The sequence below is a fragment of the Argiope bruennichi genome, chromosome 2 (assembly GCF_947563725.1).
Source record: "Argiope bruennichi chromosome 2, qqArgBrue1.1, whole genome shotgun sequence".
Classification (NCBI taxonomy): Eukaryota; Metazoa; Arthropoda; class Arachnida; order Araneae; family Araneidae; genus Argiope; species Argiope bruennichi.
The window spans coordinates 45,629,479-45,917,836 of NC_079152.1; the positions used below are offsets into that span (position 1 = coordinate 45,629,479).

Consider the following 288,358-nt stretch of genomic DNA (forward strand, 5'->3'; position numbering starts at 1 on the left):
TCCTGTTGACATGACAACACATAATTCTTAAATATGAATAATTTGATATTAATTATTTTCCTTATTTAAATAATACAATCTGTTTATAAGTAAACTAAAATAGTTAGAACGATATAATAAGCGAAGCAGTTTTAAAATTAGAGAAATCAAAATTTAAACTCGAGTATTTTATGCTATTATCATTTCTCTTATTTTAACTCTATGCAACGAAGGCTCCAAAAAGTACTAAAACCCTTTAGAAACAAAATTCTACTTTAAGATTCGGCTGAAAGAACATGAAAAGTACTGTCAGGCAATTCTTTCACTACATTTGCGGACAGAGATTCCCTGTCAATCAGGAATTAGAAAGCCGTCGTTTGCATTGAAAGCTGACACCCCGAAGAAAGCGGGGAGAAGAGATGATGCATCCACAGCGCCCTCTGCCGAAATATCTCGGAGGTCTTTTCGAGTGCTGAGGGTAGACAAGGGATAGTTCGTCCCGCCGTCAATGTACCGACGCCGGTTAGTGCTTCTGGCCATGGGCCCCGGATTCAGCCGGATCTTCTTGCTGCTCTCAATGCTCACAGCTGTCTCACCTAGGCCGGATAATATCCGAATAGGTGAGTGGAAAAAAGTTTCCTTTTCCTTCTCTTGATATCTGCTCTATGTTTGTATACCTGTTGATCTAGAGAAGTTTCCTGAGAAAAGTTGGGAACTTCTGTTAGGAAGAGAAATTTTGTTTTCCTTCCTTTGCAGGAAACTTTATAGGGTTGTTCGCTAAGTGATTAAAACGTTCGCGTTCTAGTAAAAATAAAAAATAAATGATGAAAACAAGTGTTGTCATTGATTGTCGATTAAAAGAAATAAACATATATTGTTGTTTAAAATCTGTGATTAAACTGTTTTTAAAGTGAATAAAAATATATACTATTTCTATAAGATTTTTGAATATATAAATAATGGTAATTCATTTACTTTTTTTCTGTTTTTCTAACATATATTTATCACTGTCCATGTTATGAATATTTATTAACTGATACCTTTATAGAATTACCAATAAAACTTATAATTAGCAATTCATAAAGAAATAAAATATGACATGATATGTATAAAATTTGCGTCATTTGTCTTATATATGTTTATTTAAACTTTACATAATTATTAGTTTTATAGAAAACTGATTTTAAAATCATGTACTCAAACTTCCAAATTTAAATTTTTTAAAAAGCGATATTTTAAAACAGATTAATTAGATTGGTTTTAACTTCAATTTTCAAAATTGAAGTAAAGACAAAGAAATTGTAAATAAGATTTTTTTTAATGTAATTCGACAAATTTTTTGAAAGTCTTCAGTTTTATCCATTTTTTTATCATACGTTTTTTTTAATTGATGTGAAAATGTATACAATCGAACAAATTTTAATTTATTCTCAATTGCTATTTTTCCCTTTTCCTTCTTTTTTCAAGGAAATGCTCATAATACACAATACTTGTAATATGGTTTTTTTTCTTTTTTTCCGGATGCAGGATTGTCAGTAACAAGATTTAAGATTAGAGAATTTCTGTACTATAGTTTTATGTAAAATATAGCGAACATAATTTCTGATTTTCATTTTCTAAGTTTAAAAAGCTGCTTCGATAATGTAATCTGGTTCGTTATATCCTATAGCATTTATTATTTGTTTTCAAAATGCGAAAATTATGTCCTATTACTGAAATCTAAGTTTGAATACTCTGCCTTTCTCGCTTATGTGGTAGGTTATTCGAAAAGTTCCAGGTATTTTAGAGATAGCTGAAAAGTGTTCAACTTATTTAAAATATGTAATTTTTAAGAAGTAGATATTTTCACACTTTGGCCCCCAGTACACACATAATATGTTAATAAACATATAACTTTTATTAACGAATTTAAATGCAGTTATATTAATGCATTGTTATATCCTTTTATTAAAGCAGTGTGGTGACGTCTTATTAATACACACATTGTTGTAAAAAAGATTTAACACCCCTTTTTTATATTCTTCCACAAAATGGCGACTCCAATGTTTCTCATTATAAAGGAATTTATTTTTATCCATATATAAGAGTTGTTAATAAGTCCTGATAAAAAAAAATTGAAAAATGAAATTTTGATTGGCCATTCCGTTGTTTTCTACCATTACTTAATCAGTGTATAGAGACAAAATTTCCTAGGGTTTTTTTTTCATTAATCATTTAAAAAAATATTTAATAGTTTTTATTATACAGCAGCATTTTTTATTTTTACGCAATATTTGAATTGATTTAAAAAGGGAATATTTCATATTTTCGAATAATAAAAGTCTCTTTGAAAATGAAACAAAGGGGAAAAAAGTAACGTTAATAACCATTTATTAACTAATGAGAAACTATTGTTTTAGGATGATAGTTCGAAACTGTATTAATAGACGATTAAAAAATTCAAATTAATAAAGGGAGAAAGATATTACGCCACAAATTCGCTAATTAAATCTCGACATATTTTCTTCAATCATGTTATTTTTTACTTTTGCTTATTTATCCAGTTTAGCGTCGGAATTAGATAAGTCAGAATTAGATTCTATTTAAACATTAACAATATAAAAATATATATTACCTAATACGGCTAGTCGCATTTATTTTGTTGTTATATTTTCTGAAGAATCCTATTTAGGACTTAAAAGAATTAGTACTTGAGTCTAAGAAAATTTGGAAAAGTGGAAACTATTAACTTTCCCCTCATTTTAAAAAGTTGCTCAATATCTATTTAGATCTATCTAAACTCAAAAACAAACAAACAATCAATATAATTAAACAATGAAATTTCACAACAACTTAAAACATGTCGTTAAAAAAGTTATGAAAATTAACAAACGATAAACATGCCTTCGCTAGGAAATATTTCTTATATTTTAAGATATATTCTTTACAAGCACTTCGTTAAAAAAATTTTAATGATATCTAACGTCTTACGATATTCTCATAATCCCTTTGCTTTGAGATACACTCATAAAAATACTATGGATAATGATAGCAGAAGAGTTCATAAAATTATTTTTTTTTGTCAAAATTTTTATTTTAGTATTAGATTTTTAGATAACTCATATCAAAAGCACAGATATTATAAAGATATTCATTTATTTATGTATTATCTTTCACAAAATACTTTAAAACAAATTATAGAAATTTCCGAAACTAGATAAAAAAAAGGAAAGGAAAGGAAAAAAGGGAGAAAAGGAATTAAAGGAATTTATTATATTTCACATGTTGCGTAAATTTCTTTTTCCCAACATTATGAATGATAAATATCAAGTTGTTCTGATTCTATTAATCAAAATTTTCTTCCGAAACTTCAAAGAACTATTTTGTCATAATATTCTATCAAATTTTGACTGTTCTTTCATTTTAATTTTTATTTATCAATAGTAAGTGACGTGTTTCTTTAAATATGTTATCGAAATTTTTATTGCATATATCTTTTGGACTTGCTATCATCTTAAGATTCCTTATAACATTTTTAATGTAAAATTTCGTATCTGCGTTGTACCTTACTTGCCTGTTCAAAGCTCTTCAGCTCTTCAAGTAAATTAATTTTTACTGCAAAGTTTTAAAAACCAGAAACTGGATACGCATTAATATATCTAGCTATCTAGAAATCATTTTTCAAATCGAAAAATTCATAAATAAATTTTATTTTCATAATCTTGTATTTAAATCTGTCTTTCACATGAACTTCATTAGACAGGTTTCATGAAAAGTGTATTATAGTTATTTAACATTGTGTTGCTTTTATTATTGTACACAATATTAATGAATCAAATAAGATAAAAGAAAATTAGTTTCCTCACAATAAACAGGTTCCAGTTCTTATATTATTAATTATCTGCTTCTTAAGGTTACAGCTTATCATTTGAGTACTTTTATGCATATTTCTCTTCATTAGGGTATATATAAATAACGTGAAAATGACGGAGTTTTTTTTTTCTTTTTTTTTAACTAATGGAATGGAAAAAATAGAAATATTCAACTGAGCTAAAAGAAAACGTATTATATAATACTTAAGTTTTGTTTTAAAAATATATATGAAAATTAAATAGATTATTGTAAGGCTCAAAAAATTATTATTAAGTAAAAAAAAAATATTATGTGCATCATTTGCGAATTTTCTTTTAATTTTATAAAACTATTTAATTGTTAATTGTAAAAAAAAATCCGTTTATATTTTTTTTTTTGTAATTTATGAATTTATTTATTTATTTGGTTCATTCTTTATTACTTCATCTTTAACTACTCGAAGCATCAAAATATATTTTTGATGATGAATATTTATCCATAGGACATTTATTTAGGTAAAAAATTAAGGATTGTTTCTTCAAATATATTTATTTGTATTAAATAAAATCTATCAGGCATTTTATAAAATGATTGATGAGGCCATTGTTTGCTGAAATCAAAGGGAATGCACTGTTAGCTAATTCAAAATTCTAAATAGTTTCAAATTTAAAGGCGTGAAATGGATGTTTCTCCGATCTCGCTAATATCTTATTCTATTTTTTTTAATTCGATTTTATCTAACAATGAAATATTAATTAAATATTTCTACATATTCAAAATGATTACATTTGTTTGATCAAATGGGCTGCTCTAAGCTTCTGAAAAATTTTAATTATCAGAATGAATAGTTAGATAAGCATTTGATGTTTTAATTTTACAAATTTACGTTTTTAAAAGTTGTTAGAGTTCACGGTCTGTTTCGTGAATTAAACCCGTTTAATGCATTTTTAAATAAGAGAAATCGCACCTTTTATTAGATTCTTTAGATATATTAAATAATTATAAAAGAAACTGGTAATAATTTAAGAAATTTTAATTAGACTGTCATTTAAAATAATTCAAATTCACAAAACAACTTTCATCTCATTTATTCAGAAAAATTTACTTCGAAGTTCAAAATTTTACATCTTTCTTTTTTTACTTCTGCGCAAATTCCAATTCATATATTTTATTAGTCTTCTTTCTGAATTTAACTATTATATATATTGACTTAACTATTTCAATAACAGTTAAACATTGTTTTCATTATTTCTTTTTTTGTTATTGTTCCTTAAAAGCTTTGTTTCTTTTATTGTACATAATAAAATTAACTATAATAGAAATAAAGTATACTTTTTTCCGGCCATTTGCTTAAGTGACGAAGAATATTTTAGTCTAAGAAAATAAAATTGGTTGGAAAGTTGCCCTACCATTTTGCAGTAAAAACAAAAAGAAATGAATTGTTGTTTCAATTATGTATGTTTATTTGAAGCATGATTAATAAGTATTATGTAATTTTTGTTTATTTTTATTTACTTTATCGTTAAAGATTCAATAATTTTTTTTTACGACAGAAAGAAAGAATTTTAATTAGCTTTTTAAAAGAGCTAATTTATAGGGTTGCATGTAACACTTTAAGATTACTCTTTTAGGAACATTCACATTTAGACACTCAGTTATTTTGCACTTATTTTTCAAAATAAAAATACACACAAGAATCATTTTGCCATATCAAAAAAATAATCTTGCAAAATTTAATAAGGAGTATAGTACATTCCTTCTAAAACAATCTAAACATTCACACAAATTCCTTCTTAGAGAGTGTATTATTAATTATTTACAGAATTTTTTTACCAGCATAATTCATTAATGTGATTATTCTTCAGTCATGTTAGTCAATTTTAGTTCCATAATTATGGAAATTAAAATAAATTCTTGTTTTCTATCTATAAATGTAACCAAAGGATGAGGATATTTCTTGACAATCTTCATGTTAAGAAAATAAGGCAAGTTTTGGGATGGTATTTGCATAATTTGCACATAACAGCAAGTCAAACAAACCTTTTGAACATATTCTTTTTGACATATTCAGTGTAAAGTCCGTTATAGATCTGCAATTACTTATACCCTCACACACGAAATTTCATTTATTTTTCGGCAATGATGTTAATAGTTTTGGGGCATAATTCGTTGAATAGCACCTACTCGATAATTAATCACGCGGAAAAATTCATATAGTTGGTTTATTATGTTTGTCAGATCTCATGATTCGAGATATTTTTTTTTTTTGTTTTTATTCCATGCTCTTTTCAGTGATTCTTTTTGGATAATAAGATTTGAACTTTTGCGAAAAGACCGTATATCAAATCTCGTCGTTTGAGTTTATTACGCTTTAGAAGTTTTTCTTAAGTGTTTTCAGCCAGACAAACACAAAGGTTATAATTCTAATAAATGTCATCCTGCTGATATGCTGGGAAGTTAGGAGAGTGGGTTCCACCTCAGGTGTCTTCCTCGTCATCTGACAGTGGTTCTGAATGACGAATTTTTTTCCCAAAACAGTCCTAGTATTACTTTAAAAAGGGACGTTAATATTATTGAACTAAAATGAACAGACAGACAAACAAGATGTTACATTTTTTAATAAATGTTTATTTGAGATTGAAATAGACCAGAAATATGAATGGAAAAAAAATATTTGCAGTTCAATATTTTATCAGTTTCAACCCATTTTTTTTTGTTATGGGAAGGTAATTTCAATTTTAATTTTTTGCAAGGCATTTAAGCAATTCTTGTTGGAATAAACGTATATAAAATACATGAAATTAAAAAAAAGTATTATATTGGATCTATAAATGCGTCCATGCATGTCAGATGCATTTAATGATTCAAAGTTCTTCCGAAAATGACTTTATCAACACATAAAATCTGAAACTCTCTTCGTTGAAATTTTAACAATTAATTCATAATCATGTTTGACAAAGTAACAAAAGACTTGGGAAAACTTTAATCAATGCTGCAATATTGTTATCACGGAGCAACCTTTAAAATGTGCTAATAAAATATTCCTTATCGTGGAATTCGTTGTTTTAAGACAGGAAATGAAGCTCGGAAGGGTTAATGAACATTGACAGATAAGAGGTTATCCATTAGTGACTGTTTGGAACTATTTTCGCTGTAATTACGCTGAAAGAGGATCACCTCGTGTTTATCGTAGCACTGATTTGAATACATACATGTCTCGAGGAGAAGAACAATTACCTGCTCAAATTGATCTTTTCGCAAATGGCACTGAGTGTTCTTAAGAACTTTAAATTGCCTTTGAGAAAAACTTTTATGACCCGATATTTAATCACCTTGTGTTTTTTTTTTCTTTCGCTAATAAATAAACTCAGCATTCTTAAAAAGTTTTTTTTATTTTGTATTCTTTTAAAAAATAAATTTCCTAAAAGCTAACTGTTTTTTAGTTCATATTAGAAAAAAAATCGACTAAAAGTTCCATATTGGAGTGCAGGTTTTGTCCATGAAAAAATACAAAATAATATGTTCTTCCGTTTTTCTGTATGTTATCGATGAAATGCCTCATAATGGAGTGCAGGTTTTGTCAATAAAAAATATAAAATAATATTTATTTCAGTTTTTTTTTTTTCTATAATGTAGGAGAGTAATGAGAAAATATTTATTTTATGTGATTGATGACTATAGACTTTATAAATAATTTTGTTTATTTCTATTACTTATATAAATAATTAATTAACTAGTAATAGCAAAAGAAATATTATTCCTTATTATAGTTAAATTTGTTAATTCTACTGATTTACATCAAGTATGAATTTCATGAGAAAATTTAATTTTCTTGACTTTTCCATGGTTTGTTTTGAAACTATTTATGAGAATTTGTACATTTGACATATTATTTTTTTCTTTTATATTAAAATAAAATCAATTCAGCTGTAGGCATGAAAAACTTTAATAAACCGATAGCGACTCAAATTTAAGAATGACAACAAAAGTAAAGCACAATTTCTTTTCTTATTCACATTTCTCACAATGGAAAATTATTAATAGGAAAATTTACAGATTGAAATAACTGATTTTTATTCTTGTTCATTTTGGTAATTTAATATCAGGCACATATAATAAATGCAAATATGTTTCCTAATTTTTTATCAATCCTCTGATTTTGTCTATTTTTTATTAAGGTTGTTCAGGTTGAAATAATTTGCATCTTCATTGAATTAAATCTAATTTAAATTGCTGTGATTTTTTTGAGATAATAAAATATTTCATTTCATTATATTTCGAATTTTTATCAAAGTAATTCTTATTTTAACATAGGTTTGTTAAATGCAAGATGTTAAAAATAAATCTTGCGTCAAATTTTTCCTTGTCTTTCACAATATTGCAAACAAATTTCGAAAATAACATTCAATTTTTCTCACTCCAAGAAAATTATGTAAAGTATAGACAAGGCAAACTGTGATTGCGCGAAAAAAATTTAAAATATTGCGCTAAATAATAAAAAGCGCTATGTCACATTTATTGTAAATGTGAGTGACACATTTACAATAAATTACATGAATTCATTTGTCGTAACTACGCCCGTCATATGACTGTGATGTCGCGGGACATAAACCCATTTTTATTTCTTTCAAGAAGTTATGAAATGTAGTTTCAAGAAATGAATAAAAAGTTGCAAATTACTCCTTTGTTAAAAAAATTCAGTTATTCATATCTATAATATTTCACATTTTCAGAGGAGACATTAAAAGGAAGAATTTAATCGAACTATAAAAGTTTCTTTTTAGCTAGAAAAGAAAGAAACACACCATTAAGAGATATTTTCTGCTCCGCTTTCTGAGATTACTTGAAAAAAAATTTCCATGGAACAGTCATTTTTTTATTCTTAAAACTGAAAAAATTGGTTCGAGAAATTTCCAAATTATCATGTAGCTGAAGAAAAGACGTCATTACTAATTTGTAAATTATTTATATTTTCTATGTTTTAATTGGTAAGAGAAATTTGTGCAAGTCCTTTTCCAGCTTTCTAAATCAATCAATTTCAAAAGCTCAAGTATCATTTTCTTTTTCATAGTGATCTACCTACCACAAAAATACATGTTTTTTTCTAATTAGCTATTCTTGTTATAAAGTGTTACAAAAATTTAAAGTTTAATCTTTCACATTAATTATAAGAGTTTTTTTATCAAATGAAACCAGTTTTTAGTCAGCAAAATTTCAGGCAATCTGCAGTGACTATTAACAGTAAAAAGTTAAAAGGAAAATTTTTTGTTGATCCTTTTATTGCACGCTGAGTATTTATCATAACCATTTATTTAAGAAATCAGTACCATGTTCTTTAGAGTATTGAAAGATATAGAAAAGTATTTTTTCAGTAAATTATCAAGCTTTCAGAAACATAAAATTTTTTTCATGTCCCGTTCAAAAATTTACAAGCTCTGGTGACAAGTTGTAAAATAATTACATATTTAACATCGCCAACATATTTTTACTTCGTAAATCGAGTTAAATTTGTTATTTTTTAGAAGTAAATATCAATTCTTTGAGAAAGTATTCTTAGAAACAATTTGAATGTGCCCTTATATAATATTTTAATGATATTTAATATTTCCAAGTCTAAAATAATATTTTTGCTTCTCATATTAAAGTTACACTAATATAATTTCTTCGTAAACTCGTTCAAAAGTTGGACAGATTAAGGCTCATCACGAAAGTCTTAGAATGAAAATTTTCATATAATTCTTGAAGAAACAATTAAAACACAGTTTCAGAAGAAATAATGCTATGATTTTAAACAACTGTTTTACACTTTGTCTTATTTCACTCTAGTTTATAAAAATATGCTTATATTTCGATTGTTTGAAAGAAAATATTTCCCATATTTTGACTAAACTGAGAAAACAAATCATTAATATTTGTGATTAATTATGCAATAAATTAATGGTAAATGTGTAATAATTTTTCTATGATTATGTTTTCATAGATTTTTCCAAGTAACAATTCACCATTAAGATATTTTCATTAATAAAAAGAAAATTTCTGGCTTTAATGCATTTTATACGACTATTTTTAGTTAACAGAAAATCTAAAATACCCATATGTCATCCTAATATGTGACTATATGGATATGGACTATACTAATATCGATATTTGCGTTTAACAAATTAAAAGACCATTTTATATGTGTATTGCTTTTTATAGTTTGCTTATAACAGGAACTGTGTCCCAAATATATTGATTTAAATTTTATTAATTATTTATTGACTTAATTTTTGAAATATTATTATTAATATAATATTATATTATATAAATATATTATCAAGTCATTTGCGAAGATTATAAATGGCTGTAACTCCATTTAAAAAAAAAAAAACGCAGGACGAAAAAAATATCCTCAGTGTACAAGGAAATTAAAAGTTTTGTTTGCGCACTTAATAACTGCAATATGTTCATGCTACAATTGATCTTTTTTTCTAATTTTACGGATTACATTTGCAAAAACAATTCATTTTACAATGTATGCAGCATCCATTGAGGTACGTTTTATGGTTTGTATAAGTAGAATGTTCTGTAAATTATTTAAATCTTCCGGAATTACTTCTTATACTTTTTTTTATCATTCCGTTATTTCGTTGTATCATATTATGTCTTTCTGTCCTATTTGCGTGCAGTATTGATAGGGCTGAAATTACCTATAAAAATAGACTATCTTATGGATGTTGCAAATTACCTATAAAGATAGACTATCTTATGGATGTTGCAAATTACCTATAAAAATAGACCATCTTATGGATGTTGCAAATTACCTATAAAAATAGACTATCTTATGGATGTTGCAAATTACCTATAAAAATAGACTATCTTATGGATGTTGCAAATTACCTATAAAAATAGACTATCTTATGGATGTTGCAAATTACCTATAAAAATAGACTATCTTATGGATGTTGCAAATTACCTATAAAAATAGACTATCTTATGGATGTTGCATATATCTCCAAAAGTAATCAGAATGAGTAGTTTATACAATCACGAATAAAATTTTAAATTGCCTTGTGTATTGTGTTCAATCTTGCTTTCTTAATAAAGTAGTTAGCTTTGAGATTGTATACATTTATAATCGGGAATAATTGTTTTGAATTATCTTATAATAAACGTTGATTTTTTTTTCAAATTTATCTTACTGTTAAACATTTATTATTGTTTTTTTGTTCACTGATTATTTATTTCCTTTTAAAATAGTTGTGAAAACTTGATCTTAAGTTTTTAAAAACGATTCTTTCACGGTGAAGCATAAAATAGTTAATTTGCATACTAATTTCATCCGCGACATATTTTTATTGTAAAATATTTCTTTCGTTAAAATTATATTACCACAGATTGATATTTTAAGCTGATTTTTTCCCAATTTTTTTAATTCGTGTTTTTTTCTAATCAATGCATTGCATGCAATAATAAAAGTCAATGATAAGAAGAAAATAAGCGGTTGTCAACAGGATAAGTATAAAGTAAAAAAAAAATCCGGAATATCAATAAGACGTGGGAGTTTTGATGTAGAGCACTTCAAGTCTTACATCTGGAGGAAACTGTCATAAACAGTTCCAATTTTGTTGTATTTTATTCACTAACGAATGTTATCAGGCTATTAAATAAATAGTGAATTGAAAATAAACTTAACTCTCTTTTAATAAATGGTAACTATTTTATGATGGACAATTAATTTTGTATAATCTTGCACTTGAATCACTTTCAATTAAAATGCCTTAATTTTAATAAATTTAATATAAATATTTTTTTTTTCATTTCTTCAGCTTTATAAAGCAGAATCTTGGTTTTTCATCATTGTAACGGTTTTTCCATTTTTAAATTATAATTATTTATTTTAAATATTAAGACAAAAAAATCAATTATTTTGCTATATTCACTACCAGATGGCGATACTGTCATGAAATCAAAATTAGATTATACTTAAAGATTAACTGGCAATTAAATTCAAAAACAGTAGTAGAATAATACATTGTTTGTCAATTAAATAAAATTTCAATAAATTTTAAAATTCTAATATATCAGAAAAAGAGTAAAAATCGCTTATTAAATTCCATCCAAATAAATGTCAGTGTATGCATAAAAATAAATGTTCCTTCAGAATTAAATATGTCATTTTAATTTTTACATTTTTGTTACATTTTGTTTACTTTAATTTATAGTTTATCATTTAAGCAACAGAAAGATATAGATTTTTTACGACATTTTTGTAAACACTCGGTTAAAATCATTTAAAAAATATACCAAAGATTTCATTTAATATAATGTTTACAAAAAAAACTATTTTACCACATCTATACATTAAGGTCTCATTTCCTTTGAAATTTGAGATACCATATTTCGTTTCAGTTTTAAACTTTTCTTTCGTCGTAATTTACTCCTTTTAACATGAATTTTGCAGTAATCAACTTGCCTTTTATGTAGCAAACAAAATTATCTTTCCAAATTTTTTCTATAATTAATTTGTATTCAGTATTTTTATCTTCTTTACTTCAATAACTCTCAACTGTCTGACGCTGGTTGCTTTATTGGAAAAATGTTGCTGATATGAGCAAAGATACGACCAGTTAGCAAACTATCTATTCTTTTTTTTTATATTTTAAGCAGTTATTTTTATATTCAGTGTTTTGACTATCAGTCATGCATTTCAGAACATGGTTAAAGAATAAAAAATATTCAAAATATAAACACTTTGCATCGTAAGCAGCATGGGAGAATACATACTAGGAATTTCCATAATCAACAAAATGCGAAACTTCCTTTTAACAATATATATATATATATATATATATATATATATATATATATATATATATATATATATATATATATATTAATTAAGTCAATTTCTAATTAGGTCAACATTTTTTGTATTTTATTTTAGTATTTTTTTTTAAATAATTACAATTAATATGAATATGTATATACATATGATAGAATTGCAATATTGAAAATTTTTTTAATTGTATTCCTACTTATTTTCTTATATTATTTATATATATCTTATAATATTTATGATAGGGTGTCGTGTCAGTAATCTCAGAGCTTGGCGACAATTTGGCGAGTTTGGCTACCAAATAGAAATTACTGGATAAATTTAATTAATATTTGAAAAAAACTGCATTAACATCAAGTGTCATCCACTACAAGTTTAAAAAAAAAAATGTATTTGAACTTGAGTGGATAAATAAAAAGCATTTTATTAACGATTGAAAACTTGAACAAGATATATATATAATTTAGGACTATAAGGAATTTAAAAAAGGATATTAATGGGAAACTATGATCTTATTTAGCAAATGTTTCTTTCTTCCCAACTCCTTCTTAGTTCCTGGTTTGTCATTTCTTAATGTTCTGAAACACCAGGGTATTTTCTTGCGGGAACTCTTTCTTTTTCCTCTGTGGAGCTATGAACAGATATACTTTAATTCTAACAATCCGATATATAAGCGTTTCTTTTATTTCTAAACAGCCAATATACTCCCAAGTAAGATACCTTGCCGAATAAATACCAAAGAAGCTACTGAGAACAGATAAGCATTTAAGCTATTGGTTGGTAGATAAGATCTTAGATGGTTGCTGTGGTTGGAGTAAACTTTCGTTATCTTTCGCTTGCAACTATTCTGTATCTTTGGTGGTAGAATTTCCGTCTCTTAATCAAAACATTACGAATTCTAGTTTCGGTTCCACTGATCATCCGTCGTTTATGTAGAGTTCATGTAAACTAAACCTCATCACTGTTTAAACATTCTTGGATTAAAATTGGGCATAGGATACTGATAGGGGTTGAATATTCTCAGCCCACTATATTATGAGAGTGAGACCAGTGAGATTTAATTCGTCTGGCATAGTTGTCCTCATCTTCTCGAGCCTAGCTAAAATTTGCAATATGGACTTAATGACTAATTTTATTAAGCTTTAAAAATTTAATACACGCCATATTTAATATATTAATTTTGTAATAATTAGATATATAAATTAAATCGTTGTAGACACAATTGAATAATTCAATAAACATTATTCATAGTAATATTGTCCTCCTTTTCAAGAGGTAATTATTTACAAAATAAATACCATTTTCCACATTTAATTTTTTTATTGCATACATTTTTCATTATAAATTAGGTTTTAACAATCACAAAATAAGTGTGCCTAGCTCTGCTTTTGATTTCAAATATTTTTTTTTTTCAATTTCAATAATTAAAAATAGGGAGTAAGATGTTCATTTATATGTTGACTTATATTTTGGATTAAAATGTATCATCTGATCTAAAAAAAGGAAAATTTAAATATAATATTGGATTTTTTCCACCCTCTAAGAGAACATTTCTCATGATTTATCGAAATCAGTGAAAAAATGCAAAGACTTTCAGAAGAGGATATGCTTGGGAATAAATTCTTTTTTTTTTGTTCTCAAGATAAAAGTGAAGTGCCCCCATTTCGATTATATGTCGGTCTCTTTGTATTATGACCGTTTTATTTCCATTCCAGTTGATGACGTATTACTTCTCTGCTTTTATTTTCTTTCTCTGAGTATCAATAGTTCATTTCTTTATGTTAATTTATTAAAGTTCCATTTATCTCTGATTTGTGTGACGTTTTAACAAGCGGAGAAAATTGTTTTCGAACAGCAATAAATATTAATGGAAATAGAGGGAAATGAATAATAATCAGTTGAATAAATCACTAATTGGGTCCCTTGAATCTCTAACAAATCAGATTGTGAATTAGAATGGAGCTTATAATTTCTTCTTCTAAGGTATATTTCCATTTCATATTTATTGAAAGTGCATTAATTGTAAGACGTTTGTTGCCATTGTTTGGGTATTCTGCTAAAGACGCTTCTATTCTTACCTTTTGGGCATTTATTTTTCAATTAAGGATTAACATGAACTTGTTTTTATTGTCAGTCAGTTGGTGTTTACATATTTATTTATAGTTCACCAAATAATAATGTTAATTCTTAAATATCATTACATTAAATAAAATATGATAAAGATGTGTCAGATGTGAACAAGCAGCTTGCCTGAAATCTAGTTTGATTGTAAAATTGATGTATACATATCATTTAAATCTCGTATTCTTCTAGAAATAATTCTTTAAAGTTCAAGTTATTATATGTATTTAATCTGTACTATAAAATTTGGCAATCTATTTATGGCTGTTGTGTCTATTTGTGTTTTTACCTAAACACTACAGTAAAGGAAAAAGTAGTTACAATTGCCGTTTCACATATATTTTCTTTTGGACTTACTTGATGATTTTCATAAAATTTCTTTTTTCACTAGGTGAATCTTCATTTTATTCAATCAAAACTTCCTTTGCCCCAATTAGGGATTGCAATACCGGTATACGGGGATACTGAACACCGGTATTTTGAGCCATTTTACAATTACGTAATACCAGTATTTTGAGCCATTTTACAATTTCGTAATACCGGTATTCACAAGTTTAAATAACGGTTTTTCGGTATTTACTAGAAATTTTTTAAATTGTCTCCACTATATGTTCAGGGATCGCCAACATAGCAAAATAGTATACGTTTTTGTTTTTATGTCTCCCTAACTAGCGAAATGAATTAGCTAATTAATGGCTTAATTAATTGCTTAAATCTAAATTAGCGAAACATGGATTATCCCTGAAAGAAGATATTGTATCCATAACGACTAATGGAGCAACAGTTATGAAAAAAGTTGGTAAGTTGATTGGTGCAAATCAGCAATTGTGCTATGCTCATGGAATTCAATTAGGATGTATTATACCAAAAAAATAAAGAACAGAAGAATCCAAATATTGTGGATATAGAAACTTCGGATTCCGACATTGAAGAGAGTAAGAGTGAGAGTGATATTGACAATGAAGATAATGACAATGTAATTGTGGAAGTTGATATTGATAATGAGGATGAAATATTAACCCACCAAGAATTGCTTCCTATAATTTATAAAGTTCGAAAAATTGTTAAGATATTTAAACGTTCCCCTACAAAAAATGCCATATTACAAAAATATATACTAACTGAAAATAAAACAGAATATATGTTAATAATAGATTCTAAGACACGTTGGAACAGTTTACTCCTAATGATGGAACGGTTTTTGAAATTTAGAAATCCAATCCAAAAAGCAATAATCGACTTAAACCTGCAAATTAATTTTTCAGACAGTGAATTCGACTTAATATCCAGAACAATATCAGCTCTACTTCCAATAAAACTGACTATAGAGGCATTATGGCGGAGAGATTTTAATTTATTAACAGCTAAGGCAACAATAAATTTCATGTTGCAATCATGAAAGAACAGCACACATCACTATCTGAAGAATTACATATTACATTGAAAAATCGCACAGAAGAAAGGCATACCGAAATAGAAAATGTCTTATGGTTTTTACACAATTATAATGATTTTAAAAATGAAAATGAAAAAGAAGAAAAGAAAATAATCAATTCAAATCTGCTTAAGTTTGTAGTAAATTTTCTTACAATTTTTTACCCACAAACCTATCCACATTCAGAAGAATTCGGTTCAGTTATCAAAGAATATGATAACACTATTGTCGATAGTGAAAAGGAATTATCTCTTGAACAAAAATTAGAATTAGCGACAAATAAAAAAAAAATTCAACGAACCAAAATACAATACAGAAATCAGCTATATACAAAACCATCCGACGAGAAATTGATTTATTTGAAGATGAGGGATTTAGAGGTAAATACTTGGTAAAAGTATATCGCGTATTGCTAACAGTATCACCAACTAGCGTAGATGCCGAAAGAGCGTTTTCGACAGCTGGTAATTTTTACACAAAATTACTTTTCAGCTTCAACGACAGTACAATTGATGCATCATGTTTTTTAAGATCACATTTCAAAAATTTGTAATAGTACCGCAGAATGAATTCCGATAATTACACTTTTTTTTTGTGATTTAAATAAATAAGTTGTTCCTTTACTTTTTTGTGATTCTTTATATACTGTTATAATTTATAAGTTCCATATTTTTTTTGTGATATATACACTCTCCTATAAAATTGGCAAATAAAAAAAAGAAACACCTTGTTTTCTTTCTTTTTTCTAAAATTTCTAATACCGGTATTAAAACCGGTATCCCGGTATTAAAATCTAAAAAATACCGAATACCGGTATTGAAATTTTGGTCCGGTTTTGCAATCCCTAGCCCCAATTAACTTAAAATTAAAAATTAAAAAAAATCAAATACATGCAGTTATTACAGCCTTTGAAATGATTTAGTAATTTTTTGTATACATTCAGTAACATCACTGTAATATCTTATTAGGTATTTAAGAATTGTTTTCTTTTTTGCATCCCTTGCATTGAATTGAAAATGCTATAAATTTTATAATTAAACTTATTTGCATAAACATCAAATTAATAGAAAATTACAAAAACGTATATTCTTCTATAACTCATCTTTATAAAATAAAGTAGAAAATTTCCTAACTCTTTTTAAAAATTGCAATATCGAATATAAAAAAAAAATCTTACTTTTGACTGTACCGATATTTTGACTGTACCGATAAGTTATATTTTGATAATTTGTATGACATTTTGACATCGTAAAATTGAGAAAATTCTCACCACCTCTAACAAATAAATATATATATATAGGAAGAAACTTTTCAACCATTACAGAATTTCGATTTTAAAATTATTAAATCCTCAATATTTGGAATGCTTAGTTAAATTAGCAATATTTCAGCTTCATTTATAGCAAAGCAGTGTCATTTATGTCCATGCCCAAATAAATTTAAGATCCGTAGATAAATCTACTTTTAATCTGGATTATATTATCTTAATCATTTAAGAAATGCACCATTTAGCCAGACTTGCATCTGACTTTGAAGAAGCAACAAGGCAAAGGAATCAATACATTATACGAAAAGTTACTTAAAATCGTTTTGTATTTTCAATAATTATTTGTCGTTTGCATTTTTTACTATTCTCATATTAAATATTCACAAATTTCCCCGCGGAATCAAATACAGTATATCAGAATTAAATCATCTTTAAGTAAATTGATCACAACTGTAAAACTGATAGAAGGTGAAATCTTCCAACAACTTACCAAATGGCAACGATTTTCGCTTTCTCAGAAACGAAATATTGCAATCGTCAAAATATTTTAACTGGAGATTTTACCGAATTTCCATGTTTTAGACCTCTATAAGTTTCTTAAAAAATGGCTTTCTATATGCCTTTGAACATGCTAATTTAAAAACGCTTTGAGCTAAAAGAAAAAAAATATTGGTTTAGGACAAGTTCAAATTTATAGATTTCTGTCTAATTTTGAATGACACCCAGTCATAGAAAGTATGCCTGACTGGTTGTTTCAATGCAATTAAACTCAATAACTAAAAAAAATTCCAAAAAGCTAGATAAAATTTCATACACAAGTGTTGATCAAAAATATAGTTTCTTATCATTTTTGAACCAATTCAATAAAACGATTGCCAGTATGTCGCCTTATAGTTCGCATGTATGAAAATGCAATAAATTATAAAAACAATGATTTAAATTCATGAATTCTGGTATGCGATCTTATGACCACAACTGTAGTTCCATGTCAAAATTTGATGCAGTATGTCGGGAAAAAAGTTATTCAAAGTATGAATTCTCAATGCAGGCGTCCTGGCATAGGGGGAACGCGTCTTCCTCGTGGTCAGGGCGTCCCGGGTTCGATTCCGAATTCGGGCACGGTTCTTCTGTGTTCTATCTGTGAGATGTGTGAAGGTGCCCCCCCCCCTCCAGTAAAAAAGGGGTTGCGCAAGTGAATGTGAAACATGAAGTCGTACTCTAGACCCTAGTTGGCTCTACTAAAAAAACAAGAGACGCTCACTCGGCTTAAATCGTTGACAGATAACTGTCAGCTGGCTTGTGAAGTGCAATAAGTCACAAAAAATTCTCAATAAAATGTTAGACTCATGGCAAATAAATAAAATTTTAGATTTATGTGAAAGATCTATATTTTGTAACAATCGCCCCCCTAAAGCTATGCAAGGAATTTGATTCAAAGTTAACGATTTTATAAGAGAGCAGCAGAATAGTAAATTTATTGGAGATTATGCGATAAAGTTTCAGGGAGAATAGCCCTATTGGTTGAATGAATAGATGGCGAGATGATTTCAGAAGCGCATATTCATATATAATAGGAAACAAGAGAGTAAATTTAAAAAAAAATCAAAATTAAAAATAAAATCAAATAAAATTTAAATAAATTCAAATACTATTCATTTTATTTTTGCGGTCTGTTTCAAATTGAATTACAAGAGAGCTGGGGAGCAATAAAATTGTGAAACATTATTAAAAGTTTTAAAAAATTGCTGGATAGTTAAAATACTTTAATTTATTTATTTGATTTTGTTGATACTTATGTTTTATGAAAAATACAAATGACGGTGGTCATTTTTTTAAATATGGATTTATTTAATATCTCTAACGAAGAGTATATGCATTGTTTTTAGATTTACTTTATTAACACCATATTTGTCTCTTTTTTTTGTAAAAAAACTATTATTTTTTATTATTAGTTTTTAAAAAAATCCATAGTATAAAAATTTTCTTAATATTTTCTTGTTTTTGAAATTATGAGTTTGAATATTTTACCTAAAGAATGCATTTTATTTATCCTTTCTACTTTGTATTAGTATTAATAATACCTGCTTCCTACTTCATATCAATTTATACTAGTTTAAAAATTATCATATCTGAAAAAAGAATGCAAAGAAAGAATTTAAAACTAAAATATACAGAAGCATTTTTAAAAGTATAAATATGAGGATTCTTTGCCAGTAAAAAGACGTAATTCTCCAAGAACCTCAATCAGGTATTACAAATGCTAGAAAATCTAATACTGAATTCAAATTTATGGATGGGAATGATGGATTCTGTAGGATTTAAATAAAGTTTAAGCATAAGTATAAATGGCCATTTCTTGGTGATTTATTTTTGCTATATCAAATTAATTTTTATGGCAAATGGAATAATCCTTTAAATTTGCACATTTTTTTAGTAGTTACTACATTCAATTATTCAAGAATTTAATTAATTTTTAATAAAAGAATTTTTTTAAAAGATTAAATGCTTTTTCTAGAAGGAAAGATGAATATTTTTAAACATAACTGGTTTTTTTTCATCGAGTTTATAATTTTTCTTTATCGAATACTCATGTTTATTATTAAAATAATTCAATCAACATAGCTATGGAAACATTCGCTGTTCATATAATAGTCTAAATTTGAAGAAAAAAATACAATAAAACAATAATGGATATTGTATTGTAAAAAATCATACTCTCAGTCTTTAAAATAATTCATTTTTTGTAGTGATTTCTTAATTTTTATTTCAATGAAATCCTTTATAATATTTAAATTTAATTTTTCTTGCTTTACAGTGTAAATATACAGAGGATGAACCTGAATGGATATTTGAAAAATAGAGTAGTTAAAGAATATATGGAGAAAAAGTTAAATTAATTAGCGTTAAACGAGACTCATAATCTCATTAGCACATTTTTCGCTCTATTGAATTGTGTTCAATATCCAGTCGGGTTTGGGATAGATGCTTCCCAGTTTGCTAAATGTAACTGGAATCCAAGAATAAGTAATGAGATTAAAGGTTCTGGGAGAGGCGGGATCTTTTCGCTTAGAGCTTGGATTTCTTTTCTTGGGAGAAACGGTGCTTTTGTTATTTTATTTTTGTTGCCAGATTATTTTGCGGTCGATCGGAAAAACAAGAACAATGAAGGGGGGGGGGGACTTTCTTTTGAATAGATGGACGAAGAGCTTAGAATTTCCTTTTTTAGTTTTTCTTATGGCAACACAATTTTATTCGGTTTACTTAGTCTCATTATTCATTTTTATTTTACTTTTTTTGTTTTTAAATGCGTGTTCTTGATGAGATAAACAAAACTGCATTAATTTGTAGCTTAGTAATCTAATGAGAAGGGTGGAAACAAATTTACATACATGTTGATGCAAGTTACTCAATCCATCTAGTTGACTTTCTTTATGTGAGCTCCGAATTAATTTTCATTGATTCGTACACACATGAAACAGAAGCAAATAAAAAAGACGCATTGAGCATTACACATTTCCCTCTTTACATGCCAAAATCTCATTCTCTAACTTTTCTCAGATGATTACGAGAAATAAAACACTGAACGAAAGAGAACCATGAATTTAGCAGTTTATTTTTTCTCTACTAAGATAGTTAGACACCCTCCTTGTTTGTCATACCACAACTTGTAAAACTAATAAGCTTTGACAACAATTACATTTCTGTTTGAGAAATGTTTCAAAGTTATTTAGACATATTAATAAAAAAAAAATGTATCTAAACTTACTTTTTATTGGGATCGAATATCTGCTAGAAAGCTTTGTTATTGTTTTGTATGTCTTTAAGAAATATGATTAAATTGAAATAGAGAATAAGAGAAATGCAGTAACTCTTAATCGATTATCAGTTTATTACCGCAAATTTGCATCCATTAAATTAGTGCTTTGAAAAATGTTTGTTCAAAATTCATTTGCCCAAGGAATTAATTGAATGACATTTTTCTTGAAGTTCTATAATGGAAAGCTATATGAATGAAATATTGCTTGAATTATTATAAGACAAAGTTAAATGAATGAAATTTAGTCTAAAGTGTTATAAAGTAACTATAAATATGTATAAAATTATATATATATATTATTTCAGACACTCTTCTATTCAATATAAACATTATCAAAAAGCTGCACATTTGCAAAAAATACTTTTAACTGCATGTTGCTTAACACTAAATAGAAACAAATTTGTAATCACTCTGTTTACTTACACGTTTGTGGAACACCACTGAATAAATAAAAGTATCATTAGTTAATTATAAATTATGCCAATACGTTAAACTAATTTTCTTTAATTAATGAATATACAAATAAGTAATGAAAATAAACAAGAATTTGTCAGTCCCTTGTGTTCATGATTCAGTTTTTCTATCTTTTTTGTCGGTCGCAGCCCATATCCGATTTCCTAAGTATCCTAAATTGTACTGTGAATCGCCATCTCATACTTCCAGTATACACTGAAGAGCTAAAAATAATGGTACTCTTGTCTAATATCTTGTAGAGGCCTCAAGAGCTACAAAAAGAGGTGGCATGAACTCAATTAACATCTGAAGGCATACTGGGGGCAATTCGCATTAAAAATCCACAGGGTAGTCCATAAGTCTAAAAGAATAATGGTTGAATAGCATGTTGTCATCAGAGTTATGTTCAATAATACTCATATCTGGGGATTTAAATGACCCACAGGATTTCTGTTACAATGGAAATATCTAGAGTCAGAAAAAAAGTCAGTACCTGGAGTAACTCGATAGCAATAATCGCCAGGTGGAGTATCGCATGGTCCTGCTGATTTGTCTAAGGATAATTTTTTGTTTAAAGAATATTTTGCTCAAGGAATCGCACACGTCATCCACGGCCTCATTTATCGTGCCACACCAATGTCGGATATTCTATATTCATGGAACATTATTGAAATTGACAAATTCGAAAATCCAAATTTCGTCATAACTCAAAGATCTATAGTGTCACATCTTTAAAATTTGACAACATACTAGAGATAGAAGACTCGTTAAAAATGACTTTAATCTTGATAACCTGCCATTGTAGCAACAAGAACCGGTCTAACAGATTTTTCTGACGCATATTTTCTAATATAGGCTCTGGCGATCATATTGTGTTACGCTGATTGGCTGTTGAGAACTTTTATTTGAATATGCACACTTGTACCAGTTTATCAAGATCTTCTGTATAAGAAATCTTCGACGCATCTCTTTTCAAGTAATTTTCGGTTCTTACTGATAATCCCATATAGCATTTTGGCAGGTAATCAGACCCCTGTTTTTTAATTATTTTATATGATTATGTATATTTGTGATTTTCCTGTTTTAATAATATTTTTAATCTTTGTCTTATTTTTTGCGGTTTTATTGTTGCATAAATGTATTTATAAAATAAATATTTCGTTATTGTGCTTTAATTTTCTATGCAATATAATTCCCTGCCCTTTCTGCTCCTTACTTTCTTTCACTTTCTGTCTACTTAACTGATCTCAATATTGTTAGAAGTAATGGTTTCGAGTGTGAGTTTCTTCTGACAGTTGGCCAGTTACGATTCAGAAGAATTGGCAGTAGGGATAAGTGGTGGTGGTGGTAACCACACAATATAGAACTTGCCAAGTGGCAAAAATGTGTCCACCAGATTATTTTTACACGACAATATTCTGAATATCGATTTGACAACTAACATATCAACTTATGTATATCTATATAATAATATTATACTTTAATCTCATGAAATATAATGGAATGGAATTTTTTCTTACGTTTCATTTACCTTTTTATATTTCTTTTCCCAACTCATAGTTTATTTTTATTCAAACACTACTACTAATAATATACATACACTTTTGGTAAGTAATTAGCTAGTCTGGCAATAAAGGTGAAAGCTTTATGTCGTAAATTTACCCTCAATAATTTTATTCGCTTCATTAAGAAAATGGCTACCTTACTGGTAATAAATGATTAATGATCTGTAATACATTCTTAAAATGTGCTAATTCGTCTTGATAATAAATGCTTTCTAGAAATCCCCTGTGCTTGATTAATCATTGAAGCCAATGATTACTCAAAGCGAAAGTTATGCTTTGAAGGTATTGACTTTGCATAGTTAATGAAAGTTGACATAATGTCGTTTTAGAAGTTTGAAATTTTTTACTGTATGAGAGAAAATACTATTTTCTTGAATTTGAGTGCATCGCTGTTAATTAAGAATGGTATTTTTCATCATTTCAAGGAGCATCCATAATGGGTTTTTTTTTTAACATAGAATTATTTTCCCTCACATGAATCTATATCCTTTTCATTCCTTTTTGTTTTATTTAAAAAATAACATATTATATGCAGGGTGATCAAGAGGTGTTCGGAGCTCTATAGCGTGTTATGTACTTGACTAAATGTAACAAAAGTCGGCCACCATACACATTAAAGTATGCAGTTTTGATTTTTCAAAGGAAAATAAAATTGGTACCACAAACGACAATAGGGAAAATTCTGGAACTACGATCGAAAACTTCATTATGTAATTTGTATATATGGGTACTTTGTGACATGATATCTAGGATAAAAGGAAGTATTGCAGAAATTATAGTCATCCTACAAGAATTCGCCCATAAATGGCGGTATCGCTACTTGATCGTCCTTAGTCAGGCTGTGTTATCAGTAGGATGAAAATACCAGCGCTTCTCTTCGAGAATACCGGCGGTAAAAACTAATGCGTAGAGGACCGATGACCATGACTTACGAAGAATGGTTGAAAGATTTGAAAGAACAGGAATTTTTGTGTGCAACCAAGTGACCGAAGACGTAAAGGTTTCTTCAGGCCGAGGAAGATTTCTGCTTGTGGGGCTACTTGAAAGGCATTGTGCATCAAGGACATGTCCCTGACATTCTTACTTTAAATGATCAAATTATGTTACATGTAAGACGAATAAATGCCGATATGCTGCGAACCACCATCGAAAACCTTGTGTATAACATGCTATTATTGGAGCATTAGGCTGGTGGTCACCATGAGCCAAATTTGCAAGTTGTTATAATAAACATTTTCCATTGGTATTCGGTGTGTTGTTATTTAGTGTTTCTATTGGCAGTTATGTATTATTTTTTCCCACATCATGCGCTTGCAGCACTAGGATTTCTCCTATCGGTGGTTTTTGGTACATTTTTTTGACAAATCGAAACCGCAGTCTTTAATATGTATGGTGGCCAAATTTTATTATATTTCGTCCAGTTCATAACAAGCTACAGGGCTCCGAACACCTTCTGTTATTTCTTGATCACCCTGTATATATATTTTAAGACGAATTTTAAATTTCAAAAAAAAATTTCAAAAATTGTGATGATTTAATAGGAAGTCATTAATATTGCACTGAGGAATCGTAAAGTTTTGTAAATTCTAGAAGTGAAAATTACTATCATTATAAATATTTTCTGAATTTTAAATGCTTACTTTATTTGATCGAAAATTATTTAATTTTTGTCTTAAGATAATGAATTTATTTCATGAGTTGTGAATTATATTGTCATTCATTTGGCTCTTTAAAACAGATCAATGTGCATACATCTTTTTCAAAAATCGATGAAGCATGATGCGTTTTTAATAAGTAATAACAAATAATCCGTAAATATGACAATTTTTGAAATTTGTCAATTTAATTTAATTTTATTTTATTTGTGTATGGCAGAATAGAAAGTAACCATATTATCTATATCATAACGTTTTGAATAGTGTAGTCATTAAAAGTAAGAAATCTATCAAGGCATATTTAAAATGTAATTAAAGTCGTTTGTAAACACAATATTTTATTAAGTGCTTTAATTACGTGAGGTCACATGTTAATCCGAAGCTATAATTGTATATAAATTCTAATTGTGGATGATAATTTATATTCTGATGCTGTTGTAATCACACCTAATTGTTTGCTTTTAATACAATATTTATATTTTTTTATTAAAATTTATTTTATTTCTTAAATTATTTACAAATGATATTCAGCTTATAATGAAAAAAAAAACTTCTTGAAAATTTATTTAAATTACTTTATTTCATAATATAAAAATACTGGTAATTATTTATGGATTAATAAATATAACAAAATCTAAACTGTTGATCATTCATTCAAAAAAACAATTTATTTCAGTCAGAGAATGATTTTTTTTAAGTAGCTATTTCTAATAATAAAAAAAAGGTATGTTTTTAAATAAGTCTGTAGTTTGACCTAAACAACTCAATGCAGTGCGTATGAATACTATACATCGTTAAATATCTACTTAGTTTGGATGAAAACTGAATTTATATTTATGAAAATAGCCTTATCTGGTATTGGCCGTTTTATAAGGGTCTCAGTGAATACATTGCTACATTATCGGTCTTATCCTTCAGAATCCTCATACCATTAAAGAACAAAAGTTCATGGTTATTTAACAGAAACCATCTTCTTTTACAGTGTTTAATAAGAAAATGGTTATAAAGCCAAGATTTCTTGCTCGTTTTTATAAAAATCCTGAGTGTGAAGAAGCATTCTTGTAAACAAAAATCGGAATATATATATATATAAAATAAAAATTAAACCAAATAAAAGAAGAATCCGGCCTGAAGACTTTTTCAAGGGTCACCCTCAGGCAGGGATTCAAAAAAAAGGATTTTTTCAGTGAAGGAATGCAGACTAAACAGTCTAATAATGATTCCTCCTGATCCGAAAATTCTCTGAAATTAGGCCTAAGAAATATACCATTTTAACAGAAAAGAATATACTAAACAAAAAATAGAAGAATACATCCACTAATAAGAGAAATACAACAACAAAAATAACACAAAATAATCATATAATAATACTCAAACTAGTAATGTAAACAAAAAGGAAAGCTAATACCAGCAGCAGGCAAGGAAATGTTAAGCTAATGGTTGTGTTACCGCTCTTAACACCTCCAAGCTAACCCATTCAAGGTAAAAAACAATTGGATGGTCTCAGCGCCATCTATTGAGTTTCTAACTGTAAATTGGTAACTTATATATATATCCGAATAGTATTATTGCTGAATTATTATGGAATTTCTCTCAAAAAATTTAAAAATCACTAAACTACGCCGTCTGCCTGCAAGATCAATAAAATAAATTGAGATTTATATGGACATTTTATTTAATAGTTTTCTCTGTCCTTGTAAACGACTTCATTTGTAGGATTTTTTTTTCTTTTATGCCTTTTAGTATATTGTCATTTCTACGGCATGTCTGATCAGTAACAATAAAATGACAATTGGAATCATTTTCTTACTTTTTTCTGCTTTCTTCCTGAAAAGCAAGTACCAGAAAATCTGTTATTGATTTTGCATTTAAATATTTTAAGATATTGTGGACTGAAAGATCATAAAGAGGAATGGTTTGTTCAATGTTTACGAAATACGCACTCGAAAAGTTTACTTCTTTATGACTATTGAATGAAAGATACATTAGAAAATTCAATCAGGAAATTTTAAATCTTTTTTGTGTTTAAATAATTTTCGTGTCTCAGCAGATAGTGTACTGTAGTCAAATGCATTCATAGTAATCAGAAATTTAATTTCCAACAATTCACATAATTTTTTTAAATTAATGCTTTATCATATAATTAATAATATGTATACTAATGCTATAATAAGCTTGTTTAATATATTGTTTCCATAATTACAGTTTATCCATATAGGAGGCAGCCACCTTGGCCTAAGGGTAGCGCGTCTTTCCCGTGATCTGGGCGTCCCGGGTTCGAGTCCTGGTTGGGACATGGCTGTTCTTCCCCCAGTATTTCATCTGTGAAGTGTGTGAAAGTGAACCCCAGTAAAAAAGGGTTTTGCAAGCTAATCCGGGTACCATCTTCATATAAGCTAAAAGTCAGACCTTCTGCCCTCGGTTGATCAGGGGTCCACACCCACAGAAGCTACTGCAATCCACCGTTCCGCTGTAACGCGATCACGACATCAGCATTATCCATATAGGACAACTGAATTTCCAACATTCTAGTGAAAGATTTTGAAGCATATCGTAACCTTAAAAAATTAAGAAGAGCAATATTTTTTTAGTTTCAATAATTCTTTAGAACTAGTGCGGTAAGCATTGTATTTAGTTAACTTGTTATTATTTATTATTATTTTTTATTTTAAAGGAATAGAGTACATGTTCGTCATGATAAACATTATTTATTTCAGTTTTGAAAAAAAAAATAATTGAATAGAGATAAAAATCGAGTATCCCTTTGTTTAGGATCGATATTTCGAATATACCAAATTCGTATAAGAGTTTGATATTACAGACATTTTCGAAACTTAATATAAAAATATATGAGAACAAAATGAAAAAATAATATTAAACTTTTGGTTAATTTCTCATTAAATCTCAAATATGCTTTAGAGATTTAAGCTCATTATGCTTTATTCTGTTTCACATGTCGTACATAAAAACAAACTAGTTGTATGAAAATTGGATGATAAAAGCTTAATATAAGCTGCAATGAATTTTCACTCATTTAAAAAAAAAGCAAGAATTTTATGAAAGAAATTGCTTTGAAAGGAACAAGTTCATTTGAATCACTGTACAGCATTATTCTATTGCACAATTTTTCTCTTGGAATAAATAGGAGACATTTTTTTTTATTGAAAATTCCGAATACGATATATAAAAACATAACTCACTATGGTATTTAACTTTAATCCCAGTAAAATTCAATTTGGATAATTATTTTTTGTCCATTCTTTTACAATTTATTTCTCGATTCATTCCTTTTTTTTCTTCAATCTTTCAACAAGAAATTCCCTTCTTTTTTTTTCTGTTTTTGCATCTTTTCAAAGAAAGAAACTATTCTAGATTAGTATTTTGTTTAAAAACCTTAAAAAAAAAGCTGAAAAACGAAAAAAAAAAGTTTTACAACAAAAACAAATTAGTGAAGGGAAGAAAGAAATCGAGGGAGAAATATTATTCTAAATGAAATGCTGGCCAAAGGGAATCCTAATGATGCTCGGAACAAGCTTCGAAACGACAAATGCCAGGTTTTAAAAGCATTATGAAAGGGAGAGGAGAGGTTGCAAAAGTTTTAATGCTCTTTGTTGCCATCCCAGACCACTCGTGTGTGCGAAATCTAAAAGGGGATCTCGTCGCTGGCTTTATTGTCGTTGCAATATTTAATTTCATTTCCTCGGCTGGTTAAAAAGAAACTTCGTTGTGCGAATCATCTTGATGAAGATACAGTTTTCGGCTAAATTATTTTTATCATTCGTCGGTATCTGCTAAGTGTGTCTGCCTTACAAAGTGCTAAAGACTTCAGTAAATTGTTTCAAGAGTATTTATTAATATATAAGAAAGTCTCAATTCTTTACTAAAAAATCAGAAAGGTAAAGTCAGATAATTGGAGAGTTTTCTAGCATGTAATTGAAGATACATTTATAGAAGCTTTAATGAACTTTACTGTTTAATTAATGGATTTTCTGGCAATTGTAAATTAATTATTTATACGCATAGCTTATGTGTTTCTCAAAAGATTTTACTTAACACAAATACTGTGATGGACTTTTGAAATGTGGGGTTATTTTGTAATTAAAATTTTATTGCAAATCTTAAGTCTCGATTGTTTTTAGAAGTTTCGAAAAATTACTCTTTTTACCTTTACTTCAAATCAATGAAATTGAAATGGTTCTACAAATTTAGATATTTTATTGTAATTATGCAGAAATTGAGCTTTACGTTTAGATAATTCATCAGTAAATAACTGATAAAATAAAAAATGAGTATTTGCTTTCACTATTAATATATTTTATCAAAATTTATGTTTCGATAAAGCAAAATACATTTTGTTCCAAATATCTTATTCTAAAGGTTGGGAAACATTTAAATTATAAAATTCATCAAGTCATGATATAATTTTTCAGAAGTCAAAGGTGTACATTTAAATAAATAAATAAACAAAAATGTTATTTTATTTCATTGTCCTTAAAAGTTATTTTAATTAAATAATCTTTAGTCCCTCCGAATTCAAAACCAGTCTCTTCCAGATAAATTCTTTTAGACTTTTAATCGAAATGTTATGATCGACTCCTTCTATATACGTCACATAAAATAAAAGTTGCATGTGCATTTGAATTTTAGATTCCAGAACGAAGCCATAAAATGCTTAGTGCTGTAAATAATTTAAATAGTGATAAAATGTATTTTTTCTGATGGGAAAAAATTTCTTGATATTCATCTAAACGAAAAGCAACATTTCTATGAAGGCAGCTGATTTTATAAATACTCTTTTATGTACTGGCGTTCGAATCATTAAAAATGAAATGAATAAGACTAAAAGGAATTCTTTATTTTAATAAAAGCTCTTGTGAAGAAGATCCTCAACAAATGGATCTATAGAGTAAAAAACTACTCTGAACTATAAATTAAGCCTTCATTTTAAGTCTTAGGATTAATACTTTTGTTTATCTTTTTGTAATATTTCTAGAAAAGATTCTACGAAATTTCCAGGTACCTTTTATTTAAATGCAATTAAGGCTTTTTCTAATATGAACAAGAAAATAAACTCATAAGGTTATTATTTTTGAAGATGATTCTGTAGTTACAATAAATACTGTTTCTTGGTTGTTTTAAATTTTTCGATAAATATGAAGTCCGATTATATGGAAAATATCATAATTACTTGTTTTCGGGGTTTTAAAAATAACCGAGGCAGTAAGACAAGATTAAGTTAATGGGATAATGAAAATAATGAAAAAAATAACAATATAAGTTTATGGATTATAGATAAAATATTTGCGTTCTGTTCTTGGAATATTTGTGGGTAATTGCATCCATTTACTTTTGACAATAATTTACCATCGGACCTTATTGTCAAATGATTATTTTTTAAATCGTTTGGCAATAATTTATTGATTTAAACAGTCATTTATTTTTCTATAGTGTTTTTTTAAATGCTCCTACTCTTTGTTTTGGATCTTCCTTTTGATTCTGAATCATGAAATAGGAATTTCACGAGAAACAATTTTATCATTGAAAATTATTCATTGTGAAAAAACTATTCATACTGTTTTTGGTTGTAAGGAGTCTAACTAAAATTATCTCTGAATCAAATGAAAAGCAGAATAGATTTGTTGGCCCTACGTGAGAAGAAAACATTTTCTTACCTCACTATGTCTATTTTGATTACAGGAACTATTATTTCCATTTTTAAATATATTACCTGCTGAAACATATTTAAACTCGACAATTTCGATGGGTATAATTTCATAGGAAATTTCACATTGTATTCGTAAATATATTTCATAAAATTACAAAACATGAATTGAAAATACTGCATAATCGGAATTAAATAAGACGGTTAGATCTTAATTGCTGAGGAAATACTGGACTAAAGACCAAGAAAGTTTGCTATTCAACCACTGGCAATCAATTTATAAAGAAAAAAATAACATTATTTTTTTTTTCAGAAGGGGCAAAAGTAATATTATAAACAGAATTTTGGCAGTAAAACAAGTAAAAATGTTAAAGAAAATTAGTAATTTTACAGACTTAGCAATATTTTAGAGATATTTTTAAAGGAATTCATTCATTCATTGTTCCATGCATTATTCAGTATTTACAAACTGTGTTTCACAAAATAGTTATGCGAATTTTCAAAATGCAAAATTATATCAATTGTTAATACAATCATATCTGTGAATAAATAAGAGCCTGAAGGCATTGGTCATCATTTTTTAGCCATAAACTCTGATCGTGGTTTGACGCATTGTTGTTTCAGTTTTTTGACAATACAGGAACGTGCATTGGTAGTTAATATTTATGACTTGATAAAAGAGGATGCTTCCGCTGCAGGTTACACTCCAGTACATTACAATAATATCGATATCTTAAAAAAGTATTAATAACAATTTTTTCAAATATTTATATTTTTTCATTTTGAAAAATTTGTAATTTTGAAACTGTCACCGGTATGCAACGAAAATCAATACAGAAAACCAATAATGATTTTTTTTTTAATTCATGATTCGAATATGCAGTGCTCGGTCAGCATCAAGGACACTGTATGATGGACACGGAATGGAAAATCATTCTGTGAAATATTTTAACTTTCGATTTCTGAAATGGTATCTTTACAGATTTATTCAAACTCTGGTATAGTTTGTAGATTGATTAATGAAACTCACGGAACTCCTAGACTTCGTTCCGAATGATGTACTTCTTTTGAACTAATGTGTCTCAATTCATCTTGAAGCATCCTATCGGATGAAGTATTTAACTTTCCTTTCAATGGTGCTGATAATAACCATATTTTACTATCAAAGACGATGGGAGCATTTAAAAAGGGTTCCCAAAAATAGTTGTTTAGTGTGGGTTGACCTCATAATTCATTCAGGGCCTGCACTTTTTGGGGAAAAAAAGAAGTAGACATGTACAGGCGGCCTCCTTCAAAGTTGAGAGTTATCAAGCATTGCTCTTACATACCTTTATTCCAGCTCTCGAAAATTACGAATGTCTATAATACCCACCTTCATGCAAGATAGTAACATTACACATAGTAGATTGCATGAGCTGCATGTCTCAAATCATTATTTTGCTAATGACCCCATACACATGCCTATAATTCCAATGGGATATTCGCCTTAATTTATTCCGTGTGCGATTTTTCTGTGGGATTTTTTAAAGCACATTTTGTAAATGTGGAATTCATTTGGAAATTTAGTTAATATAGCAAATATAATGAATGAACTGTACGACAATTCATTTCAGAAGATCAGTAGTATTCTGTAGTTGATAGTGATATTTCGAAAATACATATAACACGTTTCAAGATAGGACAAGATAAAGAAAACAAGCAAAATGAACATATTTATTAGTCCCCTATAATTTATGCGTTAAAATAAGCAGAGTTATAATCATATTCTTCCCCTATTATTAGGGTCTCAATTTTAAAGTCAACAAAGGAATTGTTTGCGAGTAAAAATTGAGTTAAATGTTACAAATGTATTCCGCAAAATCTATTTCTGAGTCAAAATATAAATTAATTTTAGTTAATTTATTATTCGACTTCAGTATGGAAAGTCACTTTTGCCTAAATTAGAGACTCATATTTAACTAAACTACTGACTAAAGTGGTAAAATGGGAGCGAATGTTTTCCTTTATAAATTGTTTTCCTATGGTTTAGATAATAAACAATAGCTTTATGCACGCCTTCATATTTTCATCGTAAACGAGTTTAAATTGATAAACTTTAAATATGATCATTCTGCGCATTCTTATAAAATAATTGGCACCTAATTATAATCTGAAACGTTCAACAGAAATTTTCATTTTTGCTTTTAATTTACAGTACACATATGTTTCTCAAAAAATTACCTCGTGTACGATGCAAGAAAAGAATATTACAGATAAAAGATAATTGAGGGAAATTAAAACCCTGTTATCTTATTAAAGTTTTAGTCTTCTAACCATTAATTATCGCAATGTTTGCCAAGGACAAAATTACTCTAGTATAATATTAAAAAGTCGCAATATCTACACCAGGATAATAATCATATTTTAAGAAGGCATGATATCTACTATATTCCAGCATTTGAATTAATATAGACGTCATTATTTGAAAAATTCAAATAATTCCAAATGCATCAGCAATTTTTTTAAATTAAATATTATTTATTATGTTTTTAAAAAAATATGAATTGGCATTTTAAGAATACATCGGTACAGCAATTGACAAAGTTCAAAGATTTTAAATTCGGCATATAAAGGCCAATGAATAAATATTTGTACGCAAATTTAAACCAATACTTTGTTTTTGCATTTAAGAAACTAAATATAAATTATAGCATATCAGGAAAGTTAATATTTTATAATGGCATATAAAAAATTATAATGTACAATGTTTCTATTATATAATTACCATTTTATAATGTCTAAATTGTCTGTTTCTTTTCTGCAAAACACAGATTCTAAAATAATGGTATTATTGAAAATTTATCAGATCTCATTTGAAATAAAATTCTAATTGAAATAAAATTGTATGATGATTTCAATCGTATTTTTACAACGAAAATATCTTATTCAACTGTTTTGACACCCATCAAAACCTTACGTTTATAAAAAGAGATTAATCATTAAATAATTTCAAATAATAAAAAATATTGAAATTACGTTAGAATATATCATTATTTTTAACATAGTGAGTATTTAATTAAGTTCAATATATGTTGTTTGTTAATAAAATGTTAAATACATATTTACTGAAATTTTGACTGAGGTTTTGCTCAAATGTTGGGCTTTATATCATTTAAAAGCTAATTTGCCAATGCTGTTTATAATACAACATTGGAACAATTAATGGAAATAAACCGAAAAAATAACTTAAATATAAATTGGAAATAAACCTCAAAAACACCTTCTGTTATATTAATGGAAATGTATTCATCGTAAAAGACAATGTATTTTTTTAAAAATTAAATCTGAACATCTATTGATCCTTATTATTTAGTTGAATAGTCAGTGCTGCAATATCGGAGAGTTTGAACCAATGTAACTTTTAAAATTATTAATCCGATTAAATTTACTAAATGTGATGATGAAAAATTATTGCGAATTTATTATTATTGATTTGAAATAAATAAACACAAGAGGCTTACATTTAAAATTAACGTTTAATAAATCCAGTTGCCAACTGATATATTTCTAACAATTTACGTAATAAAAATCTAGTCGGAAATCGTTATTTCCACTGATTAATTTTGCAAAGGAAGTTATGCTTTGGATAAAAATAAAATATTTTAGTTACTCAGACACATGAATATTTCATTTTCCATTCTAGAACATCAAAGAGAGGGCGTATTATTTTTGTAACACCTACCAGTATAGACATATAAGACAGGAAGCAAAAACCAAGAATTAATATGTGGATAATTGAATTACCAAATCAAAATGCAAGCGCTGAAGTTTGGGAGTGGGGTGAAGACGAGAAAGATGTTTAGATAAAAATGCCAGAATATCTAGCCGACGATCTAAATAAAATATGAGCACACCGGCAAACCGCAGATCAAATTTCTTGGAACTAATATGCATCAGTGTGTGAAACAAGTGGAAATGAGATTTTAAAAGGACTGAGAATTAATGTGATGTTTCGTATTATTAAGTATTTAACGGAGATATGCTAAAAGTCTACAACACTAAAATAAATAAAATGGAATTTTTCAAAAATTAAATAAAGTTGTATATAATTTTTATTTTATTTCTTAAAAAATTTTAATAAATGCAATTTTTAAAAATTCTAATGATTTCTATTATTAATGATTCTTTAAATTACTGATGATTTCTACTCTTATTGACATTTATCACTATAAATAAGTAGGGGATTTTGAAATAAGTTATTTTTTTAAAAATTATTGGCTTGTGAAAACATTATACAAAACTAATAGATATTTTAATAAAAATTTAAAAATATAGCGACATGCTGTCTTCGAGAAAATAGAAATATACAAAAATTCTAAACTCTAATTTAAGAAATGACTGAATAATATATTACATATTTCCAAATATGAAGGAAGTCAAAAAAGTGCATATAAAAAATTTAAGAGCATGTATGAATATACACAATTTCTTTAATATTTATTGTGAAATTTCATTCTGTGAGGATTATTAAGAATATTTTGATTAATTTCAATATAGCCTAAAAAACTGATTACTGTAAATAATGCAGAACAAAAGTTTACAAATTTACTGAGTTATTTGAACAAAAGTTAACAAATTTACTATAGTTAAGTAAGTGCACATGCTTTTACTAAACTTCTTACTTCAAATTTGCAATTTCAGCTGCCGCAAAGTTTCACGTATGGTACATTTATAATATAAATTATGTAATAAAGTGCACTAATTTTGTTTCAAATCTCCAATTTGTACAAAATGGAATCTTGAAAATAATATTTGTAAATATTGGTATATTCATTTTTTGATGAAAGCATATTTCCAATGATAACGTTTAACCTCATTAAATTATAATAAAATATGTGTTATACTATTTTAAATTGTGTATAAAATGTTGATCAGAAAATATTTAAGGACTTATAAATGATTAAAAAAATCTATTGAATACGTACTCCCATCATTAGTAACTCAGTAGTTGTAACTCAGATTGACGCTCGGATAACTAGTATTAAACAATCCCTTAATAGATAGTAAATTATCATCCAAGAAAATTTTAACACATGCATTAAAAAAAAAATATAGAAGCACAAGATGGGCTTGACTGACGAGGATGTTCATTTAATCATTGGTTGGAACCCTATCCTCCAGAAACCATAGAGAACCGGCACTGAAGTGGAAGAGCATATCAAAAGCAGGATAACCCGCCAGGACCATGCATACACTCATGTTTTTACTTTGATTTTATAAAAGTTCTTATGTAAAATACATTTGCCTAAATATTTTTTTTTCAATTCACTTGCCAATTTTCATAAAAGTCCCTTAGATGCCATTGCTATTTTTATAAGCATTTATCAAAGATCTAGTATTTGTTGTTACTGAGTGCAAATTTAAATATTTATCATAATATATCAAGTGTGTTTAACTCCGAATAAGGTTGGTTATAGTAACTATATATCATAGTTATAGTGATTATCAAGGCATCGCAAGATGTAGTTAAAATATTTAGCAGCCTGTTATAAATGAGATTTGTTATATTGCTGTTGAGAAAATATGTAGCACTGACAGAAAACATTAATTAATACATTTCATATTTCTTCTTCAAACAAATAGAATTTTAAAACTTTTCAGTAATAATGGACAAAGCATTATAAAAGTATGTTTGGCATGTTTCCTATTTTTGAATGTTTGTAAACACAAGCAGCATATACTAGTTATGCGTCCTGGTAGAAATTACTGCAATCAAGAAATAATTAGACGGTAAACTATTATTCAACTAACTAAATAAATAATTAGCTTCTTTGGAATAATGAAATAACCATTTCCTCTAAAGTGGCTTGGAGTTTTACTTGGAGAATATCCAAAATATATTTTAGTGATTGATAAGTATTTCATTACACAGAGACAGTAAAGCTTTTGTTTTCATAACCACACAACTAATAAAAGTATTGTTACTTTTCCGTACTTTAAAAGGTCACAAATTTGCATAATCTTAAAAGTTGAACTTTCTTTGGGAATATTATTATAAATCACAAGGGATACTTACATTCTTAACAAGGCTTTATTGTTGCATAACTAATATTAAAAAAATTATTAGAATGGCATTTCTTTGCTTGCAAATATATATTACATATATAATTTCTGTTTTACAAGAAATCCAATGTTTTTTTAATCATCATAGCTATTTTGAGCAAACTGAAGACTAAATTTATTATTTTTGGCAAGCTATTTCGATTTCTGCTTTTTTAATAAGACTCATTTAATTATTTTTCATTCGTTTCTAATTCATGGATATGGAAAATATTTTGTGAAGTTTTTCAATGATTATGTCTCCAAGTTAGGAGGGTGGATACTGTATAATATAAATGTAAATATTATAAGAAAAGATATATATCATTAAGCATAAAAATTAGAAATGTAAATCGCTATGAATATAAGTAAAATATTATTTATCACTTGAATCATATATTTATCGATGCTTTGAATACTGATTTAATATTATTATTATTATTATTTTGCTTCACTATTTACAATTTTGAGTAAATTTTTAGTAGATGATTTTCAGCTATTAAGACATTAATGTCACTCTGAAATAATAGTCTTATTATTAATACATTCAACCTAGAAAATTTATATGCATCTTTTTGAAGATTTTTCAGTTTATGAAAATAGAATTTTCTTCGCACGTAATACAAAATAAGTAAATTATTTCTGGAGTCTTTTCAATGTAAAATATATTAAAAATTAGAATATTGCATAGTGAATACATTTTTTATTCTCAGTGTATTTATGCAATGTAGAACATTGGTTGATATTCGGAAAGTGATCTGATATAAAGTATCCAGGGAAATACATTGTGAATAAGCAAACATTTGAAAAGATATATAAAAGTGCCCCCTTTTCTTTTATTTTTATTGTAATGATTTATATGTATCACAATGGTTTGTGTTCTATCTATAGGAATTCTGCTTTCGATTTCAGGTAATCTACAAGAATTCGAATTTTTATTTTGACAATAAACTGACAAAGTAATGAAAATAATTATTTGAAACTTTTAGGTTAGAAAATGAAAACCCTTATTACTTTTTAAATCACAAATATTCGTGAGAAAATTATTTATGAGGCATATTTCTTCTGAAATTTCCTATCGGCCCAATAGCTAATTTTGAAAAAATCTAGAGATAGATATATATTCACATGTAGAAAAAATGTTCTAAATAAAGTAAAAAAAAAATCACATTATGTGTTATTTGAATCAATAAATGGACAGCTAAAAATTTCGACATCCTAATTTTCAAACAATTTTGGATCAGACCAGTCATATTTACTGCATTTTAAAATTTGAAACAGTAAAAAGAAAAATATTCTCTTGAGTGACTAGAATTCAGAGAGGTGAAAGACTTAGGTTTTGTAAATCTAAAGCATTAAAAACCCCTAGAAGATTCACCAACTAACAATCGTTGAATGTTTGAAGGGGACAATTTTTTTTGCCCAAAATATTGAAACTTAAAAACTTTACATTCTTTTAATTTTTGGAACCATAATTGAAATTTTATTTTGTTTAAAATGTTCCATAAATATGTTTCCTAAATCCTTAATAATATGCCCTGTATAACTACTATATGTAGTAACATATATATTCAAGTTGTAATTAAAGTTTAAAAAGTTTATAATGAATAAATATTAGTACAGGATGAAAGCAAATGTTGTATTTTTAAATATCAAAGACAAAACTTGACTTTCTTTCCTGATTTAGAAAACAAACTATAGCACGCATAAATCTAAAAAAATGATGTTACATAGTAAGCAAAGTATTTATTTGAAAACTTACATAGCAATTGTAAAAAGATCACGCAAAAAATAATGTTTCAACATTTTTTTTTATACTTTTAACTACGCTATACCATAAAATTACTCTGAAAATAAAATGATTTTTTTTTTTACTAAAATTAAGTACGGAATTATTTTTATGAATTTTAATTTTCAAGCAGTAGTTTATGAAGCCTTCTTTGCACTAAGGTATGTTATGTTTACAAATAAATAATATTTCTAGAGGAGTAACTTTTAAAAGCAGATTATTTTATTTTCTCATTAATGACTTTGACTTTTTTTTTTTGTCTACAAATCAAAGAACAATGTACGAAATTCTTCGTGAAAGTATAGTATTCTGACATCTTTTATTGAAATATGAAAAATGTATTTATTTAAATTTATGATTTTAAGCATTATTTTAATTCATTATTTAGATATTTAAGAATTAGAAGTGACAAAATGTTTCTTTTTTCTTACTTACAACATGACAAAATTCATATCATCCTTTTAAAATTTACAAAATTGTTATAGTATTGTTACCGTCAGTGAAATTGACGTCCAAATAATAATTTTTTTTCTGAAACTTTAATTGCAAAAATCAAGCTAAATTTCTAGATTACTCTATTTAAAAGTACACAATTCCTGTATATAATTCCTTTTCTTCAGGGACTATCTTCATATTTATTTTTCTTTCATTTCTCATTTCCTAAATATGTTTTACGAAAATTCATTTTTTTTTCTAAACTTTTGACTCAGAAGAATCTCTGTAATACTTTTAAAAATATTGTTTTAATCTACAAATGAAATAAAGTTATACAGCATAAGTTATATACCATAATAATATTGTATTGCTTATATAGCTACAAATAATACCAAACAGCATACAAATAAGATTTCTGTGCTATATAACCTTATTGCAAAATTGAATGATTATAACTGAAAAGAAACTTAACGGAAATTTAAATATCCAAATAGCTATTATATGATTGAAATATTTGCTTTTGATATTATTTTGTTGATAGAGTTACGTAATTATTTCTTAAATGATGTGATGATTTAAACGTAAACTTTCGAAAATTTAAAAGAAATGGTTAACAATCTAAGCACCCATTTCCCAGAGAAATTTAAAATGAAAAATTGGGAAACGAAAACACGTTCAAACCTGGTCCTTGTACTAACTTTTTTTCTCATGTTGTTCATTCAATATATATGTCCACATCTTCGAAAATTCCAACGCTGCGTTTCAAAATTGCTGCCATTACTGCAAAGTCCTTTCTTTGCACTATTGTAAAGAATCTTCTAACGGTCTTTTAAGCATTTCTTTTCACGGAACACATTTTCTTCTTGAAGTTTCTAGATTTACTATTGCTTTAACTTTTGTTTTTTAGGCGTGTCTTTTAGGGAAAGTTCAATTCTAACCTAAAAGGTAAACATTGAAATTATCGATTGAGGAAGAAACGTTTCCATTCTTCGAATATAAGTTAGTATACATTGTGTGACCGAGAAACGTGACTTTGAAGTATTTCTTTTTCCAAAACGAGGACATTGATTTTTAATGACAAATGGGAAAAGTTTTTCGTCCTTACTACCTGGATATAAAATCAATTCAATATTTTTACATCGTTATCTAAAAGTCAAGAAGGAAATAAAAAGTAACATTGTTATTTTCTTCCATTTTTAGAAGTTTTAATGATGGATGGAACTCAGAAATAGGTTATATATTTATTAGACTTATATAAATTTCTTAGGATATAAATAGTTAAAGGATTCTTAAGCGTTTCGGATAAAACCCATTAAATATTTTAATGCAATTTAGGTAAAGTAATTGTACTTTCACGTTTATTAATTACATAAAATGAATGATAAAAACATAAATGAACAATTCGATTTTTTTTTTAATATAGAAAAAATTCGCTTTTCTTCTTTTTGAGATTTGGAATAAATTTAAATCTATAGAAGATACGAATAACATATATAAATCAACTTATATAAGCGTCTTACTGTAACTGTGATATTGCAATAAATTAAAAGAATAAGAAAAATTGAAGTGGTTTATTTTTAGACTATAACTTCATTTTATCTTGACAAGCATAACTGCATAGGACTATCAATGCATCAGCGTCTAATTAATACAATTCATAATGCTTAAAATCGCATATTATCATATATTTTTCTCATAAATTAAACTTCAGTTTTGCCAAAATTTAATTATAAAAAAAAGACTTGAGAGGTGTTATCTAGAAATTCGTCAAAAAGAAATCCTAAAGAATTTTATCATCAATAAATTCAGTTATGTGTTTAGTTTATATTTTCACGTGATAGATCAAGAACTTGAGACTCAGAATCAAGCAGAAATAAAAAGCATGTAACAACGTATCAAATTGAAAAATAAAGTATAGTTGAAAAATTCAATTATCGATAAACAAGATTCCCACTATTGATAAACAAAATTTCAACCCGGGATAGTTTTTAGAAATTATTTAACTAAATAAAATGCTCAAACTTACTAAAAGAAAAACAATTTGTCATAAATATACTGTCGAAATTATTTATTGTAGAGTAATGTTAATTATTAGAAAATTTGATTCAATTTAATCCGGATAAAAGTAAAAAATTTTCTGTTTACGCTATTTATATGTATAAAGAGCCATTTAACTTAAACAAATAACTTGAATAATATTGTTATTACTTGCATAAAACAAGGATGTCAAAGAAGTTTAGATGCATTTTCAAAGTTTCAAGTGTTTTAAAATGCGAGAAAGTTCAAATATGTTGAAAGCCCTCAAGCCACATATTTTATATCTAATAAAATATAGATAGATATTAAATATAAAAAGTCAAGTGAAAATAAGTAATTTTATCTGCAAACGTAGTTTATTTTCCGAAAGTCGATTAATATTTCCTGTAAAAAATATTATGATTATAGGTCCTTTATTTTGGCCAAAAATATTTTGTGCGTACGTAGAAAAATTTAATTTACTACAATGAATTTATTTCCGATTATTATAATCAATTCGGTTTAAATCTCATATTATAGGCATCAAATATTTTAGAAGTTCCCTTTAATATTTATTAAAACATTATATTTGTCTGGTGTCTATTTGTTATAATAGTTTGTAAGAGGATTTATGTTTTCAAATACCTTTTGTCATAAACTCTTTCGAAGTTATTTCAAACAGTTTTCATTCCTAAAATGTTTGTTAAAAAAATCTTTAAAAAATTATGTTCGACTCCATCAAATTAAACAACCTTTTACTCTGCTTTGATGAAAAGAATATTGGCGCTGGATGGTAAAACTGAAAAGTTATTGTTTCTGAATAAAAAATAATGCTCATTAAAAATATATTAACTCACTGCATCTTATTAATTCAAATATTTCAAATATTTTTCAATAACGATCTCAATTTGAAAACAACTATAATAAGACTGAATAACAAATTTAGAAGAAATATGTAACCATTTGGTTTTTAATAAACACAAAGTAATAATGTTGTAAAAGACTTAATTTGAAAAGTTTAAATATGAATAATTTTAAATTGTAATGTTATTTCCCTTTTACACTCCGTTTTTATCGTTCCCCAGTCAATTATTATACATTATATTGGCCACTGCAAATTTCCGATGTTTACATTATATTAAAATTTTGAGTATACTTCCCAACATTTATAAATGCAACGTTTATCAATTGAAGAGACAAAATCAATGAATTAAAATAGTGGCGCATCTAGTAACAGACACTTAGTGTCATTATAGTATTATTTATAATGGAGAGTGAAATTAATTTTGATTTTCACCCTGAAACTAAAAGAAGAAATAAAACATGTAACATAAGAATGTGTAAGAAATACAAACGGAAATACGTTTCAAGTTACATATATAGAAGAAATAGCAATTATGTTTTCTGTGTGGAATAAAGGTAGTCATGGAATGATGAATACGATTCAAGTTATAAAAATTTAATTATAAAGTAAATAGTTCTATTCTATGAATATGAAAGATAATCAAATTAAAATAATAAGTTATACAATAAATTAACTCCTTTACCCTAGCTTATATGTAAGCAGAATTAAAGATTAGCATCAAAAATTAATTTGACTTTGATAAATATTTGAAATATGTGCTAAGAATAATGACAAAATATTCTAGTCCTAATGTGCTTTTAGGAAATGTCTGTCACTTCTTTCTTCTTCTATAATTATATTAGTGATTTTCTACAATTTGAATATTTTAAGCCAATTACACCGCTATTCCTCTAGACTCTAGAAAACCGCAAAAGCGAAAAAAATAATGTGTAAAAAAATATATCAATTGCCAAAAGTTAAGCTTTTTTAAAAATTATTATTCTTTCAATTATTTTTTTTAAAATAAGAAGCTTTATTTTACATTAATGCACATAGATGATTTTTGTGACAAAATTGTGCTTAAAACCGTATTCTCTAACTTTAAAAAAATAATAAACATAATACAGAAATATTGTTGTAAAATGCAGAACAATTTTAAAGTATTATATAACCAATAATTTAAAAATGCAGGACAAAGATATTAAATTTATTCGCCATGATAAACATGATGCAAAAATTTCAATTTATAATTATTAATAAATTAAATATGGAAATGATAAATAAGTTAAATAATAAAATATTAATTATGTTAAAAATTTGGGACACAATACATTTTTAACGAATCTAAAGACTGAGTTTTTAAATTTAATATATATATATATATATATATATATAATTTCGTTAATTTGATTCTCAAAGCTGTAGCTGCTGATACTTTTATATGAAATAATTTACATTTGGGTATGACATATATATATACAAATATATATGTATGTAAATTATATAGTTTTATAAATATAATAATTCAGCCCAAATAAAGGCAATCATGATTATTACTAAACGCTTTATAAACGTAAATTTGATAAGCTTTAAATGCTCAGTATTTCATTGATGAATTAAAAACAGGAACTACCATAGCGAGTTCTTTTATTCTGACAAGAATTTAATTACTGTATTCTTAATATTTTGCTACACAATAATTAGCAATTATATAGTTAGGAGAACGAAGTTCGATACATTATTCTTTCTTTCTTTCTTTAGCAGAAAAACTTAAAAATGATTTATTACCTCACAGCCTCCATTTCAAGAGAAATTCAGCTAATTTGGTTATATAAAATTGCATATAAATACAATAAATGCTGTATTGTTACTTTAATAAACGTCTTTTTTTCTCTATCTTTCACACGAATAATTAGTGATTATATATCATGTGACAACATGACGTTGTTTTGGTTAGGGGGTTTTAAAGCTCGAAATCGCGTAGGCAATAAATAAAACATAACATAACATAAATGGCAATTTTCATCATCTTTTAAATGCATATATATATATTTTTACTTGCTTTTACCAGTATTGTATTATTATCATGTATGCCTCTTTGAAAGCTGTTGTGTTTTTAAAAGGTTGACCTGCATTTACCAGTATTGTTTTATTATTACGTATGCTTCTTTGGCAGAAGATGCGTTTTTAAAAAGCTGACGTATAACTATGACATCATAGCTGTTATGTCAGCTCAAAATCGGTCGGTCGAAGTTTAAATTTTATATATATATATATATATATGTGTGTGTGTGTGTGTGTGTGTGTGTGTGTGTGTGTGTGTGTGTGTGTGTGTGTGTGTGTGTGTGTGTGTGTGTGTGTGTGTGTGTGTGATGATATTTTAATATCTAATTTAATCCAAATTAATTTCCTAAATTTTTGCCATGTCGGAGTGAGTCTAAAATCTGATCTCATTCCACTTTTAATTCAACTGAAGCTGTGTAAAATTTACTGCGCCATCAGTTGCCCTTGTCAAGGTGAAAACGAGTATTTAATTGACACGTCGCCGGAAATTCCATGTTATATAAGACTAGAGATCATTTGTTTCGTCCCTTCCTTACTTCTGCTTTTGTTCCGAGCTGTTGTGGATGTGCCTTGTCCGCACCTGCTTGTAAATAAATTGCTTTCTCGAGATGGATATTAAAGAGAATTATAAAATTCAAAGTGTCTTTTATGTCTTCAAACCTGCCTTCTACTTTTCAGAAATATGCTTATATATATATATATATATATATATATATATATATATATATATATATATATATATATATATATATATATAGAGAGAGAGAGAGAGAGAGAGAGAGAGACCGTTAGAGAAGTCTCGTTATTGTTTCAAACTGTTTTAAATTAGTTAATGACTTAAATTAATAAAGACAAATAATGACTTAAAAATAATAATATTCTCACATGATAACTTGAAATTTGCGATAGTAGATTTCATTTTAATTTTATATTTTTCTTTTTTTATTTAATTTTCTTTGCGGTAAGGACCTGAATTCTAAATGGGATTACAAAATTAAAATATGTAATTAGTCTAATTCTGTTTAACTTCATAATTAAGGATCTTATTTCGAGATCCAAATTTTAATATTCATTTAAGAGATTAATTATTGAAATTACATCATTAAAACATTTTGCTCGGTGCCTTATTATTGTATTTAATAGTCCTAATAAATTATAAATATTTTTTACATAATTGTCTTTTATTGTATGTGAACTTATTTTATATGAACGATGTGTACGATTAATTGATATGAAAGTAGAATATTTTGGATTTAGTTCATTGGTGAAATATTCATATTTGAAAAGGGTACTTAAGAGAAAAGGTTTAAACTTATTTCTTCTTGTAAAAGTTTCAAAATATGTTTGTAAAAATACAAAAGTAAATCCACTTAGATAATTGAAAATTAGTAAACGGCTTCGTAAGCAAACTTATTGATGGTTTGAAACTTTGGAAATAATCAATTAAAGAGATGTAGTCCTGGAGGCATATTCGCATTTCTTCGCCATATTACGAAGCACAAATCATTTAAATTGTTTAAATACACAAATTGTTTAAATATACGGGAATACGACTCGGATTTGTATCCGAATAATTTTATTTATTTCTTGTTTCTTTTATTTTTATTTCTTTTTATGCCTTTCTCGCTTCGATTAAATACGTTTACAATTAAAATGCTGAAAACTCTGAATTATCGATAATAATTATTTTTTGGCATTATGGATATAGAAATTCCAATCTTGTAGAGCAAATGACTATTTGATATTCTCTCTAGACAAGAAAGTGTTGAAAAAGTTTGGAAAATTCGCGTCTTCAAAGACAGCTGTGGTTACTTAGATTGAGCAATAAATATAGATTCAGATTTAGGTAATGATGAATTCATTTTAGCAGATTATGTAAATGAATGATTTCAATGTTCACAATTATGAGAATATATCTTCCTGTATAATGTTTAACATAATACATAAAATAGATTCGTCTAGAGAGCATATCAAATTTATGAGGATAGCCCTTATTAACATTTCATTCACAGAACGATGATGACGTGGAGCCAGCAAATGCCTTTATATGAAATTTGAAAAGCATTTCCTGCTTTAATACAAGTTTTGTTTAATTCTGAATTAATTGAATATCCTATACCACCAATATCATCACAGGTCCTTTTGGATATGAGGAGTAGAAGTTACCGCATAAATAAGCAAATTCTTGTTTCCCTTGTGGATACAGATATTTTGTGGAGTCGAGGTACATCCATTTCGACGGCAGAATCGGAAAGGAAAAATGGCTGCAATGATCACGCCGAAAGTTTGACTATTTGGTGTTCATTACAATGCTCGTATTAATCATAGCGGCTTTCCAATCAATCACATTACTCTATTCTTTTATTAACAGCTTACTCCATTCCTTTATAAAATTAGTGATTGCATTTTTTATTCACTTATTCTGCAAGAATTGCAAGTAAAATGATAATAGTTGTAATTTTATTTAACATTTCTCGGTTAGGTACTGCCTTTTGTAATTTTTATTTTCTAAAATAAAACGATAAAATATTATGTACAACAAAGAACAAGTTTAAAATACCCAGCATGGTAGGTTAAGGAATAATTAAAGAAATACTGATACTTTCATTGTATTTCAAAATAGTAACTTTCTTTAAAAATATTTTATTAATATCTATTGATTAAAGTCTTAGTGAGATATTACTCCAAAATTTCAGTTTTTACTCTGTTTTATAATTTCAGACTCTGCGATAATACTAAATTTTCTTCACAGCAAAATCTTAGTATACTAGAAATTATATTTACTAATAAACTTTAATATTTTATAAAATATGTTTTATCACCATGTACTCATTGGGGATATTAGTTAAATTTATTTAAATTAAATAAATTAGAAATAACTTTATGTTTGAGATTCCCTCAAATTCTTAGATATTAATGTCATGTTATTTTAATTGTCTTTGATTTTTTTTTTTCATTCTGTACATGGAAACTTTCCAAAGGAGACCAGGCCAATGACATCATAGCGATGTCAAAAAAATAAATGGGAAGATCATCTATCTTCTAAATTTCGTAATGTAACTTTACTTCTTTATTCCGCTCATAAACTATACATATATGAAATGAAATCTTCCTTCCATACCATTCCAAAATGAAGGAAAATCCAATGATTTAGTATTAGATGACGCAATGAAAACAGTTTGAATTTCAGGGCAAAAATATATTAGCAAATATATAAAATTGCCAGAATTCAGAAAAATGTTCCATAACTAAAATAATTGATATCATTATAAATACTTTTTATTAAATTTTAAAACAGTGTAAAATTTATTTTTATGCAATAATATCTTTAGAAATTATGCCTGAAAGATATATAAAAATATTTAATTAACATTTGATTAACTTTTAATTAATTAAAATTCAAAAAATTGTCGTTCCGAATACACATTCCCACCTCTCAAAGTATACTATATGAGCCAAATTTGATATGTTAACTGTATATACAATATGCCAAATTGATCTGAGTGTCAAATGGTATGGCTTGTAGACCGCTAGAACACACACACACACACACACACACACACACACACACACACACACACACACACACACACACACACACACACACACACACACACACACACACACACACACACACACACACACACACACACACACACACACACACACACACACACACACACACACACACACACAATTGGACATTTTTATTATTAGGTATAAATAGTATAGTATCTTTAATGTATTAAAAAAGTGAAACTTAAAATCCACAATGGATTTATACTTTTATTAAATGTTAAAAAAAGTTCTTGTAACTATGATTTAAACAAAACTAAGTCAAATAGTAAAATAATGAATAATAATTGTTACTATGAGTGATACTTTATAATAAAGATGTATCGCGATTAAATGAGTATACATTGCTAGTTGTCATGCAATGGTAAAATATTTTTTTTAAAAAGGATATCATCATAATTTTATAAAATAAAGAAAAATAATTTTTATCTTCAATAAAAAAAGGCTGTAAAAAATTCTGTAAAAATAATAAAATAGGAAAGAATCGTTTCAAAATATTTGTCAGATATTGTATTGGAATAAGCAATTTGGTTAGTGATGTGACGATTATAGTGGACGATTATAGTGAAATTTTTGGAATAAATTTACAAATGGATTTTAAATACATTTCAGTGAAAAACAAATTAATAACGGAAGTATAATTAATGATTCAAAAGCGATCTTACATTTTGTTTCTTCCAAGCTCGAAGTAGCTCGTATTTTCTAATCTTATTAAATATGAATACCTATGTTCTTTGAAATTCATAAAACTTACAGAACTGTTATAATTTTCAAAGAATTGTAAGAAAAAAAAATCACAACACATTTGCAGACCTTCGCTGAGTAATTAAGTTTTTTTATAATATTTTTTTTTTTTACTCTGTGAAAATTCTTTGCATCGTTTGCTTTTAAAAAAATCTTTCCTTTCTTTTCCATTCATAAAATTATTTCTCTGTAAATTAATATTGTTTAATAAAAGATTACATCATTAAACATGTTATATTTTAGATTACGTCGTATCAGTAATTATAATTTGAAAAAAAAATGAAATTCCACTATTTTTCAGAAAAAAATAATTTTAAAAAAGATTTTTTTCTAAAATATGTTCATTTTATTTAAGAAATTGATCTTTATTTGTTCTTTCTTTAACTTCAATACTTTAATCTTCAAGGAACCATGGTGTTTTAAAACAAACTTTAAAGAACTCAACTAAGAAAGCTACAATGTTCTATAAAATTTTAAAACCTCCAGATTTTCCAAGTTGAACTTCAGTGGATATCCGCTTATCACGTAATCTCTTTTCTTGGACGTAAGCTTCAGGTTGGTGCTGTCCACATTTGATTTACGTTGCAATATTTCTCTGTTCTTGGGTCATCCTTTACTTTCTCTGACCCTCATTTCCTGCGAACGTGCTGATTCTGGAGAGAGGGTATCTCTTCCACCTGAATGTCCAGTATTTTTCTTTGTCTATCGGTTTATTTTATTCTTTTTTTGTTCCTGATGGAACGGATCACTGATATAACCTTCGAAAGTGCACTCTTGGCCACTATTGATTGGATAAGGGACAAGATAAAAATACAAATTCCAGTTGTTTCCGTATAAGCTATTTTATTGATACATCATACCATTGTTATTTCTTTTTAGTGGTAGTATTATTTTCGGCCAATCTATTCCTTGTGATTAAAAATCAGTGACAAATTCAATTGCACGAATTTCTTTCGTTACTTTCAGCCATCTAATGTAGACTGTACATTTAACAATGGCATTATTTTCAAAATGGCCACCAATAAAGACTTCTAAAATCTTTTCTGCAAATTTTATTACAGTCTATAAATTTTATTTAAATTTTTTAGCAATACATGCATTTTCATAATTCGTCACAACATTTTTTTATGAAATTCCAGTTCTAAATAAATATGATCAAAAATGGTGATTTTTCCTTCATTTTTGGTATATAAAACATGAAAGGATAAATTTTCTAATCCCAAATGTACAAGCTTGAACAATGTTTATTTTTCATATTTTACATTCTCGATGTCGAAGAACAATTTTTGCTTTTCTCTCTCTCTTATAATCTGTAAGAGAACAAATTAAGATGAATATAGTTTCTTTTACGGAACTTGATACATGGCTCTTTCTTCATTAAAACTATAGATACCATTCATATTTTCGGAGTAATTCGTCGTCTAGAATTATGTTCACCTTGCGTAAAGATTTGCATGTGAATATTCATAATGCAGCAGGCAAAGCATATTAAATATGAAAACTTCATAAAAATCAAAAAATCAATTGTTTTTATATATATTCCATTTCATTTATAGATCATAATTTAACAAAATATTCAATTACAGAAAATATGAATGACTTAACATAAAAAAAATCTAGACAAAGAAAATTTTATAGAGTTAACATATCAAAATTGTAGATCTTGTTGTAATAGTTGTTGAAAATCAAAATTTCATGATTGTAGACAGATTTTGAATACTGTATGCCAGCAAGGGAAGTTATTATTAAAAAATACATGTTATATCTTCCTTATAATTCGTCGAATTAGAACACATAACTAGAGTTTTTTTCTCTCTCTCTAAGCATAAGGCGATTTTGAGGAAACAACGCTCACTGAATTTACAATATTTTTCTTTTTGCGCTTAAAAAGATTTTCATCCTGCTAATCTCTAAGTTATAGCTGATGTTTAGACATTTATTTCCTTAAATTCTTCATTAAAATTGTGAGGGAAAACGAAATAACACAGATATTAACATTTTCAAAACATCTTTTCGTTTAGAAATTCTATTTGAATATTCTTATTAAAGGGCAATTTCTAAATCACATGCCATTTTATAAAACGCTACTCATTAGTTATTTCCAGAGAATTTAATACGTTTATAACTCTTTAATTTTAACTGTGATTTTATCTGTCTTTGAATGTTAATTCTGAAAATTCTCTTAATGAGACAGTTAATTATATTTTTGTTTATTTAATAGAATGTTATTCAAAAGGATAATGACTTGAAAATAATGCTCCATTTATTTGTTCCAAATTAAAAAACAGTTTACTCAAATGTAAAGTGCAATTTATGTTGGAAAATTTTCACATATCATAATTGTTTTATATATTTAAGAAAGATACTGCTTTGTGCATTATAACTTTTAAAGTTATAACTTTTAAAGTTATAAGTATATAACTAAAGTGCATTATAACTTTTAATAAAAACTTTTAATCATTATGGATAGGTTACTCTCCTCTTTTAATAATGCATTTGCTTTCAAATCTCACGATTAATTAATTATAAAGTAAATTTAGTTTAAAATAAATGAAATGCTTATTATTTGTATTACTGTGAGGATACAGTAAATGTTCATTCGACTAGTTAATTAAAACTAAACAGAAGATGAATCTGAATATGTGTGTCTGTGTGTATGCGTGAGTGCAGTGTCCTTGATATAACAATATTATTAATATGTATTGATATTTTAAACTCTTAATTTAATCCAAATTAATTTCTAAGATTTTATCTTATGTTTGTCCATTGTAACTTCATTCTAAAAATGTTCTCTTATTTCGTGATCCAATTCCACTATCGGTTTAATTAATTCCTCTGTAAAACTAATGCGCCATCAGTACTACGTCTCAAATGAAAGTGAACTCGTCGGTGCCCTTGAGAAGGTGTCAAAGGTTACCACGTGTATTGAATTGGCGCCTGGCCAGAAATCCTATGTTATATAAGACAAGTGATCATTTGTCCGTGTCTTTTTGCCTTTTGCTTTTGTGCTACACTGTGCCTTGTAAATAATCATGTTTGCATCCCGAGAGAGAATAAAACGGAATTAAAGGCACATCGTCTCGTCTGTCTTCAACCTGCACTCCGCTTCAGCCGAAAATATGTTACATATATATATATATTAAGAAAGTCAAATTTTAAGTATTTATTCAACGACATTTACTGCATCAGTATGTTTCTATAAATACAGAATTAAATAGCCATAAAATTTGAGAGAGGAAAGTGCTTGAAATGTGGTTAATATAAATTATAAATAAATTTTGAGATATGTTTCGAATTTCTAATGAGACTAAATGGATATTCTCCAGTTTTTTTAATCAATTTTTCTGTGTGAAAAACTATTGCTTCCTTCATCAATGTGCATGTGAAAAAGTAGTATGAAAACTTACGAAGGTAATATTTCAATTATTTTCCTTTCATTAATATCATGCATCATTTAATTTATTTAATTTCTTCCCTGAGTGTAAATATGATTTCAAAATTAATCAATAGCTTTAGACTATCAACATAACAATCTCAATAGAATACTTAAAAAAAAAAACGGATTTCCTCCAGGAAAATTCATTAAAGTTCAATTTTGAGAATTTTTTTTTATATGTTGCTATTCAGACAGACGTAGGATTCACAATTCAAGAATATTTTCAGAATGATTCTGAAAACCAAGCAAACAATACAGAGTCAATTTTACTGCTTTATCAAAAAGCCACTTCTAAATGAGGTCGTTATCTTCATTTGAACATCTACACTGGAATGTGTTCTACATAACAAAGAGCATTATTCCCGCATTCCAAAAAGGAGACTTTAAATTATTTGCACCCAATCCATCCGAAACAAATTGCGTTGCATTCAATTCAAACTCAACTCACGCAGCTGTCTAGGGAAGAAATGGAGAAGATTTATTCTCGAGGTCTTCGTACATTCTGTCACTCGGGGAGCGAAACATTCCGATGCACCTGCAGTGATTCCTTTTAAAGACAGACAGCGTAGCAATATCTCCCATTGTGTCTCCTCCAGGTCGTATCTTTTTGAGATCTCATGTTTATAGAATCACAGCTAGTTCTGTATGCCGCGCACGTAAACCGTATCAGTAAGTGAAAGCTGAATAAAATGGCGTGTCCCCAGAAACACAATATAAGCTCAATGTCGCCGAGACAGACAATTTTATATTGCTTGGGATCCGGTTGCGTAAGGATGAGACTCGCATGATTTGCATCAATCCACACAAAATTCAATCTTATGGAGAGGCTATTTTAAAATACAATTTTGTTAACATCAGGATTTGGATTTCGCAATATAAGCAGAATGTTATTCAGTTTTTGAAAGATGCAAGTGCTTTGATATAACAGCCACTTTCTTCGAATTGATGTATTTGCAATTTTCCCGTGGAGCTACAAATAATTTATGCTTCCAAGAAGATTTCATTATTTTCAGGCACTGGAGGAATTACACAATTGTAAAATGGCTTCCAGAAACAGCTTTGTTGAATGCTAAAAGAATTGCATCAAAGGAAAGGTTTTGTCATTATGATGACCTTCAATTTTTGCAAGATATTGTAAGAAATGAGATATATGTTGATTTACTATCAAGTGAGCAAGTATAAGGAGAATATATATTCAACAAAAACTTGCCCTATTAAATCTCATGATATTACCAAACTTTAGACAATAATGTAAAGAACTGTTAGTTCAAACACATCTTTTATACATTTGGAGTGCCGATAAATTTTGGCAAACATTTTGAATTGCACAATAATTAGGAAGAGAGAGATTTCTATTTGTACATCAACAGAAACAGGTATTATTAAATCTCATGACATTACAAAACTCTGGAGAATAATTAAGACACGTTTAATTCAAATACACTTTTTATATATCTGGAGTGCGGCGAAGTTTCGGCAAATATTTCGATTAATTTAAATTTAATTTTATGAAAATACCATACACTTATATGAATCAAAACTTATTAACATAAAAGAAAAAAAAACAACAATTTATGTTTTTACAAGTGGCTTTGGCAACCTCTTAGTACGCAGGCGATTATATTTAATTTCAGGTAAAACGTTTAGATATAATTTTATGTTCATAATTCTATCAAATTTCCGGACATAAAAGAAATGTTATTTTGATTGTTTTGCATATATTCTGTTTATTCTATATAAATTTTAAAATTTTATTGGATATTGTTAAAAAATTATACTTGATTAAATTATATACTTGATTTTATTATTCCAGTTAATTACAATTCAAACTTATCATTCACGTGCGTAATCATACACATCTCTCCATTTTTGGCTTCACTGGTAAATTAATAGAAATCAACAATTGAGATGTGGGGATAACACTCCAAATTTTGTCAATTTTTCTCTGTGTACTTTTGATTTACCATTATTTTCATTTTTTTTCAAAATGTTTTTAATACATCTTTGATTAGTTCAATACAAGGGAGTAAAAAGGAATATTTATTTATTAATGTTACTTAATTAATAATTAATAAATTTTATTTATTTTAAAGAGATTAAGTTATTAGTTTATTTGAGTGCTTTTAGACTATTAACAATATTCAATTTATTATATATGAAAAATGTGTTCTATATATAATTTATTATGTGAATAAACGATAGATTTCATAATTTCATTACAATTATTTTAAAGAATTCACCACACCAATTAAAAGGAATTATAGATTTAATATAAGAATATTGCATATAATTTTTAAGTGACGCTTCTTCGCTAGAAAGTATGGTAAGAGAAATGCAAAAGGAGGTAATTTAAAAGATATTATTTCATACTTTCGATTTTTCTTCGAGCCAAGAGAAAAGTTACCAAAAAGTTCATTTAGGTTTACTATGAAAGCGAATTTTAGCTAAAACATCATTTATCTTCTTCATTCAGGTTTCTGAAAGAAAGCACCTTTATGTTACCTGATATTGATTCTACAAGCAATCATTTTTAACCTTTTTAAAATTTCAAGAGAAAGTCCAAAGGATATTGGAAAGTAATCCAATTCCTTGGAATCAATATTGTTTCGAAGAAAAAAAGTGATATCAATCGGATTTTTTGTTATCTTCTTTTTTTTTTTTTTTTAGTCGATGCTGCAGATAAGTAAGAAACAATATTTCCATTGCTGATTACAAGTGTATAGTGTTACAAGTATCGAAAGTCTTTCTCTACATTTAAAGATAATTGACTAAGAAAAATTACAAGGAATTTCATTCTGAAGATTATGAATTAACGAAGAGATCTTAAACAGCATTATTCAAAATGATGATTGGTGGGTTTTCTGATTTTCTTCAAAGTTAGACGTCAATGCAGACCGTTTACTCCCTAAATATTATAGGAAGGTAACTCCAAGAGACTACTCCACCCCACCGAAGGCATTCGGCAAATCTTAATGATCGGATCACAAAGACAGACACATTGATGTCACTATGGGCCTGAGGGTCATCACCGGTCATGATACAATCTCTATCATATTAAGCCCGTCATAGGTAGGGGTAACTAACCCCATATCACTGTACTCACCAGGGCGGGGAGAATTTACCACCTCTCTAGCTACTTCCCCAATCTCATTCCCATTTTTGAGGTGCCTCATCTGAGGAATCTGGAGAAATCTAATTGGCTTATGTGTATCTAGACTAAAAACGGATACTCGGGGGATGTCTATATGTCCCAAGGTCATTCTGACTAATAGAAATTGTCACACTTCCCATTTATCAATGCATCCTTGCATCAGGAACTTGGCTTATATACTAGATCAGAGGAGTCAAAGAATAAGTGCGATTCTTTGTATTCTTATTTATTTTCCTTTCCTTTTTACTCTGTTAAATAATGGCAAATAAAAAAAAATTGTTGATTACAATTATAAAAAATTTAATTGTAGCAATATTTATTACAGCTCATTTATTAGATTATTATTACGGAAATACTTCTATTACAATGTAACATAATTTGAAACAATTTGTAAATGAGCAGCGTTAAAAGGTGACAGAACTTAATATAGTTAAACAGTTTTCTGCAAAGACTAGAAATGAAATAACTCGGTTTCAAATCAAATATACAATTTTATCTTTCCTGTATAGAAAAGCTACGGCAAAGTAAATCACATCAAAAATAGTTCAAGAGTGTTAGTTATTAAGAAAGAATTTTCCCTGCTATAATATTTTGTAATGAAAGATGATATTATTTAGCAATAAATATAAATACGTTCTTCAGATGGATCTATCCGGGGATAAATTTTATCAGTTTTCTTTTTCTTTAAGAATTTGACAATCAAAGAACTCTCTCTTTTGTCTGGGGTTTGTTTCCAAAATTTCCCAAATCACTTTAGAATACTTCCTTGGAAAATTATTTGACAAATTCAGTCCAACTAAGCTTGGATAGCCACCCCCCCCTTAAACTATATGCATTCTTCAATAACAATTTTAGATGAATAACAAAAAAATCAAGTTAATGAGTTAAAAAATTAATTAGAGAGTCCTGATGAAAGGCATTTCTATAAAAAAAAATCAAATCAAAATCATTTGAAATCTTCTTTTCCTTCTCAATTCATAAATCAGATTATTGCGCCCATTATATTATAAGATTTAAATAATTTTAACTAAGAAATATGCGAAGTTTCATCCGATACTAGAAAATCAATTTCAGAATAAGATATAAAAATCCTTCGATATGTAAAATTAGCTTTTATGTTTTTGAATTTTCTGGTATTATTTCATAAATTCTAGAAAGAAATTTGTCATCGATAAATATTCTTGTAATTATTTCTTTAAGATACCCAGAAAAAAAATCTAGGGAATCGAAATTCTAATATATTAAATTTACTTTCATTTCGCCGGTATCTACAACAAATCAAGCTACTGTTAAAATGTGTTCAATTAATAATAAAATTCGATGGAAATAAAGGAGAATTTTTTTTTCTAATGCTGATTTATACAATGAAATAAAGCGGAAACACTAATTAAGAGTAATGTTATGAGAATTATTGTAGTTTCTATACAGCTCTCGCATTACACTGTTCCTTGATATAATGCCACTAAATGAGCCACTCAGTAGTAGTGGTGCCACTTTATCTGACATTAGGTAGCCTTTCAAAGAGATTGGAGAGGCAGAGTAATGAAGTCATTGTACATATTACAACGGGCTTATAAATGATGAATGAATCCTTATCATAGTAGAAATGAAACGATATGAATATAAATATATATTGATTTTTCAAAATTATGTATTTTAGTTTTTTAAGCTTTATTATGTTAATGAGACTGCATAAACTTTATATATAACTAGAATATTACATTTATAAATATTTATTTCTCCATACACAATATTATTACATGAAAAAAATTATAGAAAATTTATTTTTTTTTCTTCCGAAAATGCTTTTAACATATTAGGTTATAAATATTCTATTTGATTATATCATTAGATAAAAATAAATCATTATATAATATCATTATCAATACCATATCATCATTATATAATATCATTATCAATATCATATCACCATTATATAATATCATATCATCATCAATATAAATATCATTAGATATTTATAAATCACTCACTTGCTCTAATCACTCATCTTACTCAATAATGTTCCTATATGAAATTATATTTCCAGGATAGTTGGCTTCCATAATTTTCCAATAACAGTCTAGTCAAATATTCGCAATATAAGCTCAAGAAGTGGATCTATCAGATGGTTATAAGGGCTATAATTAAATATTTTACACATGTGAAATGCTTTCAGTGGATGTACAGTTAGTTCCACTGTCCGTCTCCCTTATGTCTTACAAACTACAATTAATAAAGCACATAGATGAATTAATTTAATATGAAGAAGATATACATGAAAATTGATAAGACATATAGAATCCCATAAAGACCCTAAGACCTTTTTGAATTTCGTCTTCAGATAATATTTTAAAGTTAACTTTGTTATGTGCAAGACAATTTGATTTTTTTAACTAATTACTATTCCTATCTAAATTACTATTTAACTATTACTTCCTATCTAAATATTTGAAATGAAACTTTTTGCAATAAATGCATGACCAAAACTAATAATAATTTGACTTAAAATATCCATTTACTTATTAAAAGGAGACAAACATATTTTTTATTCTGAAACCTGATATTCATTCAATCAGAATATGCATATTTTATTTCCCAGAATTGCACAATCATTGCTTCATATTGTAATGGATGAAAATATCTTTGAAAAACTTTACCTTGTTATGCTTTTTGGCGAATCAATATTTTTCCCTTACATCAGAATTAATTACTAAATGTTAAATTTTAAAAAAGATGTGCAGTTATTCTTGTTGTTGCATACTGTTATTAAAAAAAATATTTTGACAATTATTGTCTGAGATGGCAAATTTTCTAAAGCAACTTTCCCTTCAGTCTTATAGGAATCCAGAAATCGTTTGCAAATTAATTTTTATACTAGAGAGAAATTTGCTGAAAGACATATTTTTTTGACTTTTTATACCGTGTTGCAAATCGATTACATCTGAGTAATCATTATTCCCCGATTAATTATTGAGCATTCTAAAATTTATCATATATTTTATAGTCTTAAAATAGTGGTCATTTGAGAGATTCAAGAATGCGAGTTTCCTAGCATTTACTAGAAATGAAGAGTTACTAATAGACCGTTCTTGCTTTACATTCCGGAACCAAATAGTACATCCAACTGTCACTGTCGCAAACAATTCCCGACATTTAACTCCTGCACATGGCAATTATACTTTCAGCCAGTGCCAATGCTCAGGTCTGGAGAAGCAAATGTCTGATCTACTTATATTTTAAAACATTTCCATTTAAATAAATCTCGTTTAAAGATGAAGGATTTAATAGAGTCTAGAAGAACTTCATTAACCCGTAACTGGAGACATGAATTTCCACACGAAGCTGGAGATATGGAGTCAAAATGGATCTATTGCTATTTTCTTTTTGTCTTTTGTAAACAGCATTGGAATTTATTTTGGAAACACATTACATTCTGGAAATCATGTAGTTACCAAAAATATTTATATTAAAAATGTTAAATGTCATAATATTAAATGTTGGTAAAATGTTATAAGAGGAACCAAAACAATCTTTTAATGAGAATTTGCTTTGTTTAGATATTAAGAAATTACAATAGTGTTAATAATTATTAGGATTTAGCAAATAAAAATAAAGGATACAATATTTAAAAATATTATTTTAAGAATATGTTTTCTTTTTTGAAATATTCAAACTGAAAGCATTTTCAGAGACGTGGCGTCAATGAATCCATAAATAACAACAAAAAATTTGAAAAAGAATAACTCGGTTATACGCACGTGTTCAAACTTTTGCCAACATACTGCCGAAAGAACAAATTGAAGGTATTGAGCAGAAGGACAAAATATCGTGTGATAATCAGAGCTAAAGAACAACGCGTATTAATTATGTCCCCCCCCATATCTAGTTATGGTTTAATATATCTCTAGATGGCTTAAAAACTGAACATGAAATTGGATAGTCATTCTTGGTCAGTGATGTGTGGCACTACCACTTGTCTGTTACATTCAACGGCAACAATATCATCTTTCAAGTTAAATCTACAATTCTTCATGAAGCAGTATTATTTTATGTTTCCTTTCCAACATTATAATATCATTATAATATATGAAAAAATCTAGAAAGATATTTGAAATCCTTCTAACAATTTCTAAAGTAAAAGCCTTGTGGATAAAATCATATGTAACTAACAAAAAATATCATCAACGATCAAAAGACGCTTCACGAAGTGGACAATTCTTTTTACTTGATAAGTTGCTTGAACCGCGCATGAAAGACCTTCTCCGCAAGAACATGTTAAAACAATCGCAAAGATCTTCCAGCAACCGTTAAGCAGATGGGGAAATATTTACAATCATGCCCTCGGTTATATTTAGTCACACTAATTGGATAAGGGAAGATTTTTAAGTATTCTTTGAACATAATCCTTTTTGTCATTTTATTAGCGAATTTGGCATAACGTTTCACCTCAAATTACTATGAGCGAGCCTTTGCAATGCCATGCTACATGAATAAATAGGGATAGAACTTCAAACAAAAATAATTGAAACTGTCAAGCTTATCCAAGGAGAAAAAAAAACCTTCATTGAGTAGTTGAATTCGTCAATAAAAATAAATATCCCCCTCCCCCATGGAAAAAAAAAAAAAAAAAATTCTTGAGCCTTCGATTTCAGACGGTTCTATACTTCCAACATCAAATGTTTCGAGCTCAATGACCAAGAAATAAAGCTACATTAGACTCGGTGTAATGAAACATCCTTACCTAGTTTCAGTGGATTGTGTGTTAATTTTTAAAATCTTTAGAGTATGAAGTTAAATTTGTCTTTAAATACATTATAGATATTATTAGTTAATTTTCATACTTTAAAGTATATTTGAATGTATTATCAAATATTAACATGCGATCTTTTCAATATTCCACATAATTTATACACAATTTTTTGACTAAATAATTCAAATATGATTAGAAAAGGCTTTTTTTAAAGGAATGAATAAAATCTGTTGATCTTGAAAACAAAAAACTGTATCTCATCACACAAATGTGGCAACATAATTTGATTTCTGAAATTCAAAACAGAAAAGTAGAAATCATTTGTCAGAAGAATTTCCAGATTTCAAGCTTTATAACGAAATCCGACGAGATTGAATTCAGCTTCGGCCTCCAGCATTGTGAAAAGAGACTTAATCTCTTTTCTCTCCAGACAAAATGCAAACTCACGCTTCAGGTAATTATGTCGCCCGATGCATTAACTCTATGCGCTGATAATGTTAGAGTTGCTCTCAGAGGTTTCGTCGATCCACCCATTTCTAATTCGGATTTCTAAGAATATATTAAAATGCTCATCTGGGATTAGAAGACATTTAGTCAGATTTCCATGCGAAAGGGAAAGATTTTAAATTTCCCAAGACTTAATATTACTTTTAAATAGTGAAGTTAGTTTAATTATGGTTGACAATTTATTTAATGTTTGACTTTTTTTATTTTTGTTTCCTTCAGTTTTAGGATTTCTTCCAAGAATAACTTTATCTCTAAGAATATTTTCGCTTTCAGTAGATTTAGAATTTATACACAGTAGGTTAGATTATTTTAATATTTAGAAATGCTTTTGAAAATAAAATACTAATAGTAACTTCTCTTTTATAATATTTAAAGTTTGCTCATTTTGCTTTTATTATTTTCATTTTACAGGAGTTTCACTTTTAAATATATATAAAAAACTACATGATTGTGATAAATTATTAAAAAAAAGAATAGCATTTTTTTTGAGAAATGAAAATTAGATTCTTTTTAAAGAAACACTCAAGTTGAATGAATACAGAAATATCTTTTACCAATCTTTTTTGTTTATTGTCTCCAATCTGAAGCATCTTAAATACAAACAAATATATAAAACGTTAAATTGAAAAGTAATCTCTTGTTGGTCAATATTGTATTTCACTGTTCTCATTTTATATAGCTTTCAAATTAAAGTTTCTATAAAGAATAGATAAAAGGCAAATATACATAAAAATACTATTTTAAACTCTTGAGATAAATGATTGAATACAGAATCGCAATTTCTTTCGGGAGTAACGATAATTATAATTTATTTTCAAAAAAAAATCCCACTAAAGTTCAATAAATATAGAATCACCTTTAATCAATATCTTTGTATGCTTTCGCCAACATTTAATATCTTCAATATACACAATAATATAAGCTTTAAATCGAAATACCGTATCCGTGATGGACAATAAAATTTCATTAATCAGTAGAAATTATATAGTTAATCGATTTTCTCCTGTGATTTTTTTCTTTTAAAATTTTTATTCAAAGGATTGATTAAATAACAATTTTCGACATTTTGTTAACCGAACATCCATTCAAAATCTAAAACTCCACAACCATTCTTTACATTATTTAAACAATAGAAATGTTAGATTACCTCAAGGGATTTTGTTACTATTTGAAAATTATTATGATGACCCTAAACAAATTTTCATTTTTAAGGTGGCCCCATGCATTCGTCCAAAATATGAAATTCCACATCACTTTGTCATATTAACTAAAGTAAAATTCTTTTTTGAAAAATTGACTATATTTGAGGAAAAAGAAAATATCTTTCATTATTCACAACTTTTTGTTTGAATTTATTCGAATTTAAAAGGATACAAGGCGATGCTATAAGATGCAGAAACTACTTTTATTTATTTTTATAAAATAAAGCTTACAAAAATTATTTTGCTGCAAAATGATTTAAAAAAAAAAATACTAAATATTTTCTGTAGATGGAATGAGATTATTTTAAAAAGGTATTTAAATAAAATATTTTCATATAATAGACAATATTAATAAAAATGTCATTTTTTATATTTTCTGTATATTTAAAAAAATGAACCGATAAACATAGGAAAGAGTATCCCTTTTCAAATTATTTTTCATATAGTAGTATTGAAAAAAATATGCCTTTATACGAGATTGCATTAGTAAATTGGTTTTGTCAAAAAAAAATCCATCTACCAAGCACAACAGTTTTAAAATTCAAAGATTTATAAAGCTTTTATAAAATATAAATTCTTTAATATTTTTTGAACATGATTTGCTTTATATCTTTTGGAATTTTGCAGCAGTAATTAGTATGAAATTAAATTAAAGATTAATAACTAGAAAAATTGTAATAACTATTATTCCAACTAAACCTCATAAAGTATAAAAATTCTACAAATATAAAATTTGACGTTTTAAAAAGATAGAACGCTCAGATCTTAGATTGTTTTGATTCCCATAGTGTATGTTTTTGAAAGTATCTACACACATTTTCATAATTCTATCTTGAACTCATAAAGGCCATTGAGAATAGAAATCATTGACTCAACAGAAATAAAAATCTGAACAAAGTACATTTAAAGTGTTTATACGCATTAAATCAATATTAATGATTCTCGGAAAATTCTAATAAAATAATATGTTATTTTCCAATATTAAGCATAAGCAAAAATAAAATTGAACTTACTATAATAGAATATATATATTTTTTGTATTAAATTTATTAAGTTTTTACATAATATCAAATATATTCAGCAGCTTATTCAGCTTATTTTAAATTTATTATTTGCATAAAATTTTTGAACTCAATATGCATTTAGAAAACCATAAGCAATAAGTTAATTTAAATTTTTTATTGTATGATTCCGATATTCCGCTAAATTTATTTTCATTCAAAATTACAGTTTGAAGCAACAGACATATCTTCAATTCAGAATATTTTACTGCTTTTGACGGTTTTACATTAATTTTGTAGAAGGCTAATCTTCAGAATTACTGTTTTCATTAGTGTTTCATCTCTTTAAAATACTATTTTAGTGTCTCAAAATGTTTCAGATGGAATATTTTTATTAAAATCGCTGTTTATTGTTAAATGAATACGAAGCAACATGCAAAGCCTTTGAGTAATAAAAACCTCATTGTGTAATAACAAATATTGATTTTTATCAATATTTGTTTTCACAATGTTATTTGTATAGAAAACAAATAGAAAAGTACTTTTTTATGGATATTAGATAGAGTTGAAAACTCAAAAAGTAATAAAAAACAGCAGAATATAAATAGAAGTGTTTTGAGAAATGAAAGGAAAAACTATTTTCTCTATTCAAAAATGTTTTTACTTAATTTTAAGGATAGAAAATTGCTTCAAAATGATAGCGGAACTAACCACTTCTCCTTACTTTAAGATTGACAGTAATCAATATCTTTAAATATCTTTAAAACTTTTAAGATATGAAGTCTGAAACTAGGCCCCCTAAATAGTATGTACTACTGAAAGATGGAAAAAAAAATCAATATTTTTTTGTTTCTTTTCAATGTATTGTGTAGTCTTAAAGGATAGCAAAATAAACATTTTTTTTTTTATTTAGACATTGAACTTTATAAGTTTACATAGGATATTCTTTAAAGACTAATTATTTTTTTTCATATGAGCAAACTTTTGTTTAAAATTTTTAAGCCTGGAATATAAAATAAAATGGCTCAATATATCTTTCCTGGTCATTTGTACAGCTCTTTATTTTAAATATAAATTTTTTTTTTGTAAATATTTGCATTTTTTTTCAAAAACATGTAATTTATTTGCAATAATCCTATCTGTGATGTTTTAATGTTGATTCAAGAAAACAATGAAAGACATAAAATATCATGCTCTTTAACTAAAGGGTTCAAATTTCTTAGCCTTCTGATTATATGATATTTCTAAAAGATAAAGATGAACAAATTTTATTTGAAAAAAAATATATTTATAAAAGAGTAATTGCAGTAAAAATATTTTGATTTGTTTTATTTGTTAATTTTTTTATGCATTTATTTTTGTTTTCCAAAAACTTTATTCTATGCATATTTCTTATTTTATTTTATTTTATTTATTAAAAAAGAAAAAATAAATTGAATGGCATAAAATATTAGGTTTCTTGCTTTTATTATTAAACAACATGCACTGAATGGTTACATTTCATTATTGGAAAAGTTGTTTTTCCAAAATGGAAAAAATGAGATTCCTTTGAATTCATCCGTTTTCAAACTTTTGCACCGCTTATTCTGGAATTTTATAATGGATGTATTAAATCTTCGTCCTATTCTGGAAAAGAAAAAAACGTTTTGGATTACCTTAAACATTCATTTATGCATTAATATCGATGAGAAACTTTAGAAATGCAGATAAATTACTCGCTTTATTATCTTTTCATACCGAATGGACACGTACAAATTTTATCGGAGCAAAAAGCAGAATTCCATTTTTAATAACGCTTAGATAAATCCATGAATGAAAAACGATAATAAAATATAAGTAACCTAAAAAGATCAAAATTGGAAAGTGAAAAATATTAAACCACTCTTGAATACTTCTATATGCAAAAAAAGAGAGCCGTTTTTAGAAAGTTAAAGAAGATTTATACCAGAGCAGAATGCTAGAAATATTTGAAAAATACAAGTTCTTCCCAAGATAATATTGATCGCACATAAAAACTGCCGTGGTAAGCATATTCAATGACTTTTTAAAATAAATCCCCCCTTTACGTCTTGCGTAAGGAATTTTAACAAGAGAATAAAATGTATTTTTGTTTCGAAAGAAGAACTTGGAAATTATTTCCCGTTTTTGCATTTATTTTTTTTTTATTGGTTGAGAATAAAATGGAGCATTTCAACATGTGATGCAGTGCCGCTACATTTAACAAAACTTTTTTTTGAATATCAATTAATAGATATTCAAAGCTAGAGCTCTGAAATCTATAATAGAAAGAATTCAAGCATTTAATTGATTTTAGGCAACTAAGTGTAGGATTGAGGTAAACATTCTTTGAAAAAATTCATATAACTAATTGTGAATGAAATGCATTTATTTTATCGATTGGATGAAAGCTTAAAATTGACTGCATGTGTCTTGCTGGTTTATTTAAATGGAATTATTAGAATTTAAATTATTCTAGAAGGTTTTTCATGTTAATATAAAAGAAATCTTCCGTCATTTCTTGATGTTGACAAAAACTAACGTGAGTCATATAGGGATTTTCTCTAAAAATTAATTTTACGACAATAAGAAAAATAGAAGCAACCTTACTCTTTTTTACATAATAAGAAAATGTGCACACTATTTTTTTTATGTAGATGACCTTAATTTATTTAGTATTATTGGCAGTTTTTATCCCTATATCATATTTCTTGAATCAAAAGTTAACCAATTAAGAGCGTACGACATGTTTACACGCCAAATCAAATTTTCGTTTTGGCGCGATTCATTTTAATTTATTATTTAATAAAAATCATATTTTATTCCCTTTATTATGATTTTTTTTGGAAAATTTCCTATGCAACCATTCATTGCGCATTCAATTCATTACCGCTTGAAATATCTTGAAAAAGGGGAATTTGAAGGATTTAAAAGAATAAATTACCTAATTGATTAAGTATGGATTTCTCCAGTTTTATGAGAAATTTCGTTGATAAAGTATATTTATATGTCATTTTTATTCTTTTTATAATATTTTTTTTTCATATTAAATTTTTGCTATGTGTTTAATGCTTAATACAATTATAATGTTGATTTCATTTAATATTTGAATTTTTAAAAAAAAAAATTAATAGAATTATAATATTAAAAACTTTTAAGTTCATTATTTTGGATAAAATAATCAACACAAATAATGATTAATTTAAACTTATTTTTACTTAAGAAAATATCAATGTTTTTTAAAAATTGAATTAGAAATGGGTTTTTAAATTATGCAAATCTTTATCAAATTTTTTTAATATAACTAAAAAATGTATTAAGTAATTTAGTTAATCTGATATTTTAGAAATAAAGCATATTTATAAGTCTACTGTAAACTAGGATTCTAATACGAAATAAAGGGAATTAACTTACTTTAAACATATTTTCTGAATAGATTGAATAGACTAAGTGAATATGAATATGCTTTAAACTTGAGACTATTAGAAAAATAGAAATAATCAAAGCAATTTTTCCCGTACGCTTAAATAAAAGAAAACAAGTTAATTGGCAAAGAACATACGTAAAGGTAGATAATTATTTAAAGCTTTAAAAATTGAAAAATACTTGCGCATTGTTATTTCATATTCATAAATAACTTTTGTTTTGATTAAGTTGAGAGATTATTTAGGAGAATTTCTTAAAATCAATCATTATCTTTTTTTTATTACATTTTCTGCTTTTCAGAATTGTTAATCTGTTTTGCTTGCAAATGTTACTACCTTTCTTTTCAATTAAAAATATTTTAAATTGAGTGCAGTACCAGTGGAAAGAATAACGACTGCCAATTATTTTCAAGCCTTCATTTATTTTTAATTTTCAAGAAAATCTTTTTCTAAATCCACCCCCGCGAAGTAACGAATGCGATAACTGTATTTCTATTTCATAATACCATGACGATAATAATAGCTTTGACAAGCCATGTTTCTAGGTAAAAGGAAAGTTTTGCTCTTTGCTTTTCATAATTAATTTCCCAAAAGTAACAAGAAATATATAATATTACGTACCCCTCAAGATATTTATTTTTATATTGATTTACATGGTATACTTGTAATGATGAAATGTATTTAAATGAGATGAATATCAAAATCATTATGAATGAATGAAAATTCATAACACCATACATGCGGAGGAGAAAAAAGAAAAAAAGATATTCTTTCTCATCTGATACTTTAATCGGTCAACTACATTTCATAAATACTTAATGAGACAAGACATAAGTAAATATTTTGAATTGCATCGTAATAAACACTGTATTATACATACACATTAATATAACATATTCAAAAAAATATTTGAATACTCATGGATTTAATGATTTCAATTTGAAGAAATATTAAAGAATAAAATAACCATATTGTTATTGATAGATAGCATGGAATATATATCATTTTATAAACTTAAAAATAGTACTTTTACAATATATATAATTGAAATATGAAAATCTAATGATTGAAAGTACTTAGGCAAATATATGGAATGTAACGTTTTGTTTAGAAAAAAACTAATTATAAAAATAATTGTGCAAAAATTAAAAAACATTTGTTTGGTAGAATGGCGCTTAATTTTAGAATTTTGCGCCTGAGCAGTAATGGAATGAACTTCGTAATTCTGATTGAAAGAAAATGACAACGTATGATACTCCCTAGTTTCCTTACAAAATTATGCATCGTATTTTAATTTTTAATAACCGATTTAAAGAGATGTATGATCATAATATCAAGACTTTCGTTAAAGCTGGTCATCAACATGTTACTTATCAGCCTAAAAACTCTTTTCTAATCCATCTTGGAGCGCAATATAATATCAGGACACATGCAAAAGTGACTTATATTTAAATTTTGTAAAGATATCAGTTATTTCAGTAATTCAGAACAACTGACAAAAAAGATAAATTGTGAATGAAATGCGTAAAAAAAATACGTCATTAAGGACAAAATTAATAAAGTGAGAGCTGTCTTTTTTGCATAGAAACCAGAAAATGTATAGTTTGAAAGGCTCATAACTTAATTTACCCGATGATTCAGCAATCTTTGAGGTTATGTGTTACATGAAATAAGAAAATGAGGAAATATCGATTTGTTCTGTCGCTCTGTGACTAAATGGGACACCACAAGAACGAGGATGAAAAGTCTTTGAATAATTAAGGATAGATTCTCATTTTCCTAGGAGATAAAAAAACTGATGCAATCGGGTAAATAACTTTCTATGACGGATCACACTTCTTCAGGAGAGGTGGGCCAATGTTGGATTTTTGTAACTGACCATAGTTTCTGCTTAATATTCAGGGGAATTACTAAAACTATAGCATGATTTCTACCAATAATTATTTCGCCCACCAATGCTATGCGGTATGGCGTTTCATGAAATATAAAGATTGAATTCAAAAGTGCATACCAGTAGGAAAAATACACTTTTTGGAGAACTAAGCATCGCTTCTAACTGCAGAACAAAACATAAGCAACTAGTGATTTAATAATTTGCTTAGTATAGGTAAAAGATTTATTCTTTTTGGCATACATATTCGTGAATAAAAACCATTACTTTACTCTCTAATATTATCTTAAGGAATAAACTGGTTCAATAGCTACATAATTAGTTTTTGATTTAAACGTAAAGTATGCAATTATGAGTTATTTTCATCATTTTAGCCTAAATTTCATCTTTTTCCGTTCGTTTGTGAACTATCAATATACTTTTAAATTTCTAAATCCCATTTAAATTTCTAAACCCACTGAGTGAAAGCTTTTGAATTTATGAATTCCCTTTTATTGTCTCTCAATTAAAGCTCTTACATTCTGTGTTAATTTCAAAGCTTATTCAGTCACTCTTATAAAACAAAAATATGCTGTTTATGTAAGAATTAAATGACCGAATAGATAAAACGTCGCCAAAAAAGGTGCACGATTAGCCATTAATGAAAATAATGAGTTCCTCAGAGATCATGAAATGGTACTGGAAAGGATTTCTCTTGTCAGTTAACGAAGAGAGAAATTGATATAAAAGAATATCGCCCAAGAAATTGTTCCGTAGTGTTTTAAATGGGCAGAATTAAGCTATAATAACTCTTCATCAAACAAATGTTATTTCTTGTGTATAACTTCTGAAATTTAGAATTTCTATTTAGTTAAAAGTTCTAGTACCGTTATATTTAGAATGGTTTCAAAATGGAAAGTCGTAATATCAATTAGCATATGATGCTTTTAATGCTTCAGTTGAATGATTCTGATGTTGCCACATCATTGCCAAATGTCTTACGTTTTCGCTAAATATGATTGGTTGAACACTCTTGGCACGGGCTTTTTTCATTATAGACACGTGCAGATGAATTTTGGAGATGGGGGAGTTTAACAATATGTCCAAGCTTAATAGTGTAATGTCTTGATTCTAACCTATCAAATAAGAGAATAGCAATGTCTATCTACGCTAACAAACAATCGAAATTGTTTGTTAGCGTAGTAACAAACAATTTATTTACAGTCTTATATATGTACAGAAAAATAACTTTTTCTCATGTAGGTTAATATTATTTACAATATTCACACAAAATTGAAAGTTATTCATGAAATAGTTCATTGATCCATTCAAAGAATAAACACCACAAAAAACGCTAACAGGTTGTTAGCTGAAACGGCTAATCCAAAGGTATATCCAAAAATCACCGGATCTTAATATAGAAACCCGAATCACATGGAGCGTCACACAAAATCAGGAACACCTTCCAAACCTCACGTCCCTCCAACTCCTCCTCAAAACAGTTCTCACTGCTCTATTTTTTTCTTAAAAAATATTGCATTTTATTTCCGTCAAATCTCAACCTCTCATTTTCTCATTGGTGCACGTGTGCTCCTTATCACGCAATATCGGTACAGCAATGCTTCTTGAATAGTCTTCAGTTGATCCATTAGTGATTCATCTTTGTAGCTGACCATTCCAGAACACATGTTAAATATAGTCGCTACATAAATTAAAAAATAGAACAGCATCTATATGGTTTGACGTTCTTTTAGTTGAAGATATGATGGATCTCTTTTAAACGACAAAACGCGCATCTTTATCTGGATACAACTAATGGCCAGACACAATGATTTTACTAGCGAAGAAGATCCCCATCTTGCAGTCCGGAGACCCTTAACAATGGGGGAGAGTAGCAGGTGAATTTTCATCTCGTCGGAATGCCAATTATCAAGTGAGGAAACAGGAAATGTTACAATAGATATCAGCTTAGTCTTTTTTATAATTACTAAAGACTAAGTAGACCACTTACAATATCTATCAGCTTAGTCTTTTGCATAATTACTATTTTAGAACACGAGCGGTCAATACAACTTTGGAAGTGAGTGGGAAATTTATATTTCTGAAAGAGAAAATCGCTCGTTTCTGTATTCTGAGGTTCTGAACTAAAATTATCTTAGGAATGAGAAGATTAAATTAGTACATTTTGTTTTATATTTATATAAAATCGTGAAATTAATATTATTGATTTTGTAGAAAATAGAATCAATCTCGCTTTTAATTCTATTAATATTCAAGAGATAGATGAAGCCTCCGTCACCGTATTTCCACACTAATCAAAATAAACATAGTAATAAATTATCAAGTAATCAATTTCATTGATGGACTATAATATATCCACATGAAATCGGCATGCAATAAACATACAAATGAAATTATTCCATTTAGTTTTACATAAAAATAAACTTCGCATAGCAACGCAGTCAAATTTTCAAACTTGATGTTTCAAATAGTTTCAAGGAAAAAAAAATTGAAATAAACTAGACATGAAATAATAAAAATGAGACGAATTTTTTCCGCACATAAACTAAAGATAAGAATGGTAAAAGATTGGTTTTTAGATATTAATCATCTAATTGTATATTCTGAAATTTAAAAAAAAGGAGCTATAAAAACAAAATTGAAGTTAATAGTTTTTCTGCATTTATCAATACGAAATGCAATTACAGGAGAGGTTGTTTTATTTCAAAAAATTAATTTTTTTTTTGCTTTTTTTTTAATGCAGGAATGAATCTAATGCTTACTCAAAAGTCTATCTTAATTTTATTAATACTATTAGTTAATATTTGAAATTAACCTATTCTCTTCAATAAAATACTTTTTAGGGCCTCGGTGGCTGTGATGAAATCTTGGATATGGCATCAGAGGGTTACAAATTCGAAATCAGATTCCACTGAAGAATTGCCATGTAAGCATATTTAGTGCACTTTAAATATCTCTGGGCTGAACTTCCACCAACTTGCGTATACCAGCCATAAGCCCAGAGTTCAAAATTACAACATCCATTTCAAAAAGCCTAGTGTTTCTTTCAAATGTTACTTTAGTACAGTTTAATTAACTAAACGAAATTATTTTTAAATAATCTCCAGATCAGATGTATGTAATGATGTTTAAAGCTGCTTTCTTAGTAGCAGTTCACATGTTGTAGCTTATTAATTTGGAAATATATTTCAGTATTATAGAATTTTTGATATTGCATGCTTGGAGTGCATTTTGGTTAATTTGAAAAACAATAACCATTAACTTTAAGAGGGCATTTTTATATTTGTAAAAATATAAACATACCCACATTTGATTATATTTATAAACTAAATGACATCGTCTATTATCGATATAAGCTCGACAGTTTTGATGTTGTTCGCATTTGTACCCGATGTTCGAAAGATTCAGTTAAAAAGTTTATAAACTCCAATTTTTATTCGTTTAACATTGGAAGCTTAGTCTTTCCAAATAACAAGCATTTACGGAATGGCTTAAATATTGATTTAATTTTCACGTTTTGCCGCTAACATATGAGAATCGTGATCAGTTTCTCTTTTCAAATTGTCCGATTCTGGCTCGGTCCTTCTTTGCATTTTTTATATGTTATATATTGACGCCCCATTAATTTTTTTAAAAAATAATTCAGGATTGATAAGTATATTTCTTTCAGATGATTGCTAGTTGCTCAGATGATTGCTCTGAAAAACTTCCGTTACTCGAAAAAGTTAATTAAACTGAAAAACTATTCATAATTGGTGCCGCAAGCGGCGAGTCTAAAGGTAGAATGAACAAATAATAATTTTAACTCATTTGATGATCATATGGTGTTAACCGAAGCTTTACTTTTCCGTTTTTGTCACCATTTCACCAATTACAATATAAATACTTGATAAAATTTTTTATTTCAAATAATATTGGCAAATCAAGCCAAAAAGGCATCAAATGATTCATTATCAACCAATCACAAAGCAAATAAAACATAATACTTACATTATTATTTTATATAATAAAAAAGAAATAGTTGATCAATTTATTGATGAAATTTTATAGGCGTTTTATTTGCTGAATATTCTTATAAAGATGGCAGAACGAAATAAAAAAAAAAACTTACAGAATCATACATTTAAAAAAATTAAGTATGATTAAGAATAAAATATACTTTTCAGACTAAATACTATTCAACGCGTCATTGCACCCTTCTTGTCAATCCATATGAGCAACCGCGAGAAATTATCAATCTCATTTAAAGACACGCCTCATTAACAATTGGTAAGATTGCTCACCATTTGAGACAAACTGACGTGAGCATTGATTGGGTTTAAAGCTTTAATGAATTAATCCTGAGAGCCAACGGTCTTAAAATCAGAATAATTTATCTTTCTCAGACCAATTCTTCAAACCATTTATCACACGTCTGAAGAGTTTGTGCACCATTTCGTAAAACGGCAAACACTTCCACCGGGAGATCTGCCTTGAAAGAGTATGTGTCGTGAAACGTGTAAAATATTAAATAATGTGACTCTGCGATCGGGCAGGATTCATGATGTTTTTTGACAGGAGTCAACTTTTGCTTGCTGCTTTTCGCCTCCAGAGACCGCATGGATTCTTTGCAGATTCAATGGAACTCGACAGTTATTCATGACTCTTTCAAAGATTATTTATTTTGTGCGTTATTGGTTGTTTATAGCTTTTGTTTCGAGTGAAGCAAGAGATATTGGAAAAATGCACAAAATGTCGATACAGAAGTAGAATAGTAAATCACTCAAAGTGTAAATAAAAATTTCTGTTTGATCTAAAACTGACTATAACTCCTTTTTTTTTCACCTGTGAAAGTTTCATTAGTTCTGCTCTCAATTTTAAAATAGAAAAAGGCTGCCATCTTAAAAAAAATCAATTCTGTTTACAATCTATTAAAAAATATATTTTTTTTCATTTTATACACTGTTAAACTCAAAGATAAGAAAGCATGTAATTTCAGTTCCTTTAATTTTTTTAAATGCACGAAAAGCCACAATAATCCTAATTAAGAAATGTTGCTTTTTTTAAACCAAAAACCAAAAGAAAACTATTACCAAAAATGGTAAATTAATTTTTCTAATAGCGGTTTGCGAATTTGTAGTAATTTTTTTTAATGCACTTTCATTATTTAGATTATTTTAATTCACGTACTGGTATATCACAGCATGCAAAGAAATAGTCATCAAACCTTTGCATGTTGCTCAGAAGATAAAAATAACTCTGAAGTTAAATCCGAAAACTTTCAAATCTAATCGTAGTAATAATCAATTTTACTTTCAAATTCACTATTCTATTGTAATATTCCATAAAATATTAGTCTCGTTCCATGTTGCTCCTAAGAGAGAATATTCTATCTATTCTATGAAACTGTCTTAGTATAACATCTATTCTGTTCCATGATGGTGTTATTTAAATTAAATATAAACACACAATTTATCATTCTAAACTATTCTTAATTCAGTCACTTAGCAAACTAATTAAAATAAGCAGCAAAAATCCATGTAATTTTTAAGGTTAAAAATTGATTATCTTGTCTTCCGTTTTTACATTTAGTTTTTTATTTTTATTTGTAAAAAAAAGAAGGAAATTCATCAGGATTTAAGAATTAAAATGGCATAAATATTTTTCATAAATAATATTTATTCATAATATATAATTCATAATATATATTTTTCATAAATTTTCAAATAATAATGGGAAAAGAATTTTTCTTGATGTAAATTCTAGCCCGATTGTGCAACTTTGTTTCTTAGGAACGCTTATGACCTTTGGATACGTCAACAATGATCGCAGACCGCCACTACCAAGCAGATTTGAAAGATCTTAGAAAGCAACTTTCACTCTACATTCTCTATAGAGAAAACGTTCCAGAAACACCCCAACCCTTATTTTGTATACGGTTGAGACTATTTTTATATGAAAGTTTATGACCCTTAGATATGTCATTAATAATCGTCCGTCCCCCAGCAATCTTCAGTTTTGAGCGATATTGTAAAATAACATTTCTAGAGGGCTCTTAAATCAGCAGCAGGACTGAGGGCTCCGATATATTTAAATAATTTTTAAAAAACCAAGAAGTCACTTTTTCAGGCACTAAATTTGTAAATTTTGTTTCGTAGATAAGCTCATGCTACTCATATGCATTGTCTATTGTTTCCTATTCTTAGACATTGTCAAATAATGAGACAAATCGAAATATAAAATGCATGCTAAATTTTAATAATTTTAAAAACCACTTTTAAATAAAAATTTCTAACAAGGATGCAATTTTTTTTATAAAGATTATAATAAGTTTTAATAATTATTTAACTTTTCTAACGACTACGTTTAAATAACCTTTTCTGATTCCTTCAAAACTAATGCTAATGTAATTAAAAATTTTCTGTATATAATAACGATTTTAGGTTGTTGCTTTTTCTGTGTATTTTACACGACATATAAATTGGCGTTCGTTTTACAACGTTTAAAGCAATTAAGACAAATGCATTATCATACGACAATTTAAATTATTAATTCATTTTTAACATTTTTCCATTATAAAACAAATTAAAAAGTATGAATTTTTCCAATAAAAATGTGTCGAAGCAGCAATTTTCAAAAAATCTACATGTCTAAATTTACGCATTAAAAAAAATTCTGATTTAAAATATATCAAAAATTACAAAATTACTCATTTTTTCAATGTCAAATTGAAATTTATGTATTCCATAAATAATAATAAAAATCTATAATTTTTGAATAAATATTTTAAAATGCCAAATATGATCAGCATAACAAGGCTCTATAATAAATTTGCAATTTTATCATAAACTTAAACAAATGTATTCCATTAAGTGATTTTAACAGTTTTTACCTCTAGAATATATATTGTTCAAATTCATGAATAATGATGGCTTTGCTCTTATATTTGCATACGCATTAAAGCTGACGTCATTATCTGAAGCTTAGATTTTAATTCATGATAGAATGAAGTGCGATTGCTAAGTATAAATTTTACTAGGTCATAACTAGTTGATTTATTGCCAAAGGTTAAGCAATTACCTTTCAGAAGCTATTACAAGCAAGGTGCTAAATTATATTTTATGATGAGATAGAAATACAGCACTGCATTTCCTGTTATAGAAATCTAATTTATGGTACCTCTTAGAATGCAATAATTTTTTATTACCACTAGCAGTTTTTTTTTTAATTTATGATCATTACTTTCATTCATAATATCCATTAAAAAATCGCATAAGATACTATTCATATTTCATTATTGATAGTCACATGTTTGGATAATGGAACGAAAAAAAACTATGTATTGATTATTTTTATATAACGCAAATAAAACGTACAAGAGAATGAAGAATAAGTATCGTAACTTTTATATTCACAAATGCCCTAATATATTAAAGTTGGAGTTCGCAATCAGTTACATTTGAAGACCTGATTAAAGATTTAAAAATTATTCTGATGATTTTGCATATAAATAAACTAAAAACATTTGAATAGATCGTAATTACATTATTCAATTAAGAGTATGATAAAAACTTCATAAATAATGAAAATTTTTCAATTCAAAAATTTTGATTGGATTTCAGCATATTTTATGAACTATCTAAAAGGAATTACACACCTTGGTAGTATTTTAATTTCTATATAGATTTGAATAATATTAAATTAATAACAATGAAATTCAGTGATATTTTTTATATCGTAATATATATATATATATATATATATATATATATATTCATATTAAAATACAAAATAAAATAGTGATTGAAAATGTGTATCAGTTTATTTCTTTATCATTGTTTCTATTACTCGAGACTTCAGAGTAAATCCAATGTTTAAATTGATTTCTGAAATGCCTGAACTGGACACAACATAATTATGTTGTTTATACAAAATCTGTTATTTTGCCTCAAAATTCCTTGCCTCTCATATTACTTTTCATTTAAAGATTAGGTCATTTCATTCTCTGTGTAGTCTCAAAACAAGTTTTATCGCATTCCCTAACTGCAGGCTCTTCATACAAAGCAGCCCTAAACATGTTGCATGCTTATATGGTCATATTTGCTGTGCGCATATACCATTGTAGTGCCTTAATATGCGAGATATAGTATATCTATATGATTTAACAGCCTCCTTTACAACTCAATGCTTCCAACTAGTGTTCTGCAACGTTTGAGTACGTACCTTTGAAGGAGTTTGCTACGCTAACATGGATCGTTAGACAACCTGCATTTGATAAGGCCCCCTTATTACGCCGATCAATTAGTAATCATCGTACACTACCAATACACTGCATTATCTTTTCAGTTAATTACTCTTCTGTGAAACTTCCAAGTTTATAGGTTAATTATAACTAATGCCATACTGGCAACATACATTTCATAATTATGATGAAGTTTTTATCTTACTGCAGTTAAGAAAGTCATTCAAAAACATAATAGTAATTTTCAAGATTTAATCAAATATTTAATAAATACTTTAATATTTTTCAAAGAATAATCTAAGAAAAAGTACTAAAATTTTAATGTTTAAAATATATGATTAAAATCAAGCAAAATATTTCATTCGATCTGAAATATTCTCATGAATTATATTTATAATGGATGTAATGTCAAATATCCTCTTCCAACATTCCTTTGGATAAAACTTTACAAATTTTGCATTGTGAAAACATAATTTTAAACCATTAAAACCATAGTATTGAGATTATATTTTGTGTAATATTTCAATTTAGCAGTACCTAACTTAAATAAAGAAACTAATATTAATTTTAATTTAATTACCTTACCTCAATAAAAGAAATTAATATTTTTATTACATTTGGTTTGTTTGTTTTGCATATTATCATAAATCGCTTATAATGAAATTTAATTGAAATCACTAAAAGTATGTAGCAAGTCTTGGCAGATAAATGATGTTCAAGCAATGCACTGATTTATTATTACTGTAATAAAATGTTGTTCTACAAAAGTGAGACATTTTTTATATATATTTATGTAATTCACCATTCACTATTCAATGTTCAATATTATCAAAAATATTGATTTGATTTCTAGCCTTTGCAAATTTTGTTATAAGCATTTTCTAATTTTATGCACTATTTTTTACAAACTGAGCTTTTCTAACTTCTGGTATTACAATCTCTCCACGCAATAGCAATTAACTTGATGGATTAGTTACCTCATCAGCTATTTTAAAAATTAAAAAAAAAACTGTCATGAAGTAAACTGTCCCATAGAATTCGAGCTTTCTTTGTCATTAAATGTTATTAATATTGTTATCATAAGTTTATTGATATTGTTTTCTATGGATGCAAAACAATTGTCCTTGCAATTTTTAATATTTCAAATTCAATTTATAATTTTTCAACTAATAAAATTTGGAAATTTAAAAAAAAATTTATAACTCATTGCGAGAAATTTTGAAAAAAATGATACTAGTCACTTATTTATAAGATTAAAAAAATACCGGTTAATTCCACTTACTTGTAATGTAATAGATTTAATTTACACTTATATAAATTTAAAGTAGATAAATACAGTAGGAACACTAAAATGAATTTTACGTTTTTCTATTGCAGTCGGGCTTTTTGACAGTGCTGATACCGAATCTGAGAGGCACATGCGGCATGCAACCGATAAGTTAAACAACAACAAGACAATCTTACCTCGCATGAGACTATCAGCCCACATTGTCAGGATACAACCAAATGACAACTTTCACATAGCCAAAAAAGGTAAGCAAAATACTCAACTTTAGATAGCTAGCAATAACTTTCAAATGCATTTTATATTGATCTTAAAAGTTTTGTCGCATTTTCTCAAAAGTCATCTAAGATTTTACCTAGGTCTACTAAAAATTTGAGAATGTGCATGAAGGTTATGTCAACCTTTTGTAAGACTATCCTCAATCCTGATAATAAGATTAAGAACTAACTGACAATTTAAAAAAATTAAACAATTTAAATATATATATATATATTTTACATTTTGCTACGAATGTGCTTTATTAATTATATATTAAGGTATTTAGAGAGGTTTTGTATAATTCAATTGCTTTCATAGAGGACTAATTAATGTTTTAGCATTTTGAAAATCCACCATTTCTCATGATTACCTACTTCTAGTATACTTTATTCAATTATTCCCTTCATTTACAAATTCAGTATTTCCTATATTTCGAAATATGTTAAAATGCATCACTCCTTCTAGCTAAATTAAGTTTTTAGATATCACACAAGCTCGTCAACATGACAATTAATAATTCTTACCTCAAAGGATAGTAGATAAGAATTTCCATTTAGGTAAAATGCCTTTATTAGAATAAGATGACAAAAAGACAAGCGTTTGATGGCATTGGTCATTCTGTTTCTTTTCAGTGTGCGGCCAAATCGACGTCGGTACCTTGGCAATAGTGGGTCCATATGTTCCGTCCAAACTTCCAGTGGTCCAATCCACCAGCACTACTCTGAATGTCCCCCACCTCAGCACAGCGCCCGCAACTAACAAACAGAGGATGCGCGGTGATTACAGCTTGTATTTATACCCACCAGACAGTGCCTTAAGTAGAGCCTACAGAGATATCATCACGTCAAGAGGATGGAAGTCCTTCACTATCATCTATGATGATCCAAGATGTAAGTATGCTTTCTGTTACTACTGATGAGTTGATCTTCTAAGATTTAATTCTGAAATCTCAACAGAGAATAGTAGTATCTTACAGTATTAGCATTGTCTTGTAAATGCAAGCGTTAAACTAAGACTGGACGCATTTATGGGGCACAGGAATATATGGTGGCAGATGCAATGTAAATCAAAAGAGATGACTGAAATACAGAAACAAAACCAAGAAGATAATTAGACGTTTCTTTTCAGACGTTTATCTTTGTTATTGAAATATTGTTATTCGTCACATTGATCATGCATTTGCCAAAGCTTACACATATTAATTATTCTTAATAATCCAGATACTTCGTCACCCTAACTATCACAACAATGACTTAAGATATTACCCGTATGGAAATTCCACTGAAGAAAAACTATTTCCATTTAATTAAAGTTAATAAAGGACATTTCAAAATATTTTAAGCTTTTTTCTACAGAAGAAACTTTTGATGCAAAGCTTCAAAATGAGGTTCCCTTATTGTAAAAAAAAGGGGGTGGGTCTTTTCCGTATTTTTAATTTCAAATAATTTTCAATTATTTTTATTACTCATTTCAAATAAGATATGCAGGCTAAACAAAAGTACAATATTACTTCACAGGACATTAATAATCCTTTTATGAGAAAAAAATATTACGAAGAAAATTGAAATTTCTTAAAACGAGTTCCTTTATAAAGATTCCAAACATATTCAGATTTTTTTAAATATTTTTTTAACAAAAGTAGAAAATTGGCTATACCTTTGAAATATATTTGAATATATTATATATTTAACTATATATTTGAATTCTTATATTTATATTATTACTTCAGCTATTCTATATATTTATTACTATACTTCATCTATTACTATATATTTGAATTCTTTGGTAATACAATTACATTTCATTGGTTTGAAAATGATACAAGAACAATGAAGAAAAATTTATGTGATATTGAAATTAAAGTTTTTTTTCTATATATTAGTTTAAGGCTAAACGGAACACCATTTTTTGTCGCGATTTTTATATTATTATTTAATGTTACAAAGTTTTTTTTTTTTTTTTACCTTATCGTGTGTTTTATGCAATTAAACTAGTTTGGATACCAGTATTAAAAATTTAAGAATTGCTGCAAGTATTTATGAATCGCTTGTATAATAAATGCTATGGGAAAAAAAGGTATACAATTCCATATTTAACCATATAAAACTGAAGTAATTAATATGCATATCTACAGCGTCGTAGTTACTAAAAGATATAAATTGGAGCATCAACACCAAAATGTGAAAGACGCTCTAAATACTCTGTTCAAAATATTAACGAAATAAAAATCTTTCAACAAACTTTAGAGTAATTTAAGCAAGCATAGTGTAAAATAAATTGTAACCATTTTACAAATTTAGGATCTTTCATTTATGAAATTTTATTTTTACTCTTGAAATCTCTTAAATTTCCTTTTTTTTATCATAAATTTATAGTTTTAAAAGAATTTAATTTTTCAAAAGTATGAGAAGTGTCCATAAAAATGAGTCTTCGTACATTATGCGATTATATCATCTAAATATAAGCTAAAGCATAGATGTATTTTCTTCTTAATGTTTGGTTGCAATTTATTTGAATGGATAATCCGCCAAGAAGTTCATAATTATACTACTCAATAAAACAGAGTACCAAACACTATTCATATATATGGTATTCCATATTGATAATACATCTTTAAAAGGGTATAATTCTTAATATTTATAATTAAAAAAGTTTACATAATCGAACATGAAGAAGGGGGGAAATTCTTTTGTAGAAACCGTGTTTAAACATTTCGTATGTTATTCAAGATACGTTAAGAAGATTAGAAAGTTATTAAGATTTTTAGAAAAGTTAAAATTTTAATAAGAAATAAAACTCATCTTGATAGCATTAAGGTTTGATATGAATACAAAAAATTTAATTTAGAGGCACATTCCTTTGTTTCTTGGTGGAAGTTTAAATCTGTGACCCGACATGAAATTTAATTTAATTCGAGTTCTACTAAAGTGAAAAACAGAAAATGTGTAAAAATATAAATATGAAACTTTGAAAAAAATGCAAATTGAAATTCATTAGAAATTATATAGGGAAGGTTAGCATAGTAAGCTTCAAATGTAATGAACATCTTTCTCAAAAATTATTTTCTACCTGTACGAAATGAGGCATTTTAAGAATTGTTCATTAAAACATTATAATCATAGTTGAAAGATATGGATATATTTTATGATGATGACATCTTTACGTTAATAAGCCAATTAAATTAGCAAAGGAATATCCCATTCAATTTGGAAATATTATGTGACAGGGATAATCCTTTCGATGGAAAAGTTATAAATTAATCAAGTCTTTCTTTTTAAACAATATTGTAGATCTTTCATTTCTCCCTAAGTTCCCATGAATTCCAACATTCATAAGGTAAGTGCTATCCTTATGAATGTTCCCTCTCGTATCAATGTCAGATCAATACAAAGGCAATAAATACTAAACACCACACAGTAATAATTTTAATTTCAATTAACCTTTGGTGCTTTTCTAAAATTGATTAAAATGAAAGTTAAATATTCCGTTAAATAAAACTGAATGTTCTGCCATTAATTATTTGAATAACATAACTGAATTTAAATGAAGCCCATGCTTATAAATAATCTATGAACGCAAGACATCTTTGCTTTTCTATAAGTAAAGAAATCGGTCTATAAATTATTTGAATGATAAATCATTAAATATAAGAAAGAAACATTCAGTATTCGTTGATGAAATTTAATTAATGCGTTTGATAATTTATTTATTTTTTACTTTTTTACAATTAACTGTGTTGCAAAGTACGAAGATAAGGAATACATTAAGAAAAATAAGCACATTTTTTAACATCATACAAGTGCAAAGAATCATTATAAATATTGATTATTACTTCTGATAATTGTAAAGCGTTATAATTATATAATGTCATTAAAATGTAAGATCAACAATATGTTTTAACATTAAATCTAAATGAAGACGACGAAATACGAATAGTTAACATTGAAGTTTCATGCCTTATTGATTCAAGAAAAGTAAAACAGCCTTTATACTCTTAACATATGAAACGTGAAGTTTTGTAAAGGCTTGTTCTTAAATAAATTTGAGTAAAAAGCCTTCCGTCTTGCTTGACTCTGCATTTCCCACATTTTCTCTAAGGTACAAATCATTTGTCCAAGATTCCGTAAGTAAATATACACTTTGAATATGGAGTTACGTTTAATTATTTACCTATTTCGCAATAACGCAAGAATTATTTTTGTCGAAATACTTTGTTTGCAGATATAAACTTTTGAATGAGACCAGAGAGGTGAAGACGCTCTCTGAACTTCCCCTTAGTATTAAGATAAGGACATTTGGTCTGAGGCGACCTGTTCAGTTGACATGAGACTTAACTATATAAGGTGTTCTCGGGATAAAATGAAAGTATAAATCTCATTTATAAAGCTGAAGCTAGGAATTTACTAGAAAACTTCATTTACTGTCAAGGAAATTTTTTGGCTTATATCCTTTAGACTTCTTTCCCTTTCCAAACAAACATAAACCTTGTGTAAGCTTCATAAAAAAATATTTTTAAAATCAGTTTGAAAATTTTTAATCTTTTTACCAATAATGATTTATTATAAACATCTCTTGAAAAATATATGGATTATTTAATCTGTGTTAAATGATCTAATTGGTTTCTGTTGCATGTAAAAGCAATTGTCATCTTTCTGTTAACCAATATCGAATGCCTTTATAATGAAAAAAAACAACAAAAACAATTCGATAAATCCCGTGTATATGATGCAAAATATTTAAGATAATGTATGTAATAATGCATTGCAAAACTGAATTTCATTTATAAATTTGTTAAACAAGATAATATATTCCTCGATATTGTTTAATGTTCTGAATGCTACGCAATAAGAAAAAATATATTATAGAGCATTCTGAACTAACAATGAAAATGAATGATATTATTTTAGAAAAGTAAAACCTGGAGCGTTTTTGTGGGCTACATGAAAGTTAATAACGGAAAGAAAAATTGACTGAGATAGGTCAATAAAGAAATGCTTTATGTTACGTAACAATAGAGTTCAGTGGATAATTTTTGGTAATATAGACATGTACAACTTTATTCTGGTAAAAAAAATTCTATCTAATGAAACTTATTTTCAATCTATCTGCATTTTAAAACTTTCAGAATATTTCTTATAAAAATTCATCAAAGCATGTGTTTGAGATTTTGTATTTATTTGCCAAACAATTAACAGAATGACACTTTCTTGTTCATCGATTCTAACACAATCAATATTCCCTATACAAAATACATGCAAACCCATTATCAGAACATTAAAAAGTCCCATTAAGATTCATTGCGAGAGGGGCTACAATTTAAAGAACACGAATCTTTGCGAAGAGAGGGAAAAAATGTAATTATTGTTTTCCGGAAATATTTATTCTGCCGTAGAGAGCAGATATCTGTTGGAGCTATCTAACAGTTAACCATTTGCATCGATGGAAATACTCATTATCAGGAGAAACCTCACAGAATCCCCGTTAATTAATAAAAGCCACTGCGCGTGACAGCACAGCCATAATTCTGATTAATTAATTTTTAATAATCGTTTTCCACGCATGGAATTCAGAAAGCAGGAAATAAAAATGCATTCAGGCAGAAACAAATATATGGAAAGAGTGAACAGATGGATGAGGGCTTTGAATATTTCAAGTAGTACCAATTACATTATTTTCTAATTTCTTTACAAAATAGTCTAGTTGTTTTAGAATTTTCGAAATGTAAAAGTTAATGGAAATATTTAACAGTTCGTTCATAAGTTATTTGAAGCGAAATTTTTGGGAAAAAGATTGTAAATATAATTCAATAAGGAAGTTGATTAAATATCTTCCATTAATAATATATTGCATTGACTAGTATGTTGCAATATGTAAAGAATAGCTCTTTGGAATGCTAGTCAAATTTGAATTGAATTGGACTAAGAATAGAGAAGAGCTTATGAAACCGTATACAACGCAAATATTTTTGAGTTGTAATAAATAAAGTATGTCAACAAAAATATCACAAAGGAAAGAATGATTTGAATATCTTTTTGGATACGTTTCTGAATGTACTATAATCACATGTTTTATGTTAATCATTTAAAAAAAGCTGAAGAAGAGTATTATCATATTTTCTCAGTTGAAAGGAATTGAATCTGAATAACGTGAACCTCAAAAAAATTCTATATTAACGAACTCGTTTCCAACATAATATATTTGTTTATTCTACTTCAGGGGAAAATCACATATCTATTTGGATTAACTTAATTCTATACCCTCTAGGTCTCGACACTTTCGCCAACAATTAAATTTTAACTATGTCCACAATTTTCTATAATTATATTAATGTTCCTTTTGGGAGCAACACAATAGCTATTTTGAATGGACGCATCTGAGAAGGGCGACACTTGAGTCGGCACATTCTCTCTAAATTCCCGTACTATGACAATGAATGACGTTTGACCCACATCATCAGGTTTAACAGGTATCGAAAGATATTTTCTAGAATCAAGTATCAAAGCTTCGGCTCTCCGGTTTGGAATCATGTGTCTAGTCACTTAACTACGGCATAAACGTGTGCATACAAATCTGTGTGAATTATTACTTGGAAAATAGAAATCATGGGCAGAAAGAATAAAAAAAGAACTATGCTTTGAAGGTGTTACTACGTATTGCAATTTTACTGTTATTCTAGAAAGAAGGCATTTGATCTGAAGACATAGGAAAATTATAATTTATTTTTTAAGTCATTATAATTATCCCTAACGTTTATTTTATGTTATTTCTATGATAGAGTACTAACGTGATAAACGAAAGCTCTTTCTTCATGAAAATGACAGTGGGAACCGCGCAATCACATATGTATTTGAAATGCAAATTATATGCATCAGAACAATTTTCATTTATTAAATCCTTTTTATTTTCTGCATACAAAAAAAGACCATTAAAATGGGCAGTAGTTTCCTAACAGTGTGCGTTTATGCTTATTTAGTTTTGTTTACTTTAATAATATTAACATCCCATTTTAAAGCAACTCTAGAGCTATTTGGGGACGGGCCTCGTAATTTTGAACAGTGGTCTGATGACGAGGACGACACTTGTGCTGGTACACCCTTCTCCAAACTTCCACACCAGTGGAAGGACGTTTGACCCCGACGGATTGAACTTGCTCCAAGCCCGCTTACTTGGCGGTTCGGTGAAATCGGGTCTCGAACCCGAAACCAACCGGTTCTGAGGCCTAGACCTAATCACCAGGCCACCGTAGCCCCGCAAAAATAAATGCTGAAGTGCTAATATGATCAACTAATTATGATCTTGATCTTAATTCACAACTCTGAAAGAAAAAGCTGACGACAAACAGTATGTAATAAATTATCACCCACTAAATAAATATTATTCATACACTTTCAAAATGTATAGACAAAGAAACAGGCTAAATTAGGATTTCTTGTGCATTATATATTTTAATATTAAAATGTCTCCGACGAGTACCCTTTCGGCTCTCCAAGATAATCGTTCTTATCCATTATATCCAAACCTCACGATTCAACGGTGGCTTTTATTGTATTACTTTATCCCTATGAAATTGGGCCGAATCAATTACAACAACCCCTTTCTATATACGACATTGGGTTGAGCCATGTCAATTCAAAATATTTAACAATGTATTAAATGCTACCGTTTTTCGGGCAATGCATGTAATAGCTTGGATGCTGTATAACCCCGTATGGGAAGATTGAGGGCTTGCCTGGTGGTGTCCGATCGTGTCTTGGACCGGCCGTGCAGTCTTTGGGGTAAACTTTGCTTTACCATTCCTGGCGAAATTGGGTCATCGTGTTTGTTTCAGCAGTGCTGACTGATATATTATTTCCCCGTTAGTCCTTTGATACTTTAAAAATGTATTTAGGTGTTTCAGAACGGCCTGAGTATTCAATATTTTCCCAGAATCAAGAATTTTCTAAAAAAAAGTAAAAATGAAATCTATGATCACAAATGTCAAGTTATCATGTAATAACATTTTTTAAGTCATTACTTGTCTTGATTAATAATTTAAACGGTTTGAAACAATCACGAATCTTCTCTAATTTATATAGAATTTTTATGAAAGCAATATTTTTGTAAACACAAACTGCTATTTCCTAATTTCTGAGATCATAAAACAGTTTCATAATGGATTAATCTTAGAACAGGATCTTAAAAGAAAAAAAAAATCCTTCAATGTTTCCCAATTAAAAATAAATGAATATTTCCCCATTGGGGGAAAGAGAAAATACTTTTATCAAGACTTATTAAACGTGAGTGAAGTTTTTTTTTTGAACATATTCTAAAAATTAAATTATTTAATTTCATCCGAAAAAAATTGCATTCCATGAAAATAACAGCTATGATGCCATAGTTCTACGTCAACTTTATAAAAAGCATGCGCTGTCAAAGAAGAATACGTAATTATAGAAGAATACGTAATTATAAAGCAATACTGGCAAAAGTGTCAACGTTTTAAAAACGCATCTGCTTTCAAAGAAGAATATATAATATTATTGCAATACTGGTAAAAGCAGGTAAAAGAAAATATATGCGATTAAAAGATGAAGATGGAAATTACCTTTTATGCTTTATCCATTGCCTACGGGATTTCGAATTTCAATTATTCATTGAGTATGAGAGCTTCAAAACTCCCTAACCAAAACAATATATTCTCACATAATAAAATCCTATATTTCGTTAATTTCTTGACATCTAAATATTTGAAATCATAATTTTTAATAAAATAAGGATAATAAAATAATAAATAATTAAATTATTTAATATTTTTTATTGCTAAATTCCAAAATTTGTTTAAAACTTTTTTACTTACCATAATGTTGGAATATAAAAAAAAAGGATATGGATAGAATGTTCATTCATCCAAAATGAATTATAGTCTTTTTTATAATGTTTAAATAAAACCGATTCGTATATATATATAGTTGATTCACATATTTCTAGACAGTTTTTTTTCTGAAAACACTAAATATGTTTTCTTATTTTAATCCTATATATATATATTACGCCATTATTCAAGAGAAAAAATGGATAATAAAAATAATTCATACTAATAGTATTTTTTTTCCATTTAAAACACCTTTCATCTAAAATTTATAAATAATCAACTTAAAAGCCATCTATTGATCAAAAACATGTTTAAGAAAGAAGTTCGCAAAGCAGCATTTTACTTTGAAGTTGCGGCAAACTTCAGAGTGCTTACAAATAAAAATGTTAATGTTAGAAGAAATTGACACGCATGAGACATCAAAAGCATTAAATTTTTGGAAATAACTTTTGAAAATTAAATGATAGAATTTGTATGAAAAAATTTTTTTAAATAATAAGACACCACAGAAAGTTTTATTTTTTCTGGTCTTATTTCTTCATATTATAGATAATTGGAATTAAAACAACTTTTACTTAATACTTTAATAGGAAATTGTAGAATTTTGTCGAGTAGAAGAAATATATATTAACTTTCCTTGCGATTTCTATTCGCGCATATAAAAGAACTATGCCATTTTCCTTTATTCTTATTCAAAGAATATAAACACTCATTTATTTCATTACAATGGTGCACCTGCACGTCCTATTCTACGCTTTACTATACTTTTAGGAATATAAAAAGTAAAGAGTGCTTTTGTCGCAAATCATTAGCATATTTAAATGATAGCAATAATTGAAATAAAAATATTAAATGAAGTTCTATTTACATTTAAATCGCACATTGTGCCCGTAGAAATGTTAGAGCATTTTCTGTAAACATTAATAAAATGGATTACAAGTGAGTGCATTTATTAAGCTTAAATTGATTTTCAGTTGAAATACAGTGAACATCTAACATGATACATCAAACAAGGATGGCTTTAACTACATGAAATTGCATTGTTAAATGATAAATTCTGAATTTAATTGTGTTAACTTCCTGGACATCATATATGACCAGGAATCGAGGAAAGATTGTCTTTCAGACCCTCGAAACAAAAGCTTTATCATTGTCACTAATTCACTGTAAAATAGAGCATTAACTCTTCCTAAAAAAATCGCCTAATTCAAGAAGGTTGGCTTATTACATAAAACAATTCGATCAAATTATTGAAACATGAATGTTCAGCTTTCAAACCACGGAGTAATGCATTATAAAGCTACATGGTACCTTTTTTTCGAATTTATTTTCTGAGGACAGTAATATTTAATATATGGAAAATATCATAAGTTACTTAAATTGATTTTGACTTATAAAAAGGTCACTTATCTAGCACCTTTATTTTTAAATTGAAATTTTGAAGTTTTAAATTTTTTTATAAAATATTTAATTATAAGTGTTTTTTAATTATGTAAAGCAATTTATATTTATAATAATACCACAGATAAAAGTTAGTATGGAATTTATGATCCGACTCTTTACTAAATTTTATTTTTTTGAAATTTAACTCCCCCCCCAAAAAAAAAAACATTTTAAAAATGTTAACTTTGATATTTTTAAAAATATAGTTAAAACCCTCAGACTCATACTAATTTACATATATGAAAGCATCCAAAAAAATGTCAGGTGTCTATCTCGAACATAAGTAAAGCTTTAAGGAATAGAAAATACATGCATAAAAAAAAAAGCCTAAGAAAAATGCATTTAATGTTTATGAAGTTAAAATCAGAAACTAATTATGCTTTTGGCTCTAGTTTTTTATATGTTGTTTCTCAATATATAATTGCACAAAAAAAAAAATTTGTTATATTATATACTAGCCGCCTTTAGCGACCAGCCGGTTCGCCAATCTTAATGTTCGTTAAAATTTTAATAAATAAATATTTTATGCAATTTCTACTTTAATAGCTTCTTTATCAAAATATTTTAAAACTTCAAATTTTGATTATCATATAATTCATTCAAAATATTATAAAGGCCTTCAGTCATAACGTAATATGTATCTCTCTCATTTTCTATTAGCACCCGTAGAATTTATGCTTTAAATTAAAGTGGAAAGAAATAATCTTCAATAAATATAATATTTTTTACTGAAACAAAGCATTTTTTTTATAATCTGATTACTGAAAATAGAGTCACTCAGCGTTTAAACTTTATGGGCACTAAAGAATATCTTTTTTAATTTATGTAATATCTCAAGAGTTGGTCAACAAAATTTTCTTAGATTCATTATGAGCAGATCGATTCATTAACAATGTTTAAATTTAAATGCATCAAACACTAAGAAAATAAAACAAATCGTTTAAAATAAACGGTTTAAAACAGGTTTTAAAAAAACTACTTAAAAAACGATGTACTTAAAACTATAAGCATATACAAAAAATATATAACTAACATAAATACAATTTACTTACAAAAGCATGCAACTAACCCAAAAACAATTTAAATCATCGATTGATAACGGTTGCCATGGCAACAATCAGAACAGAATGAGCATGCGTGAATTTTCTTCGCCGGTTACGTAACGCAAATACGTGATTTTTTCTACGCCAGTTGGGGTAACGCTATGCGGATTAGAAATTTTTAATTTCCTTTATTCTGTTTTATTTTAATTCAAAAGTACTTCAGAATGAATCTGAAAGATCGATTCATTAACAATGTTTAATTTTAAATGCATCAAACATTAAGAAAATAAACAGAATCGATTGAAATAATCCGCCGAAAAATTTTAACCCTAGCCTCATTACTGTTGGGAGAAAAAAAAACTGAAGCCTTTCTCGTTTGGCGGTGGGGAAAATGGAAGATTTTTTTGGCGGGAAAGTTAGTTTTTAATTAATAATTAAAATTCTAATTAAAAATTCGAAAAAAGGAACCCCAGGTGCACATTCCCAATCCCCAAGGTATACATGTACCAAATTTGATAGCTGTATATCAAACGGTCTGGCCTGTAGAACACACACACACACACACACACACACACACACACACTGAGCTATATTATAAGTATATATATATATATATATATATATATATATATATATATATATATATATATATATATATATATATATATGAAAACATCTACAAAAAAATTTCAAGTGACTATCTTGAACGAAAAAAAAAATCCTTATGGAATAGAAAATACCAATCAAACAAAATAAGTTTGAGAAAAATGTATTTAATGTTTGTTAAGTTATTACATAGAAACTAATAACACGTGAAATTTCCCAGACTATAAAATGCAACAAACCCCGTTAATTTAACTAAAATTGATTGCAAAGATTTTTCTATTCAACATTTGTGACTCCCCAACATCAAAACCAATGGTTGCAACAACAACACATTCAACTGAATCTGGACTCAATATTTTCATAAACGTTTTGAACGGAAAACATGTATGCAAAATAATATCGCCGAATTGAAAAAAGGCAGTCAACTCTCCATGGCCGAATGGTCACAGCACTGATCTCATAATCAAGAGATTGTAAGTTCGAATCCCGCTGGAGACAATACGATTCATAGTCTGTGTAAATATTTAATTCCTTGATTTTATTTTTGCCTTTATTTCATGTTCCAGAAGATTCTGGACATTTCTTTAGTTTACCAGAAAAATATTCTGGAACTTTCCCTGCTAGTATGAAAGAAGATTTGTCAGTCACTATGCTCTCGGTTCAGAGTTGAGTTAAAAAATTGGTTTAGCTCTACTTCTTGTGTGTGGCATTGCGTTCCACACAAAAGTATCTACGTGACAATATTTATACAAATAATATTAACAGATTAAAAATAACTAGCTTTGTACATAATGCCTTACAATTTTTTCTTAGTTTTGAAGTCTGAGCAAATTCGCTAATTTGGAATTTTTGCGCTACTTTATATTTCACCGATTTTAACTTGTTTCTAAAATAAGTTCTATAATCAGTGTAATTAGCTAAGTGTTTTGATATTTATCAAAATTTGACTTCATATGCACTGAAAATACTAGCATCTGGCACATTAGAAACTGTAGAAAGTTTATTTTCAGAAGTATTATTTCATTAATCTGCCTTCTCTTCAAAACATGATTTTTAACCTTTCAAAAACTGTCAACAATGCTATGCAATACTTAAATTTCCGAATGAAAACATCAATTAATAAGCTCTAAACACTCACAATCACTCTATACACAATTTAAGAAAATGTTTATATCAGTAATCTATTCGTTACAAAGAAATGTGTTTCCGATTTTATTCATTTTCTATTAACTGAAAATAAACTTTTTAAATTATTCCAAGAAAAATATCAAACTCTTAATTAATCATCAAAAAAACTTTAATGTTGCAAGATTAGATATTACATCTTCTAGAATGTCAGTCACTTTTTAATATCACTATTTCAAATAAAGTAATTCGTAAAAGGCAGCTTAATTCGTAAACAGCGAGTTCTGGAATAAATTATTTCCACAAAAAGTAATTGTTACCAAATATTAGGAATTTTCTGTAAATAGCATAAAAATATAATAGATTCTTACAAAGTACGTTTCTTTAAGGAAATAAAGAATATCTTCAAAAATATATGTATAATTTGAAGATTAACACTATTTAAAGCAAAATGTTGTTTACCTGAAATCCTTATTTTCTTTTCTAAGTATTTCCTTTTCTTAAGCCTTTCCCTGAAATTCAAGCCTTATCAATTTGAAAAATAGGTTTATTAAAATACATAAGTTTCAAAACAAGGAAAATTAAGAAATCCGATGCTCTTAACTGAAAATTTTATTTTACAAGACGGACTTTAAAGTATTAGAAAAGATCGACTGTTGAAAGTTTTCATGGAATAAATAATTATCATGCCTTGATTCAGAAAACTTCTATTTCTAATAATTACCAATGGAAGTATAGATAAATTTCTTTTAATCTGCAATTTTTAATGACAAAATATAAGTAAATGTTGAAAACTTTTTTTTACACTCAATATCTCTTTGCTCCTCAAAAACAAATGTTTGCTTTAACCGTTTAGATACATTGTTGGCCATCTATCTTTACTATTTTCTTGATTAGAAACTATTATTACCCGACATAAATTACATACTTTTGTATAATGATTTCTGAAATGCCACTTAAATGGCAATGAAAGGTAGGAATATATTTGAACAAGTTATTATAGGCACATGTGATATTTTACTTCCCGTACGTTACAATAAAATATTCATCAAATTATTTTCCTTTCATGATTAACTGGCAAGAAGTATTATACTCTTGGTGCATTAAATAATATTTAGTTTCAATCAAAATTAGGATGAAAATCCGTGCACTTCCGAACCAGTACTAAATTTGTAGTGTTTCAAAATGTAGAGTACTGTAATTATATATTTTTCTTTAAATTTTTTGAACTATTAATACGTTGAAGTATTACTGGTTTCGAGGAAACTCATATTCTGCAAATAATTGGGTACACATATTGCAATGGGAAATTTGTGTTCAAGTATAATTTAAAAAAAAAAACGTTTATTCGAATGAGTTTGACAAATCTCGACTTTCAGAAATCCCTGAACTCCAAAAATACCTTTTGAGCATTATACTGTTTGTCTGTCTGACTTTCCATCTATCTGCCTGTCTGTTTACATAGATTAAAAATGCTTTCAGGCGGATAAAATTTGCAATATGGACTTAATACAAAATCTGTGAATGTTTATCAAATTTTGAACAAAATAAATTCAGATGGAAAATACTTTGCTATTCGAGTACTAAACTTAATAGTTATAAAATGTAAGGAAATGGATTGATAAAATTTGGTACATAAGTTTAGTATCTATAATATATATTCTTACATATCTATAATGTATATAAATTTTGAATCAAAATTTATTCAAAGGGTTGAGTGTCTTCTAATATGTATTTTCGCCTGTATGCAAACAATTCATAACCACAATGATTTAAGTCAATAAAATTAAATTTGTTATCATATGATTACAAATGTAGTTCCATGGCAAATTTTGGTTCAAATAGTACTAAATAAGTTGGTTCAAAATTCATATCCACGCTACACATTTTTAATTATTGTTCACTAATGCCATGCCTTATTGAAGGGCCACAATTTTATGCCGTGGAGGGGGTGTATGGAATTTTTACTAGAAAGTATGGGAGAAATATTCGGCTAGAATATTTCCGTTGATTAAATGTCGCACCTAAGGTTCTCAATAATCAAGAAATTAAACATAGTAGTTTGAACCTCCAAACTTCTTCAAATATTTATTCGAGAAAAAAATCTGGAGAATAGCAAGAGCTTGCGAGAAGTTCTAAATATTTAGGTAAATCTTTTTTCTCTGACATTTACATTTTAACCTAAATGTTTTGCTTTTTATCCAAAATTTATGATTATTCATTGAGCATCCTACATGAAAATGCAAGTATATGTGAATTTATAAAAATTCCATATGTCGCCAACAGTTGTACATCTTACATCAAAATTCCATATGATGTGATAATTAGTTTTTGTCATAAGATATTTTTATTTAATAATAACATGAGCATAAATGATTGAAACAAATTGAACATCAACAGATTTCCTCAGATTATTCATTAGTAATAGGGAAGATAATTACTTGAAATATCAGGAAATAAACAAATGTTAACAGAAATACACTTTCATTTGATAAATCCCGATATTATTCATCTCCATTTTTATTTTAATCAACTCCTAGATCTCATCTTTAATTGGATGCACCTCGCCTGCGTGAATTTAGTGGGCCGGATAAATTCACACTGTTGCCAACTAATTTATTATCAATGCAAAATTATTACTCTAATCACCTCTTGCTGGAAGAACTGATGAATAACTCACGATTTTCTCAGAATAGAGATCTCTCTCAGTGATTTATTGTTCCAGAAGTGTTTCCGAATTTCGCTTATCGCCAACTGCAGCAATCATTGCAACGTGATGTTGCGATGCTGCTCTTCAAATAATAATGAGCTCTTGGGAATACAAGGCTCAGATCTCTGGCAAAAGTAAATTATGAATAATGACTTCTGTATACATGCACATCTTTCAAAACAACACGAGACAAGTGACTGAAGAGTTGTAATGTTTTGTGCTTACGCATATTATAGGAATTTTGTATAAAACGATGCTCAAGTGAAAACATCGTGTGATATTTTTAATGAAATGCATACCTAACGACTGTTGCGAATCGAATTTTCGTGCTTGGAAGGGAAGCTAGCTAATAGGGAAAACATTTATTTAAATGAAGCTTTTAGTTTAGCTTTACTTCTATTTTTAAAGCAATAAAGAAGTTATTTTATTAATAATAAATTCGCACTTCTGGAATATGTATATTTCAACGATTCTTAAAATCTGCTTTATGATTTCATATTGCAAAAATTTATCAATTGAATCAATTACATTTACCATGCTATAGATTGCTCTAAACGTAGAACTGAAGAACTGTCAATGGCTTTCGTATATCTGCGCAATAATACTTGCAAACCGAACGACGGTGAAGTTGAGAAATTTTGAGAGGCGGTGAAGGTGAAGGAAAAAAAAAGTATGAGTGCATCGAGCGGAAAGCTGTCTTGGCAAAGAGATTAGTTTAACCACATGTAAACAAGTATATATCTAGTCTCTGGCCATGTTTAAAATAAGCATGTATGTCTGACTTAAACAGACTCAAAATGTTTGGAACGTGTTCAGAAGGCATCAAATAAAATTTATGACTAGACCTGGAAATCCTAAAAGCACAATATTCATCAATTAGAAATTTTAATACAAGAATTTAAAATTCTTTAAATACTATTGTTTAGTTGCAAAATCATTCTAAAAGCTCAATTTCTCTATAGTAAATTACATTTTTTAGCTCTTTTTCATTTACCCATAGCAGACTTCCCCCCGTATATCCGTTAGCTTTCCTAATTTCTAAACAATAATAGCTTAGGTCATAAAATTGGTTTACAGGTATAGTAGAAAGGCAATGCGCTACTAGATGAGACTACTTGCACAGACATATTGGTAAATTTTATAATTAGCAGTCCTGTATCGAAAACGGTAAAATATACGAGGAACAATTTATTTACAAAGTTTCATAGAACGCTCGATTTAATAGATATATATTTTGTATATATTAATACTGAAAATATAATGCAGAAAAAGGAACATTTGTTTGGTTACAATTTCGAGAATTGTCATATTATAAAAAAAAGAAAAAAATATTGCCTGTCTTCAGAATTATTTATTTATATAGCTCATAACGCTCTCCATTAGTCATATACACATTTGCACTGTGAACAGGATTTCTCGTTGTACATTGTTCAACATAGTATATCCTATGGAGGCACAGGCATCAACTATGTATCGTCATAGATTCCTCATGAATACTTACGGGTCCGCTGCTCCACAGCACAAATTAAATGTAAACATTAAAGTGTTTTTATTCTCGATTTGCTCTAGTTTCAAGACTCGATAGAGTTGAAATCACAAATAAATGCTTATTTTTGATATTTAGAATATTAATGTGCGCAGCGTATCGTTTTGCACTATATCTCTACAACTTTCTCGTTGAAATTTTCTCGTCGATTTCACCGTTTACGAGATAGAACCGCTAATTCCAAAATTCTTTGATAAATAGCACTATAACATGCCTCATTGAGTTGTGCATAGCCTTTCAACTATACTTGGACAGAAATCTTATGGTCTAAACTATCACCGTTAAAAAGATAAGGTTGTTTTATAATACATACAAAATTCATGGATACAAGTAGGAATGTTGTGTATATTAATAGATATCCATAGAAAAAAATCATATATAACACATGTATAATTTCAATTTTCTTTTAAATTGCACTTGGTTCAACACCAATGAAAATAATGTAATACAATTTTTAGTACTTTGATTTAAAATATATATTGATATCTATGAGAAAATTGTAGAGATATAGTGCAAAATGATATGTTGCGCACATTAATATTAAAATCATAAAATATAACAAATAATTCTTAACACAAAAACTTAACCGGCTATTTTATAATACATTCAGTTAATTTATATTTTATTTAAAGAAAAATCTTTTTTTTTAAGATATACCATACCTCTAGAACAGATTTGTTTGTCCTAAAAGTAGTAGATTATATTATATTTCTTTCCCAAAGATAAAGCCATTTCAAAAAGATATAATAACTTCGTACAGAGTAAACATTCACTATATAAATTACAATGATTATGTAGAACGGTATTATTAATTAAGAGTTGAATCTATAAGAAAAAACTGTAGCATGTTAAATTTTTAAAAGATACTATTATTTGCAAACAATTGAATACAAAACGACACATTTATCCATTAGTTATAAATTAATATAATGTCCATGTCATTTATAATTTAATGTCAATATTTAGTTTAAAATGAATAACTTCTTATTCTGATATTATGTTTACTTCTATTATTCCGATTTAAAATGAATCATTGCAAGTTTTATAGCGCTGTTGAAAGCTTTTGACAAAATGAAAGAATAAACGGAATGTATGGAAACACATGAAAAAGAATTATAGATTAGCATGAAACCAGGCATGTTTATACGCACTTTAAGATATCTACTTCCATTATGTGTGCTTTAATGAATTTGTATTTCAGGGATTAATATAAGCTTTTTCTATTATGCTATTGACTTTTTATTCTATTTGTCAGTTTTCCCTAACTATATTTATGTTCGTATTATTTTAAATATTTTTTTGAATCACTATGTATACGCCATAGAAATTTTAAATTAAGTATCTTGATATGATTCTGATTAATACATTAATAATAATTTAGCAAAGTATGACCAAAGATTTTCAATAGCTTTGAAAAGAGAATTTTGCTTAACCAGTAAATATTTGTAAATAATAGGCTAATATTTAATTGTATTTGAAGATATATTCATGAAATAATGGACTTAGTTTGAAGCAAAGTTAAAAAATTCAAATTATATTTTAAATAATGTTGTTTGGTAGAGTACAGCTGAATACCTTGAAAGTCATAACAAATTCTTAAGTGTCATATTCTTCAATTTTAATATAATACTTTACATAATACTTAAATTTAATATAACACTTTAAGTATTTTCATTCCTATAAGTAAGCCGAAGGTATGTATTTACTAATGAATTACATGCTTTCTGCAATTTTGTCTTGCTTTTCAAATTGGACAAACGCTTTTATCTCATTTACAAAAAATTCGTTCAAACCAATGAAATAAATTTTCAGATCCCAATTTCAAACATTAAACACATAATTATACTCTCAGTTATTATTACAAACTATTTAATCTATTATGATAATTTTAGATTTGTTAACTACAATTATCAATTTCGGCGTTGACGTACGAGATCAGTTTATAGGGTTACTGAAAATTTGACGAAGTTAATTAGCGTTATGAAAGACGTTATTTGCATTGCTTGCGAGGTAAATTAGGATTCGAACTATTTCATCACCAATTTTCATTTGAAATTCAGTGAAATGTTAAAATAATGACACTTACTCTGTGTCAGAAGATATAACTTTAAAAATATTACCTATATAAAGAATAAATATTTTTATTAATTTCTGTACTTTCACTTTATAATACGAACAATCAAGTAGAGCGGTAACTTACCTTTGTTGAAACATGTTTAAGTTAGGTTGATTAGCAAAAAGACGGCAACTCATTCATTTCCAAATGACTTTTGAATTTTCTGGAAGTTATGACGATAAACATTTTTGTTTGAAGTTACAGTCACGGTCGGATTTAGACTAAATGAGATCCTAAGTTATTTGAGATTTGGGTCCTTTATAAGTTCTTATAAGTAATACAGTTTGTGTAAGTGACATTTGCTAAAAAGAATATCTTTCTAGAGGTCCCGAAAAAAATAAGGGTCTTTAACCTAGGGCCTATACCCTAAATCGGACACTTCAAACAAGATAATAAAGAAACTATGCGCTTACCACCTAGGTTATGCTCAATCAGCTTCATGAAAGTATAACCAATATTTTTCGAATCCAGGCAATGACGAGATTCAAATCTACTTAAATGATTACTGAGAGAAATTCATCATAAAATGAAATGAAGGTATATTGTGAGACCAGTAAAGAAAAAAAATTCTTTTTTAGAAATTTATTCCTGTTTGAATCTTTTATATATTTCATTGGGTAGTTTGAAAAAAAAATAAAACTAAACTTGATTTCGGATTCGAGGTGCAGAGCGTCTTTGTTTTTTTTCCCCATTATCGTAACCATTTATTTCAAGTGATTCGAACCCAATCTGAACGTGTTTCATACTGAGACTGGCAACAAATGAGACGGAATGAATATTTTATGACGGTTGCAGTTGTGTAGAGAGGATGAAGTACGTACGAGATAGACTGTTTTGTAATAATAAAAATATGTTAGAATAGTATGTATACTTATTGTTTTTCTTTACTTTTCTTTTAAATTGGACTATGTTTTATTTAATTGTTAGCAAATCATTTTAAAGAAAAAACTGACAAGAAAGAAAAAGCCAAATTTTACAACAGTTCAGTGTGAACTAACTCTGCTAAAAGTTATCTTTAAACTGCTTGAATTTGGAAAAAAAAATCATTAAGTACTGTATGCAATGGATGATGAAACTTAGCTAAACGATAACAATATAATCTCAAAATAATATTACACTGAAAATGGTGGTCTTGAACTTCTAGATTAAAATTTCGTTGTATAGTATTGTTATAGTGTAATTCAAAATTCCATTATTAATGATGTAATATTTATTGAAACATAAATATAATTAGTTTAACATTTTCGATTAGTTTGAATCTGTTATTAATGTTAGATAATAAACTCGCGAAGTAATTATTTCAGGAAGATTAATTAAATAAATTTTTGACTCTTTTCAGCGTTGCCCCGCCTCCAACATTTGATCATGATGGGTAACGAAGGCGACATCAAGATCACCTTGAGTGTTCTGGAAAGGGGCCTTCAATACCGGAATTTGCTCAAAGATGTCAGTAAGAAAGGAGAGACGAACGTCGTTCTGGATGTGCCGGCGTCACACCTGTCTGAGATATTAACCATGGTCAGTTCCGTTGTTTATAATAGTCACGATTAATATTATATTTTAGAAAATTTATTGATTTAATTCTAATTAGATAAGTCCTAATCTGCTTAAGCTTTTGTTAATGTTTTTAAATTGGGAAAATGTATCATAAATTTTTCACTGTTAATTTCATGAGAAATAGTCGAAAAAGTCCGTGCATTCCATGATGAGGAATTAAGGCTACTTATGTCCGCAAGATAATTTTCAGTTATGAGATTAATCTTAATTAGATTTTGATTCTGTGGTTTAAGCGCCATATAGCGGATTATTTAAAAATAAATTGATATTATATTAATAGTTTATTAGTTATTAATCCAGTTCTACTTTTATATATATATATATATATATATATATATATATATATATATATATATATATATATTATTGAAAGTGGAAATTAAGTATTTATTATCAAATTCGGAAACACAAATCAAAATGATTAAGAGTATAAGACATTAAAAACATTCTGATTAGGATAAAATCAGGCCTCATTGCATTCCATTATGATAATTCTTAAATATTTATTAAAACTAATTATAAATTTAATTGAAATTTCAATTTGAAAAAAATATATATATCAAAATTTCAATATTATAAGTGATGTTTTTTTCTACTACTTTTGATGAGAAAACATAAATTCCTGGTTCTAATACAACAATAAAAACTTACTTTTTTCAGGATATTTTAGTGCAAAGTAATTGAATGATAATTAAAGTAAAAAGAAAAATGTTTTTAAATTCTGCAATTAAAAAATGGGATAACCTCCATGATTTAAATTTCTAGACGTTGCTGATATTCATAGCAATTAAAAAAAAATCTTATAAAACATTTCTGGAAAAAATTATTTTAGCCTTATTATAAATTGTTTTTGCTGAAGAAATAGGAGTTGTCGTGGTATTACACATTAAAAAATAGCAGTCTTTATTGCTGTTTCCGATTGTGAAACTGAATTCCATAAATTAGATCTTAGATTCTCCTTTCGTCACTTCACCCAAATAGGCTTTTTTCTCAATAGAAGCATATCTTAATAAGGCCACCTGGAATATAAGGATTCATCAATTTTTATTTTTATATAAAAATATTGAATTTAAACAAACTTATGATAATAACATCTTACTTCTCTGATTGATATAATTCATATTAAACTTATCTATATTTAAAAACGGATTAATTATTAAAATGATTATATTTTATCCAAAAAAATTCTTTAGTTTAGCCTAAGGATTTCGGAGGCATTTTGATTATTTCTTAATTAATGTATAAAATATTTATAAATTTTATCTCTGCAATTATTAACTTTCAATAATTAGAACAAAAACAGCTTCTCAAATAATTGTTTAACAAATGATTAGTAATATGGTATATATAGTATAGTTAATATGGTGTATGGAAGTGTTTATTGTAGTTAACTGCAGTAAAATAAAATTAATATTTCTTCTCTGCTGAAAATAAATTTAATCATCTAATTAACTTTATTAAATCTATCATTTATTTTTAAAAAATTCTTCTTACGAAATTAATTTTAACCTCAAAGGATAAGCTACAAATATTCAAAGAAAAAAACTATTGGTAGTTAAGCTTAAAAACATTAAAAATTGCATTAGGAATTTAGAACTTAAATGTAGCCAATCTTAAAAAAAAAGCATATTAAGAATTTACAAGTAGTAAATAAACATCCTTATAATAAATTAATTACTTTTAATTTGAAGAGCATTAAATAATTATAATAATTTAAAAGTTAAATAAATGTCATTAAAAACACAATAGGGTTTAAAAGTTTGTAAGCTTTCTTAAACTAAAAACTTAAAAAAAGGTTATTTAAAATATCAAGTTCCTCAGATAAATAATGTAATTTTATATGCAAAATTAAATTTACAGATACAGTACGAAATAATTTTTTGACTATGAAAGTTCTGGATGATGCAGCAAATTATATATTGTCCAGTTGTCATGACAATCATTAATATATTGATAATTTTATATAAAATAACAGGAAAATACCCCCAGAATTATTTGATTAAAAATGTCCAACTCATCACGCATATAGAATAAAGATATATAATTAAATAAAAACGTTTTATTATAGAACAAATATTATATGAATTTAATACGCATTTTATACATTATTTCGTTTTTATTTCTCAAATGAAAATGCAATAGTCAAGATTAACTCTATCAGCAGTGAAATACAAAACTTTCAAATCCAGCCTATTTGAAAATTCTCTAATTTCACGCTTGGGTAATACAGGTTTTTATATGCTATGAGATTAAATCAGAAATACGTCGCGAAATATGCAATTCTATATCAAAAACAACATTAAAAATCAGTATTTGATTCTATGTGAATGAAACTAGAATATTAATTCAATAAGAATATATTAAAAGTGGAAATTTTCGAGTCTAACTAAAGAAGTGAATCAACGTGCTAACCATGAACTATTGAAAAACTGATCACGATTGCTTTGCAGACGAACAACATCTCCATTTATTATACGAATCTAAAAATTGAAATTCAAAACTAAACGAAAAAACATTAAGAACATTTAGAAACATAAGATTGGCTTTTAATAAAATAAAAGTAATGATACAACATTAGGGAGTAATGAGCTTCTCAGAAACAGTATTATTAAAATAAACAAGGTTGATTAAATGTGTTAATAAAATCATTTATTCCATTTAATATAAAATCCAATGTCATTTATTTTCTGTAAAATTACATCACAATCAATTGGATAATTTTTTATTGAAAAAAAATCAATGTAAAGTACACCAATTAATCACTTAACTAGTTTATTTTATTTTTTATCTAATAAGATAACACTTTCTATTTTGGGAATATTTTCTTATTTTGATTCAAATAGAAATCCATTCAATACTTGACTTATATATGTATTCGAAATAATTTTAATGTTGAATTATAATCGTAATGGTTTATTCTTTGCTTAGAACTATCAAAATTCGATAAATCGATGCACGTATAGCATACGGGCAAAACAGTTAAGCGGTTGAGACAGCATTTCCAATTTAGGAAATAATCTTATTTGTTAAATAAATTAAATTAGTAATCAATTCATGTTTTGAAATGAATTTATGGTATGCTGATGAATTTAAGTTTTTGGCCTCTAACATTTTATATATTATAATTAAAATTGCAATGGATCGGTAATTTATAATCACTTGCTTCATTTTATGTACAAGGATAATTTTTGTTTATCCAAATGCATTGATTTTCAAAGAAATGTTAAATAAAATTGAAATATTATAAATTAATAATTTGTGCAATGTTTAGTAATAAAAGAATGTATGTTATGAATAGGTATGTATCAATTTTCGATTTATGGAAAAAAAATCAATATATAAAAAATTCTATTTTATTACATTAGTTTTTGAAAAAATATTGATTTATCAGTAACATGACGATGAATCACGGGTCACGATATAAAAATTGATGTAATAAATCGATACTCAAAATTGGTTTTCGTTTTCAGTTTTTATTTTTGTTGCGCTTCACGGTTTTTTTTTCCACTCATGTGCAATAATTTTTGTTAATATTTCTATAAATATTGCTATATTTTCCTATATAAAATATTTGCTTTACGCATTTTATTTTGTAATAAATTGTTTTCTGTGACCTAAACTAAAAGACGCCAGCAACAGTTTTATAATTAAATATCATAAAGGAACTGTGCATATTTTAATTTTAGATATATAGAAATATTATTTATGTTTTATATATAATTATATATTTTTTATGCTTTATTTATTTTAAAGAACTGAAATCTTTTACAGAAATAATGATGAAAAAATTGCGTAAAAATTTTTAATACTTTACTGCACTCCAAATATATTTGTTCTACAACAAATGCTAAACATTCTTTCACTTTAAATTCATTTTATAACATTTGTCCAATTGATTAATTCAGATATTAGGGTCCAATTATTATTGTAATTAAAATTCACTTAAAACTTACTGACATATATTCATAGTAAAGAACAAAACTGATTTTGTAATATAATTTTATTTAAAAGGAAGTCTTATTTTTTAATTCTTGTTCTAATAATTTTCTTAAAACTACGAAATATCCTAATTTACAGTAATAATTTTGTAAACATTTTTACTGTCATAATTCGCATTTTTAAAAAAATATTTGTATCAATGCTCTATGAAACCAAGAGAACAATGTATAAATCTCCTTACTAAATAAACTTTAAATTGAAATGCGTCTTTATTTAGTCAGTAATGCAAACATTTACTTATTGTACGATAATGCAGTAATGCATTAACAACTAAATATAACCAAGATATGATGAGTAATGTTCCACAAAAACAAAAATGCTACTGATAACTTTGAACTACTGATAACTTTAACAGTAACAATGTTTTAACAATGTACTACTGATAACTTTGAAATTCTGTGTTCAAGATATAAAAATAAAATATCAAAGCAGTAGCACAAAATTAAAATTTTCAATAATGCATTGGAATTAAAAATTAAATATTTATATGAAGCTACAAGAGATATCATACAATCTGGAGTAAAACATACAACACTTTTTGAAGTCTTACAATAATGTACTTAAGGGAGATTAGTATCAGCGCTTTTAATGCAAGATAGTATTATAGCGAGATACAAAGATGGAATTTTCATTTAATGAAATATATGATTACAATGCGTTACAAAGATATAATTTTGATTCTTTATATTTTAACTCTCAGGTTTTCATTTCAAATTTCATAATAAGTCAAAATGTTGATAAAATAAGTTAAAAATGAACGATAGATAATTAAAAATGATGATAGATATAATATGCGGGAACCTAGTGTTTTATTTGAATATTGGCTATTTTTTTCGTTGAATTTATCTTAGAGATAACATATGGCGTATTTCTAACACATTCTTTCAAAATTAAACGAAAATTGGAAGGTGATTTTAAAGTTTTTAATTTATTCCTCAAGAAAGCCTTCTTAATTTTAATTTTCTATTCTTTCAATTCCTAAAATTCTAGTGGATTTAAATTGAATATGTCAATGATATTTTTTCAAGTAAGAATAAAAATTTATGCAATGCATATACTGATATGAAACTATATTTCGAATTCAAGTTTTATTAAAACTACTTAATTTTACCTGTTAAGAACATAAATATATCGCATTTTCTGAATCAACAGCAAATAAAGTAAAATTTTAAGAATTATTATACTACTGAATAAACAGAATATCATAAAGTGCAAAATGCAAATATTGCTTTGACAATTACAAGCTTTATTCAAAGGACTTTTACGTAATTATTTTTATTGCGGAATTTTATATGTAAAATGAAAATTCTTTTTATTTTAAGTTGTTCTGATTAGCAAGTATTTTAAGAGTAGGTTGTTATAATAAATATTAGCAAATATATTAAAATGTGCTCTTTATAATTTATAGTAGCAATAAATAAGTAACGAAATAATGATACATTGAGAAATACCGATATATGTTAGGCGAAATATCCCGCTGATAAAGCTGTGCATCACTCAGACCTAATTATGAACTCTGGATTTTACGTCAATCATATCAATAATTGTTAAAATCATATCTTCAATGTTAACAATATCGATTTTAACAAATCACTGAACCACAGATATTTTTCTTGCTTCAACGTTATCAGCCTTGAAAATTTTTCCTCATCATAAATTCAAGACTTTTAACTCTTAATCCATATTTTGCTGGTATAATCAAAGTACTTTGAATCACATAAGCATAAATATACTTGTAAGAAATCTCAAAATACAAAATTTCTCGACGCAAATTCAGCGTTATGAACTGTTCATAATTTAATTTTTTTTAGAATTAAGAAACACATATTGAAAAACCATAAGCTTTACCACAAATATGCTTAGGAGACAGAGCAAGAGAGAGAGAAAAAATATTTTTCTGTAACCGATAAATGTATCTATAATGGTTTGGTATCGGAATTTTTACAGCCAATAAAACTTTTTCCTGCATTAATCATTAAAATATCAGTGTTGAAATTCTTCAGTTCTCTTATTCTTTGACATTAACAGTCTCCTTTTCAACAGCTTTTCCAAATACTTTTTCACACGAAATTATTTTTTTTTTGTAAATATTTTTGTCTGTTTCCTTTCAAAATCCACATTTTTTGCCTTACTCACTAATAGTAAATTAATCGTTCATTATAAAACCATGAATTAAAATTTCACTTTCACAAATATTTTTTGAAAGAATTGTGCTACCTTAAATATTACTTTTTCTAATTAAACTTGAATTTTCCCATCATGCGGATTCTTTCTAAATGCTTGTACTTGAATAAAATGAAATTTTAAAACAAAAAAAAAGTTTACATTCAAACCCAAGCAGAAAATTTTGTTTCATTTTTTTATTAACTGATAAAAATTTTCAAATGTAATTTTCTTCTAGGCCCAAAGCTTTGGAATGATGACAGAATACCACAACTATTTTATTACATCTCTGGTAAGCATGACATTACAAAATATTGTGATTTCACTTCATTTATTTAAAGAAATCTGAAAAAAAACTTGTAGAAATCTGATTATACATATTTACAATAAGTAGTTTTGCAAACAGTCATATTTTGTTAATTTCAAATTCATTGATGTCGAGCATTAATTAATCGAAAATACTAGCATATAATCAATATGATTTTAGTTTTTCACTTCAGTAGAAACCAACGTAATTTCAGCGCAATTCAAGTCATCAGATAATCATTTAGTATTTATATTTTTATACTCTATATAAAAATATTAATATTGAAAAATAAATTATCGAAAAAATTAAATTTATGAATCGTTTCATTGTAAGTTTAAAAGTTATTTATATAGCTTATTTTTTTAAAGTATAAAGGATTGAGTTTTTTTTTTTTAAGAATTATTTTTTCTTACTTCCGTATGTTCTATGATTTTGAATTTTTATACATTTTTTTTCCTCGATGATAATATATTAGTTTAATATTTGCAGAACTTAATTATTAATTAAAATTTAATTCGATTTGAATTGCACTATAATGTAGCTAAGAGAAAATTTCGCTTCTTGATTTCTCAATATTTATAATTATGATAGATGGCGGAATAATTACTATAAAGATCTAAATTATTTTTAATTATGATTAAAACGGCATTTTATGGATATTACTTTCCTCAAACCTGTTTCTGTCTTGAGCTCTTTTTGACGGAGAAGATTTATTTTTTTATGATAATGATCAGTTTAATGATAACATAATCACTAAAAAATAATTGTTCTTAATATTATATAAAGGCTTTTAAAATATCATGATTCGAGTCATTTTAAATTTAAGAGTTATCTATTCAGTTTGTCTTTTTAAGGAATTAAGGATTAAATTTGTGCAAAAAAGTTTTTGCGTTTGGGCTACAATCTTAAACTACTGTGTGTTGTTGTTTATCATATATATTTGTTCAGAATTTAATTTTAATTCCTAGTGTTAATTCAATAAAGCTATATTTTTGAAACGATAATAGTGCGATCCTTAAAATGAAACTAAAAATTTACTCAGATGTAAAATAGCTCACAATAAATTCACGTGTAATGAAATCGTTCCTAGATTTTAACTTCAAGCTTTGCTTTTATTAATTGCAGTTGCAGTGCGTGTGGATTTGCCAGATTTCTTTTAAGACTGGCTGCCATTTTTGGATTCTTCATAATTTTTTCTGTGAAAGATTGTCATTGGCAGTTCTTAAAGATTATGAAGTGAATTACTAAAACAATTTTGACAGTTGATTCCACTCCTATCAACTTTTGTACAACATAAGAAGTTCATCCGTAATCCTTACTAATATGTGATAATTGATGTTTTGGGAGAACATTTCAATGCTCATGTGTTTTTGCTTCCACTATCATATGTCTTTCTAGATTTGACCACTAGAACTGCAATAGTTATATTTGACTACAACGAACAGTGTTTGAATTGTTCTTGCATGTCATGTATCATTTATACGTGTAAATCAGAAATTATATAATATTATATTTAAAAAATAACAAATTTATTTTAAATAACCAATGATAACGAAGAGATAAATTTCTATGTAAATATTTTGTATCTTAAGGTATTACTACTTTTCATTTTCGTTTAATATCCGTTCGTGTTACTTTACTGACTCTTTACTTGTACATCTAGTAAAGAATTTTCTTCATATATTTTCAGGATTTACATACAGTAGATCTTCAAGATTTTCAACATGGGCGAGCTAACATCTCGGGTTTCCGCCTCGTGCAACCTTCCAAAACGTCGGGGATTTTCATCCCCAGAGAATGGTTGCTGGGAGACATTTATTACGGTCGCCTAAATAAGAGGTTGCCTCCCGTGAAGGTAGGCTAAATGTAAGCTCTGTTTTCCTCAATGTTCTATATTTAATCCTGCTTTCCCCCTCTCTCTTTTTCTTCCGTCAAAGGATTCAATTTTCTCAAAAGATTAAAGATGCATAAAGTAGAATAGAATTTTCTATAAGCATATTTTTGCTACATGCTTAAGTTTCGTATGTTCAATTTATGTTGATATAAGCTTATATTACTGCTAAGTTAAATTTATTTTTCCGTATGAAGACAGTATATGTTTTAATATTAAATATTATAAATATTTACCTTAAATTTGATATATAGATAATAATTCACTGTTATGCTAGAATAGAGCTTGCATGCTATTTGTATGAAAAAGTAGACATACTCCAAATATAACGATTTTTTTTCTGCTAAAACGATTAAAACAATTTCGCTTCTGATAATTTTTAACATATTTCATAAATATTATGATTGTTTATTTGCATAGGTATGATCATTTGAAATATAAGAAAATATATTTTTCGTTGAAGATTTACGAAGCGAATATTGCAAAACATCAAACATTTATTTATAGAGCAAAACGCACACGAAAACAACAGTAAAATGATTAAATAAGAACATGAAAGAGGGTGGGAACATCATCGGACTATTTTCAACCATATAGAATACATGTGACGTAAACGCCTAGCAGCTGGCGCATGCGGAGCTTTGCTAGCACACATAACGGCAGATTCTACTTTAGGATAGAAGGGGTTGTGAAGGAGGAAATGAGCATTGATATCTAACATTTTTCAATAAATTTGTAACCTTTATTTTATATTTCTTATGTATTGTACAAATTTTTAACAAAATCATTTTATAAACACTGATTACAACATAATAAAAAAATCAACAGGGTTTTTAAAATAAAGGGTCTTTTTTAAATAATTGAGATATGCGAATGCATAAGTTAATAGAAACGTGCATAAACTGTAAAAGTATAAATTAATTAGGTTGCATTGGCGTCTTAGTAACGTAATTTCAGGATAATATTAGATAAGTCTGGTCTAATTTTGTGTTGAAATTGAAGTCTGATGTGCACTAAATATAGCGAGGATCTAATATCATCCATATGATGTGTTGAAGAAGTCTGCCTATGATTATCATCTCAGGGACTGGTTTAATCATTTGACCATGGTTCAGAATTGCAGTAGCCATTCTAGAATAGCATTTGTGTAATGTCAAATCAGGACACTAACTAAACTTTATTAAGTATAAAATGATGAACTTATCAGATAAATGTTCCTCAATATGATGTTCTTAACATGTACATAATTATTTATAAATATAATTTGCTTACTTATATTTTGTTTAAATATTTTCATTTACTTTTATATTTGTAGTCGAGTTATGCGTCGAAAATAGTAGCAATCGATATAAAATATGATTAATGACATAAAATACAACCTCACTCTTTAGAAGATATATAAGTATTAAAAATATCTCAAGAGGGCAAATTGGTGTGAGGTATTTGATTCTATATGCTTGTCTCTAGATTAAAATAGAATGACGCGATAGAAACGACAGAAAGAACTATCGGCGAAAAGAAATCCAATGACACGGAAGAAGGGAAAGCGCTTATTCCATAAGTAATAAGTGAAGTTATAACTCGAATACGCGAATATTCCAATCTCGACAAATCTGTTTCGCTAAAGAATTATTTTATAAACCTCCAAATTGAAAGAAATTATTTAAGTCCTTGGAGACGCAGTTATGCTTTTATATTTTATATTAAATAAATGTTTATAATTTCTAATATCCGAAATAAAAGAAAAAAAACTTCATTAAAGACAATATTGTTTCAATTACTTCATAAAAATTTTGGACATTTTTATCGTCCCATGAAATTCTATTGTAAGTAATTCAAGTGCTCAAAAAAATAAAAATCCATAAGCCCCATTCAATCTATAACTTAGGCATAGACAGTGCGGAATATTTAAGTACACTTCTCCAAAATATGAAGACTGAAATTGCTGCAATATATGGAAGTAAAGGGATTTTATGAAATGTTTACTTGTTATTTAGAAAAATTCCTTTTTCCAACTATATTAGATTGGCTAATAGATAAACTTATGTTTTTAACAGTACCATCTTGATTATAGAAAAATATTTCACGATACGCGAAGAGGAAATAAATTGTTGCTCGTGTCATGAATAAACCGAGTTTTTATTATTTACGAAGGCTATGAAAATGTATGTTATTTTATCATATTAAAAAAGAAATAAATAGTTAAATATAGATTTTTAAATAACTTTACTTTATTCAAGAGTCTTAAACTTTACAAATATTAAAAATTTATAACACAATTAATAATTTTTGTTATTGATTTTTAAAATAATTAAGCTAATGACAAATTACATAGGAAATTTTATTTGATGTAGCGAAAACGCAAACAATACTCTTTCTGAAACCAAGAGTGAATAATCTTTTCGCTTTTTTTTTCGGGTTAGATTATCAGAATATAGAAAACAAACATTTACAAAAATAGCAGTGGTTAAATAAGGTTTTTTAAAATTTTTTTATTGAAACTTTATTATTTAATATTATGGTCAAGTTATTACCGCAGTGGTACTGGTATCAATCATCGGGGAGTCTCATGTTTCACCTCCGAGAAAATGCTGCTTCGCAATAATTGCATGGAAATAGGCCTTAATTTAATAGATTAAATTATTACTATTATATGAATGCCTTTAATTATTAATACCCTGAATAATTATATCCCAGAGGGTTTGTTGCATTTTTAAAAGATATAGCCGATCAGTGTACGAATCAGTGTATTTGATGCCATCCTGCATTTTTTTTTTTTAATTTTAAGAATGTTTTTATTTTGTTCTAAAAAAGAGAATTATAATTCATGGAATCTCTATTAAAAAAGTGCGAACATTCTTTAGTTCTGATTTTTTGAATAGGAATTATTTTAAATATAAGTTAATAATCTTTTAAATATTGACAATAATTGTCACAAAAATGAAATGCCTTGACCCAGAAGTTTTCTTTTTTTTATGAAAATTGGTTTAATTATTCAAATCGTAATAATTTCAGCAAAACTTAAAGTAAATAATATTTTTAGAGTTATCTTGTCTTAATTTTAATCATCACACTATTTCCTTTTAAACTAGAAGTAAATAAGTTTTAAAAATATGTGCATTTTCGTTGAAATGAAAAGGTTAAAATAAAAATAAATTGTAATGTTATTTAAGAAACAAAATTAACTCAATTTAAAATAAAATAAGTAACGAGATTGTGCTTAAATCTTTCGTGAAATGAGAATACTTATTGGAAATTTGAATATTAAAATTCAATATTTAAATAATTTCAAAAAAATATTCAAGTGTTAAAATCGAAAAAATAAGCTTTTGAGTAACAAGTGAAATCTGTACAATTATGTATATTTTTTTACTATTGTCATGAGTCGAAACTACATTCTGTCTGAAGAAATATTGTTAGATGTGCGTAAATTTTTATCAGACTTTATTTTAATAAATGATTTATAATTTTTTTGTAATTGAACTATCATTTTCAATTATAACTTTGTGTCGAACACTAGTGATGACAGAATTGCTTTGTGCCTCCTACGTAACTGTCTGAATTTAAGAATAAAATAAATAGTTCTTTTCAGAAGAATGTTTCATACGGGTTTCATTAGGATTTTGGGAGCAAAGATTTGTTACGACTAGTGAAAAGTGCTCTCAAAGGAAAATAAAATACCTTCTACAAAGCTGTATATGTCGAACTCAATAACAAGCTGAGGACATAAACTGCAGAATACCCATTCCACAAGAGGAGACACAATAAATTCTACCGCCTCAAAGAAAGGAATTCAAAAATATAACAAAAAAAAAAACTGATTTTTTTTCTTGTTATACTAGAAGAAAATGCACGACGACCCCTTTTGAGGATTTTCATTCAACAATAAACTTTAGAAATGAAGAAAATGACATCAAGATGCTTCAATAATGGCGTCGTATTTCTTTCTGAAGAATTTCAGTTTTCTTATTCATTGAAAATCTTTGTATACGTTATAATTTCGGCTGACAAAACTTCGTTAAAAATATCCATAAGCCTTTAGCATGTAGTTGTTATTTACTTTTACGACAATTTAGATATGTATTTTGAGTTTTCATTATGCAGTAATTTAAAAGAAAAATATGTGTCAAAACCTTTCGCCCATTTATCACTTATTTGAAAACTGATAATTTATTGAAAATAATTTTCGAGTTAACAATAATTTTTGAAGAAAAACGCAACTGTCTGTCCATAATTAATTTAGCACACAAATTTAAATTAATTTTCTATCTGGTCATCAGGATGTTGAATTAAGTATTAACTAATAAATGTATTTCGATCCGTTATTTAAACGTAAATATTAATACCTCAAATGACATTTAAATGTTTATTTTTTGAGATCATGCATTCTGATTCTTCTAAACTTATAGATTGCGAAAATATTCATACAATACGAGATATAAATTCATTCCAAAACTGTAATCAAATCTTATAAATTTCTTCAAAATACTTATATTTGCAATTGCAGACAAAATTCATTTAATTATTATGTAGCTTGGCCTCAATTATTAGTGAAAGTAAATGTGACATATTTAAATTTTAAAAAAAAGGAACCAAAAACACAAATTATTAAGCATTGCTGCATGATATGTATTTAATAAGAACTCTTAATTAAATTGTAATATTATAGATTTTTCAACCAAATTAAAGATATTTTGCATACTTAATAACAAAAAAAACTTTATATTCTTTACCTATGATAACTTTTTGACATTTTAAAATACGCTAGTTGATTTTTGTTGTAATTAGAATCGTAAAATCTTCACAGCCGCTGTCAAAAATGAGTTTTAAGCCTTTATTGAATTACCAGACCAAAGTCTGTAATCTATTAAATTTACAAAACCTGTACGAATAGAAAAATGTATATTAATTAAAATAAAATCGTTAAAAAGAAATAAATTGTTAAGCGTTAAAGGAAATTTATCCTTAATTTGAAAAGTTTAGAGCATCAAATGAAATGCTTGAAATACATCCATCTCTCAACAATAGCAGAGAAATGCCTTCATTTACGGCCTAGTAATTATCTTCGAACATAAAATTTTATTGTTAAAGGCGAAACTATCAGCATACTAAATTCCTTATTTTAATATTGGCAAAAACACTGTGAACTATGAAGGAACAGCAAATAAAAGGCAATAGTTAACATAAAATAAACTTTTTAAAAGGCATTTTAGATTTTTAAAAAATCATTTTTTATTATATTGTTATTTTTACATTAATCAAATCTACAGCTAATTTTAACACTGGACAAATATGGATATTATAAACTAAAATAAATGTTAGATCACTTGTTGTAAGCATTTGATTAATGATAGAAGACAAACTGGCTGAGATAGACAAAATATCAAAATTTTATGAAAGAAAACTAATAGACAAATGGCTTAAGAATGATAAATGGTTTCAAAGCAAGAAAACCAACGAAGTATAGATACTATTTAATACCATTCAGTTTATAAATCAGAAGGTGAGAAGTGGTATTATACCAAAATAAATACGAGATTAAATAAGAGATAACAGAATAAAAGAGTATTATGCAATTTCAGTCCATATTTAATATCACTTTTTTTTCCGAAATTTCCGAATTTTTTCAATTCAATTCAAATTCCGATGGCTAACAGCTGTTCTATCTGGTTAGTTAATAACTAATTAGAACCATATCAGCTCAATTTAGTTCAATTTTTTGTGGTCTGTAAATTAAGAGAAATAATGAGCAATAAAGGATATTATTACTGTTATAAATTATTTATTTAAATATCGCTTTTTACTATCTCCAAAAATGCTATGAACATAAGTTATTTTTGAGAAATTTTTTGATGTGAAATTCCCATAAAGGAAGAAATTATTATCTTGATATTATATTATTATTTAGAAGAATCGGAAGACCGCATTATCTTATATAGAATATTAATTGTAAAATGTTAATTATTAAATACAATTAACTATAAAATATTAAGAACTAAGCAATCATCTTGCTTAGAAGATATTTGTATCGCCGGCATACTTTTTAATTCTACTTAAAAAAAATGTGTTTTTCATTCGATCACGTAATTGCAAATAAGATACAAAGAATCGCCATTTCAAAGCTTAAATAATTATACAATTGATAAATATTTCATTAAATGAAAGATAAAAAAAATCTACAAATTCAATAATAATGAACTGAAGTTTTATGTTCTTTGAAACAATATTTTCATAAAACCAAAGGTGTTATTGCCATAATTTCAATCGGTGCATCAACTTTTTAAATAAAACACCAGTAAGGTTTCTAATAATACAGTGGAAAGGGAATTATTGTTAATAACTGGCTTTACTTTTTCAACATCACATAGCTTTACTTAAAATCCTTACAACATATGATTCTTGCACAAAATGATCCATGAGTTATCGATATATTTTTTCAAAATTAGTCATTCATCTATGATAAATTCTGAAAACCTAAATAAATATTGGAACGTTTTAGAAAAATATTCGAAAATACTCTATTGCAAAAGAAAATGCAGGCAGTGTTTCTCTCGCCATGAGTGATAATTATTTCCTTTTTTCCCTTTAATTTAACTGTTATCCGAGTCAAAACACTTAAAATGGATAATATCTTAAAACTCAGTAACAGCATTTTAATGAAATTTTAAAATTATGAATGTATTTAGACTGATGCAATTATTGTAAATATAATTTTTATACTGAAAAAATAAAATTATTCATTTAGAAATTAGGTATTTAGGAAGTATAAATTTTTATGAACGGTTTTAATAAAATTAATGTACGTTTTATTCCATTTTATAATAATATATTTTTATTATTTGATTTTAAAAATTTAGCAACTCTTGAAATAAAAAGCTGTCTTGTAGGCAAAATTATTTACTGAAAAATCCATCCGTCATCTTGTCATTTGTATTTTGTTTACATAACTCTTTTCCACAGGAACAATTCAGCATGAAGTATCTTTTCTATATACAGTAGGCAAAATGATTATTTGTACACCACTTTTTTTTTAAGTTTTAGAAACATATAAGCAGCTATTTTATTCATTGCGACGTGTGAGCATGAGTTTGTTGTTTATTTCTAAGTAAACGAAAAAAATATTTTGAAATAATTGAAAATAAAATCTAAGTCTAACAAACTTGGAAAATTTCTTGCAAAAAGTATATTTGTACACCTATATCTCCAGTAAGTATTACTATCCTTTCATGTAATTTTTCACATTATAGTTAATTTTTTGGACAGTTTGTATTTTTTAAACATTGAAGGTTATCTTTTTTAACAGTGAAGGTCACTCGCAAAGAAAAGTTGAGAAATGGCCACGAAATCAAAAGAAGTCTCTTTAGACATGAGAACTCATATTGCTAACCTTAATAAAAGTGGAAAATCTTATCGCGAAATTCAAAAGATGGTTAAGTTACCCTTTACAACTATTGGTTACATAGTAAGAAAATATATAAAAAAAATGGACGCGTTGAAAATGAACGCAGGCCAGGCGGCCTGAGAAATTAACTTAAAGAAATAAACGAAGTATTGTTTAAGCAGCTATTAGAAAACCACAAATTTCTGCTCAGAAAATTGCAGATGACCTTCTCGCATCTTCTAACATTAGAGTGACCGCTCAAACAATAAGAAATGTGTTACATAGTGCTGGTTTAAAAGGCAGAACTTCGAGAGAAAAAAAACCAATGATATCTGAAGTAAATAGAAAGAAGCGTCTAGAATTTGCTATGAAGTACAAAGACAAACCGATGGACTTCTGGAAAAAGGTTATTTTTTCAGATGAGAGTAAGTTTAAAATTGTTTCACCCCCTAGTATCCGAAAAATCTGGCGGAAAAATAAAACAGCCCTTGATAGTAAAAATGTACTTCAGACCCTGAAACATAGTAGTGGAAATGTGATGGTTTGGGGCTGTGTAGCTCATGGCGCTGTTGGAAAATTACACTTTATTGACACAAAAATGACAGCTTTAGGTTACATTGATGTGTTGCGGCATAACTTATTAGGCAGTGCTAAAAAATTGGGTATCGGTGACACTTTCTTATTCCAACAAGATAACGATCCAAAACACACTGCTATAATTACTAAAACATGGTTGCTTTAGAATGCGCCAATACGCCTTGAAACTCCACCACAATCCCCGTATATAAATCCAATAGAAAATTTGTGGATGTTATTGGATGCCCAAGTCAGAAAAAAAAATATTACAAGTAAAAATAGTTTGAATGAAGCACTCATGGAATCAGTGTACAAATACTCTTTTTATATAGTTTTTTTATAAAGTTTTATTCATTAATCAACTAAAGTTTATGTGATTGTTTTTTTGTTGATATTTTATTATTATTTTACCTCACTAGAATATATTTCTGCAATTTTAACTTAGTTACCTTATTTTATTTTGCTATAATATTCCAAAATTGAAGTGTACAAATAAACATTTTGTCAACTGTATATATAACCCTTATTTAAATTTTACAATAGTTTGAGAGTACAAGAAAGAATTTAATTGTGAAACATTTTTCTTTCTGAGTTCGAAAGAGGTAGAATTACATCAAAGATTTTTAAAAGCCGCTTAATGTAAGATCTGAATTTAAAATAAAATTCCTCATTTTGCAGAATATTTGTCGTAAAAAGCTATTTGTGACTCTTAAGTTTAGGTTGTTGCTTCGAGGTGTTGCATAGATTCTTTCCTTAAAGATATACGCATTTTATGTGACTTTCTTCTTTAATATTCAACAGAAAAATCTTCGAATAAAACAGTAACAAAGCAGCCTTTTTGTTTATTAGCTTTTACTTAAATATATCTTCGGGGTAAAATGGATGTATATATACATTAAGGACTTACTACCTTGTGTATTCTTGTGTTTTGTGAAATGGAAGGACACAAAAGATCTGCTTCAAATGTAAAAAGTGAAAAAGAAAACGAGTTTTATTTAAATGTTATATAGTATTTATCATCATTGATTTACAGTAATCAACTTGTAATTAATGAAGATCTGAAATTACAACTCGATATTGTTTTCTAAAAAAAAAAAATAAAGTAGTGCTTTTAACCGTTTTACGACATGAAATGAAAAGAAAAGGTAACAAAAATCTTATTATAAATGTTAGAAAACATTCACATTTTTTAATAAATTTAATATTTACAGAAAGAAAAAAAAAATACAGAGGAAACATTTATAAAATTATTGCGTGGAATTTACAAGATTTTAGGAATCTGAGAATAAGTTCCTCTGGAATTATTTGCAATTGGCAATTTATGATTGTCATTTCCTATTCCCTTTATGTATAAGATAGGAGGCTTGTTTTAGAATAAGGCATTTAAAATATGTAAAAATTTCTTGAATTTGGTATCGCATATGTCTTTGATATTCCTTGTTTTTTTCGATTTTAATTCATTATTATATATAAATAAACTATATAAAATGCTGTAACACTTTTAACATATTCCTGTAGGGATTTAGAATCTTAATTATACTGAAAATCTGAAATATTTTTCACGCTGACCATGTTAATTAGACAAATGCGTCTTAACTGATTCATCAATATTCAAAAGTAGTTTATTAATAGCATTTTACTATAAAAAAGTAGCATCTATAATGAGCCTAAAAAGATCTTTGCAGAAACATTATTGGAAAACGCTTTTGAAGGTTCATTTAATTTTCGCTTATTTTTTTATTTCTCTTCCAGAGCTCAGGCTTAAGATTTATGAATTATTAATTCGCTTAAAAACTGTTCTCAGGTCAGCGTAAAAATGTCTAAACCTTTAAAAAAATTGATCTTTTGAAAAAGAACTATTTAAAGTCTTGTTGAAGTCTCCAGAACTGTTTCTGACAGTCTGCTTCGAGGAATCGATTGGAATAAATATATGCATAAATTGATCAATGGCCTCATTCAAAACATATGAAAACTTTTAACCCTTAAACTACATTCTTGTTCAATACATTAAGGAAAACTAAGTTTTGGAAGAAAAACAATTGACAAATAAAACTTTAAGACAGGTTTAAATTGACAAATTAAACTTTTAACTGAACCTTACCAAATAATAAATAATCATATTTTTAAAATTTCAAAATGTTTTGTTATAAAAAAATAAAGTATTTTTTATTTATTATTTTTTGGAAAATCGAATTTCATATATTGTTTGAAGTTTGCTTAATTCTTATGAACAAATAATCATTATTATTCCGTATCGACAGAATAGCTTATAAGCGTAAATGCAATATGCTACCTAATTCCTGCATTCCTGATTCGTCAATATGATGACATAATTTCTGAAATATGCATTCCTGATTCGTGGAATGTACGGTGAAAATTTAATTCGTTTGATTCCCATTATTTTTCTATTCTGTGAGCAAAATATATAAATTGAAGAAAGTCCAATTTTTATATAAACGGTTCTAATTTTATATGATTTTGGAACCATCTTAAAATTTTCCATACATTGCAAAAAACAAATAGAATATCAAAAAATTAAATATTAATTAATTCGTTCTCTTCTACTTAATAATTACTTAAAACATATAATGCGTTTCTCCATAAAAAAAATTAATAGAAATTTCAGATGAAATAAAAAAGTAATAATCATACCCGTTCGTCATGTTTCAAACGAATTATCATAATTTAATATGTATACGTAAAGTTAAACCATATATAAAAATTATAATTCTGCAAAAAAATTAACTATGAGATTAAAACTGGGATAAATATAAGCGAAAGTTTTGCAGTTAAATTTCAGAAAGCTAATTGTAATTTAAATTACAGGTAATAAATGCTTAATATAATAATGCATACAATTTTAATGTATATATGCATTAAAAATATGTATACATTGAAAATGTTTTAATGATGTTATGATATCCAGAGTAAGCGCATAATTTACTAAGCATATAATTTTTAAGTTTTAGAATGTCTTTTATTTTTGGTCTAATTCGATATTTTTTCTTTCCATTTATATTCTTCTCATTTTTGAAAGTATTCATTTATAGATTTTTAAAGAATTTTAAATCCCTTAATTTTTCAATATTTAATTTTAAAATTTCAATACGCTCTTTATGAATTGCTAAAGCTACTAATTTTCAAATTTTAAAACCATTAATTTTTACATTAAATATTAACAACAACCATGCAATGACAATTTTTTTTAAGCTGTAAGTGTTATGTGTTTTTAAGTTCTATGAATATAAAATCCATTTGATAAAAAAAAAAAAAAAAAAAAAAAAAAAAAAAAAAAACTTTTGAGCAAATTTGAAGGAAACAAACTCAAAAGTCTAATTATCCTTTTATGTTTCTTTCATTATGGCATAGTATTATAATTTTTTTGTAAAAAAATGTTCCTAAAATAACTTTAATAAATAGAATCATTAGACTTTATTATTAAATTTTCTTACTTTTTCAGATTGATGAATGAGAAAATTGTATTAATGGTAATATTTGCTATCCATATCTCGAGTATGTTGCCATTTGCATATCATTTCGTCTTTTCGAAATACACTTTTCTCGTCCTATAAGATTCATTTACATTATGATTTTTTTAAAATTTATTTCTTTACAAAAATAAGGGAAATTTAGACATTATTGCATAAAAATTATAGAATGACAAGCAATAGTTACATACATAAATAAATATTTTAATAAAAAATGGATAATCTTTCATTTTTTTGAAAGAGGATTCTGATACAAATATCCATTACGGCATTCAATATCTGCTATTCTGAGGAATATTAAAATTTATTTATACCGTCTTTTTTATTATATTTCTGACACACTAGCAAAAAGAGAGAAATGCGATTCTTGTTTAAATTAAAATTGATTGAAAAAAATTATAAAATTTGCAATTTAAAATATTGTCTGCATATTTTATAGATAAAATTTTCACCAATATTAATTTTTTATATAAAATTTCTCCATAGTTAAAATATTTTTCTAATCGCATGAATTTCATTTTAAAGTTTAAAAAAAAAAACTTCTCCAATCGGAATTCCTTATGATTCAAAAATTGCAAAACGGATTTTTATAATTAAATTTATAGAATAACTTAATTATTTCCAGTTTTATGATGTAAATTATTCGAAGAATAATAATGATTTTTTTATTGATTTCGTAAGGTTAATCTGCCCCTCCTTTATGCCTTCAGTGATAGTAAGAGAATGAGATTTAAAAGCTTTTACTTCTGTGCAATTAATTTTAAATAAAGCACTGAAAAACTTTTATGATTCGCAAAAACTTTAAAGAATTTAAATATGAATTGTATGAAAAACTGATGCAAAATAACGAATTATTAAGTTTATGTTCTTATAGCTCAAACTCTATCACTTCACGGATACTTCTAACTCTTTACAATGTTAAAATAAAACTAGTACCGTCATTTTATTATTTATTAAATGATAATTCCATATTTCGTCTGATTTTTTTTAAAAATTGAAAGATTTTCAACTTAATTGATTACCAATGACGATAAAAAAATATATAGCAAAGAATAACAATAACTCATCGTTATTCTTTGCTATATATGATTACATTGGAAAATACTCTTTTCATAATCAGTATTTATTAATTTTTTTGTTGTTATTCCGATTATAGATTAGATAATTTTACGTTTTGAAGATCTTTAGAATAAGTTCATGTCCTCGACATTTTGCACCAAATGTTTTTACTATATTTTTTGGGATTTATGCATTTTGCACGGATGCTGTGTGATTGCTTAATCTAATGAATTACAAACTATCCTACACCATACTTTAAGGCTCATAGACCGAGAGATACATTTTAGCAATCTCAATTTTGTAGGAGATATTGTAGTTCAAAAAGAAATAGAGGCCCACAAGATTGGAAACAATTAAGGAACTGTAATTTGTTTCATGAAAAAAAAATTATGAGTTCTGGCTTTCATTAAATCTGCTAAGTTATCAAACGAAGTGCAGTGGTTGTAACGAGATATATTTTGAGCCTTCTTCAAGACACCAGTAAAGAATGTTGCAAAAATTATGTAAGGCGGCACAATAAATACTTTATAGTAAAATGAAGCAAATTTGTGTTGCATTTTTGATAATAAACAAAACACTGATTTAAAGTTATATTAACTGTGCAACATACAGGGTTTTAAAACACATTTATCTTTTCATTATTGTTACGAGCGCCTTTGGCTAAAAAACTAATTTTAACTTTAATCATACTAGAGTTATAACTTGCTTTTACAACTCTAAAATCAGAATTAACTGCGCGCGAAACCAATGTATGTTTTTGTATATGGCAACTAAAAAAGCAAGCATTTTAAAATTATATATAGCATGTAAATAGAATTGTATATAGTTAGAGAGATAATAAAATGGAGTCAGATTAATAACGAGTGGATTATTTCACATTGGACGTGATTGCTAACCCGGACGTGATTGCTAAAAATACGGTACGTCTGTTTTTATTTGCAATAAGAATTAAGTAGTGAAATAAAAATGGAGATGTCCGTTAAGAAGCGAATACCTATTAGATCTAACTTTACGAAAACGTATAATGTTTTAATTGAAAGATTAAATGTCGATAAACCTAAGGAAAAAGAAATTAAATCACGTTTCGGCAATTTGGAATGAATTTATTCGGATTTGGCCAAATTAGATAATGAAATATGTAGTTTTCTTCTGGAAAATTCGGATACCGAAAAGTATGAAGATGAGTATATGAAAATCGAAGAATACAGCACAAAAGTGATTGATGCGAAAGTAAATGTGGACATATATTTGACTAAACTTTCTTGCGCTGAAAAGGAAAGCGTTGGTTCTGTTTCTCCTAGAATTAAACGAAAACTTAAGTTACCTAAAATAGAACTCGTTAAATTTAACGGTGAAATTAAGAATTGGCTGGCTTTCTGGAGTCAATTTAAGCGTATTCATGATGATGATAAATTAGAAAATGAAGACAAATTTCAATATTTAATTCAATGTGTAAGTGAAGGAACTAGAGCTCGGGAAATTATAGACAGTTATCCTCCAACAAATGCGAATTATTGCAAGGCAATAGAAAGTTTAAAATCGCGTTTCGGAAAGGATGAGTTGCTTATTGAATACTACGTTCGTGAGCTACTAAAATTAGTTATAATAAATGCTTCAGAAGCTAAAAGGAAATTAAGCACGTAGCAAATTTATGATAAATTAGAAACTTACTTAAGAGCTCTAGAATCAATTGGTTTAACATCAGACAAGTATTCAGCAATGCTTTTCCCCCTGGTGGAATCCTGCATACCTGAAGATATTTTCAGGGTATGGCTGCGTAATCCAATTATAATAGCAAATCATGACCCGGAAAGCAATGCTTATTCAGAAAAACTGAAAAACTTATTACTCTTTCTGAAAACAGAAATAGAAGGTGAGGAAAGAATTCGCTTAGCGAAATCAGGATTTACACCTAAGGTGCGTAATGAGAGGAATTCTGATTCTGTGGCTACTGCTACAGATTTGTTTTCAAGAGGTACAGAAAAAAGAAAGCATAATACCATCTGCGTTTTTTGTGAAAAACCTCACGAAAGCAAAGAATGTTACTATGCCAAAAAATTTGATTTTGAAAAGAAACAAAAGATTTTGGAAAATAAAAAATGCTGCTTCACTTGTTTAAAGCCTGGCCATAGGTCAAGAATTTGCAAGTCAAATGTACAGTGCCTGCTTTGTAATAAGAGGCATTGGACTTTGATGTGTCCAGATCTGCCAACAAACAAACCAAAAGTCAAAACACCTGAGGTGGAAGAGAATCTAAATGTCAATTTATCCAATCAGTGTGCTGCTGAAGAAGTTCTCCTTCAAACATTGCAAGTTAATATTAAAGCAGAAGGAAAAACACGCAGAGTACGAGCTCTTATTGACAGTGGTTCGCAGCGATCATACTTATTAGAGAAAACAATTAAAGAAATGAATCTGAGGCCCATTGAAGTTAAAAATATCATACATTCGGTATTTGGTGGATCTACGTTAGAAAAACAAGATCATGGACTATATGAAATAACCCTTCAGAATTTGAATACGGGATTCACTTACGATATGCAAGTCCTCGATCAACCAATTATATGCGGAAAAATACCTCGGATCCACAAAGGAAATTGGCAAAAGGAGTTGAAGAAAAAGAATATAATACTCTCTGATCAAGGCAAAGATTGTCCGGACATTGAATTGCTGATAGGGGCTGACTTTTGCGGACAGTTATTCTCAGGAAATATATATGCTCTGAAATGTGGATTAGTAGCATATGAAACAAAATTAGGCTGGCTGATCATGGGTAAAGGTTTTGGAGGAAAAGAGGAAAATACTTCCGCTGAACTGGTGACTTCAATGCTAATACAAAATAGCTCTATCGCTGATCTTTGGAAATTAGAAACTTTAGGTATTATGGATCCAGTTGAAACTAAATCTAAAGAAGAAATGAAAAGAAACGCAATGGATCATTTTATGAAAACAGTGGATAGAGATGAAAAGGGCAGATACATAGTTAAGCTACCTTGGATAGAAGCAAAAGAAATTCTACAAGACAATAGATCAGCAGCTGAACAACGTTGTATCCGTACTTCACAAAAGTTAAAAGATGAAAAGAAATATGTAGAATATGAGGCTGTTTTTGAAGAATTGCTTGAGGAAAATATAATAGAGAAAGTGCCCAAAATGGAGGAAGGAAATCCAAGTAATTATTTGCCGCACCGAGGTGTTTTTAAGGAAAACTCATCAACCAAAGTACGTCCAGTGTTTGACGCTTCTTGTCGAGTTAAGAAAGTTCCGTCCTTAAATGACTGTCTGGAAAAGGGACCAAATTTAATAGAACAAATTCCACCCATTTTAAGAAAATTCAGACAAAATAACATTGGGGTAATTTCTGATATTAAAAAAGCCTTTCTTCAAATCTCAATTGCAAAAGAGGATCAAGATGTTTTGCGATTTCTTTGGTGGAAAGATTACGAAACAAGAAAATTTGAGATACTTCGTCACCGCCGTCTTGTTTTTGGCCTCACTTGTAGTCCTTTCCTCTTGGCAGCGGTTTTGATGAATCATCTAGAGGAAAGTAAAGAGTGCTTTCCTGAAACCTCCGAAATATTGACGAACTCCTTTTATGTAGATAACTGTGTGACATCCGTGCGCAATGAAGATGATCTTACCCGATTCATTCAAGAAGCAAAGCTGTTGCTTTCCAAGGCTTGTTTTGATCTTCGAGGTTGGGAATATACAAGGGACCTAAGTCGGGACGAGTCAACCGTTCCAACCTCAGTACTTAGACTGTTATGGAATACAAATGAAGATTTCCTTTTCTGTGATTTACAAAATACAGAATTTAATTTTGATGTTTGCAGTAAAAGAAATATTCTGTCAACGTCTCAAAAGATATTTGATCCACTTGGATTTTTATGTCCTGTGACAATATGTTTAAAACTCTTAGTGCAAAATATTTGGAAAAGAAACTTAGGGTGGGATGAAATTCTACCAGATGACATTCAGAAAAAATTCAAAACTTTGATTGTTGATTTGAAATTGCTGTCTGAAGTTAAGATCCCTAGGTGTGTAAAGATCAATGGCTGCACAGAAGGATTAAGTCTTCATACCTTTTGTGATGCCAGCAAAGTTGCATACAGTTCTGTCGTATTTTTGAGAAATACCTTGGGAGAGGAAGTCAAAATATATTCTATAGAAGCAAAAAGTAGAGTAGCACCTTTAAAGGTTATTACAATACCTCGTCTAGAATTATTGGCATGCTGCATTGGAGCTGGGTTAACTTCAGACATTAAAAATTCTATGTCTTTGAGAGAAGTACCTACTTTTTATTGGACAGATTCTTCTGTTGCTCTTTATTGGATTCAAAAAGAAGATCATTGGGATACGTTCGTGAATAACAGAGTAGAAGAAAAAAGAAGTCTTTCTTCAAAGGATGCTTGGAAGCATCTCCCAGGCACTTGCAGTCCTGCTGATCTCCCTTTCCGTGGTTGTTCAATCCAAGGATTTTTGAAATCGAGATGGTGGGAGGGTCCACAGTGGTTGAAACTTCCAGAAGAAGAATGGCCAGCGACAGACTCTGAATACAATTTTGAAGAGGTTTTCCGGGAAAGGAAAAAGAGGGTCGTAACTTTAGTCAACTCTACAGATCTGAATAAATCCTGGTATTTGTACAAGTTCTCAAGATATTCCAAAATTGTGCGAATGATAGCATGGATGCTACGATTTGTACAAAATTGCCGAAATCCAATTAACAAGATGAAAGATCTTTTAACTGTTGCAGAACTAGATGCCGCCGAAAGAAAGGCGATACAAATCGTGCAACAAGAAACCTTTAATAACGAAGATGCAAGATCAAAACTTAAATCACTCTGTGGGTTTAATGATTCTGATGGACTAATTAGATTGAAAACTAAAATTACTAGACGAGATGATGAAGAAAATTTTAGATACCCTCTAGTATTGCTTTGTAAGCACCCATTAGTGGATAGATTGATTTTCGAACATCATTTGATCTCTTCCCATGCTGGAGTTCAAGTTGTCCTAACAGATATCCGTGAAAAATTTTGGATTCGGCAGGGCCGAAAAACTGTCCAGAAAGTGCTCTCAAGGTGTATAAGATGCAAAAGATATACGAGCAAGAAAATTGAATCAATTCCTGCGCCACTACCGGAAGATCGTGTACGGGAAGCCTTGATATTCGAAGTCACTGGAGTGGATTTAGCAGGGCCGCTTCATTTAAAGGATGGGAAAAAGGCCTGGATCTTGCTTTTTACTTGCTCTGTATATAGGGCCATTTATTTGGAATTAATACAGAGTCTTTCAACTAATGGATTCCTTCTAGGTTTTAGAAGATTCATCGCAAGACGAGGGCGACTTAGGACTATATACAGCGATAACGGAACAAATTTTACGGGAACAAATAATTTGATGGGTTCTCTTGATTGGGACAAGATTGTCAATGACACCTCCGTCTTAAGAATTCAATGGAAATTTCACCTCCCAACAGCTGCTTGGTGGGACGGATTTTTTGAGAGCATGATTAAGATGGTGAAGAAGCTTTTAAGAAGAGTTTTAGGAAAGGCATCGCTTCATTACGAAGAAATGTTCACTATTCTTTGTGACGTAGAAGCCAACATCAATTCTAGACCTCTGAATTATCTATCGGAAGATCCGAATGATTTAATTCCACTGACTCCCTCAATGTTCATTCAAGAGACTACAAAGGTAGGAGTTCCCGATTTGGATACTTTGGATAAAGTAAATATCTCCAAACGATATCAGTATCAACAAAAATTACGAGAGGACTTGAGGAAAAGATTTCGAAAAGAATATCTAGGCTTGTTAATCCAGAAGAAGCCAAAAGGAAAGGAATCTAGACAAGTGCAAGTGGGAGATATTGTTATAATTGAAAGTGATATCAAAAAGCGACTAGACTGGCCTTTGGGATTGGTAATCGAAGTGTTTCCTGAGAAAGATGGCTGCATCCGAGTAGTGAAGCTAAAAACAGCGAGTGGGGAACTTGTGCGTCCAGTGCAACGTTTATACCCCTTGGAATTAGACCATGACGATCCTGTGGGTGCGAGAAAAAACGAACCGGTTGCTTCGTATGAAGAAATCGAAATCCCGAGCTCGGAAAATAACGACTATGAAACAAAAACTAGAAGTGGAAGAAGAGTGGTTAAACCTTCACGTTTTAAATAACTTTTGAACTTTATTATGTACTTTTCAAATATGTGCATTTCATGTTTTGATTTCTAAATATTATGAATACAATATTTTGTTAATTTTGATTTTGTAACCTCCTAATTTAAAAATCAAAAGGTGGGAGGATGTTACGAGCGCCTTTGGCTAAAAAACTAATTTTAACTTTAATCATACTAGAGTTATAACTTGCTTTTACAACTCTAAAATCAGAATTAACTGCGCGCGAAACCAATGTATGTTTTTGTATATGGCAACTAAAAAGGCAAGCATTTTAAAATTATATATAGCATGTAAATAGAATTGTATATAGTTAGAGAGATAATAAAATGGAGTCAGATTAATAACGAGTGGATTATTTCACATTACGATCCCACATCTTTGAATCTTATTAGCGGAGAAACGACTGAATGAAATGAAATTCAGGTAGAGTCTCAACAATTATATACTTCACAAGAGCAGCACTTAATTGTTGATTTATTGGTATATGCCTAATATTTTCTAAGAATAAGAATATATTCAAATTTTATCAGAATTACCATCTTGCTGGAGAATCGGATCAACATTTCTTTTTAGAATTGTCATCGTACTGAAGTATCGAGGAAAGATGACACTATGGCTTAATCTTTTAAAATAACAAAAAAAAGATCATTATTTACAAAAATGTATCTAAATTATTACAAAAATTATTCAAGTAATTATAAAACAAGAAAATGCTATTCTAGTAATATATGCAAATAATGTATTTTAAGAGACTGTTAATCTTGTTAGCTTCCCTCTATCTCCGCTGCAAAATATATTGAAATATTATTAGAATTTTATTCTATATATACTATTGGCTTATTAAAATTATTTACGCACATATTTAAATAAATAATTTTAAAATTATTAAAAATTAAATAGAAGCAACATTTTAATTATTAAAATTAATTATTCACTTTTTATGAAATATGTTTATTAATAAATTTATTTTTTATCAAAACTGTTAAATAATTTATTTTTATCGACACAAAAATCTTTACAACTTTTCTTTATTACAAAAAAAATCATTTTTCTTGCTTCCGGCATTTTTAAAACTAGTTTTTTTTTTTATGAATTTTGAATTAGTAAAGAAATTGAATTTTATTGTAATCTGGTTCTACTTCGAATAAACAAGATATACTATTGTTTATACTGTGAATTTCAGAATTGTTTAAGAAGATATAATGCAAACTATTCAAAAATAATGCTTGATGTGTCAAGTTCAATAGAGACAAAAACTGATAGCGCATATCTCCATTCAAATACTAAGAATAAGTAGATAATGTTTTGAAAATTCTATGAATAATAATTTCTTTCCATTATTGATATGCAAAACGAATTTCGAAAATATTCTGCCCCATCGTATTAAATAATGATTTTTCCTTCGCATCAATTGTTATGTTTCACTCTAACACTGCATTTTCAATTTGTTTCATCATTATTCAAATGCATCACCTAATAAAATCCTTAAAATAGATTTGATAATTGAATGCGACTCCTTTTTTCAGATCATTGGCATCAATTCTGAGTTGCATTACATTATGTATTTTTGGATGTAGCTATTTTTGTTTAGACATTTATTACTGGATATAGAATGTTGCGTAGGAGACACGAGGTGTATTTTAGGATTGAATTCAGAGAAAACATCAATTCTGTCTTCCACAGAAAAAGTTATTTAAAGTTAAAAATAATTATAAGATTTTATAAATGTTTTCTTCATCTTAATAATAATTAAGAAGTTCTTACTAGGTGGGAATGAGCTTTATAAAAATTATTATAAGAAATATCTATTAATACAATCTACTATTTATAGATAAAGCTGTATAAGCTTCATTATTAAAACGAATTGTGGTATTATAGAAATATGAATAATACAAAAATATTTTTAAATGAATACAAACTTTACGTTATGTGAAGACAGAATTTCTTTCTAAATAATGCAATATTTTCTATTAGATTTTATTGTATTGAATTCTAAGTTCTATATTCAATGCTACCTTCATTAAATTATCTTCTGTAAACTTTAATGGTGTTTTTGAAGAAAAAATATCATGAACGCTCCGGTGTCGAAACTTGGCATAAATATACTTCATTAAAATATTTATATATTGTTGAAATAGGAAATCATTAATGGAAAAAAACATTTTAAAGGAATTAGCTCATTTTCAGCCCTATATTTAAAATATACCCCTTTGCCTCAATGATAGTTTTATTTCATCTTCTAATATTTTTCCCAATTAATGATATTAAGATTTGTTTTCATTATACCGTCGTGTAAATTTGAGATATTTCTTAAATGATTTGAGGAAATTCGAATATATTTCAGAATTCTTTATCAGTCAAATATGGAATTGCATATTATTTTCGAATACGATACAATTTAATTTCCCTAATTTTTTTTAAATTTTGTTTTTATTTTTTATTTTATTACAGATCCACTAATGAAAATAGTTTTCACAATTACACAGGTTTATGAAAGAAATATAAAAGATATATTTTTGTCAATTGCGAAGGTGTTACTTTTCTTAATGCCGAAATATATCATTTTTTTAATTAGTGAAAAAAAAGGCTTCCTAATACCTTTCATAACGCAACCATTTGACTAGAAATGTTGCTTCTCAAAACTCTGCTTTAAGCTACGCATTTGGATTACAGTGCTGAAGTCCGTAACGATTTGAAATTCAAGAAACAATGTTTTTAAAGATTTTACCCATTAACAAAATTTTGAAATTATTTTAATCCGAATTGTGTTAAAGGAATACGCATTCGCTTTTTTTTTACTAACAGAGTAAAATCCGAATTAAAGAAGAAAGGAAACTCTGTAATGAATTTGAAATTGGAGAATTTTTAAAATATTAAATTTTGCTAAAAATCAAAGAACACAGAATACACATTCTGTAAATACACATTATTTCGTCTTAGTGATACCGGTATTTCAAATCTATTCATAAAGATTGGCTGTTAATATTTTTTTTTACAAAAATATATGCAACATTTTTCTTAGCAAAATTTTAAAAAAAATATGAAATAGTTTAAAATCTTCTAGAATTTTTTTGTATATTTAAAAACTATTAATTAAAAAGAAATCAAACCCATTATTATTTCAAGTAGTTAAACTATGTTTAAAGCAAAATATTTTTGCGATATTAGAATAAATATATTTTTACTGAGCAATGACAGTCCGTGCTTATAACTAGCACTTGAAAAGTTTCGACGGAAGACACATCGCAACAGCTCATAAACTTATGTTTAACTTCAATTCATGTCCAAATATTAAGAAATACAACATTTAAAGTTTGTTTTAAGAGTTTGAAATATTCATTTTAGTCTTTTCCCACTTTACTTGCTAATTGAAAATGTTCAAAATAACGACAACTGCCAGACGACGCAGACCTCACGAAAACTGTCACTCGCACAAGATGTTTCCATTCGAGCGAGAACGATATCTTTAAAATCTCTAAGACATGTAAGAATGATCTGAGACGCTCTTGAAAAGTATTCTAAGCCGCAGTATCGATCCGGAATGCTCCGCAACTCATTACTTGCCTGCTTTTCATTCTATTGGCATCTGACCCGAAAACTCTGTAATCCGTTTGTTTATCTCGAAACACTGTTGATTAATGAACACATACAGCAGGCTATTTATTCTGCCGAGATTCTCGTTCATGAATTGAACTAGTCATTGTTGAATTGAGAAAATAGCAAGCTACATTAAGCTGTGGATACAATTTGTTGAAGGGGGCAATTGATTTAGAGTAACTTATTTGGGTTTTTGCTGGCATTTTGGCCATATATATTGATATTTATAATAGATTTTTTGTCTAGAATATGATAATACGAAATACCTATAAGCTAATAGAAAAAAATAATCATTATTTACTTACTAAACCTCTTTTGGTGAGCATTTGATTAGCTGAAATATTGGTTTGTGTTTATTTTCCTTTAAATATATTATTCATAACTGATACGCTTAAGAAAATATTTTAAGCAGCGTCAATCCACGACAAGTATTAAAGCCGTGCTATTTTAATTGATTGATCATAAAAAAATAATCTGAAGTACACATGCCTCCCTTTAAATGTACATAGGTACCAAATTTTTACATCAAGGCCAAACGATTTGCCTTGTTCAGTGCCAAAACACACACAGACAGACATTCTTTTATTAACGATAATAAAAATTCACATGTTTTATTTCTTATTAATTTAGGTATACCATACGACAAATATCTGTATTATTCTTTTTAATGTGTGAGCCACCTTTGGAGACTAGACGATAAGAGAAAATCGCGAGATTTGATATTTAACGAATCTATATAGATGTTTTGAATGTCATTATAAAATAACTATTGCTATAAACTTTGCAAAAAAAAAAAAAAAATGTTTCGAAAATTATCAAAATTTAGAAAATATTATACTGAAAATAAATTAATATATATAATTTTAAGGCAAACAAAGTATTATTTAATTTTCAGACAATTAAAATATCAAGGAAAACGCTGCATTTTCACTTTTTAGCGTATATATGTACTAAATGTATTAAATCCTGATCAAGCGCCTGAAGATCTTGTAGAGTGCGAACACAAACGCACATTCTCCATTCATCTCCCATAGAGTGGAGCTTCTATATCAACATGAAAGGTTGCATATACACTGTTATGAAATATGAATTTTTAAGTGGTGAACTATTAAAATTTTGTATTTGTATAAACCTTAATAATTATAATTATTTCATATCTTTTATATAAAAAGTTGTATAAACTATGCAATAAAATGAATATATGTCCAAAGAATTATATGAATAGTGTGAAAAGGAAATAAATGAAATCTTCAACATCTCAACTGAAACTTTTTCGTTTGTAATACAAAGATTTAAAAGCAAAATAGAAAGAAATTTAATTGAAATTGAGATATAAAAACATATATTCTATTTCACATTAGTTGCATCGTTTCAACCTGCCCAATTATACTTAAAATGTTCAAAACATACAAATGATTATCAAATCACACTGTTAAATGATTTTATTCTGATGTGAAGACTTTCGCTACACATACGTCTTTTATTTGCCTGGTGAAATCTAGTTCTACAAAACCTAATATTGGATTTGTTTTCAACAACTTCAGTTTTACCATCCTTTTTAAAATCATAGGCACTCTTCGCTCAACCTATTTTATCATAAAATTTATTATTCCAAATTTTGTGAACATATATTTCCAAAGTTTGTCATAAACGTATAAAAAATTACATAAATAAGTTTCATTAAAAATATATTTAATATTTTAAAATGGTATAAATAATTGTTATGCAATATTCTTACGTCAAGTTATGACGGAAAACTGTGAATGTTAAGATGCATGTTATGAATATTAAGATTTGTTGGTTTTAAAAATATGTAATGTCATCTATCATAGCACTATTTGAAAGTTTTGAAGTAAAAATAAGACTATCAATACAATAACATAATGTTTAGTAATCTAATATTTTTCATCTGGTTGGCTTTTTTTTTAATATTTTACGCAAATTATTAAATGTAGGAACAAAAAATTTAAGTACATTTTTTTTAATAAATTTAATAAATAAATTGGAGTTGAGTAAAATATTGTTACATATTTCAAGGGAATTAGAGATAACCACTGTTATTATTATTATTTACAGTATAAATTAAATTTTTGAAACTAGCTTTTAATGTCTAATCATTTAGTGTTGCAATTATTAATTATAAATTTCAATTCCCATTGCGAAATTTAGAAGTAATACTTAAAGGGACAGTGGTCTGTGAATAAGCAAAAATGGACGAAAAGAAATTTTATTTTTATCATTTCATCCCCAAAATATATGTTTATGTTCAACTAAAATAGTATTATAAAATGTATTGTTCACTATCTGAAAGTTAAAAGGAAAAAATGTACATCTAAATAACTTTTCTCAAAATGTTATTGTAATTAGATTTAAATATCTTTGAGATGTTCCAGGTGTCTTAATTTTTGAAGAAATTAAATGAAATAGTTAATAAAGATTTCGGTCAAACATTAAAAAGAGAGGGGTATGCATTTTATATTTCGAGTTTTTTTTAGTTCATTAAAAGTCAATTTTAGTTCAGAAAAACATAACCCCCCCCCATGAAAAATCATTAAGTGTGAATCAAATTATTTAAAAAAAAACTACCATTTTAATGGAATTACAAAATTATACGTATAATTGTTCCGAATAAATTTACACGGAATAATAAGGGAAAAAAAAAGAAAAATTAAAAATTAAGTTGCCTGGAATATTTTGATTTTTTTTAATGTTAATGTATTATTTAGAAATTTAAAAGATATATATTTCGCTTTAAAATGTTTTTTTTAAGAAATTTGACGTATTTATATTTTAATACATTTGCATAAAAAATTTCATAACCTTGACTGAATAATTTTCAAAAGTGCCCCCTTAAGATATAAAATATCCACGAGGAGTAAATCTCAAGAATAATTAAATATCACAAAAGAATTCAATTACTTTAACAATCAATGCATCTCAGTATAATTCTAACTCCACCATTATTCCAATTATTTTAAAATGAAGTAACTGAAATTAAATTGTCTTCCTACGGGACCAAGAACGCTGCTAGTTAAGTCATTCCCCACTTTTCATTTCATTGTTCAGAAAAGAAAGACTTATCATTTCCCAAATGACAGTTTTCACTCACTATTTGCGGGTTTAAACGTTAGAATAGGAAGACAATTGTCTGACTGCCATGGGAATCGACTTAATCAAGCTATCTTTCAGAAATAATGAACATCCATTCAGTGAAAGGAAGATCCTGTTCTAGACAGTCACTATCCTTGATGAATTATTACCAGTGGTGTGGATGAAGAGATGCAAAAGAGCAGAAATCACAAAAAGTTTTTGAATTCCAAATACTTTTCTAATTAAAAATATGATCTTGAGACTAAAAGAAAGTATATAATTTGAGGTGTAGAAAGTAAGAATTTTCATTAAAAGAATTTTGTTATTTACTGACAGATGCTTGAGTTTGAATATTTGTTCTATTAGATTTTTATATATACCTCACTATATAAAATGACAATTAGGTGTTTCAGAAAAAAAAATTCCATTCGTCATCAAATATCCTCTTATTAAAAATACGAGCCCTGCCCCCCCCGCATGTTTCTTAAGCTGGTCAGTATAGAATGCTGCGAGGCTAAATACTAATAAGGCGTGAATTCTGCGTGTGAGACAGAATTCTGATTTTCTTGTTATAAAAAGAATTATGTTTATGTCAAATATTTTGGCCATAAGAGTCTTTGCTACTATCTCTTTTTGCCCTATAAGACTTAATATAACCAATCAACGTCAAGTCAAGATCACATCATCCTAGTGCAAATAGAATGTCTTTATTGTAATGAAATTTCAGAGCTTTTACTATTACTAGAACTTATATGAAAGAATTTATGTTAAGAGATCGATGCATTGTTACTGTACTTATTATAATTGCAAAATTACGGCATGACTACGTACATGGATTTAACAAGTACAAGCTGCACCTTCTTCGGAGCTGCGATCTATGCTTTTTACATCAGAGTAAAAATATCTACAATATTATTTTTAATTGGGATGAGAATGAAGTAACTCTTTATCCATATCTCGCAAATAGCAATAAGTGACAGATTTTAAACCCAGTGAAGCCTTCATCGGTTATTGACTTCTTTAGTAGTATTTCAAGTGGCTGCTGCTTATAGGGATGAAAATTCCCAAGCTAAAACAAACCTTCAAGAAATCATTTCATAAATAGAATAACAAAAAAATTCGATTCCCTTTCTTACGTTCTCCTCTTCATTTAGGTCGCCGGGATAAGAACAAGATATATTATTCTTCCATTCCATTTCCAGGCTATAGTACAAAGAGTTAGTTCACTATGTGAAAGCTGGAATGTATGTGGCAACTTTCTTTGGATTTCCCTCTTATCTACACCTGACGAATACTGGTTACAAAGTGAAAAAGAAAATTTTTGAAACAGTATGGAATATTATTATGTTTGCTACTTCTCACAATATCAGTGAAAATTACTTTTGATGTTGTCTACAAGTAAATGGAAAAAAAAATCACAAAACAACCGCTAAGGTTATATTTGACGAAATGATTTATGCTTTTCATATGAGACAAGAGCTTTAGATGATTTAAATTTATTTCACTACTACATTTCGATAGCTATTACCATTATTTTCATTCATATAGTTCATCTTAGATTTTTTTTCCTCATGTTGATTATGTACACGATTTTATCGTGTATTTCTTTAAACTATTGCGATGAAAAAGGTATTCTATTTGGGATATAATATTATATAAGCAATGTTACTTTTTTCATATCCATTTATTTGAATTTAATCGCATTTCTTTCCTGAGTCATTAGGGCTATATTTACTTATTTGTAGGATTTATCGAATCATTATCTATTTTTACAAACAATTATAAAACTTTAATAGTGAAAATTGCATCATTTAAAAGAATAACTTTACCTTTGCAGAAGCTTAGTAAATGCTGCTGATAGAGTGTTGAGAAAGTAAGGAAGTTTGCAGATATGTCGAAAATTGCCTTTCTGAGTAAAGGATTTAATTATCCACCAGAACAGGTTAATTATAATATTCTTACAAATATATATATAACAATAAAAATTCGATTAATTTAACAAAGTTCAGTACTTATTGTAAATTTATTCGGTTTAGAAAAGGGATTTTTTTAAAAAAAATGTATCTAATAGCATTGAATATAAGTGCTAAGAAGGGCTCAAAATTTTCACGAATATCTTATATCCCGTAGCATTTTGTAAAATAATATTGCAAATTTCTAGAGCATGTTTTTTTCCCTTCTTATTTCGTTATGCTTGTAGAACTGCAAAATCAATTTTTAAAATCTATAATTTAAAATGAGGGAAACCGGGATCTACTACACACATATTATTATTAGTGAATAAGTGTTTCAGATCAATATATGATTATCCTTATTCCCATTGTTTATATGTATATAATTTATTCATATTAAAATTAAATATTCAGGAAATTAAAATGATTAGAAATATACTATACCATTTAGAACATACTAACCACTCAGTTAATAGCTATGATCTCAAAAATAAGAATTTCAGATCTCAAAGAATAAGAATACATTCACGAAAGTTAATGTCACAACTAAAAAGAGTAAATATAATTTTGTTGGTGTAGCATAGTAGGTATATAATAAATATAATATGTGCATACAATAGGTATTAAAGTTATAATGCATATAAATAATAAATAGTTAGAATGCAAAATAGTATATCAATTGCCCTTAACATTTAAATAAGTACCATTGATGCATGCAGTGTTTAGATTTCAATAGCAGAAATGGATAGGCATTCTTTGAAATGATTTCTCCTTTTCCCATTTACTTATCTTTATTCTTTTTTCTCTTTTATTCTAAATTTCATGGTATAGAGATATGACAATAAAGTTGTTCTCTTCAACTTAAATTGTGCATCACAACTGACTTTATTCAAAATAATATATTTCAGTCTACTAAAAGTTCTTATGATTGCTTCTTTAGCAATAGTTTTAGTTTATTTTAAAACTATATATATAGTTTGCTGAACTATATATTTTTATCTCATAGTGTTTTAACATAAATCATACTTAATAGCAAGAATCCATTTGTGTTTATTCAGAACTCAATGATAATTTCCCTTTCAATTAGTTTTATTGCCGCTAGTTCTCAAAGAAAGGAACTCTTTAGTGTTTTGTTTGCTGTTCCAAATTATTTTTCTTATTCGCATCCTGGTGTTTGCTTTTCTTATTAGTGCAAATATTTGTCTAGTTTTCAGAAAAATCTAAGAAAGTAATTAGTATTCATATATGTTTTTTTTAACTATAAATTGTTATTTTTATAAAGATAAAAAAGTTAATTTTTATAAAGATAAATACTTAGTAATTTTATTAGAATATAGCTATTAAATATTTTTTAAAAGGAATTTTTATGTAATAGTTAAGATAAAGCCGAATAAATTATAACATTCATTTCTTTAACTGTTTCTATGTTGGCTCTCTTAGTTAACCCAAATTGCTTGAGATTTTAGTTTTCCTATTCTGTTATAATATGTTTAATTGCTTCATATTTTATTATCTTTTCCCCCTTAATCATTAAGTAAATCAGTTCTCTATTATTAACATGCTTTTACTTCCAAATAGATGTATGCCTTCTTTTTCCTTCGTTTTTTTTTTTTTTTTTTTTTTTAATCAATGCTTCCAATTACCTACCCACTTTACTTTTATAATTACATTCTTTAATTTATATATTTGTAATAAAATGAGTGAAATATGAAAAAAGTGTAATTTATTTTGAATAAGATTTTAAAAGCAAAATGAAAAGTCGTAACGGAGAGACATTTCTTCATTCAGAAGATTAGCGTAGAATTAGTAATTGATGAAATAACTAAACAGAAGATAATGTTAATTTTATTTAAGATCACATATAAAACTAATCTTTTATTCTTTTATATTTTTTTTTTAATTTTTCAATTTCTATTCTTGTGATTCACCACGGATTAGTCGCTAATTTTTATTATTTAGAAAGAAAGTACCACTAATTTTATGCATGTGAATATATTTAGTCTTACGTGTTCACGACAATCGCATATGAAATCAAAGACAGAATAAAATACAAATTAGGCTACGTGTCATTGCTTCGCTATTTTCAGATGTGGAATATTCTTTTTTATTTTTTTTTCAATCAGCGTCCTTTCAACTCGGTTAGCATAAACCAACATAGTTAGCAAATATCAGTGACAGTTTTATGTCATAATGATTCTTTAAAATACTGCCCTTTCTATAATATAAGTTTATTTGTCTTATTCAAATTTAAAAAAGCAATTTGTTTACAAATACTTGAATACCGGGAATGTTTCTATGATATCTGAGATCATGTGATGCAGTTTGAGAAGAAAATATTGTGAAGAAATTGGATCTCGCCATTTCTAAAGTAAAATCCCTAATGAGTATTATTTTCTAGGAACCATACTATTCTTTTTATTGTTTATTGACTATAAACAAAAATTTAAATTCCTTGCTAATTTAAAATATTTCATTATCAATTTGTAAATAACTAGAACTACAAACTGTACCACTAAAGAGTTGTATATTAAACATCAGTAAAAAGATAGCTTTGTAAAAATTTTTATCGCAGCTTGAATGCTAATAGATGGCAGATTTAAAAAGAAGTAACGATGCTTTGGAACTTTAAATACTCTAAAAATATAGCAAACTGAAAACTCTTTGAATTTTTAATTATATTTAAAGAAATTTTTAAATAGCTTGTTGGACATAACCATCAATAATATTTTTTAATCATTCAAGTGGTATTCTCTTCGGTGGAAAAATGGAAACAATCATTATTTTGTATTTTTCAACACTTAAACAATTCAAATATATTTGTTACTGTAGATATAAACTACTTACAGAAAGACAATTGCATAATTAAAGTGAATTTAAAGCAATCTGAAAACAAACGTAACGGCTAAGTGTTATTGATATTCATTTTAACTTGAATTTAAAATACTTTATAGGCATTCTATTTAGTGTTGTTTAAGAAAGAAAACCAGAATGTAATGATTAAATAAAAAAAATGGAACTCTGTTTTTATTAGATTTCCTCAGTATTGTATAAATCAAAATGCTGATTTTTATAATTTCTGCATCACGGATTCTGTACCATTTAATGTTTTGGGGACTTATTTTTCTCATCTTATTTATCATTTTCAATTTTCAATTTAAGAAGTTGTAGACCCTTGGTTAATCTCCTGTTAGCTGAAATTTTACGTTTTTTTACTCTTTTAAGAACTAATTTAAAGTTAATTTACAATTTAAAGATGTTTTAGCTGAATATAAATAATTAATGAAAAGGAAAAATTAAAGATTAATCTCTTCAATAAAGAAACCCTTCTAGAATGTGATATTAGTAGCTTCACTTCAAATGAGCATAATTAAGATCATTGATAATTTCTCTTAGAAGCATCATTCAATTCTCACGTTGAAAATAATCATGCGCTATCTAATTCCCCAACCGCATTGATTCCGGTTAAGCATAAGTCAGGATTTTAATATTTCAAATTCCCAACATTTGAGATTACAAAGAGCTGTTTAAAGGACGTGATCAAATGTAACTGAATATATCTGCCACTATCTTCTACGATACTCTTTTATGAATGTTCATAGAGAGATAAGAGAAATTAATATATGTTTGGAACCATATACGATAAATACTTATGTACAATTTGATATTAATTTACGTTTCAGTACTAGATAAGAGTTCTCATCGACACAGCATTTGCGTTTTCGAATTAAACCCTTAATTAAAATTCGAAAAAGCGAAAGTTATATGATGAGCATAAAAACATACAAATAAGATTAACAGCCAATTAACAGTCCTATCTGATCAAAATTCAGATTTAAATCTGCACTTTCGGCCATAAAAATGTGTTCCGAATTTCACCAATCGAGTTAATTTTTGAATTATCTGTACAAAAGCTCAAGGACGGGCAGATAAGTAGTATTCCTCGCATCCAAAATTTGATACAAACATGCAATTTTGGTTGAAAGATATCAAAGATAAATATAAAGAATATCGTTTACAGATATAAAAAAATATCATACCAAATGTAACCAAATTATTTTTTTTCCGTTTTTAACTGTGCTATTTATGATCACACTGAAATAACTCCAAAAAGCCTTTTTATGGTAAGGGAAAATTAAAAATTAAATTCCAACATTACCTCATCATGTATTTTGAAGATTAAAATGCTTACTCTCTATATATGTAAATTATAAAAAAGCAGTTAGCATATTTTCATTTTATTTTATACGTAAAAACAGTAAATGTTAAATGTTTACGATAAATTTCAGAAACGAATAGTTTTATTGCTTGGTACAGAAATCCCGTCAATTTTGAATAAACTCATCGACTCCGACTATTATGAAATCACCGTTTAGTCTCAGAGTGTTCAGAGAAGTGTCCATTTTGTTGCTGAAATCCGACAAGTGGTTTCTGTGAGGAGTCGCCTTTGGTTTAAAAGGCTGTCACAAGTTCATTGACAGTGATGGATGTGAAATCGCAACGAAGCGAAAAGAAGACATGAAAGAAACAACGTTTCAGAATTTGTCAGAAAAAATACGTATTCTGCAAACATTTAGGAAAATGAAATTCTCTTGTTTTTCTGCGTGTACCGTTGCCACGATTTAAAATCTTGAAAGCGGAATTTCGCTTGCTTCTTTAACTTTTTTTATTTTATATAAGAAATCTTCGTTGTAGGACAAATGCCTTTACCCGCTTTTACTTTAACTGCTATTTTTTCATATTTATGATGGAATTTTGTTACCAATTTTTCACTCACTTTCTTATAAGCTTTCAACTTTTGTTTGTGTGCTTGACGATATGATAATTGTATTGTATTATCATATTTTCTGATTCAAACTTGAATTAAATTTTGATTAATAATTGATTACATAATTACTTTGATAAATGTGGCGATGAATTTGTATAATATATAATTCATGGTATATTGCAATGAAATCTTAATTAATTACTTAAAGATAGATAATAAATAATTTTACAACAAACAGTATATCGTGCATTCTTTTTTCTACATGTTTACGTGATCTTTATAGATTAAAAACAACAGAAAAGGAATAACAAATGTTTTTATACAATTTAATTATAAAAATTAAAGATTAGCATAGAATTTTAGATCAAACCGAACAAAAGGTAAATAAAATGAATGTAATGGCATCAATCTAGAAAGAAGCTGGACTATCGTTGGATGTGACATACGAAAATATACATAAAAGTTGGGGAAGAAACACATTTATTCTTTTATATACTATAGTTATGTAACTATCATGTGCTGCAAAGTATATATTAATCATTCTCTTAAGAAATGCGCAAATATTGACTCAATAGTTATTATCTCTCTACTTAATGGTCTCTACTTTTTCTAGCACTAAGTCACTAATACTTCTTTATGCTTTCATTGCCAATGTGAGAGAATTCTCATCACATTCTAAATAGTGTTAATGCATAATTTTCTGAATTCATGCTGTGCAAAATAAACACAGAAAAATATGCAGACCCTTCTGGAAGGCACATGGAAGAAACTGAATGACCGGACCGCTGCAATTGCAATGGCAGGAACTAAGATTGAATCTAAGGACCATCAAAGGCCACGATACAGCACCCCTTTTGTAGGTTATATGCCCCGTAATCGGTAGAGTGTAACCGATCATTTATGTACTAGAATGGCGAAACCCCATTCACCATAACTTCTCATCCCCATGTTTGAGGAGCTCCTGATAGTATTGGTGTACATGATAATTTAGTTTATTACTAAAAGTGGAAATGAAGTATAAATTTTTTATGCTATAAGGGTTATAAATTTTCACTTATAATTACTTGTAAACAAGTGAAAGTAATTTTTTGTGTTACGCAATTTCTTTAACGAAGCGATTTCTTGAATTTCATTGAAAAGATTATATTAAGTATACTTTTCAACAAAGTCAGTTGAAAATATATATTTAATTTTATTGTTACTTGTATTTATTTTTTATTCTTTTAATGATTGCGTGAGATCAATAAAAAAGTTATTATTTTTAAAAGGTTGATAATTTTCCTTTCTTTTTCAGACACAAGTAGCGTTGCTTTATGATTCCATTAGCCTCATCAGCAGAGCCCTGCAAAAGATGAACGAGTCGATTCGCTTCGGTGTTCGATCTTGCTCAAAAATTCAGCCATGGCCACAAGGTAGAACTGTACTCAACTACCTCAAAACTGTGAGTATGAGAGCGTTTTATAAAAAACCTAACCAATGAGTTCTCTCTGAGAAATATTTTCACTAGGCAGTTATGAAAAAGAAATGTAATTGACAAATTTACTAATAATAATGTTTGTGCCACAAAATATCAAAAATACAGGGCGTCCTGAAATAGACTGATGATTTTCAAAAACGCATAACAGGAAAACGGTTAAGGTTAAAAAAACAATTCTTGTAGTATATCAATGTGACATGTCATATATTTTTCCTCCTACAATTTTTGGTTTAAATTCAAAGATTTTTCAATAGATGGTGCTGCAGGTTTCTTTTATTGTTTTCCTCGTTTTTCTCTTTCCACTTTACACAAAAGAGCCATTACTTTATGACCACCCTGTTAATAACATGCAGGACCTCCTTTAGCCCACAAAACTTTCAGCACCTGATGAGGCATTGACTCCATAAGGTGCTGATAGGTAGTCTGAGGTATCTGGTACCAAGTGCCCACCAACTAGCCCTGCAATTCCCTCACGTGACATACTGTCACGGGTAGCGTCACAGCATGGATTAGGTTTTACATGTGGGACCATAAGTGCTCTTTGGGATTAATGTCAGATTAATTGGGAGGCCAAGACATGACTTGAAAGTCATTGGAATGTTCCTCGAACCACTCCCTGGCAATTCGACAGGTGACAGACATGGTAACATGATGCATTATCTTGTTTGTAAACACCATCTCCAGAAGGAAATAATATTGCCATGAATGAGTGAACCTGATCTGCAACGATGTTGACGTAGCGCACAGATTTCGGGAATTGTTCTATGGAGATTATGGGTCCTAATGTGCTCCATGAAAACATTGACCGCAATATAATACTCCCGCCACCGGCTTGTCTCCATCCAACTGTGTATCCGGGAATCAGAGTTTTCTTTGGAAATCGGCGTATTCGCACACGCACGTCGATGTGATGGATCAGAAAATGTGATACGTCGGACTATGCAACCTTCTTCCATTCTTCTAATGTCCAATTCCGATGTTTCTTGGCCCATGGCAGACGCAACTGGTGGTAACGTGATGTCAGTGCAGGGACATGCGTCGGCATCCGGATGTGTAGGCACATACGCAACAATGTACGCTGAAAAGTGTGTTGAGAAACACTGCCTTGGTTGCCACTGTTGTAGGTGGTGGTGATTTCGGCTGTTGGAGCTCTTCGGTCACGTCGAGTAATGCGTAGCAATATCCACTCTCCTTTGAAATCAATGCGCAGTGGACGACACACCGTTGGCCGGCGAGTTGTCGTTTCACCATCCATACACCACTTTCTATATGTGCTCATAATAACTGCTCGTGAACAGCCCACTAAACGTGACGTATCTGATATTGATGTTCCCAGTCACCGAGCCTTAACAATTTGACCTTTATTGTAATCTTATAAATCTGCTGCTTTTAATATTATTTCGCTAATCGCTCAATTTTTGTAAATATAATGCAGTCTCTTTATATACTCTAACATCAGCCTAGTATGCGCAGTGATTTTGTTCCTGGGAGAGCCCATTGTTATAGATGGAGGGTGGTTATAATGTAATGGTTCTTCGGTGTAATTAAAGTATTCTGTGACTCGACGAGCAGCAGAGGAGGGAACAGCGTTTCGTTTTTTAGAGGAAGATTTTGAGAAACATGAAAATATTGTACTGTGATTTCCATTTATAAAAATACCGGGTGTCCCATAAATTTGTAATTACTTTAAAAATTCATAAAAATTTAAGGACTGGGTATATTTGAATGCGGTTTGCGAAACTATTATTCTCATGAAGAGGGATTTTTTTTTGATACAGAAAAAAAAATAATTCAAAAATTCGTCAATAGAGGGCGCTTCACACAAGAAAATCAGTGGAAATATGCAAATTAAAGTCTTATGAAAGGCAGAGTGAGTGATTGACACATCATTTCTAAAGGTTTGCATAAGGTTTTTATTAAGATGTTGACACTGGTGGATAGAGCACTATTGGTAAAGTTGTTTTATGTCAGCAACGAATCGGCGGCTAAAGCCTTACGAAAGTTTAGGACCCATAAAAAATTGAAGAAAGGTTCAGGTCCGATCATTCCTGCTGAACTTATTTCCCTAGTTCGCCGTTTCGAAGAAACTGGAAGATTGTGTCATCGGCCACGCAGTAGTGCACCTCGTTTAACAACAGTCCGTACCCCCCGATGTCTCTTCGCAAATGGACACGCTAAGGGAACAGTCTACAAGTGCAGTCGGTAGCGCACGAGAAGTGGCACGAATAACTGGTATACCAAAGACTTCGGTGTAAAGTATCCTTCATGGCGTATTGCAATTGTACCCATACAAATTGCAATCGCTACACCACTCTTACCAAATGATACAGCTAAGAGATTGGAATTCTCAAATTGGGCTTTGGCGAAAATTGAAGATGATCCGCGATGGCTGCTGAAAATATTGTGGACAGATGAGGCTCATTTTTCTTTGCATGGAGGAGTTAATTCCCATAACTGTAGAATATGAGCACATGAGAATCCACATGCTTACACTGAGAAGCCCCTGAATTCACCACGGGTTACTGTTTGGTGTGGTTTAACTGCATCCATTATTGTAGGCCCTTTTTTCTTTGAAAAGCCCTGTAAAAAAGCAGGATGGAAGACATGTTCAGTTAATGGAACAAGTTACTTGGAAATGTTACAGAAGGAAGTGATACCGTCCTTATTGGAACACGATGCCCTTGACACAGTGACATTCATGCAAGACGGAGCAACTCCTCACATCGACACCGAAGTGAAGGCATTTTTGAGAAGAACGTTTACTGAAGAACGGATAATCAGCCGTCACTTTACACATGAATGGCCCCCACGCTCACCAGATTTAACACCCCTTGATTTTTGGCTATGGGGTTATCTTAAGTCTCGGGTGTACCGCCATAGGCCAACTTCGTTAGTGCAGCTAAAGGAAGCCATTCGCCACAAAATCTCATGCATTCATCCGGATATGCTGTATGATGCAGTTACCAGTGTTGTCTCGCGCTTCCAAACTGTTATTTGTGGTGATGGCCGACACATAGAACAAGTACTGTAGTACTGGTGTTATATGCTTGTAAACAATTGCTTGCATGCAAATAAAAGTATTTTTTCCCGCAGAATTGTATGTTTTGCTTGTGTTTAGCGCCCTCTATCGACAAATTTTTGAACTATTTCTTTTTTTTTGTATGAAAAAAAAATCCCCCTTCATGAGAATAACAGTTTCGCAAACCGCATTAAAATATACTCATTCCTTCAATTTTTATGAATTTTTAAAGTATTTACAAATTTATTGGACACCCGGTATTTCAAAAAATAGCGATGGAATTTTCAATTATTCCTTTATTTACAAAATTTTACTGCCTGCAGCGTCATCTATTGATAACTTTTTGAATTAAAACCAAAGCGATGTAAGAAAAATTTATGCCTTGCCTAAGAATTTGCTGCAAGAATCTTTTTCTTAACCAAAACCGTTTCCCTGTTATGAACTTTTTTAAAATCGTCACTCTATTTCAAGACACCCTGTATTTATCGATACACTTTTACAGAAAATGTTTCAACAAAAGATTGATATATTGAAATGGAAATTACCTCATAAATAATTATAAATTTAAAATATTTTTTCCCTTATAATTTTAGTAATGTTTAGGTGTGTGTTGAGAACACATACCTAATTCTTTTAGCTGTGCTCCATAGATAGTTTTTCGGTAAAACACAACTCTTCTAGTTGTGCTCCATAGATAGTTTTTCGGTAAAACTATAATATCACAACTATAATGGAAAAATCCTGAATCAAGTAATTTTTTCGTTCATCTTTTACAAACAGATTTGTAACATTAGCAGAACATTGCTGAAAATAGATCATAATTAATTTATTTGAGTTCCAAGTTTTGAAAATGAATCCATCAATCTTTATAGACAAATTCACTCAGTTTTCAATTAGATATTAAAAATATATAATGTTACCAAATGTTTTAAAGTTAAAAAAAAAATCATTTTATGTTCACCTATCCCGAATGATTTTTTTATTAAAATATCTTCCTTGAAGAAATTTTATTTCATATATATTTCATGCACCAATGTTCCATCATTATACTATGAAATCTTATTATTCTACGCACACGACCGTAGTGGCATAACGAAGTTGGAGAAGAGCAGTCTAACATCGTTATTTGGAAAAACATTTATTACTACGTTAAAGAATCACATACGGAATTTGAAATACAGATTATAATACAAAGTGTTGTGAGTAAGTGTTAGATCTATCTTGAAATATAAACCAACATCAGTAATGAGTACAAAGTTTAATTAATTTTTGATTTCAGTCATTTTTAAAGAGAACCTTGGTGAATTATTAGGCTTAGATAACTAAACATGCATATTAATTTAAAGAAGTCGATTATATAATTTTTTGGTAATATTTAGTAATCGCAAAAGGCTCTCGATTTTTCATAAGATGAGAAATTTAATTTCGATCCATCTGCCTCTGAATGTAATAGAAAGTTAACCTTCTATTCACTGCCAGGCATATTTGTCCAAAAAAAAAATAATAATTTATCGCAATTTAAGTCAAAAAATTGTAGAAAGAGAAGTAAAACATGATTAAATCAAATATGATATAAATGATAATTACAGATTTCACAGTATAATAGCATTCAACTTTCCTATTTCATCGAAACTTCTCACTTATCCCCTGTGCCTGGGAAATGTGTTGAATTTCAAATCAGGGACATATATGTGCATCTAGGAATTAATGACTCAACATACAGAGACATGTATGCACATCTAGGAATTAATGATTCAACATACAGGGATATGTATGCACATCTAGGAATTAATGATTCAACATACAGGGATATGTATGCACATCTAGGAATTAATGATTCAACATACAGGGATATGTATGCACATCTAGGAATTAATGATTCAACATACAGGGATATGTATGCACATCTAGGAATTGATGACATAACATATAGGAACATGTAAGTGCATCTAGGAATTATGTATGCAAAGACATTGAACATCCCTCAGAATAGTTAAGTTATGTGTTCTTTATTTATAAATTCCCTTTATTTATAACGGTTTCAATTTCTTTTGCTTTCTTTTTTCTTGTTGCTAAGGGAAGAGATATGAATTTATCATTTCGTTCAATTACAGTGCCTTAAGATGCATGATTCTGTTTCGGGTTCACTTTCAGATATAGAGTCAAAATCAGCCACTTTTCGCATTTCATCTGCAATAATTTCAAACATTCCTATCGCAAACAAAAATTATTTTTGAGCATCTTTAATTGAATAGTTAAAAAATGGATTAATATCACTTCTTTTAAAATTTAATTATTTCATAGAAATTCTATCTAAGATTGTATTCTGCTAATTTGTGGTATTTAAAAAAATCGGACTTTTTATTATCGCATCCGGAAAGAAGCTGTCTTTTGGTTGATTATCAGTATCTCGTTCTTAAATTTACTATCTTATTCTCCTTACTCGTCAACTTTCTTTTTCCAATCGCTTATTTCTTTTAGTGATGGATAGAAGAAATTCCATGGATTTTGTTATTGATACCGGATTGAAAAATACTGAAGCATATTTCTGATCATTATGAACAAACTTATATTATATCCATCGGCAATATGAATTTTCGTACATTTCTTCCGATTGTTGCAATATTATTGCAAAAGCATTTGAAAATTTTACGAAATTTCTTCATGGTTTTCTTTAAGATTATGATATGAGGAATAATTTTTCAAACTACATTTGTTTTTGATTTATGTGTCAAACATTAATAGAATTATATGATCATTCATTTATCTGTAGGTAATAATATATATCTATAAATGCGGAAAAATGACGCAGGATATATCGATTATTTTTGACCGCTGACTCAGTTACTGCTAGTAGTTCTTTATTAGATCTTAGTATGAATTATGTATGCTACGTTAATTCACAAGAAAGATGGAAAAGCAAACTTTTACAAATCAACCATAAAAGAGCAAACGTTTCCCGCCAATAAAATTTCGGCACGTTTTCGTTTACGTTTTCTATTCAGCATTTATTTTCCGAATACCAACGATATATTTGCTCAAAGAAGTTATTTTAAGCATCATATCTTGTTTTTCGATATTTTTACGCATTTTATATTTATTGTAAAAGGGCATCCTTCTAATTAAGTCGAGTTCCAAGATATCGTATTAAAAGCCAACAATCTAATATGTATCTTTAAATTGCACACCACCTCTAAGGTCTTCATCATATCCTGTTATTCTTCATTTATTTCTCATTTATCTTCCTTTATTTTTCACTTAAAGGGTATATATATAATAATAAATAAAAATACTGAAAATAAAATTTAGTGATTCTATAAAATCAAGCAGTAAATGGTAAAACAATTTGAATTCATTGGAACAATAAAAACTGTGCTAAAAACATTTTTAATTATTTTTTACACCTGGATATATATATATATATATATATATATATATATATATATATATAATATAATGAATAAATTAGAACCATTAAAAATAAAACATTTTGAATTTTAAAGCAATGTAAAGGTAATGTTATGCAATAATATTTTCGAAAGCTATCGTAGGAAAATGCAAGAATATCGTTTAATTTTCATTAAAAATTTTTCGAAACTTTACCTATGTGCAATTTTCTATATCCTATCTTGCATATTTGATAGCTCTAGAGAAACCGGCAAGCCTGTAAAGCAGAAATACATGTACGTTTTCTAATAATATGAGTAAAAGTGTGTGCGTGCGTGTGTACACTAGCATATTGCAAATAAATGTATTTCTCATCAATAGTTCATGGTTTTTTCATTTATTATATTGTTAAATATACAAGATTTTAATTTCTTAATTGCCATTTTTTAAATTAAAAATAAAACATTTTAATGTCTTGTATCTCGAAAACCAAAGAATTTTCTTCTACAGCTTATTTTATCCAGAAAAATGAATTTCTTTCATATTATACAAAAAGAAAGAAAACCTACATTTATTTTTATATGCATAATATCCGGTTAATTAAAAGAACAAAAACATTAACATATGAATAAACACTTTCTTTTTAGAGTACATTTTTATAAAATAAGTCAAGTTGGAAATCGTTTTAGCATGCATTTTTAAAACGCCCCATTATGTAATGGAAAATGTAAATTTTCAATTTAATGATATTTTCTCTCTAAAAAGAATAGAAAAGTGAACTCCGAAAAAGTATGTTAAATCATCAGATGGCAAAATTCATATTGCTCGCTGAATAGATTTCTTAAATATATTTTCATTTTGAAGAAGCATCATCAATCACTCTTTCATTGTAATCATTTAAGATCATTTCTCTTTACTACACACGTATTTCATTTGTTTAGTTAAAGAAATAAAATAATAATATTTCTCATTATAAATTTGTTGATCATCAATAACAATGATGTCTAAAAAATTATTTTGGATAATTGTATTAACTTTCGTTTGAAATATGTTAAAGTGGAGTTTTAGCATTTCAAAAGCTAGCAAAAATATTTGATTTTTAATATTTCAGATACTAAAAAAGTAGCTAGCAAATGTATGCAGAGGGTAACAATTTAAGGATAATTGTAAATTTTTTAATGAAGTCTATGTGTTATAAGTTAGTATTTTAATAATTACAATATCGCTAACTGAATTTAAAACATGTATTATTTTTATATTATTTTCGCTCCTTATTTTTTATCTAACCCATTTATCAAATATTGACATGACAAATCTTCAATTTATTATATTATATTATATTCAAGCAAGTTTATTGACAATAACAACGATAGTATGTATGTCTATGTTTCTCTGTGAGTGTCATCGCTAAGCAGATTAGAATCTTTTAATTACAACTATAAAGTTTAGCACATATATATCTTGGAGTGTATAAATGTGCACCTAGGAGCAATTTTTTATAATTTTAATTATTAAAAAATGTCATTTTTCCGCATTAACTTCCAAAGATATTATTGTACAAAAATGAATGTTACACCTTTTTACAATTTATCAAATTTTCTTTTCAATGATATTAATTGAAATGTTTTGGCAATGTTTTCAAAATATTTTGTTCATTTAATGTACAGCAAAGAATTTTAATGTTAAGCTGAAGTTCAAACCAATTTCTAACCATCAAATATTTAATAGTATGATTTCCTTTCATTATTGAAATCTAAAGACAAAATATTTTATACACGGAAAAAATTATTCCATTCCAAAACAGCATAATACTTTCCTCTTAAATCGTTTCGAAAATAAGGAATTCGTTAGTCAGTACAAATTAGTTTCATCCGCATTACCTGCAATCTTTCTCATACATTAATGTCAAAGAAGTCAGTAGTGGTGGGGGACGGTAAAGACAAATAAAGACGTCTTTGACGATTTACAATGGTAAAAACCAAAATAGGAAAAAGCTGTTTGCTCCTATCTTGAAGACAACCAAAGAGGACGAAATAAGACGTTTATGACCATTTAGAAGTGGATATGATTTGCAGAAAAACACGTCTCCGGTGCTTGGAGGGTTAATATCTGTGTACTTGCAAGACGAAAATAAATGTAAAAGTTCCGTACATATATGTTTTTGATAACATTAAGTTATCACGAAACTTTTCTCCAATATAAACATTCATGTGCACAATGAGCAGAACACTTCAGGACAATTATAATAGCACAGGTTTAATGTCTGGCAGTTGGATGGTGTCATCACCATGACGTTGAAGCAAAATGATATTCGGGAAATTATATATATATTCAATATTTCCAGAGAATCAACTAGTAAATATTTATAATTCATAACTTCTTCTTTATAACTATCCTAATTCTTGATAGTAATGTTTCCATGTTTCAAGCTCATAATTTTATTCAGTTTCTTTTAAATGTGACTAATTAGAAAATTGCATGAAATCAAAAAGCTGAATGGCATGCAAATCGGTTCAATGTGTCATTGTGACAGCTTATCGCTCAATAAACGTTTCAAACTTATATAAAATGTTTCACACTTCACTTTTAGTTAGGTTTTCATTTCTTTCACCGCTTTCAGTGATTAGCGTGAAAAATTTCAATTGTTTCAGCTATTACTTATTTTTTTACTTGCTCGTGTTTTCCATTCATGTGGTGCAGTTAAAGAAGACGATAACACGCACTTCCACAAGCTTTCACGAATATTCTATAAAGTGAATGTTGTTTTATGGTTAAATTTGTAATTAAATTTTGTGATGCTTTCTCATCCATTTGTCAGTATAAATTTTTTCACTGGCCAATCACTCCCTATAGTCAAAATACTAATTTGAAAACATTCTGAAATACAATATTAAAAACAATAAATGATTTGGAAAGTTATATTTGTAAAATAATTAATTATACTGATAACGGAAAATAGTTTTGTAAATATATGTACATTACAATATACTATCTGATTTCGTAATATATTTTTTTAAAATTTTACTAAAACAATTAATGATACCAAATAATTAAAAATGTAATCATATATCAGATTCTTTAACAAATAATTTAAATACAATTCATCAAATATTATCTTATGAACAAAACTAAACATATAATCACGCAATTTTCTTTCCATTTGCAAATGGGCAGTGGTAATCTGGTAGTAAGATCTCCACATCAGAACCGGAGGACCACCGAAGAACCGCAGTGTAAATGAGACCGGTGCAGATTAAATTCATCGAGACCAAGCCGCTAGCGTGGCATGGAGAGGATATACCAACTCAGGTGTCATCCTTGTCATCTGGTCGTGGCTTAAAATTACCAGATCCATCCTAAAATAGCCGTAGTGTTGCTTTAAGACGGGACGTTAATAAAACTAAATCTTTAAAAAATTCAATTTAAATATTCTGAAAATATTATTTTCTATGAAATATATATAGTATGAGGGATGCTAATATATTTTAAATAAAATCTGAATATCGTATTTTTAGAAGATAAATAAAAAATATCGCAATGTTTAATTTATTAAAAAGAGATACGTGAATTTAAACATGTAATCCATACCAACAAGCATTTGTTTATCTTTTAAACATGACGTTCTAACTTTTAAAACGAAGAACGGTATTGATCAGACTATAATATTGGTGAAAAGTTCGTTGTAATAGAACACGTTCATGGCAGTAGGATTACTTAGGTTGGGATATAGAAGATCAAGGAGATTTCTCTCCACAAGTTTGTTGAAAGTTGTCAAATTCTCCCAAAACATGTCATTCCACAAGAAAGATTAATCTATGCTGTGCGTGATGTGCTTACTTTTTGAGAAGAATAGAACTATTTCATTGGCGTTCATTGTTTGATGCAAATTTCAGTGGAACAATGATTCATGTCAAAATAGGGAGCAAGATTTTTCTTTCATAAATTTCCTTCCAAAATCAAATATTTGCTTTCATTTCTTTCTTTTGAAAGAATAAGTGTACGAGAAATAATATTTTGTAACTTAACACCGGTTTCACTCGAAAATTATTTCTTTCACAAAAACAGATACTTGACTTGCTTTGAATGAAGTGTTTACATTATCACAAACAGTTCCTGCCTTTTAAAAATTTTAAAAGAAAAAATACATTCGTTTTTTTTTGCTTCAATGATTTACATAAGTAAACACGAATAGATTAAATGGTGTTACATTTGTTATAGCATTTGAATCGTTTTATTGTTTGAATAAATGAAAGCACACTCAACATTAAAAGCGGAGTTCGTCAAGCATATAAGCATTGGCTTATTATTTGATTTTGGTTTTGCTATATTAAATTCATACATCTTTAAAGCAATAAGTGTTTGTTTATTTTTTGTAAGTTTATTTGCATATGGTATTTCGTTTGCTTTTCTAATTTTGAGAAGCCGTTGTTTATTGTGTCTAGTTTTTAATTACAGGACGAAATTGAACAAACATACTTGAAATAAATAAGCTAAACATATGTTAAGAAATATTGAAATATATTTCACAAGAATTTGTTTTCAATTTAGTTAATTAAATCTTTATAATGAAGTTTCAGTGCATCTCTGAATTCATTTTTATAGGAATTTATTTGCAATTCAATAAAGAAATGTTTGTATTTAAAAATATGTGATTATATATGATGCTTTTAATGGAATTTTAAGGAATTTAATACTTAATTTTAACTATTATAATGAAAACCATGAGCGTTTGGGGAAATATACCTTTGTATTGAATAAAATATACTTTTTGAATAAAGAAGATAAGCAACCGTAAACATTATTTTTTTTTCCTAATTGGGATTTTTTTTTTGATTAAGTAACTAACAATTTATCTAAAAATAAAGCTAGTTGACTTTATAATGACAGTAGTTAGTTTTTGAAAAAAGTATATAATTATTTACAGGTATTGTTCTTCCGTTAGACTTACTGTACCGACAAGATAAACAATTAAGCATAGAGCCATAAGAATGACTGTGTCATTTGTTATGACCCTATGAACATTTTCTGAATTTTGACAAAGACGTATAATACTTGTGATTTTATAATGAGTGTTAATAATGGATGTTTTTATTAGGAATGTTAATCATGGGTGGTTGTATTATGACTTTTAATTTTAGATGAATTTCATAATGAATATACAGGAATATACACGATGATCGGGAAGATCCTTTTAAGCCTTATAAATCCAAAATGGCTTCTCGTATAGCCAAGAAAGTAACGTGCACCTATTGTAAAGTGGATGTGCTAAATTTATTGAATCAGGATACAGCGCCTCTAGCCATGAAATAAAGAATTTTAAAAAGCATTTCAAAAACTTGGCCAAAAATTTCAATTAGAAAAATGTACGTTTTATTATAATAAAAACACAAGGAAAAGTGTTTTAAAGGCATCTGTAAAATTATCGGAGGTAATTGCGATTAAAATTAGGAACTTAAAAAAACGTTCGCCCTAAAATTGGAAAAATGTATAATTAGATACCTACACACCACATGAGTGAATATTTTTAGTGGAATATCTTAAATTTTTATATTTACTTTCTTCGTTACTTGAATTTTAATTCGTCGCTGCTAAACTCGGAAAATTATATGAAAATACTGGAGAATACATATACAATTTTAGGACGAACCTTTCTTCAAATAAGAGAAAACTCATAATTTTAATCACAAATACATACTAATTCTACATATAACACCATGGAATTTGTTCCTGTGTTTTTATTATGATATAGTAAACATTTTTTTTAATTGGGCGTTTCCGCTTCCTTATTTTTTAAAAATTATTTTTAAAACTTTCTTATTTCCCAATAGGTGGCACTGTCACCTATATCAATAAATATAGGGTAATCACTTTATTATGAATACACATTACTTTCCAAGTGATGCGATGCGAGCTTGAAAGTATTTTTACAAATTACTCTGTACATTTATTGAAATGTTGATGAAAATGAACAACAAATTTCTTAACAAAAATCAAATTTCTTATCTTATTAATCAATTTCTAATCAAAATCAATTTCTTATCAAATTCAGGAGATACATAACTGAGCATGCTTTATTCATCATTATGAAATTTTAAAGAAATCCTTGCGGTTATCGGAGAAGACTATAAAATTTTATCTCTACTAAAATCTCCAATGCTATAATATAAATTTCAATTAAAAATATTGGATTAAATGCCATTGACATGGTTTGACAAACGTGAGAGCTTGCAATAATTTTCAACTTGCAATAATAATAACTACGTTGTCAGTAAGTCCGAATGCCTTGGTTTGTAAACGGCATTCTGATCATGCAGGATCAACCATGATTCATACAAACGAAAATAATATTTTTTTCTACCTCTTTTTAACATGACTGATCCTTACTCTAATTCCATTTTCAGACAAACTTTTCAAAAATTATTTCTGTAATATCATATTTCATTTTGTTTCTTTTCCAACCCTAAGTCTTGATGAAACTTATCTTAAAAGTTTTTCAACTTCATGCGCTGAAAAGTATTTGAAAGTATTCTGAATTAAATATATAAATAACACTTTTTATAATAGTATCCATCAAATAAACTCCAGAGCGGGTAGAGTGATTAAAAGAACGTTTTATTCATGTATACAGTACCTGCAAATGATGTTTTCAGTATCTACAAATGACATTTCATTAGCCGATATAGTATACTTGAAAAGAATTATATCTTCAAAAATATTGTTCTCTACGGCCACTGTTAGAACATGAATATCTTTCTGATAATATATAAAGAAATTATTCCATTGAGAATTCAGAATGAGGTTATTGATGTTTTTTCTAATTCAAGTCTTAAGTAATTATAAAATATTGATTATTTTTGGTTTATACACAAAACAATAACTAGGGTTTCAAACTGGAAGGATTTTAAACCGGAGAGATTTGGAGTCATTTGTATTGAGAAATAAATACAAACACAAATGAATATATTGCTAGAAATATTTTAATTCATAAATATAATAAAATATTCATTTCATATTTATTTCTAACCTCTCATATTATATTTCGCTGATATTCAACTTCATTTTAATTATTATCTCTTGAGAATTATTAACTATTCAAACAAGCGCAATTTTTTAAAAAACATAGTTATTCCATACTTAATAGCCTTACATTACACCGAATGAGCACTAATAAATAATTCAAAATCAGGCATTATCACTACAACAACCATCTTTCAAGATACTTAAGAAATCAGACTTTTAGATAATTTTTATTATTAACAAGCCGATCCGCTGATTATGTGACACAGCTGGCTTCTTATATTTATGCCTAGTAAAGTATTTTAATGGTTCCTGTGGGACGTTTATCTTATGTCCCAACTAAATATTTACATAATTGCAAAGATAAGATCTGGAGGGAATATAGATTGAAATTAGTTAAAACAGAAATGAGTTAAGGAAATAATTTTTTCTTTCACAATATGTCTCGATTGTTGCTAAAAATTTAAGTCTGCATATTTTAGTTTTTTTTCGGTTCACTAAAATGCTTGTTGAATATTTATTGTGGTCATCCTAAACATATTTAAGCATATTCACTTCTTTTAGAAGCGTATAAGAGATAGATATATTTATATGAAATTATGAATTTGTTTGTGTATTTCATTATAACTGATTGAAAATTTTTAGTAGAAATTTGGTGCAGGGAATATAAATAATAATTAAATATTATTAAAATTTCAAATTTTTTGAGAAACATTTTATTAATAAAGATGTTTTTTCTACAATACTATATAGATCTAATGCAACGTTTTTTCGATATATCTCTTACCCTCTTATGCTACTTAGATTAAGTTAAGTTCACCTAATTGTAATTAATTGATTGTAATATCACAAATAAAAATCTTAGAACACTTTAAATTTTTATTTACTATTAAATTATTTTATAGTAAATAAAAATACAGCATATAAAATATTCATTTTAAACTTTTTATGATGTGTTTATGGAAAAAAAAATTTAAAAAACGATTTTTCCCCCTTAAAACTTTAATTATGGAATAAAATTAATTAGTGAATATAATATGTGAATGAAATATATGATTTGTTCATATATTGCTTATTGAAAAAAATTCAACATTCAAAACTACATTTGTCAAGAAATGTTTTAAAAACTTGAATAAAATAGAAAACATTTTCATGCATTCTTTAATTATTGTGAAAAGAGGATATTTACATGCGGGAATTTCTAATTTTGAGCTAATGATCGCAAAATAATTTCAATTTGTTAGAGGTAGTCATGATTCCCAGATTATAAAAATAATTTTGATTAATATTGTAATTGTAAGTCATTTGATATTCATGATTTTTTTGCTCTTTATATTGCAAGTGTTTTAACTGATGATTAATGGAGATTAAACTATTGATTATTTGACATAGTTGCAAAACAGATCTAAAGAAAGCATGCATTTAGAAGAATATTCAACGTTTTAGTTATTTGGATTGATATGGAACTTCGAACCACCATTGGACGGCGATTATTTAAAAGAAATTGAAAAGCATGTGGCAAAATTTTAACAAATTGGCTACATTTGTAGTGTTTCAAAAACTTATTTCATAAATTAAACAAAAGAAATTCAGATTTAAAAATTAAAACAGATGGGCGTTTGTTTCAGATTTCACTACTAATGAATCTCCGTGGGCGTTATCGCTACTTATTTTGGTTTCTTTTTGTGTTTTTAATTTTAACCCAAAATATTTCATTTCATTATCTATAAATATTTTTCAGTGCGTGGTAGGTATTACTTTGTTGGCGCCTTCACCACTTTTTCGGTATCAATTTTTTTCATTATTTAATATTTAAAATTCCTTAATTTTGAAATTTGGTACCTAATTACTTTTTGAATAATATGAGGAACATTTTTCACTCTCCTTCATTTATTAAACATCTGGCAGAATACTACATGGTTTTGGGTTTGTTTTCTTTCTTTCTTCTTCTGTTTTAGAACAAATTTGTCAAAATTTTCAATGGCACTATTTTTACACACATAGATTCAATTGTCGCGTGAAATTATTTAATATTTTAAGAAACCCTAAAATATGCATAATGTAATGCGCAACATATGTATAATTTTTTTTAAAATTTGATTTAAATCTAAGAATATTATTAAAATCAATTTCGTTGCTTTATTTTTGTTTTTTTCTTAACAGATGACTTATGAAGGAATGTCTGGCTTCATAAAATTCGATTCTAAAGGTTTCAGATCAAGTTTCACTTTAGATGTGCTGGAATTAAAACGCAACGGACTTTCTAAGGTAATCTCCTTTTATTTAATGTAAAACACACCTCAGTGACTCTAAAATTTCATTTCTATTATTTGTCTTTTAATATGGAAAAAAGAAATAATGTTAAAATAAATGGAATATGAAAAAGTATACTCTTCATAAATATTCTACGTGTGCTTTAAACATGACAAAATTTATACAGCAAGTATTTCGAATATTATGTATTACTTGATATCAAAATAATTCGGATAAATATTAGTTTCCAATTATTGAATTTGGTGTAATGCTCATGATCACAGCTAGAATAATAGAGCAGGCGATTTGCAGGTTATTATTTATTGTGATAAAAATGCTTTAATTCCCATCATTTTATTTAAAACAAATAGATAAAATATTCTTTAGTTTCATATCATATTGAAGAAATATTGATTATGCCTAATTTAAATCCGGAAATATCCTATTAAAACAATGATTCTAATAGAGAAAAAGAAATGTTCTTTGTTATTTTTTCATCTCTTTGTAAGATAAGATCCATGTCCTTTTTGACGTTTTCGATATTTTAGACTTCCTCCTAAAAATAAATGTGAATAGTGTTGAGCAAAATTCTTATCAGTTTTGCTTTGAAAACAGAATAGAATTTTACAGGGGAAAATATTAGACATCAGGAATGTTTATAATAGAACTTTTAGATAAGAAATTTAGTTTTTGCCAAAAACTATCTATAATTTCGTCAACTGATACTTTAAACTGAAGTTGCTTTGATATACAAAATACTTTGGCAAAAGATGTTATATCAATGTTTCTTCTTCGCAATTGGAGAAAATATTTAAAGTAATTGATTTATTTTTAATCAAATATTTCAATAATGTGCTTCAAGTTACTGTAAATCAGAATTTAATCTTACGAATATCAGCTATATATTAAATACGTTTGAATTGCACAGTATTTATGTGGAACCTTGAAAATCTTTTTACTATAACAGAATAGAAATTAGCAGATTAAAATGATATGATCCAATTGTTTTATATGAGGAATTTGATAGTTTAAGAGTTTAAAAGCTCTTAAACCATTAAATTTTTTACATAAAAAAGCACTTTGATAGTTACGAAAATAATTTTAGAAGCCCTATTTTAGAACATTCAGTATTTGTATCAATTCTTATCTAAAATATATTTAAATGTGCGATATGTAAATTATTTTATGAATATATAACTGTCCTAAATTATAAGTAAAATCTATTGTCATTGAAACCTTCAACAGTAGAAAAATCGTTCTTCAGTTTGAGACACAACTATCACATATTAATGCCGAAATTAAAAAAAAATAATAATAACTGTCCCTGATCTACTTCATCAGAAGTAATATTAATACCTTCAAAATGCTTATACAAACATAACTTATTCAGATTCCTTTTAAGAATTATAATTAATGAGTATTTGTTGTATTAACAAAATTTCATACGATAATTTACCAATAATTAGTTTAATTTGTTTAAAATATAAATAACAGATTGTGAAATCGTTATTACTGAAATATTAGAAGTCTCGAGAAATACATTGTTATCTTGATTAAATTCATGAAAGGAAGGAAATATTTTGTTACTATTTTTAGCATCGTATGTGTTTGATATTTGTATGTGTTCTAAAATCTATCATGAGATGAGAAAAATATAAATATTATTATTAATTAGTTAGAAACTGAAATAATATAAATAAGTATTTACAAACGTCGTTTTTAAATATTTATGTCACCTTAAGTATTTATAACAGTGATTTTCTTAAAAATAATTTTGATGTATATTTGACACCCAATTATTAAGAATCATATAAATTTACGTATTGCTGGCCATACGCAAATCAAGTAGAATGTATTTAAAACATACATTTTGGAAAATTATGTTTGAATTAAAATTTTATTCAATTCAGAATTCAAGGATTACTTCAGAAATACGATGTTTGGGGAAATATTTCAGAATCATGTAAAACTCCGTGAAGTGAGCGTGAAAAATAATCTTATATGAAAACCTGTATATGTGTATTTCTTCTCATTTTAGGTCGGAATCTGGAATTCTGTGAATGGGTTGCATTTTACTTGGAATTATTCCGTAGCCTACGCCGAAGTAATACAGTCGCTCAAGAACAGGACGTTGAAAGTAACAACCATACTAGTAAGTACACATTTTATAATTTTCAGCCATTTTTAGAATGTTATACTAAATTTTAGAAAGCACTATTCACTCGAATTCTGAACTCATCATTGTTACCCATCCGCCGTTACGTAATCCTATTACTTGAACAAATGAAGAAAATCATTATTATTATTATCAGGTAAAGCCTCACAGTGACAAGGACTGAGTGATTACAACGTTCTTAATGCTTATTTCTAAGCTTGTGTGTGGTTATTATTATTGTCAGGTAAGGCTTCATTGCGACAGGGAATGAGTGATTGCAACGTTCTTAATGCTTGTTTCTCAGATTGTGTGTGGTGTAATGTGCATTGCGAAGAATCTGTCGTAACACGCGATCAGATATCGATGATTAATGGCTAACTCTAACAGGAGAATTACTGTATCTTTCTAAACTTCCCGCTAAATTCCTCTTTTACGTGGTTATCCGTTTTACCTAATTCGTTATTGGAGGTAGAGTGTTCTAATCCTTTCATGGATTAGAAAAATGTTAATTGCTTGTATAATTAAGGAAATGATGATGAATGGGAAACACAGACGTGAGCTGTCATATGTAACTCGTAACCATGCAATTTGTTTTAGTAAATCTATGATAAATTGTTTTATTGATTTTGTTCGGAAAAAAGATCCCAGTTCAACTTATAATGAAGTGTATCGTCTATAAACAATAGCAATTATTCTGTTTCCACTTGTATTTCTTTTAAACTGAAAGAATTATAAAGCTTTAGCTGGAAATAAATTCAAAAATAAATTATATCAATTAATAAGGAAAACCAAACAAAATTTATTTTTTTCCAAAAATCAAGAATATGTAGCAATTTTGAAAAAAAAATGTATAAGTTGCAGTAACGCTGATATGTACTGTTAAAATATCTTGAAAGACTTTTGCGTTCCATTGAAAATAAGCACATAATTTAAATTAAATATATAAATAAAACTTGAAGTAGCTGAATAGTTAAATTTGAAGGGAAAAATCTTCGAGTATCGAGATAGTAACATTAATTCGAATATTCTAATATAATTTAGCATTTTTATGGATGTTTAAAATTTATTTTTAGACTCTTATTTTCCGATTTGTTTAAATAATAATAAAGTCTATATCAGGCTTCGCCAAGGTCCCTGAATAATTACTTAACGTTAATCTCAAAGTTTAAAGAATGGGTAGAAAACATAGCAAGTACACTTAAAAGAGCCATTTATCAGTCAATCATCAAAAACGGTAATTCAGCGACTATGAGAAAAATGGCTTTAAAATGCCTTTCAAAATTTAATAGTAACAGTTTATATAACTTTTGTTACCAAATAAAAAAATAGTGTTGCCCTAAAAATTTACTATTTCAAAAAGTGAATGATAAACTTATTTCTGACTATATAAATACTCCCAATTTCAGATAATAAATTTTTAAAGGTATTTCGATTAAGTTATTTCAATTGTCAAAATAAAATAGCATTTCAAATCGATATAAAAGTTTCGTTTCAATCTCCTGATTAAATTTATTACTTATTCATTAAAAGTGTGAATAAAATTTAAAGAATCCATATTTCCATATATCTTACTTTCCATATACTCTTAAAGCTATTTTTTCGATTTTACACTTACATTATAATCAAATAATGTAAGATTTGAGAAAAGAAAGTCTTTCCTGGATGTTATTTCATCAAAAGAAAGCATTTTATTTGAAAATTATTCTTTCACAAAAATGCTTTCTTTTCAGATGCCTCAAGTAAATTTTCCTTTGAAAAATCTGCTTTCACAAAATGTTTTTTTAAAATTTTATTCATAAGTTTCTACCCGTTTAAATAACAATATGAGAGAAAAATCTATTGCGAATTCAAAGAAAATAAATTGAATACAAATGGGAACTCATTTTAATATTATATTTGAAAGGGAAAAAAAATATTCTTAGAATTGCAACCTATTTCGTATGCCATTAAATTATTATCTTTTAGATGTCTACAATTACCTTAATAAGCCTTTCTTCATTTTAAAGGGAATTTTTCTTCCAGCAATGCATATAAAAGCATTTTCCTTACATTGAAAATTTAAATATTAAATATTTGAGGCAACAGAAGACTTATTTAGCCAATCATTTTTATCTCGAACATTCAAACATGGCTTAATTTTCTGATTTAAAATTAAGGAGAAATTTTAATATTTAATTCGTTTTATTGCAGGAGTTTAGAAATTTTGAATAATGGAATAATAATTTTCATGATGAATTTATCCTGAATTTTCACTTCGATTAAACCCTTATATATCTTAATGAATCTATTTACTAAGTTAGGTTAGTTATTTTGCAACATTTGCTTTTATTTTAATTTTTTATGACATAGATTGTTTTCTCTTTTTTTCCCTAAGCCTTACTCGCGCGCTTTTTTCATTAGCTTTATTTAAATAAGGAAGGAAAAAAAAAACAATTCTGACCAAAGATAAATGCAATATAAGAAAGATAAAGCAGTTAATTCTTGGTTACTTAAAATATTACTCAATGAAACTATTCATTAAATTATTTTGGATATAAGATACGATTTCAATATATCTTCCATATTAAAATTTAATAACATTTCAATCGCAAATAAAAAATATTAACAATATATTCTTTTAATAACTAATGTTAAACATTTCCTAAATAATTATTATTAACTGTTTGCAGTTATTTGATAATGGTTTTGGATCATAGACGTCGGCTAATAGTCCACAGTTTGAAAAAACCTTTTCAGATGATAAAGATATACGAAAATTATAGGATTATTATAAAATAATTTCCATGATATATGATCCCTATCGATCTATCAGGTCAATAGATGAGGAAGGAAATTTGAGAGATTGTAATTTTTAGGCATGCACTTGAGATTGTAAGGATTCAAGACAGTGGAGATTACTTTCGAACCTCTGTGAAAAAAAAATTGCGATTTTTGACTGGCATTACACCATTCTTTTTAAATTTTCATTGGTAATACTTCAACTTTCAAATCTTTCAGCGCATTTAGAAACCATAAATGGTTAAAACGGTACACGTATGATATAAATTTGCTATGTAAAACATCTTTATAGGAGTTCATTGTATAGGATCAATGAAAACACGCAGAGGTGGGGAGGTTCTGTGAGATGCAATGAGATATTTTGCTTAATTCACAAATAGAGACTGTAGAAGCACAATCACAGAATATCACGTTCAAAACGAATCTTGCGAGAAAACCTTTAATAAGCATTGTAGAAAATTTGCTTTTTCAATCAAATATGCGAACATATCAAAAAGAAAGTAACAGAGTAAATTGATAAAGAATTTTTATCTGAATGAAAAAAGTGCTGCTGATACCATGCGAACCATTAACCATTTATCGACGAAATCGTAGCATAAGACAAAACCCATGTTCAATAAAAATTATACTTAATTTAGGAGAAAAGACTTTGCAAAATCTAGATACCCATATGATAGAGCTCTTTCTGGAAAACTATCTGCTTCTACTGAAGTTATTGCGGAAGTGCATAAAACGATTACGTCTGTCATTTACAAATTGCAAAAAGTGTTGTCTGCAGTTACGATTTAGCGAAAACCACAATCCTCAAACTTCCGGGATGTTTACTGCGGATAATTTCTTGTCGATTCTAGTATGTCCAGTTATCAAAATTATGAGCGAGTAAAAGCAAATATGCAAATAGACTTTGCAAATATTTTCCTGATCAAAAATGTTGAATATAGTGGTGCGGATATTATGGATGGATTAAGTGTTGTACTTCTTTTCAAATGAGAACATAAATTTCAAGAACAGTGGAAGCTAAGAAGAGGACTGTAGAGTTTCTGATGATGTGGCACCAACACCTTTACACGATGGAAAAGTAGCTACTTGGTGTTGCATTTATTGCAATCTCTTACGTTTTTCATCTATATTTCCGATGTCATTTGTAGAGGCATGAAAAAGCATTCCATTAAAATACTCTGTGTACATAAAAATTGCAGTGTTATGCAATCACATAATTGCTGCAAGGTAATATCGTTACTGATATTATAAGGATGTAAGGTGATGTTACATGTGTTTGAGAAGTGCTGCAGCAACAAAAGTCTTCCATGCCTTTTTAATTTTGTGGCACTGCTATTCGCCCTAACTTATTCTGATGGATTACATTGCTTGAGTAATCTGAAATCTAAGATGCACTCATTTAATCCATGAGATTTGTCGTAATTGAATACCATATTATCATATATTTATCATACATTTGGCGCAGCGTGGCCATATTTGGTTTCTGTGCCATTAAAATCCAACTCCGATTGTCGCGATTAAACGATGCCATAAAACATGAAGCTATACAGATTCTTCCAGTTATGCTCGTCAATGTTGGTAACAATTTCCTGTATATAGTGTATAATCTTCTGTGATGGGAAATACATTAAAGATTTGCCATTCCAATAAAATTTTCTTTGTCATGTTCTCTTGCGATGCCATTAATTCTTTACAATACAATTTTCGTAAATATTTTTATCATGCGTGTATTTATCAACATCAATAGTTGTTTCCAATGCTCTAATTAGTTAGCGAAGTGAAAAAAATTGGAGGTGCCCTTCGAAACTATTATTTTTTTCTGTAATCATAATCATGAAGTATGTATTGTTTTAAATTATGACAATCTAGAGCACAGGCTTTCAAATAACAATTCCTTTCAATTGATTAGGAACCTCAAGAAATGAACTCTAGAGAATTCATATCTTGAGGAAGTTGTTTCATGACCAATCTCGTTTCACAATTACTATGTTTTAGTTAAAAATATAAACTCTAACTCGATTACAAATGTGTTTCTGCTAATACGGTTTCTGTTTAACATTCAACTAACATAATCCATAATAAAAATTGATTTACATGGAATAGTTTTCTACAATTAAGGGGCTAAGTTAAAACTATGTCGCTTTCTTTTTATGGCAAATAAAGTAATTTATATGTGCTTGAAAATGGATAAATAATTTTTATTGCATTGTATTTATTATTTTTCATATTGCAGTGTGTTCTCTAATCAATTTAAATAAAGATTTTTTTGTACTAATATATGAAGAGCAAACCATTATTTATGAAATTTTAATGAGTTCCAAAAATGTAATTTAACTAAATTATTACAAAATTTATCCAGGCATTAAGTGTCTACATTGAATCATAGATATAATGTGTCTTTATTAATTTATTTTAGAATATTCCATTCCCTTTGTTATATCCAAAGAGGTATTTTTTCTGATGCGCCGAAAATAATTTAATGAACAGATCTTTTAGTTTTAAACTTTTAGCCTCTACCGTTGAGAAATAGTTATACGCCATTTCGATGCAAAGTTTAGACGACTGTGTTCTAGTGTCTATGTCCTAATCAAACTGTTTTTATCTTCACAATATTTTTTAACGCAGTTTTCGTAAGTTGTATTTATTTTGTATAAATTTTCGTGCGAAACCATTTTATACTTACAAAATAAAATGTAATCTGACTTACCGTATTATAGTTATTATCAGCATTTTTGCTATTTAATCTCAGCATGCAATTGTTCATGAATTCCTAAATTAAACGCAAAATCTTTTATACTTTTTATAGCTGAATTTGTTCAAGTGTCAGATCCTTTATCTTAACACATTGTTAAAATTTTCAATTGTCATTTCTGTAATAATATTATATAAAAGCAGAAATTATTTCGAAAATGCATAATAGAATTTTATTTTGCAAAATGTTAAGAAATCGATTAATTTTTTTTTCTATCGATAATCTCATCCCTTAACTGTCATCTAATGTAAAACCGAAAGAAGTATTTATATTAATGAGTACAGATAAAATTGTAATTAAATTTAATTATAAAATGTTACACATAAAAATATGATAAATAATTCTCTAAGAATGAATAAAACCTATATGAATGCAAAATATATCGAATTCAATATAAAGCCTTTCGCTCTATGGTTTCCCTTATCTCTACTTTATCTCAATGATTTCCCTTATCTCCATTCCGTATCTCGCGGAGCAGTTCTTTCGGTAAGAAAGATTTATAGTTTAATCTTTGTTCTATCTTGCTTAGTCTTGAAAGTCACTGAAGCTGAGCATGATGTCTATTTTCGCAATCTGTTAGATCGTGATAAAGTGAAACTAAACAAGATTGTAGATTGGAAGTGAGATTGAAGGAAGAAAACAATCGAATATCTATGGCAGCAATCGATTACCTTTTTCACTTTCGGGGAAAGCTGGCTTGTGTTTAGTTGTAATTTTCCGTCTATTTCTATCGATTTCCTTCTGAACAATTTCCACTTTACTTCTTACCAGTTCTTAACAGCATAGACATAGCACAAGAATTCACTCGAAAGAAATGGAAGTAATCTTAGACTTCGATGAGAAATGAATAAAGAATAATCACGCTTGGGCCGTCAAAAATTTTAGCATTATGCTTGGTTCAGCTTTTTTTCCCTTGATATTTAAGAACAATACTTTTTACAATATCCATAGAAAGACAGATTTGAAATCAGTAGTAATTGAGGGAAATATGGAATAGTTAGAAAAAATAAAAAACTTTATATTAAATCAAATCGCATCGATCCAAACATACTCTAAAAAGTCCTTCGATAATTTTTTGATTATTATTTATTTATTAACAGATGAAAGATTTTGGCAACAAGATGATACATCTATTATAAAGACTTCCATAATTTACTTATGCAACATACTTATATAAGAGACCAAGATAATGAACTAATCGAAAATAGAATAGGAAATATTTAACAGAAATTAGATGAATATTTGAACTAAATCCTTATGCGTTAACAGAATAAAAATATATTTAACATTTTGCATTTTTTTAAATGAATGATTTAGGCAAATCACTAAGATTTTGGCGACAAGATGGGTCATCCGTTATAATGACATTTGTAATTTAAGTATGCAAAATTATGTTTGAAAGCTGCAGTCGTTAGTTGTTATAGGAGACACAAGATGAACTAATCGAAAAAAAAAACGGATAGGAAATCCTGCATAGAAATTGTATTAATATTTGGACTAAATTCCTAAGCGTTAATAAAATAAGAGTACATTTCACATTTTTCACTTTCTGAAATGAATGATTTAGGAAAATCTTTCTATTCATTTTCATGGCTTAATTATATAATATTAAATTCAAGACTAAACAAGACATTTGAGATAAAAATTATAATTTTTTACAGAATAAAAATTTGATACGTTCCAATAAGGAAAACGTATTGTGTAAATTTGCTTCAATAAAGAAATATTTGATTTTTTGACAAAAATGGAAAATAAGCAAAAGTTTGCCCTATGGAGAATCAACATAAACGAAATTTGTTTTATTATTAGCAATGTTAGAGATTAATTAAACATTAAATATTCAAATAATTTCACAAACTTATTTCATTTTACTTACTCTTTAACTACGCATATCTTAAACACATCAATCAGAATATCACATGTTATGCATGTTCTTTTTAATTTTTAAAAATATTTTTTTTATTAATTCAATAGTCCATGTAATTATTCTTAACTCTATATTATTATATTTATATACAACTAAATACAAATGTTCTGGATACAATTTTAATGAAAATAAACATTCTTCACTTCCATTTAAAATAAATCAATACATTTTATATTTAAAAAAATGTATATTTTTCCTATTTGCAAGAGAAGAAAGATAACTACAAAAATGGGAAAAAAGCGATATCACTTAAAAACAAAATATTTTCTTTACTTGCATATTATTGAAAAATTTATTTTTTAGTATTTGAGAATATTGAGTTCGTAACGCTTTAAACATGCTATCATATGAAATACGTTATCATGTTTAAAGCTTCCCCCCTTCCTGGAGGCACCTCGTAATGAGGATGAGATGCTTCCCTCACGGTAGTTGGATCTCGCCACCCTGGAAAGTACACAAATAGGTGGGGGATAAGACTCCTCCCATCGATGACGGAAGGCACTTCCTTCAGGAAGTGGGTTGTACCGTGGCCGGTGATGACCCTTAGGACTCAACCACAGTTCCCGCCAGTGTTGCTGTTGCAGCGGTACGGTCATTCAGCCGTATGATTTAAATCCGTGTGCCTTCGTGGCGGATCGGAGAGTCAGTTGGTGACTTACCATGTTTAAAGCATCATATAGAATTCTTTACATTTCCTGTGTTGAAAGGCACAAGCAATATTTCCTCATGAATAAAATATACATGTATAATGAAATATGTAATTTGAAACCGTTAATTAGGAATTCATTAAAAAAAATACTTCGTATTTTTTATTGAAATAAACATATTACAATATATTTATTCATTATCATATACGAATTCAACTTATTTATACATTTAAACATATAATTTAAGCATTAGTGCAGATTACTCCAAATATGTTACTAATACGAAACATCCCTTATTTGCTCTTCAATGGAGAATTGAACTACTCTGTTTGCTCTTCCAAACGCCTGCAGCGGAACTGCAGACATGAAAATGTATGTTCAGATAATCTATAATACATATAGGGCTTAAAGGTATATTAAATTGTCTGAGCGCTTCAGTTCCAAATACTGTAATCAGTGAATTTTCAGTGCAAATATAATAACTCTCAGATTATCAAACAGCGGTCTATGATTAATCATGGATTATGAAAGTTAATACAGTATAGAACAGTCCTGATTGATTTGTCAGCACCGTTGTGGCGCTTTCGCCCAATCTATATCTTGAAGTTTTAAAACGACATTATATGAGTGACATATTCAGTATTTAACAATAAAAAAATTTACATCGAATATTTAAATGGTTTCCATTTTAGAAAATATTTTATAAAACATTACTTTTAAACTTAATTCCAGTTAAAGAATGAAATTACCCAAACAATATTGACTTGCTTATCCCTTTATGATAAATTTAGTTTCCCCTAAAATTCAGTGTATCAGAAGAATTTAGAGGATATTAACAAATAGTTATTTAATATTTATTAAGTAGCTTTAGGTTCGTTGAAATGCCTTCATCCTTTTTACATTCATCGTGTTATGAAAATTTCATTTATTTAATCTGTCGCATAAATATTCCAGAATTAAAAAAAAGAATATAAATAAGTTTTTTTTTCAGTTTAAAAAGGTTTATTTAAAAAAAAATAAGATTTATAAATTTACTTCAGTAAAATTCTAATAACTGTTTTACTTTCAATGTATCAATATTTTAGCTTTCAAAGAATTTTTCTGAATTCCTCTTACTTTCTTGAATCTTAGTAATTTTATATGTTTAAATCTCTTTTCTGCGCATTTAAAATACTGTGAAACTTTACTGCACATATTAGAGAAAACATTATTGTACATTGCCACATTCTGGTAAATCAAAGAAAAGAATTACTTTTAATGAAGCGTTATATTATACTTTAGTCACATATTAATTACAATTAATTTAGGCTAAATTAATTTTAATTTCAATTATGCTTAAATAGTTAATTTAATTTCACAAAATTTATGTATTTTATTCATATAAAACCTTTGCATGCATTATTGAGCTACTGAAAATAGGGGGAAAAATAGGATGTTTCGAATACCTGATTGGAGAAAATTTTATAAACCGTGGGGAGAAGTTGTTTTCTTTCTTTCTATGCTACTTTAAATATAAAATATCAAAACAGTAAGTGCAGAAAAGTCTAAAGAACCTAGGATTTTAAAATAATTTCATCTGATAATGCATGAATATTTTAATGAAAATTTTTCCTAAATTATCATATTTACGCTTAGTTGGAGATCTATTTATAGGAAATGAAAAGTCTCAAAATCACAACGAGATTAATTATTCTTAAAACTCTAAGCAGTTCTCTTTCATAATAAAAATTAATAGAAGGTGTTTTTAAAGTAAATTTATTTTTTTCTTTCCAAAATAATTATTTTTTTGTCTAAACTACTTTCTGCAAATATAAGCTTTGATACGAACAAAATTGCAAGCACAATGCATGTGTCATTGAATAAACTAATTGTTAATGGGTTTGGAAAAAAAAAAAAAATGTATGTTATTTTTTCTTTAAATCATTTTTCAGACTGAGACATTTTTTCCTTTTATTATTTAAAAAATAGCTAAATTTGTAATAAAGATACTTTTAATAGAATAACATATCTTGGTATCCGTTTCAGATTTTGAATTCAGTCAGATAGATAAAAGACAGTTTTGAGTAAAATCCAGTTTTTGAAAAATTTACCTTTACCTGAAAATTCAAATTCGAATGATTTTTTTTTTAAATTTAGCACGCACTTATAAAAATCTCCTGAAAATCAATATTAAAATAAAATGATGCACATAATAATTCATTTCGTAACTTCAAATGTTAATTATGTAAAATTTAACAAAAAAATGAAAAAATGGACTAAGCAGTTTCAGTTTTCTTAATATTTTAAAGATGTTTTAGAATAAAAAAATATAAATTTTTCAGTTGAATTCAATTAAAAAAAAACACCAAAATAGTTCATACAACTGATAGTCATGTGCATGATTCTCAATGAAATTTAATGAATTTTCTGAAGATACAATCTTTTACTGATTCTTTATTTTTGTGATATAATTTTAGCGTTATTATTATTAATATCAGCAAAATCAGACGACTTTCTTTGTTCTTAAACAGTGACCCAAATTAAAGACGAGTAGATAGTACAAATATTAACAACTGAAATAGGATCAAATGATAGAAGTTGTATAGCAGCCCTCTTACGAAACTATGCAATATTCTAAGCTTTAAAGCAAGAGCAGTGTCATTTTTATTACTACACGCCACTTTCAGAGGTCTCCTTATTTTACACCTTTAAATTTTAACCATCGAAAGTGAGAATGGTGACATGTATTGGAATGCATTTTTCGGAAATCTCCTCACCAGAAATTCGTGATCCATGACAAAGGGGAGAAAAAAGGATATGCTTCTTTGACTTTATTCTTTCAATCCGTCATGGATTTTCCCAGAAATCTTATAACAAATGTTGGTGAGAAGGGATATATGTGCCCATTGGTTTTGCCAAGAAATATTCTGGAGAAAGTCAATAGAAATACAAAATGTGAAAGAACTCTTCTTCGCCGTTCAATTCACTTAATATATAAATAAAAGTTTCCCTTGCATCTGTAAGCATATGAATCTCATACTGATATATCATTAGAAACTTTTTAGAATTTTTACTGAAAAAAATTAAATTATTCTTTTGATTTTTATATAATGGTGGAAATTTTTGATGAAAAAAAATTAACAAATCATTAGCAAAAACTAATTTTCTTTATCTAAATAAATCGTGTATGCAATTTACAAGCATGTTTCATATGTAAATAAAGAGACAGATCAAGAAGCAGATATTATTCTATATTTAATAATTTATATTTCTCACTCATAAATACAGAATTATGAACCAAATTATTATTTAGAACGGCAATTTCGTTAAGTGCGTTGCTACTGAATATTGAGTAAGTAAATATATAAATAAACGTTTGAAATAATTTCCTTACCTGTATTTTTTTGTTCCAGATTACAGCACTAATTATAAAATACATATGACTAGAAAATTGTTTGAAATAATTATATTTTACATAATATTATTGACAAAAACTTACTTTTGGATATTCCGGAAATAGAAAAAAAAAATTGAAATGAAGTAATATATGAGAATACATAAATATAAATATCAATCACAATGCATAAAAAGTCATCATAATTTTCTTTGAATTAATTATATAAATGTATATAGTAATGTATGCACAGATTGAATAATATACACTGATAATTAAAAAAATTGATAATTATTGTAACTTTTTGCAAATATATTTTGAAAGCGAAAAGAAACTTCTAATTCAAGACATAATTAGTCTAAGTCATAAATAAACTTAATTTAACCGCAATAAGTCTTCTTTATTTTAAAATTAGAATTAAAAATTATTTTCATCATATGATTGAATTAGTTTTAATTTCATTATTGCTTAAGAGTATTAACATAAATGCCACGGAAAAAGTAATTACATTGAGACACCTGAATGCATAGTAAATGATTTTGTAAACTTTCAAAGATCATCTCGTTGATTCTATAATAATTTAAAGGAATACCATATTTTTTATTTTTTATTTCAATCATGATGCGTATGGAAACGCTAAAATTTCAAAAAACAGCGCATAATCTGCATTGAATATTTATTTAAAAAGTATCCTATATGAACATAGGTAATTTCTAGAATTAGCCTTCCTAAAAATAAATATACTAAAATATTTTCATATGTATATGTTTCATATACATTTAAAAATGTTGGCTCAAAGACAAAAAATCATGACCAAATAATATATATATTCATTATTCACTCTGTTTTTATATTTAATTTACAAAATCTGTCCCGAATTATTCCCAAATAACTTTGTTTGTTCCATCTCGAATTTATTGTAAATTTTATGCCTACAGAACTTCTGTTAAATTTAATATATAAATTTAAGATTTCGTTAGAAATTGAGCAAGCTTAACCTACTCATTTTCAAGAAAAAAAGCAAATTAAATTCTACGTTTAAAAAAATAATTCTACATTTAAAAAAATATTGTTAATTGTTTACATTTACAAAATTTCCTTTTTTATGAATTTCAAATATGATGAAGAATTTTTGTCTTAATTTTGATTGTGTTAAATTTCAAAACCAAATATATTGCAATTCATGAACAATAGGAAGAAAATAGTTGCACAATAATCTAATGCTATGTGTTATGGAATTGCATAAAAATGCTTTTTTTGTATTCATTTTAATATTATTATAATATCAACAACTAAACTGCTGATTATAAACTCTTTCTAAAAACTGCTTTTGTATATGCTTAGCATAATTAAGATTGTCAAAAGCTTGTTTTGATAAAAGAATATGTTGTTTGTTTGCGATGGAAAAAAAAGATTTTTTTTTCGTATTCTCATCACCAATTAACTATTCACATCACTTAATTAAACTATTCTTTAAAATTGTTTACTCGCTTTCTGGTTTTGGAGAAGTTATGAAAAGAAGTATATCAATAAAAACGGAATTAAAAAAAAAGTTAGAAAAATATAAATATTGTAAGTTAAAATATTTAATCAAAGGATGCATGTTTTTTACATAATCTTTATAATAAAGAAATGAACATACATAGATGAAGGATTAAGATATTTAATCTCTTAATATTTATTATGTTTTCAAAACAGAAAAATAATTAAATATCTTTCCTCACTTTTGTATTTACGATCTATTTTCACAGCTTTAACGTAACCACAACAAAGCAACAAATCCAATAAAAAATCTATAAAAATGCCATTTTAAATTAATGCTTTGTAAAATATTCTTGTAGAACATTTAACAAATAAAATTTTAATATCATTCGTTTGATCTTTGTTTTTTAAACAAGAGGATTAGAATAGAAATTCTAATAATTTAAGAAATGGTATAAAGCTTCCACTAGTTTGGGTATTTTGTTTACTGAATTAATTACAATTTGGTGTTTTTTGTTCACATGCGTACTATTTGAAACTTAAACTAATAATTTTCTAAAAGTTTGGAACTACCTATGATAAAAGTGCATCATTTCAATAATTTAGACAAAGGTGATACAAACAAAAGAAGACTATTTTAAATAGAAATCTTTTTTTTAATATTTTAAATGATATTTTTATGTGGCACACTTAATAATATATCTTAAAAGATCTGCAAGTTGTTCAATAAGTTTTATTTTTATTAGGAATATAAATTTCATCTATATAGACTTTATTAGATAAAAAAGAAAAACATTCTAAATAGAAGAAACTAAATTCTTTTTAGTTCAGATGAAATAATGAGGGATTACAGATAAAATAGCATTTAGGAATGAAAAGCTTTAATTTCAGGGCGTCCCTGAATTTTCTTGTGACCTTCAGAAAAATGTCCTTTTACTTCATTTCTGAATATACATATTCCTTGGCAGGAAATCCAACATAAACAAAAACTTCGCGATTTAATAAAATTTAAAATGTGTTATCATTTCTAATTTAAATGCTTTTTGCTGAAAATACAGTTGTCTTGTGTTATAAATGCAATATTTGAGTAAAAAAAATTAGAAGTTTGTTAAAAGAACAATTCTTGAATCGTTGAGTAGGAACATTTGCATCTAAAACCTCCAGGTTTCAAAGTTTAACATTAAAGTTGCGAAAACTGAATATTTTAATTAAAAGTAATTACAAAAATGCCAACGTTAAATATTTAACTGCTACCTTTTTCAAATAATGAACTGATAGTTTCTTTGAAAAAAACACATTTAAAAACGCATACCTTTACAGTTACGACGATTTCTACTCGAATAAATATCATTTGTAATAGAATAGAAACTTCATATATTTAAAGATTTATCACTTCTTATTATAAGTATTCCTCACCCACAAAAATCTATCGAAAAGCAGTGATGATTATATGAGTAATTATTAATTATCCTTCAAACCCCAGCCGTGAGATAATGTAATGACGGCATTTATTCCAATCCTTCCATAGAATGAAGTCCGCAAAGATGAATAGCAGCGGCTTTCCCTTAAAGTTTCTGGTGACCATTAGTGATACAATCGCCGACCTTCTATCAAAAGAATATTCCGAATTTAATTGAGAGAAATATCCATAAGAATTATAAAATTATTTTTTGGTTGATTTATGGAAGGAAAATGAATGCGTGTTACCTTTTTAGGTAGTAATTAATTTCCTTAAAAAATATAATTGAAGTCAGTGCAAATGAGCATAATTTTTTTGTAAAATAGAATGAAGATTTTTCATTCAGAATTTCACAATGAAATAATATTATTTTATTATTATAATATTATATTATAATATATATAATAATAATATTATATTATTATAATATTATTTTGATTTTGAAATTATATTTCTTTATCGTGATAAAATTATTAATGGATTGACTAACATTCTGAATTGATTACAAATTATATTAATAGTTTTAGAAACCTATTACTGCATATTTTAATAACAGAATAAACGATGAATTAATGGAAAAGTTATATTAGACTTTATAATAATTGTATAATGAATGGGAATCCAAATGCCATTGTTCAGTTTTATTTTGCATAGGATTCTGAATGTGGAGTGAAATATCTATGAATTATTTTGTAAAGTGAGTGTTATTCAATATCACTCACTTAATTTATTGTATTATGTGTTTGTACATTGATATCTTTATTCATAAGAAATGTTAAATACGAATTTTGACGCATTTAGTTTATGGGACAATTTTAGAGAGCATTATTTTCCAATATATATGATACATGTACATTTACTAAAATAAAACAAAAAATATGCCAATGAAACACATCTCCTTGACTGCAATTTCTTCTCGTTCTGTCTTTCAGAATCCTCCTTACATGATGATCAAGAAGCCAGAAGATCAAACAAAAGGCAGCAGCGAGCTATACGAGGGATTTTGCGTGGATCTCTTGAAAGAAATGTCACGCATTCTGGGATTTCGCTACGAGCTGAGGTTAGTGCGTGATGGATCATATGGATCCAGGAACACCAGGGGAGAGTGGAACGGCATGGTGCGGGAGCTTATGGATAGAGTGAGTATTTATTTAACTTTTCTCTCTTCCCTACTTCTTTTTAATCAGTGGTCTTGGTTTAGGTCGTTAACTCCGGCTTCTTGATTCCGAAATTATGTTATCTACATCGTCAATAAAAAAGGAAACACCTCTGTAAATCTATTATTTATTATATATCTTTGAAATATTGTTATCAATGGAAAAGGCTTAAAGAGAAGTTTGTTGAGGTAGGCAGACTGATTAACTGAGTTAACTAACATAGTTAACTATTATCTCAAATTTATTACCAAAATTGAGATTTTTTTTAATAATTCGATTCATTAGGTTTTTTCATGCATGGATATCAAGTTTTTTACTCCAGCTTCATTGATTCCAAAATTATGTTACGTACATCATCAATAAAAAAATAAATGAAACACCCTTGTAACTTTGTCAGTTATTATTATATCTCATAAAATTGTTATCAATGGAAATGGTTTAAAGGGACAAATTTGCTGAAGTAGACAAACTGATTAACTAATTAAATTAACATAGTCAATTAACTATTATCTCAAATAAAATTTATTGTCGAAATCAATTTTTTTTATTAATTCGATTCAGTTGGCTTTTTCATGCATGTATACCAAATTTCTTTCCAAACTTCTTAGGATTTCTTGAAATATACTTAATTTAGTTTGCTAAAAACTCCACCCAATCCATCAGGGATGATATATTAAGTAAATCACAGCTTTTTAATAGCAAAATAAAGCAAACGGATTTTTTTCCTCGTTTTTATACAATGGAATTTCTGAAGAATAAACAGAACAATTCAAATTTAACATTAGTATGAATATAATTTTTTCAAAATATAATAATTTTTAAATTTAAAATATTGAAGCATTTCCAACATTTTTGAAATGAATTAATCATTTAGCTTTTTTAGATGATCCCCTCCATAAGAATTGAGCATACATCTTGATTTTGATAGCAAATGAAATACGATTACGTTCCAACCAATTAAAAAATCACTAATTGATGAGATACGAATGTCATAAAGAAATTACAAACCAATGAAATTCTCGATGTTTATTGAAGGAGAGAATTTTATTTCTATGTAAAAACGATTGTTATTCGGATAAAAGATTTATAAAGCATCAAATGAATATTTTATTAAAAATAAATTATTACTCGTGTGTTTTTTTACATAGAATTAAATAATTATTTCATGCTCTAACAAAATATAAAATATTTAAAGACTTGGCTGTTAATACTATAATGATAAAATTTTAAATTATGAAAAAATGATCGATGTGAAAGTTAGTTAACAGGATGAAAATTCATTTATCTGGTTATGGAACTGCATGAGGATGATATTTATAGTGAAAAACAATATTTGAAAAAAAAAAACACCTTTTTGACTCCTCCGCATACGAATTAAACAGGTCAAATAGGCGTAGTCTTCAATTGAATTTATCATTAGTTTTCAGTGAATGTTCACATGTCAAGCAGCTCTGAGTTCGAAAAAATGAATATTTGAATTGCATCCATCTGTCTGCGAACACATTAACTCAGAAATGGAATGTATTAGAAAGATTAAATCGTTATACATTTTTTGCATCAAAATCATTAATTTGAATGAAGTTTTAAATGAAATCGTATAAAAGAAATCTATCTTGTACCCACATCTGTGCGTATATAATAAATAAATAAAAAGTTAGACGGATAAAATTTTGCACAGACTCTATCATCATGTATATATGTGTCAATTTTAAAATTGAAGTTTAATTAGAAGATAATTAGATTAGTTATGACACCTAAACTGTTCTTTATTCAGTTTTTTTATTCCATAAGTTGAAAAGATGAGACTTTAAAAGATTCGATTGAATTCAACATATGAAGACGCTTAACAGAAGTTCATTTTATAACAAGTAGAAAAATTATGTTTTTCAAAACCGTGACTGTTGAAAATTCTTGATGGATTACTTCATTCGTTTAAATCGTTTTCAACAAAGTAATATTTATAGATTGGCATGTTGTATGAAAACTGCGTGATGAGGCCTGCTAGAACCACTCATGGAACCATAAGGGATAATAAAATCAAGACTAATTAATACAAATGAATTGAGTCAAAAACATTATCATGCTACAATTTCCAGAACTAGAGCATCGAAACTATGGTTTTTCATAAACGTAATTGCATAGAGATAATACTTTAGAACTCCAAGGAATATATTTTACGAATATTTTGAAAACACCCTGCCCCTAATTAAAGAAATTTGTGAGTGGGTGTTTTACATTAACCCATTGATAATATAAATAATAAGTACTGATTAATTTTCTTATTTTACTGTTAATTAATTTACTTGATGCTAAGAAATGGTGCGGATTTAATTGGATCTCTATTTCATTCACTGAGGATAAAGAATAAAAAATAATTAAACATTTCTATAGTATATATGTCCGATATTCAAATTTTATAGCGTTTGAGTGAAAAAGAAACATTATTTTTTTTAAAGTAAAGTTTATGTTAATTTAAAATCGTCTGATCTGAAAATAAATTTAATATAAATTAACTGCGATATTATAATTTCTATTAAAGCTCGTGCTTCATTAATTGATTAATAAATAATAATGAATTTAATATACAGTCTCTCAAAAAGTGGGAGCTGCATATCAAATGCAGGAATTTTACAATTTTTATGAATATTTTAACTATTTGGGGTATAAGCACAATATTTTGAATTTCGATATTTCAGCACGTCAACTTTGCTTCCCATCAAAAATTCTGCTATGTTATAATTCGTTTTTCCTACATTCATCTTTAAAAAAATATTAAATTTGTATTATTTATGCGTTTTTATCGAAATTTTAAGAAATATGATAATTTTCTTCGAGTGATTTTTTTTTTGAGAAATATATAAAAGTTTCCGAGATATCACCAAAAGTTCATAAGATTTCCTTTAACATTTTAAGTGTCGATTTTGAAAACCCTATAACTCTCAAAATTAATAGCAGAATTTCATAAAATATTACTGAGAGGTTAATTTCATTACAGAAAATCGATCCACCAAAAAAATGCCTACATATAATAGAATTAATTCGAGATAATAATTAATCAACTACTTTAAATAACTTGATTAATACTTTTGTAGCTTGCATCAAACTTGTACTCTCGAATCTTTTTCATCGACACCAAATTTGTGAAAATGCGATTATAAATTAAAAAAAATATAGAAATTTAAAAAATAAAATTTCCCGTTAATAACTGCGCACACGAAGTTTTCAAGAATAATATGATCTTTCAATAAATGTAATAATAAAAAAGGTCAAAGAATAATAAACAAACGCTATTTGCTACAAATTAAGTTATATATGCTTTTGAACAAGTGTAATTCTAGTATAAATGCAATTTTGAAGCTATGGAAGTTCTTCTATTTTCAACTCAATGTTCGGAGAATGTGGCACGTGATGAGATCAGTTTTTCACACATATAAAAAAAACCTTGCTCTTTAATAGAAAAATCAAAAATTTGATAGTACTATTTTGCTATTTGTAATAAAATATTTCTTGTTATAAATGAAGATTAATTACCTTCAACTTATTGGTCTAAATTGTCGATAAATGAAATACAATGTTAAAAAAAACAACCTTGAATTGCATTACTAAATTGTTGAAAATGTTATCATTACCATTTTTGAAACTTCTGTTATCGGTGCCTCACTAAGACTGGGCTGTAATTCACACCGAACGCATTTGATGTTAGATTTCATATCCAAGAAACATAGCTGGTCATCCTGGAGTGGGCATTAAATAATAAATGGCTTTTAAGCAGATCTTATCAATGATGAAAATGCTCAAATAAATGTTCAAATCTTACATTGTTTATTAAACAGAGTGCTGATGCATTTAAATTGCTGATGTGTTGCAAAATCAGAGTTGAAATATTAACTCGAACACCAGAAAAAGGGGTATAATAGGTTTAGTATTTATTTCAGTGACATATGATTACATCCCATTGGTATCTGCACTCTTATATATTTTTCTTTAATTAGTGAATATCACATTTGTATAGTTTATCAGAGTCTTATGGAAAGATACATTGCGTTTTCTCAAGAACATATGCATGCATTCCAGCATTATCATATGAGAGTGCATATACACTTCATTCCCGCAATCACCATATGTCTCTGTTTAATTGGCCTTCTCTGCTCCCAAAGCTTGAGTGGCCCTCCTCACAAATATTCTTTCTCTACTTTAGCTGAACTGAAGGCACAAAATTAACAGATCTATTCTCTGTTGATTTGCCGCTCCCTGTCATATCTTTATATTTCATTATTTTAAACATCACAAAAGAAGACTGGGAAAAAAGTATAAAAAGGAAATGATATTGATGGATCTTTTAGTAATTTTAGCTTCTGTGGCAATTTTAAAATGTCTAATATAATTTTATAATAAATATTTACTCATAAACAGTAAATATTTATCACCATCTGAAACAAAAAAGGAGTGATCATATGGCCCTATAAATTCCTTGTATAAACTCCGTTGATGCAAAGAACACATCTGAAATCATAAGAACCATTAAAAACTGAAATAATAAGTTTTTATCTTCTTTGACCATTGCCATTTGATTAAGTTCTTTTAGATGAACATTCATTACTAAACTTCGCTATAAGTACCAATGTCATAAATGCACATTTATATAAAATATACTTTATCAAATAACATCGTTATCTTTTAGCCTTCCGTTGTTTACTGTAAAGTATTCGGCTTCAAACAATACAGCAAACTTGCATTCCGTCAGAAATTCCTATCTCTCCACATAACCTAATTTCAAACGCAGTGGCAGTTAAAAAAATAAAGCAGAAGTCCATAATTTATGACTCTCAGATTCCGTTAGAGATCTGCATATTTATTTTTTGCTACCTCTACAGCTTCTGTTCTTCCTCACTTCACCCTCCAGATGGTAACTAATGTGTTCAGCTAATGATGGATTTGTCACCATTTCCTTTTCCTTTTCTTTTCCATCTTGTAATGGCGGCAGTGTTGATATAAAGTTTCTGTTGCATTTGTGTTTGACCTAGTTTCACAGAATTCCACCTCTGAGTTAATTCCGGTGCTCTGTTTTTCTTTCGCGAGAATAAGTTATCGCAAGCGACGAAAGATTTCTAGCCAGAAAAAGATAATGAAATTAATTGTTTAACGAGTTAGGTTGATTCTTCACGTGACCTTAATTTAGGTTGAATACTTTGGATTAATTTAATGGTTCTTTTTATTCATCTCCTGCTATTTTAAGACATCTTGTAGTAAGGATCATGCAAAGTCTGCACTGGATAATTTGTATGATATAAGAATAAGTTATCGCAAGCGACGAAGGATTTCTAGCCAGAAAAAGATAATGAAGTTAATTGTTTAACGAGTTAGGTTGATTCTTCACGTGACCTTAATGCAGGTTGAATACTTTGGATAAATTTAATGATTCTTTTTATTCATCTTCAGCTGTTTTAAGACATCAGGATCATGCAAACTTTGCACTGGATAATTTGTAGACAACATGCGAGGAGCAGTATTTTTTAAAGTCTCTATTCATTACTTTTGTTGACGAAATTAGTGTGCATTGAATGAGATATGAAAAACTGGGACGAATGAATGTCATTTTTTTAAAGTTCCCTTATTAAAATAATGCATATAAGTTTTTTTTAAATATAATAATATATCATTCCTTCGCAATAAATTAAACATAGTTATAATGTAGATTTTAATCATTATTCTGTTAGAGTAATAAGTATAATTACAGCGTTAATGAATTGATTATAGTGTGCTACTGTAAAATATTTGAAATATTGTGTTACAAGCATTTCAAGTCTAGTTTATAAACTACTTTTATCAAATAATTACGATACAGTTACAACTCATTTAACCCAAATAATGATTAAATGCCATTTGGACAATTTTTTATTAACAAATGATAATATCTTCTTACGCATTCTTATTTAACCCTTTAAAGGGCCATTTTTTCTAGTCATATTATGTTAAAATATTTTTAGACTTGCAATTAGAATAAGAAAAGGGATTCATTTAGCTTATTAGATAAACTTAATTTGATTAATTAATTAATTTGGTTAATTAATAATTAAGTAACAAATCAAGACACATAATTTTGTCTGAGATAAATAACTGAAGCATCTAAGCTTCTGATTTACTAAAAAAATTTGTCAGAACTTATGCCAACATCATACAAAGACTGATAAGTTTGGTGAGAAGCATACTTCCCACGACCCTAGAAAGGGTTAAAATTCTTAAATTGACAATTTAAATTTAATTATTTAATATTTGCAACGGTGGGATTTTGTAATTGAGATGTATCGTACAGTTCTAGAATTGCAGAGTTAAAAATTTCCTGCATTTTTGTTCATCTTTACAATGTATTATTTTTGTTTATCCAGCATTTAACTAATAGTTAATCAATTATTTTAATAAAATTTTATCTCTGTACAGTGACGAAGTTCTAGTACAATAAACAGTAATGAATTAATGACATGTTATTTATTATTCAGGTACATTCATTGCCATTTTTGTAATGTTTAAATATATTCTGTTTTTTGTTGTTGAGAAATCTAATCTATACCATAAAAGAAAATATCGCTCAGATTCAGCATATTAAAATATTAAAAAAAAATCCTTCATACTAATTCCTACATATGAGTGTAAAATAAGTTATGACACCGAATTAGATAGAATATTTCTAGTCCTAAGCATATATTGTTCATTTTGAAAACATCGTTAAACCCTAAAAATAAGATTATCTATCTTTCTGTATAAACAGCTTTTTTTTTATATAGAGCCAGTTTTTACTTGGATAAGTTTGTGTATGCAGCCTATCTCTATTTTTATATTCTCTACACCTTCAGAGTTTTTTTTAGGGTTCAAAGCAGGCTTCAGGCAATTTTAGGTGTTCCAATCGATTTTCTACTTTCACTGATTAACTTTCCAAACTTTTATCATTTGTTCTCAGAAAATTATGTTATTCTTACTTTTCCTTAGACAGAACTTTCTTTTGGAACGTTTATTCAAGAATTTTATGCTTTAAGAGAATAATGCCTTTTTTACTTATATTTTCCATTTTAGTTTCTTTTTTTCTGAAATTTTAAAATATTTATATATATATTATTTAATTTTGAAAATAAGCAAGATGCTCCTTATTAGAATAAGACAAAAACCTTTTTTATATAAAATTATTAAGTTATTAATAAAATAAAATCTCAGTTTTTACCATTCCGAACTGAACACTTTTCATAAGAAATACTCTCAGATATTTTAAAGGTAAATATGAATTACTTACTTCAGTTACTAATAAGTCAAAATTTAATGTGAATAGAAAAACTTAAGTAATATTGGAGCTGACATTGGAATCATTTTCTGTAAAAAACAAACAAACAAAAACTATTGAATTTAGTATAAGCAAGTAGTATATGCTAGGCTTGCTAGCTTTTCGGTAAGCTAGAATTCGCAAAATCATTAATAGCAAAATTCTTGTCCCATACATGACAAATGATAAAGATTTCCCCAATAGATTGTTATTCATTATATGAATGAGATAAACAAACGAAAGGATTACTTTCAATTTACATAAAGTAACTCTAATTGGAAAAGTTCTCGTGAAAAATGTATTTTAAAACTTTGATGATTAGTGATTAGTGTTTCTTCTTTGGAGAAACTTGATTTTAAGTTTTTACTAAGCTCTTATATTTGAATTATTAAATTATTTTATTTATATTTTGAAAAGAAAAACCTTATTTAATTGGCACAGAGATTGTATAGATAATTTCCTTACCTTACTAGGAACAGAATAATATTATGCAACATGTATACATATATAGATATATATTACACAACATTCACAATGTTTTAAAATATCCAACGATACATTATAAATTTATACAATATTGTATAATATTGTACAGTATTCTCTTCTACCTGTCCAAAGAAAAATTATAATCCAATAATCTCAAAACTTAAATAACTCGGAGTATTACTTTCTTATATCAGTGATTCTAAAGAAATCATATTGAAATGAAAATAAAACTAAACTCCAGATCATTGCTAGAAGTTTCTATATAAATTTTTGAAACCTTTCTCCAGCTCACCTTAACTGATAAGTGGAGACATATTTGAAAAGAGGAAAATGTTTCGCATTCTTGAAAAAAGTGGGTCCTCATACATACATACAGCATTCTCGGCAGAAAAAAAAAATGATTCAGAGGAAAAATTAGATTCGATTGCTCAAAGCGAAATATCTTAACAAGAAATATTTCAAAAGGATCAGGCAGAATTCGTGATTTTTAAATATATTCAGTGAAGGATATATGCTTGTTCCGATAGAAGATGGAAAGAGGAATCGGAACAGTGCAAGTTCTCCTAACAGAAAGAATTCTCAAGGGAAATCTAGTTTCCTATTACTCCAAATTTTAGATACTTTTTCCATGCCCTCAATAGAAAGCATTCTTTTGTAGCTCTCATAAATTTCATGAAAAGTTATGGAAAAATATTTTGGATTTCTTCTGAAAGGAAGTAGCTTGTTCGTAAATAATTTGTTTCTCTCCTTTCTCATTTAGTGCAGAGAAATTTTTAACTTGATCGAAGCAATTTTCATAGTCTAATTGTCCTAGGAAAAGATACATTTATTGATTTACATTATTTATTGTTCCTGGTGTATAAACATTAAAAACTAATTAACTTTCAAATTAAAAAAAAAAAATTAAAAATTAATCACAGTTGAATGTTTTTAAAAGTAATAATTAAGTAAAGCAATATAAATATATGAAAACAAGTTAAATTTATCATTTCAATGCTGAGTTCATCATGCAGAATTTGAAGCAAATTAAAATCATAGAAAAATTATAGTATGTATTTCAAGAATTCTATATACAAATAAAGCCATTAATTTTCAATATAAAATAGATGGAAATAATCCATAAAATTATTAGAAAAAATATTGGAATTTAAGTATGGTTTTAATTAAAGTAAAGCAAAAATACTCTGTACGTTTTCAAAAAAATGTTAAGAAAGGACACCATTTATTTCTCATAATTTTAGTTATTTACGTTAAATAAAATAATTTATTAGCATTGTAAGTTACGAGAGGAGAAGATTGCTTTAGATCTTGATCTTTCATTTAGTGCGGATTATTTCTCACATTACTTTGTTCATTTTGTGTTTCGCCCTTTAATCAGTTAGCATTGATTTTTCACCTTTTAGAAAAAAATAATATAATAATTATACATAAAATAGTGTTCCAGGATTAAAAAAATTTTGACTTCGGTCTTCTATTAGTATAGGCTGTAAACCGCACACTTGACTCCTAAAATGGCAAAATATTTACTTTTTATTTAACTATTTGAGGTTGCAATATATAGTACTTAGATTATACAAATATAGATTAAAGGAAAGACTAAATTTCTTTTATGAAGGGTAAATAAAAATGGATAATCATGATTTGAAAATAATTTAAAATAAAATTAAAAGTTGCTTTCGTTAATTCGGCAAAAAGTACATTTCATATTCAAGTATAAATATATTTTTGATAATAAATTAGAAATATTTATTAGCAAACTATACTTTAACAATAACTGTTTTAATGTCTATAATGTTCGATTTTTTTTTACTTTTAATTATACTCATAAAATTTGTCAAATTATTTTCAGGGTTGAATAATTATTCATTGAAAATTAAATTGCCTGATTGCTAAAACATTTCCCAAAATATCCATCATTATGCGTCCATTATCCAAAGAAATGCGTTTTTACAAAGTAAATACAAAAATATAAACATTGTTCACTCTATAAAATTATTTGCAACGGTTGTAACAAGAGTATTTCAAAAATGTCGAATTTTCTTTGACCTAAGTTGCATTTTTACCATTTTTCTGTTGACACAAATTTATTCAACGTTCATGAATTTTTCATGTTAATACACACTATAATAAAATGCAAATCCTCTGCAATTAATGGAAATCAAGTAACACGTTTATATTTTTCATTCTTTCATTTTTTTAATTCAATGAGTGTATGGAATATTCTTTTTTTATTAAAACATCAGTTTTATATGATGAAAAAAATCAGTATGGGTAAAGAAGGTAGAAATATTAAAAAAAGGTGCTTGAAACAAGAAATTAACTTATTTGCAGCTAATGACAAAGACTCCTTTTTTAATTAAAAAAAAGACGAAATTGTGTAAAAACATTTCTTCACATCTTAAACCTAAATAAATAAAATAATAATAAGTTATAGTCTTGTCCGATACACATACCTAATTAACGATACAGTGGAAGAGGAATTTTAAAAAATGGATGAAGAGAAAAAAATAAAACGTTCTATCATCAATATTTCTTAATTATGTTCTTCACACATCATTTTTTTACCGATGAATACACTTCATTTCGTAAAAAAAACAATGCATTCATAAGTTATATACCATTTTTTAATTATATCATATTTTTAAAACAAAAGAGATTGGAATAACTGCCATCAATTTGATAATAGTTTCACAATTCGTATCAGTTTGAAATAAGTAGCTTAATTAAACAAAGATCACTCTTTATCATCATCAATTTAGAAAATTTAAAAAATTAAGTGTTTGAGTAATTTAAGTTTTTATCTGCGAAGAAAAATTCAATTACCAATATATGATGATAAAATTAACAAGATATAACTTTATTTAAATTCTGTATAAAGGACTTAATTTCACGACGCAGAACCACTATGTATGCACGTACTATGAAAGTACTTTCTTATCCATGTAGTATTGTTCTATAACAAAATTTTACAAATGTTTTACTTTAAAATTTCGATATCGATTTAAAAAAATCAGATTCCAGTAATTTCTTCGGAGATTTTAAAACGAATAAATTTCATCAATACGTGGATTTCTCTTAAATACGAATGATTGCTGAAAGATACGCAATTTCACTTTCCCATAAATAAAATAATTCTTTACGCGAAAAATAAAATGTATATGACATTTTAATCTAATAGAAAACACTTTTAAAAAAAACTACTTTCTTAGAAAGTACACAAAGATATTTTTAGCGATAAATTGAGGTATTTGCATTTATATTTTGAAAAACAAAAGTTTGCTTAAAAGAATTACTTTGAAAATTAATTATAGAAGCTCCTACTTTAAGCAAAATTCTTGAATTATGTACTTGACAATTACAAACATTTATAAGTGTAAGAAATCACTGCATTCATCTTATTTATTTAGTAATTGCTTCTTTGATGAGTTCTAAGTTAAAAATGTAAAATTTATACTTTTTTAATGAGTATACTGCACTTAAAAATTCATACAAACTTATGTTTAAATAATATATTTTTGGTGAAATTTGAATTGCATATAAGCGTTTATTTTCTGCACAATGTTATCCATGTGATGCATATTTTTATCTAAAATAAATAATACCAATTTTATTTTTCAGTAAATAACGCATCACTGCATAATTTCTATCTCAATGATTCTAGGACACTTTCAATTAACGAAAACACAAGATCATTTTAATTCATTTCATCTAAAAGTTTTAAGACTTTAACATTTTTTAATCAAAATATGAAATGGAAGTATGCGCTTAATCATCTCACATTACTGTTTTCGAATGATTAATATTAATATCTAATATAAAATTATCTATTCAATCATTCAAGAAACTATTCATAATTTATCATTCGTCAAATTCTAGGAATGATTTAATTAAGATAAATGAAGAGTTGTTTTAATTCAATTAATCTAAAAAAAGTTAAGATTACACCATTCTTTTTTTATAAATTTTAAAATGGATTATCACGCAATAATGTTTCAGAATGATTAATATTACTATCTTTTATGAAATTATCTTTCAAGAAACGAATGTCTGCATTCATAATTTACCACTTCAGAAAGTCTAACGGAGCATTTAATTAAGGAAAACGCGTGATACATTTTAATTCACTTCCTCCAAAAGAATCAAGATTCGCGCCAACAGAGAACAAAATGAAGCCATTCTAGGTCGCTTCTAGATAATGAACGCGCACTGTAGGGAGCGGATATCTTCCTCAAAGTTTCGAGGCGAGACAAAGCAAAGCGGAGACTGCGTCTATTTTCTGTTGTTCTGCTCACCCATCTGCCAGAGAAAAGAATAACGCAGGTGCAATACATTGGTTCTGAATCCAACAAGGCGTTGCCTAATTTTTCTGGGAACTGATTAAGTGGTTTCCTCTAGTTTTCTTTTCGTTCGCTGCTCATTGTGCAGAACTCGGTTCCAGTGGAGTTACCTGCCACTACTTCCTAGTACCTTGTTAACGAGACTGTCTTCGGGAAGTTGGAGTAATTGGGGAAGACTGATTTATTTACGGGATTTTTTTATGAGATTAGGACACCTTTCTCTCGCAAGAAAGAAGAGAATGCGGTTGCCGTGATAGAATAATCTATCAACCAGAAGAAAAATGTTTTTTGTTTTAATTGAGGATTCGGAATGTCAGATCGAAAATTAAATTATTTGCTACAAGCGTTCGTGCTGAGCTTTAGTTTCTACGTCTGAAACACTGTTTGCATTTCCCCTAGAAACAGATTACTTCGTGTATGTTAAAAAAATTTAAAGCAAGGAGGCGAAGAGTGTTGAAATAAAGATTTTTGAAGAATTTCGTTCTAATTTGGGTTTGCGGGCTTAGCGTTGGCATGCATATCAATCAGCTGTACTCATTTTCATAAAACAGAAAGAATTAAAATAAAATATTTTTCTCTGTGAAATTTTTATAAATTAGACAAGACAATTTTAAAATTTATGCCAGAATTGGTATCATAACTGTAATTAATAATAAGTATGTTCAAATACTACATTTATATTCATTAAAAATATTAAAAATTACTTTTTAACATATTCATATTTATTTTTACTACATTCCGTTCTTATTTATTAATTTATAATCTATATATAAACTTCAAATAGTCTTTAATTTCTTCGTAAATGAAAGTTTGCTATAAACATCACGGTAATTTAGTATATTTTTCCTTTTTAATGTCCGCATGCTTAAATGCTTTTTAGTAACAAAGTATATCTAGAAAATAAAGACTGTTTATTTATATAAATAGAAAAGCACAATATTTATTGAAAAACAATTATGTTACATACTTGAAGCTTCTTTCACTTCTCTACATAATTACTTCCCACATTTAAACATGTGTAGTTTCTGATCACGAGCTTCAGAATTAACATATTTTACTTATATGATGCAAGTCCATGTAAAGCATCATGTATGACAGACGATTGCAGCATTCTCCAATTCTTTACCACGTTCAAAATGATTAATACCCAGGAAATCTTTCGTCTTAGGAAAAATATAGTAATCGCAAGGAGCAATGTCTGGATTGTAGGGTGGATTCTCAAACTTTTTACATCTGCACCGATTCATCAATTCTTGAATTAAAATAGGGGGGGGGCATTGTTGAGAAGAAGCCAGAAAGCCAAGATGAATTCCTCCAGAAAGCATTTCTCGCCGAATATTATGGATGAATCGTTATAATATTATTAAAGTATCAATTTACATTAATACTAATGTCTTTTAACATGCAATACATCGAAAAAGCATCTTTATGATCTAAAAATACGTTTGTCATGACTTTTTGTTTTGAGAGAATATTTATGAATTTTCTCGGATTTTTTTGAATAATGAGGATTGATACCATTCAAGTGACTGGCTTTTACCCTCAGGATGGGGTGGATCGTAAGTTAAGTTCTGATCAGAAAGGAAAGAGAAAGAGGAGTGAGCTGCGCAGTTGAAATGCGGATTTGGACTATTGTTTGATTGTCGTGAATAGCATTTAATGAACTGGTGGTAGAAGAGTGTAAAATGAGAATTCTAAAGTACATGATCAGATACAATAAATTTTTAATTGTAGGAGGTGATTATATATAGAAGTAAATGCAGATCCGTAAATGTAACAGAATTTTTTCCCCTTATAACATTTTTTTTTTAATTACTACAACTAAACTGTTTTTACTTTACGGATAACCATCGCATTTAATATTCAGAATTATCAACCTACAATATATAGTTCTACCTTATGTTGGTTTTCTACAATACACAAACCATGATTCCTAAAGAAAGAGCTTTTTTATCATTAATGCCATGAATTGTTAAATAAATTAAATAATTTTTGTCGTCACATGTTTTATTCGTTTTTGCAAATTGGTTCTTCATTCTTATCCATGAAACCAATTGTTTAATACTTGAAGAAACTATTCCAATATATTAATTAATACCATAGTTAAATTATTTATATTGGAAAAAGATAAATAAATTATATAAAAGTACAATATTAATTTATTATTAAATTCAGATCCGTGATATTTTAATAGCAATGATTTTCCTTTTAATTAGCATAAATCAAAGAAAAAAATGAAAACGAAATTAACGTTTATTCGGAAGAAATTTATTAATTTTGGAAACAGACTAAGCAAATTAATTATTTATTTAATTTTATGTATATTAAATATCATATATTTGTATATTATTATTTATATACAATATTATATACTTATATATTATTATTCAAATTAAATATTTTGTTTTTATTAAAAATCAGATCATCCCTATCTGAAACGATGGAGAGCAATTTATCAAATTCAAATCAGTTGAAATTTTCCCAATAAAAAATATTAACATAAATTACTTTCTTAAAATAGAAAAGCTACGAGAAATGCAAAGCAATATCTCATTCATTTCTTACGTTTTTATATATTAAGCAGCACTGCTTTAGTAGTAAATATTATCTGCATTTATTAGGAAATTGACATAACGGATAATGTAAAAATCTAGATATATAAATAATTTCATTAGGGATTTTGCTATGAAATTACGAAGAAAATTCTAAAAATTTGAATCTGCACTAACTATTTATAGTTTATTATTACTCAGAACACTGAAAAAAGACATTTACTCCCTTTCTGAAAATGAAATCCTTACCCAAATGTTAGTAGTTAATCATTATTTTTAAGTAAAGTTTCTCATGGGATAGCTTTTAGTTTGACAGTTTTCAGTTACTGTTTTCAATATAACTGTTCCTTTATTACAGTCATGTTTCTTTATTATAACTTTTATCATCGAAATAAGTATTCATTTCAAATGCTATCTTAATTTTATCTTAGCAAATTATAGTATAATTTGTTAAGATAAAAACTATTACTAAATAAAATTTTAATAACGCTTATTAACTTTATGAATATTTAGCGATCAACATTGTTGAATGGTTAAAATTTCGGAGCTTTGTCAGTTGAATTCGAGGTTTTGTTTACTTTTTGTTAGGGTGTTCAGTAAGTGATGAAGAAAATTGTATTAATTTGTTTATAATTCAAGAAAAAAAAAATGGGAATTGGAAGAGGATATCAGATGCTTAATCTTATGAAAACGAGAAAAAGTAGATAGTTTCAGCTATCTGATTAATTATTATTGTTCACTAGAGCTTGAAAATTGGATTTAATTAGCAAACTCTTCCCTATATGAGATGGAAAATTGAGTAGAAAAATCGGTAAACTTTTCATTTTGTAATGTTTTCATCAATAACAGTTCTTGTACCAAGCCCAATTCATGGGAAATATTTCCAATTATCAACTACAGTATGGAGCTCACACCTTGTTTCTTCAAATGTTTCGAGAAATGAAAAAGAATTTTGAGAAGAAAAACTTCAAATTCAGCTCTGATATAAGATGTGGTTTGGATATGACTATTGATATAGCATCTGAACTTTTATAAATACGTTACAATCATATTTATCTCCAACATAAATTATCATATTTTCGTAATTAATTTATACAAATATAGTGGAATTTTGCAACTTCAAGTCCCTATCTCATAATTTATTAAATACTTCCCAGAAATATATACAACCTTTCTTATTATGAAAGAACATGTCTATGATAGATCTTAATAGGCTATTTTCTAAGTAACTTAGGTTTCAAATTACGAATTCAATTTAAATAATTCAAACATTAGCCAAATATTCTTTTTTTTAAAAATATATTTAAGGAAAAGAAATCCTTGTCTCGATTCATGCCATTAGATTTAAGAGTCAATAGTCTACAGTTGACTTGCCCTAAGATAGGAATTTTAAATCTCTTAATCTTACCAAAGTTTGTTCAAGCGCAAAATCGGAAAAAAAAGTAACTTCTCATGTGCCTTCACTTCTGAATTGGTAAATTCAATCCTATTGATTTTAATTGGACATTTAAAAGATCAGCTTGAAATAATCTCAAAGTTCAAACAATCAAATGTTAAAAACAAAATGAACCCCTGAACTTACTGATAATAGCTGGGTAGACTGAACTGGAATGAAAATATATGTTACCAGTAATATATTAAACTCCAATATTCTATACATTATCACCTCATTTTAGAAATTATATGGTGTCTTTAGGCTAAGTATGAAATATGAGAAAAATTATATATTTTCCATAGACATTGGTAGTTGATTTTATCAAAATTCTGCTGGAATGCCACTCATGAAATAACTGTACACTTGTAAATAACTTGTTTTAAAGGCATTTAATATATCTTGGTAAGCTTGATATATTGCAAAGTTCATGTTAACATTTTGGAATTGAACTCATCAAAATCAGCAATTACTATAATTCTTTTCTGAAGCAGAACAAAAAATTGAAATTTGCTGGCATTCTTAATTAGAAACAAATATTGTTACCATCAGCATTACATTTTATCATTCTTTTATTTACAGGAAGCGGATCTCGCAATCGCAGATTTCACCATCACTTATGAACGGGAACAAGTCGTGGATTTCACGATGCCTTTTATGAATCTAGGCATAAGCATCTTGTTCCGTAGACCTCTTCGTAAAATTCCTAAGCTCTTTTGGTTCCTTCGGCCTCTCAGCCTGGAAGTTTGGATGTACGTGGCTGCAGCTTACATGAGTGTGAGTTTGCTCCTATACGGTGTATCAAGATTCAGTCCATATGAATGGGGCCCTCCCCATCCGTGCGAAGGTATAACAGTCCACGCTTGCAGGAACTGCTTTTCGATACAAAACAGTTTATGGTTTACAGTGGGTTCACTAATGAGACAAAGTTCAGAATTAACACCAAGGTAAGTTAGCCTTCTTATCTTTCATTTTGTTTTTCATTCACAAATCAAGCATTTCATTTGATTTATTGAATTTTAATTATAGTTGTTTATTCACCTTCAATGTGTTTAAAGTTATGTATATGAAATTCTAAGAAATGTAACATAAAAAATGAATTCGTCATGTCGAAGCACCCAAACGGAACAAAATTTTGTTGATTAAAACTACGATACGTTGGCGATAATTTTCAAGATACAGTATATCATATAACTTCGTAAAAATGTCTATAATATCTTTTCTTTAACAGGGTACATTCGAGTTTTCAAATGAGCTTTCGCTATAATAAAAATTAGTTAATATATGAATACACTGTTACACTGTAAAGAACAAGCAGAAAAGTAATGAATAATTTACCTAGTTGAACTAAATTTCCTTTGAAACAAGACATGAGTAGAAAATTATTCTTATTTTTAAAATGGATAGATAATTTTTTTAAGATTTTAAAAATTAGATTCGACTTTAGACTAAGACTAAATTAGATTTTAAGTAAAGTTTCTTTTGGTTTTCTCTCTCGCACGAAAAAATAATTCAGGTGAGTGACTTTCAGCAAGATGTTTTCAGGGATCTCTTTAAATATGTGACTACATGTGTAACTACATGTCACAACTGTTTACCTATGCAAGATTTAGTGTTTTCTTTTGAAAATTGAAATAGAAAATTTGAAGATTTATTTCATTGTTAATAAAATGCCATAATATTTAGACCCTCCCAGAAGCACATTCTTAGATCCCTAACTTAGGCCCTCCCTTAGGCTTCAAATATTCAAGCAACTTTAATTGCTTTGGAAGAATAAAAATAGTTAGTTTGTTTCATACACATTTTGAAATGACCTGAGCCTTTCCTAAAGCTAAAGAAACTTCAAAGACCCCCAAACCAAAGAGATAACAGAAAAGACCATCCTGCAATAATCCGTGAAATGAGATAAATTTGGATCACACGAATTGGTCTGACCTCCTAGGATTAACTATACCCCAAATCAGAATTGACAATTGCGTTACAGACCGATTATCTTTCCGTGAAGGCCTATCTTTGTAGAATCGGCTCAACCAGATAAGGTGGGTGCATATGGGAAGGGTTAACCTTCCTTTGGGCCTTAGATAAGCTATATAGGCTTTAGATAAGCTAGAAATGTCTTTCTAACAATGCTCAATTTCCGTTATTGGCTCAGTCTATGGCTATTCTTAAAATGGGTATTTAAATTCTTCATCGCTAAAGCTATTTTTTATAGTGAATGAAATTAAAAAAATGAATGTTTATGAATTTAAAATAAATTTATTTCGAACGCATGACATTTTTCAGATCTTAAATCAGCCAAATCCTCTAAAAAATTTGCAAAACTATATTACAGAAAACAGTTCAGATTATTATAAAACCATGACGAGGAAATAATAACATAATAACTGCTGATTGAAATATTCGTATCAGAAAAAAAAAAAAAAAAAAAAAAAAACGTTAATTATTTAAAATTTTGGTCACTTCATTCTGTACTCATTCTAGTCTATCCTGTAAAATAGATTCATTGCTAGAACTTCAATTAGCGGTGAGGACCTATCTATGGAGAATAAGCTTGTGGCTCACCAATTCGATAACTTTCATAATTGAAAAGTATGTTCCTATACTTTAAAAAGCTGAAAATATATAGAGGGTGCATTAGAAATTTTTACAAATTTTATAATAAAAATATATTCTTGGGAATACGATCAGACATTGAATTTCTTGCTATATATAAAATAATTATTCCAGCGATAAAGGAGAGAGGTCAGATACTATATTGAGACGTTTTATGCATATCAGGTTCACCATAATCTGTCTGGAAGTGGACTCTCTAAGCATCTTTAAGCATCCTCTAAGCATCTTTATCGACACCATATCGAAAACTGACGGATAAAAATTTCACAAGAATAGAGAATCCAAAAGTATTTCATTGCGCAAGTTTTACATAGAGAAAAGAATGAAGGCGTAAAGCAGCCCTAATTCCTTGAATGGGACATTGAATTTAGTTCGCCGTTATAAGGAAATAGGGGTTTGGAGGACCGTCTACGTAGTGATAAATCAACCTTGAAGGCGGACGGGTCCAAAATATCATGGAAGAATTGGCATCCGGGACATTAACGCAAAGTAGCAATGTCCAAGAAATTTTCAGAATAATGGGGATTCCGGAATTGTCGATTCGACTTATTCTATTCGGAATTTTGCATTTCCATCCGTTCAAGAAAAATAGACTTCATCAGTTATTATAGAAATATAGAAGTAACAGACTAAACATTGCTGCACGGGTTCCTGCAGATATGAAATGTGTTTCATAATGGTTTCGGAACGATATGCATACTGACGAAACTTTTTTATTCACTACATTGAGAAGTGCCAAAATGAAAAAAAGTCTTTCTGGTGAGGCCAAACCCTCTAATTATCTGACTACCTACTGCTTCCTCCCCATGGGACTATTTGGTATTTTCCATTATGTCTTTCATTCTAATCCGTGTCATTTATGAAGTGTATTTACCTTGTTTTCGGCTGAGAACTATGCGCAAGCACTGCAAATCGGTATGCTGCGCTTTTATGTTAGTACGTTGAGCTTACTTATAGGAAAGGCATACTTTAGTTGCCATAATTATAATATAAGATGGTGTATCTTTGTTTTTTACACAAAGTCATTTTTACATAAAGTCATTTTTACATAAATTCAGTCCTTTTGGTCACTTTTCATTGAAGACCGAATGTTAAGTCGAGGCTGTACATTCACCAAACTTGGCATCGGCAGATATTTAATTGGGAAGACACTTAAAGTGTTGTGCTCCGACTACTTTGGTGGAAATGGAAGATGACGTTCGGTAGATCATCAATAGCATTGATGCCGACATTCTATACACAGTCCTAATAGGCGTAATGACACTTCTCACTTGCTTAGTACCTTGTGCTGATGGTTTTGGTGAACATCGTTTACTTTAAATTAATTTCACATTGTCATATTAAGGTGATCTATTTCATTGTATGTTTGTGTTTGTTTGATTTGATTAAACGTCTCAGATGCGGATCTTTTTCGGTTAAATTTCGTCATTTGAGAGGATTTTTCTACATGGGAAATTCCGATTAACATTTGATCTTCATCATACCAAACGAATTTTTAACGACTATTTCTTCTTTAATTATGATTTTTTTGAAGTTTAAACGAATTTATGTGCATCCTCTATATAATTCAGCATTGCCATTTTTGTGCAGCAATCACTTTTTTATGATTTCCATGCTGCCGCTTAGTGATGACAAACATGTGTTGTCAAGACCTGATAAAAAAATGAAAATCTCCGTAGCATTTCTTATCACTAATCGAAGACAATACGCCAAATAATAATTTAGAATTGATTAGTGGTAACTGTAATTTATATCAATTTTAACTCTTTCAAGCACAATAAATAGGGTTAACAATATATAATAAAAGTATAAAAAAATTAGATTTTATTTAGTAGGAATAGCTTCAAATGGCTTGTGGCGCTGAATTTAATTTAATTTTATAAATGAATAGTTGTAGAAATAAGTTATTTCTTAAAAACGTTTAAAGACATTTCTTAGGGTATTTCTATGTTTAAAATAATATGTATGTGTATGCTTAAAATAATTGATAAAATTAAAGAACCAAATATCTTATCAAAACAACTAGAGATTACTCACACTTTAATTTATTTAAAAGAAACTTAATGCCCTTAAATATATCATCAGTGATTTTCCTACTCCATTTTCAAGAAAAATCTCAAAATCTTCACATGATTTACGGGAAAAAAACACCTTGATAAAATTCACTAAGCAAATCGAAAAGCTTTGAGCAAATTTTATTTTACATTATGCCTTATGTTGCCTCAGCATCATCAATGACTACTTGTTACCTCTATTAGCTTCAATTTCTAAACAATATTACAAAATTAAAATTTGCAGATCAAGTTGTATATGCAATGGACCAAGGCCTATTTCACCATTTTACGAACATTTGATGTCAGTTAGAATGATCTAAGCGGTTATTGTCCAAATAAATTTTAAAATAATACTTCGATTTGTTCTGATAAGATGTAATTAATGCCTAATGATAGGTTGATTTACCGAAATTATACTTAAATTTTTGAGATGTGGTATAATCAGCTGATCAAATAAAAAATATCCAAAGACTTCTGCCAGGAGACTTTGTTTTTGAGTTCCTAGAATGTATATTGTCTTTTGATACTACAGAACTTGGATCGTTTCACTTGAGCTTTTTTGTTATAGATTTGCGTTTTGCCTCGTAATTAATTACGAAGAAAATTAATAAATTTGCTTCGTTATTTCTTTTAAAGAAAAATCAATAAGAAGATTTTTAAAGAAATTTATAATTGCTGAAATTTCACGTATTTTCAAAGTTTTTTATTCTTATAACATGATTTGTCATCATTTCTTTATGTAGACGTATATGCTTAAAGAAGTTGCGTTGAAAACATAAAGTCTGTAAGAAAACATGAAGCCAGTAAGAATATTTAATAGAAATTATACTTCTATTAAAATTTCCTATTTACATAAAAAATTGAAAAAACATATTTGACGGCTAATTTGATTATCAAGACAAATAAAAGAATCGTGTTGCATTTTTCTTCTCTTTTAACAGCATTAGAAATTGTTTTAATTTCGTTGAAAAAAATCAACGAAATAATATTAGAACTATTAGACTTCATTGCCGAAATATGTTCGTATAACTGAGTAAATGAATGCGAATGTTATACAGTAAATGATAGCGTGAAAGTAAAACTTTCATTATTGTTTGATACCAATGAAAACTGAACATGAAAAATGAAAACATTCTAGTAACATTTGAAATAAAAACCTTCTAAAATAATTAATACATTTTCAATAATTATAATTACTTATGGGCACTGTTTAGCACAGAAAGTTTCACTCCTAAATTTTGACGTTGTGTTTTGAAAAAATAAAAATGACAAAAACAAACATCCAGCATAATTCTACTATTTATATTACAGATCTCAATATGTTTAAATGAAGTCGGAATTACGCTGTCAAAATAATTAAGGGAATATGGCACCAAAGAAAATTAAGACAGCAAGTGTTTTCAATTAATCACAGAATAAAGTTAGTGAGCGCTTCTAATGTCAAAAATATATAGTATTCTTAATAAAAGCTTAGAATAGAGACTCTAATATGTGTAGCTCTTCAAAATGAATATTGAAGCCTACTTGTTCTTACATGGTATGTTTCTGCTTTAATTAGATTAGAATGAGAAGTTGATTCAAAATTTCTAAACCTACACCTGAAATGCACATGATTCGATACTTCTGAATTTAATGCAGCAATAGAAAACGTCGATGATACTATCAACTACTCGTGATTCAGTGAAACAGAAGTTTTAGCTGAAGTTATTTAATACAACTGAAGCATATGTTATAAGATTTTCGATCTGTTTTGGATTGGGAAAAGCAATTTCTAGAAGTTTGAATGAAATAAAATGTACTTATCACAAGCATTATGATTTCGCGGCTTTATAATTCAATGTATTACACTGGAAAATAAATTATTTATTTTAAAATCTAATTTAAGGGATATATCTTTATCTTAGTTGGGATTAACAGACTATTTCAATCATTTCTGCAATAAATAATAATAAAATAACATTAAATTAATAAATGAATTTTAAGAAAAACTAGGACACAAATTATTAGAAAATTGTGAATATCCTGTTTTAACTTAAATTAATCTATACAAAATATTCTACAAATTTAAAAATAACAATATTAAGAATAAAGAAATAATTTGTACTAAACTTGAACTTATTTTTTCCTAGATATTCCGTCAATTGCCATTCCAGTTTGATATCTAGTTTAAGAAAATCCCAATATTTGTACAAAAAGAATAAAGAAAACATGTTTATTTTGGGATATCATGATTAAAAATAAATTTTAAATTTTATATTCTGTCCTTTAGCATATGGGCAGTAAAATTAACTTGGAAATTATTGTACAAAATAACTTTAAATAACTGAATTATACACTTTATGATTTTTGTAACTTGATCCTGCAGCTACAATCTAAAATTAATCGTTGAGCTTATAAAGAAAATTTAAAATAGAATTTTATGTGATAAATAATTGAAAAGCAAGATTTAAAAATAGACACCCAGAATATGCCCATTAAATTTCAACGTTTTGCCCTGGATGAATTAACTGTACTTCACTAATGATTTGAAGATCTTAAAAGAATAACCGAAAAATAAAGTTGATTAGAACCTTTTCATTGCTTTCCTCTTAATTAATTTCAAAACCTGACAGACAACGAGTGAAATTTATTTATTTTCTAATAAATTTCTAGAAATAATTTTTTAGCAAAGTTATATAAATTAATACCTGGTGTCTTTCTTTTCAAAATCCTAAGAATGCATTGACAGAAATAAAACTGCATTTTAATTATTAGACATTCAAAGGTTTTTATGAATCTTTATAAATTGAACAAAAAATAAATATTCATTTATGAATCTAAGTCTCTTACATGAAGCCGTATTTAAAATTAAATATTCACTTTCATAAAATCCAAAAGAAATTATTCAAAGAACTTTTTTTAAAGATAAAATTTATTGTTATAAAAAAAAGAGATGTAAATATCTCTTTTCCTTTTGGGAAAGTAAAAAGAATTAAATGAAGGTAAAATCGTTTCCTTTTTTTTCTTCTTTTAACTTTCTTTCAGAGCTGCTTCGACTCGAGTAGTGGCGGCCACCTGGTGGTTTTTCACCTTAATTATGATATCTTCCTACACGGCTAATTTGGCTGCTTTTCTAACTGTGGAAAGGATGAAATCCCCAATAGAAAATGCTGATGATCTTGCTAAGCAAACCGAAATATCTTATGGTTGCGTTGAATCAGGTTCGACCAAAGCATTTTTTCAAGTAAGTATGCAAGTTTTTTCGTGGTTACTTTAAAAATGCACAAAATCTTTATATAATTGCAGAGTTTAATATTTTGGTGTAAAGATCACATACTAAAATTGTTTTGCTTCATTTGCTGTATTTTTGTGACACTGAATTCATATATTCATGGATCATTTATTGCATCCATATATGCATATTCAGATTGAAGATCAATAAATAAATTGGCATTTTCTTCCCTTAAAGTTGTTATATAACTACATTTGTAAAGGTCCATGATTTATACAGGGGAAGAAGATTAACAATTTTATTTGAGGAGCAAGCCAGATAGTTTGGATGAGATCATACTCGTTGATCATAAGCATGAACGCAGTAATTTGAAAATAATTGAATGATTCAATTTGAATAGATGGTTAGCGTTTAGTAGTAATTGAATTATTGGAGAGACCATTTAGTAATTAAAATATTCCATTTAATTATAGGGATAAAATTTCCAAAATTTAATTAGGTGGTGACATATTCCACACTATCATTCCAGTAAAAATTAATTCCACTAAATGTCTTAGAAATCATTCGTAGATGAACTTTCAGAGTTGCAGATTTATTTCCAAATGAGCAATTTGCCTCCGTCAACACCATTTCGTGATTCTGGTTTTGATTTTTCCGAGTGTTTATAAACGTATTTTAGTAATCATCAATTTATTGAAAAATATTTCATTTATAGGACATTCATTGACATTCTTGGTACGCAACTTTTGTCACATTTCCTGTAAGAAGATTCGCAAAAGTACTCCAAATGAAAATTAAAACTCATTCGAAATATATAACTTCGAATAATCAAAACGTTTGTTTATGCCTTGCAAGAAAAACAAAAAACAAAATTCAAACTGAAAATATTCCCGTAATTAATTGAAAATAATCAATAGTGTTTGTTTTGAGTTTCAGGATATAAATTGCTTTTAATGAAATTAATGAATAATGAATCAAATAAATTCCTTTACATGCAAAAATTGCCTTAGTCTCTCTTTAAATGTTTTCATTCTCCAAATCAAATATAGCCTACGCAATGATTGCAGAAAATATTCCAGTAAAAATTAATGATATTTAAGCCCACACACATCTGTGTATTAATTATCCTTTTTATGCAAATAATTACCTTGGTAAATTCTTTTCCTCGTCTTTCTGTTTTTAATGGATATTTTTATCATGCATATGATCTGGTAGAAATCAGTATATCTTTTAATCCAACTCCACAGAGCCGTTGCACATCATTAACTTGAAATTAAAAAAATAATGGTTGTTTAGTTTCATTAAATCCATTAGTTTTAGATTACTTTCATCTCGGAGCTGGATACTTTTTTTTCACTCCAAATTAATTCCTATTTTCGGTTTGACAATGCGCTTAGAAAAGTATTAATTTTGTAATAATCTTTATCATTACAACTGCATCATATTTTTTTCCTCCAAATTGCTATTCCATTTTCTGCTTAATTGCTTGTCCAAGTAAAATTTTAGGGCTTTTTGTGGAACTTATTTCTGTTTTGGTAATTTTAGTTAATGAGCTATTCAATTATACCTCATCCAGAGATTCCACTGAAGTTTTGGTGTTTGTGGTTTAAGTATGAATATGGCTTGCAAATATTATTCAATAATTACATATTTGTTTTCTAGTTAGTAAAATAAATTATTGCATAAATATTTCTAAGTTGTTGTTCTTTTTAAGTTCCATCTAATTTGATATTCCTTTTGCTTAGAATAAGTAAATATGTGCGTTTACGTAACAAAGAAACATAAATTCATTAATTTTTTTATCAATTGTTTTGGCTAAGAAACACAAGGAAAATGATTTTATACAGCGATTTTTTTTGAAGCTGTAATAAGAATAATTTTTTTACGCTTAAATACAATCATCAACAAACATAAAATTATCATATGTTTTAACATATACTAGAAATTAAATCATGCATAAGTATTGCTAAATATAACACTCATATGAAATCCATGTATAGCACATGTTTTAAATGATTCTTCGTTTTATGAAATAATATGTCACAACATCATTACGTTTCCAAAACAATTTGTCTGCCCAATTAGATTGTTGAAAAACTTTCAAGGAGCTAAACATAATGCTCCTATTTTGTTAAAAAAAATCTATCTCTGGGAAAAAGATAATTTGTTTCCTCCATGTTAAATTATTTTGTAAAATATAATAAAATAACATAAATAAATTTCCTTAATTGTACGAAAATTTTTTTAACATTTTCTTGCATGAAAATAGATAATGAATTTTTCCATTGGAATTGCTTGAAATCTTGTACATGTATCCAAATTTCGATTTATATTTTCAAAGCCCTTGCTTAATCAATTAAACCTATTCTAAATACATGATAATTTCTGTTTAGAATCCAACACTAGAATTAATCTGAAATTTTTGAAACATGAAATCAATATGAATTAAAAATATAAAGAAATATTGGTCTTGAAATTGGCAGCTACTTTGAAATCTAAATGAAAACTCAAAAGTACCTCTAATAGATATCTAATGATGAAAGAGCTAATTAAGCTGAAGATGAAGGAGAAACTTGGTTAAATTAAAAATAAATAGTAAGTCAATAATGTGTAATAACCTTTTGTCAATTAGTGAATACTTTTACGTTAAACAATTCTATGCATTCTTGTAAATTCTTCACATTTACAAAAATAAAATATTTCATTTTATATCTTTTAATTTGGGTTTTTAAATTATTGAGTTTAATCTTTGAACTGAATTTCGTTTTTATTTGGTATTTTACTGGGAAAAAATATTAAATATTACTTGGGATGTAAATTAAATTACTTAATGATTATCAATTACTTTAGTTATTTACTTTTATGTTTTCAACACAATTTTATTTAAATTACCTGTTTAATAATCGTATAGATAGAGCTTTGTGATTGATTTTCATACACTCTTTGTTGTTCTTCAGTTCTGAAATGTTATGTGCTTATGTGTTTATGATGGCAATGCACTAATTTAATATGACAAATCATAAATAAAATTAATTTATTAGAGTAAATCGCTTCTTTTAATTTCCTTTGATTTCATATTATTATCACTACCTATTAGTTAAAGTGTAAAAAACACTGTGTTAAACAATATGTGTTATTTATAATGATAAATTAAATATTGAAAATTAAATTATAAAATAATCAAATTATTATAAAATTAAAAAATAAATAAACACAATTTGTATTTTTTAAACGCAGCAATAAAATCGTGTTTTTATTTAAACTATGCTTTCAGATTTCCGAAATACCAGTTTACAAAAAGATGTGGAAATATATGGAGTCAGCACGGCCCTCTGTTTTTACAAAATCCAATAGCGAAGGAAAGCAGCGGGTTTTACAAGGAGGATATGCTTTTCTTATGGAATCAACGTCGATTGAATACGAAGTTCAGAGAAATTGTGAGCTGGTGCAGATTGGAGGCCTTTTGGATACAAAAGGATATGGCATTGCTACCCCTCAAGGTATTTATAATGCAACTTTCCTACTGCAAAATATGCTGGTGTTATAATACCAATTCTGGCATATCTTACACTACTAGTACCATTTGCCAATTAACAATTGATATGGTGATATCAATCGCTATAATACTAGTTTATAACATAAAGCAACTATTACAGGGCAATTTTCTTTTACCTAGGTCATTGATTGATACTATAGGTTTACTGTCTCGCAATGCGATAGTACAATGCAATTACATGATAAAATTATATTTTTGCAACCAACAAGTCCAAATTTACTAGACACTTCATGGAATCAATTGAAATTAGATTTTTCATGGTAATTGGATCGAAAAGCTCGAATAATTTAGCAATATTTTTCATTCGATTTACATTTTTTTCGATTAAATGCTTTTATTTAATTTGTTTTTAAAGTTTATAAAGATGAAATCTTTAATACGTATTTTGTCACTTTAGATTCTAAAAAAATGCAGTTTATAACATTTTGCATTCTGGTTGATGGTTCTATTTTAATACTTTTTAAATTTATTTCCAACTAATTTTTAATAGAAATAAGTTTTCATTCTTTAAGTGGCTAGTGTTATATAAAAGAATTAACAAATTTCCCAATTCAAATATGTAGAATAACAGAAAAAAATTATATACTATTTAGTAATGCAATAAAGTTTATCTATAATTACACTTATTATTTAAAGTAATATGTTTTAACATTCTTTAAAGTAATATGTAAGCAGTGTTCACATTATATGTAGATGTCTTCGGCCAACTACATATAGTGAATCCTACATATATGTATCCAACTGTTCAAATTCGAATCTTCAATCATTATATGGTCTGAGCTCGCTTTATCCACTTACCAGAAATCCGAGGATTTAACTCAGAACGCATAGCTTCTAAAAAAAATCTAACTATTTTAAAAATAAATGCAATGTGGAAAGAATTATTCTTATGCTGTGATTGTAACAATCCAGAAAGTTAGTTTAAGCACATTACTAATTGCATTTTCTATTCCAAAAAAGATAGGTTGCGGAATATCTCTCTTACAAAACCATTTACGATTTTCGTTTTTTTTTCTCATGCGAGTATTTAAAAAGGTATAGTATATCTATCTATACTTATAATAAAGCTCAATGTGTGTGTGTGTGTGTGTGTTGGCGCTCTACAAGCCAGACCGTTTGACATACAGCTACCAAATTTGGTACATGTATACCTTGGAGGTTGGGAATGTGCACCTGGGGTTTCTTTTTTCGAATTTTTAATTAGAATTTTAATTATTAATTAAAAACTAACTTTCCCGCCAAAAAAATCTTCCATTTTCCCCACCGCCAACTTTTCCGCCAAAAAAATCTTCCATTATCCCCAGCGCCAAACGAGAAAGGCTTCTGGTTTTTTTTCTCCCAACAGTAATGAGGCTAGGGTTAAAATTTTTCGGCGGATTATTTCAATCGGTTCTGTTTATTTTCTTAATGTTTGATGCATTTAAAATTAAACATTGTTAATGAATCAATCTTTCAGATTCCTTCTGAAGTACTTTTGAATTAAAATAAAACAGAATAAAGGAAATTAAAAATTTCTAATCCGCATAGCGTTACCCCAACTGGCGTAGAAAAAATCACGCATTTGCGTTACGTAACCGGCGAAGAAAATTCACGCATGCGCATTCTGTTCTGATTGTTGCCATGACAACGTTATCAATGGATGATTTAAATTATTTTTGGGTTAGTTACATGCTTTTGTAAGTAAATTGTATTTATGTTAGTTATATATTTTTTGTATATGCTTATAGTTTTAAGTACATCGTTTTTTAAGTAGTTTTTTTAAAACCTGTTTTCAACCTTTTATTTTAAACGATTCGTTTTATTTTCTTAGTGTTTGATGCATTTAAATTTAAACATTGTTAATGAATCGATCTGCTCATAATGAATCTAAGAAAATTTTGTTGACCAACTCTTGAGATATTACATAAATTAAAAAAGATATTCTTTACTGCCCATAAAGTTTAAACGCTGAGTGACTCTATTTTCAGTAATCAGATTATAAAAAAATGCTTTGTTTCAGTAAAAAATATTATTATATTAATTGAAGATAAATTCTTTTCACTTTAATTTAAAGCATAAATTCTACGGGTGCTAACAGAAAATGAGAGAGATACATATTACGTTATGACTGAATGCCTTTATAATATTATGAATGAATTATATGATAATCAAAATGTGAAGTTTTAAAATATTTTGATGAAGAAGCTATTAAAGTAGAAATTGCATAAAATATTTAATTATTAAAATTTTAACGAACATTAAGATTGGCGAACCGGCTGGTCGCCAAAGGCGGCTAGTACTTATAATAAAGCTCAATGTGTGTGTGTGTGTGTGTGTGTTGGCGCTCTACAGGCCAGGTCATTTGACATACAGCTATCAAATTTGGTACATGTATACCTTAGAGGTCGGGAATGTGCACCTGGGGTCCCTTCTTTTGAAATTTTAATTATAATTTTAATTATTAATTAAAAACTAACTTTCCCGCCAAAAAAATCTTCCATCTTCCCCACCGCCAACTTTTCCGCCAAAAAAATCTTCCATTTTCGCCACCGCCAAATGAGTAAGGCTTCCGATTTATTTTTCTCCCAACAGTAATGAGGCTAGGGTTAGTATTTTTCGGCGGATTATTTCAAACGATTCTGTTTATTTTCTTAATGTTTGATGCATTTAAAATTAAACATTGTTAATTAATCGATCCTTCAGATTCATTCTGAAGTACTTTTGAATTAAAATAAAACAGAATAAAGGAAATTAAAAATTTCTAATCCGCATAGCGTTACCCCAACTGGCGTAGAAAAAAAATCACGTATTTGCGTTACGTAACTAGCGTTGAAAATTCACGCATGCGCTTTGTGTTCTGAATTCCGCATTGTGTTGACGAATTATTATCAATGGATGCGGACTGGATTTAAATTTTTTTTAGGTTCGTTGCATGTTTTTGTAATTAAAATGTATTTATGTTAGTTATACATTTTTTGTATATGCTTATAGTTTTAAGTGCATCGTTTTTTAAGTAGTTTTTTTAAAACCTGTTTTAAACCGTCTATTTTAAACGATTCGTTTCATTTTCTTAGTGTTTGATGCATTTTAAAGTAAACATTGTTAATGAATCGATCTGCTCATGATGAATCTAAGAAAATTTTGTTGACAAATTCTTGAGATAATACGTAAATTGAAAAAGATATTCTTTAGTGCCCATAAAGTTTAAACGCTGAGTGACTCTATTTTCATTAATCAGATTATAAAAAAATTCTTTGTTTCAGTAAAAAATATTATTATATTAATTGCAGATTAATTCTTTCCACTTTAATTTAAAACATAAATTCTACGGGTGCTAACAGAAAATTAGAGAGATACATATTACGTTATGACTGAAGGCCTTTATAATATTATGAGTGAATTATATGACTATCAAAATTTGAAGTTTTAAAATATTTTGATGAAGAAGCTATTAAAGTAGGAATTGCATAAAATATTTAAATATAAAAATTTTAACGAACATTAAGATTGGCGAACCGGTTGGTCGACAAATTCTTGAGATATTACATAAATTAAGAAAGATATTTTTTAGTTCCCATAAGGTTTAAATGCTCAGTGACTCTGTTTTCGTTAATCATGTTATTAAAAAAATTAACATTTATTGACGAACACGAACACACTGATATTCACCGTTACTCTGATTAGATGTTATAAAATCGGAATAGATAAACATAAACGTGTAAACAGCTGTTCGCCGGTTTCTATGGCAACACAGCTGGAAAGGGAAAAGAAGTTTCCGAAGAAAATTCACGCATGCGCATTGTTCTGATTGTTGTCATGACAACCACTTTCAACAGATGATTTAAATTATTCTTAGGTTAGTTACATGCTTTTGTAAGTAAATTGTATTTATGTTAGTTATATATTTTTTGTATATGCTTATAGTTTTAAGTACATCGTTTTTTAAGTAGTTTTTTTTAAACCTGTTTTCAATGATTTAAATTATTTTTAGGTTAGTTGCATGCTTTTGTAATTAAATTGTATTTATGTTAGTTATATATTTTTTTTGTATATGCTTATAGTTTTAAGTACATCATTTTTTAAATAGTTTTTTTAAACCTGTTCTAGACCGATTATTTTAAACGATTCATTTTATTTTCTTAGTGTTTAATGCATTTAAAATGAAACATTGTTCATTAATCGATTTGTTCATGATGAATCTGAGAACATTTTGTTGACAAATTCTTGAGATATTACATAAATTAAGAAAGATATTCTTTAGTGCCCATAAAGTTTAAACGCTCAGTGACTCTATTATCAGTAATCATATTATTAAAAAAAATGCTTTGTTTCAGTAAAAAATATATTATTATATTAATTGCAGATGAATCATTTACACTTTAATTTAAAGCATAAATTCTACGAGGGGTAACAGAAAATGAGAGAGATACATATCACGTTATGACTGAAGGCATTTATAATATTATAAGTGAATTTTATGACTATCAAAATTTGAAGTTTTAAAATATTTTGCTGAAGAATCTATTAAAGTTGGAATTGCATAAAATATTTAATTATTAAAATTTTAACGAACATTAAGATTGGCGAACCGGCTGGTCGCCAAAGGCGGCTAGTTAAAAATAAAGCAACTTCAAAAAAAAAACGAATAGATAAAACTCTTTATCTAAAATTGATGGAAGAGACGTGCAATTATTTGTTAAACAGCTTTTTCAAAAAAGAAAAAAAATGAGAACGAATTATCATTCTTTCCACACATGAAGAGTTAAATAATGGAATCAATCCTATTTGTGCACTCATGAGTTCTTTCTGGAGTGAAATGTTCCTTTTAAAATGTTCTTTCTGTTTCCCAAAATAGTTTTAGCGGACAGCGGAACATTTGATGGTTATCTATGCTAAAAACTTTGCAAGAGCCCAAAAGCATTTTTTTTTTCAAAATTGTACCAAAAATCTTTGAAAACCGTTTTTACTTAATAACTAAATAAAAATTTACATTTTCAAATCAAATAATGTGTTTAATACTTTTCTAATTTTTCTACACCAACAAACTCTTTTTTCCTCTCTGATTTTCTCTTATACCTAAAAAAAATTATATTTTATGATCATCAGTGCTGGCTACTCGGAAATACGTATTTTTAGATTTCGAGTTGTTTGAATGAAATTAGGAAAAAAAAAAAAAAAAAAAAAAATTAGAAATTTCAACTGAACTGAGATATAGCAATGAGCTAGGATGGAAATTAATCTTTTTCCTTCAATTTTAAAATATTGCTTATCCCTTCCTATCTATCTTAAAATTCCGTACATGTCAACATAGTCAGGAAAAATAGAATTTTTGCTTGGTATAGAACATGCTATTTCTATTTCTATATAATTTTATTTAATGTTTTATTCATGTGTATTCATTTGTAAACTATTACAATAAAATTAAATTGAAGAAAATAGCAACATGACTCATTTTTCACTATTTTTAATTAGCAAAGTACAAAAAAAATGCTTTGCATATATGTAAAGAATTTCTGATTTAATTTTTTTAACTTTTTTTTTTTTGGTAAATAATGTATCATTTAAAACCCAATACCTTGTAACTGCAGCTTCTTTTTTCGTATAGGTGAATCGAAAAATCAAACAATATATTGTAGAAATTTCATACATTTGCAAGAATTGAAAAATGAAAACCATTTCAAATAAAAATGAAACATTAAGCACAACAGCAGCTTTGTATCTTAAATTTAATAGTGTATGCGATTATTCTTATTCAAAAACGTTACATTCTCGAACATCCCCTTCCTGATCTCGATCGTTAATATCAACCCTGCATACTCTTCTCAAAACATTATCATAAATATTCAAACTCCAAATCCTTAATAAAGTTCTTTCGAATTACGATTCTCAAATTATCTGCAGGTGATGCTTCATATTCCTGCGATCTTTCAAAGAATTTTCAAAAAGGAGATGTAACGAACTCCCCCCACGAAATAAATTTCGCCTTTACAACCGACCAATCAATAAGTTCCGGGCTCTTTGTTAAACTACCCCCATTCGGAGCGGTTCGCTATAGATTTCCGATAGCGAACGACTGATACGCCCTTTACCTTCGGCTCTTCAAAACACACCCATATTCATGCGAACACACACACGCACACGCCGACAGTACTAATTGGCTGATTCAGCGAAATTGTCCCCGGAGCAAAGTCAAAGAATTTGCTTAGCTGGCGTACCTGGACTGGTCTTCAAACTTCAGGCCAGAACTTTTCTTGTTTCAACGAATTTCTGTTGTCTTACTTTACCGATCGGTTTCTGGAGGAATTATTAGTGGCCCTCTGAAAACCTTATTACCCATAAAATGAAGTTCGGCTTTGATGTTTCGGTTTTCACATGAAGTTTGCTGCTAACGGAAATTAATGGCTCATATCGAATAGCCTTCAAGCTCGGTTAATTATTTAAAACGGATAGTTTATTCAGTTTCAGCCCGCTCAGCAATCTGTCCAATTTTGTTCCCATTTTCTCTGAATAGCAATTGTTGCTTTTGTATACGAAATTTTGCCTCAGTGGAATTTATTTAATCCAGGTTTCTATAAAAGAATACTTATTTATAACTTTTTTTTTATTTCTAGAATAGAATTCTAATGCATGGTTTATGAAAAGTCTTGGAATTTTTAATTATTTGTACTAGTCAACTGAAATAAAAACATGCATTATTACAATTGTGAAAATATTTATAAACAACAAAGATGTAATACAAATAAATGCTTACTTTTCCCTTTAGTAAATAAGTTTAGTTATTTTAGCATACAGTATTACGGATGCATTATTCCAAAAATATAATTTTACATTTCAAGAGGAGAGTATTTGAAGTAGTAAATTTCTGTCATCGGAACATCCATACTACACTGGCGAAAGGCTGTTTGATACCGTTAATAAAATAGGTATTAAGTTGGCGTACAAAGGCCCGTATTCCGAGGACTTCAAAATCCAGACATTAACATCATGTCATGTAGGCTCAATATTATATCAGAGTGTCAAATAACGTTTAAAATACTTTGGCTGTAAATTTACTGCAGTATAGATTCAAGTAAAAAATCTCAAAATTAAAATTCGTATAAGGTTATGAAACGAATTCGGAATTTATTTTTAGGATACTTCTTAATTTTATTATCAATGGAGCTATTAAAATTTTCCTATTTTGCTTCCTTTTTCATTACATAATAGTAAAAAATTATCGAGCATAAATGTTAACAGATGTAAGAGTCAAAAACAAATATCAATATATAGATGTATATTCAGCTATCGTCTGTATTCGCTGTTGTTTCGACAGACTTCGGACAATATCGAAACGCCTGTTCTCTTTTAGCTATTCCACATTAAGACAGTCGATTTTGGTAATGGCTTTAAAGGATAGGTTTATCAAACTATATTTGTGTATATTTAAATTATAGTTTTCGCTTCAAATTATAAAATCTATATGTGCCATGATTTGACGTCAATTAGTTGCAAAAAAAGTGGTTCATAACTTTGCTAATTTTATTATTATTATTTCTGTGAAGTATTCTTGCAATATTAGTCCTTCCTTTGAAGTACTATTTTATATATATTATAAAGACCGAACAGTATATGCAGGGATAAAAAGTAAAACTTTGTACTTTTATTTCGTAGATATTTGAAAATAGTTACTTCATTTTGGCAGGGATAATAAATGTAGCAAAGATTTCTTTACTTTAACCAATGTCTAAAAACCAGCCATATGATTTTATCGAATTACATTCTAATTTCTTTACACATAAATTTATTATTTATACCTAAATATTGAAAAAGAGTGCAGATTTGAAAATTCAGAATTCTGGACTTGTAAGTATGATTTTAATTTTTTTCTTTTCCACTCAAATAAGGGAATATTAACCATTTCTTTTTTCTCCAACTTTTGATTAGTTTGATAATGTTTTTATACAAATATTATAAACTGAAACAATATATGATAATTATTACAAAAAAGATCTTTGTAAATTTGAATTATTCTTTGAAATAACTACTGGATATGAATCCATTATCCGAGCTTAAAGATATAGTTACTAACTTGAAAGCTAAAGATAATGATAAGTTAACAAATGAAAACTTGATAAATAATCAAATTTTGCATAATTTTGTCCCTCTTTTTCTTTATACTTTTTTGTTTAAATTGTAATATTTTTCATGTTCGCAAAAACATAATTCTGTACTTATTTCCCCTCATTTTTAATTTGTTGGCATACAGAATACTTTTATATTTCTAAGTACTTAATGATTACTTTGATAACATTCAGAAATTTATTATCAACTAATAAATTCATTTAATTCCCGATCAATAAAAATATTTAACTTTCAAATTAGATGAGCCTTCATTTAACTCCCAATTTACAAATTTTATCAACTTCCTAATTAAATAGCCCGTCCGATTTCGGACATTTATTGTTATTTTATTTCCTTTCTAAACAAATAGAGGCATTTCAGAATTTGAAGGGTAAGTGAAATAAATGAAGTCATTTCTTGTATTTTAAATTATTTAATACTTTTATTTAATTGTAGATTTAAAACTAAAAATTCAGTTATTCTATATCTTGCATTAATTAACACTTAATAATAAGATAAGATAAGTTATAAAGAATTTAAAGCCACGTTATAAAAAAAAGGAGAAAATATATAATTTTTAAACTTTTTGATCATGAATTATAGATTTTAACCTGGAAATTTAAAATTACTTTTAAAAATATACTTTGTATATTATATTAAAAGCGCATCCAAAAAAATAATTTAATATTTAAATTCAGTTTCATTGATTAATATTTACTTCCCATTATAAAATAATTTAAAATAATTGCTCGTAAGAAGTGAGGAATTAGCATTACTTGATTTGCAGACTTAATGTCACCAGCTTTGAAATGATAAATACATATATCTAATAACTATATTTGTATTAAAAATTTGTAATAAAAAATATAAATTTGTATTTAAAATGTAAGAAAATGAATCCTGATTAAATTTACATAATACTAAATTTAAATTTCGATTTATCTCGCTACTCGCCCAATTTTTTAGTATAATTTGATAAGAAATTTTAGTTTATGTAGGAAATTATATATTATGAGCAGATTATATTATTTCCAGATTGCATTCTGACACTGATATATTATTTCCTAACATAGTCTCAATTTTTTTTTAAAAAAAATTACATTACGAAAAATTCAATTTTTTTAAATCACATTTTGCAAAATTTTTAACATGCATAATTTTAAAAAAAAGTTGGGTAAATTATTTTAGAAACAAGCATGCAATTGATTAGAGGCTTTAATCATATTACTAAAGCAAAATTTTGGAAAAGAAGCAGATTAAAAATTCAAAATCATAAAATCATAAAATATTTTAATACATGCAATCTTTCTGATATCACTATAATAGCTGACATCTGTTAATTTCTCTATTGTCTTATTAGCTTTAAAGCCTATATTTGATATCTGTATACATCAAATATAAACTTGTATTTAAAAAAGTAAACTATAATTTTGAAAAAAATAATGTGTCGTGTATTTTGATAAATTTCAAATATATAATTGCAGTTGAAAAAAATGATAAAATTTTGAAAAAAATATTAAAATTATTGATTACTCTTTAGTTTAATTATTTGTCTTGGAATATAAATTTTTTAAAAGTTATATAACATTATTCATATTAAAGTTTACAAATATTAATTATATATCACACTAGAATCGAGATTCGCTATCTATCATAGAAATGTTTAGCTTTTAATTAAGAAGCTTATTTTGGAAAAAGATATATATGTATAGTGTCAGTTTGTGTTTTGAAAATAAAATAAAAAAATCTTTTTTTTACCAGTAGTAGACAAAAACAATCTTATTTCTTCTGAATCACTTAACATCAGTATCAGATGCAGAGATATCCTGCTATGTGAAAAATGGTCTTTTCTGCCATATTTCAAAAATGCAATACTTTAAAAGTATGACAGGATTTTCCCTCTATCTAAGAAAATCTAGTAACTGCTGAGTAAATCTACCATTCGATATTTATTTTAGACTCCGCATGCTGTCCACTCAAATACAGTCTCGGCATGATATGTTCAAGAGACAAGAAGGAAATATAAATCTAGACAAATATAGCAGTCTAGATTTATCTTCCCTTGAAAAATAATTTCTGCGGCATATGAAGGTTGATCTGTTGATATATATATATACAGTTAGAGTTTATAACAAATATTTATTCCTTTTATTGTATCATTGCGCCGTCTGAAAAACATGATACATTTGATCGTTGGATAACAATGTATTCTTTTTCAACAAAATAACACTTTGTGAGTTTCGTGGAATTATTCAATTCTAACTTCCTCATTTTTATTTCCCATATACGCTTCTAGCTACGATAATCAGACAAATTCATTAAATATGTTTATTTCAATTTTTTTTATTAAATAGAGATGAAATCCATTCTTTGCCGTAAATATGATACTATTCACATATTTACGGAAATTAATTCATCAATTTCATTATTCTTTAAATAATTTCCCTTTCAGTTGGTTAATTATTATTTAAGATACTATTTCACACAATATGCTTCAAAAATATTAACTAATTAATAAAAAAAATACCTTAGTTGTATAATGTGCATATTTAAAACTTTCCACGCTTTTCCACATATTTATTAGTTCATGGCTATATGAAAGATTCGAGTGGTGAAGCGAGGTTTTGCTTTCATTTATTGTAGGGAAATAAAGTACACGCTGAAAATATAAAATAATGAGATGAAATAAGAAATAAAAAAGTATAACGAATTTTATTTCAATAGAGGCGCGTTAAAACAGTTGTACACTAATCTTAGTGATAATGAACTTTTTCAAAGACACTAAAATGTCATACAGTTGTTTTCGTTCCTAATTCCGTCTCGTCTTCAATTATTTGAACCTTATTTTTATTAGATGTGAACCTACATTTTATCTTACGTATTGAATGCTGGCAGCACCAAAGATGGAAAGATGAAGTTGTGACAAGTTACTTTCGATTCCTTAAGAAAATATGGAAAATGCTTGATATGAAAAGGAAAGATTTATAAATATTGAATGTGCAAATGATTTTAATAAATATTTGGTCATCTGACCAAAGCTCAAATTTACAAGATCCTACCTGAAAAGAATATTGGGAAATTTTTAAGATGGGCGACAAAAAAAAATAATTATAATTAAATATGATAAATGTACAAGTGATAAATGTAAATATAATAAATGTACAAAGAATTATAATCTTTTTTCATTACTCCTTTTCGAATTAAAAACTAATTTGATGAATTAGGCTGACATATTTCTGGTCTTATTTATTTGACACAATTTGTTTCATATCATGTTTTACAAACAAATATTAATGCAGTTTAAATTTTACTTCCAAATATGCAAATTTTTACACAAGTTAATTTGAATTGATTCATTATTAGACGAAAAACATAAAAAAAAAAAGATCTCCCCCTTCCATAATATTGCATGTCCCACTAAATAGCGTTATTTTACATTTCTCTTACCAGAGATCGCTGCTATATTAGTTATTTTTTCACTGTTTTGTTTCGTTTCCGAATATTACCTAATCACATAATTTCAATACTAAACAGAAAAAGAAAGAAAAAAGGGGAAAAAATTCAAAAATTGTAAGAAAATTTAATTTTTAACAAAATACTTTAATTTCCATGCAAAATTGTTGCTATTTTAGAGATTATATACATATTTATTTAATCTTATATAAGCATCCAATACATTATTGAGACGCCAAACAAGAAATAAAATTACATAAGAGAAAATAAACTAATTTTTCAGAAAATGCTATAATTTTATTTTTTTTTCCTCCAAGAAAATGTTGCTGTTTTAGTAATTATTTACAATTTTATTTCATTTTTTAATAGCAACAAATCATTATCACATTATTTAGATACTAAACAAAGAAAAAAACTGCACCAGAAAGTTTCTATAATATAGCAGGATTTGCGTTTTACGCACAAAAAAATATTGGTGGTTTTAGTGATTCTTTGCAGTTTTATTTCATTTTCATCCGTATTGAGTATATTGTGACATATTTCACTTTGCCTCTTTACCATCATATGATTCCACTCGCTCTGAATCCAAATATTATTCCACGCCTACCCTAAGGCAAACATTTCTACTGGGGCTATATATTTAGGTTAGAAGTTACATGGAAAGGTTATGAGGATAAATATGTATTAGAAATCAGATATTTATACAAGAAGTGAGCTTATCAGAATAATTGAGGTTAAAAATAATATTTGCTGCTTCAAATTTCTTCCCACAGCAGGTTCTTACAGCTTTCGGCCATCAGAAAACGCATTGTTGGAATCGCATCAACATTGCAAAAGTTGGAAATATTTATAAAAATAATTATGCAAAACACTATAATCAATAAAATTAATTCTTTCTATTTTCAAATGCCATTATGTTATTTTAATAACAATTTTGTTTATGCTTATTATGTAAATATTCATTTCAACATGAATAATGCATTCTTTTGTCGTAAAATATCATTTTAAATCCGAATGACCTTGTAAATTAATGCATTGAGTTCTGGCTATTATCATAATTTGGTTTTAGCTTTGAAATACGCGGAAATATTTTATTTTTCAATTATGTTAGATCGAATATTTTTTTTTGATATACTGATTTTATTTAATTGAAAATGCTAATTCAACGTATTACTTATGCATTGACATGTAATAATATGATACATAGAATACATTTAGTTATTAAATTTTTATTCAGTTAGTAAAAAACATCGTGACATAGACTGAAATACATTAAGATCGATTGTGTTTGAGACAAATAATTGTTAGGTCAAATGTAGTGATAGAGGAAACTGAAGCTTGCAAGATAAAGACATTAAGAAACATTTAATAGGAATGTAGAATACTAACTTATATGACATTATTTTCATTAATAATTACTATTATAAGCCTTGAAATTATCTAAATATTGATAGAATAAACAAGATATATGAAGTTGAAAACTATAAAAATTATTTCAAATCCATACCGTAATATTTTAATTCTTAATAAATGTTATTACAGTATTGTGTATGAGGATTTGTTTAGTTACAGTAATTAAATTGTGCATTTTATAATTCACAATAATAATTTTTATATATTTATCAGATTCATAAAAATGCTTTCAAATTTCATGAGCAGAAAACTGAAAGTATGAAACTGATACATTTAAATTTGGATTCTCTTAGACAAATGAAAATCTTAGAAAATGACATTTTTTTTTCATATTAATGATGCAAACTATTAAATGGAGAATAAGTCATTGAATGGATTTATTCACATCTCTAAATTATTTGGCCAAATAGTTTTAATTTCTATTTATAAAAAATATAAAAAAAATAATGTTCTTGTTTTTTAACTTTCCTTCTTTTGTTTCTAATAGATTTTTTATTTAATAAACTACATTAAATTCAATTTTTGCTGTCATAAATATTATTAGAATTTTCCTTTTTTGTAGCTAAATACTTTAAATAATTATTTATATTAATAATACCGTAATACTTCATATATAATTACTTTTTATCTTTTCTTAAATTCTCTTAAGAAAGTCCGATATATTTTATAGCGCATTTAGTCAGATAACTAAGAGAAAAAAATTAATGTGTTTCGAAGTAACAACAGTTGATTACTAACTTCATTCAATTAAAATATCCCCCTTATCATTTGCACTTATTTTTGACCTAATATATAATTTTATACCTAAATATTTCGAGAATTTATATAAGAGTTTCGAGCTTTATGGAAAAAATAAATATCATTACTTTTTTAGTATTTTCAGTTTAGGTGTCCTTCTTAACAGGAATAATGAAAATAAGAAATAAAAGAAAAGAATATAATTCTTTCGTAAACGAAACTATCAATTTTATTAAGAAAATATTTTTACCTTTATTTCAGTATACCTTATTAATTTTCTTCTTAAAAAACAAGAATGCTATTTATCTTGCCATTCTAAACTTATTTCAAAACATATTCTTTGGTGAGAATCAGAGCCAATGAATTATTTATATTATCTCTGTAAAGTTGTTCATCTATATTTTTCAATTCTTTTGTCGATACTGTCCGTCAGAAGAATCATTGTGTTCTTGGTATTTTTTTTTTTTCCATAGAAGAAATATATCTTTTGTACTTTAATATTTTTTTTCTTTACTGTCTAACAAAGTAAAGGCAAGAATGCAAACATTTATTACGGAGTGAAATATTTGTTCATCTCCTAGTAAGCAAGAATTTGAAAGAGAGAAAAATCGTTGATTTTTCTCATGCTTCCATGAAACGTTTTCTTTTTTTCTATTTTAAACTTAATGTCTTGAACCAAAAAATAAATGTAGCAATTTCTGACGTTCAAAAAATATATTAAACCGAGATATTCGCCGTTCCGAAAATAATGCAAGCTTCTAGTTTAAACCACAGCAGAGGAAAAGACATTTCCCTTCTTTCTACATCTGAGGAACATTATCTGCTTCGAATGCTTCCAAAATCGCTTACTTCACGCACCAAGGTGATCTCAAACTTTTGAAAGGAGTTTACTCTTTTTTTCCTCTTCCACTTTATTCTAGGCTCTCCCTACACCACGCCCTTCTCCAGCGTTATTCTGAGGCTACAAGAAGACGGTGTCTTGCATGAACTAAAAGAAAGATGGTGGACACCGGAAGGTGAAACCTGTCCTCCAGAAGAGAAGAAAGTGGGGAAAATCACGAGCGAACTCAGTTTTGTGAATGTTGGGGGAATATTTCTGGTGCTTCTTGCTGGAACTGGAGGTGCATGTGTCTTGGTGGTGATCGAATTTATAACTAAAAGCAGGCACCGCAGAGTAAGTATTGGTTTACGTCCAAAACACATTACAAAATAATTATGTTCCCTATATTGGGGATTTTTTTCTAATTGAACATTTATAACTAATTCCCTATATTTATTATATTACATTCCTTATATAATTATAAATCAGCAGTTATTATTTTTTTTTTTAATTTCGGAGCATAAATTCTTTAAATTGAATATCTTTCCAATTAAGGTTTTGCTGCGAATTTATTATAATTATTATATCATTACAGATGATAAATTAGCTGACTTTTAAAATCTAGAACATAATTTTTTTAATCAAGCCTTTACAATCATTTACCTCTAATTATTAAATTACCTATGTCATTAAAGGCTTGTAGTTTCCAGTCTATTAACAGCAAAAAGATTTTAAAAAGCATAATTGGACATAAAAAACTTGGATTAAATTTGGAACATAATTTTCAGTAATAGTTTTTGCTGATTCCGTACACAATGATTTTGATAAGCCGTACTGGATCTCTTTTGGTTTCGGTTTGGACATTTTTAAAGCAATAAAAAGCTCAATGATTATAACAAATATCATGTATAGCATATATTACTTTCTAATGTAGCTTGCTGTGTAGTTTATCTTTGGAGACAATAAATAGTACGTAGCAATAATGGATATTACTTACAAGTTAAAATATTTTCTAGTCCCGATTCAGCTCGAAGTTGATCCAGAAAGTCTCTATCAGTAATAATAAAATAACACTGCTTATTTTATTTTTTCACCCCTTTAGAATAGTTAGAGTACATTTTTAATCATATTTTTATAACACTTTCATAAAAAAATCTCAGGAAAGAAAATCTTTATTACTTTTGTACACAAGAGGGCATAGGGAAAGGTTTCAATGGCGATGGGAGATAAATATGTAGTTATAGAAACTCCTTTCTTGTAATAAAGTATATATATATATATATATATATATATATATTTATAGCCATCATTATTAGTTATGAAAGACTATTCTGATGGCAGTTAGTTTGAAAAATTACTGCAGAATAGTTACCAATGTCATACAGTAGCATCAGAGGTAAACTGAATGATATCATGGTGGCAGACTGGAGGAATTATGACTGAGTCCTAGGGAGCCCTGCTCTTCAGTAGTCTCGTTATCAATAGTGTTGTAGAAAACAGCATATCATTACTTTACACACCAAGGAAGCGAGAACCAACAAGTAAACCGGAAAGTTCTCATCTTCATTTTTGGGTTGTTTCTAGATGGGAGCAGTTCGCTAAATTGAAGATTAAAAGGAAAATAGAAAATATCACTAAATGCTGAATTAGAGAACTGTCATTTATCTAACTAATGCTTGCCACTTATCTAAGTATGGTTTTTAAAACATGAATATATCATTAATTTTAACTTAGAATAATATTCAGAATCTATCTTCGAATGGTAAGAATTTATTCGGAATACAAACAGATCTAAAATAAAGGATAAAATATCTGCATTTAATCAGTCTTATACATATTTACTTATTTTACCATAACTTCGTATTTACATTTAAGTCCCAAGCTTCTATATGAGATTATTTTTCCAAAGATAACGGAGCATTTATTTATAGCTGCATAAATGTGGCATGTGCATATTTCGATGTTTCTAATTTTTAATTTTTCAATTTTCTTAAAATTTAAAAAAAAGAATATAATAATCTCTGCTTTTAAGAGTGAGGTTTATATAGTAGCAACTAATAAAATTGCATTAGATATACATTTTAACATATGACATTAAACAAACTAAAACCGTTTTGCAGTAAAATTAATCGTCTGGCAACGGAAAGGCAAGATTAGATTCTATTTTTTTATTATTATTTAATCATTTTTTTATTATTATTCAAGTGCCCACGTCTCGCTATTAAGATTCGAAAGCTTCTAGAATGATGTATCTTCATTTTTTAAAAACTGTATGTGGTAAGTTGTTGCTGTGATTTGTATAAACTATAAAAAAAAATATTGATGAGATGTATGATGCCAAATCTGTTGAGATATTTGTCGATTTCGAGATGAAGCTGGCGAATGTCTTTTTCGACAGTCTCTCAGAAAATTCCAGACTGTAGCCAGAATATAAGAAAATTGTGGGTCATAAATGTTTTTTTGTGTGTCATTTTCTAATTAAGCCCATTCAATGCACAAACGATTACTGGAATCGGCAACAAGTTTTTTTATACATCTCTTATATGGAGTTTCTTATTTACAGAAAAGACGGCGAAGGTAGCAATGCAGAAAGTGTTCCTGGGAATAAATGTAAGTAGAAATTGTATTTGGATAGTAAAATGATTTTTTTTTAAATTTTATTAAATAACAAATGAAATACGATGAGTATAAATCGTAAGATTTATAAATTTAATTAAAATATATGAATCAAACCACATCTCCTTTACTTATTGAATTGAATTTTTCTTGTCATTAAATCAAAAGCTTTAGTATTTTTCGCATTTAGCAATAATGCGCAAATTTCTTCACAAGCCATTTTGCAGATTGCTTTGCAGTAGTGTTCCGTTTCCAGTACTCATATCCGTCAAAGTATCCTTAAGTAGTAAGATAATAAAAGCTGCAGATATTGTATTTAATTTCAAATAGCAAAGTATTACATTAAAGTAATAACTTTCATAAAGTTACTCTATAGAAAAATGATGGAATTGATTCTCTATCAGGAAAAAAATCAATGATTAAAAGCTAAAATGGAAATCATTACATATGTATCATGTTTATATTATAATATAAAATAATGTCTTCTAAATTTAATAACATTGGTTAAATAGATGGCTTGTTTTACAAATATTTTAACGTGTGTTGGGGCAAGTATAAAACTTATTATGCTCAAAATTCTATTGGCAGCATATTTTTAAACCTAGAATGAATCAATCCAACTTTTATTTCAATTGAAATCTTTTGGCTGCAGGAATAAAGAATATTGCCTTTTTTAATTACACTACCTACAAATTTTCAATTAGCAAATTTTCGATATTTATGTAATGTCTGAAATATCCATTTAAGGAATTGTTTTTTAAACTGTGAATCAAATTGACTCTCCATTAATTTGACTCATGAAATTAAATAATTTCATTAATAAAACTTGCATTTAGAAAACTGCTTACAGAAAATATCCAAAAATAATTGTTTAATATAATGAATCAGTCAGAAAGGCCATTTTCTTTATTTGTTGGCCCATAATGAAGGCTATATTAAGAACGCCAATATCCATCTTCAACACCAGCAAGAAGGTTTGACATTGGACCAGAACCACATACACAATGGATACCTTCATTATTAACTTTCTCATAATCATCTAAACACGAATACTATTCTCTTCCACTGAGGCACTGCTTTAATAAAAGCGGCAAGAGAATTTAATTTAAAACCAAAATAATCCTCACACTTACTAACCAAAAGCAAATTATAATCAAATACTCCAGAGGACACATGGGACGAATTTTAATCAAATATCACGTTTAATTTATTGAAATCGGACCGAAGATATTTTAACAACTGCATAGAAAGTGAATATTGTGCCGAAATAAATAAATAATTATCTATTATTAATGAGTTCTATTCTTCAATTAAACAGAATGTAAGGTATTTAATTTTATAATACATTAAGGAATCTTAATTTGGTACCCGATGAAAAATTCGATATCTTGAAAATTAATAGTAGTTATTTTGTAGTCTCCCATAAATAGGTAGATTGGGAATTTTATAACATTGACTATATTATTTGATTTGACGCAAAACTGTACAATTAATTTTAACAAAGACAGAGGATACTCGGCATGGTAAGGTTACGAAGGTAAGGCTATTGAAATGGGGAGAAACAGAGGCAGCTGAAAGAGAAATGGAGAAATATTTTGACTCAATTAACCAATATGCATAGCATTATTGAATCAGAAGCAAGCATTGTGAAAATTCTTAAGCAAAATTAAATGTAGAGCATATACATGATTAAGTTATTTTATGTGCTGTTTTAAGCGAGAACCTTGAAACCTCTCTGGAGTTTTAAATTGCAATTTCAGAAAATGCATGTCCAATAAAGGAATCAATCTTAATTTAAAATCAATGGAAATTATGTATGAGAAAAAATAGTTATTAATAAGGAAAAGATAATTCATGCTGTTACATTATTAGAAAATTATTCAAAAAAATAATTTGTGCAATTTTTTTGTAAAAATTAAAAAAAAAATGATTTTTTTTTAAAAATTCAAAACATTTGAATTATCTGCCCATCTGTGATGTGGTGAATTTTTTAGGGAGGGAACAAATTATTTCTTATATGGTAATATTGAGAGATTATTAAAGTGCAATAAATTATAAAACTATTTTTTAACATTTTTTAAAAATATTTTTAACCTAAAATTTTAGATTGTATTCTTTATATCTCCAGAAACGAAAGCGGGCTGACCAAAAGATTCTCTGCATATTAAAGGCAATTTTAATGCCTGACCAGTGGTGCGGAAAGTTATCAGAATTTTCAACAAACTTCCAAATTTCGCATATTTTTATGAATATAACTTGGTGTCAGATAACATTGACGTAAAAACAGTTCCTTTGCGATATGATGATGCTCGTTGCGTATGTGCTCCTGCTCTCCTGACGATTGCTCTAACCTGGAATATTGCACTTGGCATCAAATATCGATGCTCTGAATGGAATTATTGAAACTAATATGCATATTTCTCCAAAATGTCAATGTAAAAGTAAGTGTATTCCATTTTACAAACTTATGTGTGTATGTGTTGAAGTAAGCTGTTTCTTATATGCTAATGTGGTACAGATAATGCACTTTCGAGATGTTGCAGGAAACAATTTTTCTGAACCATAGTGGCAAACTTATGGCAATACCGTACACACCCGCTTATAAATAAATTCCAGTTGCTTTCCCAAATGAAAAAAAAAATAACCATAAAATATTAAATAAAACTACTACTTGTTCTTTGTTTTTTAATTGAATGATGAGAATTGTGCAAACTAAATTTCCAGTAAACAACATAAAAAAATATCAGAAAAAATAGTCCTTCATAAAAATGTTACATTCCAATTTAGCAGGTAAGCTATTTTGGTACTCTTTTAAAGCCATTGTTGCATGGCAAAGCAAAAGAACATGCACATTTTCATAGCATTGTAAATTCTAATATTTTGCATAAAATTTGTAAATACATATGCAATATTTTATTCTGAAAATTTCAGAATATGGTCTAGGACTTTATAGACTAAACTAAATTTCATTCTAAGAAAAAATCTAAATAAACAAAATAAATGTATTTATATATTATTTTCATTTTCGTTACGGTAATTTTTTTTTAGCAAGCATTATTTCCAAAATCCCAATTTATGCCGAGTATGTACGGTATACGTATTTTGAAATGAATTGTGTGGTAGAAGAAATAATTCATATTGTAATTAATTTTTAAAAAAATTGTTTGTGATGTGAAAAGAAACTGCATTGTAAAAAGCAGTTAAATATTTTAACAAACTGGAGAAACACTTTTTTCTTTTCGTTATAAAATACTGATAATAATGTATTATAAAAAACACAAGTATTTCTTAGTGTTCCACTTGTAGTGTTGCTAACTAGAGTGCTTCAAATCTGTTTATGATTTTAGGATTTTGTGAAAATTTTAAATAATTAATGTGATAAATTAATCTATTTTTTTCTAATTAATCTAATCTTCTATAATTTTTACATTAATTAATGTAAAAATGATGGAAGTTGTACTAGGAATTTCAAAAATTATCAAGTTTCTTAAAATGTCAAAGGCTTTTCTTACGAATCATCGGAAAAGGAATGTAGGAATTAAATAAATAATAAAAGTATAATTATTGGAAATGAAAGAAGTAATTCCTATTTATATTTATGTGATCATAGATTTATTATATTTACAGAAAGTTTTTAAGCTTGAGAAAAAAAGAAAAAAAAAAAAAAAGATCAGAAAAACAAGAAGAATCATCTGCAATCCCTTCTGCTCATGTCGTTTACCTCGCAATATTTTGTTATTGCTTTCTTTCTTGTCGGAATATATACATATAAATACAAATGAAACATTATTTAATAAAAGTTTTAGCCAATCTTTACAACATTTCTGTTGAATATTGTTTCGAAACTTATAAAAGGCTTCACATGAAAGATATAGATGAAAATTATCCTATAAAAGGATTAAAAATATTAAATCCTTCTCAAAGAATTTATTTGAATTATTACCAATTTAATAACTTGAAAGGGCTAAATGTAAAGGACAACAAAATAAAGCTATATTTTGACAGCTATATTAGTAGAACTTACATTTTAGCCAATTTTAAAACGAAACAATTCAGTAAACATGATTTTAATGTATAAAGTAGAAATGGTATCAAGTTTCCAGAAAATGCCAATTACCTGCGAAATTGAAGTAAATGCATAAGAACAGTAAAATTAAAAAAGAAACGAAAACTCAACCTTTTTAAATTTCATCTGCAAATTCGTCTATTTCTTGAATTATGTATGCTATCTCGACTTTCTGCTGCTATACATATGTGAAGCAAATTGTATTACAATCTTAAAATATTTCTATTCTCGGATTTTGATGATTTTTAAGGCTTTACGCCTTTTGAGGACAGAAAAACATACTTTTGAATTGCGTTTGTCAGGCAGTCTCTGAATATGATGATTTAAAAAAGAAAAGAACTAAAAACCCGGAATTTTATTTATAATTCTTACACCTACAAATTCTACATTGGAACCAAATTTCAGGCCGTATATGTTTAAGGGAAGTCCATCTGTCTGTCCGTCCGTGTGTATAAGAATACAGTATGGTAAAATAGCACTAATTTAAATGTATCACATTTTGTCTATTATTTTATTACCAGACATGTTAATGTAAATCAAATTTTGGACCAAATCCACTGAAGAATTGACTGATTGATTGTATTCTAATTTGCTTATCCCAATACACGTGGGTATAACCAAAATAAAGTTAATAAATAAAATTCGGTGCGCGCTTTTCACATCAAAATTATAGCCTCACATGGAATTTTGGGCTTACTAGTATCTGTATTATGATATAATAATCTGTATTATGATATATTTTTAAGGTCCTGTTAGTTCTATATACGATTAAGTACGAAATATACGAAAAAAGCGAGAAAGTACAATCTTGTTGATTATAAATTACGTATTCTAAAATGTCAGCCAAAAACTTTTAATGAGTCCAAATATTCTTTAAATGAATTAATTGTACCTGCATTCATCAGCTTTTGTATTGAAAAGTCACGATTTTAATTCAAAATTGAAATTAATAAGAATTTTAATTATTTATAAAATCATCAAATATTGAGAAATCATTTAAACTATCTGTTGTTGCCCGGTATATTTGTATATGCAGTTTCTTTTCACAATGCGTTTTTAGTTTAGTTTCTCTTGATAAAATTCTCATTTATGAATTGTGCTAAATAAAAAGTTCAATGCTAAATTCTAAGTTTTCTAGGTAGTCTTGAAGTTGTAATTCATATATTATAAGACTTCATACCTGTACCTGTACTTCCTTTATATCAATATTGTGTGTATTGCATGTTTCAAAATTATGTAAATGTATATTGTAATCCCACCATGTGATTCATGGCGTCAATATTTAAAAAAAATAGTTTTTTCTTCAATATGTGCCTTCCAGCTGAAGGATTTGTGTATAACTAATAACTGTAATTAAATCATTTTTAATAAAAATAGGAGCAATTTCTATTATCTTTCAGTTATATGCAATTTATTGCCCACTTGGAAAATCGTAATTATTTTTCATTGTATAACAAATTGAATTATTTCAGGGCTTTTTTTCTAATTTTATAAAGGACCATTTTCAATTTCAGTTTTAAATTGTAAAAAAAATAACAGAATGTCAATAAGTATGCCAAAATAACGTTTATAATACAGTTTTGAATTGCTTATGATAGTTTAAATATATGTGTTATTTATAGATATATAATTGAGAAAATGTTTTTCATGTTTCACCAAAAATAATTTGAAAATCTTTAATAGCTGTTTTATCTGATCTATGGAGGGAAAAACGTTATTTTTTTTTAATTCGTTGCTTGATTTTATGTGTGTAAAGTGTTAATTTCTTCTCATTCTTTTAAAAAAATCATGTATCTTCTATTTTTTTTTAACAAAATATAATCTTTCCAGTTTTGTTATTTGATATGTATTTAAAATTTCTTTGCAAATCTTTGATTTATGTCTCAAAAATTACAGTATTTAAAAATCAGAAACATATTTCTTTTCTTCAGTTCTCAAAAACTTGATTCTCTTCAAAGAAATAATAAATTCATCCTAATATAAATGTTGCCAAAATGTGTGGAATAAAATTGAATCAGTTATTTTTAATCCCGTTATTTATATAGCAAATATATATAACTCACCTAATGTGAACCTTTCATGTACTTGATTTGTGTATTTCTCTTCAATGACGACCACATAAGAAGGATATGCTGGCTGTACAAATGAGCAAATTAAATTTTTAACGAGACTATATAGATGTTTTTATATAAAAAGGAAACTTTTTGTAAAAGTATATATGTTATGTGTGGCATTGTAATGTATAAATGTAATTAATTAAATAAAGATGTTTTAACGTTGTCATTTCCATGTTTTCCTTTTATTCCTTAGGCGCGAGGCATTTCAAAATAAATCAGTAATTTATTAGGAATTCTAGTTTTTCAATGACTGAGTAATTTAAGGTTCTGAATAAAGTACATTTAGAAGATACTGTCTAATTTTTTTTCTGATAAATTACGAAGAGTTATAAAATTTTCTCGATTCATGCTGCCTTTAAAAAATACAGATTTTTCTAATACACGACTAAGTAAAGCTCCAATATGGATTTTTTTTGCATAATTAGTCAGTAATCAAATTAATAGTAAATAATTAAAAAAGTGTAATAAAAATATAAAATATAATAAAAACACGAAATGTAATATAAAAATAATAAAATAAATAACACATGGTGATTTTTTTTTCAACTGAAACTGTTCAGAGATCTCTATAGCTGAAACTATTGGCTGGAAAGCCCCAAAATTTAGTTGGGGAATTAATGACGACATGGGGAAAAGGAATCCGAGAAAAAAAAATATTAGTTACAAAACTCAACGACAGGGAGTTATTATTATTATTATTTGGAGCTTTTCACATAAATTGGAGATATAATTACAAAATAAAATTCATGACTATGTCTAAAAAATGCAGTAAACATACAAAAGAATGAAATAGCAATCATTTTACTAGAAATGTGTTTTATTCAAGCAAATCATTCCTCCTAATGGTTTTAAATAACAAATGAAAAATAAATTTGGAATTAATGTTCAATTTTATTTTATTTTCTGTCTATTTTTCTCTAAACAGTAATTTCATTTTCTCTGCGAAGAGATCGACAATTTTCAATGCGACCATCATTTTCATGGCCCAAACATTCCATTCTGTAAACAACATTCTCTACGATTGATCGCAACATATCACTAGGAATGCTAATGAGAGTCCGTGGTACGTTGTTTTATTAAACTCACAAGTTCGACACTCCACTGACAAGGAGAAAGAAGCGGCCATGCAACAGGAAAACAGTGATTGATAACCTTTTCTTCTATAAAGTGTTGTCTCAATTTTTTGTATCTATCGACCAATGTGTGATGATGTTCCATCCTGCATAAAGATTATCATATCCAAGCACTGCATTTGTTGCAGTTATGGAATTACAAAAATTTTCAATATATCTTGATACTTTTGCGTCTTGACTGTACATGTATGCGGTCCTGATTGGGTAACAGTCTCGTTAATGAATGGTCCGATGATGAAGTCTGCATTTAAATCACACCAAACAGTTAGTTTGTGCGAATGGAGTGGGATTTCATTAACCACATGGGAATGTTCGGAATTCAGATTCTGGAATTCTGAGTGTTAACAGTCCCTTTCAAATGAAAGTGGGCCTCATCAGTCCACAAAATTTTCCATGGACAAGAATCGTCAACCTCCATACCTGGCAAGAAAAGTCAGAGCAAATGTAAATAATTGTTGTATTTTAATTCATGCAGGCAGGTAATTTTATAAGGATAAAACTGGAGAAAACTTTCCTTACTGTTGAAGCACTTAAGTCGAGCTGTCGAGCAACTGATCGTGCTCTGCTACTGCCAGCAGAGCACCAGTAAACTGGATGCTTTCAATAACTGCAGTCGCAACGTCAGTAACTGTTTGTTCTGATACTGGTTTCCGTCCTCTATCTTGCCGAAGAGCAAAAGATCCTGTTTCTTCAAATTATTGAATCATGGATATCAATACATTCATCCATAAAGGGCCTTTACGCAAATTATGTAGATTTCTAAGTTTACGAAGAGCAGCCGCTGCATTACATTGACCAAGATAAAACAGCTTCACAAGTAACGCACTTTGTGTTAAAGTCCCATCTTACAGTCAACTAATGTTTCCGAATTGCTGCTTCTTTTTATAAGCCAGATTATTGTATCTACTGACGACTACGTCATCAAGAATTTACATTTTGCAGTTTTACTTGCCTTTTCATGCAAACTTTCAGTTGAAATAAAGAGTAAAATGCCACTTTGTCACCAATCGGAAGAAAAACTATTTTCATTCTTTAAATTCTCTTCATTTTTAATTCTCTTCTGATTAAATAATAATGAACGGCGAATGAAATAAAATCGAACATAAATTCCAAAATTGTTTTTCATTTGTTATTTTCAACCATTAGGGGGAATTATTTTCTTGAATAAAGCATATTTCTTGTAAAATGACTGCTATTTCATTCAATTGTCTGTTTACTGTATTTTTTTTAGACATAGTCATAAATTTTATTTTGTAATTATATCTCCAATTTATGTGAAAAGCGCCAAATTCGCGAATGTCGGTGAGTTTTGGAACTAATTTTTTTAGTGGATTCCTTTTCCCCATGTCGTCATTAGTCCCCAAACCAAATTTTCCGGCTTTCCAGCCAATAGTTTCAGTTACAGAGATCTCTGAACAGTGTCAGTTTTTAAAAAAAGCACCCTGTATATAAAACAAATGGAACAATTATTTTTAACAGCGGTTTGCTACACCGAACAAATCAAATTGATAGCTCATTATTGCACTAAATAAGTTGATCTATCAGTTTTTTCCACCTGGTTTTTAATTCCTTAGGGCAATTGGTAACAGATGCATATTTATGCAATATTTTATAAATGTCAAGTAAAACAACCTGTGTTGCTCATAGATAAGTCCTAAAGTTGCTCATAGATAAGTCCTCTCTCATCTGATCAACTTTTTTTCAGAAGCTCATGACCGTATCATACCATTGTTTCTACGAAGATATCCATTGCATTCAACGTCATAATGCTGAGATTTCTTATACAATTAATGTACCACTAGTGACACATTTATTTATTTATTTATATAAAAAATTCAGTGACTGTAAAAGTTGAATCTAAAAATGATTCTTTTTATCTTACAAATGCATACACAAATTTAGTATTCAAATGCATATATATTTTACGCAGTCCTTACTGATGGAGCTATTTTAATAATGTGGCAGCTAAAGTTCTAAGATAATTATTGAAATAAATTGTAGCAAACTATTAACTGAATATACAGACTATCATTCCATAAGACTTTTACCTTAGTTTTCAAAAATGTTTTGAAGATCAAAGTTAGATAAGGGACTTCCTTTGTAGTTAATGATGTACCAGATAATGGGTATAAATGATAGTATACCTTTGTCACATGAAATGCATATAGGCATTTCATGTGACATAGGTATTATGAGTAAATATAAAATAATATCATCCAGATTTTGTTTAGGAAAGGAGCAATGAATATATTTCCGATAAAGAAATAAAAATTTTAATGGCTTTCAACAAATTATGTTTTTGAGAAACCAAATTTCAAACAGGATATTAAAATAAATAATGACTACAAATGCAACTTGAGTATAATTTGTGCTTGAATTGAAGGAAAATGAAGACCGGCATACTGAAATTGATTCCAGTGAAACAGGCGAAATCGTTGCAGTAATCATCACCAAAAACAAATCAATAGATACTTATTGTTTTCTATTAATACTCATATTTTTTAGTACACAGAATATTTAAAACTTATAACAATTCTTATTACATATTCATTTGCAAATAAAAATTGTTAATATATTCAAATTTGTTTATTCTTTTTATCTGAGCTCTTCATTTTTGGGGAGATGCATTGATTTCTTTTTGGATGCATCGTGATTTTTTTTTTCTATAAAAGCCAATTAGTGACATTATTATTGCTCTAAGAATACAATTGAATTTAGAACAAAAAGGAAGTTGAGATGTACTGACTCGCTGTTTGAAAATTCAAAAGCATATTCTTCTGAACATATGTCATTGCTGCCCAAGTAGAAGATAGCGGTAATATTTTACAATAATCCATGCTTCCTAAACTTACGTGTTTGATATTTCAATCTGTCGATGAGTCACTACCGTATATTTGAGAACAAATAAACTCTCCATTTCCATTTGATACTGAGAGCGAGGGGTAAGGGATTTAGAATAAAAATGCTATGATATCAGATCGATTCTAAATACCTCCTTAATAATTTAGCCCAAATAAATTAATTTTCCAAAGTTAAAATATGTTGAAGTGATTTGATTTGACATGAGTAAAAATGATAAAAATGACTTATGCTTTCAGCCAGAATTTATTGCTAAACAAAACTATTGCAAGAACTTTTATTAAAAACTGATTTGACATCCCAGCATAAGTTTCTAAAACTTTTCTAACTAACTAAAACTAACTTTTTAAAACTAAAACAAACTTCCCAGTTTGACTGATATTTTAAATTTTTTTCATGAAACGTTATTTATACGTATTTTAGTCTTAATATCTACAGATAACCACATTTTTTTATAACAGAAAATTCTGAAGAAACTTAAGAAATTGAGCCAGAAATTTAGAATTTAAAAATTTATACTGAAAACTATATATATATATATATATATATATATATATATAAGTTTTATTGGTTTAATAAAACCTCATTTTCAGTTTCTGTTAATGTAAATTACCCTTTCCCTTAGTTAAAACATCACAAACACTTCAAACGAAACATAAGCTTGATTTTATTGTCTGCTAAAAGTTTGTTTTTTAAAAAATAGCCGTACAAAAAGAAAACTATTTAACATATTCTCTGCCGCGACTCAGGTCTAATATTGCGACCACCTATCTAATAGGAGGACCCCTTCTTAGCTATCTTATAATTTTGGTACAATTAGAAAGCGGGTGTGAACCAAGAGTGATACTCATGAACATGTCAGAGAACATGAAAAATTATGAAGCACCTTTTTACTTTAATTTCTAGTTAAAATTAAAGTTTAAAACTTCTAGTTTTCTAGTAAAGTTTAGTAAAGTTTCTAGAGTAAAAATTAAAGTTAGTTTTGTCCTAAATGCCTTTGTGAGAAGAATCACTCCTTCAACAGAAAATTTCTTTCAACAGTTTAGAAATGTTCTGTTGCAGAGATTACTTTTTCCATTATACACCAGAAAGATTAAATATATTTTTTTTTCATTTGTTTTACTTTTTCATATTATCAAAATTCACGTAGTAGAAATATACTCAAACTTTCTAGAAATTCTAGCAAACGAAAATAAAAAAAGTGTTTTTCATTTGATTCTTTAAATTGAAACCATCTATCAGTAACATGAGTAAAGTAAGCTAGCTACCAAAAAAAAAAAAAAAGAAACAAAGAAAAATTGTAAGTTATTCAGCTCACAAATTCTTTATAAGTCATCTCAAAGGGAGTTGAATGCATTTATTTTCTTTCAATTCCAAACTATTCACTCCCTATTTCATCTTTGGACAAAATCAAAACTTCAATTTCGGTATTCTTTTAGGGAAAGAGTGGCAGCTGAACAAGAGACTTAGAAAGAGTTCTTCACAACAAATATTTAGTTTTCAAGATTGGATCGGATGCTCTAAAATTGATACAAACTAAATAATAATATTGAATAACAGATGGAAAGGAATGATAGCTATATTTTAGAAAATAAAGTATATTTCATAGAAATTTGAGCTTAACAATAACATTTATATATGAATATCTAACTGTATATTGACTAACCGTTACTGTAATTTTATATAAAAAATGGGAAAGTGTTGTCAAAATTATTATATTAACTAATGTGTAACGGTATTTGACAAATTCGTTTATTTTGATCGATTCTTTATATCTTAAATCTTTAAACTGCCATTTGTATTTTGGAATCCTTGTTTTTTTAAATCTGAACATCTTTTTCAACACAAATGTGTTACATAAGTTTTGAAGAAATCGATAATATTTGAACATAATTCATATTATGAGGAAGTAGGGATTATTAGGACATAGGTCAGACATATGTGTCACTATGGTACTACCAATTGGAATCATTAAGTCTCATTGGCATTACGGGTGAAACAAAAGCAACAACCAATATCTTTTTTTTTTAAGAATTGTTAAGCAGAATGTATATAAATTTATATCAAGTGTGGTAAGGTACAAAGCAAAATGAGAAACGAATTGAGTTATTCTAACTTCTGAATCTCTGGGACAATGGAATTTATAAAATTTCTTTGGTATTTATATTTTATTCCGTGGGAAAAAGGTATCCATTTGGTAGTCCAAAGTTTAAGTAATTAAACGCTACATTTTTATTGATCCATTTTTAACCGGATTCTTATTTTGCTTTACATAGATTTCCTTCCTTAAATTGTATTTTCATGATATGGCAAATATGTTTTTTATCTTAAAAATTAATAAGCAAGCTGATTTTTGCCTCAGCTGAATTTATCCCTAGGATATCACATTTGCAAATAAAAAAAGATATTGTGATTTCAGATTATTTATTAGAATTTTATTTCAGTTCATTGTTCAGTAAATTATTGGATTCATTCACAAGGTATATTGTCATTGAGTTTAATAGAGATGAGTAATCCTTAATTATCACTTAGAGAATACTTAGGAATGATACAATATATTAAATGAAAAACTGTTAAATTAAGTAAAATTAGCAATATTAAATTACTCTATATAAACAACACTTTCTCAAATCTAAGATATCTTCACATGAAAAAAAAAATTATGATGTACAGAACTTCTTATTTTGCAGTGTTTTATCGTATTTATAGATACGCAGTTCCTGAACTAACTTTTCTGTGTTACAGCAAAAGTTATCGCTCCTATTTTTTAACAAATACGTTTTTTAAACATTTTCTTCTACACAATGACTCATGTATGGTTTATTTTAAAAAGCTTTGAGGTCCTGTTGTTGTCTTGAAATTGAATTTCATCAACAGGTCACCACAGTTTGTACTTACTAAAAAATTATATGAATCAACGAATTATTGATAATCGCTTTAGCCATTATAACTGAGATTTGCTTATAAGGGCGATGAAGCAAATCAGTGTGGACCTATTAAAGGACACATAAATCGCAGAAACATATCGGAATCTTAGATGAATATATTATTCCCGGAATTATTAGAGGATTCAAGAATATATAAATTGGAAAAATGACAACTGGAAATTTTTTTTGCTTTTGATACTTTTCCTTTAGACTACTAATACGCACCTTTAAGTTCGCAGAAATTCTTATAATTCACAGTTCATTTCCTGTTTAGAATATGAATTTGCGAACCTTTCACTTATACATGATATTTTACGGATATAAAGAGAACTGTGGCGATTATTCTGAAGAGGTTGGCATTCCTGTCACCTCGTCTTCTGCCACTAATTCAAATTGAACGAAATTAATTGGAACTTTAAAGATTATCGTTAAAAACCAATTCTTGTACAAGCGATGATGCCCGATAACAGAACTGCAAGGTGTTCCATTCATACATTATTTTATAGTTTTGACTTGTTTTTGTGCTTTCAACTTCTTCTAACAGTCTGTTTGGTGAAATGTGATTCACTTTGAATAACATTATAAACATATAAAGTTATAATTTTGTTAAAAAAATAAACGGATTTTCATTCGACGATAATTTATATATATTTATCAAAATACTATTAAAAATACAAAAAGAAGTGTATTCGTTTAATGTAACTAAACTCCTTATCTGTTTAAATTATTTATCAAAATTTTATTATTTTTTTAATCTAAAAATACACTAAAGGAGTATTTGATTTTAGTAAATGCGGATTTAAATAACAAACATTTTTTTTCCCTCTATCTAAAATTATTATCTTGCACTTTTCACAAATAGACAATTGAATTACCAGAAACTTAGAATAATTTTGCTAAATCCTAAAGAAAACCTACCGGCGTAAAATATTTTATGGTTTACCGGCGTTCTGCAACAGGCTTATGATACTCATATGAAATTATATGCTTAAAAAATATGATAAAAGTTATTCGTAACATTAAAGTGGTTTTAAGAAAACTTCAAGAGAATTAAATGATCATTATTGTATCATAGTTAAAACGAATTCCTTTAAATCAAATTATTTTAGTTTTTTTATGTGTCCCTACTTTAGCTATAATGAGTTCAGTAGCTTCTGAAATCAGAATAGTGTCTTCTTATAACGAATTTTTAAGTATTGTTTACAAAGAATTATTTAAATCAACATTAGCCCTTTTATCTTAAACATAATGCTCATATTTTACGTTATCTGAAATGTTTCTAATAATTTTTTCCTTTGTTAGAATTATAATATTCTGGCATCAATTCATTAATATAAGATAACACGGAAACCGTGTTATCATTCTTACCCTTATCTATAAAATATGTTACGATTTTTTTTTTATTATTTTTTTTTTTTGAATTTTAGCTTATAGAGCTTTTATCGTTTCATTCTCTTGATAAAAATAATTCCCTTGGAAGTAATGGAAAATCGGGGGACAATGGGACTGTGTGTCAAATTCCCTTTTAATTAAATGTTAATTCATTTTCTTTCGAATTTCGTAATTTTTTAAAGTTTTTCACATGATCTTATATTTTCGAATTTTGCATACCATTTAAATAATCAATTTAAGGAACTTTCATCGATTGACTATTTTTCATAAGTGTGAGTTAATAGACCCCTTGTTCCAAAAAATACTAATTAATAACTGCAAATAGTATTATAAATTGCTTCTATTTTTACATTGTTTTACTGCTCATAAATTCAATTAACACGTTCATCATATGAATGAAAGGAAATTTTTGGCAATCAAAATCAAAAGGTGTTTTTTTTAAATTATTATTGTTATTATGACGTGTTTCATGAACGAAGAAACGAAGGATGTTTGCAACCTTTGATTACTGTAATTGATGCTCACTTATTTCTTTATTCCTTTTTCTCATTTCTTTTCATCATTTGAAATAAGGTAGAATTACGTGTCATCGATAGAAATGCAGAATTTTTATATTTCATATATTAATTTTCAACCAATAGATTAATTTAATTAAAATTTAGTACCATACAAGTAACAAATTACTCATCAGTGGCTCGGCAAACTGAATGAAAAGAACTCAGTCTTTCAGGCAGAGCTGCTGGTCATTAAGGAAGCATGTAAATGGGCTAGCAAATTCGATCATAACGCTAAAATATGGAGTGATAGCGAGTCCAGCTTAAAAACGATCAGTTCATTTTCCACCTCAAGCCCAATTGTTCAGGAAATTCAAGCCATTCTGCTGCCCCAACCTTCTATTAAGTTATGATGGGTTAAAGCACATGTGGGACACAACGGAAACAAGGTTGCAGATTCCCTAGCCAAACAAGCCATTTCTGCAGGTACGCCCTTTCAATACCCAGCTCCTAGAGGCCATCTGAAAAGTATTCTAAATGAATTGTGCCTACAGCAATGGCAAGAAGAATGGGACAATGGTTCAACTGGCAGAAACATCCATCAAATCATCTCGAAAGTGTCCTTTAACCCATCATCTTGGAATAGGCTTAACATTATCTTTGCAACTGGTCATGGCCCTTTCCCTTCATATTTCAAGAGATTCCATATTAAAGGATCTGATCAATGTGGCTGCGGCGAAGTAGGCGATCCCCTTCATTATGCCACTAGCTGCCCTCTCACCACATCTTTTCATCTCAAAAAACCCAGCCACGACCTAGAAAATATCTGGTGGACCAACGTTATGAGAAACAATATGTCCAAGGTTAAAATTAGAAATCTTGTGCGGTTCTTGCAAGAGAACGAGGAACTGATTTCTCCAGACCCAAGCCCAGTATAAATGTTCGCTTCATTTCTCAACCAAGCTCTTCTCCGGAATATATTAACTTCAATAGATTTCATCTATTCATATCCCCCACCGAACACCTCCTTCATCATTATAATATTGTATACAGTTACTTTTTAAGTGTATTGATGATATTTTGTCTTTTTATGTGTATTGATGATATTTTATGTCTTTTTATGAGTATATTGATATTTTATGTCTTTTTTTTTGTGTATTTTTTCTTTATCTTAATAAATACTTCCACGTAAATCCTTTCAACCGACAGGGAATTCTAGAGATTCCAAGTTCGGGGATATTCTGTGGTGAAAGAAAGAAAGTACCATACAAGTAATATCCTAGAAAATAAGTTTGATCAAAATTGATATGAAGAAATCTAAGTATTTACAATATTTTATTATACAGGCTATTCATAAATGAGTATCACAACTTTCAAGTATGTCAAAAGAAAAATCATAATATAACGCTCTTGTTCATAAAATATAACAGTTAAAAGTTTAAATTTAACACAATTAGTAGTGTTTAGCTAAAGAAAAATAAATCGCTTATCATCATATAAGTATATCTGCAACCTTTCAAACCTCCACAACAGAAATAGAGAAAAAAATATGAGATGAATTGTGACTCATGGATATCGTCCAAGCTTTTGGAGTGATTCACAATAAACTTTTATAAATATGTTGAATTTAAACTTTACTGGGGGGGGGGCATCTCAGGTGTTATCCTCGCTATTTGACCGCGGTCCGTTCCAAAACAGCGTTGCTTTAAAACTTGACGTTACTATAACTAAATTAAACTTAAAATTTCAATTGCTTTTTTTTTAAATGAACAACAAGATTTCACTTTGGTTTTGTTTTCAATTAACAGCCCTGCAAAGTTGGAATATTCATTTATGAACACACTGTAAATTCAACTCTTAAAAATATAGGAATTAATTTGCAATATTACTAATTTTATTAATAAATGCTGTAACATAATTATGTTTACAAAAACTATCCTAATGAGTTTTATTGTTAATCATGCTTTGTTATTAACAAAAATCTACTATTTTTTATGTTTATCAAATTTATTCAATTCAGTAGAAAAACAAATCTAAAATAGCTGAGCATCCTAATTGAAAAACAGTGAGTTGGGGTTGATTAGCAGTTAAACGTTACGTTGCGTGACATCACATTCAGCTTAGCGAGGAAATTATCGTCTGTTTTTTCAATAGATTCTAGGCTAATGGCCCTATTTGCACTGTTTAAGCGTACAGTTTGCTGTCTTTAATCACTTCAGCAGAGAGTTTTGCTCATTTTTCCCATTAATCTCCTCTAGGTGCTAAAATTCTCATTTGTTATTCTAATTGGGTAGTGTTATTTTATATCTTCCTTTTATCGCGCTCAAATTATTTCTACGAGAGCTGCCAACAGTTTAACCCTCAAGTTTCACTTCATTAACCTAAATGCACATCGTTAAGGAACACAAATTCTAAGAAAATCGAGTTGGCTTCTTTTTAAAAAATAAATAAATAAAAGTAATATTTTTAAAGATTTTTATCATTTGAATTAATGAGTCTCTATTCATTTCTTATCTCTGCAAATTTTTGAAAATAAACTGGAAAGTAGTACAAAAGTATTAGATGCTGATTTTATTATTTTTATTATTTTTAAAGAGAACAAAACTTTGTTTTGTTTTATTACATACTAGCCGCCTTTGGCGACCAGCCGGTTCGCCAATCTTAATGTTCGTTAAAATTTTAATAATTAAATATTTTATGCAATACCAACTTTAATAGATTCTTCAGCAAAATATTTTAAAACTTCAAATTTTGATAGTCATATAATTTACTCATAATATTATAAAGGCCTTCAGTCATAACGTGATATGTATCTCTCTCATTTTCTGTTACCCCTCGTAGAATTTATGCTTTAAATTAAAGTGTAAATGATTCATCTGCAATTAATATAATAATATTTTTTACTGAAACAAAGCATTTTTTTTAATAATATGATTACTGATAATAGAGTCACTGAGCGTTTAAACTTTATGGGGACTAAAGAATATCTTTCTTAATTTATGTAATATCTCAAGAATTTGTCAACAAAATTTTCGCAGATTTATCATGAACAGATCGATTAATGAACAATATTTCATTTTAAATGCATTAAACACTAAGAAAATAAAATGAATCGTTTAAAATAATCGGTCTAAAACAGGTTTAAAAAAACTACTTAAAAACGATGTACTTAAAACTATAAGCATATACAAAAATATAACTAACATAAATACAATTTAATTACAAAAGCATGCAACTAACCTAAAAATAATTTAAATCATTGAAAACAGGTTTTAAAAAAAACTACTTAAAAAACGATGTACTTAAAACTATAAGCATATACAAAAAATATATAACTAACATAAATACAATTTACTTACAAAAGCATGTAACTCACCTAAAAATAATTTAAATCGTCTGTTGAAAGTGGTTGTCATGACAACAATCAGAACAATGCGCATGCGTGAATTTTCTTCGGAAACTTCTTTTCCCTTTCCAGCTGTGTTGCCATAGAAACCGGCGCACAGCTGTTTACACGTTTATGTTTATCTATTCAGATTTTATAATATCTAATCAGAGTAACGGTGAATATCAGTGTGTTCGTGTTCGTCATTAAATGTTAATTTTTTTAATAACATGATTAACGAAAACAGAGTCACTGAGCATTTAAACCTTATGGGAACTAAAAAATATCTTTCTTAATTTATGTAATATCTCAAGAATTTGTCGACCAACCGGTTCGCCAATCTTAATGCTCGTTAAAATTTTTATATTTAAATATTTTATGCAATTCCTACTTTAATAGCTTCTTCATCAAAATATTTTAAAACTTCAAATTTTGATAGTCATATAAGTCACTCATAATATTATAAAGGCCTTCAGTCATAACGTAATATGTATCTCTCTAATTTTCTGTTAGCATCCGTAGAATTTATGTTTTAAATTAAAGTGGAAAGAATTAATCTGCAATTAATATAATAATATTTTTTACTGAAACAAAAATTTTTTTTATAATCTGATTAATGAAAATAGAGTCACTCAGCGTTTAAACTTTATGGGCACTAAAGAATATCCTTTTCAATTTACGTATTATCTCAAGAATTTGTCAACAAAATTTTCTTAGATTCATCATGAGCAGATCGATTCATTAACAATGTTTACTTTTAAATGCATCAAACACTAAGAAAATGAAACGAATCGTTTAAAATAGACGGTTTAAAACAGGTTTAAAAAAAACTACTTAAAAAACGATGTACTTAAAACTATAAGCATATACAAAAAATATATAACTAACATAAATACATTTTAATTACAAAAACCTGCAACGAACCTAAAAGAAATTTAAATCCAGTCCGCATCGGTTGATAATAATTCGTCAACACAATGCGGAATTCAGAACACACAGCGCATACGTGAATTTTCAATGCCAGTTACGTAACGCAAATACGTGATTTTTTTTCTACGCCAGTTGGGGTAATGCTATGCGGATTAGAAATTTTCAATTTCCTTTATTCTGTTTTATTTTTATTCAAAAGTTCTTCAGAATGAATCTGAAGGATCGTTTCATTAACAATGTTTAATTTTAAATGCATCAGACATTAAGAAAATAAACAGAATCGTTTGAAATAATCCGCCGAAAAATACTAACCCTAGCCTCATTACTGTTGGGAGAAAAAAAACCCGGAAGCCTTACTCATTTGGCGTTGGCGAAAATGGAAGATTTTTTTGGCGGAAAAGTTGGCGGTGGAGAAAATGGAAGATTTTTTTGGCGGGAAAGTTAGTTTTTAATTAATAATTAAAATTCTAATTAAAATTTCAAAAAAAGGGACCCCAGGTGCACATTCCCGACCTCTAAGGTATGCATGTACCAAATTTGATAGCTGTATGTCAAATGACCTGGCCTGTAGAGCGCCAACACACACACACACACACACACACACACACACACACACACATTGGGCTTTATTATAAGTATAGACTACAGTCTTATTTCATACTTTTAATATTTGAATATTAAGTATATGTTGATTGTCAAATATTTATACGAAATTAAAAAAATGACGTTGCATTGAGGTAATTTTGGTCTATATGTTCTCTTTGTTTTTCCATCAGAGGATTGACTGAAATTTCAATAACCGTCGAATCTACATTTCAATGAATTAATAATGCAATTACTGAGCGTCGAATTAAATATAGATATCAACGTCGAATCACACATATAGGTAAAAGCCAAGCTCGTTTTCTTGCACTCTGTTGGTGTTATGGGCGATGGAAATTAACGAGCAGATGGAACAAACACTACTCATTCAGTTATTGTTTAACTTAGTAAGACACTTTGAAGGAACTTATTTGTTGTTGATGTGTTTTTAACTTAATGTAGGTAAGTCAGTAATAACATCTATATTAGAATTGACCAAGCACTTTAGTAAATACAAGGATCGAATGTCGGTATGTGTGGTATTTTATATTTTTTAATCGTCTATATACTTAAAAGATAGTTATTGATTATTTAATTTGGAAAAAAAAAATCAGTACCTACTGTACAGTCCCAGGTATCCGGTCTGCGACTATCCAGCTTCCGTACTAACAGGCCTAGTTTTCTTTTGTCGTAATTAAATGATAAATGCAAGACATTGCATTGGCAACATTGCCAAGCCATTAGCAGTGGACGTCTGCTATGATTCTGTTACGTGCTGCTTGCAAAATACAAGTTGTGATAGAAAAAGAGCAGATATCTGCTCGTTGTTCATTGATTTGTCAGTGTGCAACGGACGTCTATTAATAACTTTTTAAAAACTGAAAACTGCAAGTTTCTACTCTTATCTTATAATTACCTTTTCATATCCGTATAATCATTTATCAGTCAAAAATAAAATCAATTTCAGTCAATTTTCTTAAGAACTATGCCTACGATTTACATTAATGTTTTGTTTATGTTTCTTACATTTATCTAGGCGTTACAGAATTTATGTTGAATTCTTATAATCCAACTTATATCTTTTAACTTATTTTTTTCTTAATAAATTCTTGAAAGGTGTAGTGCAGTATATAAATTTATATTAACAACCAGTATGAAGCCTTCTATTTTAACTCGAAATACCGACAACTGCTTTTATGATTCACCGGACCGGTTTCAAATTCTACGTGGCTTGAGATGAATGGAGGGTTTAGAGCTCAATTAGAAGTGCTAAAATAAGTATTATAACAGTGAATTTTGGTATAAAAACTTGTGACTTCTGGTACTAGTGGACAAATAAGTAAGTTCCTAGAAGTTCATATATTTTGGAAGCTCAAGAGTAGGACACACACGAATTTGTTTTTGCTGAAGACAGAAACACAAAACAATATTGTCGATCTAAAGGTTATATATATATATATATATATATATATATATATATATATATATATATATATATATATATATATATATATTCTTCTTTTTTATATATCATTCAACTTAACTGAATGTATTCATTGTAGATAAAAAAATAAATATCAATATTTCCATCAATTCTAATTACGCAAAATAGCTATTTCAAACAATACTTCCAAAATTATTTCTTCTGCGGTAGCAACGCGCTGGGTACCAGCTAGTATAATAGTACAAAAACGTTAAGAAAATAATGATAAATATAAAATATTTCTTTTTATGGCATTTGAAGGGTCTTTCAAATTAGTGTTAGAGTTAAAAATTCGTTAGATCCCTTATTTGAGAGCGATATAAAATCAATCTGATAACATCAATATCCGCGAATATCCATGAATATTCAATTATAAAAAGGCATATTTGAGTTGAATCAAAACTATAAGTCCGTTGACTAATTATTAGACAATTGATGTTCACTGGCAATAAAAACGCATATGCTTTTATTTTATAATATGAGAAAGTAGCTAAAAATTTCATAAGTGAATCATCTAATGATTGTGAACACAAACCTTTCTCAGAAGCAAATGGAGAATTCCATTACTTTCTTTAGGTATATAAAATCAACTCTACTGTTTGAAATTTCGCCATATATTTTTCTTTGTTTTTATTTCTGTTTCTTATTCATATTTCTTGTCTGTATGAAAATGTATATTGGTAAAAACAGTGAGGTTCAAGAACTATTTCTCCAGACTAATTTGTATCGATCTATTTCAATGTATATATAAATATATGAAATCTGTATAGCTATAATAAAAAATGGAAATTAAGTTCTGAAGATTTAATCTTTTTTTAGATCTTAAGCATCGAAAATTCACCATGTTTACTCTTTCCAATCGCGATTTATAATAAAAATTATTTTTATTGCAATTTGTAATAGTTATTATTAGCTAATAAAACTTAGAGAATAACCTCAATGATTAGAGAAATAAAATAAAATATCGGTGACATGTCAAAACCAGTTATTTTATTAAAAGGGAAAATAGTTTATCAAATAAAATTTCCTGTATTTTTAAATCAGTCTTTTTTTTTTTTTTTTTTTTTTTTTGCTTTTGAACCCACTAATTAATATCCAATATTTAATATCAAAAGCAGTTAGGAACTATACAATTGAAATATTCCAGGGACTAAAGAATCGATGGGAAAATAAAACGCGAAAAATATTCAGCATAACTGATATGCGGGTTTCTTAAATGAGTCTGTTACACATTGGAAATATACGTTCTAAATTTGTAAAAGAATATTTTATAGAAAATTAATTTCTAATAGAATATTTTATTAGAAAATATAATTGCAACCTTCCTATGAATGGGAAGAAACATTCAGAACATATTTGATTTGACTTTAAATACATGTAGCATTTGCAAACAATATGTACGGGTGCTTTGTTTTTATTTGTCTTGTTGGGGATTTTTTATCTTTTCTTTTATTAAGTGACTTTTCGTATTATTTTATTGATAGATTTTCCTTTAGGACTTTTTAAGGAAATAATAAAAATTCCCTACTTTTTCCCTTCTTAATATCCCAAAAGACACCACATATGTGCGATTTACTGAAAAATGTTTCTATGCCTTCTTGGAATACATCAGAGATTGTTTAAAAACACAGCGTCCCCGATCTGCTGGCTAACTGCCAAAGAGGCAGACAATCTGATTCATATTAGGTCAAAGACCTTAGTAATGTCATCAGTTTTTCAGTATTTTGTAGGGCAACTCTCTATTTTACGAGGGACAATGCAAATTGTGAAGGTACATGGATTTGAAAATATTTCTAAAAGAAATTATTTATAATATAAAGAAAAAAAATAAAGAAAAATATAAGAAAAAAAATAAAGATTTAAGTATTCAATGTAAGTATTTGATGATTTAAAATATGGAAACATTGCCCTTTTATAGAAATTAAAGTATGCGTTTGAAATTTAACATGCAATTATTTCACTAAATTTGTTTCATGTTTTGAAAGATGTTGCTTCGATTGAAATTTATTTCAATGCGAGTGATATATTGCAGTTTCCAAATTTCAAGTGTTCTCAGAAATATATAATTTTTATACTTGTGAATTTTAACTATAACTTAAATCTGCTAATTCAACTGAAACTTTATTCTATATGCAGCGCTGTCTGGCAGTGAATTATGAGAAAAGAATTAAAGATTCCATAATTAGTATAATTATAAACTACAGATATAAAGCTTCATTGCAGAATATTCTTTAAAAATTTATTATATATATTTTAGTTTTAGCATGCTTTCAAAAAATTATAATTTTATACAATTTATTTAATGTTCATAATAATTATGCAAGAAGAATTCCATGTATAAAATAAGTTTTTTTCTATGCTTTAGGTAAGAGAAGCTGCTGTAATTATGTTGTAAAATATAGGATTTTTTGAAAGAAATTCTATATATTGTAAGAAAAAAAATTGCTAATAACAAACAAACAAAGAAGGCATGTGCAGAACAAAGAAACTTTTACTTTTCAAAATTTGCATGTCATATATATATATATATATATATATATATATATATATATATATATATATATATATATATATATAATTCAATGCTTTAATATTTAGCAAAACATAATCCACGCTTCAGAAATTTAAATGTTTTTACGGAATAAGGAATATGAAAAAAAAAAAAAAAAAATGTGCTAAAAATAAGTTTTTCAGAAATATCATTTTTAAGAAATATATTTTGTTTGGATTCAGGCTAGTCATTTGTTTAGCACTGTTTCATTCTAACAAGATTATAAAATACTTTCATATATAAATATATTATAGTTCATATAGAAAAATTAATAACGTAACGATTAATACGTATATTATTGCATTATAGAATGAATTAAAAATCGAACTGTCTAAGTTGATTGAAGAATTTTTATCTAACAAAAATCCTCTACTCTTCATTTTTGTGTAACAAATAGAACAATCATATTTATTAGGAAATATGTACTTTAATAAAATAAAAAAATGGAATTTTATCACATAATTTAAAAAGATTTCCTTGACAACATTTTTTTAATCAAATTTCCTGATTTTATTTGGTTTACTAATGCATCTAAAAATATGTTTTCATAAAAGGTTCTGAGACAACTATTTGTATTTTTTCATACGTTTTTTATTTTATTTGCAAATAATTTTCCTATAACCAAAAGATGTTGTTCGACATTTATAATATTATGTAATATCCTAAAGATATTGTAACAATATTTTAAGGCTTTCTAAGCTTATAGTGTTAAAATATTGTTGAATTATATATCTCAGGCTTTCATTATTCCCTTTCTTTTATAACATTCAGGTTGCGGAAAGCTGCGTAGACATCCGCTCTTAAGTTAATATCGGAGTCAAGTCACAAATATTCTTTAGTTCCGCAGAAAATCACATGATATAAAATTAAAATCGTTATTTAACATATTATAACTTATTTATTGCTAGAAAATATCTTGGGTTTTTTTATACAACCATTTGGGGATTTAGGAGCTATATAAACGAACTCTTTGAATAAAGGTTATTACTATTTAAGATGAAACATTTTATAGATTATGTCAGGGTTGCAACGGCGTCGTAGCTACGCCCCATATTAATGGTCTAAAGTTCTGAGGCCCAAAGCCTGATCCCACTGATAATCAGCCATGTTCAACGTGTTAGTGCAAATTAAATCTGCAAAGCCCCAAATGTCCAACATCAATACATCAGTATATCATGGAAATCAACCAGGGAAGGGGAGGCGCCTCTTCAGTGTCTGACAGCAGTTCAGATTTACGAGGTTTGGCTCTCAAATCTCTCACGTAGCTTCGAAACCTGACGCAAATCTAATAAATCGGAACATTTATACAGAATATTACTCAAAACTGACGTTAATTTTGAACAGTAAATTTTGAAAAATAAGAGATTTGAAAACATTAAATCAAATGCAGTGGTTCATCGTTAGATCCATCTATTTTAAATTCGGTAATTAGAATATTATTTTCCTCTTGAAATTCCAACTTGTATAGTTTTAAAATGATAAATCAAAATAAAATAAAAAGAAATGTAAAAATAGTTTTTTTAATTGTTTCCTTTAGTTAATTAAAGCCTTGGTTTAGATTTTATGTAACAGTAAATAATAATATGTTAAAGTCTTTAATTTATTCGAGAATTTGACTGCTGAACAACAAATTCAAAAAATAAATCTGTTAGTATTTCTGTACTGTGCATTTATATATGTTAGGTGCCAATCAGACCTTTTTATTTTACAGCCTAATTGCACAAATCTTATAATCAAATTGCTGAAGTTTGTGCGTGTGGTTACTTCCTAATTTAGCCTTTCCTCATTTAAGTCTTTTGCAGAAATGCATATACAGTAAAACGAATTTTAGAAAAAAAATAATAAATTCCATTTTATCAAAACTGAAATTTTCACAGGAAGAATATAGCTAAGAGTTTTAAACAAATATTTAATACGTTTTCCGTAATAAAAATAAAAATAAAGTAAAAAAAAAAAAAAAACATATTCCGATTTTAAAAATAAAAAAAAAATATTTAATAAAAACAATTTATGGTAATTGTCAAACATATTGGAGTGGCAAATTTTTAATTATTCCATCATATGAAAGAAATAAATAATCAATAATAACCAAATTTTTAAGCATTTTTCTCCAAGCTACTATCATTCTGAATAAAATGCCATCAAATACAAAGTAAAAAAAAATATCTCTGAAATATGCTGCCAACAATATCAAAATCCATATCTTTAGATGCAGTATCAAATGAATTGAAAATATTTAGCCCTATTTAATTATGTCTACTTCCATTTTCCACTAGTCAGGACAACAAATGAGTGCTGAGGATTCAATTGCTACATAATACTACAAATTGATTTTCGGAATAAGAAAGAGTAATACTAAAAGAACCATTCATATTATTTAAGCGAGAGCCACTGTAACAGAATGACGCTATTGGTGACTGCGAAATTGTCGCTAACATACATACATTCTTCTCCCGAACCGAACATGTAAGCTATTGTCATTGAACAAAAGCGAACTAATAGTTATTTACAAGACAAAGAAATTGTAAGAGATGTTTCAAAAAAGTTATTTCACACTTTTTCTCAAATAATGCCGAAGGATCCTGGCTGAGAAAGCTTATTTTGAGTTGGTGGAAAACATGTAGTTAGATCTCTAGACAGCCCTCCTTTAAAGGAGAAACGTGACGCTGGAAGTTTTCAGCAATCAGTATCTGCACATATAATTGAGCACCGCTGTCTGTAAGCCAAACCAAAAAAAATACTGCCTGCGCATTAAGTATTCATCTTTGACGATACTGCATATGTGAACTTCTGTTTCACCTACCATTTCGAATAAACCTATGTGTGAAAAAAATTAGTTATGGAATTGTAATTCTCTCTTATATTTGCATTTTATATGCCAGCTGATATCTATGATTTTATGCTGATTCCTTATATTCTCATTTCAATAACAATCATAAGCTTTTTTTTTTTAATATTTCTTTTAGCATTTTTTTTTTATTTTTTATTTAGCTTTGCATCGTTTTTTGATAGTGAATCACTATTTTTTCGATTTCAATTATTAGTTTTGATATGAGTATTAATGGAAATTATGAATGAGAAAATCCTTCTGTAAGAAAAGAAAGGTCAGTAAGAAAGAACACTACACGATAGAAGGCGAGACAAAACAAAATGACATTTATCAGATCTGAGATTTTGCTAACATAATAACAACCCTTCTAGACGACAATATCTTTTAATAAGATATAAAAGCAAAGGTAGACTAAGAAAAAAAGAGAAAAAAGCGAAGAAAAAACAAATTATGAATTAGAAGTGCGATAATATAAATGTAATAATATTTTAGACTTGATTAATTTCTCATGTCTTCATTTCTTTTATTGTATCATCATTTGGTTTCTGTGTCTAACGACATTTGTGTCTCGCAATTACTAAAATTCAAAAAAAAAAAGAATCTGAATTTATCAGCATGCTATAATATTATTTGTAAATGTTGATATATGAAGCAAGTATTAATTAAAAAGAATAAATACTCGCCAAAGAACAGGATAAAATATGTATTGAAACAATGCAACTGTCTGTTGTATTGACAAAAAAACAATATTTTGTCAATGCAACTGTTTCAGTATTTTTTACATCTATAACTGAAACAATACAGCTGTCATGTATTGAAACACACAACATTTGAATGCAACTATAAAAATCAGTTAGTAAATTTCAATGCAATTTTAAAAATTAAAGAAGAAATCACTCGACAATAAAATTGATGTCACTGCAACCTATATATTTTTTGGAAGTTAAAACGGCTTAGAAACTAATTTTGGGCAATAATAATAAGATAAGAAGGCATCACAAAGATGTTTAAATTTCTTTGAATGCTTACCAAACATTTAAGACTTGTTTTTAATGAACTGCTACACAAGTATTAACTACGTATCAAATGCAATATATCAAAACCTAAACATTTTCCTATAGACTTTTACATTCCGTATGATATATATCACGTTCTATTCATTGACTTTTGCTACAAACAATTTAAAGACAATATGTCGTACTAAAAACAATTTCATGTTGAAAAAAAAAATGAAAAATGACGAAAACCACAAACTATTAGGGTATCGTCATATAAACAGGTGCGTGCTTTAAAGCTTCAAAAATCTTCTGTAGGCCAATAAATCGATGATATAAAAATGAGTAACGAGCACATATGATAAATAAAAGGAAGAAGACGAAGAATTCGAAGTGCCGAAACTACTACAAGCACATTTGGGAGAATTTGATAATGATATTAGCAAATTATCAAATCGAAATTTCTAAGATTATATAAGGAACACACATATAATTATCGAAAATGTTATGTAATTGAGATGTATAGGAATTTATTGGACAAAATATGTATAAAGTTTACAATCAGTTCATAACACATAATGACGCACACAAGTAAAAGAACAAATTTTGCTTCTGTGACCTTAAGAATCTGAATCATCCTTCAATTGTTAATCCCTATATACTATCGACTGGCATTAGCCGTTTTAATTAAAGTTACCTTTTAGCCAAGATGAAGTAATTGGTATGTCTTAATGCGGAATTCTCTAATCTAGTTGATTATAGAAATATCATATAAAGGACAACATATACAATTAAAAAATTTCAGTATGTAGTTACAAGCTGCTGATGTAACTTTTAAACTTTTGAATGCATTGTGAGGAATGTTGTATAAGTTCTGGTAATCTTAAAAATTTTAATTCTGAGAAATAAAAAAAAATCATTTTACTAAATGTTATTTTTTTCTCATTCTTAACTTTTGAGCACAGTTATAGCTTACCAGAAACATATCTCCATATTAAATTTCATTTCATTTAAAATAAAATTAAAGAAATATTATAGAAGTTCCATCATTTTAAAAGAGTTATTTGCAGTTCTATAAATATTGGTCAGTCCTTTAAGTTTTCATAACATTCTTGCCCTAAATATCCATTCAATTTCACAAAAATTTAACCCTAAAAGTTTGAAGGCAACATTTATCATCTACGTGACTGGATAGCATAACGACAGCTAATATTTAGATGCACATTGAACCGTCTTTCAACTTACAATCGATCGAATAATCGATTTTTCAAAAATTTTAATTATTTCCTCTCCCAACCATAAGCCTTAAAGGTTTTTATTACAAAGTAAACATACCGGCATGTGGGCTAACTCTGTTCTCAACATATTTGAGATTCTTGTTCCCGAAAGAAAATTTACCACACGGTATAGGCTGCTTTAGTGTCTTTCTTTGAAACCCTCTGCCTGACATGAAATGTGAAAGTTTTCTAAGCTAGCTCAGAATTCTGATGTAAATTCTTTTGATTCATATGAAGATAGAAAATAATTTGCAGATGGGCAAATTCGACGAAGAAGTTGATAAAAAAAATATGACAATTTTCGCAACCTATTAATCTCGTGCTTTTCATAAAGCTTTTATGGTGGTGACATTAATATGATAGATATATTTGAAATGTACATATATACTATTATAAATGCTTAATTGTTACTTTTTGCTTTTTTTGTACTGTTGAGGCTAAATTCCTCTGATAATGCTGATCGTAATATTTATGGTTTCATTACAACATTATCATTAAAATGAAAAAAAAATAATGATAATGATATCATACATAGTTAATTATTTATATTTTTTTATATTTTCTCTTTTTATTTATATTTTTATATTATATATTTTCATATTTATGTTTTACTTTATATTTATATTTTTCTTTATTCTCATCTTTGCCTAAAAATCTGACATTTAATGATTAAAAAAAAAAAAACTCAAATTAGAAGAACGAAGAATATACAAATGATAATATTTTAGTCAACTCAATATACCTATGTTATAATTAATACATGATAGAATCAGCCAATTACATCTGTTACTAAGTCATCTTAAGTGATTAATTTATTTGGGTATGAATAAAGCTGCACATGAATAAAATTAATTATGGAATCATAAATATCACATTATATTTTGTGATGAATTGTGATAAAAATCATTGAGTCAAGTTTGCAATTTTTATTATTTTATATTTATTTTCTCCCTTATTATTATAATCTCCCATCACGAACTAATTGGAGTCATTGCTAACATTTTCTTTCAACGTTTTCTTAACTTCGTGTTTGGCATTTCAAATTTTTTATTATTATTATTTTGTGGATCACAAGTTATTTCAATTATTTTAGTGAAAAGGTTTCATTTAATTGTTCTAATCACTTTCTATGTTAGAATAGATTTAAAAATAAATTGCATTACAAACTACATTCTTTGAGATGCAAATTGGTACAAATTACAACGGATTACATTTAGTGTCTTATAGTATATATTTTTTTTTTCCTTCTTCCAAGATTCACAATCGATTCACAAATTTAAATGGCGTGACTTTTGCCAGTACCTCGTGAACTCGAACATACATATTCTATAAAAAAAGTATGTAATCAGAAGATATTTGGATGCATTAATGTCTCAAAAATTCAGTAAACCACGTAAGTGTCCCAATGGATTTCAAATCGTCTACTGCACTAATAAAATTGAATTTCCTGACAATAAGAGTGCATTAATTTAACACAGAAGAACCAAATGAAAGAAAAAGTTGTACTTGTAGTTACTTTATTGCATATTCTTAAGGCGAAATAAAAATACTCTACATAAATAAAACTATTGAAATTATGTCTACTGTGCATATTAAACCTATGTTAAATATTAGTAGAAATACACAAAATAATTATGATGTAATATCTCCATTACTCTATATATAACGCTGGCAAAACGCCACTCATTCGCAGCATTGAGTTGATAAAATAATGATTTCTGATTAACCTGAAGCAGAGTTGTAGATTTTATAGGACTGATTTGAACCAATTTTTGTTCATTTTAATTAAGCTTAACTGCGGATATGTTTTCCTCCAAAATTGACTCTTTTTTGCAAGAATGCAAAAATATTTCAAGTGACAAAGATTATGATTTCCTTATTATCTGGATAAAATTTTAAAAGAGACATTTGTAGCGAATTGAATTGAGCGAGGATAGAACATGGGACCTTGTGGTTCGCAGCCCAGTAACATGATCACAATACAAAAGCAATTGCTCGGGTAACGTAGCTTTTAACTGGCTTATAAGCTTTCACCACACATTTATCATTGCTCCTTTGATTTTTCGTCTGAAACACTCTCCTGACCAATTTATGAGTTTGTAGCCAAATACATGCCATAAAAGCACACGCGCTTTTATAAAGGTGCTGGTTTCAGAAAAAAAAAAAAAAGAAACCTCTAATGTGATGGGGAAGAGCAACATTCCTAATATATTTCAGTGTCTTCTTGCAGAGATTGATTCATATCGATCCTTATTCGGAATTCTTGAGATTTTACTAACTTGTCTTAATTAGCATGCATTTTAAGCTAATTTAAAATATCCCAAAATTTGATTAATAAGTTTTATTTTACTTTTCTTAGTTTTGCTTCTATGGATTGAATTTCATTTCCTTTTAAACTTTAAATACCTATCCAGAAATTTGATTCGGCTGCATGTTTCCATTAAAAAAGTCTTCTCTTCGGATTATGCAAAACAGTGATTTTATCTCGACGTTTTTTTATATATACACATTTTTCATAAAATGAACTGAAATAAAATTTTATTAGCTGCTGAAAATGCTTGCTTTTTTTCCCTCGACCCGGATGGTAAAATTTCAGTTTTTCAGAATCTATATATATTTTTAAAAGATTTTTTAATTAAATATTCTTTTATCAGAATATTCTTATTTTTTGAATATTTCTTATTTTACGAAATATTTTATTTTTCTTCTGATACTGAAATTTCTTTTTTTTTTCGTAAAATTCAAAATTACTGTTTGCATTTGTTTATAGAAAACTAAACTATTCTTTAATTAACTTAGCAGTGTATATGCAAATCCTTTTAAGGACATCACATCATTTCCAACCAGCAAACGGATCACTTCAAATGATCTCTGAATCGATATGGAGGTAAATTGCTCCAGGGTGAATATCGCTCTCTCTCTCTCTCTTTAGTATTGGACTTCTAGAAATTAATCTTGATATCCACGTTATCGACGATGCAAAGCTCCATTGGCATTAATATCTGGATTTTGCACAAATATAATCCTCCAGAACTAATTAAATAATTTTCTTATCGGAGTTTCTGAAATGTTAAATAGGAAATGAATTATTTATCCATAAAAGCAACATTGCTATTGTTATTTAAATTTGATTTAAATGCAGACAATGAATAAAACTTTTTGGCATAATTTGGAAATAAATTTAAAATTTATGTGAAAGACTGTGTTGAAATGAAAGAGCAATTTTTAACTCATTGATACTCGAATGAATGAAAATGTTTACTTTATTAGCTTTGAAACTCTTCTAACTAAAAACTCAACTAAAAATAATAATAAATAGAAAATTCGAATATACATATTTTAAAAGGATTCTATTTTTCATAAGCAAAGTCAATTCATATGTGAAAAATCTATTCATATATATTTTATTTCCGTTATTATCATAAAGTTATTAATTTAAATAATTTTGTATTATGATTTAATGAGTAATTCATGATTTATTTAATCATTTACAATGGAGATGCGGTCTGTCAGAGAGCTAAAGATGGAATTTCGATCAGTCATATTCTATTTTTAGCTCAATCGAATGAATCGACCCTGTATCTTCTTGTTTTGTGACATTTACTACACGTGGTCTCTTTCAGCGGATGCTTTTTAAGTACTTCAGCTATTTCTTTGCGCGACATCAGTGAGACCGTACCTCTTTTAGCGTTACGGTTTTATACAAGGCTTAGCAGATGGCTCTAAAACTGGTACTCGAGATATCATCCAACCTACTGATTCCCGTTATAAAGCAAATGTCCAGAGACTTTTAAATGAAGCTGACAGTGAATTTAGTGCACAAAATTCACATAATTGTGTGAATTCTGCACACAGGATAATAGCACAGAATTTTTTTTTCGATGAACGTTTTCATTTGGCTGATTCTGATATGTATATTCAAATATAATACATTTTTCTAATGATAATATCTTTTGAAAAATATATAAAATATATTAATATACCAAGAGAAATATCTACAAAATTTATAGGTTGATTTTCATACTTGTAATTAAACAGTATGTTTAAAATGTCCTCGAGAACGGATGATGCCAATAAAAAAGGGAGCCAACTTTACCCAATGTCGATTTTTCTTTATTTTTCATATAATTGTGGAATTTTCCCTTATATTGTTTTCTATATACCTTTTGTATATTGCAATAAACAAATATGATTTTTAAAAAATAATAATTAATATGCTTTTCAAGTATATTATTTGCTATGACATATAATTTCAGAAGAAAAAGTATGTTCACCGCAATTACTTTTTTCAATGATAATATATTTTGAAAAATTTCTAAAATATATTTATACTATATCATGAAAAATATCTGCAGAATATATTTACAGATTTTCATACTAATTCTTTTATTAGAAAATTTTATTTGAGTGTAAAAAAAGGCGTTCTTCTAGATCGCACCTCACCAGTTATGTCCTAAATTTTTCCTTCCTCAGTTAAGGGTTAATTATAGTCCAATATTCAACAGTGAACATAGTTATTTTAATATCTTTTGGGGGATTATTATTTCATTGTTGTTTAAAAAACGTCGTTAATTTAAGGATTTATAACAAATAGTTTTGTCTATACAATTATTAGCCAGCAGTTTATATTATTTCGTTTAAATGATATATCATGTTTGGTATGAAATTTGATTTATACATTACTTCGAAACTTCAACGAAATTTAACGTATCAAGCATAAGTTTTCGGTGACTGATATTTGTAAAAACTACAATGTTATTAATCTTTTAATAAGAAAATTTACAAAAAAAAAAAAAAAAATCACAAATGAGTTATGTAAATTCAAATGAATGCAGGCCTTTTCACTAATTAATTCAAGTTGAATTTAGAAACTAATGACATATATTGCTTGTTTGGATGGGATTTAGAACTTCTGATCAACTAAATATCTATGTGAAATTCCTAAAAGAGAGGCAGGCAATAATTATCAATGAAGCAATATATCTTTGTATGTAAATATATAATATCTATGGGAAATCGCGACTATTAAAAACAACAGATATATAAATTTCTTTATTTTTTTATGTATATTTTATGCCTGTGTAAAAATGAAAAGTCTAAAGTCTAATCACTCTAAAAGAAAACAACAAGATGAGCACCTAGTTTAAACAATTATTATCAATAGTACAAAAAAATCAGTAACAAAAGCAATAATACTTAGTGGCCAACCCATCTTCAGAAATAAATTTCAACTCAGAATTGTTCAAGGTTCAACCCAGAATTGCTAGGTTACTATGCTCAGTCTAACTTACAAGACTATTGTCCACTATTAACAGCTTTAAGAAAACCTTGGTTTTTAAAGTTTAATCAATTAATCAATAATAAAATACTCCACTTTGTCAGTTGCATTCCTTCCTGGGATCTACTTTGAAGTTCAACTATATTGTCTAAGAGGAGTTTTCTTATATAAAACGGAATTTTTAACTCAGGCTAAACACTTTTCTTCAATAAAAACGAAAACTTTCAGTCGATTAATTTCAGATAAATTAAATTATTCAAAACAAGGTAATAGATTGCTGGTTGATGCTATTTTACACTTAATTAGAAATATCACACAATTTGAATCTTTTCCTTTACATCAGCCTAGATTTTCTTGAATTGTTTTTGACAATATCCATGTATTGTGTGTGAAATTCAGCAAAAATGCAAAACAGTTCGTATCATGAATTACATTTTTTAACTTCAAATTTTGGTATTTTCTTTATATACTTCTAATAATTCTTCAATGAAATACGCATACGTAGATTTTTCCTATCTACATATCTTCTATGGATTGATCGAGGTTTTTTTTTTTTTTGAATGTATGTTAATTATAAAAAAATTAATAATCTTTAACCAATAAATGTTTTGATGTAACATATAAGAAACTGTACTGTAGATAATTATTTGAATTACCAAGAACATTTATGTCAATGGATTTTTTTTGCATGCTTATAATACTAATAAAACGTTCTTTATTTTGAATATGATGATGAATACAATAACTCACACTTTACATACTAATTTTAAATTAAAATTTAGCGTATTAGAGGACTGATTGTTAATTAATTAAACAACTCAATTTTATATATATTGCAGAACATCACTGCAGTAAATAACAAAATTCAATTACTGCACCATCTTTCAGACTATATGCTAGTAATTATGCCTGCCATTATATTGAAAAGCATCTACACTCTGTGGCGTGGTTGCAATGATATGCTTAATAAATCAGAAATTCGTTTATTGGTGATGAGACTCAAACGCATTATCTATGTGCATTGTTTTCCAGAACTATTACATATCAATTAGTTATTGGATTCCACTTAATGAGAATAACAGATTCCTTTCGTGTATGGATATCCTCTGTTCGATTCGATATCCGTAAATTGTTAAGTGCTGAGCTCGATAGAACCTGCATATTAATAGATGATGTCTGGAATTCGATATTTAGGGAAATATGCTCCAGAAGTAATGAATATTTAGCTCATGGTTTATGCAGTTATTATGAACTACATTTCATATTAATCATTATATAATAGTACTAAGACAAGCATGAACTCATCGCTAATTAATTAATTTTAAAATTGAGTATATAAAATAAAATGAAACTAGTTCTCAAAATATGTGAAGATCTTTTGGATATAGCAGTCATAAAGCTAATATTGAGTTTATTGAATGGAAATATTATAATTGCAAATTTGATATTTTGGAACACTTTACTTGTACTTTAGAAATTTTAACTACATAAAAACTATTTCATCTTTTGCATTCTATAATGAACATAATTAGATTATTATATTAAATTACAGTTAGTCAAAAGTTGAAATGTTTTAAGAAAATTTTTTACACTTTTTTTTTATTTTGTTATATTTTATAGATGCTTATGGTATAATTTTATTATAAAACAGTAATTTCTAAAACGTAATTGACATATTTTAGGTGGTAATTAAATACACAAAAAATATGAAATATCATCATAATTTTTAGAATTTTATTCTGTAATTCATGTGCCTTATTTGCAATAAGCTTAGAAAGAAATATAGTGAGCCTGGGACAGAATCAAAAATCTAATTCGAGAACTCACTCGTAAAATCGAAAATCTTATTTTCAATGTCGCGCTGCTTACCCTTAACCAAATAAAAAGCACTGATATTTGAAATGCAGTTATGATTACCTTTGAATTGAATTTGAATTTTAGAATGAATATATGAAATCAAAGTGAAAGAATTGCGAATATAATGTCATTATCTACTTATAGTTTTGTATGCATCAATAAAAAAGAATGAAATACATTATTTAATAATATAATGTATGTTTCCTGATCAAAACCGCATCATCATCTTCTTCTATCCTATAAACATATTATTATTCTATAAATTAAAGGCTTATTTCTTTGCGCGTTCTCGGAATGGCAACAATAAATCTCGCTATCTTGTTATTGGAGAAGTCCTATAAAAACATCATTCGTGGCATAACAATCTTCTCTGAGACTTCTTGAGCTAGAGAGCAATCGCATTACGGTTCGCTTCATTGTGAGGAGATAAAAGATGGCTTCGATAACTGCAACCGTACTCGTGTGGCACTCTTTATCAGCCGCAGATCATAATCCCATCAGGGAAGGACATAGACGCTATCGGGTGGGTGATATTTATAAGACTTTTGCCGCTGATATGGGTGAGATATAAACTTATAAATGTCAGGTGAAAAGAATGGAGAAGAAAAGTGCCTTTTGTGTAAGACGCAATGAATGGAAGATATGACAGGTAAATTGGAGAAATGGTCCTCACCTCTGTGGATATACTTATAAATTGATTTTCCAAAAGTTTGTATTTGTACACATTTTGCCATGGAATATTTTACTAAATCAAATTACTTTCTTAAAATACTTACTTTATTTTTTGCAGTATTTCCTTTTTTACTGAGAAAATAGATGTAATAATTGTTTTTTATTGTAGATATATTTTATGATCTCTGATTGCCTTTCATTTATATATAATTTAATTTAATGAGCTTTTTACTGTAAGAGGTTTCTGTTCATGAATATTAGAAAAAGTGACAGATGAATCTAGAAAAATTTAAATGATTTTAACATTTTACGTTCAGATTGCGTTTATATATCAATGAAAACATTTAACAAAACATCATATACCAATGAAATATTTAAATGATTTTAACAGTTTACGTTCAGATTGCGTTTATATACCAATGAAAACGTTTAACAAAACATCATATACCAATGAAACATTTAAATGATTTTAACAGTTTACGTTCAGATTGCGTTTATATACCAATGAAAACGTTTAACAAAACATCATATACCAATGAAACATTTAAATGATTTTAACAGTTTACGTTCAGATTGCGTTTATATACCAATGAAAACGTTTAACAAAACATCATATACCAATGAAACATTTAAATGATTTTAACAGTTTACGTTCAGATTGCGTTTATATACCAATGAAAACGTTTAACAAAACATCATATACCAATGAAACATTTAAATGATTTTAACAGTTTACGTTCAGATTGCGTTCATATACCAATGAAAGACCTTTTCACTAGTATTATAGTCTCATTCATTACTATGAATGGGTGAGCATTCCTGTAAATTGATAAATATTCTGCATTCTAATAATGTAATAATTAGGATCCAAACAATATTATTTTATCACATATTTATTGCTTCTATGTTATGAAATAATGTAAAACATAAAATGCACTGTGCATGGATGAACAAACTCACACAAATTTCTTGGAAAACATCCAAAATGTTTTAAATTTTCAGTTTGTTTCAATTTTTCGAATGTTTTACCTCTTTATCAGAATTAAATTAAAAGCATATCAGGTATAAAATTTTATTCAAAAAAAATAATAGCTAAAATATTATTAAAAGTATTTTTTGTCAGATAAACGTTTAAAAAAATACTCATGATAAGCTGGTTCGCACAGAATTGTAGATAGCTATTTCTAAGATTATTTTAACTATTTTTATCCTGTTACAAGATTTCTTAAGTGGCAAGTTTTAGTTTCACTTTTATGAAAATAAACGGTGAAGATAAGTGCTTATATATTACAGAAAGTTCCAACTAAAATATTTTTTTTGTTCCTGTCATTATCATTCATTGGCATCTGTCTTCATTTAAAAGCTTCTAGATGAATAAAAAAAGTGTTTTTGCTCGACATAGCGAGTACATATACAATGCCCTTTATCGGCTAAATAGAAAATCAGTTCCTCTATGGGATTTTGTAAAATATGTGAATATTTCTAATAGCATAGATTCCGCCCGACTACTAAATAAAAAAAAGAATTCAAACAACTCCTTCCCTGTGCCTTTTGAAATTTCTAAATGTGTCACGTCATGTAAAAAAACTAGAGATCTAATAGTAGCCAATACGTTTATTTAGAATCTGAGAGCGCAATTTACTCTCAGTCAACCAAATACCTCAAAACGCATCTAAAATCTGCAACTTGGCACATTTTGAAATACATCAGGAAAGATAATGTCACAGGAAAAATTTCAATTGGATGACGTCCAGCCATTGAATAAACCAGTCTAGACTTCTCCCATAATTGATGCTGTTTTGTTTAAGCATTTTAATGAATAAAGATAAAATATTTTGAAGCAGTAATGACGTATGGTGAGTTCAGTGAGGAAAGAAATAATTGTGATAAGAATACTAGAAAAAAAATTTCTTATATAAAAATGTATTCAATGAAAAAAAAAACTATATAAATACAAACATATTCTCCTGTCTTCAGAAAAATAACCCAGGTTCGGCTTTTCAAGAATAATGTATGATGTAAATCGAATTGAAATTTAACTTTAGAGTAAGAAATAATTTGTTGAAAAAAATGTTTAGGTTAAACTATACCTATTACCACGAAAAATTTTACATAATAGGTATAATAACATAAAAAAGTTACAGGGTAATAATAAGTGTATTAAATGAATTTATAATCTAATAACTAAAATTTAAATAGATAAAAACTGTCTGTTTTCATTAACAATGCATGTGTAAATAAAATTTGAAAACTAATATATCAAGAAAAAAAGGGAAAATTTGATAATAATATTCCATCTTTGGAAATATGAAAGGATTACACCTCCTAGCTCCGGATATGTGCTTTTTCGCAAATCAAATCCGCTTCCAGAAGGTCAAAATAGTCTTATTTTATCCTTTTCAGGAGTTTTCAAAATGGGTTAAACCAGTTTCTCCTACAGCCGTGTATGCCGTTGAAAACGGCGAAGAGTGCCTTTATTACCCTTTGCCGTTCCTCTTCACTAATAACTTCTTTGACAGTGACGGCTTTTAAAGACAAGCAGGTGGTCATGATACAACTAATTGCTGACTAACGAATTTCTTATTTTGAAAACATTTAAGCATTGAATGTATAATATTGCTTTCGAAATGGCAGAAAATCTTAAATTATTATTATTATGGCATGGCAAATTTTATAAGTATTATTAAGTATTAAATATTATAAGAATTAACTGATTTTCAAAAATGGATCAAAATTTTTTGAAGATCTTTTTACAAAAGGCACGTTTAAACATTCTTAAAATACCTGCATATCAATTGTCATAAACGAATAACAATTTTTTTTCTGTACTTTGCATCAAAGTTCATCCATAACATAAATACTTGGTTGAAATTTCATTGCGCAAAATAGAATTGTGCATATGTTAAGAAGTCAAAAAGGCTATATAACAATTTATATTTTGCAAAATAAAAATGTGGATACGTTAAGAAGTCAAAAAGGCTGTATAACAATTCATATTTCGGCAAAAAAGCCCAACATTTTCTGAATTCATAAACATTTCTTAATAAATGTTCAATAAGTATATTTTATGAAGATATATTGAAATAGATCCATACATTTTTTTTTATAAAACAACAGAAAAATAGGATAAGATTACCCAAAACCAATTGTATATAATCGCTGAGGAATTATTCTTTATTCCTATGACGAAAGTAGAGTATTATTAAATTTTAGCATAATTTGAATGCAATAATGCAAGGTAAAAAAGTAAACGATCTTGTATAATATGCTTGTATTGCTTGTACATCGCGTAATATATATACATATACATATATATATATATATATATATATATATATATATATATATATATATATATATATATATATATATATATATATATATATATATATATATATATATATATATATATATATATTGTTGTAACATAAGTTTATTTTACTCTTCATATTTTTTTTAAAAAAATTATTGCGATAAAACATTTGCACCTTTATAATGTTAATCGTAATTAAAAAAATCAGAGATCTTAAAAATTAAAAGATAAATTATTTCCGGTTCTTTATAATGCGGAAAAAATAAATTTTACCAACTGACAAAGTTTTCAGTTAGAAAAATTTCGAAAAAAGTAAGAAGCTAATGTGAGATTCAATATTTTTTTTCTAAAATTAACTAGCTATTTTTTAATATCACATATTACGTCCGCTCTCAATATTATTCTGCATTTCAAAGAAAACTATAAATAAATCTTCCATGTCTTCTTTTGCTTTCAAAATACATATTTTCTAACCACAAAAGGAGACCAGTATTAAATAATTTCTTAATAATATCAAAAAAAAGCGAAGGCTCGGAAAAATAGTAACTAATAAAGTTACAGTAGATTTAAATAGTTTTACGTTTATAGCTAACTTCGAAACATACTGCAATAATAAATATCTATATTTATCTGGGCTTATAAATTTTAAATAACTTTGAAAATAAAGTATTTATTATTGCTATTTAAAGTAATCTGAAATAAATGATGGTTTCTCTTAAATACGCTCATTTATTTTCCGTCTGAAATGCAAAATTCAAAAAAATAGCTTAATGTCTCTAATTTTTCTTTCTTTGCTCACAAGAAATGCAACTTCTCCGAGACAGAAAACTTACGTAAAAACATTGGTACTTTAGCAAATGCAGAAAAGATTACTTTTGCATTATTTCAGCGCTGGAGATGCATTTTTCATGCATTTAGAGCTGAATCTCATATATATATGCATATGTTAGAGAAAACTTTGAAGGACTTCAGACTATTTCAATTCCGAACAAAAACGGAATTTCTCCTTAAAATATGAATCACTTTTGAATCAAAGAAGAGTAAGCATCTTTTTTTTTTTTTTTTTTTCTAATATTACTTATCGTGAATATTTCAGAAAAATAATAGATATTTGTCAAACTAAGTATGCTAATAATATTTGTATCTTATAACATTTTTTTTCAATATTTTTCTACGATATTACGAGCGTAATTAGCTAGTTACAATACCTTTTTAAATTTTTTTATTCGTAAAGTAATTTATAAAGATAACATTTTTTTTTTCAAATAAGTATCAGTACAATTAATAGAACAATATCCTAATTGTTATGCATCAGAAACTGAAATTATACTTTTTTCAAAATAACAGTTATTTTAACCCGTAAGTTATTATCTAAACAGTTATTGAACAGTTGAAAAGGGCATATGGCACCTACTTAAAGCATGAGACTTACTTAGATAACTATCAAGGGTAGAACAAAAAAATGTGTGATGTCAATTCAATAAGTATTCTTATACCCTTTATTTTTGAAAATATATTACAAATTCAACTATAAAAAATTAATTTTTGGAGTCAGCATAATAAATATAAATTTATGTCATAAAAATTAATTTCGATTTAAAATACACTTATTACAGACAACTAAAATTTATATGTATTTTTCAGCTGAAAATATAAATAATAGTTTTTTGCTCATATACAGAATTTAATATTTTAGTTTTAAATGCATTGTAATTTTAGATTTTGTATTTATGTTAGTTAGAATAAAGAAAACATCATAATTTACTAATTTTTTTCTTTATATTTTTATATATTATGGAAAATTTCATTAAGCATTAGAATTTAAAATTCAAATAAATCACCTTGGAAAAAATACTTGATTATCATATTTAATCATAATTGGAAAACTTTCTTAAAAAGTTTAATTTCTAACATTCCCTAATACTTTTCCAAATATGCATATCCTTACTTCTAATTGTACTCTTAGACTTATTATTCTACGTTTCAGAAAAAAAAAACATTCATAGGTTTTAAGCTATATCTAATGTTAAATCTAAAATAACTTTTTTTCTCTTATGAATAATGAAAATTAGAAATCGTTGTCATCTCATAATTTTTACTTTATATGTAAAAAAAAAATTAAAAGAAATCTATTCAGTCTATATATAATTATAAATTTATAGAAGTAGATTGAAAGCTTTATTTCAAATAGCGAAAATGCATGAGGTTTTTAAACTTGAAGGTAGAGAAAAAGTATCGCGTTGAAAAATATTTTAAATAGTTATTTGCTTACGTGTATAATAAGGATCTAAATTATTCCTGAACTTTTAACGATACAGGCTTTGATTTATTCGGATTACTTTTATTGAATCAAAAGTTTCAACCTGTATTTTTAAAAGTTCAAGGTATGAAATGAACTAATAAAATGAAAATCGACATCCTGTTTATTCTTTGATTACTTCACAATATTCCTGTTCAGGAAACTTCAAATGTGAAAAACAACTACATAAAAAAAACTAATGTTTGACATTAAATGTATGACGTAAAAAAAGGATTGACTGGAAATAAAAACAAGCAAAAATAAATACATTAATTTAATGGCAGAAAATCACTTTTTTATTTTCTTAAACTTTTTTTTTATTTTTTATGCATAAATCCGAGTGACTTTTTGGTTTTAGAGAAAATGCTTATATACATTGTATTCTTCTACCACTCAACGTTCGTTTTCAGAATGTGCAATTCATTTCGTATTTATTCTATCTATCTTCATTTATCGTCACATCCCTGGATTTGTTGCTGCTCATGCATGTTTTCATGGATACTTGACATTTAATTTTTCAGAATAATGATGGTCATATAATCTTTCATTTTCTTTATTTTGCTAAGGAAGATTTATTTTTAACCATCGTATTTGCAAATAAAGAAGTTTTCTAGCGTAGAGTCTGTGCAAATTAAATACGGTGTCGAATTTTTTTCGTTCTTTGTTGGTAATAATAAATATGTATTTAAAGTGTATTAACACCCAATAGTCTGAAATCTCCTTCTGTTTGAAAGAGAATAACATCAAAATTTAGTAAATTTTTTTTTTCATATTCTATCCATAATTAATATTTTAAATATTTTATTCATTTAACTATTCATGGTTTATAAAATTGTCATTTATGTGGAGGAAATATTAAAAAGTTATCGGCAGAGTATTTAATATTCATAATATAATTATAAATAAAGAGCTTTTATAGCGTCAAAGAAATGTCACTTTATTTCTCAGCATATAAATTATGTAAATAATAAGCACAATTTCCTCAGCTTACAACAATAGATGAAAAATCAAATGATTAAATATTCCATGAAACAATGAAAGCCATTTCGATTTCATTACATTGCTCAAAACAATTGTTGATTATTTTCACGAAAAAAGATTTTCATCAAAATTTAGAAAAAACAGTGTGACAATTAAAATAATATATCAATGCTTTTTTTAAAAAAAAATATTGAAAGTATTACTTTTTTAATATTTCCAGAATTTCGCACGGAAAAATTTCAAAATCCCGCTCAGTTTTTAATCAAATATTAATTAAAATTGCAAAGAAATTAAATGAAATTGCGCTTTCCTAATCTTTAAAATATATATTTATGCCAAACCAAGTAGCTCTAAGCAAATAGTCTGGCCTGTTGGAAAATAACAGACACACAAATCATTTTATTATTAGTAGAGATTCAATCATAATTATAACATGGGCACAATAGAACTTGAACTTTGTTTTATTTTAGATTGGTTGACCAAAAGGAAGAATTCAATTATTTTTATTTTTTCAAATTACACGATAGTCCTCTTTTGATTACATACTTTTAGGTTACGCAGTTTCTATAAATGAAAATAAAATATCCGATCTAATTGTCAACATAAAGAAAATCAAATAGATACATTTTTACTGGATATTGTGTTATTTTTTTTACTAAGCAGTCCAATTGATGCGTTAAAATTAAGCTTATTTTTTTTAATCAAACTTTTGACTATCATTCATAATATGTGCAATCTTAGCAATAATTTGTAAATAAATGGATTAAAATCAGACGTCAGTCTTTAAGATTTATTTCTTCGTTGAAGCTTTCGGTAAGTAATAGGGTTTTATTTGGTTCAAGAATTTTTTATCACCTTGCCACACAAACAACATACAGCAAATCTTCATTGCCAACAGAGAAAAAAAGTATTCCCAGCTCTTCTTAGAGTAAGGTGATTAGTTAAGAAAAGGAAAAAAAAATATCACTGTTGCCAAAAAAAGAACGTTTGAAAGGACAGGTTTCTGTTTTTATTACTGCAGTTACCTTTTTTCCCTCCTGCCTTTTATGTGTTTTTGAGTACTGCCTCACACAAAAACGAAAACACTTTGGAACGTAATTACAGAGAAATACTTCATTTACTGCGGGAAAATTTCGGGAAAGGAGTAAAAGAGTCTGAAAAACTGTAACTGATAAAACCAATTTGGGAAGATTTTTCTGAAGGTTCCAAACACTGCTTTTAGATTTTGCTAAAGAGTAAATAAAATAAGAGGAATATAAAAAATGATAAGATTAAAAAAATAGATAGAAGGTAATAAACATTCTCTTCATCTAACAAAAGCATTTTGCATGCGATTGAATATTCATGATTTCTGAGAAAAGCCTCGCCCGTTGAATGAATTATAGTTTGGATTTCTCAGTTTTGAACGATCATAAAACGAAGATAACTTGTTTTCTTTTAAAGTTTTTATTCAGCAAAAAAGATGAAAATATTTTCATGCCTACAATGGAAGAAATTTACGAAAAATAACTGTGGCATGCTAATCGGTACTTCTCATATAATTTATCTGCACATTATTTCACGATGTGGATTGTATGTTTGTTTTTTTACTTTTTAAGATGCTTAAGGCATTTTAAAATTAAATTGACATGCACATTAAGTGTTTATCTGGAACTAATGAATAGTCATATACTGAAGTAAATAATGTGTAGACTGAAAATAGGACATAAAGCGTAACTAATTATTGGTAAACCTAACTAACATTGGCTGAAACATTGTTACCGATTAATAATTTTTTTTTTCACTTCCGATAAACATTCCGACATTTAACTTCCATTTCCATCATACTTATGTATAATGGAACTTTCAATTTAGGTCTTAAGTCTTAAAGCTCAACGCTCATAAATTATTATTATTTAGCTATATTCTTGAAACTTGTATAGAGAAAATATCAAGAAATTTTTCAAATTTTTTCATATAATGAAGTTGAGCTTTCTTAGAACTGACTGTGAAAGTAAGATTAACAAAACTGGGATTTTGGTAACTATTAATATTGTTACTGGGCGCTATGCCCAGAGCTTCGTCTAAGTTTATTTATTCTAAATGTACGTAATAAAACATATCTTGCTTTACCTTTGTCAAATATTTTTATTTCGTTCAGTTTTTATATTCAACATCTATTTATATTCAGCATCGGTAAGTTTAAGGCATGCAACTGCAATTAATTACTGATAAAGAATTTCGCATAACAAGAGTTTTTATTCTAAAGTCAATTTTACTGACAAATGATAAATTTGTAGTCATTTTTACTTTTAAAATATGTAATATATTTTAGAAATTATTGGTCGATTAGAAGAAACTTCTGAAACTTCAAAGCTTCTTTTCTTTTTTCACCACAGGTGGCAACATTTAAGTGCAAAGAAAAAGTGATAAGAAATACGTCAGTCTACGTCTCGGCTCAAGAGCAAAAGAGACCAAAACTTTTCCCTTCAGTAATTTTACCATTTGATTTCGTTCGGTATTTTTTTGGCATGTATATTTAGGATAAGGAATCTTAATAATCTTGAAAGAATTTTGTAAGCCTTAAGGATTTTTATGCCTTCACTCTGAGTGTAAGAAAATACTTAGGCCATCAGTTTTCTATAGCGAATGTGGAAAAAAAAATTAACTAAATAAAAACTGTATCAAGAAATTAGAAGACATTTGAGAATGAAGTTAATATAGACCAAATTACGATTAAAATTTTGAAATTAATTAGTATTCAAGTCAGATTAAAAAAATACACACACGCAGATATATATATATATATATATATATATATATATATATATATATATATATATATATATATATATATATATATATATATATATATATATATATATATATATATATATAGAGAGAGAGAGAGAGAGAGAGAGAGAGAGATACTATTTAGACTTAATGATATATAATTATTTATTGGAGAAATATTGAGTTTCTAGATTCTTATTGGTTTTTCTAATTTTTTTTTTAAATTTTATTTTAGAGAATAAAATTGACGAAAAAAGCCAACCTAAAAGTTTTATGGTGTCAAATAATACGTTCATCGTTTAATACTTGATGTAATACCCCACGTAATCATTTTAATATCAACTGTTACTAATAAGAAAATCATAACAATTAAAAATTTAATAATGTTCAAATATATAAGTTCAATGTTGATTGCCGAAATATCTGAACTAAGATTTAAATTATCTTTGGATACACCCTCCGTGAATTTTTGCTTACAAGTTCAAAAAGTCTATCTTAATGTCACAAGTTATGTCTGAATAAAGTTATCTCTGACCGATGATTGAACTAGAAATAATCGTTCAAACATCGGTCAAAGGTATAGAAAAATAGAATAAGTGAATAAATTCGAATACACACAAGTATTTTTATAAGGATGCAATTTTGTGTAGCTGTGAAAGAATGAGTAATTATTTTGATTCTGCCCTCTTAATAATCTTTTATATATTCACTATTCTGGGAAATTACAGGAAAACAATCGTTCAATCATCGTTGTCTGAAGAAAGTTATCTCTGACCGATGATTGAACTAGAAATAATCGTTCAAACATCGGTCAAAGGTATAGAAAAATAGAATAAGTGAATAAATTCGAATACACACAAGTATTTTTATAAGGATGCAATTTTGTGTAGCTGTGAAAGAATGAGTAATTATTTTCTGATTGTGCCCTCTTAAAAATCTTTTATATACTCACTATTCCGGAAAATTACAGAAAAACAATCTTTCAATCATCGTTGTCTGAATAAAATTCTCTGCAGATGATTGAACTAGAAAAAATCGTTCACATATCGAACAAAGGTATAGAAAAATAGTCTAAGTGAATAAATTCGACCTTGAATGTTTCATAATTTTTTTTTTTTTAATACTGAAACAGGAAACTTAACATCTTTATATGAGAGCGTAAGAAAAAACCTTTATTAAAGCATTTTCTCTATGAGAGAAGTAGACAAATTTATATTTTTCTGCTTTTTTATTTTATTTCTATTTATTATAATTCTCTTCAGAAGTCAAACCATTTTTATACATTTGTGTGCTTTATTTGGGAAAGTTTGCAACTGGAAGTATATATCTCACAAAATTCATATTTGAGTATTCTTTCTTATATACTTCCCATTTGGAATAATATATCTATTCAATTTCATTGTTAAAAGTATTTCTGGGAGGCTCTTGAAGTCAGTTTCTTTAGCTGCTGCTTTGTTTCATGTTTCATAATCTTCACATAGTTTCATTTCTATTTCCAATTGATAATTCATATTACAGAAAGAAAACAAAAAAAATAAGCTCTCGACCAAAGACTAATGAATTGTGAGAGTCATCTAGCGAAATTAAATTAAAGCCAAATTGATCATTTTTATTACAATTTTTTAAATCCCAAATCTTTTACAGAAATATACGACACATGATTTTCTCAATTTTATTCAATGTTTTTCATTCTGGCATTGATAAGTGAGTTTTCATACCAACAATCAGCTGATGTCGTTTTTGCTCGTCATGTTTCAAGTGGCATTCTCGGTCTGTATTCAAATAGTTCATCAATTTGGGCTATTTTTGCATAATAATGGTTTTTTTTTAAGTTTAATATCTGGAAGATTAATGATGTCTGATACAGAAATCGTTAAAAGATCCAACAATGCAAATCGATGCACTTAGAGTCACTTAAATTAAATTTGAAGTCACTTCTTAGATAATAGGCAGTCACTAACAAAGAGTTTTTTTTTTTCTCCAAAACAGATATTTAGGCATTTAAAAATTAGTTGGTATTTTTGTGTGTTTCCATTATAACTTTGGGCAATACTATCACACAAAAAATTAACTTGAATGCAAAAAAAAAAAAAAAAATGGTATATATAATAACAAAGGTTTTGCCACGTACAAAAATATTTTCGGCTATTTTAAAATTTTAAATATTGCATTTTTAGGTGATAGAAGTTACATTTTTCTTTAATTTTAATTTTTAAAAATTAAATTTAAATATAATTTTGTAACACTGATTCACCATCATTAGACCAAGTACATACAAACTGCTGAATTATCAATAATGAATGATACATTTTACAGCTCTCATGTGACAACAAAACAGTACATATAAGATTTTTTTTTCTATTTAGTACCAGAAATGTTTTTACATATTGAACCTACAAAAATTTTATTATAAAACGTTTCATATTGATTATTACAAAAATATTTTAATTTACTTTGGCTGTCATCATTACAGGGCAAGCAATAATACGTTAATCATTACCAAAATTTGTAAGTTTTTCTTTATAATGTTTATAAAATGGCATATTTTTTTTTTCAAAATAAACACAACAATTTCATAAAGCATTTTTTATCTTATCTAACTTAAGTATGATAAAATTCATTTTGCACAGAATGGAACTGCAGACCCATCAAGAATGGAAAGAAAGAAAAAAAAAAAAAACTAATGGAAAAATCCAAAAATATAATCCTTCTATGACATTTAGGATTAGAGATTCGGAAATCCTTTCTTATTAATAGTGAGCCATTCCACTAACAGTCATCGTAGATTTATAAGCCCCTATTGTTTTCCCCAAATTACAAAAAAAAATCCCTGAATATTTTGCTGTTACCAAATCTTAGCTGTCGACATTGAGAAGAAATAGGGTACTACAAAAAAACGTCATTTAATCATGCGCTCCTAGATGGTCTGGTGGTTACAGATGGTTCAATGGTTTCGCCGCTCTCAGAGAAGATACTGTATAGGGGCATCCACCATGTCAAGAAAACCCTATTAGCTTCTTTCGGGTATTTATTAAGTAGATTACGCTTATACAATTGCTTACGATTACACAATTCCAGAAAGGGTCTTGAACACAGTTCCGTGATATTTCTTTTGCTTTGTTTCTCTTATCAATAATATATATATAAATATAAAAGAACTTTTAGAGAATAATATCTTGAACAATGATTTTCAATAATTATTTTAATGATTTCTGAAGAAAAAAAGGGCATAGTGACATTGATGGTATCAGAATAAATTGGAAATTTTCTTTACCAAACTTCTATACATCCTTTAATTGATTGATATCTATCATTTTTTTATTTTATAGATAGTTATTGTCATTGTTAAAATTCTTTTCATCCTCGACTATTCTAAGCTGTAGAAGCCAACCTTGCACCAACATGCACAAGCCGAATTATTCCTTTAGAAAAAGGAATAATTCGGTGCGCATGATGCCATGCATTGTTTATTTAAACTGTTTCATTCTAAAAATTTTAGCATTATAATGCAAATATTTATAAAATGCGAAAAGTACATTAGTGCATAATTTTAGAATTTATCATTGAATTATTTTACAAGAAGAAAAGTACTATCACATTCATATCCATGCATGTTGTATTATATTGCGGCATGTTATCGTGTTTTTGTCTGTTTACACGATGGCGTAAAGATTTTCCATAATATTTCTATAGCATATCATATGGGGGTCAGATGATCATGCATTCATCTCATTATGAAATGGCACTAATATGATTAATTTATTATGATGATTCACCATTAAGAAAGTTCAATAAATGTGTTATCATTTAATCATTTTAAATACATTTATTGAAGAGAAAAGCATTGTTGTATAAGCTTACAATACCAGAAAAAGTCTTTCAGAAATCATGTGGATACCGTGAAATTCTGATTCTGATACCTATCTGGGATTTGTTTGAAATAGTATTTACAAGGTTCTCCAGTTGCTTTGTGTTCACTTTAAACCACCTGCTTAGAATTAGTACAAGGAAATTATCCAAAAATATTGGATACTGATATCGGCATATTTAACATATATATGTCCAGTTTTTTGAATTTTGCTGTTGTCAGATTCAGAAATGGGGTTGTGTAGTGCATAATTATTTTGAAGATATTAAATGATGGACATCTTCTCATTGAGAATGTAAAAAAAAAGTTTTTTCATGCTGATAATCACTTAATGAATAGACACAATCATTATGAAAAATTCCTCAAAAATATTTCAGCATTCCCTCTATCTTGAACTTGAAGTTTCGCCTTTTAAATGTTAATTTTTTATTTGGCATTCGATACGCACGATGCCATGCGTTATTTGATTAAGGTGTATGTACACACTTGAAACTTCGTAAATCGTTCAAAATATCGAATATTTTTTTATTGCTTAATAATGTTCTCTGATCCTTTTGCTTTCAAACGATACCAAGATGCTGTCCATATTCGAAATATTTCTCGAGTTATAATTATTTTTCTTGAGGTTCTTTCATTAAAAACTCTAGTTACGGTTTTTTAAAAACTCATTTTATGAAGAATGATATTTTTCTGCTATGCTGCTTCATTTAAACAGTCATAACTCAACAAGAATTAACCAAATACAATAATTTATATATCAAAATAATCTGTATGAAATAGCGGATGTTTTGTGCCTCAATCAAAGCTATATTTATAGAAATAAATTTTTAATAGTTATTTAAAAGTTAAAATTACAGGAAAATCTCGCTTTTTCTATTCATCGTTGATGAAAAAATTGTTTAAAAAAACTATATATTTTTATAATTTGATTGAGGCAGACAACATGAAGACTAATATCAGACATAATTTCCAACTAGAATTGTGTGTCTGTACAAATTAGAATTTCAGATATCATGTTAAAAAAATATGCTAATTAGCTCATTAAATATTATTTAATTAATTAATAATTAGTGTAATATAGTTTTTTCTCACTGAAATGAGTTTAAACATATATTAATGACCTACTGTGAAAAAACTTGATTTTTCAAGTTAAAATTTAAAAAAAAAATCTTCTAGTGTATACGCACACCTTAAAAGTAAAACTATGATTCACTGTACATAGCCCATGCCATCATCCAGCAATTGCTTACGTTCGATTATTTCTAGAGTATTGTTGATGTTTAATTATATGCTTTTTATGAGTAGAAGTACACGATTGCAAATGTCCATCGCATGCAGTGCCTTTCGTGATGTTTAGATTGGACTTTATTCTCAAACTCCAACTACCCCTAGCGTATTTAAAAGCGGTTTTGTAGTAAGCTGTGAGTGCATCAATTGACCATATTTTCAAATTTTAAAACAATAAACAAATAGTTTCTAAATGTTATAATTGATAAGGTCTGACGTTTGTATTATTTCTTTTATTTCATTATGAGAGTTTCTCATATTGATCTTTTCTGACATGCAGTACATACAAATAAAATAAATATTTATGAATAAATATAAAGACGCCCTAAATAAATATATCTCAATCACTGTTACTGTATCTCAATCACTGTAACCATTAATTTACATAATTATAAAATGTGCATTTATTTATTAATGTAATAAAGTGTAAATTATTAGTTTTATTTTTTAGAATCTAGGAGTGTGGATTTTATGATTAAAATGTATAGTGCTGATAAAAATACTTGAAAAAAGAAATTAAAATTTTGATCATAATCGTTATATATTTTAATTTTTAAAAAAATATATATTGGAGTTTTCTACATAAATTATTTAACGTTATTTAATTTTTGCTTCGTTTGTTTTCAGGGCATTCTACTTTTCATTTTGTCTCTTCATCTCCAGTTTTCATTTTAAAAAAATAATTAATTATTTTATGTTTAACTTTCAATATATTTTATATCTATTTATTAAAAATTACGTTAACAATCCCTTTGAAAAATAAAATACTTGGTGGTGCCACTCGTATATAATCATAATTTAATGAAAATTAGTAAATTAACAAAAAAAATGTATTTGAAATAATACAAATAATGAGTCCTCATTAAAAAAATGAAGATCTTATAGTTTTAGAACTGTATTGCATCAGGTAGTGAATGAAATATCAATGAAAAATCCATTCATACAAAATATGAAACAAGTCAACTTAAATAAAAGAATGTAATTTGAATTTAGTGCTTAAGTAAAAACAAGCGTACAACTTTAATACATTTGAATACATATAAAGTTTTACCCATAGAATAAATTTAGCGGTGAAATCTCAGCACAGAATAAGGTTTAAGCTGAGACATAAATTCTTCTACTTGTATTCTTCTACACGAGCGGCTGCAGATAACTTACAGTGTCTCATATGAATCGACACTTCATTTCCTTAAACATGCATCGACCTTCTCCAGAAACTTAGCTCATATGTCTCTGATCAATAGCAGCCACACCATGTGGCAGGGACACATGTCAGAGGCACCAGAATACCTTCTTTTCAGCGGGAGGGAGCAACTTCATTCAAGCCGAAATTTCTTCTCTTACCTGATCTTCCCTTTCTGGAGGAACAGAAGAGGGTCTCTCTCTCTGTGTCTGAGGGGTGGAGAGGAGTGAAAAAAGACATCCCCGCTCTTCGTTTAAGGACAGACAGGCTTGTTAAAGCTAGGGTATATTTTCTTTTTGATTTGAAGTTTCCCGAAAGTCAGAGGCCCAATTATCTGGAGAGAATTCTGAAAAATGCCGGTTCCGCTGGAGTGGATAACGTTATGTAAGGTATTGGTAAAGGAGTGTTGTGTTGAGGTTGACGCGGCTCGTTTTGTATTGGGTGGGAGTTTTGATGGAGTTTTTTTTCCTTTCAGGTAAAAAAAAGGGGGGAGGGTCTTTGTATTTTATTTTGATTCGAGTGGTGTGAAAAACTTTTATTTGGAGTAGATTTTATACAAAAACGAGGAAGGGAGTAAAATAACATTTTAAATGAAATTCATTGCAATGTATCTTTAAATATGACTCTAGTTGAAACTAGTTGGAAGCATATTTCAGGTAACGAAATTATTTTTATTGGTTAACAGTAACTATTTATTATTTTTTTTTCAAACTTTCATATACAATTATTTGAATGTAGAATATAATATTTGAAATGAATTATTTCAACGCATCTACCACAATATTATAACAGTATTTCTCCATTGCATTTTACTATTATCTAAATTTAAATTTGTTAGCCATTACTTATGCATTTATACTTCACTCATAGGCTGTGTTTCAATAAAATATTTAGTAAGAAATAATATTTCTTAAATAAGAAAACACGGAGATCATCAGTAAAAAAACACAAAAATACAAGGTTGTAAAGAGATCAATATTCGTATACCTCTCAATCAATACTGTCAATATATTCAAAACAATGCACTGTCTTCCAATTATTTTAGTTATATTTTAGAAACAAAAATGAATGCACTAACATTTTAAATAGAAGACAATTCCGCACTTATGCGAGTAATGGCAGAATGGTCAGATCTGGCTTTTGCACCATAAAATTCCACTCAACCAAGTATGCGGCTAAAACTAATTGAATATTATATCTTTGAATATTTAGATCTTTATCTGATTTAAACGAGGAATATTCGAAAATTATTTCACACCATTCCCTTATTGCAATCATTGATTGAAAAATAACATACGAGAATTCAGAGTTCCAATACCTGTCGATTTTGATTGCAAAAGAGTGGAATGATTTCGGTTTAAAATGACAGTGAAAATTTAACTAAACAGAACAGGGGACTATATACCAAATGGTAATTAAAACTTTTTTCAGCTTTAGTTTTATAAACAGAAACAATATCAAATGTATTATTTTTATTTTAATTTTAGCATCCTTTCAAGTGCAAAAATATACCTATCTATAGTGGTTTAAATATGAGCTATTGGTCCGCGATTAGAGTGTACAATCTGTGGGGTATGTCATTACAGAATTCCAAATTTCCAATTAATCTCTAAAATCTGAATTTTAATCTCACTAGTTAATTTTTCTTTCAATACAAGCCATTCAGGTATTCGTGAATTTTAGTAGAAATATAAACTTTTAAAAGAAGAATTATGCACAGAGGAATTTTAGGAACTTAAATTTGTCTTCTGATTTTAAATTTAATAAATTATATATAACATTTATTTCCAAATGAATACAACGAATGCTGTTTTTCAAGATCTCTTCTATTAGTTAGAATACTATGATCCACAATCAGAATCGGCTGTAATCAGAAGTTATTGTCAGAAGCATCTCCATATTGCTATAGAGATCATTACAAAGTTAAATCTCAAGATATGAAGTGTTTTTCTAATATATTCTGCCATTGTATTTAAATTTATGTTTACCAAAGAAATATATTGCTTGAAACTATTTTTAGAATTTCAAATAGCTGTTTTAAAATACTGGTAGGTAAAAGAGATAAATTAATACTATTAAGAAATTCTCTATAATAGGCAGTCGTTCTTTCTATTAAAAAAAAAACATTAACTTACGAAGGGCCAAACTGAATTTCATTTTTTTTTCCTTATTTCCTTCCTAATGTCTTTTAACATACACATGCCTTATGAATGCATAATTATTGGCTGATATAATAATGAAGTATATAATATTGTACAATACAAATGCACTATATAGTATAATGACATTCTTATGGAACGCTTAACGAAATAAAATTATATAGTGCAGCTCAGTCTATTAAAAATTAATATTAATGACAATATAAAACACGTTTGTATTATTGTTGTAATTAGAAAATTATTTTTTGCAAATGAACCTCAATGAAATTATGAATGAACCCAAAATATGAACCACAAAGTAATTTTGTTAAATTTTTAAGCAGTGAAACAATTACTATCAATATACAATAATTTTATTTATATCTATAGAATATTTTTATTTTATAGAATAGTTTGATTTGCTCTTTCCTATGATACCATTTGTGGAAATTTTTATAATATTGTTCCATTGGATCACGCTTTTAAAATTTCGTTTTGACGTTCATAATTTAGTCAAAAAAGCATTTTTTCTTTCCTTAGCATAATTTGATGTCTACAAATTCCTATTTGTATTTAGTTTATTTTAGCCGTTAATGTATGTAATGATTAATTCCTTATAAAAATAACATAGAATCTTCAAAGCAATTCTTAATTCACTATCAGATGGCGCTGTATGCCTTGTAGGAAATATAATCTAATTAAAATTAATCAATTAAAATCAAATTAATACAAAAATACTGTAATGCCCATACGGAAATGCAAATTCCCAAAAATTTAGAAATATGTTTCTTAATAAATAGAAAGTCACAAAAATTGTATTAATAGAAAAATAAATAAATACCTAAAAAATTAATATATTTAATTTAAACTTAAATTTCATGTTTAGTTATTTTGATAATTTAATAAAATTTATCTTATTTTGCAGTCATAATAAAAGAAATACAAAAAAAAATCTATTAAAAACACAAAAATGGTATATGTTTGCTAAACTAATCAGTTTCAGTTAAGGATCAACTATCTGAAAATAAAAACCAAAATTATTTTTTAAATAATAATAAAAAAAAATTATTTAATTTTCATAGTAAGGAAAAATATTTTTTTCCTGTAAAATAATCATCAAATGTTTCTTGAGAAGGAAAACAATAAATTGTTTCGCAAACACGGTATGTTTTCTCTTTTTGTGTCATAACTATATCGAGACACGGAATGATTTTCTCTTTCGCCATTTACAGGAACAATACAAAACCGTGACATTAATGACATCCTTAAACCAATGTCTTTCTTGATTAATTTCATCTTTTTTCCTGCCCTGATCCGTTTCTCCCTCGAGGCCGAAAGCGGACAAAAAAATGGAACAAAGAAAAAAATTGCAGAAAACAGGCGAAATAATATTTATTCTATTCATAGGACCTTCGAATATGTCCCGTATAACATGTTCCTGAGGGTATATCATAGGTAACAAGGTCCCGATGTAGCCATTTGTAATTACAGAGTCAATAACTGATGTAGAATAGGAAAAAACAGTTTTCCTAGCTCTTTGATTAATCTTTAGTTAATGGCATTTTTTATCCCAAAACTAAGGTGTTTTTTTTTTCTTACTGTACTTAGATCAAGTTTTCTTTATATATGAGCCATTTATTTGCTTTTTAGAATATAAATCAGAGTTCAGGAAGAAATAAGAGTTTTTTTTTTTTTTTTTTTTTTTTTTTCAGATCGAGAAATGGAATAAGGATAATTACTAAGAAGGGGTTGAAGGACAACAAGTTTCATAAACTATTCGAATAGTTTAAATATTTCTAATGCCATTTGCAGTTTAAGCAAATATTTTCTGTTACTTACGGATGCTTATTTCTTGAGATAATATATGTTGAGTCTTTCTCTTCATTAGAGGAAATTTGCATTTTCTTCTTGTGGTTTAAGTCAAGCATGACATTTAATGGTTCTTTGCTTTTGGCCCTTTTATCATTATTAGAAATAGGAAAGTCAACAAATATTAAGAAAACAAATTAAAAGAAAATATTTGTGTGCAAAACCTATCATACTACTTATGGTGTTTTATTTCGTAATATTTCATTTAATTAATGTGTTTTATTATAACACACATATATATATAACAAAGTACTTTGACACCCATGATGCTTTCAAAAAAATTGGAAACTTTCCAAATGAAAATAAAATTTTGATTCATTATTTTACAAATTTGGAATGAAAGATTAAAATTCACCATAAGGAAAATATTTTTGATTATTTGCGGTTATTTTAATTTAAAAAAAATAAGATCTTATTTATCAAACAGCACGTTTGAAAAAAGTAGTTTAAAGTTTCATGAAATAATTCGGAAACACATATCAGGATAAATAGTTTTCAGAAAGTAATTTTCATAAGTATGCATTTAAAAAAAAAAAAATATTAAATGTGTTGAAGTAAGTTTACGAATTTAAGGTTTCTGTTTTTGATTGAGTTGCTGACTGATTTTGCAAGTGTGTAGCAAATGTTACGAATTGTTTGATAATGTTTTGATATTTTGTTGCTTGATAATGTTGCACTAATAAATTTTATATTTTTAGCACAAGTATGATTTTTTAAGTTAAAGAGTTTTCATTCCATTAATTACATCACTTTTTCTAATAAACTTTATTATTCTTTATTTCCATATAATATTGGTGAATTGACTCTAGAATATTATGCTTTTGATATCTTTAGTAGGAATACACGTGAAAAATATTTAATGAATTTTCAGACATTCTTTAAATTACTAGGTATAACTAAATTCGAATGACTGCTAGAAATTAGATAATTCTATAACTATTTCAACCACTATTTAAAAAACTTTTTCAGTTTTATTCTTTCCTTTTACCTTACTTGAAACAGTGATATTTTAGATTTAAATCTCTTTTATATATAGAAACAAGCATTCTTACATTTTATTTCTGTTTCTAAAAGTAAAAATTTTAGCTTTTGTTTTCAGAAAGCTGGTAATGCAACTCTTTTCACTTTGATGTTCATATAAGGCATAAGTACTTACGAAAAATCTACCATAGATACGGTCTCAATGAAAACCGCTGTTAAAGCAATACGATTGTAGTGAAAAACCTATTGGTTGCCATAGAAACAGAGTAACATTTCTTATTTTTACTTCAAACTTTACTGATCTGTTCTTAGAAGAATACTCTTCTTTTTGCAAAGCACTATCTCTATATGGTGCTACAGAAATAAGCCGTGTCTAATTTTATTACATAAAAAATTAACTATTTCAGAATTTGAACAATTACATAATTTAGAAGGTAAGTTTAGTTTCCATCTTTATTATAAATTCCATAAATGTATTTCAATTTAATTTTAAAAAAATCCTGTAAATAATAATAATAATTCCTATCTTCTACATGATTTTAGTGATTTCAAAATATCCTTTTACTTGATAAAAGTATAATGAAATATTAAATAAAATTGCTTTAAATTGAAACGCCTTAATATTTTTTAAAACATAAATAATTTAATAAAATATAATGCAAATATAATAATAATAATATTTATGTATTTAAAAAAAATTATTAAAAAAATATTTCATATGTTATTGGAGAATATAACATGCATAATACTGTGCTTTCTAAAAAATGAAGCGTAGTAATATTTTTAAAATAATGCTGTAAATATTACCTCTGTTTTAAATTGGAGTAAATAGATATTAAAATTATACATTTGAATTTATATATGATTCAATTACGTGTAAAATTTTATTTCCATTCAGAAAATCGGTCAAAAGGAGAGAAAACAAAAATGGTGCAGTTTAAGCATTCAAGACATTTAATTTTGACATTTGAATAAAAATAATTAGTGAAAATAAAATTATTGATATTTTGTTGAAATAAATAAAATACACGCTTTTCCAATGAAAACATTTATTTTTGTATTATATTTGGTGTCATTCTAAACAAAATATATACTAAATCCCCAATTACATTCATTTAACTGAAAATATTATTTACAATTTGAATTATCTGTTCTTGGGAGAATACTCTACTTGTTTTCTTAGTACTCAAATCTGGATTTAGGATAACTATTTCAAAATTCGTTCATTATTTGGCATAAACTGTTATGAAATAGATTTCAAGGCATGAATTAATGCGTTATTATGTTGCAATATGCAACGCTTCCCTTCTAAACCTAATCTGAAAGGAAGCAAAGGATTGACAAGACTTTTAATAGTTTTCAAATTTTTATGAGCATTGACAAATTTTTGGACTGTCCGATTGACCAACGAAATAAATAACTCTAATCCATTAGCTTCCATTGTTAAATATTTTAGTAAAGTTGTACTTTTCGAAACCTTAATAGTGACTTTAAAATAAAGAAAATTTTTGAACTTTTATTTAAAAATAGTTATTGTTCTTAAGACTCTAGGCACAAACTGTTTATATATGTATTGATATATGTATGAAATTAATAAAAATAGGTTTTTCACGCAAAAGACTTAATATTTAAATAAATGCAGACAATTCTTAGTTTTAAATATATTTTGGGTGTTTTTAAATACATTTCATTTGAATTTTCATTAAATATACTTAATTTAATTTTATTTTTATTGAAATTATTTTGGTTTCCCAAATGACAAAATGAGTCATTGGAACTCCAGAATAACTTTATTTAAATTCTTGTTAAATTACATGAAATAAATGAGGTATTAATTTTTGGCTTTTAGATAATAATTTAGGGCATCCAGTTTGTTACATGAGCATTATATTACACTAAGAAAGTGAAATACACTAGAAAAGTGAATTGTTTAAACCAACAATAGAAAATGCTGCGAATTTTAATGATTTAAGCATTTGAAACTGAATTTTACAGTTTTAATTTTACAAAGAAGATTACTTTTCATGATTTTTGGAAAATAATATTTAGAGATGAAACAATGTCAGTCAGTTAAAATTACCTTATTTTAATACTGAGAATCATGGGCTATACAAAGTCATGACTCATACGTTAAAGTACTTTAAAGTGGATATATATTTAAAAATTTAGTAATGTTAAAAATCTGCTTTAAATCTAATTATAAATAAAATATATTTATGGTTTAGAAGCAAGACTATGCTCTATGTGATAGAGCAGTTTATTGAATGTTACATATTTACTTTCAGAATCAATTTTGAAAAATTAAAATTTTTTTCAGCACTATCATATGCGCCTTGAATTTTAATAAATGTTAGTTTATAATAAACATACAGTGATTTTCCTACTTACTCATTTTTTCCACTAAGTGCTCCCTTTTCTCATAGTCGCATTGTATCTTGTATAATAATTGTGGTTATATTTTTTTGTATTGTATATAAATTTCATTTTCTTTCCTCAATAAATTATTTTATGTGTACCCAAAAACATATAAGGGATTCTAGAATTTCCAGGTTCGCTGGGTATACTGTTGCAAAAAGAAAAAGTGTAAAAGTGATCAAAAATGGAGTGTGTTCTCATGATATTTATAATACAAAATAACTATAGAGAACTTAAAATACGATTTATTAAGCATTTCGCTGAGGGAGTTACCATTTCCGACGACTGTTGCAAAATCTCTCAACAATTCTTCAGTGATAAGAGTTAGAAACAAACCTTAGAGACAACAGGTTACATGATATACAACATAAATTGTTCTTTTCTTATTTAAACGATTAGTATTCATTATTATTTTTCAATTACCATTAATTTAAATGATTTCAAATCAATGAAAGAATAATAATGGCATGGTTGGCTGCATGCTATTGCACTGATAATTATAGATAACTGCATAAATTTTGGAAAACATAAATTTAATTGCAAAGAAAAACATAGTAGTTTATGTTATTCTGTTAATATATGATACTATTTCCGCTAGTAATTAGCAGATAAAGATAGTGTTATTAATTATACATTCATGAACGAAAATAATATTTTATCAAATTGAAACAAATTTGAGTTTTATCAAAAATTAAATTATTTTAAGGTATTTAAAAAAATTACAAACATACGATTTACATTCTTAATTCTTAAAAATTCATGATTATTCATTGCTTTTTAAAATCATTTTCAAAATAATTAAACAACTAAAATATAAAGTTTTAAATTATATTGATTTTAAAATTGTTTTTGGAAATGTAAATATTTCTTTTGTTTACTTCAACTAATCATTGCTTTTTTTTTTATCATGGCAGATAAGTTATTTTTTTATTTTATAAAAGAAGAATCATCCATTTTGTCCTCAAAGTCATGTTCAAGACGAATGCAAAACCAGACACAAGTAAGTAAGCTGAAATCAGTAAATATTAAATTTAACATTTGTTTAAATTCAGAAATTAATGTGAAATATTATTTCTTTTCTGTTTAGGTAAAAAGAGCTCATATGAAGCATTCACCGAAAAACAAATAGCTGAAGCATTCGAAGTTTTTGACGAAGATAGGAAAGGAAGAGCGAAGCTTAAGTAATGCCAGTTACTAAATAAAACTTATTTTGTTACTTTGTATACATATCTAACCAAAAAATTGTGAAGTTGAAGTTCTATAACCGTCATAAAGTTGGAAATTTCTTCATGTATAGAATTTTTTTTTGAAAGAATTAATTGTGATTTCACCAATGCTATACTAATAAATCAGAATTAACATTGTTAAACGGTCATTTAAATAGTTATTATGTTTACGATAAAACTCAAAGTGTAGTGTTTCTTATAAACATTATACTTTTGGTTTGTTCTTTTTAGGCATTTAGGTAGCATTATCAGAGCCATGGGAAGAGTTCCAACACAATCGGAATTAGAGGATATGGGTTTAGAAGTAAGTATTTAGAGTGAATGTGAATTTGAAATAGATCTGTATTAAACCATTATTTACATATACAAACCAATTGTATATTGTTCACATTAATCCATAACTGTTTACTATTAAAAGTGAAAATATATACATAAAACCAAAAAATCTCCGTTCTGAAACATTTATTAACATTTTTAATTACACTTTTACTTAAAACTTTTTAACAATTAAAAAGTTTTGTTAATTAATTTTAATAATTAAAATTTTTGTGCTTAGCATTTTTTTATTTAAATTAGTTGATTTTTTTTTAATTTAGTGGAAGATATATAATTCAGCATTTATAAATATAATGAAATCCTGTTTTTTTTTTTCTTTTTTTTTAAATATTCCTACTAAGTTGAATTATTTGAGTGGAATCCAAATTCATTATATTATTCAATTAATGTAATTATTTTCTTAAAAATAATTAATAATGATGGTAAGTGATAAATTCTCTTTTTGTAAATATGAAAAAATTAAGTTAAATAAAATAAAAAAACATACTATAAAAAAGAGATTTCATCATAATGCTAAAAGTGTTTCAAACGTATTTATTTAACTTGGTATGTCCCATGTTTATAAGGATATAATCATGTAATCAATTCCCCATTCATTTCCTCAAATATTAAGATATTCAAATTGTACGTGGTTATTGGTTTCCGATTAAAATACATTGTAAAAAAATGAAAGCTCATAAATGTCAAGTACCACACAAATTTCAATAAAATATTTTTCTGTAATGCCATTTAAAAATTGGCATGCGAAATTTTAATAACCAATTAATTAATATTTGTAGCCATGGTAATAAAATACATTACAGACTAAATAGTAAAAAAAAATATAGAAAATATTGTTTTAAAAACATTTTATCAGTGTAAAAAATGCAGGAAATAAGAAAGAATATTTTTTTTCGAAAATCAAGCAGCATTATATTATTTAAACATCTCATTTATATTTTTTTGGCTTTAAAACTATAAATATAAATTTAAAAAAAGATCAACTGCTTTCACTCCTTTATTTGGCAGATATGTATATAATGAAAAAAAAAAAACATGAAAAATAAATTCCCATGTATGCTTTAAAATTCCCTATATTTTATAAATCTGATAAAAAAATATTTTAAATGTTCTTAAAGCATTTATATCAGAATCTTAAGACTTTTTTTAAAAAAAATCGCTATTTTTGCTATAAAATCATTTAAAGCAAGTAATTAAGGATATTATAAAGTGAAAAGCTTTAAAAAATTTAACCTTAAAATAAGAAACTTAGAAAGGCCAAATAATGTATTCGAGTAGAATATGAAATTTATAAATTATGCAGAAATCTGAATGTTGATTCTTAGAAATATAGAATATTATTAAGAGGTAATATTTTTGTCAATAAAATTATATACGACTGTTTAGAAAAAAGGTTTAAGTATAGCAAATGACAGTCGATGGCATTTGCTTCAAAGCATTCAATTCCCTGGATAAATTTCATATATGCTTTACACTTTTTTATGCCACAGCAAAAAAAAATGTGTAAAGCGTATATGAATTAAAATCATATAGCAATAAACATAATCACAGTAGAAAGATAAAAAAATAAGAAAAAATAAATAATATATAAATGATATTTTTTGAAAAAAAATTATTTAAACAATATATTAAAAATAAACTACTCTATTAATAATATAAATTGAAACCAAATGATTCAATTAAATTCAAAATTACAAAAATGAAAAGTCAAAAAATTAAAAATAATGATGAGCAAAAAATAATAGATATAATGAGACAATAAATATCACAAGAAAAAAAAATATTTAAAAAGCCATTATATAAAAAATGAAAATACATAATAAAATAAATCATTTTTCTCGACGCCTCTCACTTTTGCAATTTTTGTTTTGACTTACGGAATTTTCAAACAATGTTATCTGTTTCTTTTTTGTACATAGATAAAAACGCTTTTGAAGAAGTTCATTTATATTTATTAACTTTAAATGTATTTCCTTTTAATAAATTTAAAACGCAATATAAAGGACAGTGGGATTGTTTTCTATCATTCATTTGAGATACTATGATTTTCTTTTATTGCATATTAAAGACCGAAAATTTTAAAACATAAACAACTGATTAAATGAACATAGAGATGGATCGAGACAAATTCAGAAACTTGCATAAAATGATTAATGTGGGGAAAATCGAAGAAAAGATTATTTAACGTTTGTTTGTATAAGGAGTTTTATCATTTCACTTGATAAAGCATTAAAAATGGCATTTCATACTTGGTCGTTTTTTGCTTTTTTTCCAACTCCACTGTCAGCTTAAATATTGCTCTCAAATATTGAAATATTTAGAATTTTTAGTGAGGTATTCTAAGGCAGTCCTTTAAATATTCATAAATAAATAAAAATATTCCACTAGTACAAAACTTGACAAATGTTTTTAGTCCAAGAAATGCTGGTTATGTGCGTTAAACCCATGCACAATAAGAATTAGAACACATTTTAATTAAAAAAATTTTGGTTCAAAAATATCCAATAACAAGTGCTTATATATATATATATATATATATATATATATATATATATATATATATATATATATATATATATATATATATATATATATATATATATATATATATATATATATATATATATATTAATTTTGTACTACCCTACAAAGAAATAGTTGATATTTCTTTGGAACAGCACTGTTTTGATAATTTGTATTTAATTACGGTACTGTAAAGTATTCATTAATCCTTGTATTCCAATATGTTGTGTTACAGTATTAATTAGCTTTTAAAAGTAATTTCAAACAAATATAAAATGCTGATGTTGTTACTAATAAAACAAAAAATGGTTACAGACATTTCGTAATTGGAATTAATTTTAAGCATACTTAAAAATATTTAAGTATAATTTTTTTTTATAATATTATATTCAATTGATCGTATTAAACATTAAACTTCGAGAAATTCTTGCAAACATTATTTCATTGGTACTTGAAAAAATATTAATTATATTTTTTTTTTCACCTTCTCTTATCTACTGTACAAAAATAAGGTTGAGTGTTCTTGAAATTTTGAAAAGAACATAGATCTATGTAAAATTCGGAAATTCAACTTACAACTAGAGTAAACCGTCTTTAATTACCAGTATGCATGGAAATGATATTTTCATTATATTCATTATTAAATACATAGAAATAGATTTCCATTATAAATGCTGATAATATATGCAAATAAACGTATAAAAAATTTAATTTTTTGTCACCAAAATTCTTTATGATAAATTTTGGATTAAAAGTTGGACAACATTCTAAGTGAAGCGTTTTAATTGCAATCGAATTTATGTTCTTTAATTTGTTTTAGATTGAAGATCAAGAATATCCTGGTTACTTCAGACTGGAAAAACTTCTTCCACCTTTGACTAAAATTTTAATGAAAGACGAGTATGCTATATTTTTTAAATTTTCTTTATTTATGCAATACAAGTTACGGAAATGAAAAGTGCAAAAATTGTTTATATATATATAACCACATAAAGTAAATTTAAAAAAAAATACTAAACAATCATTTTCAAGGGCATTTCGTATCTTCCTTTGTGAACCCCTAAGGAAGATGCAAAAAATCTGATATTAGAAGTCTCCCGGTTTATTTCGACAGTATCAAATATATGGAACGCTTCAGATGCTGAGTATTAAAAACACTTTTAAAAAATATATTTGTCTAAGTAGTAAACATGGCATTTAAAAGCAAATTTCAAATTCAAAATCCAATGTATTGATGAATTTGATGAACTCGATTGCATTTAAAAGCAAATTTCAAATCCAAAATCCAATGTATTGATGAATTTGATGAACTCTATTGCAAGACTTAATGTTTTATTCCCTTAATTTATTTTAAAATTTTGTGTGTGATACTTTGTAAAAAAATAGAATAGACTTAGTGTGCTAAAATGAAATTATGAACTTGGCGGGTAAATATGAAACATATTTGTACAGACAGATTGAGACGAAATTTTGTTTCTATTTTAGCTTTTACTAAATAGTAAGTCTAGCGGTGTCGAGAGATCAGTGTATCAACTGAATTGTATGTTAGGTTCCAGATCTTTCTGTGTCTTTGGCTGCATATCTTTTTTTTTCTCAAACATGATGTAATTCCAATAGCTTAATTATAATTCCATATATAATTAAAGATTTAACCATTGCAAAATATGTGAGACAGTAGGTTATGCATATGTTCAGGTTAAATTCCTGCATGTTTTTAATACATATTTTTTAAAATTAGCATATGGTTTTATTAAACATCTGCTTCCAATATTCCATAGATAACTTCCAACTGAATGTACTTTTCTTACATTATATATCAATTATCAAAAAAAAATGCGCCTTAATTCATTTATCCTAAATTTTGAAAGCAATACTAGCTATGAAATATACATTCGCATTTGGAATTTATAAAATAATTATGAAATTAATTTTAGAAAAAATATTTTAATTTTAATATATACATAGGTAGATGGATGGATGGATAGATAAATATATTCATATAGATAAATAGATGGATAGATAGATAGATGGTTATTAATATTTAATTTATAGAATTTTAGAAAATTTACATATTTAATAGAAAGTTAAGTTTAATTAAATGTTATAATTTATTTTTAAATAAAAATTCTTCTAGTATTTTCGTCAGTTATATACTTTCTTAATTTGATTCTTTTTTGCCAGACCAAAATATACGTATATACATTTACAAACATTTACTTTCCTGCTTTAACTGATTATTTTGTTCAAACTTCTCTATAATTAGTTATAAAATGTAGTAATGATTTTAATTGTTCTGCTAATTTTTGGGTTTCTGTCTTTTAGTTTCTGAAATTGTTTGCGGCCGTTACACTTTATTTCCTAATATTGCTTTCTAATTGATTAATAAGTATAATTTCAGTTTGATTAACCTAATTTTGATAAAACAGAGAAGTACTTCAAGTTGAACTTCAAATTACTAACAGTAGAACGCAGATGCGATTTCTAGATTTACATTTCCTGCGTATCTAAAAAGGTATCCTTCATTAATTTGAACTGTAATCAGCATAAGAAAACACTTGCTTTTAAACTCTTGAATAAATCTATTCATTTGCAAAACTTTGAATCATAATCTTATTTTTCTTTCAGAAATATCTCTGAAATGCAGACAATTAATTTAATTTTAAGCAAAAATTTTAAATTTCACTTCATGTTGAACTTTTAATAGCTTTTATGCGTCACATATTCAGAACAATATTTAGCGCATTTCGTTACATAAAAAAAGCCAATGTTTTTTTCAAAACCCAAAAGCCAATGCCAAAAAGCCTGCGCCAATGTTTTTAATGTTACCGACGATGAAACTTTGGTATTTTCTTTAAATTAAATACGAATAAAATATAATTTGTATTCTTAGAATCAAAAATGTACTCTTAAAATCAAAAATATATTTTATGATATTATATATTTTAATTTAAATCAGACTCTTGAAAACAAAGTAACGTTTAAAATGAACTTCATTTGAAATATTTGACCATTTCTCAAATGAATCAAATTTATAAATAAATATTCCTTCAAAATGTATATAAACAAGTGATTTCAAATAAATTTATGGCTAGCATTTGTAGTTTATGAATTTTAGACACACAGATATACGATCCATTATTTGCATATTTTCAATAAAATGTAGACTTTTATGTAGCAGGGATATAAACAAAGATATATTCTTCATTCCTGAAATGAAGTTTGAATATACCTAAGATACTCATTCATATTTTGTAAAATTATTCATTTCAGAAAGGTTTATAGGTTAACTTTATAAGTCAGATCTATGAAATAGCATGTCATGAATTTTCTCTATTCGTTTCTTTCTCCATCTTTGCTTGAACCTTGACGTTTTATATTAGTACTAGCAAACATTTAAATTTACTGTCGAATATATTGTAAAAATGGTTACATTATTTGTTTCTGAGCTTAAATTTCATGCTTATTCACATTTGTAGTATAAAACACTTTTGTTATATTGACATACTAAAAGTTAATAGTTTTATAGAAATGAAATGTTATAGTATAACATCATCATTCCCTACCATTGATTAATCTTCTAATTTCCTAAAGTTCACAAATGGATTTTTTTATTCATTTGCATAGTTTGTTAGTCTTATAAACACTCACATGTAGTTTTTTAAAATTTAGGTGCTACGCTATGAGCTATAAGTACCGTGATTCAACAAGTAACTTTTTCTATAATAAAATAGCTTAAATTTTCAGAGTGCTACATTCTTTCTTTTCGATGCATAAATACCAAATGCTTCTTCTATATCTATGGACATTCTGTGTAAAGTAAAGATAATGTGATGCAGAATGGCAAACATATATGCGAAATAGACCAAACGTTCCCATATAATTTACTTAAGCAATCTCATAAAACATTAATTTTATTCATTTAAAAAATAAAAATTCATCTTTGAACTCAGACGATAGAATCATTATTTTTCCTGTTCAAAACATTTGATTTCCGAGTTCAAAAACAGAGCCTTATGCTATCTAAATAATTCTTCGCATAATAAAACAAAAAAACAATTGAGTTTAATTGCCTTTTTATGACTTTCATCATTTTTGCAGTATCATATGATATGCCTTTACACAAATTCTGTATACGGTTCTTCTCAATTACACACCAATACAGATACGCCCCCCCCCCCGATTGCGCTTTGGGGCACCTGAGATATGGGGATATAAAGCTTCCTGTAACAGGGTGGTTTTCTGTCATCTGGGTAGATAAATGATGTGGGATCGGTTACCTCCCACCGGTGACGTGACATGCTTCTTAGGGGAGGAGTTGTACTGTGACAGGTAATGAGCTTTAAGACTCAAATAAAGTTTCAATCTACGCAGTCACGGCGCTCAGATCATGTATATTTGTTAATACTCAAAAGTGACTTCTGCTATTCAAATATCTGCACATAAATCCCGGTGAACCTCATTCTCGTTTAAATAATTTTCAATTACCTAAAGTTTTTCTCTGGTAGTTCATTCTGTGGAATAGGTAGCGAATACAGACAATCAAAAGGGCTGAAAAAGCAATATCTGTAGATTCATCAATCTGCATGGTGAGTTGAAAGTGTGAGGATTTTAATCAAGACATAATTTTGTTTAGTAAATTTGTGTAGTCACCTAAATTTTTCAGATGTTTGCCTAAATCAATCAGATAATGCCAAGTCATCAACTTCTCTTTGATATTTCTTATCAAATTTATATTCTACCACAGCTTTAATGCAATTTTTTACCAAGTATTATTCAATCACATGTACCACTATTTCTTTAGCAATGCGATATTTATTTCAAAAAGGTACTTCGAGTATGGTTTCTTTTATTAGAAAATATGTATTTGGAGAATGCATTTCTTTATGTTGAATTCATCTTGTATATGTTCGAAGTGTTGAATGTTTTTATTGGTAAGATTAGGATAACATAACTACAGATGCCTTTTCAATTTAGAAGGATTTAAATTATTGCTTATGAACAGTAATAATTTGGCGCAAACAACACGCTTAATTCATTGGAATCTTCTTTATTACCCATTGATGTCAAACCTTATGACCTATTGACATTTTTTTTTTCTTTTTCGATATACAAACATTCTACTTTGAACATTAGAGACATTGTAATTAAAAAAAAAAGATTTAAAAAAAACATTTTTAGAGACATTGTAATTTAAAAAGATTTAAAATAGAATCATTTACATCAAGGCCCCGATTTTCAAATTGCAAATTTTCTTTTTCGTTCGTATCAAAATTTCTGGTAAAAGGAAATCCAGTGTTCTTTTTCATTTCCGGGATGCAACACCCCTAAGGACATCTCGCACCACCTTAGAATTCCACCGAATCCATTTGGAAAATCACTGCAATATACTATAGGAATGCCGCCGGATCCTTTGACCAAAAAAGCAGCTATTTTTCGCCTTTCACAGTGTTTTTTTTTTTTTTTTTTTTTTTTTTTTTTTTACGAAGTTGTAGTTTTTATCCTCAACAGTAGATTTTTAAGTTTATTGCATTATATTCATCATCACTTTCCTTTCGATTGATTTTTTCTATAATTCATAGACATTTACGAATCCTAACAGACAATATTTTTAATTTAATATAGATTTTTACTTATATCAATTTTATTGCCTTGTGTTTGGGGCTCAATAGCGCTCCATAAGCAAGACATTATAATCAAGACATCTCCACTCAACAATAAAATTCTGCATGAAGATAATTTGACAGCTCGTGCACATGTCAATAACTATGTCATTATAGCAAAAACACAGGCTATCTGCATATATCCTTAGTCTATTCATTATAGACATAACCATTGCTCTCGCATTAATAGTCTCGCTTGTGATATTTGAAATTTAATGGCAATTTGTATCATAACGAAGCTTTACCTGACACTACTGAAACGACTAGATAGACTTTTTCGTTTCAAAAATATACGACTAAGGTTATAAAATGCAATAGTATTTTCTTCATTTAGAAAAGGTCTTAGTTTTATTATCATTTATTTGTAGCCACGTTTACTAATAATTATAATGTAGAATAAGTTGTGAAAAAA

The 288,358-nt window shown here is 27.5% G+C and overlaps 2 protein-coding genes and 1 long non-coding RNA gene across 3 annotated transcripts in view; 2 read left to right on the top strand and 1 right to left on the bottom strand.

Annotated features, from left to right (window-relative positions):
• Window positions 1-481: 481 nt before the first annotated feature.
• LOC129962014 (glutamate receptor ionotropic, kainate 2-like) lies at window positions 482-221,106 on the top strand. Its single transcript, XM_056075680.1, has 16 exons — window positions 482-599; window positions 77,108-77,263; window positions 77,906-78,163; window positions 98,053-98,231; window positions 104,671-104,724; window positions 106,430-106,594; window positions 140,010-140,156; window positions 155,779-155,883; window positions 157,907-158,020; window positions 173,374-173,580; window positions 190,297-190,661; window positions 197,406-197,604; window positions 200,867-201,092; window positions 215,752-216,005; window positions 218,215-218,261; window positions 220,396-221,106. The coding sequence occupies exons 1-15, from the start codon at window positions 488-490 to the stop codon at window positions 218,230-218,232; spliced, it is 2,559 nt and encodes an 852-aa protein (XP_055931655.1). The 5' UTR covers window positions 482-487; the 3' UTR covers window positions 218,233-218,261; window positions 220,396-221,106.
• On the bottom strand, window positions 63,661-96,859 carry LOC129962015 (uncharacterized). Its single transcript, XR_008783867.1, has 3 exons — window positions 96,798-96,859; window positions 90,804-90,853; window positions 63,661-63,822 (listed from the first exon to the last, which is right to left on the bottom strand). It is a non-coding gene; the product is annotated as an uncharacterized LOC129962015 (long non-coding RNA).
• Window positions 221,107-276,135: 55,029 nt separating the features above from the next.
• Window positions 276,136-288,358, top strand: part of LOC129962180 (dynein regulatory complex protein 8-like) — a 17,852-nt gene continuing 5,629 nt past the window's right edge. The window contains exons 1-5 of the mRNA XM_056075920.1: window positions 276,136-276,220; window positions 279,116-279,201; window positions 279,289-279,382; window positions 279,659-279,731; window positions 283,107-283,186. Of these exons, the coding sequence (XP_055931895.1) occupies window positions 279,171-279,201; window positions 279,289-279,382; window positions 279,659-279,731; window positions 283,107-283,186 (278 nt within the window). The 5' untranslated portion in view covers window positions 276,136-276,220; window positions 279,116-279,170. The remainder of the gene's footprint in view (window positions 276,221-279,115; window positions 279,202-279,288; window positions 279,383-279,658; window positions 279,732-283,106; window positions 283,187-288,358) is intronic.

Excerpts from the sequence above, each read along its gene's own strand:
- LOC129962014 (XM_056075680.1), top strand. The coding sequence starts at position 488 with ATGTACCGACGCCGGTTAGTGCTTCTGGCCATGGGCCCCGGATTCAGC. Across the intron at positions 106,595-140,009 it reads AGAGGTTGCCTCCCGTGAAG|ACACAAGTAGCGTTGCTTTA; the intron begins GTAGGCTAAATG and ends TTTCTTTTTCAG. Across the intron at positions 197,605-200,866 it reads CGACCAAAGCATTTTTTCAA|ATTTCCGAAATACCAGTTTA; the intron begins GTAAGTATGCAA and ends CTATGCTTTCAG.